The sequence below is a fragment of the Heteronotia binoei genome, chromosome 3, assembly GCF_032191835.1.
Source record: "Heteronotia binoei isolate CCM8104 ecotype False Entrance Well chromosome 3, APGP_CSIRO_Hbin_v1, whole genome shotgun sequence".
Taxonomy (NCBI): Eukaryota; Metazoa; Chordata; class Lepidosauria; order Squamata; family Gekkonidae; genus Heteronotia; species Heteronotia binoei.
Genome location: NC_083225.1, coordinates 13,391,564 through 13,679,921, shown reverse-complemented (window position 1 = coordinate 13,679,921; position 288,358 = coordinate 13,391,564). Strand labels below are relative to the sequence as shown.

At 47.8% G+C, this 288,358-nt stretch overlaps 1 protein-coding gene across 1 annotated transcript; it reads right to left on the bottom strand.

Moving 5' to 3' along the window:
* Positions 1-47,720: 47,720 nt before the first annotated feature.
* DIAPH3 (diaphanous related formin 3) lies at positions 47,721-282,465 on the bottom strand. Its single transcript, XM_060233550.1, has 28 exons — positions 282,358-282,465; positions 272,631-272,663; positions 270,471-270,647; positions 265,858-265,962; positions 255,657-255,787; positions 241,886-241,960; positions 241,721-241,790; positions 236,833-236,969; positions 235,273-235,378; positions 225,464-225,574; positions 225,031-225,149; positions 223,357-223,473; positions 220,296-220,414; positions 211,210-211,274; positions 209,778-209,882; positions 207,330-207,650; positions 201,749-201,863; positions 191,930-192,022; positions 187,698-187,792; positions 179,403-179,504; positions 177,812-178,051; positions 173,155-173,284; positions 169,406-169,530; positions 161,435-161,599; positions 158,695-158,830; positions 151,314-151,409; positions 145,097-145,156; positions 47,721-48,003 (listed from the first exon to the last, which is right to left on the bottom strand). The coding sequence occupies exons 3-28, from the start codon at positions 270,645-270,647 to the stop codon at positions 47,762-47,764; spliced, it is 3,357 nt and encodes a 1,118-aa protein (XP_060089533.1). The 5' UTR covers positions 272,631-272,663; positions 282,358-282,465; the 3' UTR covers positions 47,721-47,761.
* Positions 282,466-288,358: the final 5,893 nt, after the last annotated feature.

Genomic DNA, 288,358 nt, shown 5'->3' with positions numbered 1-288,358 from the left:
GAGCCCTCCTTAAAGATGGAGGCTCAAATAGCAGCCACTGCCAAGTCCGTGTTTTTTCATCTTAGGCAGGCAAGGCAGTTGGCTCCCTTCCTGGATCGCGATGATCTAGCAATAGTGATCCATGCTACGGTCACCTCGAGGTTGGACTACTGCAATGCTCTCTACATGGGGCTGCCCCTGTGCCGAACTCGGAAATTGCAGTTGGTGCAGAATGCTGAGGCCCGGCTGCTATTGGGGCTCCCAAGATGGGAGCACATTCGGCCGGGTCTTCAGGTTCTGCACTGGCTGCCAATAATATACCGAGTCCGGTACAAGGTGCTGGTCATTACCTTTAAAGCCCTATATGGCCTAGGACCTGCCTACCTGAAGGACCGTCTCTCCCCACATGTTCCCCAGAGAGTACTGAGATCGGGAACCCAAAATCTTCTCGTTATCCCTGGGCCAAAAGAAGCCTGCTTAAAATCTACTAGGGACAGGGCCTTCTCTGTTATGGCCCCTACATGGTGGAACCAGCTGCCAGAGGAGGTGAGGCCCCTGCGGGACCTTACTCAGTTCTGCAGGGCCTGTAAGACGACCCTCTTCCGGCTAGCTTACACCTAACTGACATAGGAAATTAAATGTAGCTCTATCAGATTCTTGCTATGTATACTGCCACAATGCTTAAATGTTTTATATGTTTTAAATATTTTGAATGTTTTAAATGTTTAAATATCTTAAATACCTAACTTAAAAATTTTATGTTTGATTTACCTGTTGTAAGCCGCCCTGAGCCACCTTGGTGGGAAGGGCGGGATATAAATCATACATAAATCATAAATAAATAAATAAAAAATAACTGTTGGAGTGAGTGACTCAACATTGGGAACCATGACACCACTCTAAGTGTGTGTAGGTGTTACCTCCTTGAATGGGATGCCTCTCTTTGTCTTTGCCTGGGAGCTGCTCACCAACTCCTCCTCCTCTCTCTCAATTCTTTGTCTTCTCACTTTCTTCCATGGCCTTCCATGGAGCCAAATGAAGCCTGGGGGCTGCCCACTGACAACTCCTCACTCTTTCAATGCTTTGTCCTCTCACTCTCTGCACATGGCCTTCCATGGAGCCTGGGAGCTGCCCACCGACTCCTCCTCTCTCTCTCAATGCTTTGTCTTCTTGCTCTCTGCACATGGCCTTCCATGGAGCCTGGAAGCTGCCCAACGACTCCTCCTCTCTCTCTCAATGCTTTGTCTTCTCGCTCTCTGCACATGGCCTTCCATGGAGCCTGGAAGCTGCCCAACGACTCCTCCTCTCTCTCTCAATGCTTTGTCTTCTCGCTCTCTGCACATGGCCTTCCATGGAGCCACATGGAGCCTGGGAGCTGCCCACTGACTCCTCTTCACTCTCTCAATGCTTTGTCCTCTCACTCTCTGCACATGGTCTTCCATGGAGCCTGAGAGCTGCCCACCGACTCCTCCTCTCTCAATCATAGAGTTGGAAGGGACCTCCAGAGTCATCTAGTCCAACTCCCTGCACAATGCAGGAAACTCACAAACACTTCCCCCTAAATTCACAGGATCTTCAACACTGTCAGATGGCCATCTAGCCTCTGTTTAAAAACCTCCAAGGAAGGAGAGCCCACCACCTCCCGAGGAAGGCTGTTCCACTGAGGAACCGCTCTAACGGTCAGGAAGTTCTTCCTAATGTTGAGCTGGAAACTCTTCTGATTTAATTTCAACCCATTGGTTCTGGTCCTACCTTCTGGGGCCACAGAAAACAATTCCACCCCATCCTCTGTATGACAGCCCTTCAAGTACTTGATGATGGGGATCAATTCACCTCTCAGCTGCCTCCTCTCCAGGCTAAACATGCCCAGCTCCTTCAACATTTCCTCATAGAACTTGGTCTCCAGACCCCTCACCAGCTTCGTCGCCCTCCTCTGGACCCATTCCAGCTTGTCTATATCCTTCTTAAAATGTGGTGCCCAAAACTGAACACAATACTCTAGGTGAGGTCTTACTAGAGCAGAGTAAAGAGATACCATCACATCATGTGATCTAGACACTATACTTCTGTTGATACAGTCCAAAATTGCATTTGCCTTTTTAGCCACCGCATCACACTGTTGACTCATGTTCAGCGTATGATCCACTAAGACCCCTAGATCCTTTTGGCACATACTACTGCTAATACAAGTCTCCCCCATTCTATAACCATGCATGGGATTTTCCCTACCTAAATGCAGAACTTTACATTTCTCCCTGTTAAAATTCATTTTATTGGTTTTAGCCCAGTTTTCCAGCCTGTCAAGATCATCCTATATCCTGTTCCTGTCTTCTACTGCATTTGCAACCCCTCCCAATTCAGTATCATCGGCAAACTTAATGAGCATTCCCTCTATTCCTTCATCCAAATCGTTTACAAAGACGTTGAACAAAACAGGTTCCAGGACAGATCCTTGAGGCACTCCACTTGTCAATGCTGTGTCCTCTCACTCTATTCACATGGCCTTCCATGGAAACACATGGAGTCTGGGAGCTACCCACTGGCTCCTCCTCTCTCAGTGCTTTGTCTTCTCATTCTCTGACATGACCTTCTCTGCAGGTCTCCCCTATATAGACAATGCTCTCATACTCCCACATAATGATGCTGGACGGGATGGCCACTTGTGATAGGGGAAGTACCTACTTTTTAGGGTAGGCTTTCTCTTTCCTTGACTGCAGCCTGGATATGAACAGGATCTATTTGAAGAAATGTCAGTTTACTTTTTTTGCAATATACTTCTCAGGAGATTTATTTACTGCACTCAGGATCACACTTCTATGATTGGGCAAACTCTGATGTATTAACCAAATATCCAGGCCTCATTTTGGGCAAGAGCTCACAGCAGTGGAGCTCCGGAAGCTCTACATTTTATTGTGCTCTGTCTTTCTTACCCCCCCACCCCTCAATACTTGCTTCTGGGCTCCACTGTTCAATCCCTTGTGAGAATTTTGCTGAACTCTTAAAATTTCACAAAGTTTCTAATATTCCCCCCCCCCCACACACACACACACAAAACGGGAAAATAACCAAAACGTATAAAGCAGACAGATGAACATATGAAGCTGCCTTATACTGAATCAGACCCTGGGTCCATCAAAGTCAGTATTGTCTTCTCAGACTGGCAGCGGCTCTCCAGGGTCTCAAGCTGAGGTTTTTCACGCCTATTTGCCTGGACCCTTTTTTGGAGATGCTGGGGATTGAACCTGGGACCTTCTGCTTCCCAAGCAGATGCTCTACCACTGAGCCACCCTCCCTCCCCAAAACTTCACCATCTTCAAGTACTTGAAGGGCTGTCATATAGAGGATGAACATATGAAGCTGCCTTATACTGAATCAGACCCTCGTTCCATCAAAGTCAGTATTGTCTTCTCAGACTGGCAGCGGCTCTCCAGGATCTCCAGCTGAGATTTTTCACACCTATTTGCCTGGACCCTTTTTTGGAGATGCCAGGGATTGAACCTGGGACCTTCTGCTTCCCAAGCAGCTGCTCTACCACTGAGCCACCGGATGGAAATCTTCATCCTGCCACTTTGGCAACATAGGAGAAAGTAATTCAAGAAGTATGATGCAAGTAAGGTTTCTTTATGACAATTCTAATTCAAGAAGCATTTTAAGGGAGATGCTAAGCTGATATAATTGAGCACACCTTCCAGTGATGTCAGAGGATGTGTGGCATATGCAAATGAGTTGTGCTAATGAGCTCCAGTTTGGTGTGAGAGAGCCAGTTTGGTGTTGTGGTTGTGTGCAGACTCTTATCTGGCAGAACCGGGTTTGATTCCCCCACTTGCACCTGCTGGAATGGCCTTGGGTCAGCCATAGCTCACATAGGAGTTGTCCTTGAAAGGGCAGCGGCTGTAAGAGCTCTCTCAGCCCCACCTACCTCACAGGGTGTCTGTTGTCGGGGAGGAAGATAAAGTAGATTGTGACCTGCTCTGAGACTGAGATTTGGAGTGGAGGGCAGGATATAGATCCAATATCTTCTTCTTTCTTCTCTTTTTTCTACAAAATGACCCCTACAAATATCCCAGTAGCAACAACTCCGGACTTGCGTAGCAGTCTCCCCTCCGAAGAGTGACTATGGATGACCTTGTTTGGCTTCTGAGGTCTGACGATATCAGGCCACCCTGGGCCATCGAGTCCGGGCTGATTTTTACTATACTGAGGCAAACAAGTACGGGGAAATGAATTCCTTCTGCTTCCTGAGGAACATTGCTGAGGTTCTTTCTGTCGAAGCTTTTGTTATTGGGCATTGACCCAGTCCCATTAACCACTGGCCCACAAGCCAAGCAATTAATCATCCGTTGTGATTTTGAATCAATTCTCCCTCCACCTCCCCGTTATTCTTTGCAGCCCTTTTGAGGAAAACCTGTTCAGGTTTGTCAATGTCTTCGCCAGTGGGGCTGCGGTCAGGGAATGAAAGGCCTGTGAGTGGAATTGATAGATCTTTCTGCCCAAATGGCCCTCGCTTTTCCGTGGGCTTCACAAACTGTTTCCAAATAAGCCAAAGGTGCATCTATATCGCAGCACTGTTAACACATGGGGAGGGGGATGGAGAAGCAACAATAATTTTGACAGAACGAGGTTCCGCCAGTCACATCTGTTAAGAGAAATTCTGAGGGGTTTTTTTTGGGGGGGGGGAATGAGAATTTCTGTAAGGAAAACAAAGAGTTTTATTCTACATATCTCCAACAACCAGGATTTTTTTTGTAGTAAGAGCTCCTCTGCATATTAGGCCACACATCCCTGATGTAGGCAGTCCTCCAAAAGCTTACAGTAGGCTCTATACCGAGAGTCCTGTAAGCTCTTGGAGGATTGGCTACAATAGGGGTGTGTGGCCTAATATGTGAAGGAGTTCCTGCTACAAAAAAAAAGCCCTTCCAACATGTCAACAGCTGTTCTCTATCAGCTTCTACTATATAAAAAAGTGATTTGATTTCATTTTAGAACACTCCCCACCCCCATTGTTGAATTTCTCCCCCAGCAAGTGGTGGAGAAAGGGAAAGGAAACCCAGAGTGCCGTTTTGAATTTGCCACAAACCTGAGATATAGCCCAAAATAGCAACCAATTTGAGGAAAATATTTTGGGATTTTGCATCCTAATTGAGGATTTTTATTTTAAAAATGAAATCATGATTTGTCACTAGACACCTGGCAAGTCACACATTTGTCTTCTTCCGTGGGGCGCCAGCATTGAGTCCTCTGCACTTCCAAAAGAAACACAACCACCTCCGCAAGGAGCGTGTTTGGTAACTTGGAGCTCGGCAACCTGGAAGGCAGAGCCAGGGTCCGCATGCCCGGAGGTGGGGCGCCTGCTTGGGATTTTGGCTTCTAGTGGGTCCCACTACTCATGACTCCCTACACTAGGGCTTTTTTTGTAGCAGGAAAAGAGTGTGCAGACTCTTATCTGGGAGAACCGGGTTTGATTCCCCACTCCTCCACTTGCACCTGCTGAGATGGCCTTCGGTCAGCCATAGCTCTCTTATCTGGGAGAACCGGGTTTGGTTCCCCACTCCTCCACTCACAGCTGCTGCCGGAATGGGCTTGGGTCAGCCATAGCCCTGGCAGAGGTTGTCCTTGAAAGGGCAGCTGCTGTGAGAGCCCTCTCCAGCCCCACCCACCTCACAGGGTGTTTGTTGTTGGGGAGGGAGATAAAGAAGATTGTGAGCTGCTCTGAGACTCTTTGGAGTGGAAGGCGGGATATAAATCCAATATCTTCTTTTTTTAAAAAAAAAAAGGGAGAAGGACCGAACATTCTCTGGACATTGAAATATTGTGGATCCTTTCTTGTTGTAAAACTTTTTGCTATACTGTGCATTTGGTATTATTGTAAACAAACATAGACGATAAGAATTTTGTTGTTGTTCAGTCGCACAGTCAAGTCCGACTCTTTGCGACCCCATGGACCAAGTCATGCCAGGCCCTCCTGTCTTCCACCATCCTATGACGTCTGCTCAAAGTCATGTTTGTTACATCAGTCACTCTGTCCAGCCGTTTCATCTTTCGCCGTCCTTCTTCTTTTGCCTTTGCATATATTTTTGTATATATATATATTGCATATATTTTTACTTTGCATATATTTTTGTATAAATGTATTACTTTGGCTATGTTTTATGGTGTGTTTTGTACACAGTTGCTGTTTTCTGCTTTAGATCGTGTTGCCACTTTTGTATGGTGTGCGTCTCCCAGTTCCCTGGCAAGTGAAAGGGGTGGTACTCTGACTACAGGAATCCTCACCACCCTCTCAGAAGTGGCAGCCAGGCTTGGCAACAGGCAAGGGTGCTCTCGGTTTTATGGAAGCATCCCACAGCAGCACACAGACACCCTGTGAGGTGGGTGGGAGAACGGTGCGAGCCTCTTTGCATCCCCACTGGGAAGAAAGACAGGGAACAGATGAAGTCAAAATAAATTTTCTACAAAATAAAACAGGCAGAGATCTGCAAGCCCGAATTGCCTGTGCTTTAGCGTGCCTTTCTGAAGGCAGTGTTCAAACAACATTTCTCGCATCCGAGCTTTACTTGTAAAAATATTACAAGTATGTCTTTAAAAAACCCAGTAGAACAAACTTTGAGGGCGGCACTTTTAAGACCAACAAAGTTTAATCCTGGGTATAAGCTTTTCTTGTGCCACTGGACTCAAGCTTTGTTCTATTCATAGAATCGTAGAGTTGGAAGATGCCTTCAGGGTCATCTAGTCCAACCTCTGCACAATGCAGGAAACTCACAGATGCCTCCCCCTAAATGCACAGGATCCTCATTGCTGTCAGATGGCCATCTAGCCTCTGCTTAAAGTCCTCCAAGGAAGGAGAGCCCACCACCTCCCGAGGAAGCCTGTTCCACTGAGGAACCGCTCTGTCAGGAAGTTCTTCCTAATGTTGAGCCAGAAACTCTTTCGATTTAATTTCAACCCATTGGTTCTAGCCCTACCTTCTGGGGCCACAGAAAACAATTCCACCCCATCCTCTAGATGGCAGCCCTTTGAGTACTTGAAGATGGGGATCCTATCACCTCTCAGCCGCCTCCTCTCCAGGCTAAACACGCCCAGCTCCTTCAACCTTTCTTCATAGGACTTGGTCTCCAGACCCCTCACCATCTTTGTCGCCCTCCTCTGGACCCATTCCAGCTTGTTTAGATCCTTCTTAAAATGTGGTGCCCAAAACTGAACAACAAGTGTGGTGCTTCAGACCAACACGGCTACACACCTGAATCTAAAAGAATACTAATGTCAAGAGGAAATGAAGCTAAACAGAAACATGACAAACTTGACCTTTAACCAAAACAGAGTAATTACTACTCCCAAAAGTTTTCATCAGCAACAGCACATCAGGATACACGCACCCCTGGCTATTAAAGTATTCTAAACGGAGTTTTGGGATTACGCTGCTGGAAGTGTCCTGCTTTCTCTGTAAGTTTTTAAAATAAATATTCCCGTTGATAATATCTATAAAAATATTGAGAGAAAGTGTCTGCATGCAATTTTCTAACTGTACCCACATAAGATACTTATTGGCGCACTGTAAACCTTGAAGAAACACGATATAGTCTTTTTGTTACCAGCACTTGGAAATAAAAAGGACTTCCTTACATTTCACATTTTCTCTACACGATTTGTTTTTAAGTCAAAGCTCTTGAATGATAGTGAAGGAAGCCATAAACGGTATTAATGGGGAACTGGATGCATTTGCTTGTAATGGTGGAAAGCTTCTTTTGCAGAAACAAGGTTTTGGGTGTTTGTTTGTTTTTTAAGGAAATTCTTTAGACCAAATCAGAGGGGCGTACTTCCTTTAGTATGAGCCAGCTGATAAAAATAGTTCCTTGCTTGCTGGTCAAAGGAAGCTCTGGTTTCTTCCTTCCTTCCCCAAGGGACGAGGGGGAGGAGCCTCAGCCAATAGAAGGAAGAAAGGCCTGGCTCAGTAGCTCTGCTGTGCAATTGAGAGAGCCTGGCAAAGCAAACTCTCCCTCCCCCCCCCACTTCCTCCCCAAGGGAGGAACCTCAGCCAATGGAGAAAATAAGAGACTTTGCTCTGTAGCTCCTGTGTGATTGAGCAAGCCTCGCAGAGCAAGCTGTTACATAGAAGGAAGAAAGAGAGGGAGAAGGAAGCAGATGACAGTCAGTCATCTGAGGGACCGTCTCCCCCCATATGAGCCCCAGAGAGGGACCGTCTCTCCCCATATGAGCCCCAGAGAGCGCTGAGGTCAGCTGGAAAAAAAACAGCTGAATATCCCTGGGCCAAGGGAAGCCAGATTGAAGGCCACCCGGGATCGGGCCTTCTCTATTGCAGCTCCACTGCTGTGGAATCAACTCCCGGAGGAGGTACGGGCCCTACGATGCTTAGATCAATTCCGTAGGGCCTGTAAGACCCACCTCTTCAAAATAGCCTTCAACTAACGACAAGCTAGGAAAGTGCCACTGAAAATGCTTTTAGCTTCTGAATTCCATTGAAGATCTAATGTTTATAGCACCATATTGTTAATTGTTAATGTTAATTTTAATATAATCTGTAAACTGTTTTTTAACCATGATTTTATAAGTATAACTCGATGTATAATATATTTTTATGTTGTGAGCCGCCCTGAGCCTGCCTCGGCAGGGAGGGCGGGATAGAAATAAAAAGTTATTATTATTATTATTATTATTATTATTATTATTATTATTATTATTATAGTTGCTCAGGGGCCTGATTTGGTCCCCAGGTCAGATGTTTAACACCCCTGTTTTAAAGGATGACCTTTAAAACAGGCTTTCTGAATCTTACTTTTGGCTGTTCGAATCTTACTTTTGTCACAGTATTTAACATTTTACTTGTATGGGGTTGAAGGAAAGTATGATAAATATTTAGAAACTTTAGTTTCAGGATTTGGGGTTTTTTTAAAACAAACAAACAAAACAAAATAATGAAATTATTCTTGTTGATTGCTTGTGCATGCTCTATCAGCTTGCATTAAGGCAGGTTGATAGTTGTTGAGCTCATCAGTGAGGACCAATTTTCTTGATGAAAGGCTGGAGATATAAGGAAGAAAGGCTCTGGGGGTTATCGTCTCACACTTCCAAGGCCAGACCGGTTCCAAGAGGGATATTACTTTTCTGCAATCAATCCAACAGAGCCTGATTTGACATAGCCCGGTTTGTGTACTATGTTCATTTTAAATAGCAGAAGTCTGCATTCTCTGCCTTCCCCAAAAGGATCAAAGTGCTAAATGCCGCTCCGTCAGAAAGCTTTTAAGGATCAGTCGTGTGCCAAATTGGAGCTCTGATTTCAGTCTGGCCTCAAAACGATCCAAATTGGGAACGCCGAAACGCTGACATCAATGCCTAGTTACTTAAGCAAGGGTCGAGAGTTATCTGAACGGGATTGAGCATCGGTCGGTGAAAAAGAAGGACCAGCAGATGGATGCGTAATGACAGCCGAAAGTGCTTCCCAATGAGGGTTAAATTCTTGTTGCCTGCCCAGGTTTTGATGTTTCATTCAGACGGTGTCGGATTTGAAGCTGTTTATTGGCTTCTGCGGTCTGTCTGTATCAAAAGATTTACTGCACTGCAGTTCTTCGCAAGGGGGAGAAAATTTCCTGATTCCTGTTGGGGGATTCTATAATCACAGAGGAGCGAACCTGCCGTATTTCAAAGGTGAAGTTAATGAGAGGTCACCCTGCGATATTACACGGAGTAGAAATCGCTTGATGCCGACGCGGGAGAGGCAAACAGATTGCGGTTCTGTTTCAACATAGTAACACCTGCAGGATAGATGCGGCAACTGTTTTCTCTGAGGAGATCAGCAGCTGTTGTTGAAACCGATGAGCCACTGGTTCGCTCCATGGCTAATGAATCATGAATCCAGAGTCCACCACGAATCATTAATTCGGTCCTCCAGGAATGCAGCGCTTGTGAGCACTGCATGTGTCAAGCTCGGTTACATAAGAGAAGCCACGCTGGATCAGGCCAATGACCCTTCCAGTCCAACACTCTGTGTTGCACACTGGCCAAAACCCAGGTGCCATCAAGAGGTCCAGCAGCAGGGTTAAAAGTCCAGAAGCCCTCCCACCATTGCCCTCCAAACGCCAAGAATACAGAGCATCACTGTTCAATCTATTTTTAATTTAAATTTAAATTTAATCCCACAAAGCGAGCTCAGGGCGGCTTACAACATTAAAACATTACACTAACAACAAGCAAAACATATCAAATTAAACGCAACAAATTTAAAATCTCATAAATATAATACATACAGATTAAAATAAGAAGACCATCACTCCAACAACGGTACAGCCTGAGGCCGTAATTCAGCAGTTGGTACAACTTAGTACAGCTTCAGGTCATCGACACCACTTTAGGTTGTGACTCAGGCCCTGGACCCAGCTCAAGCACATGGACAGCAAAGTGCTGGGGAAAGGTTTCAGAGGACACCCAGTAGATTAAGAGCTTGGTGGAAGAGCTCCATTTTACAGGCCCTGCAAAACTTAGGTAAGTCTCGAAGGGCCCGGATCTCCAACAGGAGCTCATTCCACGAAGTAGGGGCCTGGATCGAAAAGGCCCTGGCCCACGTTGAGGCCAATCGGGCCTCCTTAGGACCAGGGATCACAAGGAGATGTTGCTTAGATGATCTCAAAGCCCGGGGGGGGGGGGGGGACTCGTATGGGGAGAGGCAGTCCCAAAGTTATGCAGGCCCCAGGCCGTATAGGTAAGAACCAGCACCTTGAAACAGATCTGGTTTTATAAAAATAACAGCTGAATCTGATGAAGAAAGAGCGATGTCATACAATCAACTGCTCGAGATTAAAGGAGACAAAATTGAATTAAAATCTGCAGAAGAGTTAAACAATAAATATGACTGGTTTCAAATGCAACAAATTAAAAGCTTGATGGAAAATGATATTAAATCGGATGGAATTAGACGCGGGCAAACAGAACTGGAAAGGGTCCTGCTTGGAGACAATGAAAAATGAATATCGAAAGTATATAAATTATTGAAATGGTCTACAGAAGAAGTAGTAAAGTCTCAAATGGTCAAATGGGCAATCAATGTGAATAGAGAAATACAAATGGATACGTGGGAGCACCTTTGGAAGAACTCGGTGAAGATTTCAACCTGTCAGAGTATTAAAGAGAACTGTTTCAAGATGATGTATAGGTGGTATAAGACTCCGAAAAAGCTGGCTAGGATGAGTAAGAAGATGTCGGATAGATGTTGGAAATGTAGAAAACACGAAGGTTCTTTCTTTCACATGTGGTGGACTTGTGAAAAAGCGAAAGAGTATTGGAAGATGATACAACAAGAAATCTCCAAAATTTTGGGTTATGACTTCAAGAAAACTGCAGAGACTTTTTTGCTTGGATTACAATTAGAAAAATTTCCAAAGGAAGACAGGACTTTAATTTGGTACTTGCTCTCAGCTGCTAGGACATTGTATGCGCAGCTGTGGAAACAGGGAAAAATACCAGAGAAATGGGACTGGATTGTGAAAGTTTTATCGTGGAGTGAGATGGACAAATTAACTAAAACTTTAAAAGACTATGATTTAGATATATTCAAAAAGGAGTGGAAGAAATTTAAAAGATATATGGAGAAAGAATGGAATATAAAAAGTCATTGGACAATTTTTTAGTAGTAATGAGAGAAAAAAATATTTTAACTTTGATTGGTTAGCGGTACCTTTATAACTGAATTTAAATTTACAACTTCAGGGAAGTCAAATATTGGAGGGAGGGGGGGTTGAAGTATCATATGGGTTAGTATAGAAAAGAGACAATTAATTACTGTAACCATATGTTATTAATAAATTGTTAAAACACGAAACAGATCTGGTTTTGTTGTGGCTAACAGCCACAGACGGACCTCTACTCCATGTGTCAAGTCGGCTGAATTCAATAACGAGTCTCTTGATAAAGTAGCAAGTTTATTGTAATCAGAACTGTGGACCATGGCAGAGATTGAAGGACTGAAACACATATGCACTAATCCAGTATTTAAAGTATGAATCTAAAGGATTCCTACGGGGGGCAATCTATGCAACACATCTTCACACTAGGATGCTACTTCTTTCGTTCCCAGACCGAAGTCTTGACACTCCATACTCCCCACAGAGAACAAGGCTGGGAAGGCGCCACTATCTTGTTCACAGGTTAGCATTTCAAAGCAGGTTACACAACAAAGGCATTTCTAGAGAGGGGGCAGGAGAGTGAGCTAGCAGCCCCCGGTGTACACTGTAAAGTACCCAGACTCCTTCACTTCAGAACCAACCTTAATACAGATATTGAGTAACCCATAGCAGACTTGACATACTGCCCCCCCTAGGATCCCCCTCCTGCCGGGCGGCCTTGCAAGGAGGGCGAGTCACATTTATGGCTCCGGAACTCGGGCCCCGAGAGGCTCCGGCACTCCCCCTTCGAGGGGAGGGTTGGTGAATCTTGTGAATGCCATTTGGACGGCCCCGGAGATCTGCGCAGTAGGCTGCAATGAAAAACAGGGTGGACTTTACCAAGAGCAGGGGGGAGGTCTAACTCTACTGTCACCGGGTTGATTACCCGCTTGATTTTGAATGGCCCTAAGAACTTAAAAGCCAATTTCCTAGACGGTTGTGCCAGAGGCAGGTTTTTTGTTGACAGGTACACGGAGTCCCCCACCTTCAAGTCCCAGACTGGCACATGGCTTTTATCGTACTGTTTCTTATACGCCTCCTTGGCCAGCTTCAGGTTTTCTTGAATGGCTGGCCAACATTGGCTGGGACCTTGCCACCATTGCTCGAAACTTGAGCCCGTCAATCCCTCCCCCCCTGGCAGCATGGGAATCGGCTTTCCCTCATACCCGAACACTGTTGCAAAGGGAGATGCTTTTGTGGAACTGTGAGCGCTGTTGTTGTAAGCGTATTCAGCGAAGGGGAGGAGGTCCACCCAGTCCGACTGGCGTAGGCTCACAAAGCACCGTAGGTACTGCTCTAGCACCCCGTTCACTCTCTCAGTCTGTCCGTCCGTCTGGGGGTGATAGGCAGAACTTAGCCCCAGTGTCATGGGTGCTGGGGACCCTGCAGAAGAAACCGAGCCTGAAGAGCCTGCAGAAGCAACGGTGCCTCTGCCACCTGCACCAGTGCCCCTGCCTCCTGCTGAAGAAGATCCAAGCCCCCCTGCCTCGCCCTCTCGGGTGGCTCGTGTGCGTGACCGCCTCCGTCAGGACCTCAGGGATCGGAGGAGGGCGGCACGCTCACAAGCAAGACGCTCCCTGAGCCCTGAGTGGTGAAAGGATTCTGGCCCTTCTAAGTGTGAGGATGCTTAAGTTTCGGCAGGATCCTGGCTGCTGCTCTGAGACAGCAATTAGCCCAAATGAGCAACAGGCAGCAGAGGGCTATATAGCTGTGGGCTTTGGGAGGAGGCTTTGTGGAAGCAACTAGTCACATACCTGACATCCTAGCATCCACTCCGGCTCTTGACTTTGGCTTTTGGATTCCTGACTTTGGCTTGGACCTCTGGACCCCCTGACTTTGGCTTCTGAACCTCTGACCTGTGATACCTGGATTACGATTCTGTTTTGGCGCCTTGGACCCTCCTTGCTCACGAGTTGCTGACCTTGGACCGCCCCTGGACTTTGCCTGGCTCAGCCCCAGCTCGTGACAGATTGCTTCCACCCACAACCAACACCCATTCCACAGGATGGATGCTGAAGCAAGTGGAACCACAGGACTACTGGCTGCGCTCCAAGCCCAGGTACAGCAGCTGACACAGGCAGTAGTACACTTGCAGCAACAACCTGTGGCCAGTGCTCCAGCCAAGTGCCCAGTTCCCCCACCTGACAGATTTGGGGGTGCCGTGGAAGAATTTCCTGCTTTCCTAGCACAGTGCCGGCTGTACTTCGAACTAAGAGCTCGGGACTTCCCCAACGACAAAACAAAGGTGTGTTTCATCATCAGCCTGTTAAAGGGGCAGGCGGCCAAATGGGCCACACCCTTGCTGGTTGCGTCCTCTCCCCTGCTGACTGATTACCAGGGGTTTGAGGCCCACCTGTCTGCTGCCTTCTCAAACCCAGTCCAAGCAGCCACAGCCAACCGGAAGATCAGGGCGCTGAAACAAGGCAAATCCTCAGTGGCTCAGTATGCCACCGAATTCAAGCTCCTGGCCCAAGACTTGGCGTGGAATGAGGCTGCCCAGATGGACCAGTTTACCGAGGGGCTGGCAGAGGAAGTCCTGGATGAACTGGCCAGGGTGGAGTCGCCACCCACGCTCCAAGGACTTATCACCCTCTGCCTCCGCATTGATGGCCGCCTGGAAAGTCGCCGCCAAGCCAAGACCAGAGGGCGCCAGCTCCCTGCGCCGTGCCACTTGGCTCCTCGCCCATCCCCAGTTAGTACCAGAGCCGAGGAGGAGCCTATGCAGCTTGGAGCTGCTCGACCCCGCCTGACTCCAGAAGAAAAGGCCAGACGCCGCACGCAGAATCTGTGCCTTTACTGCGGTACGGCAGGCCACTATGCCTTTGGCTGCCCTGCTAAGCGTCGGATACCCAGACCCTCGTTGCCACCGCCGCCAAAAGAGCAGCCCCAGGCGTAAGTGGGCCCTCCAGCCTGGGGCGACTAGCTGGGTCCTCCGAACAGCAGACTGATACCCCGGGCCCGTTCCTGCTACCAGTCAAACTCCGTCTGCCTGATGAACGCTGGCTGTTCGTATATGCCATGCTGGACTCGGGAGCGGCCCACTGTTTTGTAGATGCCGCCTTTGTAAAGCAGCACCAGATACCAGTGCGGACAAAAGAGATTCCAACGCTGGTGGAGGCTATCGACGGGCGCCTCCTCCGTTCTGGCCCCATCACCCAGGAGACCTGCCCCATCACCCTCCACGTCCAGCAGCACCAAGAACAGCTGCAGTTTAATGTTGCCCGCATGCCACGCTTCCCACTGATTCTGGGCCTTTCCTGGCTGAAGCTGCACAACCCCATCGTGGACTGGGTCCAGCAGGAACTACGTTTCCGAGACCCATGCCCCCATCTGACTCCTCCCACCACTCTAGCAGCCGGCATCCCGAGTGGTGGTCCTCAGCTCCCTCAGAAGTATGCGGACTTCGCCGATGTCTTTGAAGAGACAGGAGCAGATCAGCTTCCCCCTCACCGACCCTATGACTGTGCCATTGATTTGGTACCTGGGGCACCACTCCCGGTGGGGCGTCTGTACCCGATGTCGGAGCCTGAGTTGGCAGCTCTGCGAGACTACCTGGACAAGAACCTGAAACGCGGATTCATCCGACCCTCAACCTCTCCCCTGTCTGCTCCAGTCCTCTTTGTGAAGAAGAAAAGTGGGGAGCTCCGGCTGTGCAATGACTACCGGGCCCTGAACAAGATCACCATCCGCGACCGGTACCCTCTACCACTGATCCCTGAACTCTTGGATCGCTTAAAGGGGGCCCAAATTTACACCAAGCTGGACCTCCGTGGAGCGTACAATTTGGTGCGCATACGGCCCGGAGACGAGTGGAAGACCGCGTTTGGGACCCGATACGGGCAGTACGAGCACCTGGTGATGCCCTTTGGATTGACCAATGCCCCCGCTGTCTTCCAGAGGTTCATGAATGACATATTCCGGGACCTGCTCGACCGCTTCGCGATCATATACCTGGATGACATCTTAATTTACTCCCGCAATCCTGCCCAGCATGCCGAGCACGTCCGCCAGGTCCTGCAGCGCCTACGAGCCCATGGCCTCTACGCCAAGCTGGAGAAGTGCGACTTCGACCTGCGCTCCGTCGAGTTCCTTGGGCACATTGTGTCACCGCAGGGGATCCTCATGGACCCGAAAAAAGTAGAAGCGGTCCTGACCTGGCAGGCTCCTCAGAATCGCAAAGACCTGCAGCGGTTCCTTGGTTTTGCCAACTACTATCGGCAATTCATCCCGGCCTACGCATCCCTGACCACACCCCTGACTCAACTACTCCGCCCCAAAGAACCCTTCCGCTGGTCCCCAGAGGCCGATAACGCCTTCTCCACCCTGAAGACTCGCTTTGCCACCGGGCCACTCCTGAGATACCCTGACTCCCAGCTTCCCTTTACGGTGGAAGCTGATGCCTCCAACGTGGCCCTGGGAGCAGTGCTGTCCCAGCGCGAGGAGCCGTCCCAGCCACTCCAGCCCTGCGCCTATTACTCGCGCCAGCTCACTGCTGCAGAGAGGAACTATACCATCTGGGAGAGGGAGTTGCTCGCGATCAAGGCGGCGTTTGAGGTTTGGCGACATTACCTCGAAGGGGCTCGCCACCCTGTTCAAGTGCTCACCGATCACCGGAACTTGGAACACCTCCAGACCACCCGCCGTCTCAACCAGCGCCAGATCCGGTGGTCCCTATTCTTCTCTCGCTTCGACTTCCGGATCTCCTACATCCCCCATACCCAGAACCGGAAAGCAGATGCGCTCTCCCGGAAACCGGAATACGCCCCTGCCTCAACTGAGACCACGCCCGCTGCTCCAATCCTGCCGCCCTCAGTATTTGCAGCCACCTCCACTTCACCAGCACTCGTGGAGGACATTCGGGCTAGCCAGGCCAATGATCCCTGGGTCCAGCAACACCTCCAGGCTCTCCAAGATGACCCAACAGGCGAGTTCACGACTCGAGGCGGCCTCTTGCTACACCGCGAACGCCTCTATGTGCCGCCCGGGCCCTTGCGGGCAGAAGTGCTACGCCTGACCCACGACTCGTTACCCGCCGGGCACTTTGGACAGCATAAGACCACCCACTTGCTGACAAGGGAATTCTGGTGGCCACGAGTTCGCGCTGATGTTGCCCGTTATGTCAGCTCCTGTGACGTCTGCCGACGGGCCAAAGACATCCCAGCCAAACCCTCAGGGTTGCTACAACCCTTGCCCACATCTTCAGGACCCTGGGAGACCATCTCGATGGACTTCATCACGGAACTTCCGCGCTCCAAGGGTCAGACTTGTATCTGGGTGGTCGTCGACCTATTTACCAAGATGGCCCACTTTGTTCCGTGCCCGAAACTTCCCACAGCTCAGGAGACGGCCCAGCTTTACCTGCAACACATCTTTCGTCTGCACGGACTCCCAGCCCATCTGATCTCCGATCGGGGCCCTCAGTTCTCCTCTCGGTTCTGGCAAGCCCTCCATTCCAGCCTGGGTACTCGAGTGCACCTGTCCTCAGCCTACCACCCACAGACAGATGGCCAGACAGAGCGCACCAATGCCACGCTAGAGCAATATCTCCGCTGTTACACCTGTTACCAGCAGGATGACTGGACCACTCTATTGCCCCTAGCGGAGTTTGCATACAACAACGCGGTCCATTCATCCACCCAAATGACCCCGTTTGCTGCAACCTACGGGTACCACCCTCGGTTCTTCCCGGCAATCCTACCACCCACGAATGTCCCCGCCGTCGATGCCTACCTGCAAGAACTCCGCGCCAGCCAAGACTTGCTCCGAGGGCAGCTACAGCAGGCCAAGGAGGCATATAAACGGGCTGCGGACCGAAAGAGGCAAGAAGGTCCTCCAGTGCAGCCGGGGGATCAGGTGTGGCTCTCAACTCGCTACCTGCGCCGGCCTGGTCGGTCTCACAAGCTGGATGCACGGTTCATTGGACCGTACCCCGTCGTAGAACAAATAAACCCCGTCGCCTTCAGGCTCCAGTTGCCACCCCACCTCCGCATTCGCCCTGTGTTCCATCGCTCCCTCCTTGTTCCAGCTGCACCCCCTGACCCAGCTTGGCCTCCTTCCCCACTGCCGCCACCACCGGTGTTGGTGGATGACGAGGAAGAATATGAGGTGCGCCAGATTTTGGACTCCCGGTACCATCGTGGAGGCCTCCAGTACCTTGTGGACTGGGAGGGATACGGCCCGGAAGACCGGTCCTGGGAACCTGTGGACAATCTTCATGCCCCGGACTTGGTGCAACAATTCCACAGCGACCACCCCGACCTCCCAGGCCCCTCGACGGAGGGGGGCCCTGGGGGGGGGGATAGTGTCATGGGTGCTGGGGACCCTGCAGAAGAAACCGAGCCTGCAGAGCCTGCAGAAGCAACGGTGCCTCTGCCACCTGCACCAGTGCCCCTGCCTCCTGCTGAAGAAGATCCAAGCCCCCCTGCCTCGCCCTCTCGGGTGGCTCGTGTGCGTGACCGCCTCCGTCAGGACCTCAGGGATCGGAGGAGGGCGGCACGCTCACAAGCAAGACGCTCCCTGAGCCCTGAGTGGTGAAAGGATTCTGGCCCTTCTAAGTGTGAGGATGCTTAAGTTTCGGCAGGATCCTGGCTGCTGCTCTGAGACAGCAATTAGCCCAAATGAGCAACAGGCAGCAGAGGGCTATATAGCTGTGGGCTTTGGGAGGAGGCTTTGTGGAAGCAACTAGTCACATACCTGACATCCTAGCATCCACTCCGGCTCTTGACTTTGGCTTTTGGATTCCTGACTTTGGCTTGGACCTCTGGACCCCCTGACTTTGGCTTCTGAACCTCTGACCTGTGATACCTGGATTACGATTCTGTTTTGGCGCCTTGGACCCTCCTTGCTCACGAGTTGCTGACCTTGGACCGCCCCTGGACTTTGCCTGGCTCAGCCCCAGCTCGTGACACCCTGTTCCATCCCTAGTAACTTACAAAACTCCCGCCAGAAGGTGGCAACGAACTGAGGCCCCCTGTCACTTATGACCTTGTCAGGGATGGAGTGATGTTTGGCCACGTGGTCGAAAAATAAAGTCGCTAGTTTCTTGGCCGTGGGTAATTGGCTGCAGGGGATGAAGTGGGCTTGTTTTGAAAACGTGTCCACCACCACCAGTATGACTGTTTTCCCCCGGGAGGGGGGTAGCTCGACTATGAAGTCCATGGACACCATGGCCCATGGCCGTTTTGCTGTTTCCAGAGGCTGTAGGAGTCCCGGGGGTTTCCCCCCCCTCCTTTTTGCCATCACACACACCGGGCAACCAGCTACAAAGTCCGACACATCCTTCTTTAGGGACGGCCACCAGAACTGCCGGTGCACCAAGTGCAAGGTTTTTACATAGCCGAAGTGCCCAGCTAATTTGGAGCAGTGACATAGTTGGAGAATTTCTTTCCTTAATATTTCCGGGATGTACAGTTTCTCCCCCTTGTACCAAAGAGTGTCTTTTCTTTTCTGCAACCCCTCCGGCCGCCCACCTCCCTCCCGTTCGGCCTCTAGGGTGATTCGTTCTTTGCTTAGCCCGCTCAATTCCTTTTTCCTCTGCGAGCGGGTAGTGACCATAGCCGCCACTTGTGTGGGGGGGATCAGGGAATCTACCACTTCCTCTCTCTGGCTCTCATGCTGTGGGAGCCTGGACAGGGCGTCTGCTAGGAAATTGCGGGTCCCCGGGATGTGTTTCAGGGTGAAGTCGAATCTGGAGAAGAAGCCCGCCCACCTGATTTGCTTTTCACTCAATTTTCTTTTCCCTGTTAGTGCCTCTAGATTTTTGTGGTCCGTCCATATCTCAAAGGGCACCCTGGCTCCCTCCAACCAGGACCTCCAAGTTTTCAGTGCAAACATGACAGCGAAAGCCTCTTTGTCCCACACTGACCAGTTCCTCTGCTCCTCCGAGAACTTTCGCGAAATGTAAGCGCAGGGTCTCAGCTTCCCCTCCTCATCCCTCTGCATGAGAATGGCTCCTACGGCGACGTCGGAGGCGTCGCATTGGACCACAAACCCCTTCCGCTCATCTGGGTGGCTTAAGACCGGCTCGCTTGTGAACAGTTGTTTAAGCCGGTCGAAAGCCGCCTGACAAGTCGGTGTCCAATTCAGCCTGGCCCCTGGTCGCTTTGCCTCCTCCCCCTTCCCCTTCGTCTTCAGGAGGTCTGTTAGGGGCAGAGCGATCTGGGCGAACCCCTCAATGAATGTCCTATAGAAATTGGAGAATCCGAGGAAACTTTGGAGCTGTCTACGTGTCCTCGGGGGGGCCCACTCTAGAACTGCCTGAACTTTGGCTGGATCCATGGCCAGCCCGTCCCCAGACACCCGGAAGCCCAAATAGTCTAGTTCCGTGCGGTGGAACTCGCATTTAGACAGCTTGGCGTAGAGCTGGTGCTTCAGCAGGGTGGCCAGCACTTCCCTCACTAGTTTCACATGGGATTGTTCGTCTTGCGAATAAATAATGATGTCATCAAGGTACACCACCACCCCCTTGTACAGAAATTCCCGCAATACATCATTTATGAAATTCATGAACACCCCCGGTGCCCCTTGCAATCCAAACGGCATGACTAAATATTCAAATTGCCCCATCGGGGTGTTGAACGCCGTTTTCCACTCATCCCCCTCCTTGATGCGCACTCAGAAGTACGCGTCCCGCAGGTCAAGCTTTGTGAAAATCTTCCCCCCCGCCACCGTGCTTAGCAAATCTTTGATGAGGGGGATGGGGTAGGCGTTTGACATGGAAATCGCGTTAATCCCACGAAAATCCGTGCAAAGCCTAAGACTGTGGTCCTTTTTCTTTCTAAACAACACGGGGGCCGCGTGGGGGGCCGTCGCGGGTCTGATGAACCCCCTTTTCAAGTTCAAGTCTAGGAATTTTCGCAGCTCCTTCTTCTCAGCCCACCCCATTTGGTAGAGCTTGGCCCTGGGAAGGCTTTCCCCGGGGATTAGTTCTATCGCACAGTCTGTGCTCCTGTGGGGGGGTAGCTGGTTGGCCTCCCGCTCACTAAATACCTCCATCAGGTCGCGGTAGGCGTCCGGGACATGGTGCACCTCTTCCACCAGGACGCACGCCCTCTCCCGAGCGGCTGGCGCTCGTGGCCCCCATGCTGCCTGCCAAAGGTGCTGGTTGCAACTTGGGTCGGGAAATCTGATGGTCTGGGCTCTCCAGCGGATGAGGGGCTCGTGCTTTTCCAACCACCCCACTCCCAGGACCACGGGGTAGCCGCAGGCGGGCGCGATCACAAACGTCTCTGAGTCCCAGTGATCCTCAATCCCCAGGGGGCACGGCTCAGTCTCTTGCGTGCAGGGTTCCCCCCCCATTACTGACTCATCCATCTGTTCAAAGTGCATGGGGTGGGGCAGTTGTAAGCGTTTCAATCCCAGAGCCTCCACCACCTTGGGGGAAATCAGCTCTCTATTACAGCCCGAGTCTATGAGGGCCCGGATCTGTAGGAACCTTTTTAGCTTTGGGTTCAACAATTTGACCACTGTAAAGTACAACCTTCCCGTGGGTCTCACCGTGAGCGGTGCCTCCTCTCGGTCGACCTGCTGGTTGGCACCATTCAAAGCAGGTCGGCGTCGTTTCCCGCCGGCTCCTCTTCCCACGCCAGCTCGGCCAGCTCCTCTGACAGACGCACCTCCTCCTCTTGTAGGTCGTCTTGCACCAGGAGCGCGCTGCTCTTCGCCGCGTCCTTAGGGCGGCCGGTGGTTTTCTTGGGGCCGGGGGTGCCCGGGCGGGTGGCTCCCTGCGGTGGGGCGGCCCCGGTGGCTGATTGGGGGCAGCCGGAGGCTAGATGGTTGGGGTCCCCACACCGAAAACAACGTCGGGGCCCCCCCGGTGCAGCCACCGCCTGCTTCTTGACTTTAGGTGGCTCAGCCTTCCCGGGGCTTGCTTTCGGCGTTCCCCTGCCGGCGGCCAGTGCTTGGCGCAGCATCGCCACTCGTTTCAGGTTGGTCTCCACCTCCCCCGCCAGCTGAATCCACCCCACCAGGGTATCGGGGCGGGCTTGCGTGAGCGCTCTATCCAGGATGCTCGGGTTCAGCCCATTGGTGAAGTGCTCGATCTTCATCACCTCGTTCCAGTTCCGAGCCCGGGCGGCGTTGGCCTGGAAGTCGGCCGCGTACTCCCGGATGGATCGGGCCCCTTGCTTCATGTTCCGCAGCGCCGCCAGCGCTCGGGTTTCTTGCAGGGGGTCCTCGTACTGGGTCAGCAGGGCCTGCACGAAAGTGTTTACGAAATGGAGGACCGGGCTGTTGGTTTCGCATAGGCTCACATACCACTTCTTCGCTGCGCCCCGTAGCTTCGACCCGAGGTAGTCCACGCGGCTCATCTCATCGGGGAATGAGTCCCCCCAGTAGTGCATGTAGCTGTTTGCTTGGATCGCGAAGTAGTTCACTTCCTCCGGGTCCCCGTCGAACGTGGCGTCCAGCTCCCGGCCCCCCCCAGGTCTCTTTGTCTGACCGGGGCAGGGGGGGGCGCCGCTGGGGCTTGCGGGGCCGCTCCGGGTGGAGGAGCGGCGGGGCCCTGTCGAGCCGGGGGTCCCCGCGGACCCGCCGGGGCTGGCTGTTGCTGGCGAGCCCCGGTCACCCCCAGCGCTCTGCCCAGCTGCGCGGTCAGGGTCTGCATCTGGTCCTTTAGGTCTCTCACCGCCCCGTCGATCTCCCTGCGGACCATCGCGCGAAACGTCTCGTACTCCTCATCGGTCTGGTCCTTGGGGCTCGCCCCTCCGTCCTCCGCTCCGCACTCGGCCCCTTCGCTTCCACTCTCGAGGTCCTGCGCCCCCGCGGCGCTGGCGCCTTCGCTCGCCTCGCCCGGGTGGACGGCGGCGGCCTCGGCCAGTTGGACCCGCTTGGTGTGGCGGGTCATGATCGCCTCCCGACGGACCGGGGCTTGATCCATCAGCGTAGTGGAGGTTCTTGGCTGGTATTGCCGTGGGGTCGCCACCAGCTGAAACTGTGGAGGGGAGGCCGCGGTCCTTCTGGCAGTATGGATGTGCCAGGGTGTCTCGGCCCCCTCCACTCTGGTTGGGAATCCTCCATTCTCCGGAGACTGTTCGGACATCGCCTTTTCAGTTGCCGGAAAGGTTGAACTCCAAGATAGGGAGTCCTTCAAAATGTCAAGTCGGCTGAATTCAATAACGAGTCTCTTGATAAAGTAGCAAGTTTATTGTAATCAGAACTGTGGACCATGGCAGAGATTGAAGGACTGAAACACATATGCACTAATCCAGTATTTAAAGTATGAATCTAAAGGATTCCTACGGGGGGCAATCTATGCAACACATCTTCACACTAGGATGCTACTTCTTTCGTTCCCAGACCGAAGTCTTGACACTCCATACTCCCCACAGAGAACAAGGCTGGGAAGGCGCCACTATCTTGTTCACAGGTTAGCATTTCAAAGCAGGTTACACAACAAAGGCATTTCTAGAGAGGGGGCAGGAGAGTGAGCTAGCAGCCCCCGGTGTACACTGTAAAGTACCCAGACTCCTTCACTTCAGAACCAACCTTAATACAGATATTGAGTAACCCATAGCAGACTTGACACCATGTTTGTCCAATCCTCTCTCAAAGCTGTCTATGCTTGTAAATGCCACCACTTCCTGTTAACAGGGAATTTCACGTGTTAATGGTTCTTTGGTTGAAGAAGGACTTCCTTTTATGTTCTAAGCCTACTGGTTATAGAGGATGATTGTCATCTGACACTATTCCTGTCTAGATTGGAAAATCAAAAGGCAATAGCACAGATGCATTGAACAAAGAGTGGTCAAGGGGTCTTCTGTATGCTTTCCCACCACTTTAGATTATCCAGGAACTTCTCCAGAAAATTATAGAACAGGGAGCAGAGATCATAGACATTGCCTCCTTCTGGCCCAAACAGGGATGGTTCAGGAACTTTTTAAAAAGGCTCTCTTTGTAGACCCTTGGAGACTCCTGATGAGGGAGAACCTGCTAGTGCAAGGGGTGGTGTATCGTCCCTGGCCGGAAATGTTCAACTTCCTTACCTGGAGATTGAAAGGTGACAACTAGATAGCACTAGTTACCAACAAGTGGTAGTACACACCATGTTAGCCCCCACCGGAGTATCTACAAATAGTGTATATAGTAACACTTGGAGGGTTTTCCAGCCTTGGTGGTAAGATCTGCTGGCAGCGCTGTGGGTTAAGCAGTGGTCTTTATATAGACAAGTCTAGAGGAAGTCCTTAGTACCAGTACCCTGATAAGACAAGTGGCAGCTATTTCAGCTGTCAGGGGGATGAAGGGAAGGTCCTTGGTCTTAAACCCACAAGTTTAAGGGGGGGGGGGGGACAGCACCCACATGCACATAAGTTTCCCACTTGGAATCTGAACGTGGTACTAAGGGCTCTGTGTAAGAAGCCCTTTGAATTGGTACTTCTCGTGGTCTGAAGGAGCTGACATGTAAAATGATCTTCCTAGTGGGAATTACGTCAGCTAGGAGGTCTTTGGAGCTGGCGGCCTTGTTCATAGACAAGAAATTACGTATGTACTTTTCATAATGACAAGGTCGTGTTATTCCCAGATCTGATGCTTATTCCTAAGGTTACTCCTCTTTTTCATAGAGCAGAAGACACAGTTTTATCTTTGTTGAGTTCTAACCCAAAACACGACGGGAAGAAAGAGCAGCACTGTTTGGATGTCCGTAGGGCTCTGTGCTAGACGGAACTGAGCCTCTCCGCTCCATTGATGCCTTGCTCGCTTCCTTTAGGAGGGCATCTTTAGGGAAGGCGTTTTCAACTTCCACCTTCCATTAGTGGTTGAGGGGAGGCCTATATGGTTGGAGGCCTAGAAGGTTGAAGGTTCAGATCCTTGCAGCTCGCCCCTTGAGGGCTGTGGCCAATTCGGTAGCCTACAGTTCTTTTCCTTAAGTGGAAGTTATTTGTAAGGCAGCCACCTGGAAATGGACTCATTCCTTTGTGAGGTACTACAGGATAGATAAGCCGGCCGCAGCAAAGGTTGCTTTCGATCGGAGGGTTCTGCAGCATATCATCTAACCAGGGCAGCTGCTAAACCTGCCCTGGGATATGCTGCATTGTTATCTCCCAGTAGGGAGGACGGACCCACGACCAGGACCACTGGAGAATGGAAGCTTTGTTTTCACTTACATGAAGCTTCTTTCTCAGTGGTCCTGGAGTGGGTCAGTCCTACAAACCCTTTGTCGTTGGGCAGCTTTCACGTATGGACGAATTGCTGACGATCTAGGCAGGTTTACATGGATTGTTATGCTGTGTTTTCCCTTCAAGTTTTTTTTTTCCTGGGTTCTTTTTATAGCTCCCCTAATGTAGCTGTTAAGAGCCCCGTGGCGCAGAGTGGCAAAGCTGCAGTACTGCAGTCGGAGCCCTCTGCTTACGACCTGAGTTCGATCCCCGGTGGAAGCTGGTTCAGGTAGCCGGCTCCAGGTCGACTCAGCCTTCCATCCTTCCGAGGTCATCAAAATGAGTCCCCAGCTTGCTGGAGGGGGGGGGGGGAAGTGTAGATGACTGGGGAAGGCAATGGCAAACCACCCCATAAAAAGTCTGCCGTGAAAACGTTGTGAAAGCAACGTCACCCGAGTCGGAAACGACTGGTGCTTGCACAGGGGACTACCTTTACCTTTTTAATGCAGCTCTTTGACTATGGAGGGCTAGTCTGATGTTGGAAAGCACTTAGAGGTGGGAAACAGGGCTTTTTTGTAGCAGAAATTCCTTTGCATATTAGGCCATGCACCCCTCTTGTAGCCAATACTCCAAGAGCTCACAGGGCTCTTAGTACAGGGCTTACTGTAAGCTCCAGGAGGATTGGCTGCATCAGGAAGGTGTGGCCTAATATGCAAAGGAGTTCCTGCTACAAAAAAAAACCTTGGTGGGAAGTATATTTTTCCTTCCCTGTTTTAAATAATGGAGATGGGAGGTAGGACTTGGACCCAACCGGGAAACCGGGGATAAGCCCCTCCCCTCCAGGATGAAGTCTAAGCCGGCCGTGTCCTCGGAGGAGGAGCTACGTTCCCAGTAGTAAGGACTGACCCACTCCAGGGCCACCAAGAAAGAAGCCTCACAGTAAGTGAAAACAAAGCTTCCGATCTCAACAGAATAAATAGAAAACTTCTAAGGGAAAACTGAATTAAAAACATTAGCTTTTTATGCACAAGCAGCAATGTCTTATTTAAACGACACTTTCCAATGTGTTCGGAAAGAAGGGTTTGAATACATGCACGATGAGCACGAGGCTTATGGATCTTTTCCTTGTTCAACCCAGTTTGAGAGCCAGTTTGGTGTAGTGGTTAAGTGTGCAGACTCTTATCTGGGAGAACCAGGTTTGATTCCCCACTCCTCCACTTGCAGCTGCTGGAATGGCCTTGGGTCAGCCAGGAGTTTTCCTTGAAAGGGCAGCTGCTGTGAGAGCCCTTTCAGCCCCACCCACCTCGCAGGGTTTGATTCCCCACTCCTCCACTTACAGCTGCTGGAATGGCCTTGGGTCAGCCATTTAACAGAGATAAATGTAAAGTTCTGCATTTAGGTAGGAAAAATCCAATGCATGGTTATAGGATGGGGGAGACTTGTCTTAGCAGTAGCATATGCGAAAAGGATCTAGGGGTCTTAGTGGATCATACGCTGAACATGAGTCAACAGTGTGATGTGGTGGCTAAAAAGGCAAATGCAATTTTGGACTGTATCAACAGAAGTATAGTGTCCAGATCACGTGAAGTGATGGTATCACTTTGCTCTGGTAAGACCTCACCTGGAGTATTGTGTTCAGTTTTGGGCACCACATTTTAAGAAGGATATAGACAAGCTGGAACGGGTCCAGAGGAGGGCGACAAAGATGTGAGGGGACTGGAGACCAAGTCCTATGAGGAAAGGTTGAAGGAGCTGGGGATGTTTAGCCTGCAGAGGAGGTGGCTGAGAGGTGATATGATCCCCATCGTCAAGTACTTGAAGGGCTGTCATATAGAGGATGGGGTGGAATTGTTTTCTGTGGCCCTGGAAGGTAGGACCAGAACCAATGGGTTGGAATTAAATCAAAAGAGTTTCCGGCTCAACATTATGAAGAACTTCCTGACTGTTAGAGCAATTCCCCAGTGGAACAGGCTTCCTCGGGAGGTGGTGGGCTCTCCTTCCTTGGAGGTTTTTAAACAGAGGCTAGATGGCCATCTGATAGCAATGAAGATCCTGTGAATTTAGGGGGAGGTGTTTGTGAGTTTCCTGCATTGTGCAGGGGTTGGACTAGATGACCCTAGAGGTTCATTCCAACTCTATGATTCAATGGTGACTGCTGTGGGGGAGGAAGTTATAGGAGATTGTAAGCCGCTCTGAGTTTCTGATTCAGAGATTAGGGTGGGGTGTAAATCTGCAGTCTTCTTCTTCTTCTAACCCACCCTAGCAGCTCTTTCCAACTTGGGGGAGGGGGGCTGCATCAACTAATGAGCAGTGAGTGCTCGGAGGAAGGAATGAAATTGGGTGACGTTTGTCACAACCAGACTATACTTCTTTGAACAGTTCAGATATCTTGGTTTTCACTGAAATAAACTCAAAGCTTGCTTCAGGGGATCACATGGTACTTTGAAACTCAGCAGGATCAAAATTTGAGGTTTGGAGTCTTCTTTAATTTAATCGGGTCTCATCCCCTTTCTCCTTTTATCTCTTTTCACCAGCTTGCAAAAACAATACTAGATATTCTGGTCTGCTTTCGTGAACACCTGTGGCCAGCCCAAGCTTGGCTCTCACACCATTTCCTTCATGACCTTTAGAGATGTCAGAGGAAGCTATTTTCCCCTAGTTGCTTCGTTCTGCACAAGATGTAATTTCAAGTCTCCCAAGTGAAATCCAAGCAGCCCATTTATCAGTGTGGCTTTTCCAATCTTCCTGTGCCTTTAACATTTTCCCCATTGCTGATGTAACGCATTCAAAAATGAAAAGGCTTTCCTTTCATAATGCGTTTTATTGTTACATTAGCAGTAGGGTAAGCCCATTTATTTTTTTCTCTCCTCCCTCATCTAAACAATTTTTTAAGATGAAATATTTTATTTGAACATATGAACATATGAAGCTGCCTTCTCCTGAATCAGACCCTCCGTCCATCAAAGTCAGTATTGTCTTCTCAGACTGGCAGCAGCTCTCCAGGGTCTCAAGCTGAGGTTTTTCCACGCCTATTTGCCTGGACCCTTTTTAGTTGGAGATGCTGGGGATTGAACCTGGGATCTTCTGCTTACCAAGTAGATGCTCTACCACTGAGCCACAGCCCCATTAATGGCTCTCCGGGTCTCAAGCTGAGGTTTTTCACGCCTATTTGCCTGGACCCTTTTTAGTTGGAGATGCCGGGGATTGAACCTGGGATCTTCTGCTTCCCAAGCAGATGCTCTGCCACTGAGCCACCATCCTTCCATCTCCATCACCTACTGCCTGGACCCTTTTTAGTTGGAGATGCCGGGGATTGAACCTGGGACCTTCTGCTTACCAAGCAGATGCTCTACCACTGAGCCACCGTCCCTCCCCTTTGTTTTTTTCTTTCTTTTTTTTGAGATCTCAATTTTCATAGTTTTTGTACCAAGTAAGCAGATCAGGGGTGTCAAACTCATTTGTTATGAGGGCCGGATCTGACATTAAATGAGACCTTGTTGGGCCAGGATGGATCATGTCGGACCGGGCCATGTGTGTACCTATTTAAGATTAGGTACCCGAGATATAAACTTTTTAAAGGACACAAACAAACACAACCAAAGTTTAAAAAAAAAAAAAAAAAAAAACTTAAAACATGCTTAAAACATTAACACTTTTTGGTCTTAAAGGTGCTTTGCTCTTAAAGAGCCAGTTTGGTGTAGTGGTTAAGTGTGAGGACTCTTATCTGGGAGAACTGGATTTGATTCCCCACTCCTCCACTTGCACCTGCTGGCATGGCCTTGGGGTAGCCATAGCTCTGGCAGAGGTTGTCCTTGAAAGGGCAGCTGCTGTGAGAGCCCTCTCAGCCCCACCTACCTCACAGGGTGTCTGTTGTGGGGGGAGAAGACATGGGAGATTGTAAGCCGCTCTGATTCTCTGATTCAGAGAGAAGGGCGGGGTATAAATCTGCAATTCTTCTTCTTTGTATTTCTCCCATGGGATCCAGGGAACTGAGCAAAGAAAGCTCTGGCTCTTTCCCTCCCTCCCCAGGGGACCAGGAGGGGGAGGAGCTGCAACCAACTGAGAAAATCGAGGTTTTGCTCTGTGCAATTGAGCAAGCCTGGGAAAGCAAACTGAGCTGCAGAAGGAAGCAAGAGAGAGGAAGAAGGAAGCAGACAAGTGTCAGTTGCTTGGGGGCCTAATACGGCCCCCAGGCCACATGTTTGACACCCCTGAAATAAATCATTTCAGAGGTTAGCCCTTCTGCACCCACGGCCCAAGCTATTAAACCTCACAGTCTGGAGGTTGAGCGGTTGCTGTACAAGGAGTTATTGACACATTAGTAGCCTCTAGGAAAGGGCCCACCAACGGGGTGTACAATAACACTTGGCAGGTATTCCAAACCTGATGCTTGGGTAAAGGAGTCAGGCTCATTACAGGTGGGATTCCCTCCCAGGAACTGATTCCTAGACTGAAACGGCATGCTGTTGTAGTCTCCTGAAGGTGGCCTCTGTTGAGGCCACCTTACCGATTCTTTAGCACCTTCAGAACAAATGAATGGCCTTTCAGGTGGCAGCCTTGCAGATGACCTCCAAGAAGGGAAAGGCTTTATACGCTGCTGAGGTTGCTGATGGAGTGCGCCGTGACTCCTGAAGGCAGATCTAGGCCTCTGGACTTGTAGGCAAGAACGATACAACCTCTAGTCCACCTACTAATGGTGGAAGTGGAGACCTTGTGTCCCATAGATGACATTCTGAAAGAAGCAGTCTTCCAAAATGTTTTGGAAGTTGCTAGGAACAAAGAACCGCCATCTTTAATATTACCTTAACTGGCAGAACCAGCGCCAGAACAGTTTTATTGCTGCCATATATATATATATATATATAATATAACTAAATTATGTATTTTAACTTAACTAACTGGTTTTTATATGTTTAATTTTAATTGTTAAATTTAATGTTTTATCATTTATGTTAATGTATGAATTGTTGTTAGCCGCCCTGAGCCGCCTAGGCGGGGAGGGCGGGGTAGAAATAAAATCTATTATTATTATTATTATTATTATTATTATTATTATTATTATTATTATTATTATTATTATTATTATTATTTTAATTCTGTCCAAATGGAAACTCAAAGCCCTCTTCATATCCAAACGGCGACACTCCATTTCATGTGGGTGATTAGGCTTAGCAAAAAAGGAAAGCAGAACTATCTATCGAAGGTGAAGTTTACTTTTGGGATGAAGGCCGGGTCTGTGTGGACTACTGTCACATAAAACACAGAGCAACCTGTCCACTGAAAGAGCTCTGATAGCCTCCTAGCGGCGGTGACGTCTATCAGGCAGACCATCTTAAACATGTTGCTCTGAAATGCTTCCTCCCGCGTCCCGGTTCTCTGAGCCATCCTCCCAAGTGTGGGCTCCCCAGCCTGTGAGGCTTGTGTCTGAAGTCAACATTACTCAATTTGATTTTCGTAGAAAGGTCCCCTCCAGGTACCTGATGGAGACCCATCCACCACTGGAGATCCTGAATCAGGGATGTCAGGGGCCGATCCAGCCCGACCTGCCTCTTGGATATCAGATCCTGGAAAGGGACGATAAACCTCTGAAGCGGGCATAGATGGAAGTGTTACCACTGGACAATGTCCTTGTCTGGCACATCACTTCCACAACGTCATTGTAAAAGTTTCCATACTGAGGCAATTATGTTCTCCTGTCTCTCCTGCAACAGGAAGACCCTGTCCTGGGTCCTTTATCACGACCTCCAGGTGTAGGAATCTTTGGGATGAAGACAGGCTGTTCTTCTTTTCGTTGATAATGAAGCCATGGTTCCTGAAGACGCACCACAGTTCCTTGTACATCCGTACCCTGGGGCAGAGACAGGGACCCGGTCATTTAGATATGGGAAGATCGCCACTCCCTGGGTCCTCAGGTGCGCTACCAGTGCAACCATCTGTCAAGTCTGCTTCAACTCTGGTCAAGTCTGTATTTCATCTTTGGTTCAAGAGGGAGGCATTCTGGGTAAAAGCCATACTGTATGCCAATGCTGCTAGCTCAACCTCTCCTTCCCCCCTCCCTTCCTTTGTTATGTAGTTTTGCTTTGAAATCGGAATATGTGAAAGAGATTATAGTGCCTTCTCAGGCTGGGCACCGGGGGAGGAGACACCCAAGGCCACAACAGGCCTGAGAATGAAATTGTAACATCAATTTGTGAATGTGCCCTGCATAGTACCCCCTCCCTCAAAAATCCCTTTGAAGTATACCTTATATGATTACAACTTACTGTATGATCCTCAGTCTTTCAATCTCCTTGTAGTCGAGAACAATGATATCAATAAACTAGTTACTTTGTATCAACAAGGCCTCGTTATTGAATCAGTCGACTTGACACCATCACCTTGATGAACACCCTCGGAACCATCTTTAGCTTGAGAAGAAGGGCCTTGTATTGGAAGTAGAGCCTGTCACAGGAACCTCTGATGAGTCTATAGCAGCGCCCGCCTCACGGCCTCACTGGACCTCTTTATTTCAGTCTCTTCGGGGTAATTTACTTGTTTATTTGATGGGACCACAGCAGCTTTGTTTGTTCTTCCCACAAAATATAGGCTCTTGAGAACTTTAACTTAAACCACAGATTTATTATAACACAAACTTCTTAACTTGGGGATATGGGAGATATTTACACAGGCTAAAACGTTGTTCAGTTGTTTCAGGCTTTACATTCACTTTAACTTTCTTTTGAGTTTCTCAGTCACACAGTTCACAGTTTCCCTTTAACTCACTCTCCACCTCTAGCCAAGGTCTGGCCTCTTGGGATTGATGTGTCTAGTCTCACCCCTCGACTAGAGTCTCTCTCTCAGCCCTTCTTGGTGTCTCAGACCCACATCCACTCCCTCATCCACCTCTCTAGATCTTCAGAGTAGTCTATAGGTGTCTGTGACCGTTCAGGTCTTGACTGACTCACACACACACAGCCCTCTTGGCTGGTTTTGGTCGAGCTTGCAGCCTCTCAGTCTCTGTCAGGCTCCAACACTGACAGACTTCACTGACAGGCACCAACACTGTCAGACACCAACTGACTGAATCCCTGCCTCAGCAGCTCCTGTCACTCACAGACTTTCCCTCCCTGAGAGCCCTGAGCACTTTGCCCCCACCTGAGAGATCTATTGATGCCAGGAGTTCTTCTTTCCAATAAGGAAGCCACTATAGACTTTAGGGTCTCCATCCTGAATTTCCTTTTTCATCCTCCTTTGTTGCTTCTGGGTGCACTGGCTCTTTGACCGCTGCAGAAACTGACTGGGAATAGTTGAACAGAGTTCTAGGGAGTAGCCATCTTTGACTGTGTCTACCACCCACTTTTCACCTACAGTGGGTTCTCAGTGGGTTGAAAACTTCTGGAGCCGGCCTCCAATCTTCATGTGCACTGGGGCTTGTTCAAAGTCACGCAGACAAACCCCTCTTGGTGTATTTCTGGTTCTGCCCCAAAGTTCTGGTAAAGGGAGCACTGCTGCCCCCAACTGCTTGGGGTGCCAGCTCCCGTTGGACAGTGAGGGCTTCGGAAATCCTCAAGAACTCTTATGTTCATGAAAGGAAGCAAAACACTTTTGGGGCTTGCTATCCCTCCTGTGGGAAGAGAGCCCTTTCTTCTTATCCTTGTCCTGCGTGAAGTACTGGTCCGTTCTGTTCCCAAATAGCGTAATACCTTTAAAGGGTACACTAGCCACCTTTGCCCAGGTGGATGGGTCCACTTCCCAGCTACAAAGACATATATTTCTTCTTGCAGTTGCGTTCACTGCCATCGTCCTGGCAGACAACTGGATGGCATCCAAGGAGGCATCTGCCGAAAAGGTTGTTCCTACGGCAATCTTTTCCACGTCATCTTTCAGTCCTTTAGGAGCCCTATACGCAGCTGAAAGATTTAGGTTTACTGGATTTATAAGGCCCGAGGCCCATGAGTAAGCCACTCTAGTGAACAGTGAGCATGTGGTGGATGCCCTAAAGGCTGTTGAGGAAGCCTCAAAGTCTTTCTGCAGGGCCTGCTTGATCATCCTGTCGCAAGAGCCTCTGGACGGTCCATCTGCATTTCCTGGCAGTTGGAGCACAGGCTAGCCACAGGATTGTCAACCAAAGGGAGTGTCTGGTACCAGAGAGCAGAACATAGAAATAATGTGATGATTTGAGTTTAGCCGGGCTAGGGCTTCTCACTCAGACTGCACCACCCTCTCAAATGCCACAGGGAAAAGGAATGGCAATAGAGAGCACCATCAGTGGTTTGCAACTCCTGGCAGAAAGGACAGGTTTCTTACCTGTAACTGGTGATCTTCGAGTGGTCATCTGTGCAATCACACATATGGGTATTCCTCCAGAATGGCCCTGACCTCGGAGAGTTCAAAGCAATCTTGATCGTAGATCTGGCGCGCCTCCCCCTCGTCCTGGGGCGGAGCCACCGTTTGCGCATGCGCGGACGAGGGGGGAGGCGTCTAGCCACTCAGTTTCTTCCCGCCACCGGACAGGTGGAAGACGTGCTAGGTGAGTGTCCAGCAGCGGGGAAGGCTGGGTGGGTCTGTGTGATTGCACAGATGACCACTCGAAGATCACCAGTTACAGGTAAGAAACCTGTCCATCTTCTTCGTGGTCTCTGTGCATTCACACATATGGGTGATTAGCGAGCTATCCCTTCGGAGGCGGGTGCTGGATCTGTAAAAAGTATGCAAGGTTAGACCAGAATGTAATGAGAGTGGTACTTACGGTGGTCAGTCGAAGATGGAGCGAAGTACAGCCTGTCCGAAGGAGGCATCACGCCGGGCACGAACGTCAAGAGCGTAGTGCGAGGCGAAGGTAGACGTGGAGGACCAGACCGCTGCATCGCAGATGTCCTCTATAGGGATGCCCTTCGTGAAAGCTGACGAGGTGGCGACGGCTCTAGTAGAGTGAGCTCGTATGTGTTGCGGGACTGGTTGTTTCGCCAGTTGGTAGCAGAGTTCTATGGTGGCAACGAGCCACTTAGAGAGCCTCTGAGTAGATATTTTGCTGCCCTTATTATGGGTGGCGTAGGTGACAAAGAGTCTCGGATCCTTACGGAATTCTCGAGTTCTGTCTATGTAGAAAGCTAGCGCTCTGCGCGCGTCCAAGTTGTGGAGAGCCCTCTGGCCTGCGTCCGAGGGGTGCTGAAAAAAGGCTGGTATGGTTGACTGTTTCCCTAGGTGGAATGGAGAGACGACCTTTGGTAGGAAGGTCGGGTCGGGGCGAAGGACCACCCTGTTACTGTGAAAGATTGTGTAGGGTGGGTCCGCCCTCAGGGCACAGATGTCGCTAGCCCTCTTGCCTGTGGTGAGAGCCGTGAGTAGTGCTGTTTTCCACGATAGCAGGTGTAGTGGAATAGATGCCATGGGCTCAAAGGGTGGTTTCATGAGCTGGCTGAGCACTAGAGAGAGGCTCCAGGTTGGAAGGATTTGTCTGACAGGAGGGTGTAGGCGAATGATGCCCTTGAGGAAGGCCTTCGTGGCATGATGAGAGAAGACTGTTGTTCCCCCGATGTGGGGGTGGAAGGCAGAGATAGCTGCGAGGTGTACCTTCAGGGAGGAGTATGAGAGGCCTGTTCTTGAGAGTGCTAAGGTATAAGTTAATACCTGAGAGATGGTAGCGCAGTTAGGGTCAAAGTTGTGTTGAGAGGCGTAGTGGGTGAAGCGCTTCCATTTTAGTAGATAGGCTTTCCTAGTGGATGGTTTTCTAGAGTTCAGTAGGACTTGGCGAACGTCCGGGGGAAAGTCTAAAAACTGATTCTCCAGGCCGTCAATTTGAGGGATGCCGGGTTGTGGTGTAGGACCTTCCCGTCTTGTTGGGAGAGGAGGTCCTGTGCTTGTGGGAGGATTAGGAATGTCCTGTTGGACAGAGACAGGAGGGTGGTGAACCAGGGTTGGCGTGGCCACCATGGGGTTATGAGGATGCAGTTCGTGCGGTCTGTTTGGATTTTCTGCAGGACCCTTGTGATGAGTGGGATGGGGGGAAACAGGTAGTGTAGTTTTCCCTTCCAGGTTTGGAGGAATGCATCCCCTCTGGAGAGCTGGGATGGTGGACCTCTCATGTAGAAGTGGGTGCACTGGGCATTTGATGGTGAGGCAAATACATCTATGCTCGGGGTTCCGAAGGTTTTGAAGATTTGTTGGATGTATTGAGCGCTGATAGACCACTCGTGGTTGTTGGTCGAGTGGCGGCTCAGGGCATCCGCCTGGGTATTCTCGGTCCCTGGTAGGTGAACGGCCGTGAGGAAGATGCCCTGGGTGATGCTCCAATGCCACAATGCCAGGGCCCTCTTGCAGAGTCTGATGGAGGCGGTGCCTCCCTGTCTGTTGATGTAGAAGACCGTGGCGATGTTGTCGGAAGTGACCTGGACGTGCTGATTCCGTAGCGATGGGAGAAAGGATCTCAGCGCTTTGTGTACTGCAAGGAGCTCTAGGCAGTTGATGTGGAGGGACCGCTCGTAGTCCGACCATTGGCCTTGGACTGTGAGGGTTCCTAAGTGGGCTCCCCATCCCCACCTGGAGGCGTCCGTGGTGACGATCACTGAGGGGGGAGCTTGTTTGAAGGGCATGCCCGTGCGGAGGTGATGTTCCATCGTCCACCATTTGAGGGATGTTACGATGTGCGATGGAAGGGTCAAGAGTGTAGATTGGTGCTGTGTGTGAGGATGAAAGGTCCTGACAAACCACATCTGCAGGGGTCGCATGTGAAGTTTTGCGAAGCATAGGACTGCGGTGGTTGCTGCCATTAGGCCTAGCATCCTTTGAAATGTTAGGGCTGTCTGGGAGCGCTGGGCAATGATGGTGTTGGCCAGAGATTGTATGCTGAGTACTCTGTCGTGCGGTAGAGAGGCTGTTTGGGAGATTGTGGAGATGTCTGCTCCTATGAACTGAATTCTCTGAGTGGGGGTTAGTTTGGATTTTGATAAGTTGACCTGGAGGCCGAGTGTGGCCAGGAGGGAGAGGGTAGTGGAGACGTCCAGTTGGAGTTGTTCCCTTGAATGGGCGACGATCAGCCAGTCGTCTATATATGGGTATATCGATATGCTCTGTTGTCGTAATGATGCGGCAACCACTGCCATGCATTTGGTGAAGACTCTCGGGGCCGTCGATAGGCCGAATGGGAGAGAGCGGAACTGGAAGTGTTGCTCCCCGACGGCGAATCTGAGAAATCTTCTGTGATGGTGGTTGATTGTGATGTGGAAGTAGGCGTCCTGTAGATCTATGGATGCCATCCATGAGCGTTCTGGGATAAGCGGAAGGATTGCCTGGAGTGTGATCATACGGAATTTCTTGTAGGTGATGCGGAGGTTTAGTTTGCGAAGGTCGAGGATCGGGCGGAGACCTCCGTCCCTTTTCGGCACCAGGAAGTAGCGGGAATAGAACCCGGTGCGATGGTATTGGGGTGGGACTGGTTCTATCGCGTTCTTGTCTAGCAGGGACGCGATTTCTGTCTGTAGCGGTGCGGACGATGGGGTGGTAAGAAATCTGTGATGTTTCGGGGTGGATGTGAATTCTATTAGGTATCCTCTCTGTATGATGGTGAGGACCCAAGCGTCCGATGTTATGTCTCTCCAGGCGGAGTAAAACTGTTGTAGACGGGTGTGGGGGTTTGGCTGAAGGAGGGAAACTGGACGTCTCGTGGCAGGGTGGTCAAAGAGACGGTTTTGAGGTAGCTGCGGTCTTTTTGGAAGTTTGCGTGCGTGGTCTGTATTGAGATGACAGCTTGGACTGGGGGGTTTTCCGTCTCCATGAGGTTTGCTGTCTGGGGGACTTGGTACCCTTATGGTAGGTGGACTTCCAGTTCCTCTGCCTGTTGAACTGGGGTTGTTGTTGGGAGACCCCCAAGCGTTTCGCCCGTTTCCTGCCGTCATCGACTGATGTGAGGATGTCGTCTGTGGCTGCGTTAAACAGTCCAAGGCCGTCGAAGGGTAAGTCCTCAATCTTATATTTAATGTCCGGTTGGAGTGACGAGGACCTAAGCCACGCATGTCTGCGTAAGGCTATAGCTGAGGCCAAGGCTTTGGAGGAGCACTGTGCAGCATGGCGAGCTGTGTTAATCTGCTGCTTGCTCAGTCTTGCTAATTCCTGTAGGGCGTTAGAGGCTGGTTTTCGTGATTCCTCGGGTAAGGAGGGTATCAGGGTGTTGAGATAGGTGGTTAGGTTGTATGCATATGCTGAGAAGCATGCCGTGTAGTTTTGTATCTTTGTTGCAGCTGTAGTGAGCGAGTATATCTTTCGCCCTATAGTATCGAGCTTCTTGCCCTCTCTTTCCGGGGGTACCGGGTGTCTCGTCTGTTTCGATTTCGAGGAGGAGTGAACTATTATGGAGTTGGGAGCCGGGTGGGTGAACAAGAACTTTGCATCCGGCGCGTGGATCTTGTAAAGGGCTTCGACTCTTTTGGAGGTTGGAGGTACCGATGCCGGCTTGTCCCAGGCTTCCTTGAGTGTCTCGAGGAGGACGGGAAGCATAGGGAGAGAGGAGCTTGCTGGGAGGTCTGAATGTACGAGGTCAAAGACGACGTCCGAGACCCTGGGTGCGTCTGTGTTAAGCTTCAGGTTCAGCGAGTTCGCCATATTGGAGACTAAGTCAAGGTAGGATTTCGGACCCTCTGATGGAGACAGGTCCGCCGGTTTAGCTATATCGGAAGCCGGGGATTGTAGGTCCGACCCCGAGGAGCGGTCGGATTCGGAGAGTTCGGCTTCGGAGTCGTCGTCGGATTCGTGCTGTAGGTCTGGTTGGGTTTCTACAGGTGGCAGCTGTTTGTTTGTCGCAGTGTGTATGGAGCCCGGTGGTGAGGGCAGTTTCGGCTCGAGGTCGAGGCGACTGCGTTCGTCATGGAGCTGAGCGAGTGTGTCGTAGTCGAGGTGGTGTGTGCGCGGGGACGCTTCGTAGTGTCGGGTTCGATCGTGTCTGTCCGCGCGGTCTCGGTACCGAGGGGAGTCATGGTAGCTGTGGTAGTGGCGCCCTCTCGAATCCGAGCGGTAGCGGTCGTGAGAGGGGGATCGTCGGTGCCCTCGTCGGGTCCGGGGAGAGCGAGATCTAGATCTCGACGGGGAGTAGTAGGAGTATCTCTCTCTACGGCGGCTGTGGGAACGGTGACTGCGGCGGCTGCGGGAACGTTGGCGGCTGTCCCTACGGCGGCTACGGGAACGTTGCCTACGGTGGCTGCGGGAGCGTCGGCGGCTGCGTGAGCGTTGGCGGCTGTGAGCTCTTGGTGTGGGTTGCCGTGGTAAAAGGACTCTCGGAGTTGAAGGTTCCCTGGTCAGGGATTGGGCTTCCAGCGGCTTAGAGAGATCTACGAAGGCGCGGGGGTCGAGTGGTTGGTGGCTCTTTGCAGGGGAGTGGACCTCGAGTATTTGGTCGGGTGGAGAGGTCGTGATTGACGGCGACTTGGAGGAGATGCGCACAATCTCCAATGGTGTGATGTTCGGCGTCGGCGTCGATTTCACTGTTGGTGTCTTTGGAGCCGAGGCGGAACTCGTGGTCGGGTTCGATGTCGATCTTACTGCGGTCGAGCTCGTGGCCGGGTTCGAGCTCGTGGGTTGCCCAGATTGGTCGGAGGGTCGATGCGCAGACTTGGTTTTCTTTATGCTGGCGGTGCTCGTCGGATCCACGTGGGCGGACTCGGAGCGGTGACGCTTCTTGGTGCCGTCCGACTTTGTGGTATGTTTGCCGGACTTAGGCTTGCAGGGACCTTGAGCCACGGAAGCTGCCGGCTGCGCCGTTCCCACGTGGAGTGGGGAAGATGGCGGAGGCTGGTGTTGCGCGCCATGCGGTCGGAGGGAGGCTTCCATTAGATGGCTCCGGAGTCTCGCGGCGCGATTCTTGCGGGCCTGTTTGCCGAACTGGCTACAGTGGACGCAGGAATCCGTGCGGTGGGTCTCCCCGAGGCAGAAAAGGCAGAGGGAGTGCCCGTCAGACGATGGGATCTTGGCAGAGCAGCGCGTGCAGCGTTTGAAAGTGACCTTGTCCCTTCCTTCCATCCGCTCCCGGGGGGGGGGGGAGGGTGAGGGAGAAAGTCCGAAAGATAGTGAGGAGGTTTTTTTTTTTTTTTTTTTTTTTATACGATACCAGGTGAAGATGAAAGACTGAAGTAGGTTGAAGAAAGAAGTAGTTTGCTGAAGATTGCAATGAGGAAGTTGGAGATCAACGAGGTAGGTGCGATCAGGTCAGCGGTAAGGAAGAAACTGAGTGGCTAGACGCCTCCCCCCTCGTCCGCGCATGCGCAAACGGTGGCTCCGCCCCAGGACGAGGGGGAGGCGCGCCAGATCTACGATCAAGATTGCTTTGAACTCTCCGAGGTCAGGGCCATTCTGGAGGAATACCCATATGTGTGAATGCACAGAGACCACGAAGAAGATCCTTTTGATACTTTGGGTCAGGCTTTCCTGTCCCCTAGTTGCTAACAGGAAGTTCCAGGATGCGCCAGACTTGGGGGAGGATCTTGTAAAAGACCTCCTGCAGGAAAAGGCGATTCTGCATTGTCATGACCACGGGCTCTCTTCGTCAGATAGCTCCCCCTGCTCCTTAAGCGAGGATGAGTCAGACTCCACTGAGTCCTGATTCTCACCCTTGAATGGGCTTCTTGAACTTCGCTGCTTGCCACAGAAACAGTGGCAGCCAACACAGAGCAGCGCACTAGGTGGGCTTAAATCTCTTTGCTCTCGTCTCCTTCTCCTGGGGGGGATGAGTAGCCCGTCTGTCTTTCTACTGCCTTATGCAGTGTTCAGTGGGGAGATACATCTGCGCCTGCTACGGGACTTACGGTCCATAGGCATGGCTTGTGAGATGGCATCTCTAATCTTCCCCTCAATCTAAGCCATGAGGCTAGCTTGTGCAGTCCCCGGAAAGATCCAAGTTTGCCTTCACTGCTGGGTCAGATTCTGCTTGGGACCTTTGTGGGGGGGGGGGCTGCTAGGGCAAAGGAGGAAGCACCAGGCTGGAGGGGGGGTTTCGTCCCTCACTGGCTGCTCCAGAGGTGCTTTGAGCATTTAGAGGACCCAGTGCGCTCCTCTGTGTTGGCTGCCACTGTTCCTGTGGCAAGCAGCTGAGTTCCCAGCCTAAAGGCCAGGGAAATCCACTGAGGACCAGAGCAGTAGGTCAGTCTCCTTGCTGCTGCAGACAACTCCCTGGTTTCCCCTAGAGGTCTCTGAAATGCCGGAGGAGAGGGTGGCAAACTCTTCCTGGTCCTGAAGCTCCTTGCTTTCTTCTTTGGTGTAGCAAACATCAGAACCCGCACAGCAAGGAGACGCCCTGGGGCCAGAGCTCCCCCACCTCTACAAACGGCTCCCCGGCTTCTTGCCTGCAATCTGGACTAAGGCATGGGATGAGGGTGGAGGAAAAGGTGGCAAAGCCTTCTTGTTCCCCAAGTGGGTCTTTGTAGGGCTGGCAAAGCCCTCTGCTTTCAGCCAACCCAACCTGGAACGTTTGCTTTGGCAGCCACATAGAATTTAAAATATTTTAAAAAGGTAAAGAATGATGCATTTAAAACTTTAGGAAAATTAAAGGCGGGGAAGGGTAAAGAAGCAAAGGGAATTGCTGTGCTCTGTGCAGAATGCAGTCAGCAGTGCCTGTTGACCATGAGGCAGGGCCGAAAAACCTCGGGTAGTGGGAGTAGCCTCTCTCCTACAGGAATTGCATAAGAAATGTGGCGACGCTGCCTGCCAGGTGGGAGTATCTTCTTCCAGTTTGAGAGCTAGTTTGGTGTGGTGGTTAAGTGTGCGGACTCTTATCTGACAGAACCAGGTTTGATTCCCCACTCCTTCACTTGCAGCTGGTGGAATGGCCTTGGTACAATCATAGCTCTTGTGGGAGTTGTCCTTGAAATGGCCACTTTTGTGGAAGCTCTCAGCCCCACCCACCTCACAGGGTGTCTGTTGTGAAAGGGAGGGAAGGTAAAGGAGATTGTGACGGCTCTGAGACTCTTGAGATTCAGAGTATAGGGCGGGATATAAATCCAATATCATCACCATCTTCTTCTTCCTGAAGTTCCAGACTGCCCACCGAAGGACTGCTGGAAAACCACCGAGAGTATAATTTCAGGTGAAAAGATGACTTCTCAAGAGAATAAAAACACAGGGGGGAAACAGGTTACTTACCTGTAACTGATGATCTTCGAGTGGTCATCTGTGCAGTCACATTGATGGGAATAGGTGCCAACGCCGATCATGATTGGTAAACTTAAAAGCTGCGGATTTTTGCGCCGACGTCCCAGTGCGCATGCCCAGAAGCCCCACTGTGCATGTTCACTGAGACGGGAGCGGACATCCCGCCAGTTCCTTCTGTCTGCTGCATAATCCCAAAGATGGACCGGCAGCAGAGGGGAAGGAGGGCGGGTAGTGTGACTGCACAGATGACCACTCAAAGATCATCAGTCACAGGTAAGCAACCTGTTTATCTTCTTCGTGGTCTCTGTGCATCACACTGATGGGAGATTAGCAAGCCAAAATCCTTCCTGAAGGCGGGTGCAACGGTCCATCAGCAGGAAAGAGACTGCAGAACAGCACAGCCCACCGACGTATACTGGCGTAGACGTAGGTCCAGCGCATAGTGAGTCACGAACGTATGCGGGGAGGACCAGGTGGCAGCCTTGCAAATGTCCCGGAGCAGCACACCCTTCATGAAAGCCACTGACGTTGCCATAGCTGGAGTGGAATGGGCTCGTATGGGCCCTGGCAGGGGCTTCTTACTCAATAGATAAAGTTTTATGGTTTCAGTTATCCATTTAGAAAGCCTTTGGGATGATATCCGTTGCCCTAAGGATGCTGTGGCATAAGATACAAAAAGTCTGGAGTCCCTCCGAGAGGGATTTACACGATGGAGAGAGAAAGATAGTGCTTGTTTCACTGTAGACGCCACGGTGTTAATTTTGGATGAGGAACATCGTGGTGTACCGCACGACCTTGGTGAGAGAGAAGATTTGAGGCCTGAGGAAAATGATGGAACGTTCCCTTGGCTAGATGAAGAACCAGGGGAAACCAGTGTTGTCTGGGCCACCAGGGTGTTACGAGGATACCCACAGGTCTTTCCTTCAATATCTTCTGCACTATCTTGGTGATCAGGGGAGGATTTGGAATACTGATCCCAGTCCATCTGGCGAGGAGGGAGCCAAGGAAATGATGGTTGCATGGGATATGCCCCGTATAAATATTGCCATTGATGCTGATCCCACAGAATCTGTGAAGGCAGGTGGTGAGGAGAAGAGCGATCCCTTCATGAGTTTTGCAGTCCACCTCAAGGAAGCGGGCTTCGGGGTCAAGGGGTTTCAGCTACCATTCGGGGCCGATTGGGTGGGCTCCTTTCGGTACCGGAGCGTTGTGCTAGCTCTATCTCGTGATCGGAGTCGGAAGATATGACGAGCTCAGTCGACATCAAAGTGAGGATCGGAGGGCTTAGCCAACGACCCAGTGAAGTGAAGAGCTTCAATGGTGGAACGATAGGTGCCGTCGGGTCCGATGGCGAAGTCGGAGAAGCTGGGGAGACAGATTTGTTACGCTTCAGCTTATCTGATCTCTTAGCCGCCGCCTTCTTCTCCGGGTGAGAGCCCTTATCCTCCTTATGCCTTTTTGCAGGCGTAGTGGAATCCGACATAGCAGCTGAGCCTGAGCGTTTATTAGGGCGATCGGTGTTGGAAAGGGGACGATCAGTCTTGAGCGACTTTGAGGTCGATGGTTCAGCGGGTGCGGTCAGTTGATCGACCCGTTTCGATGAAGACAGCGAAGGCATCTTCTGAGGGGAGAGCGCCTGTTCCATAAGGGCTGCAGCAAGGCGGGCAGCTCTGTTTTTCTTGGTTTGTTTAGAAAATTTTGCACAGTGCGTACAAGAGTCCGTTCTATGGAGCTCCCCAAGGCACAACAGACAATGAATGTCCGTCCAGTGGGGCGATTTTACTCCCACACTTGGAGCACCTTCTGAAAAATCGCCAACGTCTTTCCATACGAATAGTTGGAAGGAAGGACAGGGTGTGTGTGTGTGGAAAGAGCGGGAAATAGGTCTTCGAACCCCGCGCTCCCCCAAATTGCGAACAACTAAAAACTATAACTATATATTATTTTTAAAAAAAATTTAAACCTAAGAGTAAAGAAATTCACCGACCGTAGTGACGAAAGATCGACTGATCAGTGCGGCGGTCAGAAGAGAACTGGCGGGATGTCTGCTCCCATCTCAGAGAGCATGCAGTGGGGCTTCTGGGCATGCGCGCTGGGATGTCAGCGCGGAAATCCGCATCTTTTAAGTTTACTGATCGTGATCAGCGTTGGCGCCTATTCCCATCAGTGCGATGCACAGAGACCACTAAGAAGATCTAATGTAACCAAAGTTTCCTTCCAAATTTAACTCTAGGAAGTGAGCGATGCTGTGGGCTAATCTAAGTGCTATAAACATTGGCTTAAGCAGAGGGGACCTTAATCACAAAGATGGAGTATACGACAAAGCCAACTACAGTTTGAAAATGTTTAATTCAATTACTTTAACTGGATAAATCCAAATTAAAAGAATTGTGTTGATTAAAAAAGCCATTGGGGGAACAAAACATCTCTCACGTTTATAGCTCGCACACACATCTAATTCGCTAATTGTTTTTTAGCTCGGCGACAGAAAGCGAAGCAAGTATTCTGCAGCTGGTAAAAAAAAAGGGAATTTGTTTCTGTACTCCATTAGCCATAAGAATTACACAATTAGATACGGCTGTTAGAACCAGGAAACATTGCAACAGTTGAAGTTCATAAAATCAAGATATTAAAAACATTAGAGAAGGGCTCTGCTCTCCCAGCGGTTGCATCTCACTTTGACAATATCGATCAGCAAGGTCTGCTGCAACTGTAGGATGAAATGGGAGGGAACTGATCTCTTCTGGCGCAAAGCTGTTCTTTCCTTGTTTTTAAAGGGCAAACAAGAATATCTGAAAGATGTAGCTGCAAGCAGGGTCCTCTTCTCTCCCTCCTCTCTCCCTGGTAGTTCCTAATAAGACAACGTATTAAGCAACGTTGGTTTTTTCCACTTCCCTGCCCCAAATTTGCTGTACTGTATGCTGCTTGTAGGGGTGGGAGAAAGTTCTGCGCCTGTCATAAAATGCATTATTGGACTTCCTGCAAGAAGTGAAAAACACATTATGGCCATGTTGAGGTGGGAGAGAGGAACGCACCTTTAACTCTTCTGTGTTCCGCCCTTGAAAATTGAGTATTTCTGTTTCTTTTCCAAAGCATAGCTCTGGAAGATATTTGTGCCTTAAAGAATTTGCCTACTTCTGGAAAGGCTTATCTTTTTCTGGAGAAAAAAAAATTATAGGTATAAGTGGCATGTATTCAGTTTTGTAATCCCTAACTGGAATGCAAGAAGATCAAATCAGTCAGTGCTAAGGGAAATCAACCCTGACTGTTCCCTGGAAGGTCAGATGCTGAAGCTGAAGCTCCAATACTTTGGCCACCAAATGAGAAAAGAGCACTCACTGGAGAAGACCCTGATGCTGGGAAAGACAGAAGGCAAAAAAAGAAGGGGACGGCAAAAGATGAGATGGCTGGACAGCATTACTGATGTAACTAACATGAATTTGAGCAGTCTTCGGAGGATGGTAGAAGACAGGAGGGCCTGGCGTAACTTTGTCCATGGGGTCCCAAAGAGTCGGACTTGACTATGCGACTGAACAACAACAAAATTGGAATGCAAGAAGATCAAATCAGTCAGTGCTAAGGGAAATCAACCCAGACTGTTCCCTGGAAGGAGAGATGCTGAAGCTCAAATACTTTGGCCACCAAATGAGAAGGGAGCACTCACTGGAGAAGACCCTGATGCTGGGAAAGACAGGAGGCAAAAGAATAAGGGGGACGGCAAAAGATGAGATGGCTGGACAGTGTTACTGATGTAATTAACACGAATTTGAGCAGACTTCGGAGGATGGGGGAAGACAGGGGGGCCTGGCGTGACTTGGCCCATGGGGTTGCAAAGAGTCGGACTCGACAGTGCAACTGAACGACAACAAAAAATCCCAGAGGGCCATCTGCATTAGTCTGTTGCTGCTAAAATAGGCATGGTGGCACCTTCAAGACTAATACCATTTTTATGTTAGCATATGCTTTCACAGAACAAATCATCAGAGGAACATTTCAATGACAAGTCTGAAATAAATTCAATAAACAAAACGTGATTCAGCATTCTGGCTTTATTTGTTCAACAATAAATAAGACAGTGCACATTTTGAACTGGTCCAGGGCATCAGCACAAAGAGATGGAGACAGCCAAAAGTTTCCACCCACACAAAAGGGAAGCAGATTATCACTAATTCTGCTCTCCCACTTTCAACCTCCAATATCTCCCCAAGCTATTCCGGGGGGGCGGGGGGTCCCAAATCCTCCGTGAGCAACATAGGTGGGATCAGGGGACTAGCATTTCCATGAATGGAATCCTTCTGTCCACATAAATGGTAGAGGGCCATGGTCAAGAAAATTAGGCAATTGGCCTCTATTTGTCCTGCAAATATGGTCCAAATGGAACCTTGTAGAAGATACCCCAACAAAATGGAAAGCGATAGTGCATTGTGCCTGTGATTAGCCTTAGCAACGTGCAGCAGATAAATGAATTAGCACGTATACATACACAGCCCAATCATATTGAATCCATGTGATACAGGCCCGTAGCCATGGGGAGGGGGGTGACGCCACCCCACCCCCCCTTGACCTTTATGGCCCCTCCTTTCCCCACCGCTTTGGCAGCCCCTGCTCTTTCCACTGCCACTCTCTGGCAGCCCCCAATTTCCCTGCTGCTCCGGTGGCCTTTGTCCCCCTCTGCACATCACCTCTCCCTCCCTTCCACCCGGTGAAGCGCCGGCTCCTGGGGCTCTTTCAAGGCAGGGGGGAGAGGGCACCTTGGGCTCTTTCAAGGCATCCCCTGCCAATCGGCAGGAAAAGCCGTGCTGAGGCCAGCGATTCCTACACCAGCTTTCCAGCGTGCTCAGCAAGTTCAGTGCTGGCCTTGAAAAAGCCCCAGTAGCCCATGCTTCACTGCTTCACCGGGTGGGTGAGTGGGAGGGAGGGGGAGGTGCCGTGGAGGCTGCCAGAGTGGTGGAGCGATAAGGGGCCACCAGAACAGTGGTGGCAAGAGAGTGGGGGCCGCCACCCCAAAATTTTTTCCATGGCCCGCCCCCCCCAACTAAAATTTTCTGGCTACAGGCCTGATGTGATAAGCAATCAGATTCAAAACCCCAAGTGAATTAATCCATTTGAGTAAATGTTTTCTTATGAATCTTCTATGCGCAAACAACAATTTAAGATCAGTCAAAGAGTAACTAACGTCCTTTGGTATATGTTTGTGCTATGAGCACACAATAGCAGAACTGTATTTTATATTTCAAGCTTAGGCAGAAGCTATATGCTAGATATACATTTTGTAGTACAGGAGTAATTTCAGCATAGATATGTCCACCTGACAAGCAATTCTAATATAACTATAAGATTCATTCATTTAGAGTATTGCACATTTTGTTAAAATTTCAAACTGTCAGCAGTACACATAAAAATATACATATTTTGTGCCGGATTTTAAAAAAATCCGACAAGAGTATAAAATTGCTTTATAAAGTACAGCACATAGAGAAGAAAGCATGTCAGCTCATTCAGCTCTGAGAGCCAACAAAATGTATCTCTTTTCATTTAGATCATGGTTGAATTGCCTCCCATCCAGTAGCCCAGCCACATTACAGTTACACACAGGAACAATTTTATAGTGGGGCACAAGACATGATGCATTTGCGCTTTACTGAAAGTATAATACCAAATATACAACACTTGCGGCATCATGAAAGGGGACATATAGTCTAAATATGTAACAGAAGAGAATTTCTTATTCATATTGGTGATTCAAACATTCAGCAAAAGCAGATGGTACAGTCTCAAAAGATGGTCTCATCTAAGAATGCAGGTGGTGAATTCCCCATCAAATAGAGAGATAGATGACAGATAGATAGAAAGATAGATGGATGGATGGGTAGATGAAAGATAGATAGAAAGATAGATAGATAGATAGATAGATAGATAGATAGATAGATAGATAGATAGATAGATAGATAGATGATAGAGATAGAATATATATATATATATTATCTCAATCCATATCATCTATCCACCTACCTACCTACCTATCTACCTACCTACCTACCTACCTACCTACCTACCTACCTACCTACCTACCTACCTACCTACCTACCTATCTATCTATCTATCTATCTATCTATCTATCTATCTATCTATCTATCTATCTATCTATCTACCTACCCATCCATCCATCCATCCATCCATCCATCTCTCTCTCTCTCTATATATATATATATAAAGAGAGAGAGAGAGAGATTTGATGAAGGGGTATGTGTATGTATGTACACACATGCTAGCATGTCAGGAAGAAAGACTCTTCCAGCTTTTCATTCTACATGATATGCTTGCTTTCCTTAGGCAGAGATTTTTCATACAAAACCCCCCCCCCCCCCCATTCTACCTGCATTTGGGAGAGGTATGGTCTGGGGAGGGCTGGCCCACACTGTTTCTGTGGATGGGTAGATGAAAGATGATAGATAGATAGATAGATAGATAGATAGATAGATAGATAGATAGATAGACAGACAGACAGACAGGTGATATGGATAGAGATAGAATATATATATATTCTATCTTTATCCATATCATCTATCCACCTACCTACCTACCTACCTATCTATCCATCCATCCATACCCCTTCATCAAATCTCTCTCTCTCTCTCTCTCTATATATATATATATACAGAGAGAGAGAGAGAGAGAGATTTGCTGAAGGGGTATGTGTATGTATGTACACACACGCTAGCATGTCAGGTAGAAAGACTCTTCCAGCTTTTCATTCTACATGATATGCTTGCTTTCCTTAGGCAGAGATTTTTCATACATCCCCCCCCCCCCATTCTACCTGCATTTGGGAGTGGTATGGTCTGGGGAGGGCTGGCCCACACTGTTTCTGTGCGTGTGAAAGGGCTGTTAGCATTTTACTGTTGACGGAATCTACAGCGCTCGCAATCGTGCCAGCAGAGCTTCCACTTCAGGAATTGCTTCTCGTTTGGAAGAGCGGCTGGAAAGCTCCGCTTCCTTCTCTCTGCCGCTTCCACCCCGACCGCTTTCCTTATTCCCGACGGCTCGTCTCTTTTCCATCTCATGGTTCCGCTCCTTGCTTAGTTGATTCCTTGCTGACAGGGCGTTCGTACTGTGGTGCACATGGAACTTCTCTGTCGTCGCCACCTGATTTTCTGTAAGGAAGGAAATAAACAAGCCGTTAATGGTGTCTTCCGGAGCCAGGCCCCTGACGCAATTGTAGGATTCTACATGCCAAAGAGAAGTATGAAGTGGAAGATTGTTTGTTTATTGGAGCTTGGAAATGAAGAGGAATGAGAGAAAACGAAATGCCAAATAAAATACTCGAAAAATCAACCGTTAGCAGTTCAAGAAACAAAAGCCTTCTTGGTACAGGAACTAGCTGCATAGCCCTTGGGTCTTGGCTAAAATTTCAAGAAGTTCCAGTCACAGTTTCTAAAATCCTGTCAACTGCTGAACACCCAGACGTCCTAGAAATACTCCTACTACAGGATTAAATGTAGGGGGTAAGAGAATGGTAAATGCTATTTTATTCCTTCACGGAGGGCTTTTTTTTAGCAGGAACTCATTTGCATATCAGGCCACACCCCCTGATGTAGCCAATCCTCCAAGAGCTTACAAGGCTCTTAGTACAGGGCCTATTGCAAGCTCCAGGAGGATTGGCTACATCAGGGGGGTGTGCAGGGCTTTTTTTTTTAGCAGGAACTCATTTGCATATTAGGCCACACCCCCTGATGCAGCCAATTCTCCAAGAGCTTACAGGGCTCTTAGTAAAGGGTCAAGTGTAAGCTCCAGGAAGATTGGCTACATCAGGGGTGTGTGGCCTAATATGCAAAGGAGTTCCTGCTACAAAAAAAAGCCCAGTCTTCATGTAACAGTTTCAATCACAGGAGAGTGGCAGTGACTAAAATCTGAACGTGGGAAGTCTTGAATCTGCTCGCTCATGAAAACGACAAAAATTGGGCCCCACACTCAGAGAGAAAAAAATCTGTGGCTAGAATTATAGGGGACCCCCACCCACAAGAAAAAGAAAAACTTTGATGGGGATGACACAGTGTATCACTATGCTGAAAGAACCTAAGAAGCCTTCTCAAAAAGATCTCACCTCAAACTACAGTAAATGGGGGGGAGGGATGCAACATCAACTACAACGGCAGCCATTTTGTCATAGTGGACAGTGCTGGGCTTGGCCAATGTCATCCATGGTTCTTCATGGTTAAGCAAGGATTTTCACACTCAAAGCAACCAGTACTTTAAGGAATTCAGTGCTTTGCATTCTGAACTTTGAATTCTGAAATTCAAGCACATTTTAGCCCTTTTCAACATGTCCAAACATGAATTAGTAATCGGGAGAAACATTTTCTCCAATGATGAGCTCACCGCCACCAATTAAATGGGATTTTCCGATTCACTTCAGCTGGAAAGAAGGTCCAAGTCCAAAATGATTTATACTGAATGAGACTGAGCTGCTATTTTCGTTCCTTCCTCGTTTAAGTTTGAGTTCTTGGCAAGAAGCTCAAGTATTGCTACTTAATAATCTAACAAGGCCTGTTACCTTATGTTAGGCAATTAGGGCTACTCAGCAGTTAGAATAATGGCAAAACAGGGCTGGATTAACAATTAGGCCAAGTAGGCACTGGCCTATGGCCCCCCACAGCTTTAGGGGCCCCAGGCTGGCTCCCCCCCTCTGTTTCCCTGCTGCTTGCAGCCTTCCCAGCCTGCACGTGCAGCCAGCAACTGAGCTGCTCTGTGCCCGACTTGCCTGGTGCGGCTGCTGCTGGTTTCGTCGCCAAGTTTGCCTCTCTCTGCCTCTCCGCTGAAGTTTTGTCAAGGGGGCTTTTGGGAAAGTGGCTGCAGCAGGGCGGGCACTTCAACTCTGAGATAATTTGCAAGGGGGTCCCTGAGATTTTGACTGCCTAGGGGCCTCCAACAGGCTTTAACCCGGCACTGTGGTAAAGCCACCTCCTGTCAGAATTATAAACACATTACTGGTTGAAAAGGGACCTTCAACAGGTCATGATCTGACCAAGACACCCGTTTTAATTAAATTCACTAGATACTTAGTTGGCATGTGAAGTGCTGTCAAATCACAGCTGACTTATGGCAATCCCATACAGTTTTCAAGGCAATAAATGTTCAGAGGTGGCTTGCCATTGCCTGCCTCTGCATAGCAACATTGGACTTCCTTGATGGTTTCCCCTCCAAATACTAACCAAGGCCTACCCTACTTATCTTCTGAGATCTGGCTACCCTGAGCTATTCAGGTGAGGGTACTTCTTTGAGCCCAGTGCAACATGGGACAATCACACCATGACAATATCCTGAGCGTGGCCTCTATATGAATGCTGAAGTCTGCCCAAGTAATCACCAGGGATCTCCAGCACTAGGCCTGAGACATAAGAACATAAGAGAAGCCATGTTGGATCAGGTCACTTGCCCATCCAGTCAAACACTCTGTGTCACATAAGAACATAAGAGAAGCCATGTTGGATCCGGCCAATGGCCCATCCAGTCCAACACTATGTGTCACATAAGAACATAAGAGAAGCCATGCTGGAACATGCCAATGGCCCATCCAGTCAAACACTCTGTGTCACATAAGAACATAAGAGAAGCCATGTTGGATCAGGTCACTTGCCCATCCAGTCAAACACTCTGTGTCACATAAGAGAAGCCATGTTGGATCAGGCCAATGGCCCATCCAGTCCAACACTATGTGTCACATAAGAACATAAGAGAAGCTATGCTGGATCATGCCAATGGCCCATCCAGTCAAACACTCTGTGTCACATAAGAACATAAGAGAAGCCATGTTGGATTAGGCCAATGGCCCATCCAGCCCAACACTCTGTGTCACATAAGAACATAAGAGAAGCCATGTTGGATCATGCCAATGGCCCATCCAGTCAAACACTCTGTGTCACATAAGAACATAAGAGAAGCCATGTTGGATTAGGCCAATGGCGCATCCAGGCCAACACTCTGTGTCACATAAGAACATAAGAGAATCCATGTTGGATCAGGTCACTTGCCCATCCAGTCAAACACTCTGTGTTACATAAGAACATAAGAGAAGCCATGTTGGATCAGGCCAATGGCCCATCCAGTCCAACCCTATGTGTCACATAAGAGAAGCCATGCTGGATCATGCCAATGGCCCATCCAGCCCAACACTCTGTGTTACATAAGAACATAAGAGAAGCCATGTTGGATCAGGTCACTTGCCCATCCAGTCAAACACTCTGTGTCACATAAGAACATAAGAGAAGCCATGTTGGATCAGGCCAATGGCCCATCCAGTCCAACCCTATGTGTCACATAAGAGAAGCCATGCTGGATCATGCCAATGGCCCATCCAGTCAAACATTTTGTGTCACATAAGAACATAAGAGAAGCCATGTTGGATCAGGCCAATGGCCCATCCAGTCCAACACTCTGTGTCACAGAAGAACATAAGAGTAGCCATGTTGGATCAGGTCACTTGCCCATCCAGTCAAACACTCTGTGTCACAGGTGCCATCAGGAAGACCACCTCTTCAAGCTCAGTCAGATACCTGCTAACAAGCTGGGGAGATAGTAAACCAGAACGAGCCCCAACTTGGTACTAGTACCCCACACAACCGAAGCCAGCTATGAGCTCCACTGCTGATTTGTGGAAGGAGAAAGATTCAGGGGTGGTTATTGCCACACACCTCACTGTGCCCCAGTCTGACGTTGCCTACCAAGCTGGAATCAACAGTGACAGAATTACTACAGCAGTATCATCCAGCTTCATTATAGCTTACCTGCCTCCTGACAAAACAAACCCCAGCACCCACATGTTTTCATTTTAATATATTTTCTTTCTCAGTCGAAAAATAACGTTTGTTGACGTTGGATGATAATCACACAATGCGAGTATAAGTGAAAACCAGCAATACAATAATCTGAAAACTGAATAACAATGAACTTGTTTATGAAATAATTATCTATACTTAATATTATTGTAAAGAACAAGGATTTTCTCAGTCACTCTCTAGTTTAGTTGCTGAATAACAGGGGTGGGCAACGGTAGCTCTCCAGATGTTTTTTGCTACAACTCCCATCAGCCCCAGCCATTGGCCATGCTGACTGGGGCTGATGGGACTTACAGGCAAAAAACATCTGGAGATGTTTTGGCCATCCCTGCTGTATAAAACAGAAGGTATCATTCTGTTCCTTTTTCTCTTGGTTTACGTCTTCTGTATCCTCCCTCCCTAAAGAAGAATAGCTTTTGTTAAATCAGAAAGCCAAGAGGTGTTCGGTTAGCAATGAAAGTTAAAAAAAAAAGGAAACCAAACAGATTCAAAATCAGTTGCAAAAGAGCCTGTTTCAGCCTTGTGAACATTTGGAGTCATTTTGGCCATCAAACAGATCTCACCAGTGGGTGAATGTGGGCATTTGCATCCGTTTCCAGGACATTTTGGAATTGTATTGTCAGTCCAAAGATTTAACAGCATCAACTCTGCAGAAAAATGGTATTATATATAGGAAGTTAGGTCATATATCTGTTCTCTTATCATTTGCCAGAATCCCTGTACGTGTCTGCACCACCACCAGTAGTGAAGATAGGTTCCCAAGCACCACAGTCTTAAAACTGCATATAGCTCAGCTGCGTTGGTGTCATGTACCAGCGGGTTAAATCCTTATAAAATTGTGTACAAGTGACTATTGTAGGGGTTTTATAGGGGAGTCCCAAATGGAAACAGGCCTCGGAGGAACAAGCAGGAGTCAAGTTGCACCTTTAAGGCCAACTAAGTTTTATTCAGAACGTAAGCTTTCGTGTGGTAAAAGCACACTTCTTCGGACAAGGGAATGAGGTACAGTGGGCTGAAACAGATGTAGCTGGTGGGTTAAGAGGGCAAACTGATACAAAGCTGAGACCACATGGCGGAACAGTATGACAAATGAGAAGGCCATTTGCTCTGGATCGCCATAAAAGGTAATAAAAGTTGCCTGCTAATTGGTGTTGCTGCTAGTCTAGGTTAATTACAAAAGGACAAGTATTTCCTAGTTCTTGTTCACCTAAAAGGTCAAGGTAGTCCCCTGTGCAAGCACCAGTCGTTTTCAACTCTGGGGTGACGCTGGTTTCACAACGTTTTCGCGGCAGACCTTTTTACAGGGTGGTTTGCCATTTCCTCCTCCAGTCATCTCCGCTTTCCCCCCAGCAAGCTGGGTCCTCCTTTGACTGACCTCGGAAGGATGGGAGGCTGAATCAACCTGGAGCCAGCTACCTGAACCAACGTCCGCTGGGATCGAACTCCGGTCGTGAGCAGAGGGCTCCGACTGCAGTACTGCAGCTTTACCACTCTGCGCCATGGGGCTCTTTCTTGTTCACCTAATTGTCACCAAAAACAAGCAGAGACGGGGCAAAGTGTTACCATCCTTTCTTCCTTTGGTAACGGAGGTGGACAGAGCAAGCAGTCTGGATTAGGCCAAAGGCCCAGCTGGCAACTGGATTAGGCCAAAGGCCCAGCTGACCTCACACTCTCATGCTAAGCAACGGCTTCTCATCCTTTCCAAGATCATAACTGGAGAAGCAGCAATGGTAAACATCTGCTATTTGCTCCCAAATGAATCCCAAGCAATCTAGAAAACAATTAAGCACAACATTCAAAACAGCTCTTCCATCATCTGGTCTTTCGGCGATCCCTCAGATGAGCCTTAACTTTTTAAAAAAGGCATATTCAATATGCATGTAACCTTGAACAAGGCTTGAAAATGGCTTCGACAAACTTGACATGACATTTAGAGTTTTTTGGTTATTCACTGAAAGATGTTCCATCATCCCAATAGTAATGACTTTGGAGCACGAGCAGTCACTCATGACAGTGTGTTTTATGTGAGTGCTGAAAATCCCTACCGAAAACAGCTTGTACATTAAAAGGCTGCTGCTGAAGATATTTACTGCACTGTCATTTCCTGACCAGGGGCTCACAATGATGGATGAGTTTTTTATACAGTTTCCTGGGCAATCTCAACGCATTTTAGAAGCATGATCACCTTTTGGCTGCTGGGAAGGAAATAAATACCCCCTTCTCTCTTCTCCTACATCAGGGGAACAATTGTTGCAAAAAAAAAAAAAAAAAGGCCAGTAACAGAGGAACAATTTTCACTTAACTGCATTTATTGTACGAGGAAACAGCACAGCAAATGGATAATCTGAATTAGACGCACACGAGGTGGTGAGGGATAACGCTGCTTTTTCTGGAGAGGGGGTGGGGCTAAAAACCTAATCAATCTGGATAATGTGCCGATTTTGAATTCATGTACAAAAAGCTAATACATGCAACTCACAAAGAGTGACATTTCTGAAGAGTCGTGTTGCTCTGAAGCGGGACAGCTGTGTCAGAGGTAATTTCCAGTTTTCCTACAGTCCTTTCTCAGGCAAGCTCTCTCTCTCTCTCTCTCTCTGGCATGAAAACTTAGTGAGCAGATTTTTGACACAAGGGCATTTTAACCTAACTGTACCAGCAGCCTTGACAGCAGTGCTGAAATATACAACCCTCTTGCTACACTGGGAAGGCTTTGATGCTAGCAGAATGGATCGAACCCTACGACTGAACTGAGACCAGTTTGTCTGCTCCGGCAGTGCTTTTTTCACCTAAAAGGAGATGGAATCTGTCACGTGTATTCGGATATTGTACTCCTGAGAAGAGGAGAGTGGTGAGTGCTTCTGTTGCATGAGGAAGCTGTATCTTTTCTGTCTGACACAAGGGAGATGATAAAAATGCTCTTAGGAAGACAGAAGAAAACCCCAATGAGTACAGAAGAGATTCTGAGACTGACTGCAGAGAGGGCTTGCAGTTTCTTTAGATGTCCACTCAAGAGCACAATTGCTAGATTTAAAAGATGTATTCAGTAGATCATGAATAGGATATGAAACTTAGAAGCACAGAGCTGGACTTATCTAGTCCAACCTCCTACACAATTCACAAGTACCTCCCCCCCCCCCCGACATTCAGTGACCCCTGTTCCATGCCCAGAAGATGGAGGAAAAGACAATCCAGGATCCCTGGCCAAACTGGGGGAGAAAAAAATTGCTTCCTGACCCCAAAGCAGCAATCAACATCCCTGGGCATGTAAGAAGGGGCCCGGAGAGCTGATGCAACCCTTCCTTCTCATGGTCTGCCCAAGTTCACAGAATCAGCATTGCTGTCAGATGGCCATCTAGTCTCTGTTTAAAAACCTTCCAAGGAAGGAGAGCTCAACGCCTCCTGAGGAAGCCTTCATGACTTCATTAAGCCTTGAATGGAAGGAGAAGATGATATTGGATTTATATGCCACCCTCCACTCCGAATCTCACAGCGGCTCACAATCTTCTTTATCTTCCCCCCCCCCACACACACACAACAGACACCCAGTGAAGTGGGTGGGACTGAGAGGGCTCTCACAGCAGCTGCCCTTTCTGGCTGACCCAAGGCCATTCCAGCAGGTGCCAGTGGAGGAACGGGGAATCAAACCCGGTTCTCTCAGAGAAGAGTCTGCACAGTTAACCACTACACCAAACTGGCTCTGGAGTAGTTCATAGTAGCCTGTTTTGCTATTGTTACTATTCAAACCAAGCATCATCATTTCTTGCAAATATGCTGGTTTGGAGGATATGGTGACTGGAAGCAAACTGGGGGTTGGGAGGATCCTGCTCTTCACCCTCTGGACGCACCAATCCTGCCTCTGATGCAGCCTCTGTTGAGGCTGGGTGAGTGGGCGTCAACATGGCAGATGTGGTTCAGTGTGGCCAAGTGCAAAGTAATGCACATTGGGGCCAAGAATCTCAGCTACAAATACAAGTTGATGGGGTGTGAACTGGCAGAGACTGACCAAGAGAGAGAGCTTGAGGTCGTGGTAGATAACTCACTGAAAATGTCAAGACAGTGTGCGTGTGCAATAAAAAAGGCCAACACCATGCTGGGAATTGTTAGGAAGGGAATTGAAAACAAATCAGCCAGTATCATAATGCCCCTGTATAAACCGATGGCGCGGTCTCATTTGGAGTACTGTGTGCAGTTCTGGTTGCTGCACCTCAAAAAGGATATTATAGCATTGGAGAAAGTCCAGAGAAGGACAACTAGAATGATTAAAGGGCTGGAGCACTTTCCCTATGAAGAAAGGTTGAAACACTTGGGACTCTTTAGCTTGGAGAAACGTCGACTGCGGGGTGACATAATAGAGGTCTACAAGATAATGTATGGTATGGAGAAAGTAGAGAAAGAAGTTCTTTTCTCCCTTTCTCACAATACAAGAACTCGTGGGCATTCGATGAAATTGCTGAGCAGACAGGTTAAAATGGATAAAAGGAAGCACTTCTTCACCCAAAGGGTGATTAACATGTGGAATTCACTGCCACAGGAGGTGGTGGCGGCCACAAGCATAGCCACCTTCAAGAGGGGTTTAGATAAAAATATGGAGCACAGGTCCATCAGTGGCTATTAGCCACAGTGTGTATATATATATAAAAATTTTTGTCACTGTGTGACACAGAGTGTTGGACTGGATGGGCCATTGGCCTGATCCAACATGGCTTCTCTTATGTCTGGGGCAGTGATGCTCTGTGTTCTTGGTGCTTGGAAGGGCACAGTGAGAGGGCTTCTGGTGTCCTGGCCCCACTGGTGGACCTCCTGATGGTCCCTGGGTTTTGGCCACTGTGTGATAGAGTGTTGGACTGGATGGGCCATTGGCCTGATCCAACATGGCTTCTCTTATGTTCTTAGAAGGCATCCCTTCAGTTGCAAATATCATCCTATATGGCACACATAAGATTCATACATGGGAGTGAAATACTTGATTCAGGATAGCATTTCACCAAGCCAGTGGGGGGCAGTGGAACCAGAGTCCTGCAGTGGTCAGTGGGCCAGCCTAGTATCTGGTTCAAATCCCCTGCCATCAGAGCTTCACAGGTGATCCTGGGTCAGTCATACTCTACGGCCAAACTAGGGTTGCCAAGTCCAATTCAAGAAATATCTGGGGACTCTGGGGGTGGAGCCAGGGGACACTGGGGGTGGAGCCAGGAGCAAAGGTATGACAAACATCAATGAACTCCAAAGGGAGTTCTGGCCATCACATTTAAAAGGACCGCACACCTTTTGAATGCCTTCCCTCCATTGGAAATAATGGATAGGGGCGCCTTCTTTTGGGGCTCATAGAATTGGACCCCCTGGCCCAATCCTTTTAAAACCTGGAGGGTACTTTGGGGAGAGGCACCAGATTCTGTGCTGTGAGTTTGGTGCCTCTACCTCAAAAAACAGCCTCCCCAGAACCCCAGGATCAATTCTCTATTATACCCTATGGGAATCGATCTCCATAGGGCATAATGGAGTGCCCAGCAGACATCCCCCCCCCCCCGGCTTTCTGATGACCCTGAAGTGTGGAGATCCCCTGCCCCCACCTTAGGATTGGCAACCCTAAGCCAAACCAACTTCCCTGGGTATGTTGTGAGGGTAAAATGGAGAGTGACTGAAGTGCCGTTCGGTCCCCAATGAGGGAAACGGGCACGATATACATGAAGTAAGTAAAAAACAGCCCAAATCAAGTCTAAAAGGCTGCTGGTGCACTGAGTGGATGAGGAAGCAGAGTACTTAAACTCTGTGGCTCACATCCTATGACTATGTTCCCCTCCTGCGTCTCTGCGGCCGCTACGGAGGCTGTTTTCCGCTGTGGGGCTCGCTACCTCTGCCGCTAGCCTGCCTGCTTGCAAAAAGGCCACTTGAAGGATACTTGTCCGGCAGAGGAGGCCAGCCTCCATCGTGGCAAGGGGAATGACATCACGGGATCCAAACCCATGTATATGGCTGGTGTTACATCCAAACCAACCAGCAGTATATGAGAAGTGGACCGATAAGATTCGAAAGGACAGTACCCTTTAAAATAATTCTATCAGCGACCGAACAAAGCAGTCGTCGAGCCGCACCGTTAAAGCCAACTAAGTTTGATTCCGAATGGAAGCTTTCGCGTGCTCTAAGCAGACTCCGCTGCTTAGAGCACGCGAAAGCTTCCATTCGGAATAAAACTTAGTTGGCTTTAAAGGTGCAACTTGACTGCTGCTTTGTTCTATTGCTTCAGACCAACACGGCTGCCCGCTCGGATCTATCTATCAGCGACATTTGGTTTCGGAAACTCATCTATGCTTTATATGTTTTATAACTTTGAAGTTTAGATTCAGGTGGGTGACCGTGTCGGTCTGAAGCGACAGAACAAAGTTGGAGTCTGGCGGCCCCTTTAGGCCCGACGACGTTTAATCCTGGATAGGTGCTTTCATTTGCAGGCCTCATGTGGAGGAGCAGCGGGGAATCAACCGTGGTCCTCCAGATTTGAGTCTATAGCTCTTAACCACTACACCATGCTGGCATGCACACTGGCTCCATTTCCCTCGTTGGCGTCCGTTACTTTACCCGAGAAAGCTGTTCTGAACTCCTCAGAGAACAAGACAAAAATGCAAATCATTTGCTTTTCTCTTGATGTTAGTATTAATAAAAATGGCAGGGCCAAACAAATCTTAAGCGTAACACAGGAACTGTACCTTCTGAAAGGTATCACCGAAGAACGTGATCCTTCTGTATATGCTTTGCGCTTGAGGAAAAGAACAGACTTTTAAATCAGCTAAATTGGCTAAATGGCCATGTCAAGCGTCGTCTCAGTGGCAAACCTGGATTTGCTGTCCCCAATCAAGTAAATATACGAATATTTAAGCTAAGTGTATGGAACTCCCGCCCCTGCAGGCAAATGAATGACATTAGAAACATGCAGATGACTTGTTATTTGAAATGTTCACTTGCAGTATATCAAGGATGCATCCTCCACTTCAGGCTGTGAACGGTATTTATTTAATTTGAGAATCTAATTTTTAGTGTCAATTTGCAGTTGTGACATTTCCTACTTTGTCAAGTTGACGGCGGCAACCGAAAACACCTCTTGCTCTGTGTTTCATTCAAAAATATCTTTTTAAATGTTTTCTTTATTATTTTCTTTTTTCTGCCACTTCACTTTTGATTGCTGGAAATGGTGTTTGAAAGCCGGGTTCGCTACATAGCTCAGAGCTGATTCACATTATTTTTTCCCCCGACTTGGATATAATTACTCATGTCAAGAAGAGAGTGTTAAATGTAATCTGTGAGGAACCGTGAGCAAACTCTGCGTATATGCATCAGGAAGCAGATAAATGTAATAGCTTCCCAACAAGCATACCTAGAGAGGAACAGATACTTCTGGTGATTCTCGCATTACTATTTACTTGTGTTTTCCGCATGAATATTAATCTTGATGCTAAGAAAAGTAAAGTGATCCTCCCAAAGCAGCTACATTCGTGCCATAGTATACAGATGTTCGTCCTTGATGTTTAAGATGAACACAATGTAAAATAAGAGTTTTTGGGATGGTAGCAAATTCCTGACATTGAAACCACGATTAGGATTCAGCCCTGTTGTGTCTGGCATCTGTTAAGTACAGGCATCTCCCAAGTCCTCAAAACGATACTCAATATAATCACAACTGTCCTGCCTTGGATGACCCAGGCTGGCCCAATCATGTCAGATGTCAGAAGCTAAGCAGGTTTTGCCCTGGCTAGTACCTGGACGGAAGACCACCAAAGAAGTCAAGGGTCACTATATCAAGGCAGGCAATAGCAAGCCGCCCCCTGAACATCTCACCCTAACCTGAATGCCCAAGACCAGCCCGGTCTTGTCAGATCTCAGAAGCTAAGAAGGACCAGCCCTGGTTAGTACCTGAATGGGAGTCCACCAAGGAAGTTCAGGGTCATAATGCAGAGTCAGGCAATGGAAAACCACTTGTGCCTTGTTAGCATCACTTGTGCCTTTGTCACCAATAGAGATCATTAAACACATTAAAATTGATGCAGGAATCTTGAAATATCAATCATCATTACTTTGAAATTATGGTAGCTATTACACCCCCTGCTAGATACACCCACTAAATCAGGGGTGTTCAGGGGGTGGCTTGCCATTGCCTGCCTCAATGCAGTGACCCTTGACTTCCTTGATGGTCTCCCATTCAGGTAGTAACCAGGACTGGTCCTTCTTAGCTTCTGAGATCTGACAAGACCAGGTTGGTCTTGGGCATGCAGGCTAGGATGAGATGTTCAGGGGGTGGCTTGCCATTGCCTGCCTCAATGCAGTGACCCTTGACGGTCTCCCATTCAGGTAGTAACCAGGACTGGTCCTTCTTAGCTTCTGAGATCTGACAAGACCGGGTTGGTCTTGGGCATGCAGGCTAGGATGAGATGTTCAGGGGGTGGCTTGCCATTGCCTGCCTCAATGCAGTGACCCTTGACTTCCTTGATGGTCTCCCATTCAGGTAGTAACCAGGACTGGTCCTTCTTAGCTACTGAGATCTGACAAGACCGGGTTGGTCTTGGGCATGCAGGCTAGGATGAGATGTTCAGGGGGTGGCTTGCCATTGCCTGCCTCAATGTAGTGACCCTTGACTTCCTTGTTGGCCTGAGGGCCAGATCAGAGAGCCAGTTTGGTATAGCGGTTAAGTGTGTGGACTGTTATCTGGGAGAACCGGGTTTGATTCTCCACTCCTCCACTTGCACCTGCTGGAATGGCCTTGGGTCAGCCATAGCTATCGCAGAAAGGGCAGCTCCTGTGAGAGCCCTCTCAGCCCCACCCACCTCACAGAGTGTCTGTTGCTGAAAAGAAGGTAAAGGAGATTGTGAGTTGCTCTGAGACTCTGAAATGTGGAACGGGGGGTGGGATATAAATCCAATATCATCATCTTCTTCTATAATATAGTGTGTCAAGAACATGAAGACCTTTGGACACAAGTGATCCACAGACACTTTGGATGGCTGCCTCCTCTATACAGTGAATCTTTCAAAAGAAGGTCAGCATGAGATATTTGGAGGAACTGAAAGCATTTAATAATACAAATTAAATGACAAGAGGATGCAAAAGGTATAATTTCCACCACCATATTCTACAATGAATGGACAATACAACTATTAGCCTTGTGGTTTAGGGGCAAAAGCAAAGACACAGGTAACATGACTACACACTTTTACATTACACTAGAGATGCATATCAGAAAATGGACACATTGTTCAGTCTAGAACAAGAGTTATTAACAAGGGGTCCGTGAAAATGGATGTGAAAAAAGTACATCTTAAGAACATAAGAGAAGCCATGTTGGATCAGGCCAATGGCCCATCCAGCCCAACACTGTGTCACACAGTGGCCAACACACACACACACACTGTGGCTAATAGCCACTGATGGACCTCTGCTCCATATTTTTATCCAATCCCCTCTTAAAGCTGGCTATGCTTGTAGCCACCACCACCTCCTGTGGCAGTGAATTCCACATGTTAATCACCCTTTGGGTGAAGAAGGACTTCCTTTTATCCGTTTTAACCTGACTGCTCAGCAATTTCATTGAATGCCCACGAGTTCTTGTATTGTGAGAAAGGGGGGAAAGTACTTCTTTCTCTACTTTCTCCATCCCATGTATAATCTTGTAAACCTCTTTATTTTCATTAACGTATAAATGGAATTTAGCATTTCCTTCAACTATGAATGTGGGCAACAAACCGCAGTAGAGTTAGCATTACTTGTGCCTTTGTCACCAATAGAAATCACAGATATTTTCAAATACATTAAAATTGATAACAGGCATCTTGAAATATCACGCTCGTCACTACTTTGAAATCATGGTAGTTATTACACCCACTGCTGGAAGGGGGTGAGCCGTTTTAGCTGTTTGTTAAGCTTTGCAAAACGGGACAGTTCAAATGAGACTTCTTAATCCTCTGTAAGGCAGTGCGGCCTTTTGTAACACAGACAGAAGCAAGGGCTATGGGTGTAGACTGGACAAGTTAAAATTGTTGTTTGGTGCATTAAAAAAGAAGCGCATGTAATGCTTTTATCAAAAAAAAATTTTTAAAAAAATATTTTGATAACCGTATTTGAATACCATTGGCTTCCTTCGTATTCCTATGCACTTTATTTTATGCATTTAGAAACATTACTCCAAGAAAGGGGTCCACAAGGCTTCACCAGATTGCCAAAGGGGTCCACGGCACAAAAAAGGAACCCCTGGTCCAGAGGATAGCACATGACAGCATAGTAAGTTGAGTGTTCCCTAAAAAATGCATTGGGCTACAGCATATACAGCAAAACCAGCAACAAGAGAACCCTGAACCAATGCAGTGAATAACAAATAGGCTATGTGTTTCCCCGTTCCGCCACCCCCCGCCCCCGTCACCAGCCCTCCCTTCCGTTTTCCTTTCCGTACTGCATGCCGGCGACAGTAGGGTGCCTGTCATCTTTGACGTAACCTTGTTGTTAAGATTTAACACAAAATCGGATAGTGCTCATTTTTGTAGGCTGAGCCTGTACAAAATCTGCATACTCCAAATGCTTATGATATCGTACATTTTTAAGTCTCAAGATCAGGGATGCACAGGAACGCAATTCCAGCTGGCTTGGTGTCAGGGTGTGGCCTAATAGGCAAACGATTTACGGCTGGGCTTTTTCTACAGAAAAGACCTGTGTGAAACAATGGGGACACCGGGAGTGTGTGCCTAATATGCAAATGAGTTCCTGCTGGGCTTTTTTAAAGGAAAAAAAAAGCCCTGATCAAGATTCTGCCATTGAGCCAACGAGGCCTCACTAGAAGATGACTGGGAGAGGAGAGGGGCATGCATAAATGAGATAGGCCACTCCTCCACTGGCCTTGTGCAAATATCAGAAAGAAAAAACAGGTAGAGAGCAAAAGCACACTGCTTTCCTTAACAGCACCAAGCTCTGTTATTTGCAAACAGTGGCTACTGGAGACCTTATTGGCCGTGCCTACTAAACACGTCTGCCAGAAATGTGGAAGTTACTGTTAGGGCTATGCATAACCTCATTCCAGATGTTTTGAGGTTGGCTTGCGTCAGCTATTTTGTCATTGTGCTCACTATACCCTATGCCAGAATTCCAAAGGTGCCCACAGGCTCGAAAAAGGTCATGAACCCATCCCTGTTCTACTGGGTTTTGAGGTTCTGCAGTAAAAGCCAGAACTTGCTTGAGGCATTTAGAAGCAGGGGGACTGGAAACACCTGAGGCAGAACTGTCTCTGAATATCTGCTTTAAAAGCTTGCCTAAGGTGTCAGCTGCTGGCATGAGCCGAAAGAACAAATCAAAGGGTCCTTGACCATTGGCTATTGCCCAATGACCCCATAGATCCGGACAGCAACAGCCATTCTAGTCTCAGGTGATTCTGCAAGTGCAAAGGGCAAAGCAATTCCGCCCCCCCCAGCAGATTTGGCTGTGAATCATAGAGTTGGAAGGTACCTCTAGGGTCATCTAGTCCAACCACTTGCACAATGCAGGAAACTCACAAACACCTCCCCCTAAATTCACAGGATCTTCATTGCTGTCAATGGCCATGTAGCCTCTTTAAAAACCTCCAAGGAAGGAGAGCCCACCACCTCCCGAGGAAGCCTGTTCCACTGAGGAATTGCTCCAATGGTCAGGAAGTTCTTTCTAATGTTGAGACAGAAACTCTTTTGATTTAATTTCAACCCACTGGATCTGGTCCCACCTTCCGGGGCCACAGAAAACAATTCCACACCATCCTCTATATGACAGCCCTTCAAGTACTTGAAGATGGTGATCATATCACCACTCAGTCGCCTCCTCTCCAGGCTAAACATCCCCAGCTCCTTCAACCTTTCTTCATAGGACTTGGTCTCCAGACTCCTCACCATCTTTGTTGCCCTCCTCTGGACCCGTTCCAGCTTGTCTATATCCTTCTTTAAAGGTGGTGTCCAAAAATGAACACAAAACTCCAGGTGAGGTCTTACCAGAGCAGAGTAAAGCGATACCATCACATCACGTGATCTGGACACAATACTTCTGTTGATACAGTCCAAAATTGCATTTGCCTTTTTAGCCACCGCATCACAGTTGACTCATGTTCAGCATATGATGCAGTAAGACCCCTGGATCCTTTTCGCACATACTCCTGTTAAGACAAGTCTCTCCCATCCTATAACCATGCATTGGATTTTTCCTACCTAAATGCAGAACTTTACATTTATCCCTGTTAAAATTCATTTTAGTTTAGTTTATTTATGATTTATATCCCGCCCTTCCCACCAAGTTGGTTTTAGCTCAGTTTTCCATCCTGTCAAGGTCATCCTGTTTCTGTTTTCTTCTGTGTTTGCAACCCCTCCCAATTTAGTAGCATCAGCATTCCCTCTATTCCTTCATCCAAATCGTTGATAAAGATGTTGAACGAAACAGGTCCCAGGACAGATCCTTGAGACACTCCACTTGTCACTCCTCTCCAAGAGGATGAGGGACCATTCACAAGCACTCTTTGGTGCGATCTGTCAACCAGTCACAGATCCACCTAACAGTAACAGGATCCAAACCACATTTTACCAACTTCTCAACAAGGATAGTATGTGAAACCTTATCAAAAGCCTTACTGAAATCAAGATAAATGATGTCTACAGCAACTGTGAGTTTGCATCTTACAACTATTCTGTGTCTGAATGCTTTTAACATTGGTAAACTGTGTTATTTCATTTTCATCTCTGTCTAATCTTGTTAACTGGGTTATTCTTTATGTCCTACTTGGTTTCTACATTGTTTGTTGCCTTGAGTCCAAGAAGACAAGGAGAGATAGAAATGCTTTAAATAAATAAACGGCAGGAGCAGTTTGTGGCAACCGAGCAGCTGGGATGACGAACATAGAAGGGCTTTGGCTAAAGTTCTCCCGGATGGTGAGTCCTGGCTCTAAGTCTGCCAACCCGACGGGGTGAAGGAAGAATGTTATACCAGTTACTCATGGGCAGTTACCTTTTCCCAGTCCCTCTCCCCAAGGAAAGTCATCTTCCCCCTTGGATTGCCACTTTCTACCAGTGGGAGAAGATTCTTGTTTTGTTTTTGTTTTATTTCAAATTTTTTATTCACAAAATCCCTTATAACATACAACAGAAGCAAAGAAAATAAATAAATAAAAAACCAATAACATACAATGAAGGTGAGATAAGCAGTTACTCTCTTTAACCTCTATCTATAAGCAACGCTTTATTCTCTTTCTTATTTTCCCTTCTTGTCTTGCCCTCTCATATTACGCCTTCTACCCTTCCCATTCAGTGTTATTTACATACTCAGTTTTATCTACATTTACATAACCAATCATAGAACTTTGACCAATCCTGTGCTTTACTCTTACAAGTTTGAGTGCTACGCTTATAATTCAATTCATCTATTTCTGCTATATCCATTATTTTTACAACCAGATCATCTATGGCCGGAGTCTCCTTTTTTTTTCAGATATAATTCTTTCAAATATAATTCCTGCAGCTGTTATTACATGAATTGTCATATACTTTGTCATTTTATCTGTCTTGGTTGGGAACATTATTTAACAGAAATAGGTCTGGCTTAAATGATATTGACAGTTTCAGTACCTTTTGGATCAGCTCATGTACCTTAATCCAATATCCCTTAGTGACCTTGCAGATCCACCACATATGGTAGTAGGTACCGACCTTTTCCTCACATTTCCAGCATTGTTTTGTTTTGAGAGCCGGTTTGTTGTAATGGTCAGGCGTGCGCAGGGGTGGAATTCTAGCAGGAGCTCCTTTGCATATTAGGCCATACCCCCCTGATGTAGCCAATCTTCCAAGAGCTTACAAAAAAGAGCTTTGTAAGCTCTTGGGTGGATTGGCTACATCAGGGGTGTGTGGCCTAATATGCAAAGGAGCTCCTGCTAGAATTCCACCCCTGGGTGTGCGGACTCTTATCTGGGAAAACCGGATTGGATTCCCCTCTTCTCCACTTGCAGCTGCTGGAATGGCTTTGGGTCAGCCATAGCTCTCGCAGAGTTATCCTTGAAAGGGCAGCTTGTGAGAGCTCTCTCAGCCCCACCCACCTCACAGGGCGTCTGTTGCGGGGGAAGAAGATAAAGGAAATGGTAAGCCCTTCTGAGACTCTGATTCCGAAAGAAGGGTGGGGTATAAATCTACGGTCGTCTTCTTCTGGCATTCCCTCAATGAATCCCCCTTCCTAACCACAGTTTTAATTGTTTAAATCAGGGGTCCCCAACCCCCGGGCTGTGGACTGGTACTGGTCCGTGGCCTGTTAGCAACTGGGCCGTGAGTTGTATAATTATTTCATTATATATTACAATGTAGTCAGAAGACGAAAAAGAAGAAGGCAACATTGGATTTATAGCCTGCCCTCTACTCCGAATTTCAGAGTCTCAAAGCGGCTCACAATCTCCTTTACCTTCCTCTCCCACAACGGACACCCTGTGAGGTTGGTGAGGGTGAGAGAGCTCTCCCAGAAGCTGACCTTTCAAGGACAACTCCTACAAGAGCTATGGCAGCTGCAAATGGAGGAGTGGGAAATCAAACCTGGTTCTCCCAGATAAAAAGCTGCACATTTAACCACCACATGAAACTAACAGAAGTAAAGTGAACAATTGTATCATCCCAAAACCATCCCCCCCCCCTCCCCGGTCCGTGGAAAAATTGTCTTCCATAAAGCCGGTCTCTGGGGCCAAGAAGGTTGGGGACCACTGGTTTAAACGATCAGCAATCATTACGGGATTTTAAAGGAACAATAAATTAAATTCAATCAGAAGCAGGGGACTCAAGGCAGGAAGCATTCTCTGGGTTTCTTACAAAAGAGAACCAGTTAAGAAAATATTTATGGTAGTGCTGTGGCATCTGCTGATTCCTGGGACACCACCATTAAATGACTAAAGCACTCTGATAGCATCTGGGCGTAGAAGTCACACTAACCAATAATCACTTACTATAAAATCCACCCAAATTAGAAAATTAAATAGAAAACATGGGGAAGAAGAAAATGCATGGCATGCCTTTAAAATGTTCTGTATCTGAACCAGTGCTCCCTCTAAGAAGAAGAATGGCAGATTTATACCCCGCCCTTCTCTCTGAATCAGAGACTCAGAGCGGCTTACAATCTCCCATATCTTCTCCCCCCACAACAGACACCCTGTGAGGTGGGTGGGGCTGGAGAGGGCTCTCCCAGCAGCTGCCCCTTCAAGGACAACCTCTGCCAGAGCTCTGGCTGACCCAAGGCCATGCTAGCAGGTGCAAGTGGAGGAGTGGGGAATCAAATCCCGGTTCTCCCAGATAAGAGTCAGCACACTTCACCACGACACCAAACTGGCTCTCCGAGTTGGCGTAAGCGGAGTTGGCATGAGCTAGCTCACAGATTTTTAGCCTACAGCTCACACATTTTTGTCTTAGCTCAGAAAGGATGACCCCAGAGCACACTCATTTATGCAGGAGCTCACAACTTTAATGCCAGTAGCTCACGAAGTAGAATTTTTGCTCACAAGACTCTGCAGTTTAGAGGAGACATTGATCTGAATGTGATAAGTAGATATTCTGCCAACACCATCATATCCGGACATTCATTCCTCTGTCTTTCCATATTAATATGAATTTTCTAAACCGAAGTGTAGCCGCACTTTTCAAAGCCCCTTTTCACTCTCATTATTTCCCATCTCTTTTCTGCCTCTTTCTCTCTCTCGCAGACGCCCATATTCTAATATGGTTTAATTTTTCCACAAACATGGCAGTGATGCTTGAATATCTACCTCGCTAGCCACCCAGGGGTAATTGGCATTTTGAAGGACTTGAAGCGCTTTGACTTACGCTGCGTCATGCACCAGAATACTGCTTGAAAGATAACACAGCCACACAAATGTGATAAAGCAACCCAGAAACAAAGTAATTAAAAACCAAAGTAATTAATTGTAATTAAGAGCTGAAAGTGCGATGTTAAATTTCAAATCCTGAAAGGCTCAAAAGTTCATAGCCAAAGGAAAAGCTTGTAAGACCCAGGAGAGAGATTCGTTGCCCATATTTCTGAGTTCCTTACAATATAAGAAAATTCCTTGCAATATAAGAAAATGGATCTTAAGGCATTTAGGAGCCAGCTGTTTTAATTTGGTAACAACACCTGCATTCCAAATGGCTTCTCCTTAAGTTTTTTCCCCAAAGTTGAAGAGCAATGAAAATTTTTACTGAAGACTTCTATTGCCCATCCCTCAACTCCAATTTAGCAAGATTCCTTTAACCATTTTGGATCTACTGGGAACAAGACCATTAAGAAGGGGCCAGTTTATAAGGAAATCTCAGGACGTTTCGGTTTATAAGGAAATCTCACAAAATTTCTAATCAAATTCATACAGATGTCATTGAGATCTTTCACTTAAAACTGCACCGATTATTTTAGATGACACAGACAACATGCTCAACTCACTTTCCCAACTGCAGCTAAGGACAAATACGTAAGATCTGCTGGAGATATGGTTCACAGCTAGTAGCCCTGGTCCCATCAGCTCCTTTTCATTCCAAAGGAAAGGAAAGGTCCCCTGTGCAAGCACCAGTCATTTCCGACTCTGGGGTGACATTGCTTTCACAACATTTTCATGGCAGACTTTTTACGAGCTGGTTTGCCATTGCCTTCCCCAGTCATTTACACTTTTCCCTCAGCAAGCTGGGTACTCATTTTACCGACCTCAGAAGGATGGAAGGCTGAGTCAACCTCGAGCTGGCTACCTGAAAACCCAGCTTCCACCAGGGATCGAACTCAGGTCGTGAGCAGAGCTTAGGACTGCAGTACTGCAGCTTTAACACACTGCGCCACGGGGCTCTTTCCATTCCAAAACCTGGGTACAAATTCCCATTCTGAAATAAAGCTTATTAGCTAGGTGATTTTGAACCAATCACTTGCTGTATTTTCAGCCCGCCTACCAGAGGATGTGAGGATAAAAAAAGGGTGAAAATCACCATGTAAAAGTTGTCCTGAGTTCCTCAGAGCAACAGCCGAGTTTTCAGATAATGCCAAACTATTTAGAATTATAAAATTAAGAGGAGCTCTAAGATGGTGTCCTCAAATTTGGATCAGTGGGCAATGATGAACCAAATTAGGTTCCATGGCAGTAACTGAAAATGAAATGAAACTAAAAATGATGGAAACGATTCTAAAAAGTATTAAAAATAAAATGACCAGTAGTATGATAAAAAAAAAAGGTAAAGGTAGTCCCCTGTGCAAGCACCAGTCGTTTTCAACTATGGGGTGACGTTGGTTTCACAACATTTTCGCGGCAGACTTTTTACGGGGTGGTTTCCCATTGCCTTCCCCAGTCATCTACACTTTCCCCCCAGCAAGCTGGGGACTCATTTTACCGACCTCGGAAGGATGGAAGGCTGAGTCAACCTGGAGCTGGTTACCTGAACCCAGCTTCTGCCGGGATCGAACTCAGGTCATGAGCAAAGCTTAGGACTGCAGTACTGCAGTTTTACCACTCTGTGCCACGGGGCTCTTAATATTAGTATGATGCTTTGTAGAAATCTATGTAAAGAACATAAGAGAAGCTATGTTGGATCAGGCCAATGACCCATCCAGTCCAACACTCTGTATAACATAGTGGCCAAAATATATATATACACACACACACACACACACACACACACACACACTGTGGCTAATAGCCACTGATGGACCTCTGCTCCATATTTTTATCTAACCCCCTCTTGAAGCTGGCTATGCTTGTAGCCACCACCATCTCCTGTGGCAGTGAATTCCACATGTCAATCACCCTTTGGGTGAAGAAGTACTTCCTTTTATCCGTTTTAACCCGACTGCTCAGCAATTTCATTGAATGCCCACGAGTTCTTGTGTTGTGAGAAAGGGAGAAAAGGACTTCTTTCTCTACCTTCTCCATCCGTGCATAATGTTGTATATGCATTTGGCACAGTGTGTACTGTGTTGGTTGTTCCACCAGAGACCAATGATGAAAAAAAACAACGAAGGTGATCAAGGGTCAAGATATATTCCCTATGAGGAAAGGCTAAATGCTTTTAATTTTTTTTGAAAAAGAGAGATGGAGGAGGGGGAATCATAGAAGTTTATAGAATTAACCATGGTGTTGAGAGTCAGAACTTTTTCTGCTCTCTGTGAAAAGATTACAACTTCGGGAGAAGGGGGGGGCACTCCCAATGAAGTGGACAAGTCGTAGATTTATGACCACCACCACCCCCCCCCCCCCCCCCGCAATTTATTAACAGACATAGTGAGGGCCAGTAGCTTAGGTACTAACGAGATGTGATGGCATCCATAGCTCCAGCCTATGGCCAGTGATGCCATTTTTCAAGGTCGCTGAACTACAGAAATGGGGTAAGCAGGGTTGGCTCTGGTTAAAGAGGGAGGGCCAGCCTGCCTAAAGTGCAAAAGCAGTAGTAGAAGAAGATGATATTGGATTTATATCCTGCCCTCCACTCCAAAGAGTCTCAGAGCAGCTCACAATCTCCTTTCCCTTCCTCCCCACAACAGACACCCTGTGAGGTAGATGAAGATATTGGATTTATACCCCGCCCTCCACTCCGAAGAGTCTCAGAGCGGCTCACAATCTCCTTTACCTTCCTCCCCCCCCCCCCAACAGACACCCTGTGAGGTAGATGAAGATATTGGATTTATATCCCGCCCTCCACTCCGAAGTGTCTCAGAGCGGCTCACAATCTCCTTTCCCTTTCTCCCCACAACAGACACCCTGTGAGGTAGAAGAAGATATTGGATTTATATCCCTCCCTCCACTCCGAAGAGTCTCAGAGCGCTCACAATCTCCTTTCCCTTCCTCCCCCACAACAGACACCCTGTGAGGTAGATGAAGATATTGGATTTATATCCCGCCCTCCACTCCGAAGAGTCTCAGAGCGGCTCACAATCTCCTTTCCCTTCCTCCCCCACAACAGACACCCTGTGAGGTAGATGAAGATATTGGATTTATATCCCGCCCTCCACTCCGAAGAGTCTCAGAGCGGCTCACAATCTCCTTTCCTTCCTCCCCCCCTTCAACAGACACCCTGTGAGGTGGGTGGGGCTGGAGAGGGCTCTCACAGCAGATGCCCTTTCAAGGACAACCTCTGCCAGAGCTATGGCTGACCCAAGGCCATTCCAGCAGGTGCAAGTGGAGAAGTGGGGAATCAAACCCGTTCTCCCAGATAAGAGTCATGCACTTAACCAGTATACCAAACTGTACTCTCTGTACAAGGTACTTGCTTGTATTATTTTTTAAAAAAATTGCAGTGTTGGCCGATGTGATATATATTTTTGCACCAGTCTATGCAAAGGGAAGCAGCAAACACAATGATGTTGGTACATAAAGGCCAAATAACTAAAAAGTTGACTAATCTTTTCTACATAGGTTTTATTTCAATGAGGCATTTCATATTGAAATGTAGAACACTGCAGATTCTTCTAATATGTGATAGTAGCTGCAATTCTACGTACTAGAGGAAGTCAGACTTTGCTTGTTAGGCAAAACTTTAGTGAAGGTCAGAACTTTCTAAAGAAAATGAAATTAGCAGACTAAAAAATGCCCCTTATCTGAAAGAAAATTACTGTTCTAACGCAGGCAAGCAATTAAAAAGATATGCGCTACTACTTTCTTTAGTAATTTGTGTGTTTCCCCCCAAAAATATCTCATTCTGTTCTCCAACATAACAAGAGAGACATACTTCTCTTTTTCAAAAGCAAACCTTACTTTAAATTATATAAAGGGCTTTGAACACAATATACAGGTGATTTTCCATCTGTGATTAAAAGTCAATTCTGTTTTAATTGCCTTTAGGCTAATTGTCTTCTTTCTAGTCAGATAAACTGTCCTTCTCAGGGAGTCTAATTGCTTTTACAGCGACACGAGGAAATAAGGTTGCAAAAATGAGGTATCAGACATGTCATTTGTTTAGAACCATGCTCAGTTTCAAGAAGTATTTGGTTTTATTTATAAGTCTGGACGACTGCATACAGAATGCCAAGCAGCTATTACTACAACTAGAATAGGAAATTACACTTTCAAAAAACAACTGTCATTTGACATAATTACGGTCTTAAAATTGAAGAAATTATTTCTTGGAGGCAGTGATGTATCCCTGCATCGCACGGCTTCATGAGGTTTTCTTTCTTTAAAACATGAGAGCTGGTACGCCAACTGGGAGCCCAGCTATCTGTCGTGTAGCTTTACAACCGGTTCATTCATATTTATAATCCCATCTGTGCGGCTGATGCAATCGCTTCAGACCTCAGTGTTATTTCAAACCAATCCATAACCGGGAGGGGGCGGGGGAAGAGCGCAGGCTGTTGACAGGAGTTAATGTGGGTTTTAGTTTGCTTACAATTGCTTTCTAATCTAGTAAATGGCTATGAAAATAGATGCAGTGTCCCAAGTGCTTTTATACACTACTACAGATAAATAGCTGTTGTGCTGCAGTAATCTCTGTAATGCTAAATTGAATTTGACAATCCGTCCGCTCGGCCACCATCTTCCTTATAATCTGGGGGGGGGGGGGGGGTTGGTTGTTTTAATGCAAACAGGTACAGCCTGATGAATTTACATTAAACTTAACCGAAAACACACCGTATTGATTGGAGTACAGACTGGAGTACAGAATTTTTAAAGAGAAAATGCTAAACGTAATATAATTCTAGCACCTCGAGGAGTGGGCGTTCCCTTAAGATTAGGCGTTCCCAAGAATACTATACACCCACTCCTTTAAAAACAACATTGCAACTTCCAGATACCGGCCAAAATTTTGGTCCAACTATAAAAATAACTGCAAATGTGATTTTTGTATCTGGTTCTCTTTCCCGTGGATCTCCCCCATTTTTTGTCTATACCAGGGGTGTCAAACATGCAGCCCATGGGCCAAACCAGCCCAGCCAGGGCTTCAATCAGGCCCACGGGGCTCTCTTCCTCCCTCTCCTGTCCCCACCCTGTGAAGCTCCGACAACGTTCCCAGCTTCTTCTGCCTTCTCTTTGCAGAGGCTAAGGCTGAAAGCAAAGCTGCAAAGAAAATACGGCATGGATTTCCCACTCTGGCTTCTGGGCAGAGCAGAGGGGAACAGAAAATCCATTCCACGTTTTCTTTGCAACTGTGTCTATGTGTTTCAATGGAGAGGAACTTCCCAGCATTCCTATGGCCAGCTGAAGCTTCCTGGAGTTGTTTTGTTGCAAACCGAGCGTTGATGCTTTGAGCCAGCTTTGTCTCTTCTCAGTGGAGTGAGAACTAGTGCCTAGTGAGTCTTCTAACTTGGGAAGCCACAGCTGAAGGGGCATATGACACTGGAGAGCCGTTGCTCACCTGAGTAGACTGCAAAATCCCATTATCCCACTGAGTAGATTGCAAAATCCCACTATCCCCCCTTTCCATTTTAAACAAAATATTGCAAGAGTTTTAACTGAAGCATGTTTAAGTTAAAAACTGATATATTTAATTCGGTGGGCCAGTGTCCTCTATAAAGTCTGCATCTCCACAATCTGGCATTACATTTTAGGACATGCATGGCTTGGCCCCCACAAAGTCCCATTTATGTCAGATCTGGCCCTCCTGAGTTTGACACCCCTGGTCTATACTGCAAAATATTTTGGTGCATGAAGCAGAAAATTCAAAGTGTGCATCCTCACCCTGCTGTGATACTAGTATGACTGTCAGTTTGCTTCTCTTTAATCATTAAATTCAAAGGTACCCCAACATTTAACATTCCCGAGGGATCTCCTAACCTCACCTAATAAATAGAGCTGGCCTCATTTAACAATTCCATCACACTTTTACATTAACCAACCAAACAGATCCAGACTGACAGACAGATAGATAGATAGATAAGGGTATCTCTCATCCTACAGCCACTGCCAGAGTCAACCATCCATGCCCACCTGTAGCAATCCTGGGCCATACTAGTCCTACCGGAATCTTGCAGACGCATGGAAAGCAGAAACTAGCAATTGCACAACCAGCAAACATTTGATTGGTTGATATCAGAGCACTGATCTGCTCCTACCGCAGAAGACAATTGTGTTGGCATCAGCAACAAGAAGCAATGTGGATTAAAAGCCCAGCAACTGTAGGCACAATTGCAACTATCCTTGAATCCACATGGTGGATTAGATAAGCATATGGAGCAGAGGTCCATCAGTGGTTATTAGCCCCAGCGTATTGTTGGAACTCTCTGTCTGGGGCAGTGATTCTCTGTATTCTTGGTGCTTGGAGAGGGGCACAGTGAGAGGGCTTCTAGTGTTCTGGCCCCACTAGTGGACCTCCTGATGGCACCTGGGGTTCTTTGGCCACTGTGTGACACAGAGTGTTGGACAGGATGGGCCATTGGCCTGAACCAACATGGCTTCTCTTATGTTCTTCTGTGGCACAGAGTGTTGGACTTGATGGGCCATTGGCCTGATCCAACATGGCTTCACTTATGTTCTTATGTGACACAGAGTGTTGGACTGGATGGGCCATTGGCCTGATCCAACATGTCTTCTCTTATGTTACACAGAGTGTTGGACTGGATGGGCCATTGGCCTGAACCAACATGGCTTCTCTTATGTTCTTATGTGACACGGAGTGTTGGACTTGATGGGCCATTGGCCTGATCCATCATGGCTTCTCTTACGTTCTTATGTGACACAGAGTGTTGGACTGGATGGGCCATTGGCCTGATCCGACATGGCTTCACTTATGTTCTTATGTTGTTGTTTTTTTGGGGGGGGGGGAATTCATGCCAGAAACTCAAAACCCACTTCCAGTCTTACACTTGAATGCTAAATGTAAACTGGGGGGAGAGCGGGAGGCTCTGAGGCAACTGCCTTTTGGTCTGAAGAATATTCACTCCCCCATTCTGGCCTCTGCTATGACTTCTTTAAATCTCAGTCACCCACATATCAAATAAATCCCCCCCACAAGCTTTAAAATAAAATTTGGTAGAGCATGTAAACTATGTGCTCCCTATAAGTCTCTTATTTGCTAGATTAAGGCTGTACTTATACGTGAGGTAAACAGAGACCCCCCAGCTTCTTCAGTTTTAGACTTGACAGACATCGACGGACAGGAACAAAGATCTGTTTAACAGGAAATAATTATTGAATAAGGTAAATATGTGTGCATAACTTAGATATATAAAGCTGGCTTTCAAGGAGAGGAAATAACCCCTGATTTTTTTTGGGGGGGGGGGAGGGGGTTGACTTCCCTTTCTCTAAACAAGGTCCCTCAGCAGGTTCAAGGCGGCTCTTTTCTCTCACAGAGCTCTTTACCACAGAAGCTCCACGCACCAGTTAGAAATGATGGGCCCTTAACAGGATGCTTATTTGTCTCACTGAATCAAGCTTTCTTCCCTAAGCTAAAGAAAAAGTCAAATAAAAGCCTGACTAAGCTGACGCTCCTTTTCAGAGCCACAAAATCCCTGGTACATACCAGTTGGAGTCAACTGCATTGTGTTTAACAGAATAATATTCCGACAACACCACAGCAGATCTAGCCACTGAACTCCAAATCAACGGCACAGCTGTGTGGCTCCACAACATGCCAACATTTTCATGGAGGATCTAGAACAGCATTTTCTGAACTCCTACCCACTGCCATCTCTTTTACTTGAAATTCATGGATGATATTTTTATTGTGTGGCCCCGTGGCAGAGAAGCCGTCGAGGGATTTCGCACAGCTTCCAGCCCACCATCAATCTAACTATGAATTACTCTAAAAAAAAAAAAAGAAAAGGAAAGGAAAGAAAAGAAAAGAAAATTAAAAAAAAGGTAAAGGGAGTCTCCCCGTGCAAGCACCAGTCATTTCCGACTCTGGGGTGGTTTGTCATTGCCTTCCCCAGTCATCAATTTACTCTACACAAGAAATAAACACCCTGGACACCACAGTACGGACTCATGAAGGACACAAAGGTACCAGATTATACTGGAAACTGGCAGATCAGCAAACATACCTACATGTCTCCAGATACCACCTCAACCACATCAAACAATCCATTGTCTATGGCAGGGGTGGTCAAACTTGCTTAACCCAGGAGCCACACAGAACAAGTGTTAGACGTCAGAGAGCTGCAAGACATGAATGTCATATGTTTGAGAGCCACAAGACCAAGGAAGGAAGGAAGGAAGGAAGGAAGGAAGGAAGGAAGGAAGGAAGGAAGGAAGGAAGGAAGGAAGGAATCTTTAAATGCATTCTCCAAGCTGCTGGATGGCTTGCAAAAGTGATTTAAAGAGAAATGCCTCATCCAAGTTGGCCAATAGGGCAGTGGAGGCTTCAAAAGCCACACAATATGTGTGAAAGAGCCACGTATGGCTCCTGAGTCACAGTTTGGCCACCCCTGGTCTAGGGCCAAGCCCTGTGCTACAGTCACATCTGCTCCAACCCCTCAGACAGAGATACTCACTTGAAGTATCTGAACTGCTTGGAAAAACATGGGTAAAATAATACATAAATGTTGAGAATTAATGTGAAAGCCAAACCAACACACAGAAAAAACCATACAATATTTAAAAAGTGGCAAAATTCTTGTACTGCCTAGTTCGCTGTCTCTGCCACATTATAAAATGGAAGCACTTCTCAGAAGTTGCACTCCTCAGTACTAAGAAGAAACGGAAACACCTTCAAACTAGTTATTTGTATGGTCCTCAAAATAGTTTTTTGGTATACAAAGGACTAGTTTTGAACGGAACATAAGAGAAGCCATGTTGGATTTCTAATTTTTCTTTTTCTACATTTCCGGGATCACAAACTTGTTAAGGGGCTGGCTGTTCCTTCTGCCTTCTCATACACAAATTCTCCAGCTGTATTTAACCAGGCCCTGCATGGTTCATACATCAAAAGGTACATGAAGGTTTTCTAGACAGCTACAAACACTGGTCTCAAATTCCAAGTGATAAGAACTCCTCAGTCGGTGTGCGATACTCGAGCCCTCTTGATTCCTGAGCCATGCTCAAGCATTATACCTGCTCTCTCTCTCTAAGAGATACAGCTCTGTTTTCCTAAGATGGACAATTCTTAAGTCAATAATGAGATTGGGGAAAGGGCATTACAGCTCAGGGCACCTTCTGCTTACTCAACATTCACCAGTGTATTTTGGCTCTAGGAATGGAAGATGTTTGATTGGAAATCACTAATATCTGTTTGTTTTTAGGTCAGCTTTAATTTTTGTGCTCATTTCTTCCTTCTGCAACAGTATAATTGTACTGCACTTTTGGGTCAGATTCCAGGAAACTGAATTAGACTAGAATCTAGGCCAATTTGCACTACATTGCATTCTAGACCAAGTTCTTTGGAAAGTTTTCAGTGGGAATTAATGCCACCGTTAACTTTTTTTTTTTAAATAGTGTTGCCTGTTCAAACAGCATGATACAATAGTACTTGTGAACAGTGACAATTAAAAGGCAAAAAAGTGGAAGTAATATTTCTTCTGCAGTCCAAAGCATGTATTGTATATGGATAACTATGTAATATAAATTATACTGCTACAATTTTAAAGAAGGGATCGTTTTAAATTCATGGTCACCTGCTTTTATGTGTAACATCTTTTTTTGGGGGGGGGTGGTCATCTTCCATTCTGGGTTTTCTTTTTGAGTATATATGTCAAACATACTTGTTATGAGGGATGGATCTGACGTAAATGGGACCTTACGTGTGTCATAAAATGTAATGCCAAGTAGAGAAGATATAAACTTTATAAAGGACACAGCCAAACACAATTAAAGATGCTATTCTTAAAAACTTAAAATCTCAGTCTCTCTCGGCTTGACTTCGCGAACGAAGATTTAAGAAGGGTGCAGTAGTCCACGTCTGCTGCAGGCTCGCTGGTGGCTGACAAGACCAATGCAGGACAGGCAGGTCCGGCCACAGTGGCTGCAGGGAAAAGTCTGATTTGGGGTTGGTGCTGTAGCAGTGCGATTCTTCCTCAATCTCCTTTTGTCCTCAAGACCAGCTATGCGTGCGTTCTCAAAGGAAGAGACAGCCTGGTGGATGGTGTGCCTCCATGCTTTGCGATCTGAGGCTAGGTCAGACCACTGGTGATGGTTGAAAACTTAAAATACAAGCATGCTTAAAATGGTAATAGTCTTGCCATATTATGTTTATTTAACAACTTCTGATATCTGACACTGCCCAAACCTCCCCCCCCCTACCCTTAAAAGATGCCTGGCCTAATACGGATGCCATCCTCCAGGTGGGACCTGGGGATCCCCAGGAATTCCAACTCATCTCCAGACTACAGAGATCAGTTCCCCCGGAGAATATGGAGGCTGTGTGGCACTGTACTCGGTGATGTCCCTGCACTCTCCAAGCTTCATCTCCAAATCCCCAGGAGTTTCCTGACCTGGATTTGGCAACCCTGCCCCCTCCCAATCCCCTGCTGATGGCCAGAGGGGATCTGGCAAACCTACTGCCTAAAATGGAGAGCTAGAGGAATAGTGGGATTTGGCAATGTGATTTTTAAGACTAAAACATCAATAAAAAGCACAAAAATCACAGCAGAAACAAAAAAATAAATAAATTAAAAATATATAAAATGCTCAGAGCCTAGGAAAACATGAAATGGCTGGACATGGCAAGTTTTCTCTCCCCTCCCCCAATCTATTCACAGTGGCAGTGGCTCTCTAGCCAGGGTCTCAGAGCAAACCTGCTAGCTTGTAAAGCAGTAGGATCTCCTGCCTCCCACCCCCTCTCCTAGCTGAAGAAGTGAAATGGGAAGATAATGGCCAAAGGTGAGGTCAGCTTATATTCAGAAGCAAAAGTCTGCATGCTATGGCTGCAGCAAGTAATGTCCTCCCCCAACATCGGCAGAGCCAATCGGAACACTCCTGGCCAATCCAAAACTCTGCTGGACACAAGCCACATAGATTTCATGAAAATGCTTGGTGAGCAACAGAAAAGGTGTTGGTAGTTGCTCTGGTGCCAACAGGCCTTGAATTTAGCAGGAGCTCACAGGAGCACAGTTCCTGAACCTTTCTGAGGGTTCCCCCTCCTCCTCCCCACCTACCTGGTCAACTGAATAGTAGGTGCACCTGCATAACAATCCCTGGATTAGGAGAGCGGGCAACCAGCCAGCCAGCCACCAGGCGCTTTGCCACATCCCCAGCAGCCCTCATTAACCCCTAGAGAAGCCCACACCACCCTTTCTCCACTTCTGATGTGATTTGGGGTGGTGGGTGGCTTGTTGGACTTTTAACTGGGGGGGGGGGTGGGCCAAGGAGAGCCCCAGGTGAGCGGGCCTGTTTCGGCTGGCTGGATGTCTAACCAGCCCAAGCAGGCCTCGCTCGCTCAGGGCTCTCCATTCTTGTGTCGGGTTGTTTTGGGGGGTGGCAGCGTATGCTAATAAGCTATGCTAACGAGATCAACCACCTATTTTCCCACAAAATGACCCCTGCCGCAGGCTATGTGCTGGGGACTCCTAATTTATGAGAAGAGTACCTAAATATGACTACCTGTAGGTTCGTTCCCAGGATAATACTAATTAACAGTAATTATCACATGGCAGTGTGTGTAGTTTAGCCATGAGATCCTAAGATTGTCCGGCGGCCGGAAGTTCTAGCTCTTTTTTAGCGTTATGATGAGCTAGACTTGTTTTTAAGGGAAGAGAGGTTTCAGAAGTGGTTTGCCATTGCCTGTCTCTGTATCAACCTGGTATTCCTCGGAGGTCTTCCATCCAAATATGAGCCTGCTGAGGTTCTGAGATCTCATGGGACTGGGCTAGCCTGGGCTATCCAGCTGAGGGATGCAAGGAAACAGGGCTTTTTTCCTAGCAGGAGCTCTTTTGCACATTAGGCCACGCCCCCTGATGTAGCCAATCCTCCAAGAGCTTAGAGGGCTCTTAGTTCAGGGCCTACTGTAAACTCCAGGAGGATTGGCTACATCAGGGGTGTGTGGCCTAATATGCAAAGGAGGTCCTGCTAGAATTCTTTACAGGGCTCTCAGTACAGGGCCTACTGTAAGCTCCAGGAGGATTGGCTACATCGGGGGGCGTGGCCTAATAGGCAAAGAAGGTCCTGCTAGAATTCCTTACAGGGCTCTTTGTACAGGGCCTGCTGTAAGCTCCAGGAGGATTGGCTATATCAGGGGTGTGTGGCTTAATAGGCAAAGGAGGTCCTGCTAGAATTCCTTACAGGGCTCTTAGTACAGGGCCTGCTGTAAGCTCCAGGAGAACTGGCTCCATCAGGGGTGTGTGGCCTAATAGGCAAAGGAGGTCCTGCTAGAATTCCTTACAGGGCTCTCAGTACAGAGCCTACTGTAAGCTCCAGGAGGATTGGCTACATGGGGGGGCGTGGCCTAATATGCAGAGGAGCTCCGGCTAGAAAAAGAGTCCTGGCAAGGGAATGGTACTGGAAATACACAAACAGGAAATATTGACATCTTTTCTAGAAACAAAAAGGTCAAAATGTACCTCAAGCACTTAAAACAATATTCCAAAGATGCATTAATCTTTTTTTTTTTTAAATCCAATCCTGCTATTTGAACATTCTTGGTATTAATTTTAACAGGGTCACATGCACAACAAAATGAATGTGTTAAATACATCTCAATCCAATATACATGAATTGACACACTAAAAGCTTACTGATTCTAGAAGTTAAAGCGAATGTTTATTGCTGAAAGTAATAACCATGTGTTTAATATGTTGAACTCCAACCAAACAGAAGCAACCCACAATTAGAATGTGTTTAATCAATGTAATATGGTAAGCATCTTTAGCGATCCCATAGCAAAGCCAAGAATGGCATGTACCCTGTAGATGTTTTCCAAAAAGCTGGCAGGATTTACGGTGCCACAGTGTCTTATCACTACTTATTCTCCTCATAAAGGGAGTTATTCATCATCATTTGCAACAAACAAATATGGTATATATTTTGATGCAAAACCAGAAAGGCTCAAACTGGCGTGCAGTTGCCGTTTCCCAGCCACATTTCTCCTAATGAATTGCCCTGTTGCTCTGCAGCTCTCTGATTACAGTCAACAGCTTTCATTAGTCACTGCAAATAAGGCTTCGTGCCACCTTATTTACATCCCTATTGCAAATAATTAGAATTTCATGTTCTAATCATGCAAGAAAACTTCTGAACTTGCAGAAGAGGCCGTTTGACATCACTCAACCCTTGATTTTGGCCCAGAACAACAAGGTGGGTGGGGAGGATTCAGCAGTGGTTAGAAATGTGGTACCACCATTCTAGAATACGTCCAGTTCCTGCCAGACACAATATCTTGCCAAGCCGAGGACCACATTTTATCAGACAGAAATTTCTAAATCGACTGCCTCAGCAGTAGAACTGTCACTGAAGGAGGTATGCAAGAATGGAAGCAATGCTTTGTTATTCAAAAGTTAGTCATTTCCATAAATGCAGTCTGGAAATTAAAAAAAAAAAAAGGTAAAGGTAGTCCCCTGTGCAAGCACCAGTCGTTTCCGAATCTGGGGTGAAATCCATCATGATGTTTTTAAGGCAGACTTTTTACGGGGTGCTTTGCCATTGCCTTCCCCAGTCATCTGCACTTTCCCCCCAGCAAGCTGGGGACTCATCTTACCCACCTTGGAAGGATGGAAGGCTGAGTCAAGCTTGAGCTGGCTACCTGAACCCAGCTTCCGCCGGGATCGAACTCAGGTCATGAGCAGAGAGGTCGGACTGCAGTACTGCAGCTTTACCACTCTGCACCACGGGGCTTCTTCCCCCGGGTCAAAGCACATATGAAGCTGCCGTCTAGACTCTGGGTCCATCCAAGTCAGTCCAGTCTACTCAGACTGGCAGCATTTCTCCAGCTGAGGTTTTTCATGCCTACTTGCCTGGACCCTAGTTGGAGATGCCGGGGATTGAACCTGGGACCTTCTGCTTACCAAGCAAATGCTCTACCACTGAGCCACCGTCCCTCCCCTTTAGTGGCTCTCCAGGGTCTCAAGCTGAGGTTTTCCATACCTACTTGCCTGGACCCTCTTTAGTTGGAGATGCCAGGGATTGAACCTGGGACCTTCTGCTTACCAAGCACATGCTCTACCACTGAGCCACAGTCTGGAAATAAACACTGCCAATTAAGACAAACAACAATGGGCTTAGGAAAATAGTTTTTGTACTGCACAGCTTCAGAATCAACCACAGCTACTAGAACAGAGGTGTCAAACACGTTTGTTATGAGGGCCAGATCTGACATAACTGTCACTTTGTTGGGCCAGGCCATAAGTGCCATAAAACGTAACACAAGGCACCCAAGATATAAACTTTATAAAGTGATTGGAAAAGTTGAATGGCAGTAGCAGGCTTGATTGGATTAGGTGTGATATGCAAAGGGGTAATAGGCATGGAGATACCAGTGTTGGTAATGAGACAGGAAACCTGGGTCTCAATTTCTTCCAGGAGGATTCAAAGAATAAACTGACATGAATCTGACATTAGAAACAACATTCAATTGTTGACAACCCAAGAACAAACAGCCTACTTTTCTTCCTGATCAGATGGTATTATGTTTTATCCCTTCCTCACAGGATGTCCCTTTATATTGTTCTTAACTGAGCAGCCTCTTTCTCTTCTTTGATAAGAAGCTGAGGGGAGAGACAAAAATCTTTCTTTGGTCCTTCTTTTAATATGGCACATAAGGGGAGGATAGTCAATCAAAACCAACAAACTGTTTTATTTCACTTTGAGGGGAAATTGTCAGGTAGGAATCAGGTTTAGGACTTATGAGGTGAACTGGACAGAGTAATAAGGCAACCTTGTACAAAAATAAATGCTAGATAACTTACAACAAACTTGCTGTTTTTGTTATTCAGACAGGTCCTTAAAACTTGAGAAGAGAGACTTCTTGGCAATTTCTGCTTACATGAAGAAGCATGTCTGGTCTCACAGCCATTAAAGTTGATGGCTGGAACATTCACACTAGTTCCTGTTTCCTTCCTTATCCACTGACTAGGTATCACCTCCATCTTCTAGGAGCTCTTTCCCTCAGACTTGATAGAATCACTCCCCCTTCACTATGAGCTATTTCCCTCAGAGGTGACAGGGATGGTCTACATGTCCCATCTCCCTAACTCAGTATCCTTCCTGATCCTCTTACAGTCTGCTTCACCATTTCCAGGAGAGCCAGTTTGGTGTAGTGGTTAAGTGTGCGGACTCTTATCTGGGAGAACCGGGTTTGATTCCCCACTCCTCCACTTGCACCTGCTAGCATGGCCTTGGGTCAGCCATAGCTCTGGCAGAGGTTGTCCTTGAAAGGGCAGCTGCTGTGAGAGTCCTCTCTAGCCCCACCCACCTCACAGGGTGTTTGTTGTGGGGGAGGAAGGTAAAGGAGATTGTGAGCCGCTCTGAGACTCTTCAGAGTGGAGGGCGGGATATAAATCCAATATCTTCTTCTTCTTTCCCTCCTTTCTAAACTCCCAACTCTCGACTGAAGAATTCCATCTGAATCCCTAGTCACTCAAGATTCTCAGGCAGGGTTGCAGCATTAACCATTTACCAGGGCCGGCTCACCCACTAGGCAAATTAGGCATTTGCTCCCCCCCTCCCTGGTACCCCAGACAAATGCCTAATTCGTCCCCCCGAGCATGCTCAGAGGAGCAACGCCAGCCTCCTCCTTACCTGCTTGGACGAGGGCTTATCAGTAAAGCATTCTCTCAAGAGAGCACAGAATGTGACAAGACTTCACCCCCCCCTCCCTTCTGGATCTCATAAGTTCTGAGTTTAAGTCCAAAATATTAAATTTCACCCTGGCATTGGATAGGAAGCCACCAGAGAAGTCCAGGTCTGCTACACAGACTCAGGCAATGGCAAACCACCCGTTTTATTTATTTGCAATTTAACTTGCGTAGCACCCGTCTCTGAATTCACAGAGCTCAGAGCAGTTAACAACATAGACTGTACAATTTGAAGTCCAATCAAAATAGCTTTAAAAAATGACATCAGAAGGGCACCAGAAATGGTCATACAATATGCATTGCTGTCTTGCAATATGCAGAAAAAAAAAACTAGAGTAGAGGGAAAGGGAGTATCAGATAAGATGGCACCCGTTGCTGTCCTCAACCAAAAGCCTGGATGCCGTGTGGAACTGCATAAGGTCCCCTGTTTGGCAGGTAGGAGTTAGGGCTGACAAAGCCCTGGTTCTGGTTAAGGACAGCTGGACACCTTTAGGGCTAGGGATCACCAGCAGGTTGTTCTCAGCAGAGTCTAAAGCTCTTCAGGGGCTATACCAGGGAAGGCGATCTCACAGATATGTCGGTCCCAGAGCGATCATGGCCTTGAAGGTTAGCACCAAAACCTCGAACCTCACCTGGTACTCTACTGGGAGCCAGTACAACAGGCTCAGCACAGGTTGAATATGTGTGGCTCGTGGTGTTCCTGTCAGCAGAAGAAGAAGAACTGCAGATTTATATCCTGCCCTTCTCCCTGAATCAGAGACTCAGAGCGGCTTACAATCTCCTATGTCTTCTCCCCTCACAACAGACACCCTGTGAGGTGGGTGGGGCTGGAGAGGCTCTCACAGCAGCTGCCCTTTCAAGGACAACCTCTGCCAGAGCTATGGCCGACCCAAGGCCGTTCCAGCAGGTGCAAGTGGAGGAGTGGGGAATCAAACCTGGTTCTCCCAGATAAGAGTCCACACACTTAACCACTACACGAAACTGGCTCTCACACTAAACTGGCTCTCGCCGCTCAGGAGCCGGGCTGCCACATTCTGTCCATCCCTTGCCTTGAAACCTCTACGAAGTTGCCCTAAGAAAACCAGTTTAGTGCGGACTCTTATATAGGAGAACCGGGTTTGATTCCCCAGTCCTCCACTGGCAACTGCTAGAATGGCCTTGGGTTAGCCAGAGCTCTCGCAGAGGTTGTCCTTGAAAGGGCAGCTGCTGTGAGAGTCCTCTCAGCCCCACCTACCTCACAAGGTGTCTGTTGTGGGGGAGGAAGGGAAAGGAGATTGTAGGCCACTCTGAGCCTGTCAGTGAAAGGGAAGCTGCTGTGAGAGTCCTCTCAGCCCCACGCACCTCGCAGGGTGTCTGTTGGGGGGGAGGAAGGTAAAGGAGATTGTGAGCCACTCTGAGACTCTGTCCTTGAAAGGGCAGCTGCTGTGAGAGTCCTCTCAGCCCCACCCACCTCACAAGGTGTCTGTTGTGGGGGAGGAAGATAAAGGAGATTGTGAGCCACTCTGAGACTCTGTCCTTGAAAGGGCAGCTGCTGTGAGAGTCCTCTGAGCCCCACCCACCTCACAAGGTGTCTGTTGTGGGGAAGGAAGTGAAAGGAGATTGTAGGCCACTCTGAGCCTGTCAGTGAAAGGGCAGCTGCTGTGAGAGTCCTCTCAGCCCCACGCACCTCACAGGGTGTCTGTTGGGGGGGAGGAAGGTAAAGGAGATTGTGAGCCACTCTGAGACTCTGTTCTTGAAAGGGCAGCTGCTGTGAGAGTCCTCTCAGCCCCACCCACTTCACAAGGTGTCTGTTGTGAGGGAGGAAGATAAAGGAGATTGTGAGCCGCTCTGAGACTCTGTCCTTGAAAGGGCAGCTGCTGTGAGAGTCCTCTCAGCCCCACCCACCTCACAAGGTGTCTGTTGTGGAGGAGGAAGGGAAAGGAGATTGTGAGCCGCTCTGAGACTCTGAGATTCAGAGTGGAGGGCGGGGTATAAATACAATATCATCATCTTCTTAAGTCGGGTACAATTGGACCTCATTTCCACCACCATTCCTTCAAAAATTCTAGCCAACACACATTCATTGGCCCGCACGATTCTCCTTATAATAGCCCTATGAAAGAGGACAATTGGCCCAAACTTTCTGGCTAAGGGGAAATTTTAACCCCAGCCATAAAATCCAACACACCAATAGTGGGGGGTGGGGGGTGTATTATGTTATGCTGAACATCAGAGATGCTGCTCTTCTTAAGAATTCACTCTAACCATTAACTGAAAAAAATAATTTTAAGCATAAAAGCAGTTAATTAAGTACTAGATGAACTATGACAGTTACCACATACGCATAAGTTGTAATCTTCTGGTACCAATCGTACATTTATTTCATCGCCTTAGAATAAAACAGGTGCCTCTTCTCAGGGTAACGCTATCAAATGCCAGCCTCAGAAATAAAAATTACACATGGCTGAAAATGTAATCAGTCATTATCAACATACAAATGTCAAATAGACTGGTTTATGTTTTTTAATTTTAAAAGTTATCTGCTGCATTTTCTCCTTTACAGAACTCGAGGCAAAATGACAGTTATATTAGGGCCTTGAAGCTCTTTTACAGTTTCTGACCGGATAATGGTGAACTACAGATCTGGCTAATTATGTCTCTATATGTATTCACTTTAAAAAAATTGCAACGGAGACTGAACTTTTAACATGAGACTTCATCTGCCCCCATTTGGAAAGGAAGCAGGGTGCCTTGGCTATGACAAGCCATGGGAAAGGACTCATCGCTGAATGGTCCTCCATCAAAAAGGTGGTGGTGCAAAGTGCCGTCAAGTTGCATCCAATTTAGAGCAATCCCTATCGGGTTTTCTAGGTCATCATCCGTGTTCCCTCTCAGTTGCGTTAGCGTGAGCTAGCTCACAGATTTTTAGCCTCCAGCTCACACATTTTTGTCTTAGCTCAGGAACGATGGCCCCAGAGCACAATAATTTATGCAGCAGCTCACAACTTTAATGCCAGTAGCTCACAAAGTAGAATTTTTGCTCACAAGACTCTTCAGCTTAGAGGGAACATTGGTTATCATCATAGTTTATTACTGTCTCAAGACCAGGATGCAGTATAAACATAATATTGAAAAGTAAAAACAGACATAAAATACAAAAATAGAGACCTAAATTTAGGAACTTCTAAAATGCAACTCCCGCGGTCTAAGAATGCACAAAACTCAGCAACTGAATGTGTAATCTCTGGATTCTTATCTCATAAGAACCAATGAAGTCTTGCTTTGTTTGTATTAATATAATCAGGTATCCTATCGACTAATGGAGCAATAATTCTAAAACGAGCTTCCCTATAGTATAGGCAATTGAAAAACATATATTCTACAGATTCAACATCGCTTAAAGGGCATGAGCAAAGGTTTTCTAGGTCAGTGGCTCCCAACCTTTTTTGCATCAGGGACCGGTTTCTGGGAAGACAATTTTTCCACTGACCAGTGGGGGAGGCAGTGCTGGGAGTTTTGCCACCCCAGGCTGCTCCCATGACACGTCCCTGCACCCCATGGGGGGGTCTTTAAATAGGGAGAGACGGGGGTCTGTTTCTGCCTCCCCCTTCCATTTAAAGACCCCTGCCAATCTGGTGATTGGTGGAGGTCTATAAATGAGGGGTAGGCTAAGGTCACAGCAGCGCTGCCCCTTCTGCCGGCCCGGGACTTGGGCAGATGAAAGAGGCGGTATGGCTTCGCTCTGAGGCTGCCTCCCCTTGCTCCGCGGCCCGGTTGCTAGCAGGTCACGGCCCAATACCGGTCCACAGCCCAGTGGTTGGGAACCCTGTTCTAGGTGAAAGATGTTTAGAGTCAGCTTGTCATTGCCTGGCTCTTAATAGTAACCCTTCATTTCCTTTGGTGGTCTCTCTTCCAACTACCAACCCGGGTTGACGCTGCTTAGCTTCCAAGACCCAATAAAATTGACCTAGCTTGGATCATTCAGGTTGAGACTATCAAAGAGAGATCCCTGGATATAGCAAACTATCACGACACGGAGAAGACTGCAAGAATCTTCTGCTCGACATCTAGCTGTCCTTGCGGTGGGAATGTTAACTGTGTGAGCCTCTTATCTGCAGACTACGGTAAGACACAAGTTTATCAACTTAGTGAAAATATGGCCTGTTTCCCCCCAATACTCTGGATGGAGCAATGGGCAAATGTGGCCAGCCACATGTCTTTTGGTTTACCTTATGCCCAACCACCTCTCTTTCCCCCCTTAAAATGTAACAACAGCACCAGATCTAGGGGAGGGGGCAGAGGGGAGCGCTTGAACCGGGCACTGAGGGAGAGGCACCAAATTGGGTGTGGAGTCCATTGTATTCTATGGGACCGTAAGTTAGAATGGCTCATAAGGGGGTGTCATTTTTTAATTTTGCCTCCTCTCAGAAAACATGTAGATCCGATCCTGTGTAACAATAATGGAGTGGGTGTTGTTTTTTTTTTTAAGGACACAAGTTCTTATCCCTTTTTTGGGGACCAATACAGGCCATGCCAAATCAACAAAGGTACAGTGATGAGTTTGTAATGCTTACAAATCGAGATGTGATTACGGACATTTAGAAGATATTTACGTAATGTTGAACCCCAGATTGCACTCTTATATTAATAAATCTATGTACAAAGGCTAAATTCTGCTCATGGATAAGGAAAAAAAAAAGATCACACATCTCAGATCATGGATATCCAGGGGAAATGGGCTGGGACACAGGGAATGCTAAGTCACATAAAAGCATTAGTAGTAAACGTATTAACTATGGATCCATCATCTCAGAACCTTTCCGGATCCTTTAAGTACTGATGTGGGAGCAAAGGACTGGAAGAAATAATAATGGACTATTTTAGTATTTGACACCATAGTTATTGTTCTCAACAAGGCCATTTTGGAAAATGGCAACTCCCCAATTACGTATTGCCAATTAAATTCAAGCAGAATGTATAACATTCCAATTTTATTATAGCATGTATGAGCTGCTGCCCCAGAAATAGTAGCTGGAGATAGATAGGTACAACGGGGCATACCATTTTCATAGCAAGGATCTTTTGACTGCTCGCACTCAGTTTAAATTTGTTCAGAATGTTATAAAATCAGACGGTGTAAAAGGAGGATGCAATAAATGTGACCTTTACTGTAAATAAATCTTAATTTGTTACTGCTAGATGGGAAAGGCTTCACTGAAGCCCTGGTCTTGCATGCCAAAAAAGAGCCCTCTGTTAAGTATTAATTTTATGGAAATGACATTTAAACATTGCTGTGTAAAATGAAGAGGGAAAGTCTAAGGAATCATTGGCATTGCATGTCTCTCATGCTCCTTTAACGCAAACCATGATACACTATCATCCTTTGCACGTACGCGCTTAAGCAACCATCCTGCTACAGAAAGAACAGTAAGCAGGATTATCAACAATATCTGTGTCAGATTGGAAGAGTGATTTGGAGGATGCCAAGGGTTCTAAACCTAGGAATGAAACAGCTGCACGCAGGAGAGAGACACTGGCCTGCACTCCGCTGAACTTTAGCACCCTCTCTGCAGACAGCCACGGAAAGGTGTTCCAACTAATAACAACCCAGCAGAAAAGGAGGAGAAGGAGAAGCAGAAGAAGATATTGGATTTATATCCTGCCCCATACTCTGAATCTCAGAGTGGTCACAATCTCCTTTACCTCCCCCCCCACACACGCACACACAACAGACACCCTGTGAGATAAGTGGGGCAGAGAGCGTTCTTGCAGCAGCTGCCCTTTCAAGGACAACTCCTATGAGAACTATGGCTGACCCAAGGCCATTCCAGCAGCTGCAAGTGAAGGAGTGGGGAATCAAACCCAGTTCTCCCAAATAAGAGCCCAAGCACTTAACCAGTACATCAGACTGGGTCTCCTGTTGACACCAGAGTGACTTTTCAGTTTCAGCAAGGCATTTACACAACCAGGGCTCTTTTTGTTGTTGTAGTAGAAAAAGCCCATAAGGAACTCATTTGCATATTAGGCCACGCCCCCTGGCACCAAGGCAGCCGGAACTGCGTTCCTGCTTGAAAAAAACAAAACCAACAACCCAAAAGTCCTGGTACAACCCAAGCAGACTACTTAAGAACAAAAGACCAATGAGAATAGTACTTTCTCATCTCTGCCTTTTCTCTCAAATTGGCAGATGTACACTGGAAAACTATTACGTTCACTGTTAATTTCTTCTACCAGTACTGTGCAGTTCAGCAGTCTTCCAAGATTGTCATAACTAAAAATTAATCTCCACTCCAACAAACTGAAACAAATACGAAAACTAAAGCGCTGGTCCCATTAAACTGAGAGAGCCAGTTTGGTGTAGTGGTTAAGTGTGCGGACTCTTCTCTGGGAGAGCCGGGTTTGATTCCCCACTCCTCCACTTGCACCTGCTGGGATGGCCTTGGGTCAGCCATAGCTCTGGCAGAGGTCGTCCTTGAAAGGGCAGCTGCTGTGGGAGCCCTCTCCAGCCCCACCCACCTCACAGAATGTTTGTCTACTGAGAGCTGTTAAGTGCACAGACTCTTATCTGGGAGAACCAGGTTTGATTCCCCACTCCTTCACTTGCGCCTGCTGGAATGGCCTTGGGTCAGTCATAGCTCTCTTATCTGGGAGAACTGGGTTTGATTCCCCACTCCTCCACTTGCACCTGCTGGCATGGCCTTGGGTCAGCCATAGCTCTGGCAGAGGTTGTCCTTGAAAGGGCAGCTGCTGTGTGAGCCCTCTCCAGCCCCACCCACCTCACAGGGTGTCTGTCGTGGGGGAGGAAGGTAAAGGAGATCGTGAGTGGCTCTGAGACTCTTTGGAGTGGAGGGCAGGATATAAATCCAATATCTTCTTCTTCTTCTTAATATGACCCACTGGGACCTGAGTGGTCACATGGTATCAGTCTTTTACAACAATCCTGCTTTTCAGCAAAGAAACAGGTCCCAGAGACTTCACTGATGAATTCTCTTATGTGAAGAAAGTCAAAAGGCACACGGAAGTTTCAAGTCGATATATTTAATATTCTAACAAGTTTCAAGTTCTAAGCTTTCTTCTGCAGAAAATCCTAAAATACTTTTAAAAGCTGTTAAATCATCGTAAAAGATTAATATACATTTCAAATGAACACCCTTTATATAGAGCTATAATAGTCCAGCCTACAACTTTGAAAATACTGACAAAAACAGCTATATTTTTACCATCTTTTCTTTTTTTAAAAAAAATGGACAAGATATATGAAAAGGAAGAACCTTCTACAGGGAATTCTTAATCCCTCAATCCCCCAGTTCCATGTTGTAGCCATAATGCAGCAAATTAAGATACTACATGGGAAGAGGCTTCTTTCATTTAGATAATTATCTCTTCCCTTTAGATAGCAGAGACTTTTCTTTCATTGCTTGGATGTGAAGGTATTTCTAATTGAAATTTAGATGTCTTCTAAAGAACTCACACTTGTATATACATAAATAATGCAAAAAAGGCAAATGACTGAAATCTGTTATCCCCCCCCCCCCCCCCTTGTATCCCAATTACCAGTGCATTGCTTATGATCCACCAGTGGGGAAAGCAGTAGTACAGATATATCTCCTGGGACTGGTAAAGTGCTCATCACTGAGAAGGCTTTCATAAACTTTGGGTAACTACTGGGGAGAATTAGAGAGAGAGAGAGAGACAGACAGACAGAGACTCTCTCTTCTGTGTGCCACAGTCATCCAGATATAAGAGTTCCTGATTTATCTTGAAGACAAAGGTATAAAGGCAACCTCAATCTTAGCGTGCATCCATCTGAATCCATTTGCTCACTGCTGCTTCTTAGAGATTTAGCTTCTATAGTATGTGAAGGAAGCTGATTTTCTTGCAGTGAGAGGGAGTATGTGAAGAAAGGAATTAACAAAGGTGGTGAAGCCACAGTACTGCAGTCCGAGCTCTCTGCTCACAACCTGAAGATGATGATACTGGATTTATATCCTGCCCTCCACTCCGAATCTCAGAGTGGCTCACAATCTCCTTTCCCTTCCTCCCCCACAACAGACACCCTGTGAGGTGGGTGGGGCTGGAGAGGGCTCTCCCAGCAGCTGCCCTTTCAAGGACAACCTCTGCCAGAGCTCTGGCTGACCCAAGGCCATGCCAGCAGGTGCAAGTGGAGGAGTGGGGAATCAAACCCAGTTCTCCCAGATAAGAGCCCACACATTTAACCACTACACCAAATTGGCTCTCTAAGCTGGCTTAGCTTCCAGGATCTGAGTTCAATCCCGGTGGAAGCTGGGTGCAGGTAGCCAGTTTGAGATTGACTCAGCCTTCCATCCTTCCAAGGTCGGTCAAATGAGTCCCCAGCTTGCTGGGGGGAAAAGTGCAGATGACTGGGGAAGGCAATGGCAAACCACCCCATAGAAAGCCTACCATAAAAACGTCATGATGCGACGCCACCCCCAAGTCAGAAACGACTGGTGCTTGCACAAGGGACTACCTTTACCTTTTATGACAAGGCTGTGAAATATGTCTGGTTTTGTGTGTGTGTGTGTGGGGGGGGGGTTCATGTGTGTGAAGTGCTGGCAAACTACAACCAACTTATGGAGACCCCAGCAAGGGGCTTCCAATGCAAGATGATTAAGCAGAGGTCGTTTGCCACTGCCTTCTTCTGCAGAGTTCTCCTTGGTGGTCTCCCTCCCAACCACCTGCTTAGCTTCCAGGATCTGATGGCGTCGGGCTACACCAGGGGTGGCCAAACTTGCTTAATGCAAGAGCCACAAGACATGAACGTTTGAGAGCCACAAGACGGAACGAAGGAAGGGAAAAATAGACGAGGGAGGGAGGGAAGAGGTGGAAAGGAAGCAACTTTAACTTTAAATGCATTCTCCTCGCTGCCAGCTGGCTTGCCTTGGAAAGGAATTTAAAGAAAGAAATGACTTTTCCAAGCCAAGCTGATAGGGTGGTATATAAGATTGGTATTTATGCTTCATATGACTTGTATCAAATACATTTTATTCTGACTATATTCATATTTTGTAGGAGTTTGTTGAGTCATTTTGGATTGTGCCCCACTCCCAGTTTCTTGGTCTGATTTTTGGCAGGGGGGAGGCTTCAAGAGCCACACGTGGCTCCCAAGTCACAGCTGGCCACCCCTGGGCTATACCATACCACCTTCCTTCCAGCTTTGCTGAGTAGAACCCAAACAAAACTAAGCTAATTTTTGGGATACAAATATCATCTAAAGCATTTTGTCTATTTAATTGTCCACAAGTTGTATTCCCATCACACGTAAAGGAAGTATGTACGGGCTGTGGGAGCAGTTGATATACTTTACAAGCGGGCAGCCGTGTTGGTTTGAAGCAGTTGAGCGGAGCAAGAGTCAAGTCGCACCTTTAAGACCAACAAAGTTTTATGCCGAACGTAAGCTTTTGTGTGCTAAAAGCAGACTTCATCAGAAGAGGGGATCAGGTATAGTGGGTCCATTTCAGCCCACTGGACTGAAAGGGGGCAGCGTGCTTCCTCCGTGCCTGTCTGCCTGGCTCCAGCTCTGACGCTTACAGCAAGCGCCAGGATAGCTCCCTCCCTCGTCTGAAGAAGTGTGCTTTTAGCACACAAAAGCTTACGTTCGGAATAAAACTTTGTTGGACTTAAAGGTGCAACTTGACTCCTGCTTTTTACAACCACAAGAAAGGGCCGTGAACTCAAAAGAAATTCTTGCCACGCCAATAAGATTGGCCAGATGTTACATACTGAATGCAGACTTTATAGAAGAAAACTACCGTATTTTTTGGACCATAAGACGCACTTCCCCCCCAAAAAAAAGTGTGTGGGGGGGAAGTGTGTGCGTCTTATGGAGCGAAGGTACCTTCCTGGGGGGGGGATCCGTTGCCTCCGCCTCTGATCCCGGCGCTTCCCCCGCGCCTGCCTGCCTGGCTCCAGCTTCTTCCAGCAAGCACTGGGATCGCTCCACGCTGCCCCCACCGCAAACCCAGTGTTTCGCGAGCGCCGGCTGCGGAGAGGGCAGCGTGCTTCCTCCATGCCTGTTTGCCTGGCTCCAGCTCTGACGCTTACAGCAAGCACCAGGATCGCTCCCTCTGCCCTCCGATCCCAGCACTTGCTTTAAGCATCAGAGCTGGAGCCAGGCAGACAGGCACGGAGGAAGCACCCATCCCCTCCGCAAACCCAGCGCTTCGTGAGCGCCAGTTGTGGAGGGGGCAGCGTGCTTCCTCCGTGCCTGTCTGCCTGGCTCCAGCTCTGACGCTTACAGCAAGTGCCAGGATAGCTCCCTCCGCCCTCCGATCCCAGCGCTTGCTTTAAGCATCAGAGCTGGAGCCAGACAGACAGGCACGGAGGAAGCACGCTGCCCCCTCCACAGCCGGCGCTCGCGAAGCGCTGGGTTTGCAGAGGGGGCGGGTCCGGAGCGCCTTATAATCTGAAAAATACGGTAAATTGTGTTTCAAGAAGAAGTCTCTCCAGCATTTACCTCCTTGCCCACAACTAGTTTGGATATTAAATACAAGAGGGCAAGAGCTACTCCTCAGTCATTTATCTCCATAAATCTTCTCTTTATAGTCTTACTTCATAATACACTAATCACTTTATACAGGGTGGGAAGACCTGTCTAGCAGATCCAACAAAATAAAGTGCAAAACTTGTTCTTCAGCAATAAAAAAGGTAAAGGCAATCCCCTGTGCAAGCACCAGTCATTTCTGACTCTGGGATGTCACATCACAACGTTTTCACAGCAGACTTTTATACGGGGGTGGCTTGCCATTGCCTTCCCCAGTCATCTACACTTTCCCCCCAGCAAGCTGGGTCCTCGTTTAACCGACCTCGTAAGGATGGAAGGCTGAGTCAACCTCAAGTCAGCTACCTGAACCCAGCTTCCGCTGGGATCGAACTTAGGTTGTGAGCAGAGCTTGGGACTGCAATACTACAGCTTTACCACTCTGCACCACGGAGCTCTTACATGCAACAATGAAATGCAAAAGTTGTTTGCTGACTGAACTTCCACTAGGGTTTGTAGAATCTTTCAGGCTCAAGTGCCGTGTTCTACTGGAGAAAGTTTTTCTTCCAGACATTTCGTTCTCGGCTGCGGAGAACATCCTCAGTGGCGTTGCAGCCGGAGCAGGCGCTCTGACCTTCTTGGCTGCTGTGCATTGAGTGAGTTTGCTTGCACAGGGGATTGCCTTAACCTTGAACTTCCACTCTTCGTGGTTCTGAGGCAGGACAGACTTTGCTGTCTGGGTGAGAATTGCTCATTGCCAGGGCACTTTTTTCTATCAGGAGCTCCTCTGCATATTAAGCCACACGCCCCTGATGTAGCCAATCCTCCTGGAGCTTACAGTAGGCCCTGTACTAAGAGCCCTCTAAGCTCTTGGAGGATTGGCTGCATCAGGGGGCGTGGCCTAATATGCAGATAAGCTCCTGCTAGAAAAAGAGCCCTGCTCGTTGCTCAGTCAGGGTATTCTGCTGTATGCTGACATCAACACCTAAAAGGCTTCCCCCTTGTTCCCCATGGTGTGCTTGGAGCCTGGAATAGGTTCTCTAGAAACGTAACTTACAAGTAATAGCAGGCTTGTAAACCAACTCGTCTAATGCCCAGCCTGCAGGCTCTGAGGGTCAGGAATCTGAGGGAGAGGGTGAATGGTTGGTCCTTGGGAAAGACAATGAGATAGACACTCATCGTGTCCTAATGTATCCAAACAAAGGACAATTTCAATTTCTTTAAGCCCTAGAAGGCATTTGGCCTCAAATAAAGTATTTGTTTAATTTCAGTAAGGTTCCATAGCATTTCTCATTATAGCTTCAGTTTGCATTTTCCCCCCATTGTAAAACACCAAAACAGAAAAGAAAAATATAAGAAAAACTACAACTATGGTGGCAAGTCTGCAGAGAAGCATCTATAAAAGATCCCCAAATATAAAAAAAAAATACATCCATGTGTCTTGTCTCTGTGCCATATGTTCAAATGCTGATAAGGCGGTAAAGTCTTTAATCCACTGGATTTTGGTGGTGGGGGGGGAGATGTTTAATCTCTCCAGTGTTGTAATGTAAATCTTTTAACAACAGTAGAGGGCACACAGGATCCATTTTCATTGATCAGCAGTTAGCTTCTTGATTTAAAACTATATTAGCATCCTCAGAGCCAGTTTGGTGTAGTGGTTAAGTGCGCAGACTCTTATCTGGGAGAACCGGGTTTGATTCCCCACTCCTCCACTTGATCTGCTGGAATGGCCTTGGGTCAGCCATAGTTCTGGCAGAGGCAGCTGCTGTGAGAGCCCTCTCAGCCCCACCCACTTCACAGGGTGTCTGTTGTTGGGGAGGAAGATAAAGGAGATTGTGAGTCCCTCTGAGATTTGGAGTGGAAGGCGGGATATAAATCCAATATCATCTTCTTCTCAAAGATGAAAACTGCTATTACTCCTCCCCAAAAGACTGAATAACTGGACACACCCAAAGCATTTAAGAGATGCATCTTGTAAATAAAAATGCCAGCAATTAGATGCTTTACTTACGTTGCTAAAAAGGCACTATGGAGTCCTAAATATAGGGTTTTTTTTGCTAAGTAAGTCACAGCTGGAGGACCATAGAAAAAACAGGTCTAAAGCGTAGGGCCAGATCCCACTGCTTTGGCAAAACAGAACAATCTGGCTCCGGATTCCATTCATTTCTAGAGATGGGAAGACCCACATGGGGAAAACGGAGCCATGGGGGGCGGGATTATGGAATGTTTCCTTTTACTATGATAAATGGCACGTTTACGGCAAGGTGTTAATAGATATTTAATCCTCCAATATTATTTCTAAAAACGATGCAGCATGACTATGTAAGACAATGTAAAGCATTAAATCATGGCTGTTCCTGAGGATAAGCAAATGCTGGGATACTATTCAAATACTGAGGAACATACTGAGGATGCCAGAGAAAGATGCATTTCTGTCTCTAGGGAGCACTGCGGTTGTCATAGAAGGAAAAAGGGCTGTTTCCTTTTTGCTTGTGGACTTCATCTTGTTGGTATAGTTGGTAGATCAGTTTCTGTCCTCTCAACTCTTTGTACATTGGAGGAGTAGAAGAATTAGAGGAGGAAGAAGATGATGATACTGGATTTATATCCTGCCCTCCACTCTGAAGAGTCTCAGAGCAGCTCACAATCTCCTATATCTTCCTCCCCCACAACAGACACCCTGTGAGGTAGATGAAGATATTGGATTTATATCCCGCCCTCCACTCCAAAGAGTCTCAGAGCGGCTCACAATCTCCTTTCCCTTCCTCCCCCAACAACGGACACCCTGTGAGGTAGATGAAGATATTGGATTTATATCCCAGTCTCCACTCTAAAGAGTCTCAGAGCGGCTCACAATCTCCTTTCCCTTCCTCCCCCACAACAGAAACCCTGTGAGGTAGAAGAAGATATTGGATTTATATCCCGCCCTCCACTCTGAAGAGTCTCAGAGCGGCTCACAATCTCCTTTACCTTCCTCCCCCACAACAGACACCCTGTGAGGTAGATGAAGATATTGGATTTATATCCTGCCCTCCACTCCGAAGAGTCTCAGAGCGGCTCACAATCTCCTATATCTTCCTCCCCCACAACAGACACCCTGTGAGGTGGGTGGGGCTGGAGAGGGCTCTCACAGCAGCTGCCCTTTCAAGGACAACCTCTGCCAGAGCTGTGGTTGACCCAAGGCCATGCCAGCAGGTGCAAGTGGAGGAGTGGGGAATCAAACCCGGTTCTCCCAGATAAGAGTCCGCACACTTAGCCACTACACCAAACTGGAGATAAATATAATGTTCTCGGTTTTGCTATGTTGATGGTTTCTTTGGTTTTTATTTTTTGCCAGCTCTTATAAACTGGCAAAAAGGGTTCCTTATACATCAAATGTTCTTTACTTTTCAAGATCCCGTTTTGTTCCATAGGCAATACAAAATAAACTTAACAAAGTAAATGCAATTTTTTATTGTTTTCTAAACAAGCTGCAATATATCAAACTTTTAATATATCACACGTTGCATATCATACTTATTGATCAAAATCAAATATTTATAAATAAATACTGCAGGCTTCATTTTCTGCATTGATTCACGAGTAAGGCAATAGATTCTAAAGCAGTTAGCGCTGCAGAGCCATATTTTAACAAGTTAAAGTAGTCCCCCGTGCAAGCACCAGTCGTTTCCGACTCTGGGGTGACATTACTTTCACAACGTTTTCACGGCAGACTTTTTAGGAGCTGGTTTGCCATTGCCTTCCCCAGTCATCTACACTTCCCCCTGGGCAAGCTGGGAACTCATTTCACCGACCTCGGAAGGATGGAAGGCTGAGTCAACCTTGAGTCAGCAACTTGAACCCAGCTTCCGCCAGGACTGAACTCAGATCCAGGAAGCGAAGCCAGTTTAGAGAGCCAGTTTGGTGTAGTGGTTAAGTGCGCAGACTCTTATCTGGGAGAACTGGGTTTGATTCCCCACTGCTCCACTTGCACCTGCTGGCATGGCCTTGGGTCAGCCATAGCTTCCACCGGAATCAAACTCAGGTCGTGAGCAGAGGGCTCCGACTGCAGTACTGCAGCTTTACCACTCTGTGCCACATGGCTCAGAGCCATATTTAGATACCAACAAATGTTGCAGTTATAACTACTGCCATTCAACAGACGTTGCCACTATCTAGAGTTCACCTGAGAAAATAACAAAAACTCACTGTCGCAGTCTTAGCTGGTCCAAAGTAAAAATCCACCTCTCTGCTCAAGGCTTCCATAAAACAGATACCTTCCCAATTTTTAGATCTGGACTGGACAATACTGTTGATGTAGGCATGTGAAAATGGGTCACATTGATATTGTCATAACACTATGTGCCATAATGATCTAACGGAAGGAACTGCAGGACGAACAGGATCTATTTCTAGCATGAAGAAGCCCTAACACGTTCCCTTTAAGGAGAGGCACCGGAGAAGACGCCTCGATGAGAGAAGCAATCCAACTGAGAGAAGCGATCCCAACGCAAGCTCATGATATCCAGTAAGATCAGGAAAACCGAATCCTCCTCCTTCCTCTTTAAAGGAATCCATTTGGATTTGAAGATGGTTAACAGCCACAAGCCAAGGAAGCCCAAAAAGGACTTTTTTGAAAAAAGGTGAAAGATCGGTCCCACTGAAGTGAAACAGAGGGAACGCAGCGTCTAGTAGGTGCCTGACTCTTTTTGGCTCAGGGAATCCTTGGGGTGGTTCAGGAAATGCTTCATTGGCTTTTTTTGTTCTTCCTTCCCTGTGGTTCACATACCAATATCTGGCACTTTCTTCTGGGTTTGGAGCAGGAATCATTAGGTGTATGTGTCGGGGGAAGGTCCTTGTGAATTTCCTGCATTGTGCAGGAGGCTGGACTAGAACAGGGGTGGCCAAACTGTGGCTCAGGAGCCAGATGTGGCTCTTCCATACATATTGTGTGGCCCTTGAAGCCCCCACTGCCCTGTTGGCCAGCTTAGAGAAGGCATTTGTCTCTAAATCACTTCTCCAAGCCAAGCTAGCTGGCAGCTTGGAGAATGCAATCGAAGTTAAAGTTGCTTTCTTTCCACCTCTCCCTCCCTCCTCCCTTCTATTTACTTTCCTCCCTCCCTGTCTTGTGGCTCTCAAACATTCGATGGCCATGTCGTGCGGCTCTCAGACATCTGACGTTTATTCTATGTTGCTCTTAAGTTAAGCCAGTTTGGCCACCTCTGGCCTAGAAGATCCTGGAGTTTCCTTCCAAGTCTATGATTCTATGACTTCTTGCAAGGTTCCCACCACACTGCTACTTTGAACTGCCTTACAGTGATCTGCGACTCCATTCTAGCAGGCTGTGTCCGTAGCAAACCCAATTAATTAGAAAAGAGCAACCTTAAAGACTAACAACATTTGTGGCAGAGAATGGGCTTCTCCTGTGCCACAACCTTTGTTCACCTGTAAGGTTATTGCGGAGAAACGCCGTTTTAGACCTGTATTTAACTGGAGGCAGGCTTTGGGCCTAGTCTCTTCCTCCTCCCTCCCTGTCTGGAACCAGCAATTCTGGGGGGGGGGGGAGCCTCCTAGAGAGACAGGAAGTCCTTCAAACCCGTCTCCCAGAATGCTGCAAGAGAGGTAAGCCAGTTCCTGGGCGTGAACTGGATTTCATATAGGAGATTTTGGGCAGGAAAAAGGTAAAGGCAGTGCCCTGTGCAAGCACCAGCTGTTTTCGACTTCAGGGTGACGTTGCTTTCACAACATTTTCACGGTGGACTTTTTACGAGGTGGTTTGCCATTGCCTGGCCCAGTCATCTACACACACCCCCCCCCCGCAGGAAGCTGGGTCCTCGTTTTACCGACCTCGGAAGGATGGAAGGCTGAGTCGACCTGGAGCCGGCTACCTGAACCAGCTTCCGCTGGGATCGAACTCAGGTCGTGAGCAGAGGGCTCCGACTGCAGTACTGCAGCTTTACCACTCTGCGCCACGGGACGGGAAGCAGGGAGTTAAAAGTGGACAGGCGGTCAGTTGAGGTCAGTCTTGGAGTTCAGACAGCCTCAGGAAGGTCTGGTCAGGCTTGCAAGAGTCCAAGTAAGGAGCCCGCCCTGCATGTCACCCAGTTAGGGCAAGTATTAGAACAGGGAGAGAAGGAGCGTTTCCCCCCCTACTATCATTTCTTCTGTTCACTTTTCTTTGAAATGCCTGTACATAATCACTGTAAATAAATATTTTGTCTGTTTAAAGTGGAGTCCGTCTGTACCACCTAGTACCCCCAACTGCTTGGAACACTAGGAGTGGGCTGGGGAATTTCTAAGAAGTGGCACAATGGCTGGTTGCCAACTCTCCAGGGGAGCCCCAAATATCCCTGGGAAGTCCTGGGAAGGGTTCTTAGCGAGTCCAGAGGGAGGTCAGGAGGCTGTCCCGCCTAACCATTGTCCCGAGAGGGACACTGGTGGCAGCGAATACCCTGAGGAAGCAAAGGGGAACTAACTGCCCCTTCAGGTAAGCATACCGGGCTGAACAGGGCCGGGACCAGCTAGCAGGCTCAGGACCAGACCGTCACGGTGCTACTCAACTCTTGCTTTTTTTTTTACCGCTGCGGACTCACACAGCGACCCACCTCGATCTATCTCCAACGCATAAGGGATACAAAGACATTTTATTTGAAATAAAGGCAGGTATTATGCAGACAGACAGTACACATACACGCACTGCTCTCGAAGATCAAAGCAGCTTTAAATATTACATTCAAATTTCGTAAAAGTTTCACCGCTTTGCAATATGCATGTGACAAAATGGGCCATGGCGCACAAAAGCTTGTACTTCTAAAGCCTTTAAGGCGCCCTCTGGGTCTCTCTGTTTCACATCAAGTATACAAAGTGCGTTCTAATCTCTGCACTGATAATTAAAAAAAAAAAAAGAATTGTGGGAAACACAAATTTAAGCCAGACACTTCATTTCACATCTACCTACATCTTACATGGCCAGGACATATGAAATCCCTTTAATTTTGTCCTTATAGCCAGCTAGTGCAGATTCATAAGAACAGCATGGTTGATGTGTTACTTCTATGGAGAGCTTCAGGGATTCTAGAGATCCATTACTTTTGAATATGTAGCAAATTTATAAAGTGCTACCATCTCTTGAGAAGACGACAACGACATTAGATTTATACCCCTCCCTATACTCTGAATCTCAGAGTGGCTCACAATCTCCTTTAACTCCCCCCCCCCCCAAGAGACACCCTGTGAGGTGGGTGGGGCTGGAGAGAGCTCTTACAGCAGCTGCCCTTTCAAGAACAACCTCTGCCAGAGCTATGGCTGACCCAAGGCCATTCCAGCAGCTGCAAGTGGAAGAGTGGGGAATCAAACCCAGTTCTCCCAGATAAGAGTCTGCACGCTTAACCACTACACCAAACTGGCTCAAGGGCAACCCCTGTGAGAGCTATTGCTGACCCAAGGCCATCCCAGCAGGTGCAAGTGGAGGAGTGGGGGAATCAAACCCGGTTCTCCCAGATAAGAGAGCTATGGCTGACCCAAGGCCATTGCAGCAGCTGCAAGTGGAAGAGTGGGGAATCAAACCCAGTTCTCCCAGAAAAGAGTCCGCGCACTTCACCGCTACACCAAACTGGCTCTCTGTGAGAGATGCAAACAGTCATCATGGGCTGACAGACCAAAACTTCTTCCTCGGCCCTCCTTATTAACTAGACTCAACCCAATCATCATCGTCTAAAAGCAAACCACATTACTTGGATTAGGGCTGAGATAGAACACCACAGAGCGGCAGTGGTCATCGTCAACAGAGTCTCAGAAGGCTACACAGCAAGAACCAGTCTGGCACAGCATTGATCCCCTAGGGCAGGGGTCCCCAGCCCCCGGGACGTGGACCGGTACTGGTCCGTGGCCTGTTAGCAACCAGGCTATGAGTTGTATAATTATTTCATTATATATTACAATGTAGTAATAATAATAAGACGACATTGGATTTATATCCTGCCCTGCACTCAAAAACTCAGAGGGGTTCACAATCTCCTTTACCACCCCACCCCACCACAAGAGACACCCTGTGAGGTGGGTGGGGCTGAGAGAGCTCTTACAGCAGCTGCCCTTTCAAGGACAACTCTGCGAGAGCTATAGAAGAGCTAGTTTGGTGTAGTGGTTAAGTGTGCGGACTCTTATCTGGGAGAACCGGGTTTGATTCCCCACTCCTCCACTTGCACCTGCTGGAATGGCCTTGGGTCAGCTGTAGCTCTGGCAGAGGTTGTCCTTGAAAGGGCAGCTGCTGTGAGAGCCCTCTCAGCCCCACCCACCTCACAGGGTGTCTGTTGTGGGGGAGGAAGGTAAAGGAAATTGTGAGCCGCTCTGAGACTCTTCTGAGTGGAGGGCAGGATATAAATCCAATATCTTCTATCTATCTTCTATAGCTGACCCAAGGCCATTCCAGCAGCTGCAAGTGGAGGAGCGGGGAATCAAATCCAGTTCTCCCAGATAAGAGTCTGCACACTTAACTATGACACCAAACTAACAGAAATAAAGTGCACACTTGTATAATCCCAAAACCATTCCCCCCTCTCCCGGTCCCTGGAAAAATTGTCTTCCACAAAACCGGTCCCTGGTGCCAAAAAGGTTGGGGATTGCTACCCTAGGGCCAATTACCCCGGTTATGCTGAGGCTTCTGCCCAAACCTCAGTTGTCAAAGTGATCTCCACATAATCCGATCTCTGACAACCGAATTTGAACAGATCCTCCGCTCTCCGGCAACAGCCGCCTGCTTGTCAAGTCAGGCTGCATCTCTGCCCGCGCGGCACCACCGCGAACCGATCGAAACATTATTCAGAGCCGAGCATCCTCTGTTGCCTTCAGCACCGATGCTTTTCGAGGGTACTCGGCGGTGGTCACCCGGTTGCTCTGCAAGTGTGCTAACTTGAAGAAGACACAGGAGATAGCAACAAATGGCTCCGATTAGCATTCACCCGGCTTCTGCAAGAGAGTTCCATTGCTATGGCAACTGGAGTTGCCCAGACGACACAGGGCTTTGGCTGTGCACCACATAATCACTGCTAAACAGCACGGCCATGGTTTTGGCCTGCGCTTTTTGCCCACTGGCGCTTCAGGATGTTTGCTTTATTTTGCAAGATTAATTAAGAAATTGTATCATTATTTCACAAACATCCAGCACTTCTAAGCGCAATTAACTAAAAAAGCATTTGCAATGGCTCTGTTGCGCCTCTCCTTTTACGCAGCGATTAATTCCAGGCACACACATCTGGAACGCAGCCAGAAAGCTAAATAGGAGTTGCTTCCAAATATGGTAATTTGTGTTTCTTCGCAGGCGGCTAATATTTTTATAGGGGCTGGTGTAGAAAGGGCTAAAAGGGTTTTGCCTGGAAGAAGCAGGAACCAGATCAGCAGTAGTGTATGCTGGCTTTATTTGGGTGGGCTGCAGCATGGCTCCTCCCTCGCTGGCACTTCCTTCCCATCCAGGAAGTGCCAGTGAGGAAGGAGCCACGAGCCCTTTTCAGCCACGGTCTGCTCGAGCTGCAGCAGGCTTGGCCCAGCGCGGAGTGAGCTCCGTGCGGATTTCCCACCAATCAGGCCATCGGTGGGCGGGAGGGCTTCAGGCAGCGTGAAATTGACCTACCTGCGCTGGGGAAGGGAGAGAAGAGGCGAGAAGGCGCACGCCGCGGGTGGAGACACAATGCAGGGGGGCGGCCAGGGGACGGGAGGCCCCGTGGCCCGGCATTGAGGGCTCCATGGCCCGATTTTGCAGCGATCAGGCGGGGAGGGGGGCTATTTTGGTTGATGTTGTTGCTGCTCAGCCCACAGTCGGGTCCGACTGTGGACAAAGTCACGCCAGGCCCTCCTGTCTTCCACCACCCTCCAAAGTCTGCTCAAATTCATGTTTGTTACATCAGTCATGCTGTCCAGCCGTCTCATCTTTTGCCGTCCCCTTCTTCTTTTGCCTTCTGCCTTTCCCAGCATCAGGATCTTCTCCAGGGAGTGCTCCCTTCTCATTTGGTGGCTAAAGTATTTGAGCTTCAGCTTCAGCATCTGACCTTCCAGGGAATAGTCTGGGTTGATTTCCCTTAGGACGGACTGACTGGATCTTCTTGCAGTCCAAAGGACTCTCAAGAGTTTTCTCCAGCACCACAGCTCAAAAGCATCTATTCTTCTGCGCTCGGCCTTCCTTATGGTCCAGCTCTCACAGCCATACATTACTACTGGGAATACCATCGCTTTGACTATATGGATTTTTGTTGGCAGGGTGATGTCTCTACTTTTTATTATACTGCCCAGGTTCGCCGTAGCTGTCCTCCCAAGGAGCAAACGTCTTTTAATTTCATGGCTACAATCACCATCTGCAGTGATCTTGGATCCCAGAAACGTGAAGTCTGTCACTACTTCCATGTCTTCCCCTTCTATTTACCATGGTGTGATGGGGCCGGTTGCCATGATCTTCGTTTTTTTGATGTTGAGTTTCAAGCCTACTTTTGTGCTCTCTTCTTTCACCCTAAACAAGAGGTTCTTTAGGTCTTCCTCACTTTCTGCCACTAGAGTGGGGTCATCTGCATATCTGAGGTTGTTTATGTTTTCCCCGGCAATCTTAATTCCTGCTTCTGCTTCATCCAGGCCAGCATTCTGCATGATGTACTCTGCATATAAATTAAATAAGCAGGGTGACAATATACATCCTTGTCAAACTCCTTTTCCTATTCTAAACCAATCAGTTGTTCCATATCCCGTTCTGTCCGTTGTTTCTTGTCCCTTATACAGGTTTCTCAGGAGACATGTGAGGTGGTCTGGTACTCCCATCTCTTTAAGGACTTGAATAGCTCATGATCTGAGCCACAGTTAGCTTTAGGGGATTTAGGCAGCGTGAAACTGACCTGCAGAGGGAAAGGAAGGGAGAAGGAGGCACGCGATCCTGCGGGGGGGGGGGGGGGAGGTGTGATGCGGGGGGCGGCAGGCCCAGCATTGAGGGCTCCCTGGCCCGATTTCGCAGTGATCAGGTGCGGGGGGGGGGGCTTTACAACCTGAAATTGACCCTCGGTGGGGAAGGGAGGGAGGCAGCGGGGGGGGGGGGGAGAATCAGCTGCGTGGTGAGAGTGAGCAGTTTTAAAGGTCAATTGCTCCCATCCCGTTTCTTTCCATTTTTCTTTTCCTTCCTTCCTTCCTCTTTTCTTTCCCTCCTTCCCTCACTTTTATTTTCTTCCTATTTTCTTTCTTTTTTTCTATATTTGTTTCCATCTCTCACCCCCTCTCTCCCTCCTTTTTGTTCTTTCTTTCTTTCATCAGTCTTTTCCCCTGTCTTCTTCCTTCCTTCCTTGTCATTGCTAATCTGAGTAGACTGGGGGGGGGGGCTTGAAATGCCCTGTGATTTCATGTTTTCTCAGAATGAAAGCCTTTAATATTTTTAGTTTTCTTCTGTGTGGTCCTTGTGCTTTTTCTTAATGTGTTTTTTTAAATTGCATTGCAAAATCCCACTATTCTCCTTACCTTTCCCAAACAAAATATTGCAAGAGTTTTAGGCTTGTTCGTACATCCTTTCCTGTCTCCTGGCTCCACCCTCAAAGTCTCCTGGGTCCACCCCCAAATTTTAGTGGGCCGCGAAGGAGAAGTGTAAAAATAACCGGACCACGAGGGGAAAAAGTTTGGGAAACCCTGCTTTAGATCAAGGGCTGTTGAACATGTGGCCCAGGGACCAAAACAGGCCCCTGGAGGGTTCCCATCATGCCCCCGAGCAACTGGCTGTCATCTGATTCCTTCTCCCTCTCTTTTGCTTCCTTCTGCGTAACAGCGTGCTTTGGGAAGACTTGCTCAATTGTACAGGAGCGACAAAGCAAAACCTCTATTTTCTCCATTGGCTGAGGCTCCTCCCTTGGGGAGGATGGGGGGGGAGGCAGAGCTTGTGTTTCCAGGCTCTCTCAATTATGCAGCAGAGCTACTGAGCCAAGCCTCTCTCTCTTCAATTGGCTGAGGCTCCCCCCCCCCCTCACCCGCTGGAGAGAAAGAAAAATCCAGAGCTTCCTTTGCCCAGTTCCCTGGATCCCATGAGAGAAATACAAAGAAAGCACCTTGAAGACCAATGAGTGCTAACGTTTTAAGCATGTTTTAAGTTTTTAAAAAAAATTATTTGTGTTTGTCTGTGTCCGTTATAAAGTTTATATCTTTGCTACCTACTCTTAAATAGGTACACACATGGCCTGGCCCAACCATGTCAGATCCGGCCCTCATAACAAACGAGTTCGACACCCCTGCAGTGAAGCTCTATCAATTAAACCTGTCAAAGAAGTGCAGCCTGTGTTTCGCTGCTGCTGTTCTCAGGGCACCAGGCTACTATGAAATGCTTCAGCACAAGCAGCTTCTTGCAACTGTTTCCCTGCAAGCCACGGTTCCCCAACGTAGGGCCCATGGGCGCCAGGCCACCTGTGGAAACCTTTCCTGGGACCTGCCAAATGTGGAGCCAGGCGGGGCTTTTGTCCAGCAGGGTTGCTGATTGGCTGGGCAGAGTTGCTTTTCAAAGCAGCTGACTCCCCGGAAGGAGGATCTTCACAACATGACTGAAGAGAAGCTGTGTGTATGCAAGACAATGCTTTTTAACAATACGTTCATTTTTAAAGGCACCCTGTTAAACACAGCTTCTGCATAAAACGTGGAAAACTCTTTGAGTTAACGAGACACATCAAAGAACTACATTTTGCAATTACCCCACCTCTTGTGGCAGCCATTTTGCAACTGGCTCCGCCTCCTTGGGCAGCCATTTGGTGGCTGCACCCACCACACAGTGTCAGAATTCCAGGGGTGCCTGGATTGGGGATCCCTGCTATAAGCAATAAAACTAGGGGATAAAGACTAGCTTAGAAGTCAGATCTCAATTTCCAAGTCATCGCAGCTATCTACAGCACTGCCTTAGCGACCGTGAACCAGAGCTGAACTCAACACGGAGACAAAGGCCAGTTTTTCCTGAGCTACAACAAAAAAGTGTGAGCAGGAGGCTAACCAACTGTGAGTAAGCTCACACTAACTCAGCTTAGAGGGAACACTGGTCTTCCAGAGTCTTTGTGAAGCAGGGCGGGGAACCTTGTTTCTGCCAAGGGCTAGATGGAGATTTATAACATCATTCGCAGGCCATAAAAATGATCAACTTAAAAAATAGTACTCCACCCAGGGAGAATGATTCTGGCCAGCAAAATTAATGCAAATAATAGTTTTTTCCAATGTTATGTGGGGAGAGCCTAATCTGGCACACACACACCCCCAGCCTGCCACCCCAGGCAAATGCATAGGAATCAGCAGGAATCAGTAGCATATTAGACCACATCCCCTAATATTAGCATATTAGGTCCCACCCTCTGGGATAATCAAGTGCAAACTGAACTGTGACAGTAACTTTTCCAGGCCCTGCAGCAATTCTGGCCGGCCAGCCAGGCCCCAGGTGTCACGAGCTGGGGCCAGGCCAGGCGAAGTCCAAGGTCTGTAGCTGGTGAGCAAAGAGGGTTCAAAGCGCCAAAACCAAATCACAGTCCAGGTATCGCAGGTCAGAGGTTCAGAAGCCGAAGTCAGGGGGTCCAGAAGTCAAAGCCAACGTCAAGGGGTCCAGAAGCCAAAGTCAGAAGTGGATGCCAGAACGTCAGGTAAGTGACTAGTTGCTTCCACAAAGCCTTCTCCCAAAGCCCACAGCTATATAGCCCTCTGCTGTCTGTTACCCATTTGGACTAACTGCTGACTCGAGGGCGGCCGGGATCCTGCTGAGACTCAAGCATCCTCACTCCTAGAGGGGCCAGGATCCTTTTAGAACTCAGGGCTCAGGGAGCGTCTTGCTCGTGAGTGTGCCGCCCTCCTCCGATCCCTGAGGTCCTGACGAAGGCGGTCACGCACACGAGCCTCCCGAGAGGGCGAGGCAGGGGCACTGGTGCAGGTGGCAGGGGCACAGTTTCTTCTGCAGGGTCCCCAGCACCCATGACACCAGGGAGGCTGTCGCACAGTACATCTGGGCCCTGTGATCCCTACCTGGCCCTGGGGAGGCTGCTGCATGGCGCAACTGGGCCCCACGATCCTCACTGGCCAGCCAGGCCCCAGGGAGGCTGCTGCACAGTACATCTGGGCTCTGTGATCCCTGCCTGGTCCTGGGGAGGCTGCTGCACTGCGTGGCTGGGCCCCACGATCCTCGCTGGCCAGCCAGGCCCCAGGGAGGCTGCCACATGGCAATCTATGTATCTGTCCAGGAATCCCCAAGGGCCACACCAAGTGACCTCGAGGTTCCCCACCCCTGTTGTAAAGGCTTTAGTCTTAATGATCTATAGATGTCTTTACCATGTCCAGCCTTTCCTGCTTATCTGGACATTTTTTATTTGTTTCTATGCTTTTGCAGAAACTAATCTTGCAGCAGTTAATATCTTCAAAGCGTAATGTGGTGCAGTGGTCAGAGTGTATGACTAGGATCTGGGAGACTCGGGTTCAAATCTCTGCTCATGCCATGGAAGCTCACTGGGTGGCCTTTGGGCCAGTCATGCACTCTCAGTCTACATCTACTTCACAGGGTTAATGTAAGGATAAAACGGAGGCAACTGAAGTAAGCTGCTTTGGGACGCCATAGGGAAGAAAAGGCAGGAAGTACAGGTGAGAGGGACGGTGGCTCAGTGGTAGAGCATCTGCTTGGAAAGCAGAAGGTCCCAGGTTCAGTCCCCAGCATCTCCAACTAAAAAGGGTCCAGGCAAATAGGCGTGAAAAACCTCAGCATGAGACCCTGGAGAGCCGCTGCCAGTCTGAGTAGACAAGACTGACTTTGATGGACCGAGGGTCTGATTCAGTAGACGGCAGCTTCATATATACATATATTCATATACATTTTTAAAAAATGCATTTACTTATTGGAAACTAAAGCAATCCTGCAGTTAATTTTGTTTCTATACAGAGACAATAGAATTGCTGTTTCCATTCCCATTTTGTCTAATGAAGTCTGCTTAAGAGCGTACAAAAGCTTACATTCTGAATAAAACTGATTTGGTCTTAAACTTCGTTGGTCTTAAAGGTGCTCTTGTCTACTGCTTTGTTTTCCAAAAACATTCAACACACATACCAGCCCACCACATCTGAAGGAAATCAGCCTTGGTTTGAGATAGAGAAGCACCAGTTTCCGTCAGCAGCACAATGGAGAATCAAACCTCAGAGCTGCTGCTGAGCGAAACGGAAAATGTGGCAAGAATGTAATGCTCCATCCGAAAACACTGCGTTGCTCATGTAGCAGCTACACCAATTCTCTTCTCCCTTTCCAAATGTGGAACCAAGTTTTAACCCTAGGTGGTGAAGGAGAGCAAAGTGGCGAAGTGAAGTGCGCTCACATGACAGGTATTCAGAATCCCATAGGCAGAGGAAGAGCATCTCAAGTTATGGCCTCACCAGAACCGCAGCAGCAGCAGAAGAAAGGAGCTGAGAACAGATACCACTGAGCACCAGCAGGATTGCTGTAGTGGGGGAAAGCCACCATAGGTAAATTCAGAGGCCGCTCCCCTACATACAAAACTCTTCCTTGCCACCTGTCTCACCTATGGCCTGGCACAACATGGCTTGGCCGCTCCTAAGAGTCATTCATGATATGGAGCCCCCCTTCCCATCTCTGCAGACTTTACAGTTTAAGCAACATCAAATGCATCGCTTCTAACTTACCTGGCATAGATCCAAGTGGGAACAAACACCTCCCCAGGACTGAACAGGGATATTGGCTTTTTTTTCTCATTACAGATGCTAAACCCACTCTCAGCGAGTATAGCTATACACCCACAGTATTCCAATGCATTTCTTTTATAACAGTGTATCAGAATAATATTTTATACTGACATACTCAAATAAAGGATATTGGCTATTTATCTCATTACATATACCTAACCCATTTTCATTTTATGTATTCTTGTATGTTTTCTAATGGCAGACGAGCATGATGTTTATAATGTACAGATTGAGGTTGATAAGCAACTCAGGTGGACTACAACTAGGACATACACGTCCTTTTGTGATTCAACCAGATTTACAGAAACACCAATTGGCAGAGGACTTCATTACCTTTTATGGCTATCCGGACCAAATGGCCCAGCCACACTGGTTTGCCATGTGATCAGTCTGTATACTTAATCAACAAACTGCTTGTATTTCAGCCCACAATACCTGATCCCCTCGTCTGACGAAGTGTGCTTAGAGAGCCCACGAAAGCTGACGTTCTGAATAAAACTCGGTTGGTCTTAAAGGTGTAACTTGGTGCCTTACCTGGCATAATTATGGGCATAATTGTGACATTTCAAAATATAAATGCCTTGCAGGTCAATACTAAGCAATAAATGGGGCTTTCTCCTACAGAAGGGTTCTTAGGACTGTGCTGTTGGTCTTCTACAAGTAAAACTGGAAATGTCCCCGAAGTGAAAGAAAGAAAACACTGCAATGCTGCAACTTAAGCTACCTTAACCAATTGTACTTATCGCTGAGGGGTGAGAAAACATCAAAACTGAAAATAGAAAAAAAAAACCCAAGTTTTTGCTGTAAAGAAGAGACGACCTCTTATTTGGACAGAAGGTCTCGTACAGTTAAAGTAAGGCTAGCAGACTAGGTATGAAGCTGAAGTCTGTACACTTGAGTATGCTGAATTATTCAAGAGTGTGCATTATTACACACATGGTTCCATATTAACTACGGGCCTTTAAAAACACGCATGTGTTATGACTTGATGCCTTACATCAGGGGTGGGGAACGTCAGGCCCGAGGGCCGTTTGTGGCCCTCGAGATCACTTGGTTTGGCCCTCGGGGAGCCTGCGTGGTGGGCGTTGTGAAGGACTGCTGCTGGGGTATGTGGGTGCCTTTACAGTTCTGCTGGGAGCAGCTGCAGTTTCCGCATGAAGAGAAGGAGGGAGGGGTGGCAGGGGTAGAGGGTGGGAGCCAGCTGCCACCAGTTCAATTTGCACTCGATTATCCCAGATGGTGTGGCCTAATATGCTAACATTAGGGGATGTGGTCTAATATGCTAATGAGTTCCTGCTGGGCTTTTTCTAAAAAAAAAGCCTTGGATCTAAGCATTTGCCTACGGTGGCAGGCCGGGGGGGGGGGGCATGCCAAATTAGGCTCTCCCCACACGACTTGAAATAGAAATACAATTATTTGCATTCATTTTGCCGGCCTGAATCGTTCTCCCTTGGCGGAGCACTGTTTTTTAAATTGATAATTTTGTATGGTCCGCAAATGACGTTATAAATATTCAAATGGCCCTTGGCAGAAAAAAGGTTCCCCGCCCCTGCCTTACATGAATGTCTTCACACTGCATATCCCTAAAGGATTTTACTCATTTACATAAAAGGGGGGGGGGAGAAAACCCGGAACTTTTTTCCAGTATTTCTTTCCAGAGGAAAAAAATGTCCCTCCCCAATTTCTGCACCCCGCGCACCCTTTTAATCCCTTGGCCCTCAACTGGGGCTCCACCTCCAGACTGTAACAAGCACTCCAGTTCCATCAAGCGACGTGACTCTCCTAGCAGGCACTGCTGAGTGAACTCACCACAGAAGGTGCTGATGAACGGGAAACAAAACATTGATGGGAGGCTACGAAACCGTTCAAGATGGGGAAAAAAAATCCATCTGTTGTAATTTGAGATCCTCTCCTGCTCCACCTCCGAACATCAGAGAAACCAGTTTATTCCTTTTTTTAAGAGAAAACTGAACTCACAACTAGCTGGGGCCTTATTCAGGCCATTAAACCCAAGGACAAATGCCAAGCGCTACACTGATTACGAAGCTTAAGGCCGGCTGGTAATGAGGGCTCTTTCACACAGCACACGGCAGCAAGTGCACAATGCGACATCACGTTTACATTCAGAGAGCGACAGTTAATTCCAGTCCTGACCTGCGCCCCCAGACAACACATGGTTTCAAGTACCTGTCCACATTCACACAAATATTTTTATGTGCATGCCCAAAACAAATGCGACGAAGCAGTAAAGCAGCAACCCAAGAACATCCTTCTGAATGTTTCCGGAGGTTGGACCGAGTGCTCCCATCGCAACACGGTGATGCGTGAGTCTGAGCAAGCAGGCAGCCTTTCATGGAGAATAAAGGGATTTAAGCTAGAAGAAAAACATTTTTGAAACACCTCTACCTGGATCTACGGCTCCGAATCGTGGGTTTTATACCGTCATCACCTGCGACTCCTTGAGCGCTTTCATCAGCGCTGCCTTCGCACCACCCTCAACATCCACTGGAGTGACTTTGTGACCAACACTGAAGTCCTCAAGCGGGCGGAGGTTATAAGCATTGAGGCACTGCTGTTGAAGACGCAGCTGCGCTGGGCAGGGCATATTTCCAGGATGGAAAACCACCGCCTTCCCAAGATTGCCCTGTATGGCGAACTTTCCACTGGCCATCGAAATAGAGGGGCACCAAAGAAGAGATACAAGGACTCCTTGAAGAAATCCCTTGGTACCTGTTGCATCAACCATCACCAGTGGTCTGACCTAGCCTCAGATCGCAAAGCATGGAGGCACACCATCCACCAGGCTGTCTCTTCCTTTGAGAACGCACGCATAGCTGGTCTTGAGGACAAAAGGAGATTGAGGAAGAATCGCACTGCTACAGCACCAACCCCAAATCAGACTTTTCCCTGCAGCCACTGTGGCTGGACCTGCCTGTCCCGCATTGGTCTTGTCAGCCACCAGCGAGCCTGCAGCAGATGTGGACTACTGCACCTTTCTTAAATCTTCGTTCACGAAGTCAAGCCGAGAGAGAGACCTGGATACATAGAGGAAACGGCTGCAACTGCATAAAGCCAGGACAACAGTCGTTTAAACAAATTTAGGATGAAGAACAGGAAAGGAAAAAAAAACAAAACCCTTTTCTAGTTTTAAGACTGAACAAAACTGAGCAGCCCTTTGTCGGGAATGCTTTTAGGTACAGCACAACCAGACCAGACAGAACTGGATGTTGTGAGCTACGTGCGTTTCGGACAACTTTCAACTCGGATTATTCCATTACGGCGTTCGCAGGCTTGAAAACAAGTGCTCAGTTCGGCGTTCACGGTCTAATCCATTCGGCCTTCACCTGATGGTGTGAAATTTAGTGGGCAGTCCTCTTGGAAACAGGACCGTATCAGTGTCATAAGCTAGTCATACATAGGGAAGGGCGGGGGGAGGTGGCTGTTGAATCGAGGTTTGATTTTTTTTTACAAGTTGTGGGGTGCAACGGCAGCAGAGTCTGCTCCATCTCTTAACAAGGCACCTTGGGTATCATACAGTACAGCTGTAAAATAGTTTACAAGTTGTTCCAAGCATGTAGCCGTAATGGAGTACATCTTGCACCTAGCCTTTGACTTTGCTGGGCAAAGTTTGTAGACTTCCTACATCCTAGGGAGGCATTCATGCAACATAAGTAGCTCTTCTATTATAGAAGGAGACACTTAAGCTGGGGAAAGGTTCCCTGGGGAATGGCTGGATTCACTTCATTGACACAGGATGCTTTCCGTGGGTTTATTGCCACCCTATCCTATGGCATTTTTCAGTGGGTATACACTTCCAGGTGTGGTAACTAAACACACACACAACCCCTGTTTAAGATCTAACTGTTCCCAGGGATTGTGTAAGAACTAATCCGTCTAGCTAAGAACCACCAGCGAGTCTGAGACATCTTTAAGGAGATCTTCAACTCCAAAACACGACAAAAACACAGAAAGCACAGCACTTTACTCCACAGAAGACACACAAACAATATTCCACCTATGTTTGTTGGAAGCCTTTTGGAAAGCCATATGATCTTGCTCAGTCTTTAAAGTAAAAGGTGAAGGTCAAGGTAGTCTCCTGTGCAAGCACCAGTCGTTTCTGACTCTGGAGTGATGTCGCTTTCACAACGTTTTCACGGCAGACTTTTTACGGGGTGGTTTGCCATTGCCTTCCCCAGTCATCTACACTTTCCCCCCAGCAAGCTGGGTCCTCATTTGACCCACCTCGGAAGGATGGAAGGCTGAGTCAACCTGGAGCCAGCTACCTGAACCCAACTTCTGCTGGGATCGAACTCAGGTCATGAGCAGAGACCTCAGACTGCAGTACTGCAGCTTTGCCACTCTGCGCCATGGGTATTTACAAAGATTCAAATTGCTATTTGGTTTTAAGGAGTACTGAGTTCAAATTATGCCTGCTGGTCATAGCTTGGACAAATCTTAGGCAAGTACCCCTCCTTGTCACAAGATTGAAATCCTGGCAAAAGTAGTTACTGTAAACTACATTCAGCAGGTTCCCAGCAACCCTGCTCTGGTTTCAAGCCATTATATAGTAGATAGAAATGCAGAGATACCTGCACTCTTCACAACCAAACCAAACACATCCTCTACAGAGCAGTTTCCTGGGTGCAACAATCTCAAGAGTACAAGAAGAGCCCCGCTGGATTAGATCAACGGTCCATCTAGTCCGGCCACCTGTCTCGCACAGTGGGCAACCAGTTCCTTCGGAAGGCCAACAACAGGGCACAGAGGCCAAGGCCTTCCCTCAATGTTGCCTCCTGGCTCTGGGATCCAGAGGATGAGCACTTCTGAATATGGAGGTTCCCCTCAGCCACCATGGCTAGTAGCCGTTGATAGACTTCTCCTCCATGAATTACCTAATCCCTTGTAAAGCTGCTGATTCCCGTGGCCATCACAACATCCTCTGGCAGCAAATTCCACATTTTAATCGCTGTGTGCTTTTGTCCATCCTGAACCTATTGCCCAACAGCTTCAGAGAGCCAGTCTGGTGTAGAGGTTAAGTGCACGGACTCTTATCTGGGAGAACCAGGTTTGATTCCCCACTCCTCCACTTGCAGCTGCTGGGATGGCCTTGAGTCAGCCATAGCTCTCTTATCTGGGAGAACCAGGTTTGATTCCCCACTCCTCCACTTGATTCCCCACTCCTCCACTTGGATGGGACAACTCCTACGAGAGCTATGGCTGACCCAAGGCCATTCCAGCAGCTGCAAGTGGAGGAGTGGGGAATCAAACCTGGTTCTCCCAGATAAGAGAGCTATGGCTGACTAAAGGCCATTCCAGCAGCTGCAAGTGGAGGAGTGGAGAATCAAACCCGGTTCTCCCAGATAGCTCTCTTTTCTGGGAGAACCAGGTTTGATTCTCCACTCCTCCACTTGCAGCTGCTGGAATGGCCTTGGGTCAGCCATAGCTCTGGCAGAGGTTGTCCTTGAAAGGGCAGCTGCTGTGAGAGCCCTCTCAAGCCCCACCCACCTCACAGGGTGTCTGTTGTGGGGGAGGAAGGGAAAGGAGATTGTGAGCTGCTCTGAGACTCTGTCCTTGAAAGGGCAGCTGCTGTGAGAGCCCTCTCCAGCCCCACCCACCTCACAGGGTGTCTGTTGTGGGGGGGGTAAAGGAGATTGTGACCACTCTGAGACTCTGAGAATAGAGTGGGATATAAACCCAATATCATTTTTTTCTTCTTCTTCATTGGATGCCCTCAAGTTCAAGTCTTTTGGAAGGAGAAAAGAAAATTCTTTTTCAGCTCTCTCCACTTCATGGATAATTTTATAAACCTCCAAATCCAGCCTCAGTCATCCCTTTTCTAAACTTAAAAATCTCAGACTCTTCAGCCTTTCCTCATATGTAAGATGCTATAACTCCCTCATCATCTTGATTGCCCCCCTCCGTACTTCTTGCAGCTTTGCAATGTCCTTTTTGAGATCATCTTCAACTAAGTATATTATTACATGGAAAAATATGCCCTGCATATGGGACTGTGCAGTTGCAGGCCAGTTGCATTGGAATGAGCTTCCGGAGAATTTTCCAGAACCTAGGAGCACTCCCCACCCCCTTCATCTCAATCCTTGCTTTTCTACCCAAAGGGATCATGTCACAGAGGCAGGGAAAGTGCCCTCCCTTCAGTTCTCCCTTGGCTGCCAGTGGCAATTGAGAGCAGCCCACAGCAGGTAAGGGAGGCAGGGATGCACGCCTGCACAGAAGACAACTCAATGAACAACAGTAACAGATAAGTGCAACCATGTTTTTATCTTCATGGTTTCTGTGCAGTCCCACATGGGAGAACAGCAAGCTCACTTACTGCAGGTAGTGGGTGTGGGCTGGTCAGTGAAATACAGGCTGAAGTATTGTCATTTGGTGCTTGGGGGAGGGGGCAGCGGTAGGAGGGCTTCTAGTGTCCTGGTCTCACTGGTAGACCTCCCAATGGCACCTGGGTTTTTTGGCCACTATGTGATAGAAATAGGCCATTGGCCTGATCCAACATGGCTTCTCTTATGTTCTTCCCAACTGCAGCCTCATTTCTGGAATCCGTGTCCATGGAGTAGAGTTTGACGAATGTCAACCATGTCACTGCTTTACAGATTGTTGCAGAATTAGGGCTGGATTGAATCTCAGTCCTGCCTATGCTAAACGTATGCTATTTCAATTTCTATATTAATTAGATTCTACAGTTGAAACTTTGGTTCTGTTTCCCAGGAGCCTTTAGGACACTTCAGGTGACCTTCCAGGTTCTGTTTCCCAGGAGGCTTTAGGACATTTCGGGTGACCTTCCAGGTTCTGTTTCCCAGGAGGCTTTAGGACACTTCGGGTGACCTTCCAGGTTCTGTTTCCCAGGAGGCTTTAGGACACTTCGGGTGACCTTCCAGGTTCTGTTTCCCAGGAGGCTTTAGGATACTTCAGGTGACCTTAAAGGTTTTGTTTCCCAGGAGGCTTTAGGACATTTCGGGTGACCTTCCAGGTTCTGTTTCCCAGGAGGCTTTAGGACACTTCAGGTGACCTTCCAGGTTCTGTTTCCCAGGAGGCTTTAGGACATTTCGGGTGACCTTCCAGGTTCTGTTTCCCAGGAGGCTTTAGGACACTTTGGGTGACCTTCCAGGTTGTTTCCCAGGAGGCTTTAGGACACTTCGGGTGACCTTCCAGGTTCTGTTTCCCAGGAGGCTTTAGGACACTTCGGGTGACCTTCCAGGTTCTGTTTCCCAGGAGGCTTTAGGATACTTCAGGTGACCTTAAAGGTTTTGTTTCCCAGGAGGCTTTAGGACATTTCGGGTGACCTTCCAGGTTCTGTTTCCCAGGAGGCTTTAGGACACTTCGGGTGACCTTCCAGGTTCTGTTTCCCAGGAGGCTTTAGGACACTTCGGGTGACCTTTCAGGTTCTGTTTCCCAGGAGGCTTTAGGACACTTCGGGTGACCTTCCAGGTTCTGTTTCCCAGGAGGCTTTAGGACACTTCGGGTGACCTTCCAGGTTCTGTTTCCCAGGAGGCTTTAGGACACTTCGGGTGACCTTCCAGGTTCTGTTTCCCAGGAGGCTTTAGGATACTTCAGGTGACCTTCCAGGTTCAGATGACACTGTCTTTTCCTCACAGGACTTTGCTATATGGAATGTTTATATACTATCACATTCTGAACAGACAGAGCATCAGAGCCTAGCTTCCTGGGACTCTCTTATTTAACCCTGAGTCTCTGAGTCAGCCTAGCTTAACCCAACTTTCCCAGATTCTCATGACCCCGAAAGACAGAAAGGCTTGAGCTCTATGTGAATATCGCTACATGTCAGATTCTTGTCACAGAGTTGATTGACAGTCACATTGGCTCCTTTGGCCAGCAAAAGATACTTAATGTGTGATTGTATCCTTGTTCTGGTTGTTCTGGCCAACCACCCTGTGTTATAAAAAGGTAAAGATAGTTCCCTGTGCAAGCACCAGTCATTTTCGACTGTGGAGTGATGTCGCATCACATTTTCACGGGAGACTTTTTACGGGGTGGTTTGCCATTGCCTTCCCCAGTCATCTACACTTTCCCCCCAGCAAGCTGAGTACTCATTTTACCGACCTCGGAAGGATGGAAGGCTGAGTCAACCCTGAGCCTGCTACCTGAATCCAGCTTCTGCCAGGTTGAACTTAGGTTGTGAGCAGAGAGCTCGGACTGCGGTACTGCAGCTTTGCCACTCTGCACCACAGGGCTTCACCCTGTGTTACACCCTTTATAAAATTGTGGTGAACTCTAATTGAGGGCCAGTTTGGTGAAGTGGTTAAGTGCGTGGACTCTTATCTGGGAGAACCAGGTTTGATTCCCCACTCCTCCACTTGCACCTGCTGGAATGGCCTTGGGTCAGCCGTAGTTCTGGCAGAGGTTGTCCTTGAAAGAGCAGCTGTTGTGAGAGCCCTCTCAGTTTCACCCACTGTCAAGCATGGCTAATTCTGATCAATAACTGATGGTTTCAGGGCCCTGCTAAAACAGGTCTGGGAAAGATCCCAGAGAACCAAATGTTGTTAGTTTATTATTCTTTCCTGGCTTTCCTCCCACTTTATGACTGCTTAATTAGAGGAAATAAAGCAATCAGCACCTTCCCATGAATTCTCCTCTGGGAGGATGAGCCATCTGGGCATAGCAAGGCCAAATGCCTGATAACTCCCTGGGAATGTATGTAGTTTTGATATTCTATGTGTGAACGCTCCCGTGTCCCCCTCCCTTTGGAATCCCTTTGAAATATGCTTAAGAGTTGTGTATCAATGTATCGCTTTCATTCTTCTCAAGCAATGGCTTCGGCCAAAGTATCAGTCTATCAATAAACGTAGTCTTTGTATCAACTTCGACTTGTCATTGAACCCGCAAGCTTGACACCCACCTCACAGGGTGTCTGTTGTGGGGGGAGAAGATAAAGGAGATTGTGAGCCGTTCTGAATCTCTGATTCAGAGAGAAGGGCGGGGTATAAATCTGCAATTCTTCTTCTAATTGGATATTTAAATAATTTGATTAAATTCTGTATGTTGCACACCTGAGATTTATCTGCATTAATTAATTTATTGGGACTAAATAAGAGGGGTTTTTTTTAGAACTGACTCTCTTTCTCGATGCAACTGAGAAACTGAGAAACCAGCTTCTCTCCCTCCCCAAGTGAACACAAATGAAAGAAAAGTGCTTGAAACAGTTCATTTCCCCAACACAGATGTTGACCAGAGGCAAATTTGAGAGAAAAAAAATACAGTGGAGACTTGGGCCTTTGTAGAATAAGCCCTAAACACTATGGGGCATGACATACCGGCTAATTTAACAGCCATGTTTTCTTACAGGCTAACTTAAAAGCTGAGACTTGCCACTTACAAATAGTTTGGGTCAATGTGGTCTTATCCTTATTCTGGCCCCTGAAACGAATAAAAAGGCGAAGGCCATGGCAAATCACCCTGTGAAAAGTCTGCCGTGAAAACGTCATGACGCGACGTCGCCCCACAGTTGGAAACGACTGGTGCTTGCACAGGGACTACCTTTTTTTAAAATTACAAATATAAAATAAAGTGGGCACTGACAACTGCATCTCAGGGATAGACAACTCTAGATATTTATGACCAAAAAAAATGACACAGGCAGTTCATTTCGCTTGGCATGCAGGCCTCATTCTCTGCTCAAGTAACTGAGGCAAGCCCCTGATGCTCCAGCACCACTGCTATGGCTCAACTTGCCCCCCCCCCCCCGCATTTGTCTGGCCAAGTACAACCGTCGTCCCTGCCACCCCTCCACTGGTCAAAAAAAGATGCCCATCCTTATAGCTGTTGTACCATCATCTCAAAAAAAAAAAAAAAAGACTGTGAGAGTTTGGCTTAATCATTGCTCTTTGCAGCCAAAAGTAGAGCACAACACGGCAAACGGAGTCCAGACTTTATTGGAATAAAACCTTCTTGGTTTCCTAACAAGTTAATGTTCTGAGGATAAGTATGAATCAGAAGGCCAGACCAGAACCAATGGGTTGAAATTAAATCAGAAGAGTTTCCAGCTCAACATTAGGAAGAACTTTCTGACCGTTAGAGCGATTCCTCAGTGGAACAGGCTTCCTCGGGAGGTGGTGGGCTCTCCTTCCTTGGAGGTTTTTAAACAGAGGCTAGATGGCCATCTGACAGCAATGAGGATCCTGTGAATTTAGGGGGAGGTATCTGTGAGTTTAGAGCGGTTCCTCAGTGGAAGAGGCTTCCTCAGGAGGTGGTGGGCTTTCCTTCCTTGGAGGTTTTTAAACAGAGACTAGATGGCCATCTGACAGCAATGAGGATCCTGTGAATTTAGGGGGAGGTATCTGTGAGTTTAGAGCGGTTCCTCAGTGGAAGAGGCTTCCTCAGGAGGTGGTGGGCTCTCCTTCCTTGGAGGTTTTTAAACAGAGGCTAGATGGCCATCTGACAGCAATGAAGAGCCTGTGAATTTAGGGGGAGTTTCCTGAATTGTGCAGGGGGTTGGACGAAATGACCCTGGAGGTCCCTTCCAACTCTATGATTCCTGACAGAGTGGTTGCTCAGTGGAACAGGCTTCCTCGGGAGGTGGTGGGCTCTCCTTCTTTGGAGGTTTTTAAGCAGAGGCTGGATGGCCACCGGACAGCGATGCCGATCCTGTGAACTTAGACAGATCATGAGAAGGAGGGTAGGAAGGGTTGCATCAGTTCTTAGTTTTCGCGGCCCCTTCCTTATAGGCCCAGGGAAATGCTGGTCACCACTTTGGGGTCAGGCACCATTTTTTCTCCAGGCCAACTTGGCCAGGAATCCTGGAAGGTGTTCCCTTCCCCCATCTTCTGGGCGTGGAGCAGGAGTCACTGGGTGTGTGTGGGGGGAGGTACTTGTGAATTCCCTGCATTGTGCAGGGGGGTTTGCACTAGACGAACCAGGATGACCCTTCCAACTCTATGGTTCTGTGAATCCAGGAACCAAATTCCTCAAAGTGAAAAAGGCTCAGCGAATCACTTGGAACAAACACTTGCTAATCAAAAACTGGAAGGGCAGAAAGATGTACATCCAAGCCCAATATTTAAACTCCAGTCAGAAGGAATATGCTCAGGGACAGCTACCCTGGTGGCCAGTCTGTTTCCAAGTTCAATTCAAGGTGCTGGTTAGAACTTTTAAGAAGAAGATATTGGACTTCTATCCCGCCCTCCACTCCGAAGAGTCTCAGAGCGGCTCACAATCTCCTTTCCCTTCCTCCCCCACAACAGACAACCTGTGAGGTAGAAGATATTGGATTTATATCCCGCCCTCCACTCTGAAGAGTCTCAGAGCGGCTCACAATCTCCTTTCCCTTCCTCCCCCCCTTCAACAGACACCCTGCGAGGTAGATGAAGATACTGGATTTATATCCCGCCCTCCACTCCAAAGAGTCTCAGAGCAGCTCACAATCTCCTTTACCTTCCTCCCCCCCCCCACAACAGACACCCTGTGAGGTAGATGAAGTACTGGATTTATATCCCACCCTCCACTCCGGAGAGTCTCAGAGCAGCTCACAATCTCCTTTTCCTTCCTCCCCCACAACAGACACCCTGTGAGGTAGATGAAGATACTGGATTATATCCCACCCTCCACTCCAAAGAGTCTCAGAGCGGCTCACAATCTCCTTTCCCTTCCTCCCCCACAACAGACACCCTGTGAGGTAGATGAAGATATTGGATTATATCCCACCCTCCACTCCGAAGAGTCTCAGAGCGGCTCACAATCTCCTTTCCCTTCCTCCCCCACAACAGACACCCTGTGAGGTGGGTGGGGCTGGAGAGGGCTCTCACAGCAGATGCCCTTTCAAGGACAACCTCTGCCAGAGCTATGGCTGACCCAAGGCCATGCTAGCAGGTGCAAGTGGAGTGTAAAGCCCTTCACAACCTGGGACCTACATATTCAAAGGAGAATCTCCCTCCATGTCTCCCCGTTCACCAACTGTGGTCACCTGCAGCCATCTGCTGGCTCTCCCACCATTTAGGGTAGCTCATCTGGCCAGGGCCTTTTCCATCGTGGCTCTGGCTTTGTGGGAGGGGCTCCCTGAGGAGGTGAAGGCCTCCTCCCCTCGGAAATCTTCACAAGATACTGCAAGGTCTGCTTATTTGCAAGGGCTTTTGAGAAGGTCTGAATGGCAGGCATCTTTTAAGGTGGAAGTGGGGCAGGAAGAAATCTGGTGTGTCTGCTTTCTGCATTTTTGGTTTTAACTGAAAATGTTTGTAACTATTATTGTAAGTTGCCTTGAGCAACATGGAAAGGCATGATATGTTTTAATAAATAATAAATCACTAAAGAGAATGAGTGAATCTTGCGCCCACAAGATCCTAACCATAAATTAGAGGCTAAAAACGGGGAGTGGTGAAGCGTTCCAATGACAGCTGGACCTCTGAGGACAGCCATTTTTCTACAAATGGCTTCGCTCGTCTTTTTTTCCCGGTTTTAAAAGCAGTGGTTTCTCTCTGTCACTGTTTTTGCATTACCTAGCAAAGCGCCTAAGTGATTAAGAGGCACAAACGTGATACAGGTTTAATTGAAGTTTATTTGCAAATAAAATATAATTCAACCTAATCGGGGGGGGGGGGCAAAGCGTGTCTAGAAGAGGCGTGAAGCATGCACTGCCCTAAAAGAGGCCATCGGTGGTGCCATGCGCCGAACAAAGGGAAAACGGGGTTAACTCAGCGGAGAGTAATTGGCTGTGTCCCGTTTTCAGGCAGTGCCTAGCCAACAGAAAAGCAGCACCACTTAAAACAGGGTGTAAGCCAGCAGACTGATTAGTTAGGAAGCGATTGCTAAAGGCAGTAAGAGCACAATCGGTCCCATGAGCGTTCTCTCTCAGCCGTTTCCTCTACCCAGAGAGACTCCGCTGGAAATCCCTTAATGCACTCTGCCCTTCATTTATTTTTGCTACTAGACATTTGAGAGCGTTTAAGAATGCTACTTTTTGAACAGTTGCCTGATGATGGATCACGCCAAACCATATATATATATTCCTTTCCTCACAAGGATCAGGCAGAGGCCACCCCCTACAGCACGGCTGTGCAAACCAGGTGTTCGGGCAGAGGCCTCAACTGTCTTTATTTAACGCTGAACAACCAAAACGCTGCTCAAGATTATCATGCCACTTAAGTCCTCTTTATGCGAGCTATAAATATTTGATATGCCTATTAAGGCGCGCGACCAAGCTGTGTCGGCGAAAGGCTACGCAATTAATTCTGAGTTGATCTCGCGCAGCTTGCATCGGATGCGCCGTGAAGGTTACCGTTAAAGACAATATTAACACGACATTGTTTCCCCCATTTTTCCCCTAACTGCACAATTATAATTACCGCTCGTATACTAGTCTGTGTTTATACGCCGAAATAATAAAAAAAAAATGACGGAAACTATTATGCTTATCGGGCGGCATCCCGACAGCTAGGGAGAAGAGGTCTTTACGTTTACACGGCGAGCCACACTGCTCCTTATGCGCAAGTCCTAGTTAAACATTATTTTAGCTCCCTTGTTTTATTGTGGGATGCGTTTTTTATTTTGACTAATTTCAGTACCTGTTCGGTGGTTTTCACAGCCTCAGTACATCATGGCCAGGACTAAAGTAGTGGAACGCTGGCATCCCCTAGTGTCAGAATGAGTAGAGAAAACTGCTCTCAATACAAGCAGGAAGCCAGCCTCATCTTGGAAAAAACAGGCATCTTCTACCGACAGCTCACGGTCCCTAAATGATCTTATGAGAAAGCTGCTTTCGGCCCAGTCTTGCTTGACAGAAAAGTCTCAAAAGCTATTGGCCATTGAAAGAGTCTCCTAGCCATAAAGCTGGTCCCTTTGAGAGGAAGACACCTGTTGACTCCCGCTCAAATCCCAAGACTGTCCCTACAAGCCGGAGGAACTTCCTTGAGGAGGGACGGTGGCTCAGTGGTAGAGCATCTGCTTGGTAAGCAGAAGGTCCCAGGTTCAATCCCCGGCATCTCCAACTAAAAAGAGTCCAGGCAAATAAGCATGAAAAACCTCAGCTTGAGACCCTGGAGAGCCATGAATGGGGCTGTGGCTCAGTGGCAGAGCATCTGCTTGGGAAGCAGAAGGTCCCAGGTTCAATCCCCGTCATCGCCAACTAAAAAGAGTCCAGGCAATTAGGCGTGAAAAACCTCCGCTTGAGACCCTGGAGAGCCACTGCCAGTCTGAGTAAGCAATACTGACTTTGCTGGACCGAGGGTCTGATTCAGTAGAAGGCAGCCTCATATGTTCAAGGCTGGATCTCTTAGCAGCCTCACTACCCCACCCATGCATTTGCTTCAGCCCAGCCTGCTTTTTGGACATCTGACAGTGCTGCTACTTGGAATCTCCAACAATGCATCCAGTTGCCTTCACACAACCAGAAAAGCCCTTTTTGGCACTGAGGGGCAGGAAAAGTGAGGCGAGACTGGGTTCTGCTGTTAGGAGTTTCAGGACCTCCTTGAGATTTCTGCAGTATCTCACACCTTGTAGACATAAGCTACTGCTCGGGTTAACCCTTGGGAACCAGTGGCAGCGTAACTGCCTAGGAGAGCTGGGAAGAGAGTTTCTTTGACAAAATAGACTGAAGGGCTTTTTGATTCAGGGCCACAGAACGTTGCATAGAGAATTGCAGCGCGCGGCTCCTTTAACCAGTTCAGGGTCGCTTGGCTAACTGTGGCTCTGCCTTGAGGGGCAGTGTTTGGCCCATGCTCTGATGACATCCGGTGTGGACGACCACAACACGCACCATGTGGGACTGCCTCAGGAAGGAAGCTGGCTTGGAATCATAAACTGGCTCAAAATGTAGTAGTTAGCATGTAAATTTAGACCATGTCTTTGCCAGTTTTATAAGCTTTTAAGTGCTGGAATAGTGCACACGTCTGGTGTGCACCATGGCTGTGTTAATTACTCTGCCAACCTCACGGTCACTGCATGTTTGTTCTAGTGCTGACAAAGAAAAATCCCGAGCACCCTCCCCCATAGAGGCTACCCCATCAACAGCAGCCATCATTAAAAGCCTTGTTTTATCTCCACAAAGAGCCCCGTGGCGCAGAGTGTTAAAGCTGCAGCACTGCAGTCCTAAACTTTGCTCACGACCTGAGTTCGATCCCCGGCGGAAGCTGGGTTTTCAGGTAGAAGCTCGAGGTTGACTCAGCCTTCCATCCTTCCGAGGACAGTCAAATGAGTCCCCAGTTTGCTGGGGGGGGGGGGGGAGCGTAGATGACTGGGGAAGGCAATGGCAAACCACCCTGTAAAAAGTCTGCCGTGAAAACGTCGTGAAAGCAACGTCACCCCAGAGTCGAAAATGACTGGTGCTTGCCCAGGGGACCGTTCCTTTCCTTTACCTCCAACCCCCCAGCAGCAGCACAACATAGGCAGTGCTTGGCCAGCAGTAGCATCCCCACAAAGGCCTGCCTGGTGCCAGACGTCCCTGCTTCCTGACACCAAGCAAAGCTCTCTCAAGCCTTCTAAACCACCGGCCCCCCCTCCACAAAAACAGGTTGCTTACCTGTAAAGACAGGTTGCTTACCTGTAACTGTGGATCTTCGAGTGGTCATCTGTGCATTCACACTCATGGGATAGTGCGCCTGCGCCGATCCCCGAATCGGTATCTGCAAAAGCCCGGGATTTTTTCGCGCTCGGCGCCACCAGGCATGCGCAGGCGACCCACTGCGCATGCCCACCGGCGCCCGCGCGGCAATCCCGCCAGTTCCTCCCTGACCGCTGAAAGCCCCTTTCTGGAGAGAGAGAGACCGTCAGCAGCGGGGAAGGAGGGCGGGTAGTGTGAATGCACAGATGACCACTCGAAGATCCACAGTTACAGGTAAGCAACCTGTCTATCTTCTTCGTGGTCTCTGTGCTTCACACTCATGGGAGATTAGCAAGCAAAGCATACCTGGAGGCGGGAAGACGGTCAGCCTGAAGACACAGCCTGTAGCACCGCAGCTCCCAACCGAGTCCTCTGCTGAGCATGCACGTCCAGCGCGTAGTGCTTCATGAAGGCATGCGGAGAAGACCAGGTAGCCGCCTTGCAGACATCAGAAAGGGACACACCTTTCAGGAATGCCACCGACGTGGCCATCGCCCTAGTGGAGTGTCCACGCACAGGTCCAGGTAACGGCTTTTTAGCCAACAGATAACAAAGTTTGATCGTCTCAGTAAGCCACTTCGACAGTCTTTGAGACGAAATCTTGGACCCTAACTTGGGGGCAGAGTAGGAGACAAAAAGCTGGTTATCCTTACGAAAACCCCTTGAACGGTTTAAATAAAATAGGAGGGCACGCTTAACATCCAGTGCATGTAGCCTCCGTTCCTCGTCCGAGGAAGGACTAGGGTAAAAAGTGGGTAACCAAACTTCTAAGTTAAGGTGAAACTGGGAAACCACTTTCGGGAGAAAAGTAATGTCCGGGGCCAAAGAAACTCCGGCCTCCCTAAAGGCAAGGTATGGGTAGTCACACCGCATCGCTGTGAGCTCCCCCGCACGACGTGCTGACGTGATGGCAACTAAAAATGCAGTCTTCCAGGACAAAAGCTGCAGGGAACATGTTGCCATGGGTTCAAAGGGACGGCGAGTTAACTTGTCCAAAACCAAAGTCAGGTCCCACAACTGTGGAGGGGATCTAGAGGGAGGATGAAGCCGGAACAGGCCCTTTAAAAATCTTTTGGAATGCGGGTGTGCAAAAACAGAGTAACCCTCGACCGAAACATGGAAGGCAGAAATAGCTGCCAAATAAACCTTGATGGAGGAAAAAACTAACCCCTCATCGATCAAAGACAAAAGAAACTCAAAAATTGCCGGGAGTCCAACCGAGTTGGGTGGCACAAGAGAGTCAGCCATGAAGTCACTGAACTTCTTCCACTTCCTCTCATAAGAGGCACGGGTGGAAGGTTTCCTGCTACTCTGGAGCACATGCTGAACCCTGGTGGAAAAGTCTAGTGGTCGATGAACCACGCTGTCAGCTTCAGGTGCGGCACGTTGTGATGGAGCACATGTCCGCCCTGGGCCGACAACAGGTCCGGTTCCGCCGGGAACTGGTAAAAGATCCCCTTCGACTGCTGGAGCAGAATCGGGAACCAGCTCTGACGGGGCCACCACGGGGTCACCAGAATGCATCGTGGTCTCTCCTGCACTAACTTGTGGACCACTCTCGTCAGCAGAGGTAAGGGTGGGAACATGTACAGGAACCAACCCTCCCACTGAAAAAGGAGTCCGTCTCCCAGGGAAGTCGGGTCCGCACCCCCCCTGGCACAGAACAAGGGGCACTTCTTGTTCCACGCTGTGGCGAAAACATCTAGCTGCGGATAGCCCCAAAGTTGGAATACTGGTTCCAGGAACTTCCACTGCAGTTCCCATTCGTGTGGGGACGCTGCACCCCTGCTGAGAGAGTCCGCCTGTACGTTGAGGACCCCAGGCAGATGCGTAGCCTTCACAAAAATGTCCCACTGGAGGCACTCCCTCCAGAGATCTAATGCCAGTGAGCATAGCCTGCGAGACACTGTCCCTCCCTGCCTGTTTATATAACACATGGCAGTGGTGTTGTCCGTCAGTAATGCCACGGTCTTCCCCGCTAACAGAGGGCGGAAGGATCGAAGGGCAAAGTGGACCGCCAGCAGTTCCAGGTAATTTATGTGGTACTGGCCGAGTTTCAGTGGCCACTTGCCCCCCACACATAAATCCTCCAGATGAGCTCCCCACCCCCACATGGAAGCATCGGTGGCGATGGTCACGGAAGGGGTTGGTAGATGAAAGGGAGCCCCTTGGCAGATGTTGCTCTCCGACCCCCACCATTGCAGGGATTGAAGAGCCTCGGATGGGATGGTGAACCTCTTCCGAGGTGAGTCTCTGAGGGGGCGAAAATGGCGCAAGAACCATAGCTGTAGGCCCCTCATGTGCAGTCTTGCAAAGCGCAGCACGCTCGTCGTCGCAGCCATCAGTCCCAGCATCCGCTGGATCTGTTGTGCTGTGCCCCACTGTCGCCTTTGGAGAAGCTGTACCAGAGTCATGATGTCCCTTGCTCTCTGAGCGGGAAGAAACGCTCTGTGCTGATCCGTGTCCAACAGAGCCCCTATGAATTGAACTGTCTTTGACGGGGTGAGATGAGACTTCTCCACTTTGACCTGCAACCCCAGGGTGCCGAGAAGACGCAGAGTGATAGCGATGTGGGTTGTTAGACTCTCCCTCGACTTCGCTACAAGAAGCCAGTCGTCGATGTACGGAAAAACAACGACTCCCTGAAGGCGAAGATGAGCAGCCACCACACTCATCAGCTTCGTGAACACCCGAGGAGCAGTAGACAGTCCAAACGGCAGGGCCCTGAATTGGAAGTGACGAGCACCCACTGCAAATCGTAGGAAACGCCTGAACGCGGGATGGATGCTGACATGAAAGTAAGCATCCCTGAGGTCCAGGGTCGCCATCCAATCCCCCTGATTGATGAGGGGCAGGATCGTTTGCAGTGTAGCCATTCTGAACTTCTGGTATAGAATGAATTTGTTCAGACCCCGCAAGTCCATGATAGGCCGTAGACCCCCGTCCCTTTTGGGAACCAGAAAGTAGCGGGAGTAGAAACCTCCCACCCTGGTCTCCGGTGGAACAACCTCTATGGCTTGTTTCTGTAGGAGGTTGCTCACCTCCGCCAGCAGAGGTGGGGAAGGGGGAGTGGTAACTACCACGGACTGGTTTGGGGTCTGGATAAACTCTATCTTGTAGCCCTCTTGAATAATGGACAGAGCCCACCTGTCTGTGGAGATCAACTCCCAGGCAGGCAGGAAAGGGCGTAGGCGAATGGAATGGTCGACAGTGGGGGCGATGACGCGTGCTTGCGGGAAGTCAAACCCCCTGCTTCTGTGGCCGAGCCCCCTTAGATTTATTAGAAGGCTGGCCCCCATAACGGTTTCTGCCGTTGCCGGAGTAGGGTGGCCGTTCAGGTTGCTGCGAGCGAGGACGCCACTGCTCAGGGGAGAACTTCTGATAGGGCTTCTTGGTCCAAGGTTTGGACCATTGTTTTGACTTCGGAGACTTGGAGGAAGGTTGGACCCCCAAGTTTCTGGATGTCTTGACACTCTTGTCAAACTCTTGCAGCGCCGTGTCGGTCGTAGTGCTGAAGAGCCCGTCACCCTCGAAGGGTAAGTCCTCGATAAAGGTCTTGGTGTCTTGGTGCAGTGCCGTCGACCTGAGCCAGGAGTGTCGCCTGATGCAAACTGCCGATGTAATGGCTTTGGCTGAGGCTTCCACCATATGTTTCGCTGCAGCCAGTTGCTGTCTGGCTACAGCGAGACCTTCCTTTTGCAATTTCATTGCCGCCGTCTTCTTGTCCTCACTTAGTGAAGAGAGGAAGGGGGAAAGCTGTTCCCACACGGCATACTGGTACCTAGCCATGCAGGCTGCATAGTTAGATACCTTGATGCCGAGTGCCCCCGCTGAATAGACCTTGCGGCCCATCCCGTCGATTTTCCTACCCTCCTTGTCCGGTGGGGAGGAGTGCACCTTCCTTGCCTTCGAGGAGGAGGAGACCACCACAGAATTCGGACGTGGGTGGGTGAACAGAAATTCAGCACCTGCCTCCTGAACCCTGTACATATGGTCCAGGCGTTTGGAGGAGACGGGTGTCGAGGAAGGCTTCTTCCAAGATTCTTTGATGGCCTGAAGAATCACCTTGGTGACTGGAAGGGCCACCGCAGTGGACGTGTTCCTCTGCATTATATCGAACACGTTGTCATCCACTACGGGTTCCGGTTGGGTCACAGGCAGTCTGAGGGTGGAAGCGATGCGCCTCACGAGGTCGCCATAGGATTTTAGGTCTTCCGACGGCGAGATCGGAAGATCCTCCGCCGTGTTGGAACCAGGTGAGGGTTCCAGATCAGGGATCTCACTGTCCGACTCCGATGACGAGGAGTCACGCTGGGTGGAATGCTCGGAGAGCCTCGGTGTCGACTCTCGCGGTTGAAGTTGTACCGACGATAGTCTTGGAGGAGCTTCGACCGGGACTAGCTGTCGATCCGGGGGGACCGACGCCGACGCCGACGCCTTCCGGGAGTGATGCGAGACCCTCGACATCGCAGAAAACTCCGAAGCTTGTTCCCAGTCTTGGTAGTCCTCCGGGTACCACCGACAGGATTCGTATCTGGAGTAGGGAGGCTGCCACCGCCGTTGCTCCCATGGTGGTATTGGGAAGCGTTGCGGGGTGTAGGATAGGTCCCGTCTGGGTCGGGGCTTGAAGGGCGGGTCTACGACCGGTGCCGAAGCGTCTACCCCCGACGTCGATCCGCTGCTCGACCGACGCCGTGAGCCTGAGGATGAAGACCGTTGGGTGAGGTCAATTTCCGGCTCCTGCTCCGACGCCGACAGGCGTTGTTGGGCTGTTGGGCTCCTGCGCGGAGAGACCCGAATCGATTTCGGCGGTTTTGCCGACGTCGATGCGCCTTCCGACGGAGAAGGAGTGCGGGGTCGCTTGCGCTTCTCCTTCGATTTCGCCTTTTTCGGAGCTCGGGTCCCCGAGTCCTCTCGGCGTTTTGTAGCGGGCGCATCCACCGAACCCTCGTGGGGACGCTTCGTGGAGCCACGCTCTTCCGGCAATTCCAAAGTCAGAATCGGAGCAGCATCAGCCGATGCAAGCTCCTGTGCCGGGGTGTCGGTCGACTTCGGTGCCGAAACCTCCATCGGTCGATGAGGTCGAAGCGCCGATTCGGTGAGCGCTGCCGATAATCGAGCCGCACGGTTCTTCCTGGTCTGTTTCGAGAACCGAAGGCAGTGCGGGCACGACTCAACTCTGTGCGCCTCCCCCAAACACAGCAGGCACAGGGAATGTCCGTCGGGAGGGGCAATCTTCCTCCCACAAGCCCGGCAGCGCTTAAAAAACCCCCAGCGACTTTCCATAAGCGGTCGCGCAGGAAAAATTTTTCCTTCTGCTCAGAAACGCCTGAGAGAAAGGGGGGTAAAAACGGAAACGGACCACCCCAAAGGGCGATCCGCCGGACAACAAAGAAAACGCTTCTTCTTCTTTTCTTTTTTTTTTTTTACTAACTATCACTAACTAACACTAATAACTAGCTAACTAACTATTTACAAGACCAAACGGGCTGGAACGAGAGAAAAAATCGCTCTCACCGACCGGAGAATCAGAAAGGGAACCTCTCTAGCGCAGCGGTCAGAAAGGAACTGGCGGGATTGCCGCGCGGGCGCCGGTGGGCATGCGCAGTGGGTCGCCTGCGCATGCCTGGTGGCGCCGAGCGCGAAAAAATCCCGGGCTTTTGCAGATACCGATTCGGGGATCGGCGCAGGCGCACTATCCCATGAGTGTGAAGCACAGAGACCACGAAGAAGATCTGATGATCTTCGAGTGGTCACCTGTGCAGTCTACACACATGGGTTTGTGCCCTTTGCTCGAATCCGACCTCAGAGAACTCCAAGAGCAGCGCAGCGTGTTTTTTGGCGGGCTCCTCTCCCGCCCTGGGGAGCAGACTCGCAGTGCGCATGCCCAGAACAGGGGAGGAGTCCACCTCCCGCTCAGTTTCTTCCAGCCGCCGCTAGCAGTCCAACTGCAGGTTAGAAGGAAGTGCCAGCAGTGGGGAAGGCTGGGCGGGTCGTGTGTGCCTGCACAGGTGAACACTCGAAGATCATCAGTTAAAGGTAAGCAACCTGTTTTATCTTCTTCATGGTCCCTGTGCAGTCTACACACATGGGTGATTAGCAAGCTGTAGTACTTGGGACAGTGGGTGCTGGTAGAAAAACTGGAGCAACCTAGAACCAAGCACAGGTTTGTAACATGCTGTCTTACAGGCTCACCTGAGATCAGTGGTGATGCTGTCACTGGAAAATAGAAGATAACACGGATCTACCAAAGGACGCATCTCGGCTAGAGCACACATCGAGGGAATAATGCGTCACAAAGGTGGTCGAAGAAGACCAAGTGGCTGCCACACAAATGTCCTCCAGAGGAATTCCATGGAGAAAGGCAGAGGAAGTCGAGACCGCTCTGGTAGAGTGGCTGCGGATGACTTCAGGTAAGGGCTCTTTTGCAATCTTGTAACAAAGCCTTATAGTGGAAGGTACCCACGTAGAAAGATGTTGAGGTGATACCGTGGCACCTTGCTGAAGTACACCATAGGCCACAAATAGTCTGTAATCCTTTCTGAAGGCAGCAGTCCTTTGCAGATAAAAGGCAAGTGCCCTACGCACATCCAGAGTATGTAAAGTTTTCTGGATATAATCAGTAGGATTAGGGCAAAAAGTTGGTAAGACTGTGGACTGTGAAAGGTGAAAAGAGGAGACAACTTTGGGTAGAAAGGTTAGGTCCGGGCGAAGAACCGCTTTATCTTTGTGGAAAACAGTCTACGGAGGATCAAACCTAAAAGCTGATATGTCGCTTGCTCTTATAGCGAGCATTAGCCACTAAAAAGGCCATCTTCCAAGAAAGGAGTTGCAGGGAAGTTGTGGCCAAGGGCTCAAAGGATTTCCCCATGAGTTGCGTGAGTATGAGAGAGAGACTCCATGTGGACATCAGAGGCTTAATGGGAGGTTTTAGAAGACAGCATCCTTTCAGGAATGCCCTAGATAGCGGATGCGAGAAAACTGAAGAGTTATCCACTAAGACGTGGGAAGCTGAAATGGCCGAGAGATGCACCTTCAAAGGAGAATAGCTGAGGCCTGAGTCAGAGAGGGAGAGCAAGTAGGAAAAAAGCATCTGCAAAGGTGCAGTATACGGATCCATAGCATGCTTTCCTGCGTAGATAGGAAAACGTTTCCATTTGAGTCTATATGACTTTCATGTTGAGGGTTTCCTCGCATTCTGGAATACCTCCCTGACTTCTGGTGAGAAGGTCAGGGTCTGACTCTCCAGGTGGTCAGTCTGAAAAACATTCCCGTTGTGCTGAGACAGAACGTCTGGGACCAGAGGCAAGCGACGAAAGACCCCTTGTGAGAGCAGTAGCAGAGGAGAAAACCAGGATTGACGTGGCCACCATGGAGTTATCAGGATACAGTCTGTGTGGTCTGTCATATTTTCTGAATAGTCCTGGCTATCAATGGGATCGGAGGGAACATGTAAAACAGTGTTCCCGACCACTGATGTAGAAAGGCAATCCCGAGCAAATGGTTGGTTAAAGGCCCCTGCTGAAAAAGACTGGACATTTCGCATTGGTAGGGGATGCAAAGGCGTCCACTTGAGGGGAACCCCATACTCGGAAGGCTGGACGAAGATAGCAATCGTTGAGCGTCCATTCTAGGTCGCTGGGCAGTGATCTGCTGAGTGCATCTGCATGAGTGTTCAGGGACCCTGGAAGGTACACTGCAGAGAGAAAGATGCTGTTGTGAATGCACCAGTTGCACATATGTTGAGCTTGTTTGCAGAGAGAGGGTGATCTCGTGCCCCCGTTTGTTGAGGTAGTAGACAGCAATTACATTGTCCGAAGCCACCTGGACATGATGGTCTTTCAAGTGTGGAAGGAAAGATTTCAGAGCAAGCTGAACAGCCATGAGTTCTAGTGCATTGATGTACCTCAAACTGGTAGTTGTGGACCAGGTTCCCTGTGCTGTGAAATCCTCTCAGTGGGCTCCCCGGACACTGAGTGAAGCATCTGTGGTCAACATTCTTGTGAGCGGCAGAAACTTAAAGTCCTTGCCCATCAGGAGGCTGTTGTCCATTAACCACCAATTTAGAGAATACAGAATGTCCTGCGGCATTGTCAGGAGTAAGGGTTGAGAATGCGTCTCTGGCTTGATATGGTGGAGAAACAACAACTGAAGGGGTCACATCCTGAGACGGGCAAATGGAATCACTGCAGTTGTGGCAGCCATGAGACCTAACAAGCGTTGGATGGATTCTGCTGTCTGCGTTGGAGTTAGAAGGAAGGAATGGATTAGAGCTTTCAGGGTTTGGGCTCTGTCTAAGGGCAGGAAAGCCTTGAACGCTGTCGTTTCGATGACTGCCCCTATGAAAGGGAGAGTTTGCGTCGGGTGTAAATGCGACTTCGCAAAGTTCACAGAAAGGCCCAGGTTCTTGACAAACCTTAAGATGTTGAAAGGAAGAAGGTCTGGTTTCTAGGTGGGGAGGAGTGGCGTTTGGCAGAAGTTCTGTGTTCAGTGGAAGTTCCGGATGAGGAAGGCCGTCAAACCGACTGCTTGTTATTCGGTGATGGGCATTTTGACTGATTCGGTTTCTGCTTGTTTGAGTAGGATGGTTTGGAAGAGGACAAGAATTGCTTCCGCCTCCAAGTATCAGAGGACTTCGGAGGAAAGTATTTCTGTTGAGAAAACCATTGCCTGGGACGACAGGGCTTGGATGAAGAAGAAGGGGTAGCCACTCCTAGGCGTTTTGCTTTCTTTCTACTATCATCGACATTGGAGAGGACCTCGTCAGTGGTGGTATGAAAGAGGCCGTCCCCATCAAAGGGAAAATCTTCCACCTTCTTGAGGTCAGGCTGCAGCATGGTAGAACGAAGCCAAGCATGGCGGCGTATGGCTATCAAAGTGGCTAGTACTCTGGAAGAGCACAATGCTGCATGTTTCAACGAGTTTATTTGTTGGCAAGAAACAGCAGACCATTTCTGGATAGCTGTCACTTGAGGAAGTGCGGCATCAGGGAGGTTGGTCAGCAAAGGTATCAGGTGGTTAGCCAAATTAAAATTATAGAGCAAAAAGTAGGCCAAATAAGTGTGAAGCTTACTCAGAGTGGAAGTAGTGTATAGCTTTCATCCTAACGCATCCAACTTATGGCCCTCTTGCTGAGGAGGAGCAGGTTGTCGAGTTGGGTTTTGATTTCGAAGCCGAATTAATTATCATCAAATTCGGAGCTGGGTGTGAAAAAAGAAACTTGGCGTCGGAAGATTGTACTCTATACAGAGCATCGAGACATTTCTGAGTAGGTGGACTAGAGGCAGGCGTCTCCCAAGCCTCTTTAAGGGTTGCAAGATGGACACGCAACATGGGCAGCAAAGTTGCCGGTGGCAGTTGGTCCTGAACGAGTTTATAAACCAGATCTGTGACTTCCAGCTTGTCCGTGTTGACAGGAATGTGCAATGCTTCAGTCATCCTGGTGATCATTTCTAAGTATGGTTTAGCCCCTTCAGATGGTGATAACGGGCTAGGAGGAGTGATGTCATCTGGCTGATCTGGAAGCAGAGGGTCGGCGGGCTCCAAAGAGGATGATGCTGATGACAATGCGTCAGAGAATGGGTCCTCCACGTCCTTAGATGCTGGAACAATAGGATCCTTCTGAAGTAGATCATCTAGCATGTAAATGGGCTCCAAGACAGGGGCAGGGAGTTGTGAAGGAGCTCCAGCAGCGGCCGATGCTTTAGAGGCCGTGTAAGGTGAGTATTGGAATATGAGCGTTTATGCCTGGAAGCGGAGTGTGAACGGTGTCGGTTTCGATGAGACGACCTCGAAATCGAGTGGCGATGTCTTGAAGTCGAGCAGCTGCGACGACCTGAACGCAATCAGGTACGCCTAGAGTGCAAAGGAGACCTCTGAAGCGGTGTGCTGTGAGAAGTAGTGCTATGTGAGGTAAACTAGGCAGATCTAAGGAGAAGATGCCGAAGAGAATGGCACAGGAGAGACATATTTGGTGCCTCTCAAAACCAGGCAGATCTTTCTCCTTCCGTTGTCGAGGAGAGTTGTCAGATCAGTATTGAAGGCCTGGTGCGGCATAATCGAGAGCCTTATTTATCGTAGCTGCAGCCTAAAGTAGTGCATCCGTATCGAGGGTCTCGGTATCAGGAATTACAATGACAGTGGATGAGTCTAGAGGAGCCGTTGAAGTCGAGCGTCCTGATGAAATCAGTAGCGGTGCAGCTGTTGTCGTAGAGATCGAGGTTGTCGCAATTGCAGAAGTCGGAGCCGAGTAGATCGAAGTCGTAGAACAATCTAATCGAGATCATAGAGATCAAAGATGTCGATGTTTGTTGTGTAGAGACAATTTCCGGTGTCTTGCTGGACCCTTCGGTGCCGTAGGCCGATGCCTATCCTTCTTATCGGTCTCATGCTTCTTTTTATGTGAAGCAGACAAGGCCGAATCTCCCTGCTCCTTTTGGGAGGGAGGCAGCGAAGAGGTTGAAGCAGACGAACGAGGCATCAGGAAGAGTTCAGTAAGTGGCTTTGAAGACGCGCGGCTCAATTCTTTTGCGTCTGCTTGCCAAATCCTTTACAATGGAAAAAAGTTTTGTCTGTGTCCTTCTCCCAAGCACAGGAGGCAGTAGGAGTGGCCGTCCGTGGAAGGGAGCTTGGCCCGGCACTTTAGACACCTTTTTTAAAAGGTGGTGGTTCCCTTTTTGTCCGCCAGGGTGAGGGTGGGGGGGAGAGAAGGGGACGAAAAGAAAAAAAAGTCACTCACGAAGGATCCTTTTTTTTTTTTTAGATGAAGAAACAAGAGAAGAAGGACAACGAGGTGAAGAAAAACGATGATGGAAAACGCTGAGGAAAAATGCTGAGGACAGCAGCTAGGCACAACGAGGACTGGTAAGGGTGGAGGCAAAAAAGAAACGGAACGGTAGGCGGACTCCTCCACCATTCTGGGCATGCACACTGCAGGCCTGCTCCCCAGGGCGGGAGAGGAGCCCGCCAACAACACGCTACGCTGCTGTTGGAGTTCTCCGAGGTCGGATTCGAGCAAAGGGCACGAATCCATGTGTGTAGACTGCACAGGGACCACGAAGAAGATCACCAGGTTTTAATTACCCCACCCATAATATTTTACACTCATTCTTATCCTGATTTTAGAAGATTTGTTAACTTGGTTTTTTATAGCCTAATCAGTTTTATTGCCAGTTAGCTGCGTTTTCTTGCAAGTATATTGTTATTTATTGTCCCATGTCGAAAGGCCACTGGGGATTTTGTTTTATGGGCCGCTGGGATTAAAATGACCTAAATCAATCAACCCAGTTGTTGAATCTGGTCTCTGTGATACTCTGACCGCTAAAGAGCCGAGAAGCACCTGGGCTCTGAGGTTGGTCCAGCGGTCATGACTCTCCTCTGGGTTCCCCCTTCCATTTGACTCTCCAGCCTTTCCAAGTCAGCCCCTCCTCCTCCTCCCTCCGTCTTTCCTCCTCCTTCCTTATCATCACAGACATATCCCTTCTTATTCCTGGGGCTCCGTACTCCACACCTTCCCTGACCACTGTTCCTCTTAGTCCTTGCTTTGCCCCGCACACCTGAGGTTCCACAGAGCTCTCCAGAGCCCATTGCTGGCAGCCCCATCAATAGCCATGGGCCATCGAAACTCCCAGCACTGTTGACGTGTTCACCAGCTGATCGGCATGGGGCAGGCTTGTCTCCTGCTGGGGCAATCGTGCTGCTGCAATGCTGGGCGGTGCCCTGCCTCATCTTGGAGCATCCGTTCCCTTCAGCATGGTACGCTGGACCTCCTTTGCAGTCCCTTTGCCACAACAAATGCATAACTACTTTACGGACTTTGCTGTCAGAAGATGTCCACAAGCTATCAGTCACAGTCAACCAGACAGCTAAACGGAATATATATGGAAACATGTACAGAAAAGATCTTCGAGTGGTCATCTGTGCATTCACACTCATGGGATAGAGCGCCCGCACTGATCCCCGAATCGGTACTTAAAAAGCCCGGGATTTCTTCGCGCTCAGCACCAGTGGGCATGGTGCAGGCGTCCCAATACGCATGCCCACCGGAGCCAGCGCGAGGATCCCGCCAGTTCCTTCCTGACCGCTGGAAGCCCCTAACATAGGGAGACCGTCAGCAGTGGGGAAGGAGGCCGGTAGTGTGAATGCACAGATGACCACTCGAAGATCTACAGTTACAGGTAAGCAACCTCTCTATCTTCTTCGTGGTCTCTGTGCTTCACACTCATGGGAGATTAGCAAGCCAGACATACCTGGAGGCGGGAACAGACGGTCAACCAACCAGAAGAGACAACTTGCAGCACCACAGCTCCCAGACGAGTCCTCTGCTGAGCATGCACATCCAAAGCGTAATGCTTCATGAAAGCATGAGGAGAGGACCAAGTGGCGGCCTTGCATACATCCATCAAGGAGACACCCTTCAGGAATGCCACCGACGTCGCCATCGCTTAGAATCATAGAGTTGGAAGGGACCTCCAGCGTCATCTAGTCCAACCCCCTGCACAATGCAGGAAACTCACAAACACTTTCCCCGAAATTCACAGGATCTGCATTGCTGTCAGATGGCCATCTAGCCTCTGTTGAAAAACCTCCAACGAAGGAGAGCCCCACCACCTCCTGAGGAAGCTTGTTCCACTGAGTAACCGCTCTAACGGTCAGGAAGTTCTTCCTAATGCTGAGCCGGAAACTCTTTTGATATAATTTCAACCCACTGGTTCTGGTCCTACCTTCTGGGGCCACAGAAAATAATTCCACACCATCCTCTAGATGACAGCCCTTCAAGTATTTCAAATTCTGTAAATGTGTCCCCCCCTTCAGTCCTTGGCTATGGGGCCACTAGCTGGGACAGCTGTTTCACTAATCACTTTGTGCTTATTAGGTTTTTAGCTTATGGACAATGCAAGCCCCCAATCTGAAGCAATCAGTGAAACGGCAGTCCCAGCTAGCAGCCCCGTTACCAAGAACTGGGGGACACATTTGCAGAATTTGAAATAGCCATCAGTCACACGCTGTTTACCGCCTATGTCTATAAGATTGTTTGCTGTGCTGCTCCTGTTTCATAATGTCTGTTTTGATGATATCATTTTGACTTTGCTGTTTTATTGTTGTAAAGAGCCCCGTGGCGCAGAGTGTTAAAGCTGCAGTACTGCAGTCTTAAGCTCTGCTCACGACCTGAGTTCGATCCCCAGCAGAAACTGGTACCGTTTTCGCACACAGCTTACCTCGCAGTCACAACCCTGTTCCCTCCGCAGCGTCCGGTCGGATTTCCCACCATCTGCGCCGGAGTTACAGAAAGTGCAGCAGCTTTTGCGTAGCAAACGTAAAGCGCTAAAACCCAGTTTACGTTTGCTACGCAGAAGCTGCAGCACTTCCTGTAACTGCGGCGCAGATGGTGGGAAATCCGACCGGACGCTGCGGAGGGAACAGGGTTGTGACTGCGAGGTAAGCTGTGTGCGAAAACGGTATGGGTTTTCAGGTAGCCAGCTTGAGGTTGACTCAGCCTTCCCTCCTTCTGCGGTCAGTAAAATGAGCACCTAGCTTGCTGGGGGGAAAGTGTAAAAGACTGGGGAAGGCAATGGCAAACCACCCCGTAAAAAGTCTGCCGCGAAAAAGCTGTGAAAGCAACATCACTCCAGAGTCAGAAACGACTGGTGTTTGCACAGGGGACCTTTCCTTTCCTTTATTGTTGTAAGCTGCCCTGAGCCCGCTTGCGGGATAGGGCGGCATATAAATCTAAAAATTAAATTAAATTAAACGCATATTGATGAACTTCTGATACACTTGGGAGAATGTTTGATAAATTGTTATATTATGTATAATTCCAGCCATGTGGGGGGGTTTGCCTTTGGTGTGCCTTTTTTATGGCTTCCTCTGTTTTTGAGTTTTACATACTAAGTTGGGCGCAAAGGTTAAGAGTTAATTCATCTAATCAGTCAACAGAGAAGCAGGAAATATTGCTTGCTTGGATCTTATATCTGTTTCTCTTGCGCTTCTTTCCAGCTGCTATGAAGGCCATCCTCCAATGCACAGCTCGCTTCCTCTGCTGCAAGCACTTCCAGGTGCATAAGGACTTCTTAAGAAACCTTGGTCTTGCGCAGAGGTGGAATTCCAGCAGGAGCTCCTTTGTATATTAGGCCACACACCCCTGATGTAGCCAATCCTCCAAGAGCTTGCAAAAAAGACCCTTGTAAGCTCTTGGAGGATTTGCTACATCAGGGGTGTGTGGCCTAATATACAAAGGAGCTCTTGTAAGATCTTGGAGGATTGGCTACATCAGGGGAGTGTGGCCTAATATGCAAAGGAGCTCTTGTAAGCTTTTGGAGGATTGGCTACATCAGGGGAGTGTGGCCTAATATGCAAAAGAGCTCTTGTAAGCTCTTGGAGGATTGGCTACATCAGGGGAGTGTGGCCTAATATGCAAAGGAGCTCTTGTAAGCTCTTGGAGGATTGGCTACATCAGGGGAGTGTGGCCTAATATGCAAAGGAGCTCTTGTAAGCTCTTGGAGGATTGGCTACATCAGGGGAGTGTGGCCTAATATGCAAAGGAGCTCTTGTAAGCTTTTGGAGGATTGGCTACATCAGGGGAGTGTGGCCTAATATGCAAAGGAGCTCTTGTAAGCTCTTGGAGGATTGGCTACATCAGGGGAGTGTGGCCTAATATGCAAAAGAGCTCTTGTAAGCTCTTGGAGGATTGGCTACATCAGGGGAGTGTGGCCTAATATGCAAAGGAGCTCTTGTAAGCTCTTGGAGGATTGGCTACATCAGGGGAGTGTGGCCTAATATGCAAAAGAGCTCTTGTAAGCTCTTGGAGCATTGGCTACATCAGGGGAGTGTGGCCTAATATGCAAAGGAGCTCTTGTAAGCTCTTGGAGGATTGGCTACATCAGGGGAGTGTGGCCTAATATGCAAAGGAGCTCTTGTAAGCTCTTGGAGGATTGGCTACATCAGGGGAGTGTGGCCTAATATGCAAAGGAGCTCTTGTAAGCTCTTGGAGGATTGGCTACATCAGGGGAGTGTGGCCTAATATGCAAAGGAGCTCTTGTAAGCTCTTGGAGGATTGGCTACATCAGGGGAGTGTGGCCTAATATGCAAAAGAGCTCTTGTAAGCTCTTGGAGGATTGGCTACATCAGGGGAGTGTGGCCTAATATGCAAAGGAGCTCTTGTAAGCTCTTGGAGGATTGGCTACATCAGGGGAGTGTGGCCTAATATGCAAAAGAGCTCTTGCAAGCTCTTGGAGGATTGGCTACATCAGGGGAGTGTGGCCTAATATGCAAAGGAGCTCTTGTAAGCTCTTGGAGGATTGGCTACATCAGGGGAGTGTGGCCTAATATGCAAAGGAGCTCTTGTAAGCTCTTGGAGGATTGGCTACATCAGGGGAGTGTGGCCTAATATGCAAAGGAGCTCTTGTAAGCTCTTGGAGGATTGGCTACATCAGGGGAGTGTGGCCTAATATGCAAAGGAGCTCTTGTAAGCTCTTGGAGGATTGGCTACATCAGGGGAGTGTGGCCTAATATGCAAAGGAGCTCTTGTAAGCTCTTGGAGGATTGGCTACATCAGGGGAGTGTGGCCTAATATGCAAAGGAGCTCTTGTAAGCTCTTGGAGGATTGGCTACATCAGGGGAGTGTGGCCTAATATGCAAAAGAGCTCTTGTAAGCTCTTGGAGGATTGGCTACATCAGGGGAGTGTGGCCTAATATGCAAAGGAGCTCTTGTAAGCTCTTGGAGGATTGGCTACATCAGGGGAGTGTGGCCTAATATGCAAAGGAGCTCTTGTAAGCTCTTGGAGGATTGGCTACATCAGGGGAGTGTGGCCTAATATTCAAAGGAGCTCTTGTAAGCTCTTGGAGGATTGGCTACATCAGGGGAGTGTGGCCTAATATGCAAAAGAGCTCTTGGAGGATTGGCTACATCAGGAGAGTGTGGCCTAATATGTAAAGGAACTCTTGTAAGCTCTTGGAGGATTGGCTACATCAGGGGAGTGTGGCCTAATATGCAAAAGAGCTCTCGTAAGCTCTTGGAGGATTGGCTACATCAGGGAAGTGTGGCCTAATATGCAAAGGAGCTCTTGTAAGCTCTTGGAGGATTGGCTACATCAGGGGAGTGTGGCCTAATATGCAAAGGAGCTCTTGTAAGCTCTTGGAGGATTGGCTACATCAGGGGAGTGTGGCGTAATATGGAAAGGAGCTCTTGTAAGCTCTTGGAGGATTGGCTACATCAGGGGAGTGTGGCCTAATATGCAAAAGAGCTCTTGTAAGCTCTTGGAGGATTGGCTACATCAGGGGAGTGTGGCCTAATATGCAAAGGAGCTCTTGTAAGCTCTTGGAGGATTGGCTACATCAGGGGAGTGTGGCCTAATATGCAAAAGAGCTCTTGTAAGCTCTTGGAGGATTGGCTACATCAGGGGAGTGTGGCCTAATATTCAAAGGAGCTCTTGTAAGCTCTTGGAGGATTGGCTACATCAGGGGAGTGTGGCCTAATATGCAAAAGAGCTCTTGTAAGCTCTTGGAGGATTGGCTACATCAGGGGAGTGTGGCCTAATATGCAAAAGAGCTCTTGGAGGATTGGCTACATCAGGAGAGTGTGGCCTAATATGTAAAGGAACTCTTGTAAGCTCTTGGAGGATTGGCTACATCAGGGGAGTGTGGCCTAATATGCAAAAGAGCTCTCGTAAGCTCTTGGAGGATTGGCTACATCAGGGGAGTGTGGCCTGATATGCAAAGGAGCTCTTGTAAGCTCTTGGAGGATTGGCTACATCAGGGGAGTGTGGCCTAATATGCAAAGGAGCTCTTGTAAGCTCTTGGAGGATTGGCTACATCAGGGGAGTGTGGCCTAATATGCAAAGGAGCTCTTGTAAGCTCTTGGAGGATTGGCTACATCAGGGGAGTGTGGCCTAATATGCAAAAGAGCTCTTGTAAGCTCTTGGAGGATTGGCTACATCAGGGGAGTGTGGCCTAATATGCAAAGGAGCTCTTGTAAGCTCTTGGAGGATTGGCTACATCAGGGGAGTGTGGCCTAATATGCAAAGGAGCTCTTGTAAGCTCTTGGAGGATTGGCTACATCAGGGGAGTGTGGCCTAATATGCAAAGGAGCTCTTGTAAGCTCTTGGAGGATTGGCTACATCAGGGGAGTGTGGCCTAATATGCAAAGGAGCTCTTGTAAGCTCTTGGAGGATTGGCTACATCAGGGGAGTGTGGCCTAATATGCAAAGGAGCTCTTGTAAGCTCTTGGGGGATTGGCTACATCAGGGGAGTGTGGCCTAATATGCAAAGGAGCTCTTGTAAGCTCTTGGAGGATTGGCTACATCAGGGGAGTGTGGCCTAATATGCAAAGGAGCTCTTTTAAGCTCTTGGAGGATTGGCTACATCAGGAGAGTGTGGCCTAATATGTAAAGGAACTCTTGTAAGCTCTTGGAGGATTGGCTACATCAGGGGAGTGTGGCCTAATATGCAAAGGAGCTCTTGTAAGCTCTTGGAGGATTGGCTACATCAGGGGAGTGTGGCCTAATATGCAAAGGAGCTCTTGTAAGCTCTTGGAGGATTGGCTACATCAGGGGAGTGTGGCCTAATATGCAAAAGAGCTCTTGTAAGCTCTTGGAGCATTGGCTACATCAGGGGAGTGTGGCCTAATATGCAAAGGAGCTCTTGTAAGCTCTTGGAGGATTGGCTACATCAGGGGAGTGTGGCCTAATATGCAAAGGAGCTCTTGTAAGCTCTTGGAGGATTGGCTACATCAGGGGAGTGTGGCCTAATATGCAAAGGAGCTCTTGTAAGCTCTTGGAGGATTGGCTACATCAGGGGAGTGTGGCCTAATATGCAAAAGAGCTCTTGTAAGCTCTTGGAGGATTGGCTACATCAGGGGAGTGTGGCCTAATATGCAAAAGAGCTCTTGGAGGATTGGCTACATCAGGAGAGTGTGGCCTAATATGCAAAGGAACTCTTGTAAGCTCTTGGAGGATTGGCTACATCAGGGGAGTGTGGCCTAATATGCAAAGGAGCTCTTGTAAGCTCTTGGAGGATTGGCTACATCAGGGGAGTGTGGCCTAATATGCAAAGGAGCTCTTGTAAGCTCTTGGGGGATTGGCTACATCAGGGGAGTGTGGCCTAATATGCAAAGGAGCTCTTGTAAGCTCTTGGAGGATTGGCTACATCAGGGGAGTGTGGCCTAATATGCAAAGGAGCTCTTGTAAGCTCTTGGAGGATTGGCTACATCAGGGGAGTATGGCCTAATATGCAAAGGAGCTCTTGTAAGCTCTTGGAGGATTGGCTACATCAGGGGAGTGTGGCCTAATATGCAAAGGAGCTCTTGTAAGCTCTTGGAGGATTGGCTACATCAGGGGAGTGTGGCCTAATATGCAAAGGAGTTCTTGTAAGCTCTTGGAGGATTGGCTACATCAGGAGAGTGTGGCCTAATATGTAAAGGAACTCTTGTAAGCTCTTGGAGGATTGGCTACATCAGGGGTGTGTGGCCTAATATGCAAAGGAGCTCCTGCTAGAATTCCATCTCTGGTCTTGCGCAAGTGGAAGCCCTAGAAGCAGAAGAAGCAAGTGCAGCAGAGGACAGTCTCCACAGCAGCAGGGAAGAAGTCGGCGGGCAACAATGTCTTAGGATCCTGACTTAGTCATTTAAAATAACAGTCCCTTTACTCACAACATATATGCCTCTGCTTTAGTCATCTGCTTTCCTGTTATCAACTGGTTCTGTGCCACATGAGTGAAACGGGGGCTATATTTCGCTATAAGAACATAAGAGAAGCCATGTTGGATCAGGCCAATGGCCCATCCAGTCCAACACTCTGTGTCACATAAGAGAAGCCATGTTGGATCAGGCCAGTGGCCAATCCAGTCCAACACTCTGTGTCACATAAGAACATAAGAGAAGCCATGTTAGATCAGGCCAGTGGCCCATCCAGTCCAACACTCTGTGTCACATAAGAACATAAGAGAAGCCATGTTGGATCAGGCCAGTGGCCCCTCCAGTCCAACACTCTGTGTCACATAAGAACATAAGAGAAGCCATGTTGGATCAGGCCAGTGGCCCATCCAGTCCAACACTCTGTGTCACATAAGAACATAAGAGAAGCCATGTTGGATCAGGCCAACGGCCCATCCAATCCAACACTCTGTGTCACAGAAGAACAGAAGAGAAGCCATGTTGGATCAGGCCAATGGCCCATCCAGTCCAACACTCTGTGTCACAGAAGAACAGAAGAGAAGCCATGTTGGATCAGGCCAGTGGCCCATCCAGTCCAACACTCTGTGTCACATAAGAACATAAGAGAAGCCATGTTGGATCAGGCCAATGGCCCATCCAGTCCAACACTCTGTGTCACAGAAGAACAGAAGAGAAGCCATGTTGGATCAGGCCAATGTCCCATCCAGTCCAACACTCTGTGTCACAGAAGAACATAAGAGAAGCCATGTTGGATCAGGCCAATGGCCCATCCAGTCCAACACTCTGTGTCACACAGTGGCCAAATATAAATATATATATATATATATATATATATATATATATATATATATATACACACACACACACACACACACACACACACACACACACTGTGGCCAATAGCCACTGATGGACCTCTGTTCCATATTTTTATCTAACCCCCTCTTGAAGCTGTGTATGCTTGTAGCCACCGCCACCTCCTGTGGCAGTGAATTCCACATGTTAATCACCTTTTGGTTAATCACCCTATAGTTCAGTCCTAAATATAACACATATAATTTAGCTTTTCGTGAATCAAAACACAGTGCTCAATAAGAGCGTGGCGCTTGGCAATTAGGTAACAGCATTGCTAATTTAACGCAAAGCTTCGTTGTTATGTCATAAGTGAAACTTCTTCCAGACACATGATTTCATTAATCAAAAGCCTGGAGTTGAGGGACAGCAAAAACACAGGCAAGAACTAAAGAGCAAAAGAAAATGTCTTCGGATGCAAACAGGGCTCAATTCTTTTGACAAGCTCGTCCCAGTGCTTTATTACAGTATTCCAAACATCTAGAAAAGAAGTCTTGCAGAGGCACAGATCAACAAGAATTAGAAATAAGAACAATTTACGAATTACCATGGTTACAGGCTTTCAGAACAGGCCTCTGAGAGGGCGGGCTGAGATTCTGTATCATATCTGTAGGTAAGAAGATAAACATACCTGCTGTTAACTTTCATACACAAGCGTTATTTCCAAGGGATCGTTCGGGTTAAATATCTCTGGAAGGAAAGCTGTGCTTATGGTACGCACGAGGCATTTCCCGTTGAACGCTGTTACTAGAAGATGATCATAATTCTGTGAAAGAGCCCAGCTACAAGTTATAAGGCTGCAGGCGGAGCAGCAGTCGATAAAGCTGTATTGCTCTGCCAAACAGATGCCTTCTGCTGCACCTGATCTTACAACGCTGTGTGAGTGTTAGACTAGGGCAGGGGTGGCCAAAGTGCGGCTCAGGAGCCACGCGTGGCTCTTTCACAAATACTGTGCGGCTCTCCAAGCCCCACCCCCACCCCACCAGCCGGCTTGGAGAAGGCATTTAAAGTTGCTTTATTTCCACCTCTCCCTCCCTCCTCCCCTCCATCTATTTCCCTCCCTCCTTCCTTCTGGCTGTCTTGCGACTCCCAAACGTCTGACGTTTATTCTGTGGGGCTCTTAAATTGAGCAAGCTTGGCCGCCCCTGGCTAGGATATGGGAGATCCAAATTAGAACTTCAGCTCTACCATGGAAGCTCAAGTGTGTGACTTGGGGACATGGCTTTGACGCCAAACGGAATGGCAGCATAACTGGTGAGCTCCGCCCCTTCTTCCCCCAGTTTACTATATCTTTGGGCATTCTAATCACTCATTTAATATAATAAATAATGGGCAAAGCTGACTCTGACAAAGCCCATTCAAATACCATAGTTAGAAGAAGAAGAAAAAAAAGAAGATATTGGATTTATATCCCACACTCCACTCCGAAGAGTCTCAGAGTGGCTCACAATCTCCTTTACCTTCTCCCCCCCCACAACAGGCACCCTGTGAGGTAGATGAAGATATTGGATTTATATCCCACGCTCCACTCTGAAGAGTCTCAGAGCGGCTCACAATCTCCTTTACCTTCTCCCCCCCCCCCCCCACAACAGGCACCCTGTGAGGTAGGTGAAGATATTGGATTTATATCCCACCCTCCACTCCGAAGAGTCTCAGAGCGGCTCACAATCTCCTTTCCCTTCCTCCCCCACAACAGACACCCTGTGAGGTAGATGAAGATATTGGATTTATATCCCACCTTCCACTCCGAAGAGTCTCAGAGCGGCTCACAATCTCCTTTCCCTTCCTCCTCCACAACAGACACCCTGTGAGGTAGATGAAGATATTGGATTTATATCCCACCTTCCACTCTGAAGAGTCTCAGAGTGGCTCACAATCTCCTTTCCCTTCCTCCTCCACAACAGACACCCTGTGAGGTGGGTGGGGCTGGAGAGGGCTCTCCCAGCGGCTGCCCTTTCAAGGACAATCTCTGCCAGAGCTATGGCTGACCCAAGGCCATTCCAGCAGGTGCAAGTGGAGGAGTGGGGAATCAAACCCGGTTCTCCCAGATAAGAGTCAGCACACTTAACCACTACACCAAACTGGGTCTCCTGATATCCCCAGCATGATGCCATCGTGCTGGGGACATCAGGGCGTCACTCTAGTATTCTGGAAAAAACTCTTTAGTAAAAGCCAAATTTACCGTAGAGTTTTTGCTCAAATACCAGTGCATCGCCCATCCTTTGATTGTATTGACTGACTCTCTGTAATCCTCCTTTGGACCATGTGAGAAAGGGGAGCTATAAGCAGGGCTTTTTTTTCCATCGCAGGAACTCCTTTGCATATTAGGCCACGCCCCCCTGATGTACACCACTACGCCAAACTGGCTCTCCAGTTAGGAAAGACATTACAACTTTTCCCAAAGCTCCCCAGCCTAGTATTTCTCCTGACGACCAGGCTGACACAGACAATAGGGCAATGGAAGAAACTTCTCCCTCATCAGTAATTCCCGCCATTACTGATCATGCATTTGCTGCACTTCTAAGCACTGTAGAACTTAAAATCAAAGAGACAAAAGCAGCTCCGATTCATATGGACATATGAAGCTGCCTTCTACTGAATCAGACTCTCGGTTCATCAAAGTCAGTCTTGTCTACTCAGACTGGCAGCGGCTCTCCAGGGTCTCAAGCTGAGGTTTTTCACACCTATTTGCCTGGACCCTTTTTAGTTGGAGATGCCGGGGATTGAACCTGGGACCTTCTGCTTCCCAAGCTCTACCATGGAGCCACCGTCCCTCCCCGATTCAGCCACCGACTAACCAGTTTGCAGACTTTAAACTCACTCTACAAAAAGTCAGTCAGACAGCAGAAGGAGCGAAAGAAATGCGTACCAGCCGGCAAGAAGACGTAAGTAACCTCCGCTCGGAAAATGACGACTTGCATGACAGAGTCCTTCAGTTGGAAGCCTCAGCCCGGGAAACGCATTTAAAATTTAGAGGCTTTGCCGAAAATATGCCCTTTGAATCTGATTTCCCTGCTTTTACTGCCGACTGGCTGGCACAAGAACCGGAACTAGACGAAGGTGTAGTGCCTTATATCACAGCGGCTTACCGTCTTGGCCCGCCAAACCTTCCATCCAGAAAAGAGCCATGTGACATTATCGCTATTATCCCCGAAGCCCACTCTAGACGCTGGATCCTCGAGGCTGCACCCAACGCCGGCTATTTAGAATACAAAGCGGAATACAAAGCACCCGCCCCCCTTCGCAAACCCAGCGCTTTGCGAGCGCCGGCTGTGGAGAGGGCAGTGTGCTTCCACCTTGCCTGTGTGCCTGGCTTCAGCTGTGATGTTTAAAGCAAGCGCTGGGATCGGAGGGCGGAGGGAGCGATCCCAGTGCTTGCTTTAAACATCACAGCTGAAGCTAGGCACACAGGCAAGGAGGAAGTACGCTGCCCCCTCCGCAGCCGGCGCTTGCGAAGCGCTGGGGCCACGTGGAGCGATCCCAGCGCTTGCCTGAAGAAGATGGAGCCAGGCAGGCAGATCCGGGGGAAGTGCCGGATCAGAGGAAGAGGCAGCAGATCGCCCCCCCCCCCCCGAAGGTACGTACTTCGGACCATAAGACGCACACACTTTTCCCCCCACTTTTTTTTGGGGGGGGGGGAGTGCGTCTTATGGTCCGAAAAATACGGTAATTTTTCTGTGTATAACTCAGAAATTTTCACAAGCTTTTATTGATGTATGTGCCAAATTCTCAATAAACTCTTTTTCTTCTTTTTTTAAAAAAAAGGGGGGGAAAAGAGTGTGCCTTGGAGTTCTGCCGTCCCTAACCTGTCTTGTACAAGAGTCGTAACTCTGAGGATACAATGAAAGAGGAGAGGAGAACAATGCAAGCTAAATAAACAATGATGCAACTGACTGCTGGAACGTTGAAGCAGATCTGCCCAATAGCTCAGGGTTAATAGGTGCAGTCCTAAGAAAATACAAGCAGGACTTGTGGAAGCGCATCTCATTTCCCCTTCCACCCCTACTTCCTCTTTCCCATCTCTGAAAGCCCCTGTAGCCTTTTCTCCTCCCCACCCACCAGCCAACCTATCTTTACCCACCTCTGTTTTCAGCTCTTCCTCCCTCCCGTTGGCAGCCTTTCCCTGGGAAGTCTACGTGGTACCAGCCACCAGGCTGGGCCCAGTGGAGAACCCACAAGGAACTGCCAGGGGCACCTAGCTTCCCCCAGAACCCCATTCCCCACACCGTTTCCTCTTTCTCCTCCTGATGATCCCCATCATGTCCACACTTTCCTGTGCTTCCTTTTCTCCTTCCCATGCACACACCCAAACCTTTTATCTGCCCCCCAGTCTTCACCTATATTATTTATTTACTGCATTTATACCCTGCCTTTCTCCCCAGCCAAGTGATAAAGAACCAAACGATGGTCCAATGTCAAGGAGTCCTGCCTAAATCCTATCTGTTCACGCCCCAGGGATTTCTGACTCCATCCAATACAGGAGCTTCTTTAGTAAGTAAGCAGAATATAGTTTTCCTAGAGAAGAGAATCATGGAGTTGGAAGGGACCTCCAGGGACATCTAGTCCAACCCCCTGCACAATGCAGGAAACTGACAAACATCTCCCCATAAATTCACAGGCTCTTCATTGCTGTCAGATGGCCATCTAGCCTCTGTCTAAAAACCTCCAAGGAAGGAGAGCCCACCACCTCCCGAGGAAGCCTGTTCCACTGAAGAACCGCTCTAACGGTCAGGAAATTCTTCCTAATGTTGAGCCGGAAACTCTTTTGATTTAATTTCAACCCATTGGTTCTGGTCCTGCCTTCTGGGGGCCACAGAAAACAATTCCACACCATCGGGACAATAATAGAATGTTTCCAAGAATCAGGTATTTGTCCCCTGATGTTAATTTGAATGAAAACTGGGCCCAGGACCAGAAAACTGGGTCCACCATAATTGATCAGCCTTGAATAGCTCTGTAGGGAGAGCCAGTTTGGTGTAATGCTTAAGTGTGCGGACTCTTGTCTGGGAGAACCGGGTTTGATTCCCCACTCCTCCACTTGCACCTGCTAGCATGGCCTTGGGTCCGCCATAGCTCTGGCAGAGGTTGTCCTTGAAAGGGCAGCTGCTGGGAGAGCCCTCTCCAGCCCCACCCACCTCACAGGGTGTCTGTTGTGGGGGAGGAAGGGAAAGGAGATTGTGAGCCGCTCTGAGACTCTTAGGAGTGGAGGGCGGGATATAAATCCAATATCTTCATCTACCTCACAGGGTGTCTGCTGTGGGGGAGGAAGGCAAAGGAGATTGTGAGCCGCTCTGAGACTCTTAGGAGTGGAGGGCGGGATATAAATCCAATATCTTCATCTACCTCACAGGGTGTCTGTTGTGGGGGAGGAAGGGAAAGGAGATTGTGAGCCGCTCTGAGACTCTTAGGAGTAGAGGGCGGGATATAAATCCAATATCTTCATCTACCTCACAGGGTGTCTGCTGTGGGGGAGGAAGGCAAAGGAGATTGTGAGCCGCTCTGAGACTCTGAGACCCAGAGTAGAGGGCAGGATATAAATTCAATATCTTCATCTACCTCACAGGGTGTCTGCTGTGGGGGACGAAGGGAAAGGAGATTGTGAGCTGCTCTGAGACTCTGAGACCCAGAGTAGAGGGCAGGATATAAATCCAATATCTTCTTCTACTTCACAGGGTGTCTGCTGTGGGAGACGAAGGGAAAGGGGATTGTGAGCCGCTCTGTGACTCTTCGGAGTGGAGGGCGGGATAGAAATCCAATATCTTCTTCTTCATCTTCTTCATCGCCTAGATGACAGCCCTTCAGGTACTTGAAGATAGTGATTGGAGAGAAGGCTGATTGCTTGATAACTGGATGGGTCACTTCTGGATCCCTTTTAAAACATCAGGACCAGACCTTGCATTCAGCAGGAGCTCACAGGAGTGCAGCTCCTGAACCTTTCTGAGGGTTCCCCCTCCTCCTCCCCACCTTTCCCACTGAATAGTAGGTGCAGCTGCATAACAATCCCTGGATGAGCTCCACCACCTATTTTTCTACAAAATGACTCCCGATCGGGACAATAATAGAATGTTTCCAAGAATCAGGTATTTGTCCCCTGAGGTTAATTTGAATGAAAACTGGGCCCATGACCAGAAAACTGGGTCCACCATAATTGATCAGCCTTGAATAGCTCTGTAGGGATTAGATCAGAGCCCTGATTTGAATCCCTTGATAAAGCAAATGACCTCCTTGATCAATACTTCAGGCCAGGCTGCTGTTGCATCAAGAGGAATAATAACAGATGCCCTTGGCCCACTAGCATTGGAGAATAGCCTCTTGAAACAGACATCCGGCATCAAAGAGGCAAGACAGCATGGGATTTTAGATGCTGGGTTTACTGTAGTATTGACAATAGACCAGAAGACCTTATTGTCATTATTACTGACAGAGATAAGATATCCCCATTCCTTGTTAAGGGGCCATCTGTCTCTTTTGTCTTAATCAGCTCCCTGCACATTTTCTACAGTTCCATCAACTCTCGGAGGCTGACATTGTATGGCTACTTTTAAACTCACAAATGCTTCTGCTACATACGCCTTTTCATTCTTTTGCCGTCGCCACTAAACCAGCTATTCCTCTTAACTTCAGGGAATACCGATTTTGATGGAGCGATGGTCTGATTCAGGAGAAGCCAGCTTTCATGTGCTCATGGAACTGTGCTGAGAATTATATTGATTCCTGGGCCATAACTCCGTACAAAGCAACAGGTAGTGTCGGAAGATATTTACCTTTAGACCGTGCCGTCCGCTTTCTCCTGTCTCGGAATGCAGCGCCTGACTGCAAGGCCTCCAATAAGCTATCCATCACTCCCGTCTCGTCGCCCTCTGCAGAAAAGCAAATAGAGGGGATTCCTTCAGCTTTCTGGGTTACCATAGCAATGCCAAAAGATTTACAAGGCTAGCAAAAAAGACTTTGGCATTTAAAAGCTGGCAATTCCACATTCAGGTAAGCCTGCGATTCAGTCTTAAATCATATTTCCTTTTACTGCCGCATTGTGTCCAGTAAAACAAAACCCAAGTTCATTTTGTTCCGTTCGTACCACCACACTCTAAAGCGAGATACGGCAGTGACTTTAAATGTAGAGTAACGCCATTCGACTTCTCCCTCTCTCTGAATCCTGCATGGAGCTATGATAATCATAAAACTCACATCCCTTGCAAAAGCAACTGGCTTTTAGAGATCATATCTTCAGTGGTCACTACCTGCACTTCCTGGGTTGGATTCAACCAGATCTCCAACTCGTTAAAACAGGTGGAGCAATTTCCCTTGCTCATCAAAAGAAACTAAGCTGGAGATCATGAGATCTCCATGGGCAAACGCTCTATGGCAGGGGTGTCAAACATGCAGCCCAGGGGCCGAATTAGGCCCTTGAGCAACTGGCCGTCATTTGCTCCCTTCTCCCTCTCTCTTGTGTCCTTCTGCATCACAGCTTGCTTTGCCAGGCTTGCTCAATCTCATAAGAGATACAGAGCAAAACCCCTATTTTTTCCATTGGCTGAGGCTCCTCCCTTGGGGTGGAAAGGGGGATGGCTTGCTTTGCCAGGCTCTTCTCAATCACACAGCAGAGCTACCGAGTGATTCAAGCCTCTTTTCCTTCTATTGGCTGAGGCTCCTCCCCCTCCTAGTCCTCTGGGGAAGGAAGAGACAGAGCTTCCTTTGCCCAGTTCCCTGGATTGCACAGGAGAGATACAAAGAAGCACCTTTAAGACCAACAAGTGCTAATGTTTTAAGCACATTTTATTTTAACTTTTTTAAAATCTTCAATTGTGTTTGTGTCCTATATAAAGTTTATATCTTACCTACCTGGCATTATATTTTATGATACACATGGCCCAGCCCGACAAAGTCTCATTTATGTCTGATCTGGCCCTCATAACAAATGAGTTTGACACCCCTGCTCTATGGAATAGAGCAGGGTGTCAAACATGTGGCCCAGGGGCCGAACCAGGCCCTTGATGGGCTCCTATCAGGCCTCTGAGTAACTGGCTGTCATCTGCTTCCTTCTCCCTCTCTCTTGCTTCCTTCTATGTCACAGCTTGCTTCGCAAGGCTTGCTCAATAGCACAGGAGCTACAGAGCAAAGCCTCTATTTTCTGCATTGGCTGAGGCTCCTCCCTTGGGGAGGTATGGGGGGAAGGAAGAGCTTGCATTGCCAGTTTATCACAACTGCACGGCAGAGCTAATGAGCCAAGCCTCTCTTCCTTCTATTGGCTGAGCCTCCTCCCCCTCCTGGTCCCGTGAGGAAGGAAGGAAAGAGCTTGAGCTTCCTTTGCCCAGTTCCCTGGATCCCATGGGAGAAATACAACGGAAGCGCCTTTAAGAACAGTGAGTGCTAATATTTTAAGCATGGTTTAAGTTTTTAAAACAATCTTTAATTGTGTTTGTCAGTGTCCTTTATAAAGCTTATACCCCTACCATCTAATCTTAAATAGATACACACATGGCCCAGCCCATCATGTCCCGGCCCACCAAGGTCTCATTTATATCAGATCTGGCCCTCATAACAAATGAGTTCGACACTCCTGGAATAGAGGATTTAGTAAGGAGAGCTGGGCAACAGCAAGCAGAAATCCAACCCATTAGCTGTTGATCCTGCTTGCATGAATGACTTACTTAAGGGGGGGGGGGGGGACTACCCTAATTTTCAATATGGAGTTCCAATTGCCTCCTCACAGAGACAGAGCTGCCATTTGAAAAATCTGTTGTATTTTAAAAGAACAAAATCCTGCATGGAACACCAGAAGACCATCATGAGGCAGTTCGATTCAATACAACCCCCTTTGCTATCATGCAGATCCTCAAAAGCTTCTTAAAGCAATTACAATCACATGCTGCACAACGGTAACTGTATTGTGACTTATTTTTATCACGCGTGGAAGAAATTAAAACCAACATATGGTTCTGCAAAGCGTTATTTTATTTTATTTTTTGTTAACTGTTTCAAAGGTTTTGCTCAAAAAGATACCCCCCCCCCAAAGCATCAATAAATTCGTATAACCACCATTCTGACTGTTCGCAACAGCATTCCTGCCACACCTGAGGGACGAGTGTTCCGGATAATAAACAAGCACCCCTTTGGTGCGTACAATGTCTTCAATAATGGATTGAGACAGAAATTTCTATTTGATTTTTCCTCCTTCAGGTTGCAGCAGAAAATACTTTTCCACGTTGCCCAGAGGCCTGGGATTATGCCTTTAATATATGCCCAGGTTTTCTCTAAAGTCAATCAAAATATACTTTGCTTCAGATCAGTCAGTTCGGCAACCAGCCCCACTTCCTTTGTGGGTTACGTTTTCTGCTTATAAATATCGTTACGCCCACACATCTGGGGTGTGAACCATGAACGACAAGCTAAAGGCCTAGAGGTCGGATCGGGCCACAAAGTTATCTGGGCTCAGGAACAGCTAAAGAGAGATGGGCACACAAAGGCACTGGCCCAACGGACTTATGGAACATTTCTGGGGTCTTCAGTTTTTTTCCCTGTCCCTATTTGACAGAGTCCAATCCAAATTTCTTAGAACAGTAATCCAAGCACCCAGGTGCGTATCAGGGGAGGGACGGTGGCTCAGTGGTAGAGCATCTGCTTGGGAAGCAGAAGGTCCCAGGTTCAATCCCCGGCATCTCCAACTAAAAAGGGTCCAGGAAAATAGGCATGAAAAACCTCAGCTTGAGACTCTGGAGAGCCGATGCCAGTCTGAGTAGACAAGACTGACTTTGATGGACTAGGGTCTGATTCAGTATAAGGCAGCTTCATATGTTCGATATGTTCAGTTTGTAATCCCAGCAGAAAAGTCTCTGCAACTGCATCCAGGTGCGTATCAAACTGGGTCGCTTGGAAACAGGGATGACTTGAGTAGATGCTAGATGGGCACACCTACTTTGGGGCACCCTTTGAGATGCTCCAGTGCGTTCCTGCGTGACAACCAGGGCACTCATATTTAGAATTATGATCATGGCAAATATGCATGGCGTGCCTTGTGCTAAGGACAGTAGCAGCTAAAGCGCTACTCTTTTCTACCGAAGTTAGTGTGAGCATCTCCCTCCCCACAACAGTGCAGATCTGAGAAGGGACCGCTATATTGAGCAAGGCAGTACCTTAACGGACTCGTTGATGGCATCCATCACCTTTCCCCCCCATCTTGTTTTGCCAATCAGTACCTGTACCTGGGCTGACATGACCTCCAGTAACTTTACAAAAGCTGCTGATACTCTAGAAAAATGGCCATCGGTCAAGCCTCTCCAATCAAGAGGCAATTCTATACATCTAACATATTTGGTTGGTAGTCTTTTGTCTCAAGTGTTCAAGGGTTCCTGCAGGAGTTCACTCCCATCTAAAAAGGAAGTTTTTAGTGGGGAATGCCTCCTTGTCTCATGGATAGCTGTCTATTCTATATAAAGTTAGATCAGGGGTGGCCAAACTTGCTTAGTATAAGAACCACATAGAAAAAACACTGGATGTTTTTCACCCCATGAATGTCAGATGTAGGGATGTACGTAGGGAAGGAAGGAAGGAAGGAAGGAAGGAAGGAAGGAAGGAAGGAAGGAAGGAAGGAAGGAAGGAAGGAAGGAAGGAAGGAAGGAAGGAAGGAAGGAAGGAAGGAAGGAAGGAAGGAAGGAAGGGAGGGAGGGAGGGAGGGAGGGAGGGAGAAGTGGAAAGAAAGCAACTTTAAGTTTAAATGGATTCTCCAGGCTGCTGGCTGGTTTGGAAAAGTGACTTAAAGAGAGCAATGCCTTCTCCAAGCCTGCTGACAGGGCAGTGGGGGCCTCAAGAGCCACACAGTATTTGTGAAAGAGCCATGTGTGGCTCCCAAGCCACAGTTTGGCCACCCCCTGAGTTAGGCGATGCCTTATGGAGCTGAAAGGCAGAGCATGCATACAACTAACTAGAGAAAAATGAACAGTTAAATAGTTTAACCAGTAAATTTAAAAGGGAATGAAAAAAAAATCTTCCCACATCAGGCAACAGAGAATATGGTACCAAGGACAGTGATGATTCATGTTATCAGGGCTTTTTAAAAGCAGGAACACAGCTCCGGCTGGCTTGGCATCAGTGGGTGTGGCCTAATATGCAAATGAGTTCCTGATGTGCTCTTTGTAGAAAAAGCCCCATGTGAAACAATGGTGACACTGCGGTGTGTGGCCTAATATGCAAATGAGTTCCTGATGCGCTTTTTGTAGAAAAAAGCCCTGCATGAAACAATGGTGACACTGGGGGGTGTGGCCTAACATGCAAATGAGTTCCTGATGCGCTTTTTGTAGAAAAAAGCCCTGTATGAACCAATGGTGACACTGGGGTGTGTGGCCTAACATGCAAATGAGTTCCTGATGCGCTTTTTGTAGAACAAAACCCTGTATGAACCAATGGTGACACTGGGGTGTGTGGCGTAACATGCAAATGAGTTCCTGATGCGCTTTTTGTAGAAAAAAGCCCTGTATGAACCAATGGTGACACTGCGGTGTGTGGCCTAATATGCAAATGTCTGTTTTGATGCTGTTGTTTTAACTCTATGGTTTTATTGTTGCGAGCTGCCCTGAGCCCACTTGCAGGATAGGGTGGGGTATAAACCTAAAAATTAAATGAAAAATTAAATCAAATCAACAAAACTGACTTGTGTAATCTATGAACACCTTTGATAAATTAATCCGTTTGTGACCCTGATCTGGATGGCTCAGGCTATCTTAAATCTCAGAAGCTGAGCGGAATCAGCTCTGGTTAGCGCGGGGATGGGAGACCTCCAAGGAATCCCAAGGCTGCTGCACAGAATAATAATAATAATAATAAATTTATTTTTGTATCCCACCCTCCCCCGCCAAAGGCATGCTCAGGGCGGCTAACACGAAGCAGGCAATGGCAAGCCACCTCTGAACACGGTCGCCTTGGCAACCCTGCAGCTTTGCCAGGTGTTGGCTGTGGCTTGGTGGCACTTCCCACCACCACCAGCATTGATTTGGAGAGAAATTACCCGAGTTCTGGAATAGCAACGTCCAATAATGTCTTACCTTATGCATTTTTCACCTGGAGATAAACTGCTGGCTGCTTTCCTGTACTAAGGGTTTTGTATGAACAGAAGTGTGTGTGTGTTTTTTTTTTAAAAAAAATTTGGGGCCACTTTGGGTAGAAACACCACAAGAGTCACAAAAGAGCCCACTTGTGGCGGCAGAGACCACAAGCCGCAATCACTGCGGGATGGCGAGGGCAGTTGGGGGGCGGGATCAAGCGCGTCATTTTTTAAGTAAGACAAGCCTCATGTTCTTTTCTTGTGGGGAAAGCTGTGAAAGGAATTGAGCAGTGCGGTGGCTGGATCAGAACCTGAAATCCCTCTCTGCTTTGAAAGGTTGCTCTGTAAAAAGCAGCCTAACCTACCTCACAAGCCTGTTGTGAGGATACAAATGCTGAAGAAAATGACATAAGCTGCTTTGGGTTCCTGCTGGGGAGAAAACTGAGGTATAAATGAAGTAAACAAACATCTTCCATGGCAAGTGGGGGGCCATATCCTCGTACCTGCCAGAGCTGTCTTCCAAATCGCTGCTTTCAGACAGGATGCCCTTTCACGTCTCTCACCTTTGGTGTAAACAGATTACCGACAGAACACCTGCTAATGTCATGTCCTTCACACAAAGTGGGCACAGTATGTGGCCCTCAGAAAATGTCACTTTTACCTCACTCTGTATCTTGAAATAATGCTTACTGAGATCTGACAGGAAAAGGAAAGAAACAGAAGCTCTCCTGTGTCTTCCCTACAAGGAATGCTTCTGGAAACCTCTTCAGCAGCCAACACTTGGCGTAAAACTCCCAAGTACGTTATCTTCTCTCCATGGCAGTGAAGAGAGCTGAGAAGACAAGAACCCACTGGGGGAGAAGAGCACCTCATATCCCATTCAGCTCTAGAATTGTCCACAGTTGACCTGCACGTGCAGTTCTGATATGTATTGTAACCAGGGGAGCAGTTGTCACTCAATCCCAACAGAAGAAGTTTGCCCTTAGATAGACTGTTGCCTTTTTGTGAGATCAAAATGGAAGTGAGAAGAACAATTTTCACCACCCAGAGCTCTTCAAAGGAAGAGCAGGATATAAATGTAATGAACAGGAGCTTGGAGTGGTGAGCAAAGTTCCCTCTAAGCTGTGTTAGAGCACTGGTGCACAATATTTTAGCTGCCAGCATAGGCGGTTTTGCCTCAGTTCATGAGGGAAGGCATTTCCCCCTCCACCGGAACAATGGAGGATGGGGACACCTCCTTCTGGGACCCATAGAACTGAACCCACCCACCCCCATCCCATCTTTTTGAAAATTGTGGGGAGGAGAGGTATTGAAGAGAGGCACCAGCAGCTATAACACAAATTTGGTGCCTCTACCTCAAAAAACAAACCCTCCCAGAACCCCAAATACCTCCAGATCGATTCTCCATTTTAGCCAAATGGGCCTATTGATTATAATGTCCCTCACAGGCTATAATGAAGCCAGAGTGGAAATGAATTTTTTTTCATACCCCTATTAGGCTTGTCAGTATAATTTGTAAGCTGCCTTGAGTCACAGGGGAAAGTGGGATATAAATATTTGAATAAATAGTTTGGGCAAGTTGATACATTTAAGCGACTTCCTGTTTGTTAGATTTCGGCAGGGTTCCGACAGCAATTGTTCTACCTCTGTTCTACTTGGCCTGTAATGCTAGTTGTCATATTTCGCTTTAAAAAAAAAATAAAGTAGACTGCAAGTGTCCCCCCCCCCCCACCCCCCGCACAAGTGCTGGTATGCTTTCTAAGGAACCATGCCACTAGGCAAACACACAACACAGCAGTTGGGTATTTTAACAGTGGCACAGGGAAGGGAGGGGAATAGAAGAATCACCTTTCCCAAACAAGTTAAGGCTGCGCAATTTGAAAATAAGCAAAAGGTGCCAACAGAAAAATTCAAAGTTACAGAAATGTGTGAAACAAATGGATGAGAGCTTTGTTTGCACATTTTCTGTGCAAAGAAACAAGCTGCCTAAAGAGTCAGATCTGAACATAGTTAGGAAGTCTAAACACAATAGTTATTTCACCTGTATCTATTGCCATAACAATAGCTCTTCTATCTACCTTTCACAAGCATCTGGTTTCTTTCCTCATTACCTGTATTCATTTCTAGCAGGTGTTTTTTCTTCTGTTGTCTTTCGAGCTTCTCTTTTTCCGCTTTTTCCTGAGCAATTTTAGCGCGCCTCAGCTTTTCTTCTGCTTCTCTCCTCCTCATGTTCTCCTTCGTGGCTTGCTACGAACACACATTAAGTTCAATAAGCATCACAATAAGATGTTGTAAAAAATATTTACATAAGCCTAAGAAACTACAGGCGTAAAGAATTGACACAGGGAAATAACTTACATTTATCACCTGGTATACAAAGCTTTCCTTTGTGAATTCTAGACACCTGCCACATCAGCGTGTTCGAGTACTGCACACGTCAGTTGTGCTGTGTGCATGATGCAAAAAATCACCACACCACGACTGCCTTATCTGATGTCGAAGAGCACAGCAAACTCTTCAAACGATTGTGCCAGGCGGGTAGATGTGTGATAAGCAAATGAGGAAGAGAATCACGGAAAACCAGCCAGTGGAGAGAAAAAAAATCTGTGAAAAATTACGAATACAAATAGTAGCCAAATCTCAGTCATAATTCATATGAAAGCTCAATCATTTATGGAGAACATCTGAAAGACCACAGGAATTTCTTATATATCTTCACAATATGCCCAAGCGTTTAATTCCTGTGGTCTTTCAGACGTTCTCCATAATTCATCGAGTTTTCATATGAATTGTGCCTGAGATTTGACTACTACTTAGTAATTTTTCACGGGTTTTTTTCCTCTTCACTGCGTAGATGAGAGTCCGAAGCAGCAGATCAAAGTTTTGAGTCCAATAGCACCTTAAGATTTTTTTGATTTAGTTCCATTTCTATCCCGCCCTTCCCGCCAAAGCGATCTCAGGGCGGCATATGCATGGGTATAAACATATCTCGGCTTGACTTCGCGAAAGGTACAGTAATCTACGTCTGCTGCAGGCACGCTGGTGGCTGACAAGACCAATGCGGGACAGGCAGGTCCGGCCACAGTGGCTGCAGGGAAAAGTCTGATTTGGGGTTGGTGCTGTAGCAGTGCGATTCTTCCTCAATCTCCATTTCTATCCCGCCCTTCCCACCAAAGCGGTCTCAGGGCAGCATATGCATGGGTATAAACATATAATATAATATATAATAGGACATAAAAACCACAAAACAATTTAAAAACATAGAAGATTAACGTTTCGATGCTATGATCTTACAATCAGGTTTATGTTTTCTATAGGCGAGCCTTAGATGGCCCTTTCCGCTGCTGCTATAGAGCAGCTCGCAAGAGGCAGTCCAGATGTTTCCTGAGAACTGTCGTGGCCAGCAGTCTAGTTTGCAAATGCCTGGTGGAAGAGCGGCGTCTTACAGGCCCTGCGGAACTGTATGAGCTCTCGCAGGGCCCTAACTTCTTCCGGCAACTCATTCCACCAGCGTGGGGCCACTACAGAGAAGGCCCTGGCTCTGGTTGTCATGAGCCTGGCCTCCTTAGGGCCAGGGATTGAGAGATTTTGTGACCCAGACCAAAGTGCTCTCCAGGGAACACGTGGGGAAAGGCGGCCCCTAAGGTATGCAGGTCCCTGGCCATATAAGATCAACAAAGTTTCATTCTGTTATCTTGTGTGCACACAACACATCTTCAGATACATTGCAACGGAAGTCACCAACGATTGTGTATGGGTAGACAAGTGTGGAGGGTGTTGCCAGGAAGGGACAATGAGAGTCAAGATGCAGAAGCAACTGGGCAGTAAATACAGCCAAGACTGGATGAAGGTGATTGGTGTGACCTGTGAACAGAAACAAATCAGCACATAGAACAGGGCTGGCCGAACTTGTTCAATGTAAGAGCCACATAGAACAAACCTCAGATGCTTGAGAGCTGCAAGACAGGAAGGAGGGAAGGCAGGCAGGCAGGCAAGTAGATGGGGGAAAGGAGCGGTGGAAAGAAAGCAACTTTAACTTCATATGCATTCTCCAAGCGGCCAGCTGCCTTGGGTTGGCTTGGCAAAATGATTTAAAGAGACAAAGGCCTTCTCCAAGCCAGCCGATGAGGTGGGGGGGGGGCTTCGAGAGCCTCGTGTGTGGAAGAGCCACAGTTTGGCCATCCCTGATATCGAACAACAAAGGAGTTTACAAGAGATGGGAGAAACCTGAACTACGCTAGCAAGTGTAAAATTCTTCTATTTCTAAGCTAGGCCCCCAGTCCATCTTATTGTCTGCAATGAATTTATTTCACCATTTTTGACAGATTGTCAAGACCAGGGGGTGGCCAAACTGTGGCTCTTTCACACACACTGCGTGCCTCTCAAAGTCCCTACCACCCAGTCAGCCGATTTGGAGAAGGCATTTCTCTCTTTAAAACACTTCTCTGAACCAAGCCAGCTGGCAGTTTAGATAATGCATTTAAAGTTGCTTTCTTTCCACCTTTCCCTCCCTTCCTCCACCCACCTATTTGCCTTCCTTCCTTGCGGCTCTCAAATATCTGACGTTTATTCAATGTGGCTCTTATGTTAATTGAGTTTGGCCGGTCCTGGTCCAGACCATCTCCCACCTACCCACCCCTTCCGGGCGGCTAAAAGCAGCCAGAGAGAGCATTAACCCCTTGCTTCGCCAGCAGTGCAGTGCCAATCCATGCTCCACCTTCTATCTCAGTGTTTAGGTTCAAATTTAGACTCATGTACCAATGCACTACCCTTTCTAAGAAAACCGAATTAGGAAAAAATAAACATGCTTGACTGGTATTCCCAGGGCTAAATGTATTACATATACTTTACCATGAATGCTGTCCTGAAATTGTTCAAGTCACTCAGAAATTCTTCCACCGAAACCTTCTTCAGATCAACGGCATAATATCTCATGACATTCTGATATAGTTTTTCCATGTTGTCATGCATCCCAGAAAGCTTCTGAAACTGTTCCTTTGCTTGAATTGCAAAGACGTATGGAGCTAGTTAAGGTTATGAAACTTGTAATAATCTTGGTTAGAAAGGCAACAGAGACTGGCCCTTTACTCACTTGAATCAAAAGGAATGCAATGGAGGCAGGAACCAAACACAACCATGACGTCATGCTTTTTCTCCCATCAACGTGTTATAAGAGACCACACAAAAGCCTAGTCTGCGTTTCTCAGATGGCCTTCTAGTCCTCTACTATACAGGACTGCAGAGTAGAGCTAATCACCGATCTGGACATTCCATTGCCTACATTTGGGGAGGAGATGTTTCTAAATGTGGGAGTCTGACCTTCTCAGCCCTACAGTCCTAAGGATATAGATCTTGAATGGCCTCCTAACATCCAATGTGTGCCACAAGTGTTCTTTAGGATGCCTGGGGTCAGGGCAGACTGAGATCCGTGAGCGGAGGAGACGACTTTAGGTTGAAAGGTGGGATCAGGTCTTGAAACCGCTTGAAAAACACGTCCAGTTGTCTTTCACCGATGGTGTGCTCAGCTCGCAGAGGTTATTGCAACCAGAAAAAAAGAGTCTTCCCCGAGTGCGTCAACACTCTGATTTGTAGTTGCAGCAGAGTCTTTACTTAAAAGTAACATGTATTTCCATTTATTTTTCCATATGTTTTGCAATAAATTCCAGTCTTTAAAACAGGTCATTCTCCCTGTGTAGGCATGTGTAGACTCCTTACTACTGCTGCTGCTGCCAATACAAAGCCGCGGCAATGGAGCTTCCACAAGGTGGGTATTCTCACAGATCTCCTGCCCTGGTGAAAGCCATTCCTCTCCCCCCATTTTTTTTTTTAAAAATCAGTGTATCTGGGCTTTTTTGGAGCAGGAATGCAGTTCCAGCTGGCTTGGCGTCAGGGGGTGTGGCCTAATATGCAGATGAGTTCTTACTGGGCTTTTTCTACCAAAAAAGGGCCTGTGTGAAACAATGGTGGTATCAGGAGCGTGTCCTGATATGCAAATGAGTTCCTGCTGGGTTGTTGTTTTTACCCTGCACGCCATTATAATAGTAGAACAGGAGAATAGTAAAACCTGATACAAAACAGAATAAGCAGCTATCCAGCTTATCAATAGATTGCCATCTAAAGATCCAAGTAGCACTTGGTATGTTTTTATATTTCTTATGTCTTAAATGTATTTTTATACTTTATGTATATACACGAATGTGTAAGCCGCCCTGAGTCTGCTTTGGCGGGATATAAATCGAACAAATAAAATAAAAGAATAATGCTGCAAGGGTACTTATAACAGGTCCCTGAAATCCCAGCTTTCATGTTATGTTTGCAAAAGCAGGCCTCTGGTTCATAAAGCAAACGGCAAATGACAAATGAAAAGGGCTCGAAAATTACTTTGAAAAAAACATGAAAACTGGGAATTCAGAGAACCTTATGCAGATTATTTTACCGTTACATTGCGGTAACACTGTTCAGTTGCTGGATTTTATTTTATTTTTTGGTTTTTAACAAGTTACTTTTTATTGTTGAACATTTAAACATTTAACATAGTAATACGCCTTACATACCAAAATATACACATTTACATATCAACATCAACCTACTAACATACAATTTTTTTAAGTGCCCCCCCCCCAATGGTGGGATTGCGGCCCCGTGGCGCAGTACTGTGGTCTGAACTCTCTGCTCACGACCTGAGTTCGATTCCGGCGGAAGCTGGATTTGGGTAGCCAGCCCAAGGTTGACTCAGCCTTCCATCCTTCTGAGGTCGGTAAAATGAGGACCCAGCTAGCTGGGGGGAAAGTGGAGATGACTGGGGAAGGCAATGGCAAACCACCCCATAAAAAGTCTGCCGTGAAAATGTTATGAAAGAAACGTCACCCCGGAGTCGGAAATGACTGGTGCTTGCACAGGGGACCTTTCCTTTTCAATGGTGGGAGGAGGAAATGACCCTCGTGGGGAAAACAGATGCCATGTGGACAGGACCCGGGAAATCTGAACTTTCCCACCCAGCAATAGCAGCCGTTCATGCTTTGCTGCAATCTTTCCCCAAACATCACAGCAAAGCAGGGTTGATAAAATCAGGGACTACCCAGGGAAACACCAGGTGGGATGCACCACAATGCTGTGGGGAGCCAGAAAGCAACCCACTTCCCAACAGAAATGCCCAGCATCGTCCTATTTCCACGTCAGTGCAGCTTTCAAATACATGCAGCACTATCAGTTTATTTTAACACATCCGCAGCTCTCGTGATTACTGCCTGTCATACTTCATAGCATCCAGAGATTTCTTGCAATTTGTGTTAGAAGAACTGAAGAAGAATTGCAGATTTATACCCCACCTTTCTTTCTGAATAAGAAATTCAGAGCAGCTTACAAATTCCTTTATCTTCTTCCCCCACAACAGACACCCTTGTGAGGTGGGTGGGGATGAGAGAGCTTCCACAACAGCTGCCCTTTCAAGGACAACTCCTATAAGAGCTATGGCTAACCCAAAGACAATTCCAGCAGCTGCAAATGGAGGAGTGAGGAATCAAACCTGGTTCTCCCAGGTAAGAGTCTATGCACAACCACTACACCAAACTGTTAGGATATCCAATGACAAACAAAATTCACCTAAAATTGCTAAAGTTTCTACCCAAACTAATTGACTACTTTGTTTTTGTCTTCCAGGTATCTTAAAAGCAGCCCTAAAACACATTCAACCACAACAAACATGTAAAACCTCAAACTACTGCAGAAAACGTCGTTTCTAAATTTCCAATCTTTTCTATTCCAAGATTCTCAGCAAAATTACTACCCAGATGGCATCATCATAAGTAATGAAGGCCTACACAGCCAGTTTATCTGATTAGTGATTTCATTTTCCCTCAATTTACCTTAAGATAACTTCATATTATCCAGCAGAAAAGAATCCGTATACCAGCCATTAACAATAAGCACATTAATATACACAACTGTAATAAATCACAATTACCAATCTACCTAGATCATACTTTTAAACACCTTCACTTTGTTCCAAAGTTTTTAACTAAACGGAGTCGCTATTCTTCAGCGGCATTCTGAGAAAGAAATGAAGCACAAATATAATTTATTCACTTGTTAGCAAGTGACAGATAAATTACATTAAATGGCCTTTAAAAGAACAAACCCCCTAGAAGAATTCCAAGAAACCTAAGGAATGTGATCAAGCATTGTGAGCGTTTACAATTGCAAACATTAATCAGAGTAATTCCAGCTGATTTTAATAGTTATGTTACCTGTATTATGATCCCCAGGGGAAAGAACCAAAACAAAAACCTGAGATCTTCAATATTACTAAGACATCCAAATCTTTAACTTGTTATTGCCAGATCTATTACCTCTCTCAAATAGTTTTCATTCTTTCCCATAATGGCGACATCGATGCATTTGATCTCTTAAGCCCTGTTTTTGTCTAAGCCACTTAATTATCAAACAATGCACCATGCAAAAAAAAAAAAAAGAACTTCACTGCATTTAAAGTCGCATAAACAACCCAGACAGACAGCCAACTACATTAATCAGAAAGTCATCCATATAATTATAGGTTGTCAACAAAAGTACACACGTCGGGCATATATATATCTGTGTTTTAAAATAAACATGATGCTAACAGACTCATTAGAAAGCTTCAGGTAGTGATATTTAGCGGCAGGGTATAATAGCCAAGTCGCCTATGGAGCATAATTGTGCACAGGATGAAAAATGAGTTCTCACAGAGCCCCCTCCTTTCTGTCTCTGCTTTCCTGCCGACTGCTTTTTATGAGCTGCGTGTCTTTCAAGACATCGGTACCATTCAGCTTCGCCTTTCAAAGTAAGTGCTGAAACAGGCCCCGGATTCCTCACGCTGTGCAGGATTACCTAACCTTTACATCGAGTCTTCTTTGCTTTGTAATTTATCGGAGGCCCCCGCTTTCCTGGAAGTCGGCTTCTTTAATTAGCAACCTCACAGCTATTACCAGAAATCACACGTTAACTCCACCGCTTCTCAATTATTCCCTGCCTATAGGGACGGTTAACAGGAGGCAGCTAACTACGGCACGTTAACGGTGTTTAAAGATCAAAACGTCTGTTAAAAGAGTCACATGTGGATTATTTCAATATGGTGGAATAGTTCATTCACGTTCCTAATAACGCAGTAGCCTGTAAATAAGAGGGGGATCGGCTTGTGTGTGATACCGGGGGCCGTCCTTGCGGCATTTTCACAACGCCCACGTAACGTGACGTTTTCAATCTGAGAATCAAGCAAACTAGTTTTTATACGACGGGCAGCCTTCTCTTCAAGTGGAAGGACGGGGATGTTCCACTTAGTACCTTCCAATTCCCTTTTTTTAGTTCAGCAGACCAGCTGCTAATTCTTATTCAACGCAGCACATTGGCATAGGCTTTACTGGAAACTGCTCAGAGCCAAAAGGGCAGAAATACGGACAACCGTGCAATCCTCTTTCTGCCTAAACCCACCGATATCAATGGGATTAGACTGGAATCTCTCTGCACTGGATCGCATCTTAAGCGTCGGTAAGCCATACGGTGTCCTGCCGCAGAAGAATCTTCCGGGTGGTGTAAGAGGGTTTTTTTTCAGGCAAAGCCATTATGCAATTTACTATTTTGGTATCCTCCAAAGCAGCGGCCCCCAACCTTTTTGGCACCAGGGACCGGTTTTGTGGAAGACAATTTTTCCGTGGACCGGCGGGGGTGCTGGGGTTTTTGCTGCCCCAGGTTGCCCCCACGCCCACACCCCATCCCTGATTCCCCATGGGGGTCTTTAAATAAGGAGCAGACTAAGGTCTCTGCCTCACTCCGCGGCCCGGTTGCTAACGAGCCACGGACCGGTATTGGTCCACGGCCCGGGGGTTGGGGACCCCTGCTCCAAAGGATACAATACAAGAAGAGCCTGTGTTCTGTCCTCTTCACCTCATAAAGGAAAAGGAAAGGTCCCCTGTGCAAGCACCAGTCGTTTCCGACTCTGGGGTGATGTCACATCACGACGTTTTCACAACAGACTTTTTACGGGGGGTTTGCCATGGCCTTCCCCAGTCATCTACGCTTTCCCCCCAGCAAGCAAGGAAAGGAAAGGTCCCCTGTGCAAGCACCAGTCGTTTCCGACTCTGGGGTGACGTTGCTCTCACAACGTTTTCACGGCAGACTTTTTACGGGGTGGTTTGCCATTGCCTTCCCCAGTCCTCTACACTTCCCCCCTCCCCCCAGCAAGCTGAGGACTCATTTTACCGACCTCAGAAGGATGGAAGGCTGAGTCAACCTTGGGCCGGCTACCTGAACCAGCTTTCGCTGGGATAGAACTCAGGTCGTGAGCAGAGAGTTCAGATCACAGTATTGCAGTACAGCTGCTTTACCACTCTGTGCCACGGGGCCTCCCCCCCCCCCCAGCAAGCTGGGGACTCATTTTACCGAACTCGAAAGGATGGAAGGCTGAGTCAACCTCGAGCCGGCTACCTGAAAACCCAGATTCCGCCAGGCTCGAACTCAGGCCGTGAGCAGAGGGCTCCGCCTGCAGCACTGCAGCTTTCCCCCTCTGCGCCACGGGGCTCTTATGATAATCACTGCTCTTTGGAGGCGATTGCCTGCCGCTGGCGATCAATTTCTGGAATACAGAGAACAGCATTTTTCTCATGCTCGTTGGGAACATTCCCTCTGGGTAGGGCTGCCAGACTGCAGGTGGGATATGGTAAAAGAGAGAGAAGTCACTGTAGAGGTAATTAATAACACAACCAGAAGGTTACAGTGACAAATAACTAATGCTTATTATTCAATAGTTATTTGTCACTATAACCTTCTGGTTGTGTTATTAATTAGACTCCACAGGTGGGGCCCGGAGATCTCCTGCTAGTACAACTGTTCTCCAGGTGACACAGGCAAGTTCCCCTGGAGAAAATGGCCACCTTGGAAGGTGGGCTCTCTGGCCTTATACCCCCACTGAAGCCCACCACATCATCCTCCACCTCCAAAATCTCCAGGTATTTCCCAACCCAGAGCTGACAATCCTACCAACGAATCAACAAAAAGCACTTGGATCTCTTTACGTTAAGAAGAAGATATTAGATTTATAATCTAAATCTAAAATTTAATCTATAATCTAAAATTTATTATTAATTTATTATTATTATATCCTGCCCTCCACTCCAAGGAGTCTCACAATCTCCTTTCCCTTCCTCCCCCACAACAGACACCCTGTGAGGTGGGTGGGGCTGGAGGGGGCTCTCACCGCAGCTGCCCTTTCAAGGACAGAGTCTCAGAGCAGCCTACAATCTCCTTTCCCTTCCTCCCCCACAACAGACACCCTGTGAGGTGGGTGGGGCTTGAGAGGGCTCTCACAGCAGCTGCCCTTTCAAGGACAGAGTCTCAGAGCGGCTCACAATCTCCTTTCCCTTCCTCCTCCACAACAGACACCTTGTGAGGTGGGTGGGGCTGAGAGGACTCTCACAGCAGCTGCCCTTTCAAGGACAGAGTCTCAAGGGGCTCACAATCTCCTTTACCTTCCTCCCCCCCAACAGACACCCTGTGAGGTGCGTGGGGCTGAGAGGACTCTCACAGCAGCTGCCCTTTCACTGACAGGCTCAGAGTGGCCTACAATCTCCTTTCCCTTCCTCCCCCACAACAGACACCCTGTGAGGTGGGTGGGGCTTGAGAGGGCTCTCACAGCAGCTGCCCTTTCAAGGACAACCTCTGCCAGAGCTATGGCTGACCCAAGGCCATTCCAGCAGGTGCCAGTGGAGGCGTGAGGAATCAAACCCGGTTCTCCCAGATAAGAGAGCTATGGCTGACCCAAGGCCATTCCAGCAGCTGCAAGTGGAGGAGGGGGGAATCGAAACCGGTTCTCCCAGATAAGAGTTCATGCACTTCACCACTACACCAAACTGGCTCTCCTCTGAACTATTTTCTGTTTTCTCCTTTGTGGTAATTCTGACCGCATTCTGGCAAAGTACAGGAGAGACACAGAATGATTTCAGACCAGAGTTTGTTGATTTGAAATTCTGCTGCGTCTGAAGGAGGAAAACTGAGCTGGGGTCAACAGTTGCGACACACGGGATTCACTGGACGAAACAACAGACCCCCCCCCCCAAAAAAAATGTATATCTAAAAGAGTAACTGCAGTGAGGAGGGGCTGAGCAGACAGGTTAAAACGGATAAAAGGAAGTACTTCTTCACCCAAAGGGTGATTAACATGTGGAATTCACTGCCACAGGAGGTGGTGGCGGCCACAAGTATAGCCACCTTCAAGAAGGGTTTAGATAAAAATATGGAGCACAGGTCCATCAGTGGCTATTAGCCACAGTGTATGTGTGTATATAAAAATTTTTGCCACTGTGGGACACAGAGTGTTGGACTTGATGGGCCGTTGGCCTGATCCAACATGGCTTCTCTTATGTTCTTTAAAAAATATGGAGCAGTACATAGGCAGATTATTTGTTTTGATGACTGACGCCAGCTGAAAAGCAATCAGAAGGATTTCGCTAGGAGAAGGGTCTTTATAGCTTTTAACCACTTCCCACCTAACTGGAAATTTCCATCTTTCACCAGACAGTATCTCAAAACATTTCACTGAATTCTGTTTATGCATTCAATCAAAAATTTACAGTGCTGGTGGAGATAGCGTGCCGCTAATTCTAGATAAAACATTATAGGTAATTTTTTTCCCCCCATTAAGCCATTTTAGATTTAGTCGTTTAAGGTGGAAGATTAAAATTGTCAAAAGTGCCTGCCGCACAGTGAACACAGATTATGCAAATGCGTCTGAAAGACTAAGAAAACTTAAAACAAAGCGACATATAGAGCATTGAGCTGTCAAAAGGATATGGACATCTTTGTCACAAATTTGTCATGGATATCCTCGGGAGGCAGAAAGGTCTCCAAATCCTTCTCAAGTTGTTTAAGCTGCCTTTCCATCTGCTTTAAGCTCTTCTCCAAGCTTTCTGCTGAAACTGAACACAGTAGGAGTTACCTGAAACTTTCATATCAAGTCAATAGTGTAGCTACACACAGAAAGCCTTTTGGTAGCTAAAGGCCATAGAAGGCATCACACACATTTATAAACACTTTTAGGGGAGATGTGAGTTATAACAGGGGCTGTGATTAGATCACAGGTGCAGAGTAGGGTTTGGGAAGAAGAAGAGGAAGAAGAAATTGGATTTATATCCCACCCTCCACTCCAAATCAGATGGCATCTTGGCGACTTACAACACTTGAACAACTTTGTAAGAAACAAGTTAAAAACAAATAAAAACCAGATAATATGTATGACGTATTAAGATACATGGCTCAGCACCTTACTACTTCCAAACCAGCCCAGAATATCTGGTGAACCTCCAAATCAGAGCGGCTCACAATCTCCTTTATCTCCCTCCCCCACAACAGACACCTTGTGAGGTGGGTGGGGCTGAGAGAGCTCTCCCAGAAGCTGCCTTTTCAAGGACAACCTCTGCCAGAGCTATGGCTGACCCAAGGCCATGCTAGCAGGTGCAAGTGGAGGAGTGGTGAATCAAACCTGGCTCTCCCAGATAAGACTCTGCACACTTAATCACTACACCAAACTGGCTCTGGAAGGTAGTTTCTTTTGGGCTACTGTGACAAAGTACGCACATGAAGATCACACGAAGGAAATGTTTTTGGAGATCACTGATGCAAATGACAGGAAATCTTCAACGCTGCACCACTAGAAAGGGGATCAGACACCTTCCGCTGCATTTATAATTTTAGAGGGTCTGGAACAGTGCAAAGAATTAAGAGTTTCCATCCAAAGCAAAGCAACGCAATCAGAGAAGCTAAATGCGTTGGAAGGAGCAGAAAGCCAGCCATGTGTCCTTTTCCAAGGTATATGAGTTTTAAAAAAGTAGAAAGTGACTCCACGTGAACAAATAAGCCTCAGGCAAAAAACTATGAATGGGAGGTCAAGAGGAATGCACTTGAAAGTCATGAGTCTACAGGCCTCAGGGAAAGGTTTTTGCACTGCGGCAGAACTACGGAGCATCAGATCTGTGGTTTTTAGGCTGCAGTTCGTAGACACTGAGCTTGTCAGTGGTTTGAAGAGGCACTGGTGGGAGGGGGCGTTATGTAAAACGCTGTAAGGTTCATAAGGATCCATGCCGATCAGACTTTTACTCCCCACCCCCAAAAAACTTGTGTATGGAGAGTACTTAATATTATCTTTATTTTTTTAAAAAAAGATTTTTTTGGTTGCCGCTCACCCAGACGGCATCTTGGCGACTTACAACACTTGAACTTCAAAATAAACAAGTTAAAAACAAATAAAAACCAGATAACATGTATGACGTATTAAGATACACGGCTCAGCACCATACTACTTCCAAACCGGCCCAGAATATCTGGTGAACCTCCAAAGGCCGACCTGAAACGTTCAGCCTTGCAAGCCCCGCAGAATCAAAGCAAAGTCTGGCCAGGCAAAGGAAGGGACGGTGGCTCAGTGGTAGAGCATCTGATCGGTAAGCAGAAGGTCCCAAGTTCAATCCCCGGCATCTCCAACTAAAAAGGGTCCAGGCAAATAGGCGTGAAAAACCTCAGCTTGAGACCCTGGAGAGCCGCTGCCAGTCTGAGTAGACAAGACTGACTTTGATGGACCGAAGGTCTGATTCAGTATAAGGCAGCTTTATATGTTCATATGTTCATCAGAAAAAGCAACCAACAGAGCAGGAGCCATAACTGAGAAGTTGTGTCCTGACGTCTGTTACTCTTCCCGCAACTCCCATGGAGCCTCATCATTTCTAGCAAGCTCTACTAAGGTTATAGACAAGCTGGAACGGGTCCAGAGGAGGGTGACGAAGATGGTGAGGTGTCTGGAGACCAAGTCCTACGAAGAAAGGTTGAAGGAGCTGGGCATGTTTAGCCTGGAGTGGAGGCGGCTGAGAGGTGATAGGATCACCATCTTTAAGTCCTTGAAGGGCTGTCATCTAGAGGATGGTGTGGAATTGTTTTCTGTGGCCCTGGAAGGTAGGACCAGAACCAGTGGGTTGAAATTAAATCAAAAGAGTTTCCGGCTTCCTGACCGTTAGAACGGTTCCTCAGTGGAACAGGCTTCCTCCTTGGGAGGTGGTGGGCTCTCCTTCCTTGGAGGTTTTTAAACAGAGGCTAGATGGCCATCTGACAGAAATGAAGATCCTGTGAATTTAGGAGGAAGTATTTGTGGGTTTCCTGCATTGTGCAGGGGGTTGGCCTATATGACCCTGGAGGTCCCTTCTAACTCTATGATTCTACTATCAGTATCTCTCTTGGCCAAGGCATGTCTGGCAACAGTCCAGGTTCAACCACTTCAGTGCCCATCCCAGGCCTCTGGAACAACCTAGAAGAGGTTGGGGGGCTCCGGCCACCCTTGGCTCTCCAGTAAACCTGCAAGAGCAGAGCTATTCCAAATAGTTTTTGGGGCAGCCTGAGTCAGGCAAAGAGGAAGCACCTGCTAGAGGCGGCAGAAAGTGTCTTCACGGTTATTTTATCAAACTGTTTTTATTCACTGCTGAAATGAAGGTTACCAGCTCTGGGCTGGGAAACACCTGCAGATTTGGAGGGGGGAGACTGGGAAAGTGACCTCTGCAGGGATAATACCACAGAGTTCAGCCTCCAAGGCAGCCATGTTCTCTGAAGGAAATTGATCTCGGTTGTCTGAAGATCAGGGCTTTTTTTGTAGCAGGAACTCCTTTGCATATGAGGCTACACCCCTCTGATGTAGGCAATCCTCCAAGAGCTTACAGGGCTCTTAGTACAGGGCCTACTGTCAGCTCTTGGAGGATTGGCTACATAATGAGTATGTAGCCTAATATGCAAAGGAGTTCCTGCCAACAAAAAAGCCCTGACGAACATCAACTGTAACAGTGAGAACTCTTGCTGTGACCTACCTTGGGTTCTGAAATGCTCGGGAGAAAAGCAGGCTGTGATGGACTCAGGAACTTAGCCTGAGAAGCTGGAGAACAGTCTTGCAGTGATTGGCTGAGACGCTACCATAGTAACTGAAATGCAGTGAAATGAAGAGGCTTGGCAGAGAAACGCCTCAGGGTTTTTTGAGTTCTAGTTTGGAGTCTTCAGTGAGAGAGTCTGGAGTGTGAAGACTGAGGCTTAAGCTGGTCAGTTGTGAAAGCAACTGGACAAGGAGCTGAGAAAAAGCTAGTGGGGCTGAGTTCCTTGTGCAGACAGAGCTGGGCTGAGCTTCTGTCTGAGAGAGAGTTTGAAGTCAGAAGGGGGCAAACACCAGGCACCTTCTGTGAGGGAAACTCTCTGAGGGAGATTTTGCCAGCGCATCTAGGCAGTCTCCTTGTACAAACTAAGATCACACAAAAACACTCAGAAGGGAGGACTGGATTCTGGTGGTCAGCAGGGTTACCCAAGATTCAGACCAGAAAACTAGCTGGGGCTGAGACACACCAGGTGTGAGAAGCTGGAAGTTAGTGTCTCAGAGGTGTGAGACTTACAGGGCCTACTGTGAGCTCTTGGAGAACTGGCAACATCAGAGGGGTGTAGGCTAATGGGCACAGGAGTTCCTGCTTAAAAAAAAAAGCCCTGAGTATTTCAAATAAATAAAAGAACCCGGCTGTAGTACAAACCTCTGCTTGCTTTATCTATGTGTTGCAAATCTTCAACAAACCTCAAGACGTCAGGGTATTTCTCCTCACATATTTCAACCAGAAAATGAAGCAGTGTAGTTTTCTGATCAACGGATTTAGTGTCCTTTAGCTTGAAAGAAACGGGAAAAAAACAACTGATCAGAACCTTCAGTCAATTTTGACACGTCTTATAGAAAGTTTTGGAAATCCCAACAATTGTTATAGTTTTTCTTGCACAGTATCTGAACATGAAGTAGACTGCCCAAAACAATATATGGATTTCTTTCAAATTTTCAATTCAGTTCTGTGGCTGGAATTTCACCTTACAATGCAGCAAGCTAAGAACTCCATCTGAACGACAAAACTCACATGAATAGCAGATAGGACACCCAAAGGGGTAAAGTTCAGTCAAATGAATGGTTAATACATTTTTTAAAAATCACTCAACGCTGCTACACGGCAGAATTCAAAGAGAGCCCAATATGGATGAAGCCCCACAAAATTCAGTACCAAATAATGGCTACTATCAAGGATTGCTTAAGGATCATGCATTTTGAAGATGAGAAAGCCAGGGCACTTTGCGTCTGCTCTGGTTGAGGGTATTCCTCATGGAAGAACTGCAGCCAATTTTCCCGTAACAACTTCCACTTAGTACACAGTTCCAATCCCGTCTGATGCATTGCTAAAAACGACAGCTTGGATCCAGTATTTGCAAGTGGAAACATAAATGGACATACAGCAGCTCTGCTCACAAGAGCTTGTGCAACATATACTGCCTCCCTGTTGCCACTGCACTGCATCTGCATTTTAATGCACAGCGTCTGCGCTCTATATCATGTCTAATATGCTACGAATTTCAGGTTTCTGACATCCTAGTACACCAAACACATAAGAACATAAGAGAAGCCATGTTGGATCAGGCCAATGGCCCATCCACTCCAACACTCTGTGTCACAGAAGAACATAAGAAAAGCCATGTTGGGTCAGGACAATGGCCCATCCAGACCAACACTATGTGTCACATAAGAACATAAGAGAAGCCATGTTGGATCAGGCCAACGGCCCATCCAGTCCAACACTCTGTGTCACAGAAGAACATAAGAAAAGCCATGTTGGATCAGACCAGTGGTCCATCCAGTCCAACACTCTGTGTCACATAAGAACATAAGAGAAGCCATGTTGGATCAGGCCAATGGCCCATCCAGTCCAACACTCTGTGTCACATAAGAACATAAGAGAAGCCATGTTGGATCAGGCCAATGGCCCTTCCAGTCCAACACTCTGTGTCTCATAAGAACATAAGAGAAGCCATGTTGGATCAGGCCAATAGCCCATCCAGTCCAACACTCTGTGTCACATAAGAACATAAGAGAAGCCATGGTGGATCAGGCCAATGGCCCATCCAGTCCAACACTCTGTGTCACATAAGAACATAAGAGAAGCCATGTTGGGTCAGGCCAATGGCCCATCCCGTTCAACACTCTGTGTCACATAAGAACATAAGAAAAGCCATGTTGGGTCAGGCCAATAGCCCATCCCGTCCAACACTCTGTGTCACATAAAACTTAAGAGAAGCCATCTTGGATCAGGCCAATGGCCCATCCAGTCCAACACTCTGTCACATAAGAACATAAGAGAAGCCATGGTGGATCAGGCCAATGGCCCCTCCAGTCCAACACTCTGTGTCACATAAGAACATAAGAGAAGCCAGTTGGGTCAGGCCAATGGCCCATCCAGTCCAACACTCTGTATCACATAAGAACATAAGAGAAGCCATCTTGGATCAGGCCAATGGCCCATCCAGTCCAACACTCTGTGTCACAGAAGAACAAAAGAGAAGCCATGTTGGATTTGGCCAATGGCCCATCCAGTCCAACACTCTGTGTCACAGAAGAACATAAGAGAAGCCATCTTGGATCAGGCCAATGGCCCATCCAGTCCAACACTCTGTGTCACAGAAGAACATAAGAGAAGCCATGTTGGATTTGGCCAATGGCCCATCCAGTCCAACACTATGTGTCACAGAAGAACATAAGAGAAGCCATATTGGATTAGGCCAATAGCCCATGCAGTCCAACATTCTGTGTCACGTAAGAACATAAGAGAAGCAATGGTAGATCAGGCCAATGGCCCATCCAGTCCAACACTCTGTGTCACATAAGAACATAAGAGAAGCCATGTTGGGTCAGGCCAATGGCCCATCCAGTCCAACACTCTGTGTCACAGAAGAACATAAGAGAAGCCGTCTTGGATCAGGCCAATGGCCCATCCAGTCCAACACTCTGTGTCACAGAAGAACATAAGAGAAGCCATGTTGGATTTGGCCAATGGCCCATCCAGTCCAACACTCTGTGTCACAGAAGAACATAAGAGAAGCCGTCTTGGATCAGGCCAATGGCCCATCCAGTCCAACACTCTGTGTCACATAAGAACATAAGAGAAGCAATGGTGGATCAGGCCAATGGCCCATCCAGTCCAACACTCTGTGTCACATAGAACATAAGAGAAGCCATGTTGGGTCAGGCCAATGGCCCATCCCGTCCAACACTCTGTGTCACATAAAACATAAGAGAAGCCATCTTGGATCAGGCCAATGGCCCATCCAGTCCAACACTCTGTGTCACATAAGAACATAAGAGAAGCCATGGTGGATCAGGCCAATGGCCCATCCAGTCCAACACTCTGTGTCACATAAAAACATAAGAGAAGCCATGTTGGATTTGGCCAGTGGCCCATCCAGTCCAACACTCTGTGTCACAGAAGAACATAAGAGAAGCCATGTTGGATCAGGCCAATGGCCCCTCTAGTCCAACACTCTGTATCACATAAGAGAAGCCATGTTGGATGAGGCCAATGGCGCCTCTAGTCCAACACTCTGTGTCACATAAGAACATAAGAAAAGCCATGTTGGATCAGGCCAATGGCCAATCCAGTCCAACACTCTGTGTCACACAGTGGCCAATATATGTGTGTGTGTGTCTATACACACACACACACACACACATACATACATATACACACACACATATATATATATACTGTGGCTAATAGCCACTGATGGAGCTCTGCTCCATATTTTTATCCAATCCCCTCTTAAAGCTGGCTGTGTTTGTAGCCGCCCCACCTCCTGTGGCAGTGAATTCCACATGTTAATCACCCTTTGGGTGAAGAAGTACTTCCTTTTATCTGTTTTAACCCGACTGCTCAGCAATTTCATTGAATGTCCACAAGTTCTTGTATTGTGAGAAAGGGAGAAAAGTACTTCTTTCTCTACTTTTTCCATCCCTTTGCATAATCTTGTAAACCTCTATCATGTCATGAATCTGCCTTATAAGTAATCAGACCATCAGTGCAACAAAGTCAGTATTATCTACTCAGACTGACAGCAGCTTTTCAGAGTCTCAGGTCTTTCACATCACCTGCTGCCAGATGTTTTCACCAGAAACGCCAGGGATTGAACCTGTGACTTTCTGCATGCCAAGGAGACGCTCTGCCACTGAGCCGCAGCCCCCCCTCCCCATTGCTTATCAGATATGTCTTACACTGTGTCATCTGCTTTGAGGCTTAGTGTGAAACTCAAGGTTATAAATACTCTAAAAAAAAATCTGACTGGCCATAAATTGGTTTCAAAAAATCTAGGTGACATCGTGCAAGCAGCTGCCGGGGTCATTTTCTTGAGGAAGCAGAAATTTGGTGCTGGGTCCAATTCAGAAACTAATCTGAGAAATTCACAATTCAGAACCTGAGAGTGTTTGGTGTAGTGGTTAAGTGTGCGGACTCTTATCTGGGAGAACCGGGTTTGATTCCTCCCTCCTCCACTTGCACCTGCTAGCATGGCCTTGGGTCAGCCATAGCTCTAAGTGTGCAGACTCTTATCTGGGAGAACCGGGTTTGATTCCTCCCTCCTCCACTTGCACCTGCTAGCATGGCCTTGGGTCAGCCATAGCTCTAAGTGTGCAGACTCTTATCTGGGAGAACCGGGTTTGATTCCTCCCTCCTCCACTTGCACCTGCTAGCATGGCCTTGGGTCAGCCATAGCTCTAAGTGTGCGGACTCTTATCTGGGAGAACCGGGTTTGATTCCCCACTCCTCCACTTGCAGCTGCTGGAATGGCCTTGGGTCAGCCATAGCTCTGGCAGAGGTTGTCCTTGAAAGGGCAGCTGCTGTGAGAGCCCTCTCAGCCCCACCCACCTCACAGGGTGCCTGTTGTGGGGGGAGAAGATAAGGAGATTGTAAGCAGCTCTGAGTCTCTGATTCAGAGAGAAGGGCGGGGTATAAATCCGCAGTCTCCTTCTTCTTCGTTCACACCGCAGATGAATCCTATCCCAGTGCAGCCCCCAACCACCCTTCGCGGTATCAGCCTCATTCTGGCTGCTTTGCTTAAGAGATAAAAATAGAACCCTTAAAACAGAATATCAAGTGATCTCAAACACGATTAACCTGATACGAAATGTTTACTTTGCCTAGCTTCACGGCAAATTAATGGCTCTTCTAAGTGAGTGGGAAGGAACGGACTACATTACAAAGCTGGTATTATTGGGGAGGTTAAGGGTCAAAAGAGAACGAGTCGTTTAAATAGCGTGGTGACTTTAAAAAAACCAAACCAACGGCAGCTGCAAATGGAACGTTGCAAGGCTTTTTGGAAAAAATGACTCACTTTGCATAAGGAGCTGAGGTTAAAGCCAAAGGTCTGTGCATTCCGCGATCCTGCATTCATGTAATTCCCCATCAGCAGCACCAGTTCCAGCAGCCTGCAGAAGCTTTGGCTCTTCTTTAGCTCTTCGCAGGCGGCGCTGACAGCCAGGATATCGGGCTTGAGGTTGCTCACCTGCTCCTCAAACTGAAGCTTAAAAAGAAGAGCGCTCAGCCGCGGCTGCAGCCTCTTCACACCACTCATCTAAATGGGGAAGGGGGGGGGGGAAGAGAAGAAAATAGAAAGGCCTCTTAATTTTTATTTTTGTGCAATCAATTCACAGCCAACTTACGGCAGCCTCGCAGGGTTTCCGAGGCAAGAGACGTTCAGAGGTGGTTTGCCGTTGCCTGCCTCTGCGTAGCGGTCCTGGACTCCCTTGGAGGTCTCCGTAAAGCCCTATATGGCCGAGGACCTGTCTATCTAAGGCAGGGGTCCCCAACCTTTCTGGCACCAGCGACCTGCCGGCCCGCCCACCGTAGCCCCAGGGTGGGGGAACCGAATTTGCCCTCCCCCCGTGTCGTCTCGCCGCCCCGGCGTTGCCTCCTCCTCCCTCCGTTTTTATGTTAAGCCGGGGAAAGCGCCTTCCGGGCTCTTTAAACGCTCATGCGCGCCCGTGGCGGCAGCAGCGAGCGACCCGCTGAACAAGCGGCCATGCCCTTGCCTCCGGAGGCGGCAGCAGCGAGCAACCCGCCGAACAGCGTCACTTGTTCAGCGGTCACTCACCCTGCTGCCGCAGTTTCCCCTACAGATCAGCTGATCCACCGGGGGGGGGGAGCTTTTAAAGAGCCCAGAAGGCGTTTTCTCTGCCTTAACATCATCAAAGCGGAGGGAGAAGGTGCCGCCGGGGGGTGGACGGGGAGGCTGCGGGGCGCCGCAGTGGAGAAGGAAGCAGACGACAGGACCTGATAGGAGCTCTCCAGGAGCCTGATCCAGCCCCAAAACTTAATGTTTCACGCCCCTGCTCTACAGTTTCTTGCTGGCTAGGGACACTTCTGAGCGGTGGATCTGACAGTCAGACCAAAACCGTGAGACGGGATGGCCTCCTGCAATCCAAACTCTACCAGCTGGGCCGATAGAGCAACTCTGCAAAGATGGTGTCAGAAGGCAGCTGTGCTGGTCTGCAGTAGAAACAGCTGGATCCGTCGAGTAGCAACTCAGAGACCCTGACAAGATTCTAAGCTTTCGAGAGTCAAAGCTCCCTTCAGCACACGTGAATAATAGCTGTTCTACTGCCAGGTTGACTGTTCAGTCTCTGCTATGAACTAGCCGTGCCAGATCAGAAACCTTTAGAACGAAAAGAAAGGAAAAACCTGCACCTTTCTAGGCCACCAAAGCCCCTTTCAAATCAGAAGGCAGCCCTGATCAGGGATAGGGGGCCGTACTTTGCCTCCAGATGAAAAGATCCTGAGATCTGCCTTGGGACATTAAAGGAATTACTCGTTCCCGACTGCTGTCCCTAGATGGGCAAAAAAAGCTCAAACCCTCTTCGGGAGTTCAACAAGCGAAACGGAGGCGGTCGCGACACAGAGCTAAGTCAACTGCAGTGCTAACTCACCACAACTGCAAACTGCTCTGGCTCCGACAAGTTATTATATTCGCTCTTCCACTTGGGCAATTCTCCGAGTTGTTTTTGTTCAGGGAGATACTTAATTAAATTCTGCAGGAAATGGAAAAAAAAAAAATTAGATACTTTAGAGAACCTTCGCTTGATAAGCATGCCAAGGATTTTCTACGCAACGGTGCCGGAGAGAAAAGGGTCAATCGGGCATCGGGAGGCCCGGAGAAACTTCACACAAACAAGTCTAGCGAGTAAGTGACATACAAAAACCACATGCTGATCTGTGTTACTGAACACTAAGCGGCGGCACTCACCCTGGAAGTTGCAAAAACGCATCAAAGGCCCAAGGCTGGGGGGGGGGGGGGCATGCTCTGCCTCTCGAACTACAAAAGTCTTTAAAAAGAACAGCGGCTGTGAAATCCCATAACGGGTGTTGGTGATCTGACATCGGGGGGGGGGGGGGGAGGAAACTGGGCAGCTCAGATCCCCATTAGAATTTCAACATCATGACATTATCTGAACTAAGGAAATTGGCTGACTGAATTCTATGGGCTCAATTCAGACCCTTGGGAACAACCTATGGGGCAAACTAAGAGCCTGTAGTAAGAAGAGAGGCCCAGCATTAACCAACGCTAGCTGTGTCCGCTAGAAAAATGATGCCTTTGATTTCAAATCAGGAAGTCAAGGAAGGTATGCTTATCGCTATAGTCAAATCTCAGGGCTAGGCGCCGTTTTCCCCAAAACAGTAAAACAACATTCCCGTCTTTCCCCATACATGCCCCAGCGAGCACTTCGGTCCGGGTCTCAAAACCTGTTGACAGTCCCCAGCGTCAGGGAAGTGAGGCTTCAGTCAACCAGAGCCAGGGCCTTTTCCGCGGCTGCACCTAGCTGGTGGAATGAGTTGCCGGAGGACGTAAGGGCCCTGCGAGAGCTCTCACAGTTCCGCAGGGCCTGCAAAACAGCACTCTTCCACCTTGCTTTTCCATAATGACAACTTCTACAGCAACGGACTAGGCCCATAAACCAGACACTTAACATCACTCTGGACTTCCTACCACGCTATGGGGATTTGGGGCCCCTTTGGAACATCTAATACTGACCATCCATTTGGTCTCATTTGGAGTACTGTGTGCAGTTCTGGTCGCCGCACCTCAAAAAGGATATTATAGCATTGGAGAAAGTCCAGAAAAGGGCAACTAGAATGATTAAAGGGCTGGAACACTTTCCCTATGAAGAAAGGCTGAATCGCTTGGGACTCTAGCTTGGAGAAACGTCGACTGCGGGGTGACATGATAGAGGTTTACAAGATAATGCATGGTATGGAGAAAGTAGAGAAAGAAGTACTTTTCTCCCTTTCTCACAATACAAGAACTCATGGGCATTCGATGAAATTGCTGAGAAGCCAAGTTAAAATGGATAAAAGGAAGTACTTCTTCACCCAAAGGGTGATTAACATGTGGAATTCACTGCCACAGGAGGTGGTGGCGGCCACAAGCACGGCCACCTTCAAGAGGGGTTTAGATAAAAACATGGAGCAGAGGTCCATCAGTGGCTATTAGCCACAGTGTGTGTGTATGTATAAAATTTTTTGGCACTGTGTGACGCAGAGTGTTGGACTGGATGGGCCATTGGCCTGATCCAACATGGCTTCTCTTATGTTCTTATGTGACACAGAGTGTTGGACTGGATGGGCCATTGGCCTGATCCAACATGGCTTCTCTTATGTTCTTATGTGACACAGAGTGTTGGACTGGATGGGCCACTGGCCTGATCCAACATGGCTTCTCTTATGTTCTTATGTGACACAGAGTGTTGGACTGGATGGGCTATTGGCCTGATCCAACATGGCTTCTCTTATGTTCTTATGTGACACAGAGTGTTGGACTGGATGGGCCACTGGCCTGATCCAACATGGCTCCTCTTATGTTCTTATGTGACACAGAGTGTTGGACTGGATGGGCCATTGGCCTGACCCAACATGGCTTCTCTTATGTTCTTATCCAGTTATACCGCTACCGTCGGAATTTAACTGCTTCATGAACCATTGCACTAGCACTTATCGTTACGTTGTTTTATAACGGATGTTTTAAAATTGTTTTTATTGTTCCGTGTTTAATTGATGTTTTACCCCGCTGGTCATTTTTTGACCTCAACCTGTGAGCTGCCCCGAGCCTGCCTTCGGCGGGGAGGGCGGGATATAAATTAAATTAATAAATAAATTTAACCATATGGATAACCGTGCTCCTCCTGAGCTTCCTATGCAGAATTAAAATGGGGGAGGGAGCGACGGTGAGGAAAAGTGTTCCTGCCGTTATTTTCAATGGGGATACACATGGCCTCCCCATTTAAAACAACCGTCCTTTAAAGATTAAAAAGCAGATGCATCGGGGACCACTTGGGCAGCTCTCCCGACTCCGCAGCGGCTCCTGTCTCACTGATAAGTCCCAATCCTGATGTTATCAAAGTGATAATGCTGGAATGCAGAACTGCGTCAGGGGCTAGAACAATACTGGATACTGCGGACCCAATCTGAAGTAACAGGCGTCTTATCCGGTTAGCAAAACCTGACTGCATGCTCCTAATCACCACGCCCTCTTTTGCAAACGGTGCTGCCATCTTGCTGAAAGGACTGTGCAGCTCGATACAGCGGCCAAAACAACAACAAAAAAATGTACGGTATGTAACAGATTCAAGACTACCACGCTGTAAACCAAGGATGGCCAAATTGTGGCTCGGGAGCCCCACGCAACTCTTTCACACAACATTGTGCAGCTCCCGGACGTCGAAGAGGAACTCCACCCAGGCTTTCTCTCAAGTAAACTTGCTTAGCCAGTTTGGTGTAGTGGTTAAGTGTGTGGACTCTTTTCTGGGAGAACGGGGTTTGATTTCCCACTCCTCCACTTGCACCTGCTGGAATGGCCTTGGGTTAGCCATAGCCCTGGCAGAGGTTGTCCTTGAAAGGGCAGCTGCTGTAAGAGCTCTCTTAGCCCCACCCACCTCACAGGGTGTCTGTTGTGGGGGAGGAAGGGAAAGGAGATTGGGAGCCACTCTGAGACTCTTCAGAGTGGAGGGCGGAATATAAATGCAATATCTTCATCTACCACACAGGGTGTCTGTTGTGGGGGAGGAAGATAAAGGAGATTGTGAGCCGCTCTGAGACTCTTCGGAGTGGAGGGCGGGATATAAATCCAATATCTTCTTCTACCTCACAGGGTGTCTGTTGTGGGGGAGGAAGGTAAAGGAGATTGTGAGCCGCTCTGAGACTCTTCAGAGTGGAGGGCGGGATATAAATCCAATATCTTCATCTACCTCACAGGGTGTCTGTTGTGAGGGAAGGTAAAGGAGATTGTGAGCCGCTCTGAGACTCTTCGGAGTGGAGGGCAGGATATGAATCCAATATCTTCTTCTACCTCACAGGGTGTCTGTTGTGGGGCAGGAAGGTAAAGGAGATTGTGAGCCGCTCTGAGACTCTTCAGAGTGGAGGACGGGATATAAATCCAATATCTTCATCTACCTCACAGGGTGTCTGTTGTGAGGGAAGGTAAAGGAGATTGTGAGCTGCTCTGAGACTCTTCGGAGTGGAGGGCGGGATATAAATCCAATATCTTCTTCTACCTCACAGGGTGTCTGTTGTGGGGGAGGAAGGTAAAGGAGATTGTGAGCCGCTCTGAGACTCTTCAGAGTGGAGGGCGGGATATAAATCCAATATCTTCATCTACCTCACAGGGTGTCTGTTGTGAGGGAAGGTAAAGGAGATTGTGAGCCGCTCTGAGACTCTTCGGAGTGGAGGGCAGGATATGAATCCAATATCTTCTTCTACCTCACAGGGTGTCTGTTGTGAGGGAAGGTAAAGGAGATTGTGAGCCGCTCTGAGACTCTTCGGAGTGGAGGGCGGGATATAAATCCAGTATCTTCTTCATCTTCTTCTTAGCATTGGGACCTCAGTCAGTAGTTTCTGAGCACTGATCCATACGTAGGCAAAGTATTTCCACCGGGTGTGAATTGGGGGAGGAGGGGGAAGTAAGTCACCCCTGCTGTAGGCTGATTCGGCATTGAGCAGGGGGTTGGACTGGTCCCACTGCATCACGCGGTACACTGGGAAGCTGAGCAGCCCTCGCTGTAACACAGGCCCGCAGGACAGGGACACACCGTCCAGCGATGCCAACGACGGGCCTTATGAAATCACCCCCTGCATCACCCAGCAAACTGAGCAGCCCTCGCTATGCAAAAAGGCAGCGTGGGAGGGCCACACAGTTCAGCGATGATAACAACGGGCATCATAAGATCACCCACTGTAGGTAGGGCTGGCCAAATGGTGGCTCAGGAGCCACGGGCAGCTCTTTCACACGTATTGTGCGGCTCCCATTCATTAAATGCATTCTTTTTTCTTTTGAAGAGCGCAAGGTTTAAGAACAACTGCTCACTGCAAATAATAGTGTGTTGAGAGCAATGTTCCCTCTAAGCTGAGTTAGTGTGAGCGAGCTCACAGGGGGTTTTTTTAGCCTCCAGCTCACACATTTTCGTCTTAGCTCAGGGGAAATGCCCCCAGGGCAAGCTAACTGATATGCAGCAGCCAAATCGCTCACTTGCAGTTTGAATGCCAGTAGCTCACAAGACTCCACAGCTTGGTCTTGCATTGGCTGAAAGGTGTCATGGGTGCTGGGGATCCTGCAGAGGAAGTTGAGCCTGCAGGAGAAACTGTGCCCCTGCCACCTGCACCAGTGCCCCTGCCTCCTGCTGGAGAAGATCCCAGCCCCCCTGCCTCGCCCTCTCGGGTGGCGCGTGTGCGTGACAGCCTCCGTCAGGACCTCAGGGATCGGAGGAGGGCGGCACGCTCACGAGCAAGACGCTCCCTGAGCCCTGAGAGGATTCTGGCCCTTCTAAGAGCAAGGATGCTTGAGTTGCAACAGGATCCTGGCTGCCTCTCTGAGCCAGCAATTAGCCCAAATGGGCAACAGCCAGCAGAGGGCTATATAGCTGTAGGCTTTGGGAGGAGGCTTTGTGGAAGCAACTAGTCATCTCTCTGATGTTCTAGCATCCACTCCGGCTTGACTTTGGTTTCTGGACTCCCTGACTTTGGCTTGTGACTTCTGGACTCCCTGACCGCGGCTTCTGGACCTCGGACCTGCGATACTTGTGCAGTGATTTGGATTTGGCGTCTCGGACCCTCCTGCTTACTGGCTACAGACCTCGGACTGCCCCTGGACTTTGCCTGACCCGGCCCCAGCCGTGACAAAAGGTGCCTGTGGACCAGTGGTCAGGACTGGTGCTGAGAGCACAGATTCCATGATCTACAACACCTTGGACTGATCGGGCCAAGAAAAGTAACTGGGCAACAACACTGGCCCAGATGACCAGTTATTTCAGGCAGCCATTGAACTCTCCAGCTCTGTAGAATTTTGGACAGCATTTTGGACCAAACTAAGCAGCACCTTATTGAAAAGGGGGAAGAAAAGGACATAATTCGAAGTTTCTAGTCCAGAGAGCAGTGCTTTCGAAACTTCTCCCATTCCCAGTTTATTCTAATAGGCGGCAAGTCTGGGCGACAAACAATATAAAAATGAATTAAACAAAATAAATCAATTATTATACAATTAACATACAAACTTAAAAACACAGACCTATATAATAAGAATAATTGTATACTAATTTTTTTTTTGTTTAATTCATTTTTGTATGGTTTGCACTCAACCTTCGCGGTACTAATTCAATACTAGTTCAGTTCTGGGGTTAAGTGTTCGCCCCCACCCTTTTTATGAAGTCTGAGAGACAATACACTAAGAAAAGACTGCATATTTACACCCTGTCCTTCTCCCTGAATCAGAGACTCAGAGTGGCTTACAATCTCCTATATCTTCTCCCCCCACAGCAGACATCCTGTGAGGTTGGTGTGTCTGAGAGAACTCTGACAGAAGCTACCTTTTCAAGGACAACTCTGCCAGAGCTATGGCTGACCCAAGGCCATTTCAGCAGGTGCAAGTGGAGGAGTGGGGAATCCAACCCAGTTCTCCCAGATAAGACTCCACACACTTAACTGCTGCACCAAACTGGCTCTGGCAAAGCAAGCTGTGATGCAGAAGGAGATGGGAATAGTCCGGCCTCAGGTAATCTAACTTTGGATATGCCATACTCATATTGGGGAATTAAATTATATTTTCAAAAAAGCCTTTTCTCACTGTCCTTTTGGTTGCTATTCTTAAGACCGATCTCATGACTTTTCACTCAGCTAATGAATGACCATGTAAAACGAGGCAAAAGTTATTGTCTGAGAAAATGAGGATCCGAAGGGTTTGTTTTTTCCCCTGTGTACTTCAAAGGGTTTTTGCTACTGAGGTGTGGATCGCCTGTTGAGGCTTCAGCTATTTCAGCTTTATAATCTGGACGAAGGAGAGCACAAATGCAAACGATTAGCTCCTGGGAAACTTTTATACTGCAGCTTTAGTTTGATTGAGATTACATGTTAGCTAAACGGAAATTTAACTATAAAAAGGAGTTTAGAAACTGACACTTCGGCTGAAGAGGCTGCGTTATTGGTGCATGCTCATAGCTTTTAAGCTTTTCTTTATTAAGAACACTCTAAACAAAAGTAAACGTCTGCAAACCGAAAGGCTTCTTGTCTCATCAACAGGCCGGCATCGATTTCCTGCTTTGAATAAGAGCACAATACGACAGGCTATCCAAGTAAAATCCAGGGAGAAATTTACTAGTACCCGGCTGCCAGGACAAGATAAAGTGAGGGTCCCGGGTAATGTCAGCCAAAATGGAGTAAAAAAACACCCCTTAAGCCCCAAACCTCTTGCTACACATATTCAAACTGCAGTGTGGAGCATACTGAGAGGTACAACGTGAGACTCAGAAGCAGGGGTGGCCAAACTGTGGCTCTTTCGCCCATATTGTGTGGCTCTTGAAGCCCCACTGCCAGTTGGCCAGCTTGGAGAAGGCATCTGTCTCTGTAGAATCACTTCTCCAAGCCAAACCAGCCAGCAGCTTGTAGAATGCAGTTCAAGTTAAAGCTGCTTTCTTTCCACCTCCACCATCTTCCTTCCTGTTTTGTGGTTCTCAAGCATCTGACGTCCACGTCTTGCACCTCTCAAACACCTGATGTTTATTCTATGTGGCTCTTACATTAAGCAAGTTCAACCACCCTTGCTCAGAAGGAACATGCCCCAAAGAGTTGACAAGTAAACTCAAATACAGTTGGGAAGAGCATCTTCTAAGAATTCATTTCTAAGTTTCAGATCGAGATAGGTAGTTTGGCGTAGTGGTTAAGTGTGCGGACTCTTATCTAGGAGAACCAGGTTTGATTCCCCACTCCTCTACTTGCACCTGCTGGAATGTCCTTGGGTCAGCCAGAGCTATCGCAGGAGTTGTCCTTGAAAGGGCAGCTGCTGTGAGAGACATCAGGGTGTCTGGCCTAATATGCAAAGGAGTTCCTGCTACAAAAATACCCCTGGTTTTAGGCAATTCGTATCAGTTTGTTAAAGTGGTTTTGGATTTAAGAAGTGGAGATAGTGTGAAATGCAAAAGGGGGGTTGAATGTACTCCCCCCCCCCTTTGAGCCAGTTTGGTGTAGTGGTTAAGTGCATGGTTTCTTATCTGGGAGAACCGGGTTTGATTCCCCACTCCCCCACGTGTAGCTGCTGGAATGGCCTTGGGTCAGCCATAGCTATCACAGAGGTTGTCCTTGAAAGGGCAGCTGCTGTGAGAGCCCTCTCAGCCCCACCCACTTCTTAGGGTGTCTGTTGTGGGGGGAGAAGATATAGGAGTTTGTAAGCCACTCTGTCTCTGATTCAGAGAGAAGGGCGGGGTATAAATCTGCAGTCTTCTTCTTCTAGTCACGTTAGTCTGCCTGTAACAGTAGAAAAGAACCAAAGTCCAGCAGCACCTTAATGACTAACCAAATTTGCGGTGGGGTCTGAGCTTTCGTGAGTCACTGCTCTCGTTTAGATACTTAAAGAACAGAGCAGCAACTCAAGAAAGCTCAAATCCTGCCACGAATTGTTAATCTTTAAGGTGCTGTTGGGCTGAGGCTCTTTTCTACTGTTTCTAGTTTCAGTAATCCCACGTTTATTGACACCATCTCCTGCCAACCCATCCCCAGAAGCTGGGTGCGGCAGGTACAGGCATATAGAAAATCTATGCTGTATGGATCAGATGTGTGCTCGGAAGACAAAAGATCTGGACCAAAGATTTGCTGCAAATACAATCGATAATTACGAGGCCTGCTGGGGAGTCTACGGGATCAGCAGCAGAGCCCTTTGTCGTAAAAACTCATTCGACAATGCGCCGTACCTGAAGCATGGACTCAGAGAGGTTGGCTTCATCTATTTCCAGTATCATCGTTTTGATGTCTTCGTAAGGGACCCGGAAAGAACCTAGAAAAATAGCTAAAGGAAAAAGAAATCAGCACATGTAACTGGAAAAGGGTTAGCACTGGGTTTTTGTTGCACTAAAAAAAAGGGGGGGAGCAAAATAGCCCAGCAAGTCTTTGCCTGTGTCATGATCCTGAGCCTAGTGAGGCCTGCAGGCCCAGAGAAGCCTGCCTAGGAGTTACGGGGAAGAGCCTACATTTCCCAGGATCCTTCCTGCCCCTCTGATTGGGTGGCAAGGTTTTGGAGGGAAACTGGCCCAGAGGGGAGTGGAGCCTGGGAGGAGAACATAAAAGGGCCAAGCCCAGGCAGGGGGTGTCCTTTTCCTGGAAGGCTGAGCTGGAGGCAGGCTGTAGCCTGGAGAGCTTGTAGCAGGGGAAAGATCCCTCGTCCAAAGCAAGGAGTGAGTGTTGGTTAGTAGAGTAGGGACTATATAGTTAAACACGTCAGGGCTTTTGTTTCGTTGCACCAACCTTTACTGTTTTCATATTCCCTTTAGCTCTAAATCAGAGGTGGGGAAACTTTTTTCTGCCAAGGGCCATATGGATATTTAGAACATCATTCACGGGCCATAAAAATTATCAACTTAAAAAACAGTGCTCTGCCAAGGGAGAATGATCCAGGCCAGCAAAATTAATGCAAATAATTGTTTTTCCATTTGAAGTCATGTGGGGAGAGCCTAATCTGGAGCACAAATACACACCCGGCCCACAACCCTAGGCAAATGCATAGGTTAGGGTTGCCAAGTCCAATTCAAGAAATATCTGGGGACTTTGGGGGTGGAGCCAGGAGACATTGGGGGTGGGGCCAGGAGACTTTGGGGTGGAGCCAAGATCAAGGCTGTGACAGGCATAACTGAACTCCAAAGAGAGTTCTGGCCATCAGATTTAAAGGGACGGCACACCTTTTCAATTCCTTCCTTCCATAGGAAATCATGAAGGATAGGGGCACCTTCTTTTGGGGCTCATAGACTTGGACCCCCTGGTCCAATCTTTTTGAAACTTGGGGGGTATTTTGGGGAGAGGCACTAGATGCTATACTGAAAATTTGGTGCCTCTACCCCAAAAAACAGCTCCCCCAGAGCCCCAGATACCCGCAGATCAATTCTCCATGATTTTCTATGGGAATAAATCTCCATAGGGAATAACAGAGTTCCCAGCAGACATTTCCCTTCCCTTCCCCCGCTTTCTGACGACCCTGAAGCGGGGGGAGGGCCTCCAAACCGGGGGATCCCCTGCCCCCACCTGGGGATTGGCAACCCTAGCATAGGCCCAGGGCTTTTTTGTAGAAAAAGCCCAGCAGGAACTCAGTAGCATATTAGGCCACACCATCTGGGATAATCAAGTGCAACCTGAACTGTGACAGTAACTTTTCCAGGCCCTGCAGCACTTCTGGCCGGCCAGCCAGGCCCCAGGAAGGTTGCCGCACAGCACATCTGGGCTGTGTGATCCCTGCCTAGCCCTGGGGAGGCTGCTGCACAGCGCGGCTGGACCCCACAATCCTTGCTGGCCAGCCAGGCCCCAGAGAAGCTGCCACATGGCTTAATTCGGCCCAGCAATCCCTGAGGGCCACACCAAGTGACTTCGAGGGCCGCATAAGGCCCTCGGGACGGAGGTTCTCCACCCCTGCTCTAAATCTTTGTCACCCACTTATTATTTGAGCACTGTAAATAAACTGTTGTTATACTCCTTGGGTCTTCACGTCTCCTTGGTCACAATAAGGAAGATACAGGGGTGGTTGGGGGCTCTGGGCCCTCCACACAGACCCTTACCAGAGCGGTAGCAGCCAGTAGAGGGCCCTGCTAGGCCCAGCTGTGTGACAGCCTGAATCTGCAAAAAAAGGTTTTACACAACCCTACTGACGTATGAGCGTATGCCAGGTGGGCTGAGGCACATCCTCAGCCTAAGTGAGGTGGTGAAAACAAGTTGGGAGCTAGAATCCCTGCCCATTTGACATCTGGACTGGGCTCAGCAGAAGAGCCTATTTACAATTCCTCCTCTCTATAGCCTTCTCTTTTAGTAGTCTATACTTACCCACCCAAGAACAAAAGCAGCATGTTACAGAAGTCTACGGTCAAATTATTACAGCACGGTGTACAATCAATTAGATTGAAACGAACGTATAAAATATACAAGCAACATGGGTATTGTGTCAGTTGTTGTAAATGCACAACACATTTGCATACTTAAATTGTATAAACAAAACGAAACACACATAACATGATTGACACTTCAAGGAGTTGTGAATGAAAGTCAAGCTCTCAACGTGAAGCCTGCAAGACGACCAGGAGCCAGCGAGAAGAATCCAGTTTCTGTCTGCCGTTGTCAGGTCTTACAGCCTCGTTGCGTTTGTGAATCAGAACTTTCGGAAACTTATCAGAAGGGCTAAATTAGCTCCGTATTTCTCAAGACATAGTAGAAAGCCTTGTTGGCTGTTATCACATTCTGAAACTCTACTGGTGATTCCCTCTTTCTAGTAAATGTTCGATGTCTTGAGAAATACAGAGTTAATTTTGCCTTTACGCCGCGCTTCCAAAGGTTCTGATTCACAAACACAATGAGGCTGTAAGACCTGTTAAAGGCAGACAGATTCTTCTAATTGGCTCCCTGTAGTCTTGCAAGCTCGAAGTTGTGAATTTGATATTCGTTTACAACTCTTTGAAGTGTTAATCTCTTTAAATATTGCACACGCGTTTAGTTGTGTTTACGCAATTTAATGTTTGTGAATGTATTGTACATTTGCAACAACTGACACAATATAACTACTGCTTATATATTTTACATGTGTATTTCAACTTAATATGCACATGTATTTCAACTTAATATAAGAAGCCCCTTGGCGCAGAGTGTTAAAGCTGCAGTACTGCAGTCCTAAGCTCTGCTCACGACCTGAGTTCGATCCCCGGTGGATGCTGGGTTTTCAGGTAGCCGGCTCGAGGTTGACTCAGCCTTCCATCCTTCCGAGGTCGGTAAAATGAGTATCCAACTTGCTGGGGAGGAAGCGTAGATGACTGGGGAAGGCAATGGCAAACCACCCCGTAAAAAGTCTGCCGTGAAAACGTTGTGAAAGCAACGTCACCCCAGAGTCGGAAACGACTGGTGCTTGCACAGGGGACCTTTCCTTTTCCTTTCCTTCAACTTAATATACAATTGATTGTACACGAGTGCTTTACTCTTTGAGTATTGGATTCTACACTCCGGTCCTTCTGTTGTACTGTTATGGGAGGCTAACAGCGCTTGCTGTCTAAAGATGGAAATGACAATTGTCAAAGGACACACGAGTGGATGACACCTTCAGTAAGAAGAGCTTTGGGCAGGGAGCAAACCAAGACAAAAGAGGCAGAGGCAAACACAGAGATGGTTCTTTAAATCGTAATTCAGGACAGCAGGTACTGAAGAGAGCCATGTATTTTACAAATTTGTATTTTACAAATTTTGTGGCAATTCTGAAGATCTGAAGTGAGGTTTTACAGCTCTTAATTCTCTAGTGTTCACAAAATGAATTACTTGTGCTGTATTAGTGAGCCAGTTTGGTGTAGTGTGCGGACTCTTATCTGGGAGAACCGGGTTTGATTCCCCACTCCTCCACTTGCACCTGCTGGAATGGCCTTGGGCCAGCCGTAGCTATCACCAGGCCTCAGATTCAGTGGAAGCTCACAGCACAGCTCCTGAACCTTTTGAGAGTTTCACCTCCTCCTTCTGAGAGTTTCACCTCCTTGTCCATTGAATAGTAGGTGCAGCTGCATAACAATCGCTGGATGAGCTCCGCCGCCTATTTTTCTACAAAACGACCCTTAGCTATCACAGAGGTTGTCCTTGAAAGGGCAGCTTCTGGGAGAGCTCTCTCAGCCCCACTACTTCATAGGGTGTCTGTTGTGGGGTTGTGGGGGGAGAGATAAAGGAGACTATGAGCTGCTCTGAGATTCAGAATGGAGGCGGGATATAAATCCAATATCTTCTTCTTCTATTATATAGCTGATTATTGTTGGGGAAGGATGCCATTCTGTTAAAAGTACAACCCAAACTGAGAAACACTGACCATTATTGAAATGGAAGAGTTATGCTCTAATGATTAGGAAGGAAAGTACCATAAATGATTAGTAAGAAAAGTCCAATAAACTGTAAAATACTTCCATTTGTGGAACTATTTACTTACAAAGGTTTTGGGCAGTTTTTGGATCCAGAATTTTGAGTTCCTTGATTTGCTTTTTAATACATTTCTTCTCTTCGAGATCATCACCTTTCTTTTCTGTCAAGGAAAAAAGTTTTGTTTTGTTTTAAATCGATGTATAAATATTGACCTCAAGTAATTTTTCACTAAAATGTGAAAGGGAGAGAGAGGGGGGCCACTGAGCCTCTGCCTGGCAGGCAGAAGGTCCCAGGTTCAGTCCCCGGCATCTCCAGGCAGGCGGTGATAAGAAAGACTCTGACTCAAGACCCTGACTCCACAGAAGAGCCTCTGCTTGGCATGCAGAAGGTCCCAGGTTCAATCCCCAGCATCTCCAGTTAAAAAGGACCAAGGAAATGATGGGAAAAACTTTGACCTGAGACCCTGGCTCAGTAGAAGAGCCTCTGCTTGGCATGCAGAAGGTCCCAGGTTCAATCCCCAGCATCTCCAGTTAAAAAGGACCAAGCAGGTGATGGGAAAGACCTTGACCTGAAACCCTGGCTCAGTAGAAGAGCCTCTGCTTGGCATGTAGAAGGTCCCAGGTTCAATTCCGGGCATCTCCAGTTAAAAAGGACCAGGAAGTGGGTTATAATGGAAGACCTCAGCCAGAGACCCTGGAGAGCTGCTGCCAGCCTGCGCAGACAACACTGGCCTTGATGGATCGACAGTCTGATTCAGTACACAGCAGCTTCATGAGTTCAGAGCCCTTTCTTGTTTCTTGGACATGACATTTGCACATGCTAATGAAGCTCATTGTTATACTAAGCGCTCTATATCTGACGAGCGTTTCAGGAGCTTTCATTATTCCATTCCAAGTTCAGGCCACTAGAAAGCTCTAACAATGTCTCATTACATTACCCATACATAAGCTGTAACCCAGACAACCCCATCCCACTGGTTTCAACGACACCAGACATATGTATGGGGAAGAAAGGAGACTGTTTACTGATCCACCAAAGAAAGACCGGCTGCGGCATCAGCTTTGATAGCATTAATATGCTCACTTCTACTGCATCAGGATTACGTACAGTCCCAGTTCAACAGCTAACAGTGGACAAAATTGCCCGAGAAGAGGACAACTCAACAGCACAGGATCCATAGGTCCTACATACAGCCCCACTTGCCGGACCCGGCACCTGTTTGCACACAGTCACCTCTCTTGCAAAAACCATGCTCCCTTTAAATGGCTTTTGCAAGGGTGTACTGCACGTAACAGACAGCTGTGCATTTTATTTTTACATTTTTCAGGTGTTACAAGGTTGACCTTTGGCAGGTTTTTCTTCATCCTAATGTCCTTATTATAAGATAGGGCCTGTAGCAGGACTAAACTTTATTGAAATATAAATGTTATTACACCAAGTCGGTTACATAAAATAAAAATTGGAACCCAAATTGTGGTCACCAGCAATGTTCCCTCTAAGCTGCAGAGTCTTGTGAGCAAAAATTCTACTTTGTGAGCGACTGGAATTAAACTTGTGAGCTCCTGCGTAAATTATTGTGCTCTGCGGTCATCCTTCCTGAGCTAAGATGAAAATGTGTGAGCTGGAGACTAAAAATCTGTGCGCTAGCTCACGCTAACTCAGCTTAGAGGGAACACTGGTCACCAGGAAGACTTTTTCCACTGTTGGCAGACCTGTGAATTAATACAAGTGTACTGGAAAGTGCCAGAGCTTTCTTTGCCCAGTTCCATGGATCTCGTGGGAGAAATGAACATATGAAGAACATATGAAGCTGCCTTATACTGAATCAGACCTCCCTGGGTCCATCAAAGTAAGTATTGTCTACTCAGACTGGCAGCGGCTGTCCAGGGTCTCAAGCTGAGGTTTTTCATGCCTACTTGCCTGGACCCTTTTTTTGGTTGGAGATGCCAGGGATTGAACCTGGGACCTTCTGCTTACCAAGCAGATGCTCTACCACTGAGCCACCATCCCTCCCGTGTGCGGACTCTTATCTAGGAGAACCGGGTTTGATTCTCCACTCCTCTACTTGCTCCTGCTAGCATGGCCTTGGATCAGCCATAGCTCTGGCAGAGGTTGTCCTTAAAAAGGCAGCTGCTGTGAGAGCCCTCTCCAGCCCCACCCACCTCACAGGGTGTCTGTTGTGGGGGAGGAAGGGAAAGGAGATTGTGAGCCGCTCTGAGACTCTTCAGAGTGGAGGGCAGGATATAAATCCAATATCTTCATCTACCTCACAGGGTGTCTGTTGTGGGGGAGGGAGGTAAAGGAGATTGTGAGCCGCTCTGAGACTCTTCGGAGTGGAGGGCGGGATCTAAATCCAATATCTTCATCTACCTCACAGGGTGTCTGTTGTGGGGGAGGAAGGGAAAGGAGATTGTGAGGCGCTCTGAGACTCTTTGGAGTGCAGGGCGGGATATAAATCCAATATCTTCTTCTTCTTCTAAATGCAAAGAAAGCACCTTTAAGACCAACGAGTGCTAACATTTTAAGCATATTTTATTTCAAGATCTGCTGAGCTTTGTCTAGGCTTCGAGATAGCACAAAATATTGTTAGGGGTATGTGGCAGGAGGGATGCTTAAATATCTGGTATACGATTCAGCTGCATTAGGGATTCACTTAGGAAAACTGAAAAAGCTTACATGACATTTCTTTCGCTCACATCCTTTTGTTAGCTATGTTACTTATCCATTAGGGAAAAGTGGCATGCATCTTTCCAAAGACGACCGTGTCTCTCCAGATCAGTGTTCCCTCTAAGCTGAGTTACTGTGAGCTACCTCACAGTTTTTTTTAGCCTCCGGCTCACACATTTTTGTCTTAGCTCAGGAGAAATGGTCCCAAAGCAGCCTAATTTATGCAGTAAAATGCCAGCAGCTCTCAAAGTAGCATTTTCGCTCACAGGACTCCACAGCTTAGAGCAGGGGTGTCAAACATGCAGCCCGGGGGCCGAATCAGGCCCCAGAGGGCTCCTATCAGGCGCCTGAGAAACTGGCTCTTGTCTGCTTCCTTCTCCCTCTCTCTTGCTTCCTTCTGCATCACAGCTTGCTTTGCCAGGCTTGCCCAATCGCACAGGAGCTACAGAGCAAAACCTCAATTTTCTCCATTGGCTGAGGCTCCTCTGGTCCCCTGGGGAAAGCTTCCTTTGCCCAGTTCCTTGGATCCCACGGGAGGAATACAAAGAAAGCACCTTTAAGTGCTAATGTTTTAAGCATGTTTTATATTTAAGGGTTTTTTAAAAACTATCTTTAGTCGTGTTTGTCTGTGTCCTTTATAAAGTTTATATCTCTGCTACCTAATCTTAAAGAGGTACACACATGGCCCAACCCGACAAGGTCCCATTTCTGTCAGATCCGGCCCTCATAACAAAAGCGACACCCCGGCTTAGAGGGTGCACAACTCCAGATGCTGCTTTATTTAAGACCTGTACATCACATCATGGCAAATAGAAGGGGAAGACATGGAAGTCGTGACAGACTTCACATTTCTGGGATCCAAGATCACTGCAGATGGGGACTGTAGCCATGGAATTAAAAGACGTTTGCTCCTTGGGAGGACAGCTATGGAGAACCTGGGCAGTATAATAAAAAGTAGAGACATCACCCTGCCGACAAAAGTCTGTATAGTCAAAGCGATGGTATTCCCAGTAGTAATGTATGGCTGGGAGAGCTGGACCATAAGAAAGGTCGAGCGCAGAAGAATAGATGCTTTTGAGATGTGGTGCTGGAGAAGACTCTTGGGAGTCCCTGGGACTGCAAGAAGGTCAAATCAGTCAGTCCTAAGGGAAATCAATCCAGACTATTCCCTGGAAGGTCAGATGCTGAAGCTGAAGCTCAAATACTTTGGCCACCCAATGAGAAGGGAGTCCTCACTGGAGAAGACTCTTGAGAGTCCCTTGGACTGCAAGGAGATCAAATCAGTCGGTCCTAAGGGAAATCAACCCTGACTGTTCCCTGGAAGGTCAGATGCTGAAGCTGAAGCTCAAATACTTTGGCCACCAAATGAGAATGGAGCACTCACTGGAGAAGACCCTGATGCTGGGAAAGACAGAAGGCAAAAGAAGAAGGGGACGGCAAAAGAGGAGATGGCTGGATAGCATTACTGATGTAACAAACATGAATTTGAGCAGACTTCGGAGGATGGTGGAAATCAGGAGGGCCTGGCGTGACTTTGTCCATGGGGTCGCAAAGAGTCGGACTCGACTGTGCAACTGGACAACAAAAACCTCCCACCACCCCCACCCCCCAATTATGAGGCCACAAAAGGATACAAATAGCATCCGCCCTCTACCGATTCCAGACTCATACGGAAACCGAGGCGCCTACTTACGGAAGAAGTAAACAAACCACCCAGGATTTCAATCCATTAGCAAGTAAGCTAAGTGGCATCTTAGTCACGCTCACAGTCAAGTAACAGCTACAAATGCCGGGTCTCGTTCAGTAGCTAATGAATGGCTGCGTGAACGTTCAAAATGCTGAAGCGACATTTCACAGCACATGATTGCTCCCTCCACCGGAACACACTACGCTGGCATATTCCTAATCGGTCTTCAAAGGCAACATTCCTCACTTTTTGGTACAAGCCATGCTGTGGAGTTAATACACCGCATGGTCAGCTTTATTCCCAGTGCGTCTACCTGCAACGTCAACGATTAGTCAGTGCTTTTTTTTAAAGTCTGGAAGCAGTTTTCTAATCGGAGTCAGCCAAGCTTGAAAGTAAAATCTATTCTAAACGGAAGCGTCCTTTTGTCTGCCCATGGCACATGCAGCTCAATGGAAAATAAAGGCAGGAGTCTCAAAACCTGGACCCTGGATTCAGGGTGATCTTGGCAGCTGCAGAGCCAAACACCAAGGACATCCTGGAACAAGTGAGCTCCAGAACATTCCTCTGCTATTGGCAACAGAAGAAAAGGTTCACTCCCGAAAAGCTAGGAAACTGGAAGCTAGGAAATATTCTCTCTGTTACAAAACAAAGGGGGATTTAATAGGTCACCAACTCGCATGTAACAGCAGTTAGAGCAAGGATGGCCAAGCTTGCTTAACGTAAGAGCCACATAGAATAAACATCAGGTGTCTGAGAGCTGCAAGACATGCATGTCAGAGAGCCACAAAACAGGAAGGAGGGAGGGAAATGGGTGGGGAAGAAGGAGGGAAGGAGAGATGGAAAGAAAGCAACTTTAACTTTAAATGCATTCTCCAAGCCGCTGTCTGGCTTAGCTTGGAGAAGTGATTTAAAGAGAGAAATGCCTTCTACATTCCAGCTGATGGGATGGTGAAGGCTTTGAGAGTCGTACAATATGTGAGAGAGCCACATGTGGCTCCCGGGCCACAGTTTGGCCACCCCTGAGTTAGAGAGTCTTGCAAGGACATAGGAGACCCTGGTATGAATCCCACCGCTGCCACGGAAGCTTGGAAGGCGACCTTGGGACTGTTGTACCCTCGAAGCCTAATGTGTTTCACAGAGTTACAGTAAGAATAAAATGGAGGAAAGGAGAACCACACTTCAGCTTCCACACTCCAACCCACCAAAGGTCAGCAGAGCTTTTATATATTGCTAGGAATAAGGCCCATCGTGGAGAAAAACACAAGCTCTAGAAAGAGGCTCTGGGCGAGTGCCCCCCCCACCCTTGCTGACTTCTCACTCACCCACCCAAGTGATTCACTCCCCCCCACGACCCTTGCTACAGGCCAGCAGGACAGGGCCACACAATTCAGTGATGCAAACAGTGGGCATTATTAGATCACCCACAGCATCAGCCACCAAACTGGATGTCAAGCTGAGCTCACTATGCTGCAAGCCAGCAGGATAGGGCCACATAGTTCATCCCAGTACAAATCCAAAGCGCCAAATAACATCTTATAACACCAAGCAGTAGACAAGTGCATCTTTAAGACCAACTAAGTTTTATTCAGAATGCAAGCTTTCGTATGCTCTTCAGCAGACTTCGTCAGACATATGGGAATGGATGCAGCAATTCTTAATATAAGTGGGCAGTGTGGAATCATGGGAATGCTTTTAGCAGATTAAAAGAATCACAAATAGGATCTGTGTTTGTTAGTGTAGGACAAAACAGAGCTGAAAAAACACTGGAGGGTGATAAAAAAGCAGACTGCTGTTGTAGGTGCAAAGTGCCATAAATCTAGGTAACATTCTGGCTTTGTTAGTTTAAATAGAGGGCATGTTTACTCAAGAGATTATAACATCCATATAGTTTGCCACAGGATGGGTTGGTATATGCAATAAGACAAACAGCCGATATCCCCCATTTGAGTATGTTAATACAAAAAAATCACCCCCAAATATTCTGATACACTGTTCTAAAAGAGAAATAATATAGGTTAGCCCTTAGAAAAACAGGGTGCATTAAAGTATAGTGGAAGGTGGGTTAGTATATGTAATGAGACAAACAGCCCACATCCCCCATTTGAGCATGTCAACACAAAAAAAACATTATTCTGATACACTGTTCTAAAAGAGAAATACAGTGGAACACTGTGGATGCACAGCTATATTCAGTGAGAGTTGGTTTAGTATACGTAATGAGATAAAAAACCAATATCCCTGTTCAGTCCTGGGGAGGTGTTTGTTCCGAGTTTCGTGATAATTTGTAATTCAGCAATTTCTCTCTCCATTCTGTTCTTGAAGTTCCTTTGCAGTAAAACAGCTCCAACCCATCCTATGGCAAACTATACGGATGTTATAATCTCTTGAGTAAACATGCCCTCTATTTAAACTAACAAAGCCAGAATGTCACCTACATTTATGGCACCCCTACAACAGCGGTCTTCTTTTTATCACCTAGTGTTTTTTCAGCTGTTTTGTCCTACACTAACAAACAGTCCTATTTGTGATTCTTTTAATCTGCTGAAAACATTCCCATGATTCCACACTGCCCACTTATATTAAGAATTGCTGCGTCCATTCCCATATGTCTGATGAAGTCTGTGTAAGAGCATACGAAAGCTTGCATTCTGAATTAAATTTAGTTGGTCTTAAAGATACACTTCTCTACTGTTGTTCTATTGCTTCAGACCAACACAGCCGCCTGCTGGAATCTATCTTACAACACCATTATATGTGGCGCTCAATAAGAATTAAAACCCGCCAACTGGATCCCGACAAGTGAACCTGAAACTGTACTACAGATTTTAAATTGTATGAACTGTCAAACTGTTTTAATGATTTTATTGTACCTTGATTTTAACATTATGTTGTTTTAATTGTTGTTAGCCACCCTGAGCCCATTAGGGGAGGGCGGGATGTAAATGCAATAAAATAGTTCAATGATGCAAACAATGGGCATTATTAGATCACCCGCTGCATCATCCAGAAAACTGGCTGTCAACCTGAACAGTCCTCACTCTGCTGAAAGCCACGCTGAAGAGTTCAGTGACGTAAACAATGGGCATTATTAGATCAGTCAGGCAGGCAGTGTTTATTAGTCACAGACCAGGTAAAAAGCGCAAATCTATCAGTAATAAAAAGTACAAATCTGTCAAAGGTATACTACTAAAACACATGTCCATATAATACAACAACATTAAAATGTAGATAAAATTTTAGTACATAGCAGCAGTTATTTGTAATAGCTCTACAAAGTCTACACCAAGAGAAAACTCCTATGATTTAAAACTATTCTTCTGTATGATCACTTTGGCGCAAAACCTAGCTGTTACTCTAGGCATTGCTGGCATTTCATCAACCAGCAGTTTCCCCAGAGATATCTTAGAGAGCCAGTTTGGTGTAGTGGCTAAGTGCGCGGACTCTTATCTGGGAGAACCGGGTTTGATTCCCCACTTGCATCTGCTGAGATGGCCTTGGGTCAGCCATAGCTTTCATAGAAGCTGTCCTTGAAAGGGCAGCTGCTGTAAAAGCACTCTCAGCCCCACCTACCTCACAGGGTGTTTGTTGTGGGGGGAGAAGTTAGAGGAGATTGTGACCGCTCTGAGACTCAGAGCATAGGGTGAGATATAAATCCAAAATCATCATCTTCTTCTTATCTGTTAGCGCCTTAGACTGTTCCAAAATAGGGAGAATTGTCTTGTCCCTTATTAGATCACCAACTGCATCATCCAGAAAACTGAATATCAAGGTGAGAAGCCCTCCCTGAGGCAGCAGCTTATGGCCACGCAGGTCACTGATGAGAACAATGGCCATTATGAGACCAACCAACATCATCCAGCAAACTGGAGGTCAAGCTGAGCAGTCCTCACTCTGCAAAGAAGCCAGCATGGGAAAGACCACACAGTTCAGTGATGCAAACGATGGGCATTATTAGATCACCCACTGCAGGGCTGGCCAAACGGTGGCTCAGGAGCCACAGGTGGCTTTTTCACACATATTGTGTGGCTCCCAGAAGTCAAGAAGAAACTTAATGCAGACTTTAAAGTTCACTATGCTACAAGCCAGCATGATAGCATACTTAGCATTGGGACCCCAGTCAGCCTCCTAAGTCTGACCCATACGTAGGTGAATATTTCCACAGTGTGTGAAGCGGGGAAGGAGGGCAAACTCTTCTCCTCTACATAAGAACATAAGAGAAGCCATGTCAGATCAGGCCAACAGCCCATCCAGTCCAACACTCTGTGTCACATAAGAACAAGAGAAGCCATGTTGGATCAGGCCAACGGCCCCTCCAGTCCAACACTCTGTGCCACACATAAGAGAAGCCATGTTGGATCAGGCCAGTGGCCAATCCAGTCCAACACTCTGTGTCACATAAGAACAAGAGAAGCCATGTCGGATCAGGCCAATGGCCCCTCCAGTCCAACACTCTGTGTCACATAAGAACAAGAGAAGCCATGTCGGATCAGGCCAACGGCCCATCCAGTCCAACACTCTGTGTCACATAAGAACAAGAGAAGCCATGTCGGATCAGGCCAATGGCCCCTCCAGTCCAACACTCTGTGTCACATAAGAACAAGAGAAGCCATGTCGGATCAGGCCAACGGCCCATCCAGTCCAACACTCTGTGCCATATAAGAACAAGAGAAGCCATGTCGGATCAGGCCAATGGCCCCTCCAGTCCAACACTCTGTGCCACACATAAGAGAAGCCATGTTGGATCAGGCCAGTGGCCAATCCAGTCCAACACTCTGTGTCACATAAGAACACAAGAGAAGCCATGTCGGATCAGGCCAATGGGCCATCCAGTCCAACACTCTGTGTCACAGAAGGACATAAGAGAAGCCATGTTGGATCAGGCCAATGGCCCATCCAGTCCAACACTCTGTGTCACACAGTGTAATCAGGAGGTCCACCAGTGGGGCTAGAAGCCCTCTCACTTCTACCCGCCCCCAAGCGCAAGAATACAGCGCATCACTGCCCCAGAGAGAGAGTTCCAACAATATGCTGTGGCTAATAGCCACTGATGGACCTCTGCTCCATATGCTTATCCAGTCCCCTCTTGAAGCTGTCTATGCTTGTACTCTACTGCAGAGGTCGCCCAGAGACCTAGAGGGAGGAAAGAAAGTGCAAGAGCTGAGGGAGCCACTGGAAAGAGGGATGGAATTAAAGAGGGTGGTGCAGGGTCCCCCCTTAGTATCATAGCTCTTGCAGGAGCTGTATTTACTAACCTTGGTGTCAAGACAAAGAGATGCAGAATGATACAAATGGTGGTCAGTTATTTATTCCATTTCCACGTATTGTATAGCTTCAACTTTCCAAGTGAAGCAAATTGTATTTTCCACGCCACACACTTAGAAAACAATTTCCAGTGAGCCTAAAGCCTGATCCAATTCATTGTTCAAAACAGCTCACTGCAGGTATCGGCTCATAAGAACTACCAATGCTTCACTGAAATGTAGGCGCACCGTTTTCAAACGTTGATCATTTTCCTTTAGAAAAGCTACTCACCTCTCCTTTGGCAACAAAATGTGAGCTCCAGTTTGCCCAGCAGGTCAGCAGATTCATATTTGCAATCGTTTGCTGTTAACCAGAAACAGTTCTCACTCATGTCGTGTGGTCTGATCTGCAAACAATAATATTAATCAGATCAGGGGTGTCGAACTCATTTGTTATGGGGGCTAGATTGGACATAAATGAGACCTTGTCGAGCCCGGGTCATGTGTGCACCTATTTAAGATTACGTAGCAGAGATATAAACTTTATAAACACAGACAAACACAATTAAAGATTTTTTTAAAAAATAAAACATGCTTAAAACATTAGGACTAAGTCTTTAAAGGTGCTTTCTTTGTATTTCTCCCATGAGATCCAGGGAACTGGGCAAAGGAAGCTCTGGCTCTTTCCTTCCTTCCCCAGGGGATCAGGAGGGGGAGGAACCTCAACCAACAGAAGAAAGAAAGGCTTGGCTCAGTAGCTCTGCTGTGCAATTGAGAGAGCCTGGCAAAGCAAGCTCTCCCCCCCGCCTTCCTCCCCAAGGGAGGAGCCTCAGCCAATGGAGAACACAGAGGTTTTGCTCTGTAGCTGTTGTGCGATTGAGCAAGCTGAGATGCAGAAGGAAATGAGATAAGGAGAAGCAGATGACAGCCAGTTGCTCGGGGGCCTGATAGGAGCCCTCCAAGGGTCTGATCCGGCCCCTGGGCCGCATGTTTGACACCCCTGACTTAGTTATAAAAAACTTGCATGCAAAGATGGATGGATTATTATCTTATTGAGTTTCCTGTTACAAAAATAAATACATAAATGAATCTGCCAATGGCTCATACCTGAAGCTGTCTAACAATAAATCAGACCCCTGGTCTATCAAAGTCAACATTGACTATTTAGACAGGGGGCTCTCCAGAGTCCCAGGCAGAGGTCCTTCATGTCACGTACCATCAGATGCCTTAAGTGGAGATGCCGGGGATCAAACCTGGGACCTTCTGCATAAGAAGCAGAGGCTTTTCCCCTGAGCCACGAACCCTCCGCACCCTCCCCATTTCATTTGAAAGATGGTCTGCAGTCGTCTGTATTTGGAGGAGCAAGCAAGCAGAGAGCCAGTTTGGCGTAGTGGTTAAGTGTGTGGACTCTTATCTGGGAGCACTTACAGTTGCTGGAATGGGCTTGGGCCAGCCACAGGGGAGGGACGGTGGCTCAGTGGTAGAGCATCTGCTTGGGAAGCAGAAGGTCCCAGGTTCAATCCCTGGCATCTCCAAAAAAGGGTCCAGGCAAATAGGTGTGAAAAACCTCAGCTTGAGACCCGAGAGCCGCTGCCAGTCTGAGTAGACAATACTGACTTTGATGGACCGAGGGTCTGATTCAGTAGAAGGCAGCTTCATATGTAGGAGGGATGGTGGCTCAGTGGTAGAGCATCTGCTTGGGAAGCAGAAGGTCCCAGGTTCAATCCCCGGCATCTCCAAAAAAGGGTCTAGGCAAATAGGTGTGAAAAACCTCAGCTTGAGACCCTGGAGAGCCGCTGCCAGTCTGAGAAGACAATACTGACTTTGATGGACCGAGGGTCTGATTCAGTAGAAGGCAGCTTCATATGTAGGAGGGATGGTGGCTCAGTGGTAGAGCATCTGCTTGGGAAGCAGAAGGTCCCAGGTTCAATCCCTGGCATCTCCAAAAAAGGGTCTAGGCAAATAGGTGTGAAAAACCTCAGCTTGAGACCCTGGAGAGCCGCTGCCAGTCTGAGAAGACAATACTGACTTTGATGGACCGAGGGTCTGATTCAGTAGAAGGCAGCTTCATATGTAGGAGGGATGGTGGCTCAGTGGTAGAGCATCTGCTTGGGAAGCAGAAGGTCCCAGGTTCAATCCCTGGCATCTCCAAAAAAGGGTCTAGGCAAATAGGTGTGAAAAACCTCAGCTTGAGACCCTGGAGAGCCGCTGCCAGTCTGAGAAGACAATACTGACTTTGATGGACCAAGGGTCTGATTCAGTATAAGGCAGCTTCATATGTTCATAGCTATCGCATGAAGTTATCCTTGAAAGGGCAGCTGCTGCGAGATCTCTCTCAGCCCCACCCACCTCACAGGGTGTCTGTTGTGGGGGGAGAAGATATAGGAGATTGTAAGCTGCTCTGAGTCTCTGATTCAGAGAGAAGGGCGGGGTATAAATCTGCAGTTTTCTTCTGCTTCCCAAATTCGGGGGGGGGGGGGGGCATAACCAGCTACAGTCAGGGGCAATGCTAGGCAGTTTGACTGCAGGCAGAGAACAACTCTCTCCAGTTCCTATTCCCCAGGAATGAGGCGAATCAAGAGGTGGAGATGCAGTTGTCAACATCTCTATTAGGCCAAGATGGAACAAAAGACAACATCTTGCCCCCGGCACCAGCTTCTGGCAACTGAATATAATCTTGACAAGCTACTTCTAAGTATTTTTGCTTAAAGTTAGAATAGACTGAACAGGGGGAAACAGCAGCCAGAGCAACGGTGCAGGAAAATCCTGAAGCCTGGAGAAAGGACAAAGAAGCCACATCTGTCCGCTAGGTAGGTGGAGTGGAGCACTCTCTCTCTCTCTCATACTCACTACTTGTCTATCACCTTTGCGAGGAATTGCTTATGGCAGGGGTGGCCAACGGTAGCTCTCCAGATGCTTTTTGCCTACAACTCCCATCAGCCCCAGCCAGCTTGGCCATGCTGGCTGGGGCTGATGGGAGTTGTAGGCAAAAAACATCTGGAGAACTACCGTTGGCCACCCCTGGCTTATGGAATCTTGATGTGCTGGAAAGGCAGGGGAAATCTTTAAATAAACCAATCATTCAGCTGCTGCTGCAATGGGTGGGTGAGCAGACAAGCCACCTACATGTTGGGAGAACATGGCAGGGCTGCCTCCTTCAGGTTCCAGCAAGGTGCCTTCAGTGTCGCTCTGCTTCCCACCTCTCTCGGTGAGCACAACGATGCCAAAATTGCTCTTTCTGAACACCCTGCAGCAGTCACTCCTCTTGACTAATCTCCCCCCACACTGAAGGTTCTGATGTAGCATCACCAGCGGAGCAGCGTCCCATGAGAAGCAACTCCCCCCCCCACCACCCTTTTAGCATATTTCTCATTATGAACAAAACTAACCATCCAGGATGGAAAGCATGCAGACAAAGCTAGCAGCTGTTAGAAGCTGAGGCCCTTTGCGCAGAAGAAGGTGAAGGTGATATTGGATTTATATCTTGCCCTCCACTCCGGATCTCAGAGCAGCTCACAATCTCCTTCCCCTTCCTCCCCCACAACAGACGTCCTGTGAGGTGGGTGGGGCTGAGAGGGCTCTCACAGCAGCTGCCCTTTCAAGGACAGAGTCTCAGAGCAGCTCACAATCTCCTTTACCTTTCTCCCCCACAACAGACGCCCTGTGAGGTGGGTGGGGCTGAGAGGGCTCTCACAGCAGCTGCCCTTTCAAGGACAGAGTCTCAGAGCAGCTCACAATCTCCTTTACCTTCCTCCCCCACAACAGAAGCCCTGTGAGGTGGGTGGGGCTGAGAGGGCTCTCACAGCAGCTGCCCTTTGAAGGACAGAGTCTCAGAGCAGCTCACAATGTCCTTTACCTTCCTCCCCCACAAGAGACGCCCTGTGAGGTGGGTGGGGCTGAGAGGGCTCTCACAGCAGCTGCCCTTTCAAGGACAACCTCTGCCAGAGCTATGGCTCACCCAAGGCCATTCCAGCAGGTGCAAGTGGAGGAGCAGGGAATCAAACCCGGTTCTCCCAGACAAGAATACGCACACTTAACCACTACACCAAACTGGCTCTCACTACACCAGTGAGGTTTTTTTCTTTTTCTTTTAAGACTTAATTTTGGCCGCTCCAACAGGAACCAATAAACATTCTAAGCCAATGTTTAGGCTTCCTCCTTAGGAGCCAGTTTGGTGTAGTGGTGAAGTGTGCGGACTCTTATCTGGGAGAACCAGGTTTGATTCCCCACTCCTCCACTTGCACCTGCTAGCATGGCCCTGGGTCAGCCATAGCTCTGACAGAAGTTGTCCTTGAAAGGGCAGCTGCTGTGAGAGCCTTCTCCAGCCCCACCCACCTCACAGGGTGTCTGTTGTGGGGGAGGAAGGTAAAGGAGATTGTGAGCCGCTCTGAGACTCTTTGGAGTGGAGGGCAGGATATAAATCCAATATCTTCATCTACCTCACAGGGTGTCTGTTGTGGGGGAGGAAGATAAAGGAGATTGTGAGGCGCTCTGAGACTCTTCGGAGTGGAGGGCGGGATATAAATCCAATATCTTCATCTACCTCACAGGGTGTCTGTTGGGGGGAGGAAGGTAAAGGAGATTGTGAGGCGCTCTGAGACTCTTCGGAGTGGAGGGCGGGATCTAAATCCAATATCTTCATGTACCTCACAGGGTGTCTGTTGTGGGGGAGGAAGGTAAAGGAGATTGTGAGGCGCTCTGAGACTCTTCGGAGTGGAGGGCGGGATATAAATCCAATATCTTCTTCTTCTTCTCTTTCCTTGGAGGTTTTTAAACAGAGGTTAGATGGCCACCTGACAGCAATGCAGATCCTGTGAATTTAGGGAGATGTATTTGTGGATGTCCTGCATTGTGCAGGGGGTTGGGCTAGATGACCCTGGAGGTCCCCTTCCAACTCTGTTATTCTATGATTCTATATTCTTACTGAGCAGTTCTGAAATACTGATTAACGAACAGATTCAGTGCTAAGGAGAGGATCATGACAGGCAGGAGGGTGCTTCGACTTTATGGGAATGGGGAAACCTGACCGTGAGGGGACAGGTCTGAGGATGAGCCAGCAACACCCAGCTAGGACAACGCGTTGTGCTTCTGCAGAGCATTAACCTGGCCAGGCCCGGTGCTAGGGTTTCTGGCGCTCCATGCTGCACCCTACCCTGGCGCCCCATTCAATCTTCTCCTTGCGTGTGGTTTCCACGCGCAGCTCGATGGTGTCGCCGGAAGTGACGTCATCGGGCCGCGCACATATCGCGTGAACACTCCGCCCGGCTCTCTCCTTCAAAGGGAGACGGGAAGACCCAGCTCCCCCTGAAGAGGGAGAGGGACTCCAACGCACCAACAGTGGGGGCTCGCTGCTACACACCCCCCCGAGGTCCAGAAAGCAGAGCTGGGTTCTGAGCATGCTCGCTGCTGTGCACCCCCCCGCCACCAATTCGCAAGGCTTGGCAAGGTCCGGATAGCAGCAGGTGCGCTTAGGGCTGGGCTCTGAGTGCACTCGCTGCTACCCGCCCCCCCAACTTCACTGAGGCTTCCCAAGGCTCAGGAAACCTCGGCGAGGTCAGGAAAGCAACGGCGTGGCGTGTGAGGAGTGTGGTCGCTTCATGGCGTGCCTAGGCCAGGTGGCGCCCCAGGCAGCCACCTACCTGGCCTACACCCACGCGCCGGCTCTGAACCTAGCAACTGCCCTGTCTGCAGACTCATACCATCCTCCAGGAAGGAAATCAGGATCCCCCCTTGCTTGGGCACTGTTGCGGTGTGCTATCATTTACATTTTTCCCCCCTTGCTGCCTGTGGTTTCGTCAGTGCCAAGGACCCGGACATGTCATGTGGATTTCTACAGAGAGCTTTACGTAGGTCGATTCCCTCTCTCGTCTCACCTTCGCCCAGTTGAGTCTTTTCATCGTGATCTCCGGCTTGAACAGTTTCTTGGGCTTCAGGCCAAACGGCAGCGCTTGAGGAGGAGAACGCTGGCCCCCGGGCAGTGGGGGAGGAGGAGGAGGAACGGCGCCACCCAAAAGAGGTGGCTTTCCTGCACCCGGAGTGAATGAGGGGGGCAACGGGGGAGGGGGCGGGGGCGGCACAGCTCCAGGAAGAGGCGGTGAAGACTGCACCAAGTGACCCGTCGCGTCAGTAGAACCTCCTGGTCCTTCTCGGGTTGGCAGGGGGCTGCCAGCTAAATCTCCGGTTGTAGACCCATTCTGGAAAGAAACAGAACGCTCGGATTTGTTAATGCAACCACCTCAAGAGCAAATCTTAAATCCGCGTTAAGAAAACAAAGCGTTCAGCCCTGGCCTCTGCCTGGTGGAACGAGCTCCCCTAGGAGATCCGGGCTCTGCAGGATCTGCTTCAGCTCCATAGGGCACGGGAAACAAAGCTTTTAGTTGAGGCAGTGGGCATCACTTCTTATCGGCCTCTCCCCATTCCATCCCACTGCTATAAGACCTGCTGGACCTGGACAATAAAGTATGTTTCGGCCTGCTTCAGCAGGGAGGGCAGGACATTAATTAATTATTATTATTGTTGTTGTTGTTGTTGTTTTGTGAATTTGCAGAATTTGCCATTTTAGTACCTATTGTTCTCTGTGATTTTAGATTTTAAATTGGGGTTTTTTTACTGCTGATTGTTTTTTCGATGTAATCCGCCCTGAGCCTGGTCTACGGGAAGGGCGGGCTAAAAATCGAATTAAATAAATAAATATTTGAGCCCTCTCTCTCGCCTCTCGGCTTGACTTCGCGAACGAAGATTTAAGAAAGGTGCAGTAGTCCACGTCTGTTGCAGGCTCGCTGGTGGCTGACAAGACCAATGCGGGACGCGAAAGTCCCGTGGTAGTTTGCCTTGTTCCCAGCAGGTGACAAGTACTTTGTGAAGTGTACTATGTAGTACTATGCCCCCATGCTTCCAGATCTCTGGTGGGATTCCATCAACTCCCGCTGCCTTGCCACTTTTCAGTTGCTTGATGGCTTTAACAGTCTCTTCTAGGGTGGGGATCTCATCCAACTCTGTTTTCACTGGTTGAAGTGGGTTGAGGTGGATTGCTGAATCTTGAACTACGCGGTTGGCACTGAAGAGAACCTGAAAATACTCCAACCACCGGTTCAGTGTGGATGCCTTGTCTGTGAGGAGCACTTGGCCGTCTGCACTACGTAAGGGACTCTGAGCCTGATATGATGGACCATATACTGCCTTCAGGGCTTCGTAGAACCCTCTTAAATCACCAGTGTCTGCACACAGCTGCGTTCAAATAAATATTTGAGCCCAGTGGCAACTTTAAAGCCAAAAAAAAAGTTTAATTCTGGGTATAAGCTTTCGTGCGCAAGCCTGCTTTTTTAAAGATAAAAATTATGTTCTTAAAGGTGCCAGTTGACTCAGACATTGTTCTATTACTTCCGACCCAGCGTGGCTACCCCATCTGAATCTATTTCCATGAATAAATACAATTGACAAGGCCACATAAATGTTTTGACAAATTCTTTGATTCCGTAGAGAAACGTGTAAGATGTACCAGCAAAAAAATTGCAGGATGTTGATAAACCGGTTTGGGCCTTCACAAATAGCCGACATGACAGTTGCAGCGGCATTTACTGCGGGCAAACAGCCAATACAGCCTTGCGCAACTGTGACATCATCACCGACAGGGAAGTTAAAGCCCGCCCAGCCGCATGTGGATTGGTCTTCGTGGTTTGACAGGCATGCCAGAAGCCATGCCAGAATGGCAGATTTATAAACACAAACACAGAAGAAACCACAACCGAGGCGACAAAACAGCATGACTCCTGTATATCTTGGAGAATCTTAAAGAGAATATGATTCATGAAACGATAATGTAAGATTTGTACATTTTTTAAAAATATGCGTATTGAACAGCTGCCAAACTCGCAAAACGAAACGGTATTTCTTTGCAGTAACACAAAGTTGCCTGTTATCCAGCTGCACTGCATAAAAACCACATAAAACACGGATCCGTTCTCAGGCGCCTAACTGGGGCATATCAAAATTCATTTGTTCGTGCTATGACTCACTGGAAGGCAGAGGAATAAGCCACAATTGTCTAATGTTCTTATTTGACTATCTAAATTAGGTACACAGGCATATATCATAACCCTTATTAAAATGTGGAAAAATTAACTTTTTCGTTAATTATGCTTCACATCACAAAAACTAATAAACGGAGGCGTTGTTCATAATAGTTGGTTATAGGGGAATTTGCAACAGGACTTTAAACTTTTAAACGAGTCACCAGATAAGCACATTAATAACCAACTCAAAGGCCGGCACTCTCTCCAACGGGCAGGGTAGTACTGTTTACTAAAAATTAATTCCTTTACCTGGCATTTATAAGCTCGTAGCTCAGCCTCAAACCGACCCATCTTCTCTTCAGCTTTCTGAAGCTGTGCCTTCGTCTCTTGATGAGCTACAAATTCATTGTCAAACTAGAACAAAAGCAGGCATACAAACACCAAACAGTGCCATGTTTCCGTGTATTGTTTTTTCTAGAGGTGCCAGGATAAATCCTAATCGCTTGTTACGTAGCCCAAACATTTAATTGCTAAAAGTTATGAGAAAACCATTGTACAATCAAGTGTTACTACTGCAACACAAAACTCAGAAAAAGAGATGATCAAGAGGAAATTAGAGTTGTAACAACCAACTATGATGTTACATTTGCATATATATATATATATATATATATATATATAGAGAGAGAGAGAGAGAGAGAGAGAGAGCAGGAACGCACAGGAACACCGTTCTGGCTAGCTTGGCATCAGGCGGTGTGGCTTAATATGCAAATGAACTCCTGCTGGGCTTTTCATTTTCATTTTTCATTTTGATTTATATCCCGCCCTACCCCACCGAAGCGGGCTCAGAGCGGCTCACAACACAGAGATTCTAACGATAAAATTCAAATTTTAAATACAATAACACTTTATATAATTAAGAGATTAAAACATTAAAATACATTAAAAATCAGTACATCAATCCAGCACTACGCTATCTATCAACTTCCTTCAGTATTTTGCTAGTTTTGGTGCCAGTCAGTTATAGGCCAACCGGAAGAGGACTGTCTTACAGGCCCTGCGGAATTGTCCAATATCCCGCAGGGCCCTGACCTCCTCTGGTAACTGGTTCCACCAGTAAGGGGCTGTTATTGAAAAGGCCCTGTCCCTGGTTGACTTCAACCGGGCCTCCTTTGGCCCGGGGATTATGAGCAGATTTTGGGAGCCAGAACGGAGTACTCTCTGGGGAACATATGGGAAGAGACGGTCCCTAAGGTAGGCAGGTCCTAGACCATTCTACAAAAAGCCCTGCGTGAAACAATGGTGTCATCAGGGGGTGTGGCCTATTATGCAAATGAGTTCCTGCTGGGCTTTTTCCTACATAAAAAGCCAAGAGTATATTTTAAAAATAAAAGTTCGTGAACTGTAAAGTGTGAAGTCCTGCACCAAAAGAGGGCCAGGCAGGATGTAGCTACAGTGTTCACTGATGGAACCTATTTGCTTTGCGGCAGCTGATCACTCAAGTTCAGCTATGGCACCACGACTGCAAATAGTGTGGCCATTTTGGAATGAAAACAAAGATTCCCGGATTTGAGTTACACAAAGGGAGGAAACAGTCAAAGCAGATTCAAAGCTGTGAAATCCTATCGGTATATGACAAAGGCAGCATTGGCTCTTGAATGTCACACCTTGAAAATCTTACTGGTCTCACAGCTATGCGTACTTCCAGAATCACACAAGTAAAACTATTCAGAACACTAACCTTTTTTGAGAAGTTGAAAGCCCTTTCTTCAAGTTCCTCAGTTCTCTGTCGATCAACACAAACATCTAAAAGAAATGGGACCTTTTTTTTAAAAAAAGGAGGTTTTTAAACATGCGATTTGTATTTTTAAAAAAGCTCTTATCTGGGAGAACCGGGTTTGATTCCCCACTCCACCACTTGCAGCCACTGGAACAGTCTTGGATCAGCCATAGCTCTTATCTGGGAGAACTGGGTTTGATTGCCCACTCCACCACTGGAACAGCCTTGGGTCTGCCATAGCTCTGGCAGAGCTGTCCTTGAAAGGGCAGCTTCTGGGAGACCTCTCTCAGCTTCACCTACCTCACAGGGTGTCTCTTGTGGGGGAGGGAGGGAAGTTATTGGTTTGAGGTTTTGATGTTTATTGTAGAGTGTGCTGTCAGGGGCTTTTTGCAAAGCACCTGACGTTATTAGGAACACAGTGGGACTTTTTGTGTGTGGGGGGGGAATCTTATTTGTGAGCCACATTGAAACTCTGAGATTCAGCATGGAGGGCTGGATACAAATCCAATGTTGTCATTTGTCTTCTTCCCTGCATATTTTTTTAAAATTCTCCCTCTTCTCCCCTGCATTTGTGGTGGTGTTTGTGTGTGTGTTCCACCCTGGTCTCCCCCCCACCCCACACACACACATTCTTGTCCTCTTCTCTGCCTACAACTCGGACATACTCTGTATGGAAATGTGTTCTATGAACATATGAAGCTGCCTTATACTGAATCAGACCTTTGGTTCATCAAAGTCAGTATTGTCTTCTCAGACTGGCAGCGGCTCTCCAGGGTCTCAAGCTGAGGTTTTTTCACACCTATTTGCCTGGACCCTTTTTTGGAGATGCCAGGGATTGAACCTGGGACCTTCTGCTTCCCAAGCAGATGCTCTACCACTGAGCCACCGTCCCTCCCTTCTATCCTCCTCCCTCCTGGGTTTTTCTGCTCACTTTTTTAAAAAAATCCTCCCTCTCGTCCCGCCTGCTATATGCCATTTTCAAATACTTTTTGTGAGGATTAATTGTGCCCTGTCATATTATGGCGCAGAGCTGGTTTGAGGTTTTGATGTTGATGGTAGAGTGTGCTGTCAGGGGCTTTTTGCAAAGCACCTGACTTGTTATTAGGAACACAGTGGGGCTTCGCAGTGTGTTTTCATAATTCAGATGGATGTGCATTCAGATATATCCAGTCCAAATATATATGCAAAAATACGTTATTGGTATTATCTGGATATATCCAGGTGTCCAGATGGTTTCTGGGATTATCCAGGAGACCAGAAAATGGGTCCTGAAAAACCCTGAAATATTCAAGATTAACTGAGACTAGCAAGGGCGGGTAGGACTGTTTTCCTTTCATTTTACTGTGCTTCTGTGTCACTGTCTTTTTGCCAGGGCTTGGTGGCTTGCCCAGTTGGCTTGACTTGGATCCTGTTCTTTGAAACTGGTTTTGTCTTGAAACAGTGTTCTTTGCTCAAATCGGTTTTGCATTGGTTTGTTGTTTGCATTAGATTCTCGGGTTTGACATTGGCTTGCAAGGCGGGGAGTCTCCGATTTGATATTCGTTGGGCTTACAACAGCATTCCTTGTTAGATCCGCTTGTTGGAAAGATTCTCCGGTTACATTTGTTGTGTTAACTTGCCACATTGTGCTGCGATTCCCTGGCTCTGCATTGGTTACATATGAAGCTGCCTTCTACTGAATCAGACCCTTGGTCCATCAAAGTCAGTATTGTCTACTCAGACTGGCAGCGGCTCTGCAGGGTCTCTAGGCTTCTTGGTTCTGTTTGCAGCGGGAGGCTTTTAGCCAGTGATTGCTCTGCTCACATTAGAGTTTACTGTTTCCCCTGGAGAAAGCTTGGACTCTCTCCCATTAGAAATAATGGAGAATAGCGGGGAGGGGGGGGGGGGCGTTGTTCAGGGGCCCACAGAATTGGACCTCTTCATCCAAGTCACTTCAAATTTGGAGTGATTTAGGGGACAGACACCAGCAGCCCTGCTGAAAGTTTGGTACCATCGGTTTAAAAAACAGCCCCTCCAACTCCCCCTCCAAAAGATTCCCACAGGGAATGAATGAGCTGATGCACAATTAGCATTCGGAACCCAGATAACCAGCAATGCCTGGTTAATACAATTAAACTATTTTTTAGTTCCCTAATATTCAGATTAAAAAAAAAAATACCGTATTTTTCGGACCATAAGGCGCTCCAGACCATAGGACCTTCCTCCTGGGGGGCGATCCGCTGCCTCCGATCCCGGCGCTTCCCCCACACCTGCCTGCCTGGCTCCAGCTTCTTCAGGCAAGCGCTGGGATCGCTCCACGCTGCCCCCGCCGCAAACCCAGCGCTTCGCGAGCGCCGGCTGCGGAGAGGGCAGCGTGCTTCCTCGTGCCTGTCTGCCTGTCTCCAGCTCTGACGCTTACAGCAAGCGCCAGGATCGCTCCCTCTACCCCCCAATCCCAGCGCTTGCTGTAAGCGTCAGAGCTGGAGCCAGGCAGACAGGCACGGAGGAAGCACGCTGCCCTCTCCGCAGCCGGCGCTCGCAAAGCGCTGGGTTTGCGGCGGGGGCAGCGTGGAGTGATCCCAGCGCTTGCCGGAAGAAGCTGGAGACAGGCAGGCAGGCGCGGGGGAAGCGCCGGGATCAGAGGCGAAGGCAATGGATCCCCCCCCCAGGAAGGTACCTTCGCTCCATAAGACGCACACACTTTTCCCCCCACTGGGGGGGAGGGGGGAGTGCGTCTTATGCTCCGAAAAATACGGCACTTCCTCCTTTTTTTTTTGAGATGCACATACCTAGATGAGAGTTGACAACAACTGACATTCCTCTCAATACCTGCACAGGATCTCTTACTGCGCACATGTGCAGGGTCTCTCTACAAACCCTTCAGCATTGTCCTTGTTACAAGTAATAGTACAGGTTAAAAATGGCTGGGCTCATGAAGAGCTCCTATAAAGGTTAGGATTTTTTTTTTCTGTGGTGACGACAACCAAAGTTATGTCTGCATGCACTACAGAAATGCTTGCTGTTAGATTCAAATACTATACCTTGTAATCTACCAGTTAACTGAAAAGCTTTTGTCATACTTGTGATCTGCCTTGGGACTCATCACCCATCTCCCTTGTTTATGTATATACTACAATATTTGTCATAGCTTCACTAAAAATTACAAGAAACCTTAAGATAAGACTGTATGGTAGCAATAGTTAGAAGAAGATATTGGATGTGTATCCCGCCCTCCACTCCAAATCTCAGAGTCTCACAACGGCTCACAATCTCCTTTATCTTTCTCCCCCACAACAGACACCCTGTGAGGTAGGTGGGGCTGAGAGGAATCTCACAGCAGCTGCCCTTTCAAGGACAGAGTCTCAGAACGGCCTACAATCTCCTTTCCCTGCCTCCCCCACAACAGACACCCTGCGAGGTAGGTGGGGCTGAGAGGAATCTCACAGCAGCTGCCCTTTCAAGGACAGAGTCTCAGAATGGCCTACAATCTCCTTTCCCTTCCTCCCCCACAACAGACACCCTATGAGGTTGGTGGGGCTGAGAGGAATCTCACAGCAGCTGCCCTTTCAAGGACAGAGTCTCAGAACGGCCTACAATCTCCTTTCCCTGCCTCCCCCACAACAGACACCCTGCGAGGTAGGTGGGGCTGAGAGGAATCTCACAGCAGCTGCCCTTGCAAGGACAGAGACTCAGAACGGCCTACAATCTCCTTTCCCTGCCTCCCCCACAACAGACACCCTGTGAGGTGGACGGGACTGAGAGAGCTCTCCCAGAAGCTGCCCTTTCAAGAACAACTCCTGCGAGAGCTCTGGCTGACCCAAGGCCATTCCAGCAGCTGCAAGTGGAGGAGTGGAGAATCAAACCGGTTCTCCCAGATAAGAGTCCGCACACTTCACCACTACACCAAACTGGCTCTACATCTGGTCATTAAACTATGAAACCCTGAAACCTGAAAAAAAAAAAATTAGTCTTGCTCCTTAATTTTGAAGCCAGTTATCCGAAGAAAACATGCCAAGGCCTGACGTTCTTGATGAGACGAGCACAGTAAGGTTGAGCAGCCGAAAATGCAAAGGTGAATTTTCAAGCGAGCCAAATGGCTTTGCAAGCACTGGAGCACGATGATGATGAGAATGTGATGGACAAGGCAGGGAGTTTTCACACAAGGTTATTAGCCGTGCCGACCGACAAGTGGATATTAGATTTTGATAACTGGGTAAACAAGGACGAGCTGAAAACGGGAGGGGCTGCCTTTCACCAACGAAGGGTAAAAAGCACACAGAGCAGGAGCGCTTAAAAGAGGCAGCTTCTCTAAGTCAATGCGAATGTTTCATGCCTTTACTACAAGGATTCCTCTTTGTCCCGGAAGCATCTGTCTTCTCAGCCAGCAGCCTCTCATGCCTTTTCAACAGCAGCTCCCCTCTCCCCATCCTTCTTCTCTGTTCAACCCTTGTCATTCATTAAGTAGAAGAAAAAGAAGAAGATATTGGATTTACATCCCTCCCTATACTCTGAATCTCAGAGCGGCTCACAAACTCCTTTCCCTTCCTCCCCCACAACAGACACCCTGTGAGGTGGCTGGGGCTGAGAGGGCTCTCACAGCAGCTGCCCTTTCAAGGTCAACTCCTGCGAGAGCTACGGCTGACTCGAGGCCATTCCAGCAGCTGCAAGTGGAGGAGTGGGGAATCAAACCCAGTTCTCCCAGGTAAGAGAGCTACAGCTGACCCAAGGCCATTCCAGCAGCTGCCTGTGGAGCAGTGGGGAATCAAACCCAGTTTCCCAGATAAGAAGCCGTACACTTAACCACTACACCAAACTTGCTCCAAAGGGGGGGGGAGGAGTACATCCCCCCCCTTTGCATCTCACACTATCTCCACTTCTTAAATCCAAAACCACTTTAGTCTTTAACAAACTGCTACGAATTGCCTAAAACCGGGACTTTCTTTTTTGTAGCAGGAACTCCTTTGGATATTAGGCCAGACGCCCCGATGTAGCCAACCCTCCAAGAGCTTACAGGGCTCTTCGTACAGGGCCTACTGTAAGCTCCAGCAGGATTGGCTACATCAGGGCCTAATACACAAAGGCGCTCCTGCTACAAGCTCTGCCTAAAGCTAAGAAAAAACAACAAAATACTCTCTCCATTTACAAAGTTATTTCTCAGCGTAATATATAGTCACAACCATTCATAACAATGCTACAATACAAATATGCAGTTAGAAAACCATCCGGTGCACAACACAGCTACTGTCCATAGATCGTAATTCTTTTTAAATCCAGTCCGACGATAAAAAGAACCGGTCCAATTTCGTTTCGGATGTGAGTCATCCTTCTAGGGACCATCTTCCATATTCGTAAGTTCAGGAGACTTGTGCTACAACAATTCCTGGCTTCCCCTGTTTTTTTATTTTTTAATCTTTTTGGTTTCCTGTGGAACACCACTGCCCATTTCAATCTATAAGTACAGTAGCTGCGTCCCTACTCCTACACTGATAGACTGGCATCGGCAGCGTTGTACACTGGATGGCTTTCTAACGGCATATTTGTATTTTAACATTGTGTTATGAACTATTGTGACTATATATTACGCTGAGAAATAGTTTTGTAAATGGAGACAGTATTTTGTTGTTTTTCCCTGACTAAAACTAAGACTTTTTTTTTTTAAAGGTAAAGGTAGTCCCGTGTGCAAGCACCAGTCGTTTCCGACTCTGGGGTAACGTCGCTTTCACAATGTTTTCACAGCAGACTTTTTACAGGGTGGTTTGCCATTGCCTTCCCCAGTCATCTACGCTTTCCCTCCAGCAAGCTGGGTGCTCATTTGACCGACCTCGGAAGGATGGAAGGCAGAGTCAACCTGGAGCCGGCTACCTGAAGCCAGCATTGGCCAGGATCGAACTCAGGTCGTGAACAGAGCTTAGGACTGCAGTACTTCAGCTTTACCACTCTGCGCCTCAGGGCTCTTTTTTGTTTCTACCACTGTGTATATTTATGGATTTGTTTTGAATTTACGTTATGTCATTGGTTTTATTCATGTATTTTTATATGGTTGCCGCTTGAAGATTCACCTGTGATCAATACGTTGCCTTATAACCTGCTGTAATACTATTAAAACTGTGCTTATTCCTTATTGGTCAGTGTTCACCCACGCGAGTAAATGAGGGCCCAGATTCTCAAAATGAGAGCCAGGTTGGTGTAGTGGTTAAGTGTGGTTAAGTGTGCGGACTCTTATCTGGGAGAACCGGGCTTGATTCCCCACTCCTCCACTTGCACCTGCTAGCATGGCCTTGGGTCAGCCATAGCTCTGGCAGAGGTTGTCCTTGAAAGGGCAGCTGCTGTGAGAGCCCTCTCCAGCCCCACCCACCTCACAGGGTGTCTGTTGCGGGGGAGGAAGGTAAAGGAGATTGTGAGCCGCTCTGAGACTCTGTCCTTGAAAGGGCAGCTGCTGTGAGGGCCCTCTCCAGCCCCACCCACCTCACAGGGTGTCTGTTGCGGGGAAGGAAGGTAAAAGAGATTGTGAGCCGCTCTGAGATTCTGTCCTTGAAAGGGCAGCTTCTGGGAGAGCCCTCTCAGCCCCACCCACCTCACAGGGTGTCTGTTGTGGGGGAGGAAGGGAAAGGAGATTGTGAGCCGCTCTGAGACTCTGTCCTTGAAAGGGCAGCTGCTGTGAGGGCCCTCTCCAGCCCCACCCACCTCACAGGGTGTCTGTTGTGGGGGAGGAAGGGAAAGGAGATTGTGAGCCGCTCTGAGACTCTGTCCTTGAAAGGGCAGCTGCTGTGAGGGCCCTCTCCAGCCCCACCCACCTCACAGGGTGTCTGTTGCGGGGAAGGAAGGTAAAAGAGATTGTGAGCCGCTCTGAGATTCTGCCCTTGAAAGGGCAGCTTCTGGGAGAGCTCTCTCAGCCCCACCCACCTCACAGGGTGTCTGTTGTGGGGGAGGAAGGGAAAGGAGATTGTGAGCCGCCCTGAGACTCTTCGGAGTGGAGGGCAGGATATAAATCCAATATCATCTTCAAAATTCAGTATTTGGTAATGCGCTTCGTGGAACTGATCATCTCAAATCAGGAGCAATTGATGAAGAGAACATTCTTGTAGCACGCAGAGGGCCGAATACACACACAGCCTTGGCCGGACGCTACCTCTTAGCAGAACTGTTCAGAGATGTATTGGAAGTCCACTTTAATCACCAGGGCTAGTAACCACCAATGAACCTCTCTTACACAAGCCTGCCTAATCCCTTTTAAAGCTACCTCCTCGGTGCGATTCAGTAACAGTGGATTCCACAATTAATTAAATTTAATAGCATTCGCTGCCAGCGTGTGCAGTGGCAGCAGCAAGCAGCGATGGCTTTCAAAGGGGTTTAGACAAGATTCACAAAGTAGCGGCCCAACAGTGTTAACGATTTAACAGCACATCTTTCATTAGTATTTTTAGGTCCCTCTTAATCCATGCAACGCTAATGACTTTTCATAGTTAGCAGATCAGGGGCAGGGGCTGGAGGGGGGGGGAGAGGGAAGAGAGCTCTGTCAGGATCGTTTCTGAAATATTAATTCACATTTACAGTTCAACTATAATGATGATGATATTGGATTTATATCCCGCCCTCCACTCCGAATCTCAGAGCAGCTCACAATCTCCTTTATCTTCCTCCCCCCGCAACAGACACTCTGTGAGGTGGGTGGGGCTGAGAGAGCTCTCCCAGAAGCTGCCCTTTCAAGGACAGAGCCTCAGAGTGGCCTACAATCTCTGTTACCTTCCTCCCGCACAACAGACACACTGTGAGGTGGGTGGGGCTGGAGAGGGCTCTCACATCAGCTGCCCTTTCAAGGACAACATCTGCCAGAGCGATGGCTGACCCAAGGCCATTCCAGCAGCTGCAACTGGAGGAGTAGGGAATCAAACTCGGTTCTCTCAGGTAAGAGTCCGCGCACTTAACCACTACACCAGACTGGCCCTCGATGAAGATCGATGATGATGATGATACTGGATTTATATTCCACCCTATACTCTGAATCTCAGAGCGGTCACAATCTCTTTTACCTTCTCCCCACCCCCCCCAACAGATTTCTTGTGAGGTAGGTGGGGCTGCGAGGACTCTCCCAGAAGCTGCCCTTTCAAGGACAAGCTCTGTGTCATGGGGACCCTGCAGAAGAAGCTGAGCCTGCACCAGTGCCCCTGCCTCCTGCTGGAGAAGATCCAAGCCCCCCTGCCTCGCCCTCTCGGGTGGCTCGTGTGCGTGACCGCCTTCGTCAGGACCTCAGGGATCGGAGGAGGGCAGCACGCTCACGAGCAAGACGCTCCTTGAGCCCTGAGTTTTGAAAGGATTCTGGCCCTTCTAGGAGTGAGGGTGCTTGAGTCTCAGCAGGATCCCGGCCGCCCTCTGAGTCAGCAATTAGCCCAAATGGGCAACAGACAGCAGAGGGCTATATAGCTGTGGGCTTTGGGAGGAGGATTTGTGGAAGCAGCTAGTCACTTACCTGATGTTCCAGCATCCACTTTGGCTTTTGACTTTGGCTTCTGGACCCCCTGACTTTGGCTCTGACTTCTGGACCCCCCGACTTCGGCTTCTGAACCTCTGACCTGCGATACCTGGACTGTGATTCGGTTGTGGTGCCTTGGACCCTCTTTGATCACCAGCTATAGACCTTGGACTGCCCCTGGACTTTGCCTGACCCGGCCCCAGCCCGTGACACTCTGCCAGAGCTATGGTGAACCCAAGGCCATTCCAGCAGCTGCAAGTGGAGGAGTGGGGAATCAAACTCAGATAATTCTCCCAAATAAGAGTCCACACACTTAACCACTACACCAAACTGGCTCTCAGTTCTATACTCCTAAGGTGCCTTCCAGAGCCTCAGCAATCACATGCATCAAACGTCACTTCGGTTTGTTTGTTTTTTGCCACAAAATCAGTGGTAAACTCAGGAATGTAGCAAACAAGCCTCCGGGGTTCAACTATTGTAAAGACACTTGGCTAAAGGCAACACAGCGGTGCAGAGACTGGATAGCCAACTTATCGTAGTTTTTTGAAAAAAGAAATACACTCCGTTGGAACATAAAATGAAAAAAAAAAAACCTTACCCATCAAATGACTGAAGTCTACATCCAATCTTTTACGGTAACTAAAATCTGGATCGACTCCACTTCGGTGCAGAACTATCTGCGAAATGCACTCTTCGATTATTTTGAAATATAGGGGCCTACAGAAACAAAGGAAAAACGTAATCCTGTGGTCTCCAGCAGAAAAGCAGCCCTGGTTCAAGGGAGGGGGGGGGGAGAAAGATGTATTTCTTTGCAACCCTGTACTATATAGCAGGGGTGGCCAACGGTAGCTCTCCAGATGTTTTGCCTACAACTCCCATTAGCCCCAGCCAGCATGGCCAATGGCTGGGGCTGATGGGAGTTGTAGGCAAAAAGCATCTGGAGAGCTACTGTTGGGCACCCGCTATACAGGACCTTGATCCTCTTCACAAATTCCACATTATCCTTCAGCTCCCCACACGAGCCTGATGCTCCTTGTGCAAAAAAGCTATCAGTTGTGTCAGTTCACAGCACCTTTAATCTACCTGCAGAGGAAATGGGGAAAAACCTATAAAGGGTAATTTTTAGCGATGGGCATGGACAGGAGTGGAATTCTAGCAGGAGCTCCTTTGCATATTAGGCCACACGCCCTTGACACAGCCAATCCTCCAACAGCTCACAAGGCCCCAAGAGCTTACAAGGCTCCTGACGTAGCCAATCCTCCAAGAGCTTACAAGGCTCTTTTTTGTAAGCTCCAGGAGAACTGGCTACATCAGGCGTGTGTGGCCTAATATGCAAAGGAGCTCCTGCTAGAATTCCTTACAGGGCTCTCAGTACAGGGCCTTCTGAAAGCTCCAGGAGGATTGGCTACATCAGGGGTGTGTGGCCTAATAGGCAAAGGAGCTCCTGCTAGAATTCCATCCTTGGGCACGGAAGAGTCCACAGACCAGGGGAGTGGTTCATGGTCCATTTGCCTGATTCGAGCGTCTGTGGTTTTGACAGGCCACCCACGGGATGCCATTTTTTTTGTTGTTATAAGGCAGTCCATTTGGTTCGTTGGAGTGGCCCATGCAAGTGAGCTCAGGACGCATTAAATGTCCCGAGCTCGCTTCAAGAGTGAGTTCGAGGCATTTAAGAAGATGATATTGGATTTATATCCCGCCCTCCACTCCAAAGAGTCTCAGAGCGGCTCACAATCTTCTTTACCTTCCTCCCCCACAACAGGCACCCTGTAAGGTAGATGAAGATATTGGATTTATATCCCGCCCTCCACTCCGAAGAGTCTCAGAGCGGCTTACGATCCCCTTTCCCTTATCCCCCCACAACAGACACCCTGTGAGGTAGATGAAGATATTGGATTTATATCCCGCCCTCCACTCCGAAGAGTCTCAGAGCGGCTCACGATCTCCTTTCCCTTCCTCCCCAACAGAAACCCTGTGAGGTAGAAGATGATATTGGATTTATATCCCGCCCTCCACTCCGAAGAGTCTCAGAGTGGCTTACGATCTCCTTTCCCTTCCTCCCCCACAACAGACACCCTGTGAGGTAGATGAAGATATTGAATTTATATCCCGCCCTCCACTCTGAAGAGTCTCAGAGCGGCTCACAATCTCCTTTACCTCCCGCCCCCCACAACAGACACCTGTGTGGTAGATGAAGATATTGGATTTATATCCCGCCCTCCATTCCGGAGAGTCTCAGAGCAGCTCACAATCTCCTTTCCCTTCCTCCCCCACAACAGACACCCTGTGAGGTGGGTGGGGCTGGAGAGGGCTCTCACAGCAGCTGCCCTTTCAAGGACAACCTCTGCCAGAGCTATGGCTGACCCAAGGCCATTCCAGCAGCTGCAAGTGGAGGAGTGGGGAACCAAACCCGGTTCTCTCAGATAAGAGTCCGCACACTTCCACTACACCAAACTGGCTCTCAAAGGCTTCCGGAACCCATTGGCATCTCACTGCAGCAGCGTAATCCAGACCTCATAAATCACAAACTGGTTCATAAACTGAGCAAGTCCATGGGAAAGTTTCACAAACCTTGAACCTGTGTGAGCCCTGTCGGTCTTTATGCTCAGCAACCCAACAACTGCTGGTGATACCTGGCCCCAGAGATATCCATTTGGCCTTGACAAGGGCCAGCGCCTTTTTTGCCTTGGCCCCTGCCTGGTGGAAAAAGCTCCCCCCGGAGATTCGGGCCCTGCGGGATCGTCTTCAATTCCACAGGGCCTGTAAAACAGAGCTCTTTCGCCAGGCTTTCAGCTGAGGCAGTGGACGTCACTTGTGACTGGCCTCCCCCCGCCCACTGACTGACATTCCATCTCAGTGTTGCAAGATCTGCTGGACCTGGACAATAGGTCATGCCTGTGAGGCAGAGTTTACCATTCTAGTACCTATTGTTACTCTGTGATTTTAGATTTTATATATTATAAATTGGTTTTTACTGTTAATTGTTTTTATGATCTAGCCCACCCTGAGCCTGTTTGGAGAGCCAGTTTGGTGTAGTCGTTAAGTGTGCGGACTCATATCTGGGAGAACCGGGTTTGATTCCCCACTCCTCCACTTGCACCTGCTGGAATGGCCTTGGGTCAGCCATAGCTCTGGCAGAGGTTGTCCTTGAAAGGGCAGTTGCTGTGAGAGCCCTCTCCAGCCCCACCCACCTCACAGGGTGTCTGTTGTGGAAGAGGAAGGTAAAGGAGATTGTGAGCCGCTCTGAGACTCTGTCCTTGAAAGGGCAGCTGCTGTGAGAGCCCTCTCAGCCCCACACACCTCACAGGGTGTCTGTTGTGGGGGAGGAAGGGAAAGGAGATTGTGAGCCACTCTGAGACTCTGTCCTTGAAAGGGCAGCTGCTGTGAGAGCCCTCTCAGCCCCACCCACCTCACAGGGTGTCTGTTGTGGGGGAGGAAGGTAAAGGAGATTGTGAGCCGCTCTGAGACTCTTCGGAGTGGAGGGCGGGATATAAATCCAATATCTTCTTCCTGTTCCATGGGAAGGGCGGATTAAAAAATGAATAAAATAAATCAAATAAACCTCCACAGACCTCCATTTTCCAGTCCACGCCCATCCCTAGAAATTATTACACAACCCCTTAACCACAGCAGTAGGTGATGTTGCCAGGTTCCCTTACCGTATGCAGCAGTCGTTTCGAATCAGCAAAAGATGCTGGAGTATAGACAGGAAGTAGCCTTCCGCACGCGTATTTTTAACTGTGTCCCACACCATGTTGTAAACATCACTCGGTTCAGTAACCAAGTTAAGGAAAAGAACTCTAGACCGACGCTTCAGTTAAGCAAAAACAAACTCAGTCTTCAGTACCTGATGCCGTGGGGAGCAACACCTTTTCGTCTCAGCTCAGGGAAAATGGCCCTAGAGCAAGCTGCTTTATGCAGGAGCTCACAACCAGCCAGCAGCTCACGAAGTAGAATTTTTGCTCGCGAGACTCCACAGCTTAGAGGGGACACTGCACCCAACCCCTGGGCCGTGGACCAGCACCGGTCTGTGGCCTGTTAGCAACGGGGCCATGGAGTGAGGCAGAGACACTGCACCACCCCTTTCGCCAGCCCGCATTCCAGGCGGATGAAAGAGGCACGAAAGAGGCAGCGCAGCCTCACCCGAAAGCACCACCTCTTTCATTCGCCCAGGTCCTGGGTGGGTGGAAGGGCTAGCGCAGCAGTGACCTTTGCCTACCCCTCAGCTGAAGACCCCCATGAGGGGGCAGGGATGGGCAGCAAAAGCCCCCCCCACCGGACCGTGCAAAAAGTGTCTTCCACAAAACCAGTCCCTGGTGTCAAAAGGGCTGGGGGGCACCGATTTAAGGCACCGCACACACCATTAACTTCCATTTGGGCTTTTAGTGGAAAAACCACCATGCCGTAACTTCAATGACGTAAAGAAAAAAAACAACTTGCAGCAGGAACGGCACCAGCATTACAAAAGCATAAGACGGCCAGGCCTGTAGCCAGAAAATTCCAGTTGGGGTGGGGGGGATTTTTGGACCGGGGGGCCCCACTCCGGCGGCCCCCGCTCTCTCTGCCGCCACTTTTCTCCCTGCAGCTCTGGTGGCCCCACCCTCTTCTGCGCGGCACCTCCCCCTCCCTACCACCCAACCACTCACCCACCAACTGGGCGAAAGAGTAAAGAGTGGGCTCCCGGGGCTCTTGCAAGATGCCCCCCCCCACCGATCACATGACTGGGGGGGGAAGATGCACCAATGTCAGTGGTGTCTATGCCGGCTTTCCGGCGCAATCAGCAAGTTCAGCGCTGGGGGCTTCGGCGCAGCTTTTCCTGCCAGTCACGTGATCGGTGCGGGTGGGGGGAGGCCTTGCAAGAGCCCCGGGAGCCCGCTCTTTACTCCTTTGCCCGGTTGGTGGGAAAGGGGGTGGGAGGGAGGTGCCGTGCAGAGGGGGACGGGGCTGCCAGAGCCATGGAGAGAAAAATGGCAGCGGAAAGAGTGGGGGCTGGGGAAAGGAGGGGCCATAAAGGTCCAGAGAGGGGTGGGGGGGCGCCCCCCCTCATGGTTACAGGCCTGGCTGTGGCCCCCAGAGAGCCCATTCCGTTTAGGACTCCGGACCAAATTTTCTAAGCATTGTCTTTCTTACTGAATTCTGCTGAAGACCTGACGCTTAGTACCATGTTGATATTGCTATTGTTAATTTTAATAATTGTAAATTGTTTTAACTGTGATTTTATAAGTAAACTGATGTATAATGTATTTTATGTTGTAAGCCGCCCTGAGCCTGCCCCGGCGGGGAGGGCGGGATAGAAATAAAAAGTTATTATTATTATTATTATAAAAGGATATTCTAGCTCTGCTCGGATATCGTCTAAACGATGTGAGAATTCAATCATGTCCTCCTCTTTGTGTTCGACAAACACTCTGAGCTGGATGTCCAAAGCATCGTTCTTTATGCATCGCAATTGCTGCAGCGGAAGGGAAAAAACACAGAGAAACAATTAACTGAATACTGAAATGTGGTGTTTTGATCAGAGGGGTAATCAAATACACAAAAGCTGTTTTCAGAGCACGGAGGAGTTGGAACACATAACATAAAAGTGGTTCTTAAATTGCTTTTCGTTTCATTTTTTAGCTACGTTTCCATTCTTTTTTTTTTTTTAATGCAGTCAGTCTTATTCTTTATAAATAATTCCAGGAGGGACTTTATACAACTTCCTGTCATCTTACATACGTCTCCAGATTTAAATATTAATGCACATACATCGTACAGGGCACTTACTGGCAATCTTTCTCTCAATCCACAGCGCATAAATTCATTTCTAATGTGGAGCCTGAAGTCCAAATCCTCAGGTGACGTAACAAGGGCATTAATGAGCTGCATGCAAGCCACCTGCAAAACACCGAAGCGGCAGCATTCAGTTTTCGGTATTTGTTCAGGCTGGGAACATATTTCAATATGTTAGAAACCAGGCCGTGACAAATTTTCCTTCAGATGTAGGAGCCTGTTCAAAAATTCAGGAGCCAGACTCATCCATAACAAAGACGGTGTTTTCATCGCCATTTGAGCAAGATCTCTGGAGAGAGGGCACAGACATTTCCTGGGAATCATTTCACGAACAAAATTTTTCATCACCTTTTAAGAAGGTATTGGATTTATACCCTGCCCTACACTTTGAATCTCAAAGCAGCTCACAATCTCCTTTACCTCCCTCCACCAAAACGGACGCCCTGTGAGGTAGGTGGGGCTGAAAGAGCTCTCACAGCAGCTGCCCTTTCAAGGACAGCTCCCGTGAAAGCTAAGGCTGACTCAAGGCCATTCCAGCAGGTGCAAGTGGAGGAGTGGGGAATCAAACCCGGTTCTCCCAGATAAGAGTCTGCACATTTAATTACTACACCAAACTGCATAAGTGTTAAAAAATACCTGAAAGGCTACTAAGATCTTGGTGTAAATTGTTCAAGCCACCGTTTCTACGCATTGTATGTATGGAGATTCATATTGTAGGTTTCAGAAGCACGTCTGCTCTGTCACCGCCATCTTCCCTTCCCCAATTTGGGCTCCCCACTTACAGATTTCTGAACCAATTCCGCCCCCCCCCCACCACCACCACCTCAGGTCCTGATATTCTGACCCATGTCTGCATACTTTGTGCTAGCTTAGGTGTAATGATTCATTTTTAAAAAGTTTTGACAAAGTTTATCGAGGAAGTAATAAAGGATACAGGATGCAAAAAACAGGATGGGTAAACATGTCCCAGGAGTCAGACATGGGGAGTGAGTTACAGGCATATAAATGTCAATTGACAAGATAACTGTACAGATAATAACGAAAAAGAACCGCTCTGGAAGCCAAAACCTAAAGAAAACAAAATCAAACAACCGTAACCAAAATAAATGGATAGATAGATCGATCGACAGATGATAGACAGACGGACAAAAAAGGGGGGAAGCAGAGAAAGGGAAGGAGAGGGGATGATAGGAAAAGAGAAGAAGAGAAAAATTATAACATGAGAGCATCGATGGGAGAAGAAAAGGTGTAATGCTTTTACAGCAGGAAGGAGCAAAGAGTCCAGTAGCACAAACAAAATTTGTGGCAGGGCATAAACTCCCATGAGTCACTGCTCCGTTCTTCTTGCATTTTCTTATATCCTGAAACATTTCAGAAAGTTGCTCATGGCTTTAACTATACTGATGCCAGGGAAATGCATGCCGTGCTTTGAACTAAGCTGCGTCATTATGGTGGCATTATAGGCATGGAGATGCCCTGACCTTAGCGAAGACGAGCTTTTGAAAACTTTTAAAGGAAAGGGTTTGGCAAGTGTAACAAAACGGGGTTTTGTCTACCTTCCTAGACACCTCTTTGACAGTTCTCGCTTCAGTACTTGGGAAAAAAGGAGGGAGGAAGCTTTAACAAAATCTTTTTCGTCTCCCTTCCTGGTCACCCTTTTGACAGTTCTCCCTTTAGTATCTGGAAAGGGAGGGAGGAGGCTTTAGCCGTTTTCAGACAGCGCATGTTCTGCACAAACAGCAGGCAGCAAAGAATATGGGAAAAGAGGAAGAACACTGCTTCACACATGCACTTGCCATATCTTCCAGGCAAAGTATACATCAAGTTTACAAGCATGTAATAAAATCCTCCTAGGGTTTCAAAAAGAAGATTCCCGCAGGAGGCCATGTTTTGAATGGAAAGCGGGTGGGGCGGGTGCACGTCGTTAAGCCGTTTTATCGTTTAACGCTTGCAGCTCAGCAACAGGGGAATCTGTCCAGGAAGAAGTTCAATTGCTATCTATTGCCTCTCTGGGCTCTCCTTACACGTGGCTCCCTGGCTCTGCCTTCTTCTCGAGCTGGAGCCCTGTTTTTTTGAGGCAAGGCTTTTGAGAAGAGAGAGAACGGCAGGATAAGCTGGCTCCCACTGCTGCAAAAGCCCTAAGATACGGTGCTGAGTTTTCAATATCGCTCCGTTTCCTGTTGCTAGCAAAGCAGCACCTCAAAGGCCGGGGTTAAGAACATAAGAGAAGCCATGTTGGATCAGGCCAACGGCCCCTCCAGTCCCACACTCTGCTTGAAGCGCTACTCAACAGGGTGGGCCAGCAGCTCCACCCCAGGTGGTGGTTCTTCTTTTTTTGGTGCAATAACGTTTGGTTGTAATTTTAAAGCTCAGATACAATCAATCAATCAGATACAATACAATCAATATATAACTAATACAGAATTAGTTATTAATACTTCAAACCTAGGTGGCAAATTAGTAATATTACAGTTCAGTAATTTTTCACTTACAAATCTCCAAAGTTACAGTCAGTCAGTTAAAAATAAATCATAGATCTATACCAGGGGTGGCCAAACTTGCTTAACGTAAGTGCCACATAGAATAAACAACAGATGTCGGAGAGCCGCAAGACATTAAAGTCAGATTTTGAGGGAGGGAGGGAGGGAAGGAGGGAAGGAAGGAGGGAAGGAAGGAAGGAAGGAAGGAAGGAAGGAAGGAAGGAAGGAAGGAAGGAAGGAAGGAAGGAAGGAAGGAAGGAAGGAAGGAAGGAAGGAAGGGAGGGAGGGAGGGAGGGAGGGAGGGAGGGAAAGGAAACAGCTTTAAATGCAAGCCACCTGCTAACTTGGCTTGGAAAAGGCATTTGAAGAGACCAATGCCTTCTCCAAGCCAGCCAAGTGGGGCAGTGGGGGCTTCGGGAGCCACAAAATATGCATGAAAGAGCCACGTGGCCACCCTTGATCTATACTGAGGATTCTCCGGTAATACAGTATATTATTTACAGTCATATAATTTAATACAGGAAACCAAATCGCTACAAACTTAAGATTCACCCTGTTCTAAGGGCGCTCCTGGTATTTTGATCAAACAATTTGCTCGTAACAAAACGTTCCCATAGTTTTCCTTGCCAAAAGCCTTTTAAGGAGAATTGTCGATCTGTATAAAAGCAACAGCCAACCTAGCAGTAGAATCTAAAACAGATATCAGCTCTTTGGTTCCACCCCAGATTCTTAAGCGGTGGGAGGGAAGGAAGGAAGGGAGGGAGGGAGGAAGGGTGGGAGGGAGGGAAGGAAGGGAGGGAGGGAGGGGAGAGAGGGAGGGAGGGGAGGAAGGAAGGAAGGAAGGAAGGAAGGAAGGAAGGAAGGAAGGAAGGAAGGAAGGAAGGAAGGAAGGAAGGAAGGAAGGAAGGAAGGAAGGGTGGGAGGGAGGGAGGAAGGAAGGAAGGAAGGAAGGAAGGAAGGAAGGAAGGAAGGAAGGAAGGAAGGAAGGAAGGAAGGAAGGAAGGAAGGAAGGAAGGAAGGAAGGAAGGAAGGGAGGGAGGGAGGGAGGGAGGGAGGGAGGGAGGGAAAGGAAACAGCTTTAAATGCAAGCCACCTGCTAACTTGGCTTGGAAAAGGCATTTGAAGAGACCAATGCCTTCTCCAAGCCAGCCAAGTGGGGCAGTGGGGGCTTCGGGAGCCACAAAATATGCATGAAAGAGCCACGTGGCCACCCTTGATCTATACTGAGGATTCTCCGGTAATACAGTATATTATTTACAGTCATATAATTTAATACAGGAAACCAAATCGCTACAAACTTAAGATTCACCCTGTTCTAAGGGCGCTCCTGGTATTTTGATCAAACAATTTGCTCGTAACAAAACGTTCCCATAGTTTTCCTTGCCAAAAGCCTTTTAAGGAGAATTGTCGATCTGTATAAAAGCAACAGCCAACCTAGCAGTAGAATCTAAAACAGATATCAGCTCTTTGGTTCCACCCCAGATTCTTAAGCGGTGCTGCGGCCTGCCTTTCTGTGCCCAGATTTCAGCTTGTAAGAAAAGGCAGGGCTAAAGCGTTGGTTGCTTCAGAGGCAGGAGGGCAGAAAACTATATAAGAGAGCGGGCAACTTCACTCCAGCTTCTATTTAAGCAACGCTTGAACCCTGCTGCTTAGGACCTGTTATGGAAGTGAGCTCTGGCAGGCACCCAGAGAGGTTGGAAAGAAATAGGAGGTGCCATGGAAAATCTTTGTGGCTTGTCAAGGACTGTTCTACTGTGAACTGTTAATGTTTTAAGTCCCCTTACCACGACTTTTATGCCAATAAACGTATAAAACTGCAAGTCAAGTACCAAGTAATCGAATCCTATCCTGTTGTTCCAATTTTAGTACACGTGCTGCCAAAGTGAGCACAACCCTATCCTATCAACTCGGCTTTTGACAAAAACTGTTATGATTTCAGACTTGATTGTAATACTGTCAAAACCGCCACGTTTAAAGCGTTCCTGATTTTTTGTTTTTTTGGGGGGAGGGGGAGCAATTTAGTACAACTATAAAGTAGCATCTGCATTAACAGTAGAAATTGGTCTGGGACTGGAGAGACCCAGATTCAAGGCCCTGGTGTGTTCTGTGGATTCCCCGAGAGGCCTTTGGAAAGCTGCTTTCTGTTCACCTAACCTGCTTCACAGCTGTGGCTCCCCCAGTCTGGAGGAGGAGAAGGAGGAGGAGAAAAGAAGAAGAAAAGAAGACAAAGAAGACCATAGATGTATACCCTGCCCTTCTCTCTGAATCAGAGACTTAGAGTGGCTTTCAATCTCCTATATCTTCTCCCCCCACAACAGACACCCTGTGAGGTGGGTGGGGCTGAGAGGGCTCTCACAGCAGCTGCCCTTTCAAGGACAACTCCTGCGAGAGCTATGGCTGACCCAAGGCCAGTCCAGCAGGCGCAAGTGGAGGAGTGGGGAATCAAACCCAGTTCTCCCAGATAAGAGAGCTATGACTGACCCAAGGCCATTCCAGCAGGCGCAAGTGCAGGAGTGGGGAATCAAACCCAGTTCTCCCAGATAAGAGAGCTATGGTTGACCCAAGGCCATTCCAGCAGGTGCAAGTGCAGGAGTGGGGAATCAAACCCGGTTCTCCCAGATAAGAGAGCTCTGGCTGACCCAAGGCCATGCTAGCAGGTGCAAGTGCAGGAGTGGGGAATCAAACCCGGTTCTCCCAGATAAGAGTCTGTGCACTTAATAGCTCTCAGTAGACAAACATTCTGTGAGGTGGGTGGGGCTGGAGAGGGCTCCCCCAGCAGCTGCCCTTTCAAGGACAACTCCTGCGAGAGCTATGGCTGACCCAAGGCCATTCCAGCAGCTGCAAGTGGAGGAGTGGGGAATCAAACCCAGTTCTCCCAGATAAGAGAGCTATGACTGACCCAAGGCCATTCCAGCAGGCGCAAGTGCAGGAGTGGGGAATCAAACCCAGTTCTCCCAGATAAGAGAGCTATGACTGACCCAAGGCCATTCCAGCATGCGCAAGTGCAGGAGTGGGGAATCAAACCCAGTTCTCCCAGATAAGAGAGCTATGACTGACCCAAGGCCATTCCAGCAGGCGCAAGTGCAGGAGTGGGGAATCAAACCCAGTTCTCCCAGATAAGAGAGCTATGGTTGACCCAAGGCCATGCTAGCAGGTGCAAGTGCAGGAGTGGGGAATCAAACCCGGTTCTCCCAGATAAGAGAGCTCTGGCTGACCCAAGGCCATGCTAGCAGGTGCAAGTGCAGGAGTGGGGAATCAAACCCGGTTCTCCCAGATAAGAGTCTGTGCACTTAATAGCTCTCAGTAGACAAACATTCTGTGAGGTGGGTGGGGCTGGAGAGGGCTCTCCCAGCAGCTGCCCTTTCAAGGACAACTCCTGCGAGAGCTATGGCTGACCCAAGGCCATTCCAGCAGCTGCAAGTGGAGGAGTGGGGAATCAAACCCGATTCTCCCAGATAAGAGTCTGCGCACTTCCCCACTACACCAAACTGGCTCTCTGGAAGTCCAGGGTTGCTCCACAGAGGCAGGCAATGAGGCGAAGCAGCTCTGAACACCTGTCTCTTGCCTCAGAAAACCCTACAGGGTTGACTAAGTCAGCTGCGACTCGACCGCATTTCCCACCAACCACCACCTGCTCGGTATGAGTTTAAAATGAAGAGAAAATCGCAAAAGCGGCCCAAGATGCTTGGGGGAAGGCGGGAGGAAACGTGACCAGTAGGTCCCGAAGAAGATTACTGTTATCCAAGATTGTATAATGTTTTGCAGAAGAACCTTTTCAACCGGTACCAGAAATTCCCCCTTGCAGATAATCTATTACAGCCTCATGGGAGGGGGAAAAAAAAAAACCTGCATTCCTTTCAGGAGCTCTCCTGCTGTGCTATGCTAATGCAGACGTGCACACATCAAGAGCTCGCTAAGTGGATTTTTTTTCCCCCCAAAGCATACAAAAACCGAAGCACTTGAACTTTCAAGTCCAAGACGAGAATCAGATCCATTTATCTGTAGGGGCAAAGGAGACAAGGCGGTTTCCTTGGAGAACGAAATATTTGCAAAATAAGTGGGAGGGTGTGCAAAGGCTAGTCTTAATCGCCGAGACCTGTCGGAGGGAGAACAGCATGGTTCCACACCTTGGTCACCATTTCAAAAGCAATACTGTCAGAATTTCCTCCACCCCCTTCAAGACAATTAAACAGCTCGGCTGTGAGAAGATGCTTACGGAAGCTTCTTACAAGATCTTAAACTAGGAGTGTCAAACACGCAGCCCAAGGGCCAAATCAGGCCCCCAGAGGGCTCCTATCAGGCCCCCGAGCAACTGGCTGTTATCTGCTTCCTTTTCCCTCTCTCTTGTTTCCTTCTGCATAACAGCTTGCTTTGCAAGGCTTGCTCAATCACACAGGAACCTCTATTCTCTCCACTGGCTGAGGCTCCTCCCTTGGGGAGGAAGGAGGGGGGAGGCAGGATCTCTCAATCGCACAGCAAAACTACTGAGCCAAGTCTCTCTTCCTTCTATTGGCTGAGGCCCCTCCACCTCCTGGCCCCCTGGGGAAGGAAGGAAAAGCCAGAGCTTCCTTTGCCCAGTTCCCTGGATCCCATGGGAGAGATGCAAAGAAAGCACCTTTAAGACAAATGAGGGCTAATGTTTTAAGCATGTTTTAAGTTCGTTTTGTTTTTTTTAATCTTTTGTGTTTGTCTTGTGTCCTTTAATGAAGTTTATATCTCTGCTTTCTAATCTTAAATAGGCACACACAGAGAGCACGGCCCAACGTGGCTCAGCTCAACAAGGTCTCATTGAAGGCAGATCCAGCCCTTATAACAAATGTTCAACACCCCTGTCTTAAACCAATAAGCCCTCAAGGATCATAGAACCGCATTGACACAACTGGGGGATCAGCGGAGGACTGAGAGGTTTCATACTGTTCAGTACTAACCCCTTCATGTGCACTATTTTGCAGCATAAGCTGCTGTGCACTGCAGGCTTTAGGAAGGGAACAGACATCAGCGGATTGTCATCTACCAATTGAGGACTTTGTTTTGCTTGTCAAAAATCTCCCAGGAGGTTTTGCATTAAGTTTCCAAAAAAGTATTGAGTTTGCAACTCGACCAAGCCCTTAGTTTGCCTGTTTTGACCATAAGACCCTCAAAAGGGCTTCAATTTTCTAAATACAATTTTCTAAATCAATTTCTGCTCTGCCCCCCACCCCTCTACTTTTGCCATACTGGTGGGTTCTGAATAGCAGTTGCTTCGATGGTGTGCGCTTTAGATTGTTCCTGCAAGACCCAGAGATCTTTTAACCCAAGAGAGAAGAACCCAAGAAGGCTTCTTTAACTACATCTGTCATCATATTGGTTTGCTTGGGATCAATAGCCTCAGCCAGTAACTTTGAGGGGCTAGTTAGTCAATTTAGACCAGGGGTGTCAAACATGCAGTTTGGGAGCCGAATCAGGCCCCCAAAAGGCTCCTATCAGGCCCCTGAGCAACTGCCTGTCATCTGCTTCCTTCTCCCTCTCTCTTGCTCCCTTCAGCATCACAGCTTACTTTGCAAGGCTTGCTCAATCACACAGGAGCTACAGAGCCTCCATTGGTTGAGGCTCCTCCCTTGGGGAGGAAGAGGGGAGGAATAGCTCGCTTTGCCAGGCTCTCTCAATTGCACAGTGGCGCTACTGAGCCAAGCCTCTCTTCTTTCTATTGGCTGAGGCTCCTCCCTCTCCCCAGTCTCCTGGGGAAGGAAGGAAAGAACCTTTGCCCAGTTCCCTGGATCCCATAGGAGAAATACAAAGAAAGCAGCTTTAAGACGAAAGAGTGCTAACGTTTTAAGCAAGTTTTCAGTTTTTAAAAATATATATTTGTGTTGGTCTGCGTTCTTTATAAAAGTTGTATCTCTGCTACCTAATCTTAAATAGGTACACACATGGCCTGGCCCGACATAGCTTGGCCCAAAAAGGTCTCCTTCATGTCACATCCGGCATAACAAATGAGTTTGACATCTCTGATTTAGACCCTTATTTTAAAGGTAAAGCTAGTCCCCTGTGCAAGCACCTGTCGTTTCTGACTCTGGGGTGACGTTGCTTTCACAACGTTTTCACGGCAGACATTTTACGGGGTGGTTTGCCATTGCCTTCCCCGGTCGTTACACTCCCCCCCCCCCCCAGCAAGTTGGGTCCTCCTTTTACCGACCTCGGAAGGATGCAAGACTGAGTCAACCTTGAGCCGGCTACCTGAACCCAGCTTCCTCCGGGATCGAACTCAGGTTGTGAGCAGAGCTTAGGACTGCAGCTTTACCACTCTGCGCCACGGGCCTCTTAAGACCCTGATTTTAGACCCATCCGAATTGTACACCAGGCGGAATCAACCCAGCAGTGAAGAGGTGAGCACTACCTCACCAAAGCTCCTCCCCTGCCACAAATGTTGCAAGTCTTTCAGGCCCTCCTGGACTCTGGCTCTCTCCTATTGCTACAGGCGGCCTAGCACAGCTACCCACCTTGACCTAACCCTGCACTGCTTTACCTTAAGATCCTACCAGCGGAGGCCTGGATCTTATGACCATGTTCCCCATGGACTTCATTCCTGCCACAGCTAAGCTTGTGCTTCCTCTGCCACTAGCACTTCTGTTTGCACAAGAGCACTGGATTTCAAAGCAGAAAAAAAGTGTGTGAGGAACAAGGCCGCAGGGTCCAACGCCCTTACCTTCACAGCGGTAGAAAGGAAAAACATAAACTGCTGTTCGGGCTTAAGCAAAGTGGCATCAGCATGACGGTACAGTCATTCCCCATTAGCAAAAGAAGAACATGAAGAAGATACTGGATTTATATCCCGCCCTATACTCTGAATCTCAGAGCGGCTCACAATCTCCTTTACCTCCTCCCCCTCCCTCCACAACAGACACCCTGTGAGGTAGATGAAGATATTAAATTTATATCCCACCCTCCACTCCGGAGAGTCTCAGAGCGGCTCACAATCTCCTTTACCTTCTTCCCCCTCCCTCCACAACAGACACCCTGTGAGGTAAGTGGGGCTGAGAGAGCTCTTACAGCAGCTGCCCTTTCAAGGACAACTCATCGGAGAGCTACGGCTGACCCAAGGCCATTCCAGCAGCTGCAAGTGGAGGAATGGGGAATCAAAGCCTGTTCTCCCAAATAAGAGTCTCCCAGACCACACGCTTAAGCACTACACCAAAGTGGCTCTCAGGGTGTCTCTGTTTCTCTGCATATCCATTTTTGTTTGGAACCAAGCATGTGTCGCTATTTCCTTTTCCTCAAGTGAAACCCAATGCAAACGCTACATTTATTGGGGACAATAGCACCACAAAGAAAGCTATCATTTACCTGCAAATGGGCTGAATTCCCTCGAAGGCCCTCCACAATGGGGAAGAATCTGTCAAAGCGCCTTTCTTCTGCTGCCGCCGTCAGGGCTTCCAAAATTTTTTCGAGGCTGCAGATTTTGGAAAAAAGAAAAGAAAACAGATTGTTTTGACAGCCAACATGGGCGCCTGAAGCTTTTTCCCAAGCTCTTTTTTAAAAAAAAAAATCAACCTATCCTCACGAATTGCTAGGCTGCCGTTATCTAGACACAAAGAATTTGATTCGAAATCTGGCAACTAGCACGGATATGTGTTTTGTAAAGCCCGCGTCACTGTCTTGGTTCCACGGAGGCCTGAAAAACAGATCTATAGTCTGTAGGCCGAGGGTGGGGAACTTTTTTTCTGCCAAGGGCCATATGGATATTTAGAACACCGTTCGCGGGTCATAAAAAATTATCAACTTAAAAAACAGTGCTCTGCCAAGGGAGAACGGTTCAGGCCGGCAAAATTAATGCAAATAATTGTTTTTCTATTTGAAGTCATGTGGAGAAATAGAGGGGCACCAAAGAAGAGGTACAAGGACTCCCTGAAGAAATCCCTTGGTACCTGTCGCATCAACCATCACCGGTGGTCTGACCTAGCCTCAGATCGCAAAGCATGGAGACACACCATCCACCAGGCTGTCTCTTCCTTTGAGAACGCACGCATAGCTGGTCTTGAGGACAAAAGGAGATTGAGGAAGAATCGCGCTGCTACAGCACCAACCCCAAATCAGACTTTTCCCTGCAGCCACTGTGGCTGGACCTGCCTGTCCCGCATTGGTCTTGTCAGCCACCAGCGAGCCTGCAGCAGACGTGGACTACTGCACCCTTCTTAAATCTTCGTTCGTGAAGTCAAGCCGAGAGACATGTGGAGAGAGCCTAATCTGGCACACACACACACACACCTGGCCTGCATAGGTCCAGGGCTTTTTTGCAGAAAAAGCCCAGCAGGAACTCAGTAGCATATTAGACCACATCCCCTAATATTAGAATATTAGGTCACACACTCATTGGCATATTAGGCCACATCATTTGGGATAATCACATGCAAACTGAACGGTGACAGTAACTTTTCCAGGCCCTGCAGCAATTCCGGCTGGCCAGCCAGGCCCCAGGGAGGCTGCCGCACAGTACATCTGGCCCTGTGATCCCTGCCTGGCCCTGGGGAGGCTGCTGCACAGCGCGGCTGGGCCCCACGATCCTCGCTGGCCAGCCAAGCCGCAGAGAGGCTGCCACATGGCTCGGTTTGGCTCAGCAATCCCCGAAGGCCACACCAAGTGACCCTGAGGGCCGCATACGGCCCTCGAGAGGGAGGTTCCCCACCCCTGCTGTAGGCCAACCATCGTTTTCAGAAGGTTCACTTTAAAAATGGGGCTCTCTGGCTAGCCTCACAGCTAGGCCGCCCTGCTTATTTTCAAAATTATTCTTTCCACGTTAGCACGCAGCTGTTCTCAGTCGCAACTCATGCTGCAGTAGTTTAAACGACAGCAATTCTTTTTTAACGTCTGCGAACGGGCTAGCTGCTCGAGCAATACTGTACTTACATGTTTTCCTCGCCAACGATACATATCGCAGAAAGAAGTTTAACCACATCGGTCATCATATTAGTTTGCTTGGGATCAATAGCCTTAGCCAGCAGCAAAAGGCTTCTCTGCTCGCCCATTATTCTTTCCAACCCATACTGAAAAGGAAAAAGAAATTGCTGAGCGGGGAAGTATAAGGTTCATCCAACTAAAAATGCCGTTGAAGCAGGCTTAGGTCTCCTGACCTCTTGTGAAGCTGAGCGACTCTCTTCTGGAAGCGCTGCAAACAGCAACGCCGTGTGAGGAACGTGACAACAGTACTCTCACACACACAGTTCACAAACCCTATACACAAAGTTTTCAGCAGCTAACCAAGACTGCCACAAAACAAGACTGCTCTGGATTGTTTCCCATCAAAACGCACACAAAGCAGACAAACGTGGAAGCGTTAAAAAGCTGGTCAAGAATAAATAAATCAAAAGTTACTGGAACGCATACCCAAAATGTTCTGGCCGTTTCAATCCTGAGAACTGCAACTTATACAATTTTTTGCATTTTGCATTTTTGCATTATTATATATCAGGGGTGGCCAAACTGCGGCTCGGGAGTCACATGTGGCTCTTTCATACATACTACTGCACAGAGAAGGCATTTGTCCTTTAAATCACTTCTCCAAGCCAAGCCAGCCAGCAGCTTGGAGAATGCATTTAAATTTAAAGTTGCTTTCTTTCCACCTCTCCCTCCCTCCATCTTACTTCCCTCCCTCCCTTTCTTGCGGCTCTCAAACATCTGACGTTCCTGTCTTGTAGCTCTCAGACATCTGACATTTATTCTGTGAGGCTCTTGCATCCAGCAAGTTTGGCCACCCCTGTTATATATTAATACTGCATTTCTCTTTCTTTAACTGGCTTTGCCTCCAAAAGTATGCACATGTGCCACGAAGATGAGAAGACTTAGCAGAAGTCAGACAATGTTCTTTTCCTTGCTCCCTCTCCACCGTGTTTGCCAATGGAAAAACGAATCCTTGTCTTTTTCTTCGCAACAGGAAAAAAATGAGGTGAAGTTTAAAATATGCTTAGAAAACCATTTTCGAGTAGAAGGCAGCTAACAATTTAAGATGGCACGATAGTAAAAGAGGACGTTGGCAGCAGAGAACGTGTGCTTCCTATGGAGAAGAGTGCTGCCTTCAAGCAATGTCCTCAAAAATGTTATTTAAAACCTCACGAGCTAATTTTCTAAACTCAAAATCTGAATCTCTTGCTCTGTTTGAAAGTGAACCACTTCCAAGTCTGATAATGAATCCTTCAGTTTGTTCCTGGCAGTGTTAATTACTTCTGTCTTCAACCTTTTTGTGTGTGTTTCCCAACTGGGAAAAAAACTGAGATGTGCTTGGGATTCTTCATCGCTGGTCCATTTGCAACAGCTGGCATATCTAATTATGCTGCCTGGGAAAATAACGCTTTTACATTATCCAAATATATCAAAAGGAATAGATTTATGACTTGTATCATATGTTATCTTCCTTAAAGCATTAAATTAAGGTAAGAAGTGGTCAGCAAAACTGTTATTACTTGCAGGAATTTGGCCCCCTCCCTTTTATTAGAGCAGGAGGAGAGAGAGAGGAAATAATGCTATGTATCCAAAAGTTGAAAAGCTTTTACCTATTGTGGTGAGCTCAGAAATACGGATACTTCGAAGCACATTGTCACGACTCGGGGGGGGGGGGGTATTACCAATTGCTGCCACCACTCTGGGTTAAGGGTTCCCCTTCAGAAAGCCCAGAGTCCCCTCCCAACCCTTCCAGACTTCCTTAGCTTAGGCCAAATAATAGGCGTGAGGACCAGGCAGAGAGAACAACAAAACATTTATTTTAGTGCAATATAAATTAACAAGGTGCATTAACCAGTAAAAGGGGCGAAGGGTAAAATAATCAAATGCCCTAACGCGTCTGAACATACTGTCCCTAACTGTCAGTCAGACCTCGGCCTACTCACCCTTCCTCACAGAGCAAGAGTTTCTTCCTGGCAGCAGCTCTTCCGGAGCTCTGCCTCCTAGGAAAAAAACACCCCCTTCCTGGGCTTGTCCCTTTTATCTTCTCCTCCCAAGCCCCACCCGTCTCTGGGCCAGTTTCTGTCCAAACCCTTGCCACCCAGTCAAAGGGATAGAAGGGATCCTGGGAAATGTAGGCTCTTCCCAGTACTCCTAAGCAGGCTTCCCTGGGGCCTGTACGCCTTGCTAGGCCTAGGATCATGACACATATCAAAGCATCTCTGAAACCATGGCATTACGGATATCCTCCTGGTGCTCCTCTCAAGTCTCCTTTGGTCTTCCATGGCAAGAACTGCCACACATGAAGCTGCCTTTTACTGAATCAGACCCTTGGTCCGTCAAGGTCAATACTGTCTGCTCAGACTGGCAGCGGCTCTCCGGAGTCTCAGGTGGAGGTCTTTCGTATCACCTCCTGCCTGATCCCTTTAACTGGAGATGCCGGGGACTGGACCTGGGACCTTCAGCAGGCCATGCAGACGCTCTACCACTGAGCCACAGCCCCGTCGTTTCCCCCTCCATTTAACCATTTTTAACATATGAGAGAACCTGCCCCTCATTGTCAAGTTCTGCAAGTTCTTCTCCGCTAAACGACTCAGGGAGGCTCCAGTGGAGAGCCAGTTTGGTGTAGTGGTTAAGTGTGCGGACTCTTATCTGGGAGAACCAGGTTTGATTCCCCACTCCTCCACTTGCACCTGCTGGCATGGCCTTGGGTCAGCCATAGCTCTGGCAGAGGTTGTCCTTGAAAGGGCAGCTGCTGTGAGGGCCCTCTCCAGCCCCACCCATCTCACAGGGTGTCTGTCGTGGGGGAGGAAGGGAAAGGAGATTGTGAGCTGCTCTGAGACTCTGTTCTTGAAAGGGCAGCTGCTGTGAGGGCCCTCTCCAGCCCCACCCACCTCACAGGGTGTCTGTTGTGGGGGAGGAAGGGAAAGGAGATTGTGAGCCGCTCTGAGACTCTTCGGAGTGGAGGGCAGGATATAAATCCAATATCTTCATCTACCTCACAGGGTGTCTGTTGTGGGGGAGGAAGGGAAAGGAGATTGTGAGCCGCTCTGAGATTCTTCGGAGTGGAGGGCGGGATATAAATCCAATATCTTCTTCTTCTTCAGAAACCGTTTCTTAGGATAAAGACATGACAGGCTGGACAGCTGTTGCTAAAACTGACTTTAGCGGGCAAAGCTCCCCTACATATGCCTGAGGGATGACCTTTCTACATTTCAAAGCTCAGGGCACCAAAAGCAGACACTCCCTCTCCTCCACTGTTCGGTCCCAGTGACCCCTTCATTCGCAGGTGCAAGCCATTCTCTGAGAACCAAATGCTCGGCCTTGACATACCTGGCACAGGGTGAAAGATACTTCATGAAGATGATATTGGATTTATATCCCGCCCTGTACTCTGAATCTCAGAGCGGCTCACAATCTCTTTTACCTCCCCCCCTCACAACAGACATCCTGTGAGGTGGGTGGGGCTGAGAGAGCTCTCACAGCAGCTGCCCTTTCAAGGACAACTCCCACGAGAGCTCTGGCTGACCCAAGGCCATTCCAGCAGCTGCAAGCGGAGGAGTGGGGAATCAAACCCGGTTCTCCCAGATAAGAGTCCGCACACTTCACCGCTACACCAAACTGGCTCTCTCCGTACAGAATACAGATAGGCAGCAAGCATAGAACAGAGTGCTACTACAGGGCCCAGGGATTTCATAGCAAAAAGGTTACAGAACACATAATGGCAAGAGGCATTCTTGACACTTATCCCTTGAATGCCAAGTTTATTCAGGAATCAAGGTTAAACAGTGTCTTTTGGTTCGAGTGTTTGTCAACTGGTATATATTGAATAATTGTTAGAGTCACTGATAATCTGGCTTTGTTTGTTTTTCTAGTATTGTTGTTTTAATTATTAAATTGTTGCTGTCTCTTAAACTGTGAACCTGCCTTGGGTCATAAACTAGGTTGCAGAAAAGCAAGATTTTAAATATTTTAAGTAAATCAGCGTGTTGTTCACCTCAGTTCCCTTCTCTACGATAGAACAGGCATCTATTACAGGTTGTTCTTGGGCAAAAGGCATGGATATAACGGAAAAGCTATCAGTGCTCCCCCGAAGCAGAGTTAGCGTGAACTAGCTCACAGATTTTTAGCCTTCCGCTCACACATTTTTGTCTTAGCTTAGGAAAAATAGCCCCGGGGCAAGCTAATTTATGCAGTTAGCTCACAACTTTAATGCCAGCAGCTCACAAAATAGAATTTTTGCTCACAAGACTCCACAGCTTAGAGCAAGGGTGGCCAAACTTGCTTAACGCAAAAGCCACTTAGAATAAACACCAGATATTTGAGAGCTAGAAGACATGAATATCAGATGTGGGAGGGAGGGAAAGGAGATTAGGGAGGGAGCGGTGTAAAGAGAGCAACTTTAACTTTAAATGTATTCTCCAAGCTGCCAGCTGGCTTGGCTTTGAGAAGTGATTTAAAGAGACAAATGCCTTCTCCACGTCAGCCAATGGAGCAATGGGGGCTGAAAGAGCCACACGTGGCTCCTGAGCCACAGTTTGGCCACCGCTGGCTTAGAGGGAGTATTTAATGCTATACAAATAATTACTAGCACCATCACTTCTTAAGTCATTAACACTTATATAACTATTTGATCATACATGAGAGTAATGTATACGGTTTGAGCTACAGAAATGCAACAGATCTGGTCATGCACTAACTAAACCAGCAATTCTATATTTATGTACACCCATGTATGTGAGTGTCACTGCAGTTCCTAGAGATGTTTAGCCCAAAAGTAATTTCATTGATTTTGTTTTATTTACTTCAAAGTATAGACATGATGGCAACATTAATCACGGAAATAAATTAAGTTACTAACCTTGTTATTCATGAAAGCTTTCATGCACTGTACGATCTTATGCTGGACTTTTTTCAAAATTTTATCCTGTCTGAATGAAATAAAAGATGTGACATAAATGTTAAAACCTAAGTGCAAATTACTGCTCTTGTACAAAATTAGAAAATTTTCCACAGAAGTACATACTGTTTGGCCTCAACTAGCCTTTCCAAGATGTCCAATAATAATCCAAGTCCTTCATCACCAAAGTTCTCAACCCAACTGCAATGAAACAAAGATTTTTTTAAAAATACATTAGCAAACAATTACAAGAATAAGTCAGAAGTTGTTGGGGGAGATTTCCTTACTGTCCTATAGTTTTTGATAATCTGTACATTCAGATATTATATGCTGGGCTCCATAACTACTTTCCTTCCATTTGGGAACACATTTATTATCTCATTTATACCTCGCCCTTCTTCCTAAAGCAGTCTACTAGGAACAATACCTCACCCACCTGAACAAAACTATCTTTAAGATACCTTAGGAAAGGAAAGGTCCCCTGTGCAAGCACCAGTCGTTTCCGACTCTGGGGTGATGTTGCTTTCACAATGCTTTCACGGCAGACTTTTTATGGGATGTTTTGCCATTGCCTTCCCCAGTCATCTACACTTTCCCCCCAGCAAGCTGGGGACTCATTTTACTGACCTTGTAAGGATGGAAGGCTGAGTCAACCTTGAGCCAGCTACCTGAAAACCCAGCTTCCGCCGGGGATCAAACTCAGGTCGTGAACAGAGCTCACCTTAACAGAAATATATTTTGACACCTTACAAATTAATGCTTGCTGTTCCTTACAAAGCAAACCTGAACACACTCTCCTGGGAGACCCGAGTATTCGTTTTATCAAAATTATCATGAGTGTCACCAAATTGTTCACCAAACATGTTTAAGCTCTGTATTATATTGTTACTCTGAGTGTTGTACATTTACATACTTTCAGTTTTGAAATACCAAAACTGTTAATTTTTAAAAGATTTTCTAAAAAACAACTAGATCTACAATCTCTGTATGTACATGTATAAATACATTTATTGTAATTGTTTGAGATTTCTAAATTGATTCCTCTGTGCCATTTAACTTTATGTGCATAAATCAATCATCTGGAATTTCCTCAGCATCTTAAGAATGTTTTGTACATCAGATTTTTCTGAGGAAGATGATACTGGATTTATATCCTGCCCTTCACTCTGAATCTCAGAGCAGTAACAACCTCCTTTACCTTCCTCCCCCACACCACCACCCTGTGAGGTCAGTGGGGCTGAGAGAGTTCTCCCAGGAGCTGCCCTTTCAAGGACAACACCTCCAAGACCTATGGCTGACCCAAGGCCATTCCAGTAGCTGCAAGTGGAGGAGTGAGGAATCAAACCCGGTTCTCCCAGGTAAGAGTCCGCACACTTCACCCCTACACCAAACTGGCTCTCCTGGAGACAGGATGCAATCTTTTTTTTCAAGTTGTCAACTGGCTAAATATACTGTCATTGTTGGAAAACACATTACTCGAACATCTGGAAGGAAAGGGACATATAAAACCAATATTATTCCGCACAAATTAATTTTACATCTCTGTGCAGTAACAACGGCGCCTACTTTAATTAAAAATCACCCCAAATAAATCAGGAGTGAACACAAAATCCGACCAGAATGCATCTTACAAACTGATCTTGCCCTCTACCAGAATGTTCCTAATATCAAAATCCAGGCTGTGGTGAGCTGCGGTGAACAGTCCAATGGGATTGGCAATTTGGCCTCCTATCCCTCACGTCCAGAGACAAATCCTTGCCTGATACAACCAAAAGATGCACACTAGGGATGGGCACAAACCACAAAAATGCTATTCAGATTGTGTTTCGTGGGGCATGAACCCCATGTATCCGGCTCGCATGTGAACAAACTGAGTTTGTGAGGTTCTTCCCCAGAACACCTGGGCTGCAGGTGCAGCCTTCTCCCAGGGCTCAGTTGTTTCAGGCCCTAAACAGCTGAACCGTGCAAGCAGGCTAGCCCCTGAACAACTGGACTGGGGTTTCAAGCAATGTTCCCTCTAAACTGCAGAGTCTTGCGAGCGAAAATTCTACTTTGTGAGCTGCTGGCATTCAAGTTGTGAGCTACTGCTTAAATCAATGTGTTGTGGGGTCATCCTTCCTGAGCTAAGACAGAAACGTGTGAGCTGGAGGCTAAAAATCTGTGAGCTAGCTCACGCTAACGCAGCTTAGAGGGAACATTGGTTTCTAGCACCCTAGGCCAACCACCGCTCCCCTCCCCCTCCAAGCATTACTTGAAGTGATGTCATCAGGCCACGAGCGCTTCGCGCAACCACTCAGCCTTCCCCTCTCCCGCTTCAGAGGGACCCAGAAACGAGGTCGGGTCCTTCTTTCTTGTGAAGAAAGAAGGAAGCGGTCTTGTTTCCAGGCCCCTCTGAAGCGGAAGAGGGGCAGGCAAGGCGCAGGCTGCACGTTCTTTGAGAACGCGCGGCTTGGCACGCCCCCCCACCCCTTGCCCGGCCCTCTCCGGCTTCAGAGGGACGCGGAAACGAGGCCGCCTCCCTCTTTCTTCACAAGAAAGGAGGACGCAGCCTCTTCCCAGCTCCCTCTGAAGCTGGAGAGCGCCAGAAAAGGGATGGCTTGAGTGGGGAGGGGGCACCTGCCCCCCGCCCCTGCGGCAAAGGGATGCCCCAGGCGGCCGCCTGCTTTACTGACCCCCATGGCTCAGCTGCTGCGATTGGAAACAGCTGAGCTGAAGAGCAGCCAGCTTCTGCAGCTCAGCTGTTTAAAGGGGGTTCAGGAGCTAGTTCATGCCCATCCCAAGCATACACCCCAAAAATGCCATCAACAAAGAACACCTGGCAATTAACCAGAGGACCAAAATATTGGTTGCATCCAGGTTAGATTACTGGAAATGTGTAGCGCCTGGCACGGTCTCTGAAAACTGGTCAGAAACTTCAATGCATCCAAAATTCAACTGTCAGGCTGCTGACAGGAATTGGGACAGGCATTCTGTCGCCCTTGCAAAGAAACATCTGCATTGGCTGTTACTGGATACAATTCAAAGTGGTGCTTATCCTCTAACCCAGGCGTCCCCAACCCCCGGTCCATGGACTAGTACTGGTCCATGGCTTGTTAGCAACCGGGTTGTGAGTTGTATAATTATTTCATTATATATTACAATATAATAATGATGATGATGATGATGATGATGATGATGAAGACGATGACATTAGATTTATATCCTGCCCTCCACTCCGAATCTCAGAGTGGCTCACAATCTCCTTTATCTTCCTCTCCCCACAACAGACACGCTGTGAGGTGGATGGGGCTAAGAGAGCTCTTCCAGTGAGCTCTTCAAGGACAACTCTGCGAGTGCTATGGCTGACCCAAAACCATTCCAGCAGGTGCAAGTGGAGGAGTGGGGAGTCAAACCCGGTTCCACCAGATAAGAGTCCGCACACTTAACCACCACACCAAAAAAAAGTGCACAATTGTATCATCCCGAAACCATCCCCCCCTCCCCTGGTACGTAGAAAAATTGTCTTCCACAAAACCAGTCCCTGGTGCCAAAAAGGTTGGGGACCACTGCTCTAACCCTTGAACAACTTGGGGCCACCTTCTCTTTTATTGTCCAGCTTGCTGACTGAAGTCCTGCTCCCTATGCCTTCAAGTGTGGCAGTGAGATGGATAGCAACCAGAGCTAGGGCTTTCTCAGTGGTGGCACCCCACCCCAATGGAATGCTCCCCCCTCCCTGAAGCCTGCCTGGTGTTTTCTTTTGCCATTAGGTGATATTTTTATTCACCCAGGCTTTTAACTGAATTTGTATGCCATTCTTGTTACATTTTAATCCTGGCCTATTTAATCCTCATATAGGATATACCTATATGAGGCATATTTTTATACCTTGCTTTTATTTGTTCTATGCCTATGACTGACAAAATCAGCATCATAAAGCAATTGACCACTGGCTTCAGCTTTCATAACAGGATACTTTTATGGCTGGAAAGAGGAAAGATACTTCTGTAAAATCTGCTATATTAATGTATTGTTTCATGAGCGTATCTTTTGTTGTCGGTGCTTTTTGCAGCCGTCTCAAAAAGATCCCGGCTGAGCCACAAATTATCTCACTAAAATAACTAACGTTCCGTAATAGCAGTCAAGCGCGACTGAAACGGAGATGACTAGAAGCCTTTTCTGTGCACCTTATGTTCTGCTCTCTGAGACGACATGAAATTCAATGGAAAACTGGACCAGAATCCAAGAGAAAAAAACAAACCTCAATTGGGAGGGAGCTAAGAGAATCCACTTATCCTTAAATCTGAATTAGACAGAATAGTAGGCCTGTATACGCAATTTCCTTTTCACCTTGCCCCTCCTCCAAAGAATTCAAGGCAATATACGTGGCACTCATCTCCTTTAATCCTCAGAACCACCCCCCCACTGGGGTAGCTTTATAAAAATATAATAATTGTTATCCCACTTTTATATCCCCTCTTGTGAGCTTGCAAGGTTGTACTGAAATGGTGTGATTAGTTCAAGTCACCTAAGAAATCATTGTGGTTGATTGGGATTTCAGCCTAGGTTCTATTCCGACACAAAAGTCGCTTCACCAGGGGTGGCCAAACTTGCTTCACATAAGAGCCACACAGAATAAACAGCAAATGTTTGAGCGCCACAAGACATGAACAAGTATTACACACACATCTTTCTTAAACTCTTAATACTTTCTTTGCGCAGAAAAATAAAATACATAAGTATGTGCTAGACAACAGGACCATGCTAGAAGGAGACTTTTTAGAAAACAAATGCTGGGAATAACAGTCCCCATAAGACCAGCATTGAGAAAGGTTAGGGAATTATTTTTTGGCACCAGTGGAAGAAGGAAACGCACACGTACCACATAAATCACTGGCCACCGTTTGCATCGTTCTGCATCTCTTTTTGCCTTGACACCAAGGTTAGTAAGTACAGCTTCTACAAGAACTATGAAACTAAAGGGGAATCTACGCCACCCTCTTTAATTCTGTCCCTCTTCCAGTGGCTCCCTCAGCTCTTGAACTTTCTTTCCTCATTCTCTGGGTGACCTCTGCGGTAGAGGAGATGAGCTTGGAAGCCTGCCTGTTTCCCCTGCCTTCCCCACTTCACATGTGGTGGAAATATTCACCTATGCATAGGTAAGACTTAGGAGGCTGACTGAGGTCCCGATGCGAAGCCTGCTTACTTGAGAGTATGCCTGCATAAAGTTCCTCTGTGACCTCTGGGAGCCACACAATATGTGTGAAAGAGCCACATGTGGCTCCTGAGCGACAGTTTGGCCAGCCCTACAGTGGGCGATATAACAATGCGAATTGTTTGCATCACTGAACTGGGTGGCCCCACCACGCTGCTTTGTAGCACAGCGATGACCGCTCAGCTTGACATCCAGTTTGCTGGATGATGCAATGGGTGATCTAACAATGCCCATCGTTATCATCAGTGAACTGTGTGGCCCTATCATGTTGGTTTCTAGCACATGAAGGGCTTCTCACCTTGACATCCAGTTTGGTGGATGATGAAATGGGCTCGAAGGGACGCCGAGTCAACCTGCCCAACGCTAAGGTCAAGTCCCACAACTGTGGGGGGTGATCTCGATGGAGGATGAAGCCTAAGCAAACCCTTCAAAAATCTCTTAGAATGAGGGTGCGCAAATACTGAATGCCCCTCTACTGGCTCATGGAACGCAGATATTGCTGCCCAATAAACTTTAACCGATGAAAAGGCAAGGCCAGCATCCACCAGAGATAACAAAAATTCAAAAATCACTGATACTCCCACCCGTTGGGGTGAGACTGCGGGATCAACTAAAAACTGAAGAAACTTCCGTCACTTCCTATCACAGGAAGCACAGGTAGACAACTTCCTGCTGTTTAGGAAGTCGTGTTGGACTCTGCTGGAGAACTCACAGGATCGATGAACCATGCTGTCAGCTTCAGGTGAGGCACGTTGTGATGGATTACATGACCGTCCTGAGCCGACAGAAGGTCCGGTTCCGCCGGAAACTGGTAGAAGACCCCCCTCGCCAGTTGAAGCAAGATCGGGAACCAGTTCTGCCGAGGCCACCACGGTGTCACCAGGATGCAGCATGGCCTCTCTCTTGCGATTTTGTTGACAACTCTTGTCAGCAGTGGCAGAGGTGGGAACAGATATAGGACCTTCCCACGGGAACAACAGACCATCTCCCAACGACTCTGGATCCGTGCCCCCTCTGGAACAAAACAGAGGACACTTCCGGTTTCTGGCTGTGGCAAGCACATCCACCTGAAGGTACACCCAGAGCTGAAACACAGGTTGAAGGAAGTGCCACTGTATCTCCCACTCGTGCGGGGAAGCTGCACCCCTGCTCAACGAGTCCGCTTGCAGACTGAGCACCCCTGGGAGGTGCGCAGCCTCCACAAAGATGTCGTGCTCCAAGCACTCCGACCACAGTTCCAGTGCCAGCGCACAGAGCCATCAAGAAACTGTCCCGCCCTGCCTGTTGATATAACACAGGACAGTAGTATTGTCTGTTAGCAGGGCAACAACCTTCCTCGCCACCATGGGGCGGAAAGACCGAAGAGCAAAGTGAACTGCCAGCAGTTCCGGGTAATTTATATGACAATGAGTCAATTGCAAAGGCCAAGGGCCCCCCACACACAGAGAGTCCATGTAAGCCCCCCATCCCCACAAAGACGCATCTGTGGTGATCGTCACTGTTGTCGCAGGTAGGTGGAAGGGAGCTCCCTGACAAATGTTGTCCTTTGATTTCCACCACTGCAGTGTTCGGAGTGTCACAGGTGGAATTACAAACCTCTTCCGAGGTGAGTCTCTTAAGGGTCGAAACTGTCGAAGAAACCACAGTTGCAGGCCTCTCATCCTCAACTTCGCAAAGATCAGCACGCTTGTAGTTGCCGCCATCAGCCCCAGCATCCGCTGCTGCGCCGTGCCCCACTTCCGACTCTGTAAAAGCTTGACAAGGTTGATGATGTCCATCGCTCTCTGCTGAGGCAGAAAGGCGCGGTAAAGGTTTCATTTCCAGCAAAGTCCCTATGAACTGAACTGTCTGTGATGGAATAAGATGTGACTTTTCCAAGTTGACATGCAGACCTAAGGTGTGAAGAAGACGAAGAGTGGTGGTAATATGGCTGGATAAACTTTCTTTCGACTCCGCCACAAGGAGCCAATCGTTGATGTATGGAAAGACGACTATCCCCTGAAGCCGGAGGTGAGCAACCACCACACTCATCATCTCGGTGAACACCCGAGGTGCAGTGGACAGACTGAACGGAAGGGCTTTGAACTGGAAGTGGTGGGAACCTACTGCAAACCGAAGGAAACGCCTGAACGCAGAATGGATGCTGACGTGGAAGTAGGCATCCTTGAGGTCCAGCGTTGCCATCCAGTCCCCTTGGTTGATGAGGGGAAGAACTGTTTGAAGAGTGGACATTCTAAACTTCTGGTATAGAATAAATTTGTTCAGATCCCGAAGGTCCATGATTGGTCTCAGACCCCCATCCCGTTTGGGAACCAGAAAATAACGAGAGTAGAAGCCTCCCATTCTGGCCTCCACCGGGACCCGTTCTATGGCTTGTTTCTGTAGGAGGTTGCTCACCTCCACCAGCAGAGGTGGGGAAGGGGGTGTGGTGATTACCACAGATTGGTTCGGAATCTGAGCTAAGTCTATTTTGTAGCCTTCCACGATGATGGAAAGAGCCCACCTGTCCGTAGAGATGGACTCCCAGGCCGAAAGGAATGGGCGAAGGCGGATAGTAGAAGAAGTGGGGCCGGGTAATGACCCAAATAGTAACTAAATATAATAAAGACAAATTATCTGGGTTCACCAGGGAGAATTTTGATTTTGACAGAATAATAACTATGGGACAAGATAAAGTAATAAAGAAAGTGTATAAATACATGTTGCAAATGAAGCTTGAGGACGAAATGGTTAAGATACCCATGATAAAATGGGCAAAAAACTTTAAGAAGAACATAACTTTAGATCAATGGGCATTATTTTGGAAGAGTAACTACAAGATTGTGAAACCAACTAATTATAGAGAAAATTTTTTCAAGCTTTTCCACAGGTGGCATATTACACCGGTCCAATTGAATAAAATTACCCCCACCCTCTCTCCGAAGTGTTGGAAGTGTGATACAATGAATGGATCTTACTATCACATGTGGTGGTCATGCAAAATAGCGAATAGATACTGGGCAGGTGTTCATAGAATGCTATCGCAGATATTAAAGGTAAATATACAATTCAAACCGGAGTTAATATTGCTCTCTTTTGTTAGGGATGAAATACCCCGAGATGATGAATATATAGTAGTTTATATTCTGACGGCTTGAGGACGAAATGGTTAAGATACCCATGATAAAATGGGCAAAAAACTTTAAGAAGAACATAACTTTAGATCAATGGGCATTATTTTGGAAGAGTAACTACAAGATTGTGAAACCAACTAATTATAGAGAAAAATTTTTCAAGCTTTTCCACAGGTGGCATATTACACCGGTCCAATTGAATAAAATTACCCCCACCCTCTCTCCGAAGTGTTGGAAGTGTGATACAATGAATGGATCTTTCTATCACATGTGGTGGTCATGCAAAATAGCGAATAGATACTGGGCAGGTGTTCATAGAATGCTATCGCAGATATTAAAGGTAAATATACAATTCAAACCGGAGTTAATATTGCTCTCTTTTGTTAGGGATGAAATACCCCGAGATGATGAATATATAGTAGTTTATATTCTGACGGCGGCCAGAACCCTCTTCGCTAAATTTTGGAAACAGCAGATTTGCCCTCAACAAGATGAATTAATTCAAAAAATATTTCAGGTCGCCGAATTAGACGTTCCAACAAATTTAGTCAGAGGGATGTCAAAGAGTGAAGCTCTAGAAAAATGGGAAAAATTCTATAATTGGTTAGAAAAAAGAAAAACGATATAACTGATATATCTATGTATATTATTGTTGTATTAGTAATTTCAATTTAAATGGGAGATGTGTTTTATGTTTGGATTTTCCATAATCAACCTCTTTTAATATGTATTCTAACTGTATAAGTTGACAACAGACGTAGATAATTTGTTTTATTTGTTTTTATTTCTGTATTGTCTGACATGTTTAAAATAAATGTTGAAAACTTAAAAAAAGAAGAAGAAGAAGAAGTGGGGCCGATGACGCGTGCTACCAGAAAGTCAAAGGCCCTGCTTTTGCGGGCGAGCACCCTTAGACTTGCCAGTGGTTTGCGCTGAAGCGTAGCAGTTTCTGTTGTTCCCCTTATATGGGGACCTGCTCTCAGGTTGAGCAGAGCGAGGTCTCCACTGTTGTTCTGGGGAGAATTTTTGATATGGCTTCTTGGACCAGGGTTTATGCCACTGTTTTGGTTTAGCAGCCCTAGAAGAAGTCGGGACACCCAGGTTCTTGGAGGTCTTTATGCTCTTATCCATTTCCTGAAGAGCATTGTCCATAGTCGAGCTGAAGAGGACTTCGCCCTCAAAGGGCAGATCTTCAGTGAAGGCCCTGGTGTCTTGCTGAAGGGCCGTTGATCTGAGCCAGGAGTGGCGGCGAAGGCAGACAGCAGACGTGATTGTTTTTGCTGACACGTTCACCATATGCTTTGCTTCAGCCAGTTGTTGCTTGGCTACAGCAAAGCCTTCCTTCTGCAGCTTCCTAGCAGCAGACCTCTTCTCCTCGCTCATGGAAGACAGAAGGGGGGTGAGTTGTTTCTACACAGAGTATTGGTATCTAGCATAGTTAGATACCTTTACCCCCAACGCTCCAGCAGAATAAACTCCTCCCAACATTATCCAACTTCTTTCCCTCCTTGTCCGGTGGGGAGGAGTGAGTCTTGCATACCTTCGATGAGGAGGATACAACCACCGAGTTTGGTTTCGGGTGGGTGAACAGGAATTCGGCACCAGCCTCTTGGACGCGGTACATGTGGTCCAATCTCCTTGATGACACAGGTGTAGAAGCTGGCTTCACCCAGGGCTCCTTCACCATCTGTAGGATGACTTTTGTAACAGGCAGAGCAACCGCCGTCGACGTGTCCCGCTGCATGATGTCAAATACGGTATCATCTACGACTGGTTGCGGTTGTGTCACTGGGAGGGAGAGGGAGAGTGCCATCCTCTTCACCAGGTCCCCATATGACTTCAGATCCTCCGATGGTGATATGGGAAGATCCTCAGCAGTATGTGACACTGGCGAAGGCTCCAAAGCCCTGTCCGGATCGTCAGTACCGACCTCGGAGTCCGACGATGAAGACTCCCTTCTCAAGGAGTTTTCTGAAAGCACCGGCGTTGACGCTCTCACGGGTGACCAGATCAACACCGATGACCGAGCCTGGGCTTCCTCCACCATCACGCCATGTTTTTCAGGCGGGATGGACACCGATGCTGACGGACAACGCCTAGAGTGTTGCGAAATCCTCGACATATGAGATGCCTCGGACTGTTGGTCCCAGTCAGCAAATTCACGAGGGGAGTACCATTGGTACGGTGAGTATGGGTAGGCGTAGGGAGAAGGCCACTGGCGCTGATCCCACGGTGGAAGCGGTGGGAAGCGACTAGCTATGGTGGTTGGTTCCAGCTCTCTCCGCCCCTCGCCTGATCCAGCGGTGCTGACGGCTCCATCAGTACCGACACTTCTACCTCCGAGACAGAGCCGCTTTCACTCTGACAACGCAACCCCGAAGAGTGGGAATGTTGAGTCAAGTCGATCTCGTGCTCCGATGCCGACAGACGCAACTGCTGCGAAGCACTGCCTCTCGACACCGAAGGGTCCAATGCGGAGACGCCAAGATCTTCCTAGGTGGAGCAGCCTGCGTCGATGCTGAAGCGTCCAGAGAAGGGGAAGGAGTAGGGGACGATCTCTTCTTCCGCTTCTCCTTGGATTTCGCCTTCTTCGGTAAGGATGATCGGGTCCCGGAGTCATCCTGACGCTTCTTAGCCGGGGTGTCCACTGACCCTTCAGAGGGTCGTTTTGTGGAACACTCCCGCTCGACTGGCACCTCGGTCCTAATCGACGATGTATCGACCGATATGATCGTTGAGCCCACGGCTTCTCCCATCAGTACCAACGGCCCGATGCCAACTTCGAAGGACGAAGTGCCGATTCCACCAATGCGGCCAAAAGTCTCGTCGCACGATTCTTGCACGTCAAGCAGTGCAGACAAGAATCCACGCGGTGTCCCTCGCCCAGACAGAGGGAGTGGCCGTCAGGAGGGGCAATCTTTTTTCCACAGGAACGTTTTTCTTAAAAAAAACCCAAAGCCTTTCCATAGACGCCAGGAAAAAACCCACACAGGAATAACTCTGAGGGGAAAAAACAGGGGGGAAACAGGGCCCCAAAGGGCAAAGTCCAACAAAAAAATTTTTAAACAACACTAACTATCTTAACAACTAACTAACTAAGTACACTAAGAAAACAACAAATGGGCTATATACAACTAGAAGAAATAATCCGAAGATTACTTTACCGACCGGGGACACGAAAGGAGATCCTCTCAACGCAGCTGTCAGAAGGGAACTGGCGGGATCCTCACGCTGGTGCCGGCGAGCATGCATACTGGGACACCTACGCATGCCCGCTGGTGTCGACCGCGAAAAAATCCCAGGCTTTTTAGGTACCGATTCGGGGATCGGCGCAGGCACTCTATCCCATGAGCATGAAGCACAGAGACCACGAAGAAGATCCGTGTTTGACTCCCCACTCCTCCACTTGCACCTGCTAGCATGGCCTTGGGTCAGCCATAGCTCTGGCAGAGGTTGTCCTTGAAAGAGCAGCTGCTGTGAGAGCCCTCTCCAGTCCCACCCACCTCACAGGGTGACTGTTGTGGGGGAGGAAGGTAAAGGAGATTGTGAGCCGCTCTGAGACTCTTCGGAGTGGAGGGCGGGATATAAATTCAATATCTTCATCTACCTCACAGGGTGTCTGTTGTGGGGGAGGGAGGTAAAGGAGATTGTGAGCCGCTCTGAGACTCTTCGGAGTGGAGGGCAGGATATAAATCCAATATCTTCATCTACCTCACAGGGTGTCTGTGGTGGGGGAGGAAGGTAAAGGAGATTGTGAGCCGCTCTGAGACTCTTCGGAGTGGAGGGCGGGATATAAATCCAATATCTTCATCTACCTCACAGGGTGACTGTTGTGGGGGAGGAAGGTAAAGGAGATTGTGAGCCGCTCTGAGGCTCTTCGGAGTGGAGGGCGGGATATAAATCCAATATCTTCATCTACCTCACAGGGTGTCTGTGGTGGGGGAGGAAGGGAAAGGAGATTGTGAGCCGCTCTGAGACTCTTCGGAGTGGAGGGCGGGATATAAATCCAATATCTTCATCTACCTCACAGGGTGACTGTTGTGGGGGAGGAAGGTAAAGGAGATTGTGAGCCGCTCTGAGACTCTTCGGAGTGGAGGGCGGGATATAAATCCAATATCTTCATCTACCTCACAGGGTGTCTGTGGTGGGGGAGGAAGGGAAAGGAGATTGTGAGCCGCTCTGAGACTCTCCGGAGTGGAGGGCGGGATATAAATCCAATATCTTCATCTACCTCACAGGGTGTCTGTTGTGGGGGAGGAAGGTAAAGGAGATTGTGAGCCGCTCTGAGACTCTTCGTAGTGGAGAGCGGTATATAAATCCAATATCATCTTCTTCTCCTCACAAACTAGGGTTTAAAGCTAGTTAAGTCCCATTTTGAGGGGAGAAACATTCCATAGTGCACAGCAACCAAGCCCTTGTTAAAGGTTGAAGAGACAGATACACACCTGATATCGAAGGCACCCCATACTACGGGTTAAGTATCTTTAGGAGAGCTATGTTAGCATAAATGTCACTGCATATGACTTTGATGAAACCCAAGTCCAAAGCCCCAGCTCAACTCTTAAAGTCACTGGCTGGCCTTGGTGTCAACACCAGCAAATTACGGGAAGTCGCATACTTGCTTGATTCCATACCCTGGACAGCTTCTTGACTGAATAACAATATGAAGCCCTTGCACTCTTGTTTGCTGCCTGTCAATTCGCTACCCTGTGAACGTATTTGTCCTCTGGGTTCCTACTTTAAAAGATGGCCAAACAAGAATACAATGGGTCACCGTAAAGGAATCCCAAATCAATATACGAGTTTCCCCTTAAATAATCTACTCCCATTTTGCAAACAACAGTGCTTCTAGTCCTCTGCACACCATGTATGTAAACATCACAGGAGAATAAGCTATGAAATGCATGAACATTTGGCATTCATAAACGCACAGAAGTCCTTCATGTGTAGACATCGCCATAAAACACACTACAGATCATTTTAAACCTGTTGATTTAATCAAATCCTAATTGTAGTTCAAGAGACCTTTCCGCAGCATCATAATGATATAGAGATTAATTTAGTACCAAATGAATGAGCACCACAGATGAAGTACACCGGCAGCATAATAATTCATGTATCATGAAGAAATCTTTCTAAACAGCAACAACTTCCAAAATAGAATCAACCAGGGGTTTTTTTTTTTTTGGGGGGGGGGGAGATGCTGGAACTCTCAAGAGGGAAATGTAGAAACACACGGGCGCCCCTCAGGAACTTTTAAACATTTTTTTGAGAATTTTGTTTCCACAAAGAGGTTTCAGAATTCTGTTCTGCCACATTCCCCCAGAAAAAAAAGCACCGGAATCAGCCATCATTTTTTTACCACTAATCTACTTACAGGGTAGTTCTTGTTTAAAGAGACAGCTATTTGTAAGCAGGTAATGGTGTTTGTACTTCCATTTGAGCTGTGGCGATTCTTATGGTTATCTCTGGCTTTAAACAACATAAAGCGATTAGCATTCTTGGTTTGAGGAAAGGAAGCTGAGCTATGAGAAGCCTTGTCACAAACAGATGCACTGCTTTAAAAAAAAAAAGTTGGAAATTGTTCCATTACCTGACAGGATTACTGGTCAACGAGACACGAAGTGATTCTAAAAGACCAACAAGCCTTTCATCGGCTGCTCCGGATTTTAGTTCACAGATGAAATCCTGCGGGCTAATCTGTTTACTACTCTTGAGACTTCCCTAAAAAGCAACACAGGACATAACTGTAAAAGACGCTTCTAATGATTACTTGCATATTTTAATCTATTTAAGAAAACAATGCAGGTATGGAAAAGGGGGGTATACAACATGATTGTGTTTGCTGAAGACAAATGCATAAGGCAGAAAATAATTCCCATTGCATCCCCTTCGTTGTAATTTCTGAGGTGTTACCTATAATATACAATAGTGCTTACTTCTGCTGAAATATGACTGTATTCAATATTTTAAGTTTACGTTTCAAACTTCATAGTTAATCTGTTTTGCCTACATTAGTTTCATCACTACTATGTATCCTTCTAAAATTTTTCGTCATTTGTTAGGCAGAATATCTAACAGCATGCTTTTAAGCTTCCACTGGAGATTTTAACTTTAATGTGTTCTGTATTTTTGGTATATCTCTTTCCAGAATAAAGCAGTAGACAAGTGGCACCTTTAAGACCAAGTTTTATTCAGAACGTAAGCTTTTGTAGGCTCTTAAGCAGACATATGGGAATGGACACAGCAATTCTTAATATAAGTGTGCAGTGTGGAATCATGGGAATGCTTTTGGCAGATTAAAAGAATCACAAATAGGATCTGTGTTTGTTAGTGTAGGACAAAATGGCTGAAAAACACTAGGTAATAAAAAGCAGACTGCTGTCGTAGGGGTGCCATAAATCTAGGTGACATTCTGGCTTTGTCAGTTTAAATATAACATCCATATAGTTTGCCATAGGGTGGGTTGGTATATGCAATAAGACAAACAGCCAATATCCCCCATTTGAGTATGTCAACTAGGATCTTTCCAGAATGTTTTTGCTTTTTTTAAGTCCACCACATGAAAGAAGGTTCCATCTTAGTATTGAAATTTCTAGCATTTTTCTTCGTAGTTTTTATCTGCTTCCTCTAAGTCCTTTGGAATTATATACACCAGGGATAGCCAAACTGTGGCTCGGGAGCCACATGTGGCTCTTTCACACGTATTGCGTGGCTCTGTTTGGTGTAGCCAGTTTGGTGTAGTGGGTAAGTGTGCGGACTCTTATCTGGGAGAACCGGGTTTGATTCCCCACTCCTCCACTTGCACCTGCTGGAACGGCCTTGGGTCAGCCACAGCTCTGGCAGAGGTTGTCCTTGAAAGGGCAGCTGCTGGGAGAGCCCTCTCAGCCCCACCCACCTCACAGGGTGCCTGTTGTGGGGGAGGAAGGTAAAGGAGATTGTGAGCTGCTCTGAGACTCTTCGGAGTGGAGGGCGGGATATAAATCCAATTTCTTCTTCTTCTTCTCTTGAAGCCCTTACCACCCTGTTGGCTGGCTTGGACAAGGCATTTCTCTTTTTAAATCACTTCTCCAACCCAAGACAGCCAGTGGCTTGGAGAAATCATTTAAAGTTAAAGTTGCTTTCTTTCCACCTCTCCCTTCTTCCTCCACCCCCCATCTATTTTCCTTCCTTCCAGCTCTCAAACATCTGACATTCATGCCTTGCGGCTCTCAAACGTTTGATGTTTATTTCTATGTGGCTCTTATGTTAAAGAAGTTTGGCCACCCCTGATATACACCATCGGTGGGAGAAATGCCATTGTGTGTGTGGCCGGGTGTTAACTGTCTGAGTTGAGTGGGAGGAGAGACTAGTCGTCTCCTCATTCCCCCCTCCCCTCCTGTCTATAACCAGTAATCTGAGGACAATTCCCTAAAGAATATAGGAAATCCCTCAAGATTAGAGGAGATCTGCCCCACAATGCCGCAGGAGAGAGAGGGCCAGTTCCTGGGCAGGAACTGCTGTTTCTGTTATTGAGTTTTGGGAGGGAAGCCAGGAAGTCATCAGCTGGTGCCTGAAACAGACAGAGGGAGCTCTGCTCTTGGGTCAGGATCGGTGGTCATTTTGGAAAACATGTTTGACCAACTTACCCAAGAGTAACCAAGTTCCTGCCCTGCATACTGTCTAGATAGGGCATAAGTTTAGAGGAGGGGTAGAGATGGAGCAGTTTTGCCTGTGTTATTTCATTTCTTCAGTGCACTTCTGATACGACTGTAAATAGTTGTGAGTTTTAAATAAATCGTTTAACTGTTGAAGGAGAGAAGTCCCTCTATACCATAGTTTCCCCAACTGCTTGGAAACACTAGAAGTGAGTCAGAAAACCCCTGGGAAGGAGGAAAGTGATAAAACAGCCAGTTGTCAACTCTCCAGGGGAGCCCCAAAGGCCCATGGGAAGCCCTGAGGTGAGGTATCATTTAGGTATTCTCTTTTTCTTCTTTTTACATAACGCTGAAATAAGACTGATAAATTGTTCCTGTATCTATTTCTGCATATGTAATTTGATCTATTTTCTTTATACCTGTAATTACTCCTTGTTCCCTTTCCTTCCCGAGACAGCACACCAAGTATCTGCCAGGTTCCTTCACAATTACATCCATATTCTTAAACATTGTTATATCCATAAAGGCATAAAATAAGCGTGCATATCTGTCATTCAATCCACTCCATTTCACACAGGAGCAATCCATGAGGCTCTCATTCATTCATTCATTCATTCATTCATTCATTCATTCAACTTGTATCCTGCCCTCCCTGCCAAAACAGATTCAGGGCAGCTCACATTAAGAGGTCATAAGGAAAGGAATGGTCCCCTGTGCAAGCACCAGTCGTTTCCGACTCTGGGGTGACATTGCCTTCACAACGTTTTCACGGCAGACTTTTCACGGGGTGGTTTGCCATTGCCTTCCCCAGTCATCTAAGCTTTCCCCCCAGCAAGCTGGGGACTCATTTGACCGATCTCAGAAGGATGGAAGGCTGAGTCAACCTCGAGCTGGCTACCTGAAAACCCAGCTTCCACTGGGGATCGAACTCAGGTCGTGAGCAGAGCTTAGGACTGCAGTACTGCAGCTTTAACACTGCGCCACGGGGCTCTTGCAAGAGGTCCTAAGACCAGTATTAATAGACAAAGGATAAAAATACAAGTACATCATAAATAAAAACACATAAAACAACTACATAAAACAATGGTAGGTGGTATTTGATCTCACATTAAAATATATTGACGTATTGATGATGGACTACCAACTCCATCGATGTTAAAATTTTATTATGTAAGTATTTCTGCTGGATGTCCTGTAAGAAAAAGATCCCCAGTCACAATATGATGTTCGAGGTGGGCCAAATGGATTCATTCCTGCTTTCCTGTTGTTTTCGATTTTAATGCGGAAATGCCTGGCGGAAGAGCGCCGTTTTACAGGCCCAGCGGAACTGTGGAAGCTCTCGCAGGGCCCTAACCTTCTCCGGCAGTTCATTCCACCAGGCAGGAGCCGCAACAGAAAAGGCCCTGGCTCTGGTCGTCTTGAGCCCGGCCTCTTTGATGCTGGGGATCGAGAGCAGATTTTGCGACCCCGACCGAAGTGCTCTCTGGGGCACATGCGGGGAAGGGTGGGCCCTGGGGTATGCAGGTCCCTGGCCACATGCGGCTGAGCCCACCACAGGAAAGGAGGTTTCATCTGCGTCTGGAAACCAAAGAGACCAAATCCTGTTCTAGACTTCAAGCGCTGAGTCCAGAAGCAGAATTATATAATGGCAAAGCTAATTCTAACACTGGAACGAGGCACAAAACACAGGCGTTTATACGAGGAAATACTGCAGGGCTCACGAGGACTCCGCCTCCGCTATTATGCATTTGCGAACCGTGTGCAAGACTGTACTGCCACTCAACAAGCACCCAACGTGCACCCAATCGTTTTGCTGCACGATTGTACATTGAGAAGCGACAAATCTTACATGAAAATAAAATGCGACAGATAAATAGTCTATTCACAGCCTAAGCCAACATTTAAAACAGTAACGTCATACAAAAACTGATTGACCATAAAATCATACATAAAAAAAGGTCAAGGTAGTCCCCTGTGCAAGCACCAGTCGTTTCCGACTCTGGGGTGACGTTGCTTTCACAACGTTTTCACGACAGACTTTTTACGGGGTGGTTTGCCATTGCCTTCCCTGGTCATCTACACTTCCCCACCCCCCCCAGCAACCTGGGGACTCATTTGACCGACCTCGGAAGGATGGAAGGCTGAGTCAACCTCGAGCCGGCTACCTGAACCGGCTTCCGCTGGGATCGAACTCAGGTCGTGAGCAGAGGGCTCTGACTGCACTACTGCGGTTTTACCACTCTGCGCCACGGGGCTCATTAAAATCATACATAAAAAGGCAGAAAATACTGTTGTAAAACTACAAATATAACAGAACATGGCAGTTACAGCAAACAGATTGGCAAAGGTGTTTAGTCAATTTCTGACTGAATTATTAGAGTCTTCCTTACTCTTGTGGCAAGCCAGCCGAATGTTGCTAATTTGTATGAAACCTCAGGGTTCTTATCGCTAAGAAGATTCTTAAGGAGTTGCAGTTTTTGGCTACTGGTAAAAGGTCTGGCCGTGGGAAATGGAAGTACTTCTCGATGATCATTATGAGCCAAAATGTGACAGAAAACTGTAAAAATTGTCACACAACACAAAATTATTTCTCTGAAGACAAAATTGGTTTGGATTTAAATGAACTCCGTATTTAGCTTGAAAATGGCTTTAAATCTGTATTAACCAAGTTCTTCCTTCAAGCAAATTAACAAGCTGACAAGGAAATCAGAAAACACACATTACAGACTACGCTTTTCAGACGAGTAACTCTCTAACTTCCTATATCCTAAATCCAATATCTTCTTCTATGACTGCTCTCCATTTCAGGATGCAGCAGGAGGAGGGAGATGGGGAAATCAGGCTTCTGTGCACAGCTCCCTTTCACATCCCTTTCACCAGGTCTACTCCTCACAAGCTGCATCTCGGCCTCCTGCTCCTCAATTTTGCTCGTTGCGCCAAGCCGCTATGTTTGCTTTCAGTGGCCAAATCCTTCTGTACAACCATTTTCATTTTCGGCATGAATGATTACAGAGAGGAATATATGTGGGTCTGCTAGAGAGAAACATGTGCTTTGCTGTCTCCATAGCAATAATCACATACTCTGCCGAAGCAGAGATGCCTTACGCAGTGCCGTTTGCTGTGGCCCGCGTGCCCGGGGGGGCGGGAGTCATATCTACTGCTCCGAGAAGAGCAATCTGCAGCCTTTCCCGATCGCTCTGGTTCCGAGTCAGCGCTCGATGCCGCTGCATTTAATTCAAGGGCCAAAGAAACCCTGCATTTCCAAGCTGCTATCAGGCCACTGCCGGATTCGGTGAAGAATATAAGCTCATGTCTTATGTTTCCTACACGTGTGCAGCGAGCGGCACAGGATCATTTGGTATATCCTCACAACACTGTGGAGGCACATGCGAATAATCTTGTTTGCAAAGATACAGCAGCAGGAGCCTTTTGAGCAAAAATGAAGGGGAAGGGCACCTGGTAACTGGTGTACGCCTGCTTTGCTGACAACTATGGCGTTCCTGCTGTTATGCATGAAAATTAGCGAAAGCTAGGAATTCTGGACCGATATGGTTGATGATTGAATAATTTTTGGCACTACTGGACTAGAAAATTGCACATAATATACAAGATTGGTCCCTACGAGGATTAGAGATCCGAAACAGCTTGCAAAGCGGACCGGTTCTTCGTTGGACCTTTTTCTCAAACATTGCACTGAAGATAATATAGTGGCTTTGTGCCACATAAGGACCGTAGGAGCACTGTGGAAAGACAGGTTGCTTACCTGTAACTGTAGATCTTCGAGTGGTCATCTGTGCATTCACACTCATGGGATAGAGCACCTACGCCGATCCCCGAATCGGTACCTAAAAAGCCCGGGGTTTTTTCGCGCTCGGCACCAACGGGCATGCGCAGACGTCCCAGTGCACATGCTCACCGGCGCCAGCGTGAGGATCCCACCAGTTCCTTCCTGACCGCTGGAAGCCCCTGCTGGAGGGAGACCGTCAGCAGTGGGGAAGGAGGCAGGTAGTGTGAATGCACAGATGACCACTCGAAGATCTACAGTTACAGGTAAGCAACCTGTCTATCTTCTTTGTGGTCTCTGTGCTTCACACTCCTGGGAGACTAGCAAGCCAGACATACCTGGAGGCGGGAACAGACGGTCAACCAGAAGAAGCAGCTTGCAGCACCGCAGCTCCCAAACGAGTCCTCTGCTGAGCATGCACGTCCAGCGCGTAGTGCTTCATAAAGGCATGCGGAGAGGACCAGGTGGCAGCCTTGCAAACGTCCGTCAGGGAAACGCTTTTCAGGAACGCCACCGACGTCACCATCACTCTTGTAGAGTGTCCACGAATAGGCCCAGGCAACGGCTTCTTGGCCAACAAATAACACAGTTTAATAGTCTCAGTGAGCCATTTTGAAAGCCGCTGAGACGAGACCATGGAACCTAACTTAGGAGCAGCATAAGAAACAAAAAGCTGCTGGTCCTTACGAAAACTCTTGGAGCGACTTAAATAAAACAATAAAGCACACTTCACATCCAGAGCATGCAACCTATGTTCCTCATCCGAGGAAGGAGTAGGATGAAAAGTAGGCAACCAAACTTCTAAGTTGAGGTGGAACTGAGAGACCACTTTGGGGAGAAAAGAAATATCAGAGCTAACGACACTCCAGCCTCCCGAAAAACTAGATACGGGTAGTCACAACGCATAGCCGTGAGCTCCCCTGCACGGCGTGCTGATGTGATGGCTACCAAAAAGGCAGTCTTCCAAGAAAGAAGCTGTAACTAACATGTGGCCGTCGGCTCAAAAGGACGTCGAGTCAGCCTGCCCAAAACTGAAGTCAAATCCCACAACTGTGGGGGTGATTTCGATGGAGGATGAAGCCTAAGCAAGCCCTTCAAAAACCTCTTAGAATGAGGGTGTGCAAAAGCAGAGTGCCCCTCAACAGGTTCATGGAACACAGAAATTGCTGCCAAATAAACCTTGATGGAAGAAAAAACAAGGCCAGCATCCACCAGAGATAACAAAAACTCAAAAATTACCAACAATCCCACCCTTTGGGGTGAAACTGAGGGATCAACTAAGAACCGCAGAAACCTCCGCCACGCATGGGTAGAAAGTTTCCTGCTGTTCAAGAAAACATGTTGGACTCTGCCAGAGAACCCACAGGGTTGACGAACCACGCTGTCAGCTTCAGGTGGGGCACGTTGTGATGGAGTACATGACCGTCCTGAGCTGACAGAAGGTCGGGTTCTGCCGGAAACTGGTAGAAGACCCCCCTCGCCAGTTGGAGCAGGATCGGAAACCAGTTCTGGCAAGGCCACCAGGGAGTCACCAGGATACAGCATGGTCTCTCTCTTGCAATCTTGTTGACCACCCTCGTCAGTAGTGGCAGAGGTGGGAACAGATAAAGGAACCGACCTTCCCACGGGAACAGCAGAGTATTTATATCTAGTATTGGTATCTAGCCATGCACGCGGCATAGTTAGATACCTTTACTCCCAGCGCCCCAGCAGAGTAAAACTTCCTCCCGACGTTATCCAGCTTCTTTCCCTCCTTGTCTGGTGGAGAGGAGTGCGTCTTGCGGGCCTTCGACGAGGAGGAAACAACCACCGAATTTGGCTTTGGATGTGTAAAGAGGAACTCAGCCCCGGACTCTTGGACACGGTACATATGGTCCAACCTTCTCGATGACACGGGTGTAGAAGCGGGCTTCGCCCAAGGCTCCTTCACCTCCTGTAGGATGACGTTCGTCACCGGCCGGGCAACCGCTGTAGCTGTATCCTTCGATTGCACCTTCTCCTTCGATTTCACCTTCTTCGGTGCGGATGATCGGGTCCCCGAGTCATCCCCACGCCTCTTAGCCGGGGTGTCCATAATTTTGTGTTGTGTGACAATTTTTACAGTGTTCTGTCACATTTTGGCTTATAATGATCATCAAGAAGTACTTCCATTTTCCACGGCCAGACCTTTTACCAGTAGCCAAAAATTGCAACTCCTTAAGAATCTTCTTAGCGATAAGAACCATGAGGTTACATACGAATTAGCAACATTCAGCTGGCTTGCCACAAGAGTAAGGAAAACTCTAATAATTCAGTCAGAAATTGACTAAACACCTTTGCCAATCTGTTTGCTGTAACTGCCATGTTCTGTTATATTTGTAGTTTTACAACAGTGTTTTCTGCCTTTTTATGTATGATTTTAATGAGCCCCGTGGCGCAGAGTGGTAAAACTGCAGTAGTGCAGTCGGAGCCCTCTGCTCACGACCTGAGTTCGATCCCAGCGGAAGCTGGTTCAGGTAGCCGGCTCGAGGTTGACTCAGCCTTCCATCCTTCCGAGGTCGGTCAAACGAGTCCCCAGCTTGCTGGGGGGGGGGGGAGTGTAGATGACCGGGGAAGGCAATGGCAAACCACCCCATAAAAAGTCTGCCGTGAAAACGTGAAAGCAATGTCACCCCAGAGTCGGAAACGACTGGTGCTTGCACAGGGGACTACCTTTACCTTTTTTTATGTATGATTTTATGGTCAATCAGTTTTTGTATGACGTTACTGTTTGAAATGTTGGCTTAGGCTGTGAATAGACTATTTATTTATCTGTCGCATTTTATTTTCATGTAAGATTTGTCGCTTCTCAATGTACAATCGTGCAGCGAAACGATTGGGTGCACGTTGGGTGCTTGTTGAGTGGCAGTTCAATCTTGCACACGGTTCGCAAACGCATAATAGCGGAGGCGGAGTCCTCGTGAGCCCTGCAGTATTTCCTCGTATAAACGCCTGTGTTTCGTGCTTCGTTCCAGTGTTAGAATTAGCTTTGCCGTTATATAATTCTGCTTCTGGACTCAGCGCTTGAAGTCTAGAACAGGATTTGGTCTCTTTGGTTTCAAGTCGCAGATGAAACCTCCTTTCCTGTGGTGGGCTCAGCCGCATGTGGCCAGGGACCTGCATACCCCAGGGCCCACCCTTCCCCGCATGTGCCCCAGAGAGCACTTCGGTCGGGGTCGCAAAATCTGCTCTCGATCCCCAGCATCAAAGAGGCCGGGCTCAAGACGACCAGAGCCAGGGCCTTTTCTGTTGCGGCTCCTGCCTGGTGGAATGAACTGCCGGAGGAGGTTAGGGCCCTGCGAGAGCTTCCACAGTTCCGCTGGGCCTGTAAAACGGCGCTCTTCCGCCAGGCATTTCCGAATTAAAGTCGACAACAACAGGAAAGCAGGAATGAATCCATTTGGCCCTCCTCGAACATCATATTGTGACTGGGGATCTTTTTCTTACAGGACATCCAGCAGAAATACTTACATAATAAAATTTTAACATCGATGGAGTTGGTAGTCCATCATCAATACGTCAATATATTTTGATGTGAGATCAAATACCACCTACCATTGTTTTATGTAGTTGTTTTATATGTTTTTATTTATGATGTATTTTTATCTTTTGTCTATTAATACTGGTCTTAACTTTCCTGGGTGGAGTTTTTTCCTGGGCGTCTATGGAAAGACGTTGGGGGTTTTTTAAGAGGTGCCGCTCCTGTGGGAAGAAGATTGCCCCCCCCCCCCCGACGGCCACTCCCTCTGTCTCTGAGGGGAAAAACACAGGAGAAAAACCAAGCCCCGAAGGGCAAGTCCAACAATCTTTTTTTTTTTTAACAACACTAACTATCTAACAACTAACTACACTAAGAATATAACAAACGGGCTATATACATCAGGAAAAAAGCAATCTAAGATTACTTTACCGACCGGGGACACAAAAGGAGATCCTCTCAGCGCAGCAGTCAGAAAGGAACTGGCGGGATCCTCGCGCTGGCGCCGGTGAGCATGCGCACTGGGAAGCCTGTGCATGCCCGTTGGTGCCGAGCGCGAAAAAATCCCACGCTTTTTAGGTACCGGTTCGGGGATCAGCACAGGCACTCTATCCCATGAGTGTGAAGCACAGAGACCACGAAGAAGATCTTGTGAGGTTTTAACTTTGTGCGTGACTGATATGCTGTGTCCTGTTGATACTCTTTTTGTATTTTGACACCTATTATTCATAACGAGTCAGAATTGTGTTTTATGCGGAGAGTTTTTCCTATGTTGCGGCTTCAGTTTCTCCTCCGCGGTCCCGTCAAGACTGTGACGGATTGCACAGATACAGCAGCAGGACCTTTCTGAGCAAAAATAAAGGGGAAGGGCACTTACGGCTTTAGCAGCGGTACTGATATATTGCTTCACCATCTCTTTTTTGGTACTGAAGTCCTTCTCTCGCAGTGGAGTCTTTCGATCTTCATTTAAATTCATGTCTTCCTAAGGCAAAAAAGGAAAGCAAAGTTAGCACAGGGATCAGATACATGATTCCCTAGTCTAATTAAGTATTAAGCTACCTCCTGTCTTGTGCCACTTCAGAGCCATCCATAACAAGATGATCTCTTACTCCTTCAAATAGCATCATCTTATTTTGAAAAAAATGAAGACACCCCTGCTATCTAAATTCAGGGGCTATTGCCATTGCGGCACTTACGAAGGGCTAAAGAAGGCAAGGCTGCTCAAACACCTACTCAGCTTCATCACATTCTCTCCACTCATTTTTCACTATTTCCTTTAACTGCAATGCTTAGCACAAATCCACTGTCACGACTGTTGTAGTACAACCAATTCGAGGGAACTACAAGATCAATATAAAGACCAGAAAGATTTGACATCTTGTTTTCGGAAAGCTTTCCCGAAACTCTGAAAAGAGGTTAACCATTTCTACACAGGACTAGTTTCTCTATTAGAAACCTGAAGAAGCAAAAGCATCCAAGCAGCTAACAAGCAGTAGCGAAAAGGATCTAGGGGTCTTAGTGGACCATACGCTGAACATGAGTCAACAGTGTGATGCGGTAACTAAAAAGGCAAATGCAATTTTGGGCTGTATCAACAGAAGTGTAGTGTCCAGATCACGTGATGTGATGGTCTCGCTTTACTCTACTCTGGTAAGACCTCACCTGGAGTATTGTGTTCAGTTTTGGGCACCACATTTTAAGGAGATAGACAAGCTGGAATGGGTCCAGAGGAGGCCGACGAAGATGGTGAGGGGTCTGGAGACCGAGTCCTATGAGGAAAGGTTGAAGGAGCTGGGCATGTTTAGCCTGGAGAGGAGGCGGTTGAGAGGTGATAGGATCACCATCTTCAAGTACATGAAGGGTTGTCATATAGAGGGTGGTATGGAATTGTTTTCTGTGGCCCCGGAAGGCAGGACCAGAACCAATGGGTTGAAATTAATTAGGAAGAACTTCCTGACAGAGCGATTCCTCAGTGGAACAGGCTTCCACGGGAGGTGGTGAGCTCTCCTTGCTTGGAGGTGTTTAAACAGAGGTTAGATGGCCATCTGACAGCAATGAAGATCCTGTGAATTTGGGGTAGGTATTTGTGGGTTGCCTGCATTATGCAGGGGGTTGGACTAGATGACCCTTTCAACTCTATGATTCTATGATTCTGGCATCCAACAACCCCAAAAATATAGCACTTGAAGCTACTGCAATACACAATTCCAATTATATGTAAAATGTCATGCTAATACAGAAGGCTTCAGGAGTATTTGTCTAACACCGGTATCTTAAATAGCCTGTCTCTTGACCCCCACAATTCCCGCAGATGCTCCCCACTGTACAAACTAGGTAATATTCTCCCAATAAACGTTTGTATTTTTAACCAACAAGCTACAAGATTTTAAAAAGAACGTGTAGCCTTTCAGTTTCCTCTGTACTCAAGTATTCAACAGCTGGTAGCCAACATTAGACTGAAATGAAGAGACGTACCCACGGTTCTTTCTCCCCATTTCTCACTGGCCAAGAGAGAGAACTTGGGGTTGAGGTAAATAACTCACTGAGAATGTCGAGACAGTGTGCAATTACAATAAAAAAGGCCAATGCCATGCTGGGAATTAGTAGGAAGGGAACTGAAAACAAATCCGCCAGTATCATAATGCCCCTGTATAAATCGATGGTGCTGTCTTATTTGGAATACTGTGTACAATTCTGGTCACCACACCTCAAAAAAGATATTATAGCATTGAAAAAAGTGCAGAAAAGGACTAGAATGATTCAAGGGTTGGAACACTTTCCTTATGAAGAAAGGTTAAAACGCTTGGGGCTCTTTCACTTGGAGAAACGTCAACTGAGTGCTGACATGATAGAGGTTTACAAGATTATGGATGGGATAAAGAAGGTAGAGAGAAGTACTTTTCTCCCTTTCTCACAATATAAGGACTCATGGGCATTCAATGAAATTGTTAAGCAGTTGGGGAAGAACTGATAAAAGGAAGTACTTCTTCACCCAAAGGGTGATTAACACATGAAATTCACTGCCACAGGTGGTGGCAGCTACAAGCATAGACAGCTTCAAGGGGGGATTGGATAAGCATATGGAGCAGAAGTCCATCAGATGGCTATTATCCACAGCTTATCGTTGGAACTCTCTGTCTGAGGCAGTCATACTCTGTATTCTTGGTGTTTGGGGGAGGGGACAGTGGGAGGGCTTCTAGTATCCTTGTCCCACTGATGGACCTCCTGATGGCACCTGCATTTTCTGGCCACTGTGTGACACAGAGTGTTGGACTGGATGGGCCATCGGCCTGATCCAACATGGCTTCTCTTATGTTCTTATATAACCATACAAGTATGCCTGACTCAACTATGATTGAAGGGCTACCAGCTTCTCTGGCTTGACCCCTTGAAGAAAAAAAATCAAGGTCAGGCAAACAGAACATGTTTACCACACTTCCCATCTCAGCTCACTTCTACTTCCAGTTAACAGATTAAAGTTCTTCCTCCCAGAATTATTTGCAGTTTTGCCTTTATGTCTACACCACTGGAATTTGCAGTGCTGCAAATTACCTTCCACCGGCCATAGGATACAAAAGGGAGGGGAAAGAACCAATGAGAAACAAAACACAGCAATGCAGAATGAACAATGGACTCGTTTCCATCATAATTATGAAAACAACCAACAAAAAGGGATTTGACAAAAGCGGTGCAGGATTTCAGCAGCCCTCCACTGCAGGCTGCCAGCAGTTACATTCTGATGCTTATTAGCAAATCAAGAACCAAACATTTGGACAAATTTATTTGTAGCCGACACACAAAAGTGGTGCTTTCGAGAGGCCCTACCTAAGATTTTAAATTTAAGGAAGTGTGCACCTGGTAGTGAAGGACTATGCCTTTATCAGTTGGCGTGCTCGCTCTAAAATGGACCTCAGACGGTTCTTTAGATGCAGGTTGCTACTGCCTTCTTTACAAGCCATAACCATGCAGCAGTGTGGTGTCAAGATGGTTTGTAAATGTAAAGTTAGCGCCACAGAGAGGTGAGGGAAGGGAACAGACGTTCATAGTAGGCCTGTAATGCAGCTCCCCACTAATTTTCACTCACAACGTACCGCAGCTAATTATTTTACAAGGTCTCCATTCCAGACAGCAGGGGGGATGAGGGGAGGGTAAAGAGATAAAAGCCTGAAATGGACACGCTGAGGAAACGTTTCATTGGCATTATTTTATAGCAAGGGTGGCCAAACTGCAGCTCAGCAGCCACATGTGGCTCTTTCACACACATTTTGTGGTTCTCAAAGCCCCCACCACCCTGTCAGCTGGCTTGGAGAATGCACTTAAAGTTGTTTTCTTTCCACCTCTCCTCCCTCCCTCCTCTCCATCTATTTGCCTGCCTGCCATTCCTTCCTGTCCTGCAGCTCTCAAACATCTGGCGTTTATTCTATGTGGCTCTTATGCTAAGCAAGTTTGGTCACCCCTGTTTTATAACGAGGGAACCACGAAAACTAAGTCTCAACTTCATCCAGTCCAACATTCTGTGTCACGCAGTGGCCTAAAAAAAACAAGTGCCATCAGGAGGCCCACCAGTGGTGCTAGAAGCTCCCCCCACTGTGCCCCCCCAAGCACCAAGAATACAGAGCATCACTGCCCCAGAGAGTTCCAACAATACGCTGTGGCTAAAAGCCACTGATGGACCTCTGCCCCATATGCTTATTCAATCCCCTCTTGAAGCTGTCAATGCTTGCAGCCACCACCTCCTGTGGCAGTGAATTCCATGTGTTAAGCACCCTTTAGGTGAAGAAGGACTTCCTTTTATCCGTTCTAACCCGACTGCTCAGCAATTTCATTGAATGCCCACGAGTTCTCATATTGTGAGAAAGGGAGAAAAGTACTTCTTTCTCTACTTTCTCTATCCCATGCATAATCTTGTCAACCTCGATCATGTCACCCCGCAGTCGACATTTCTCCGAGCAAAAAAGCCCCAAGCGTTTTAACCTTTCTTCATAGGGAAAGTGTTCCAACCCTTGAATCATTCTATCCTTTTCTGCACTTTTTTCAATGCTATAATATCCATTTTGAGGTGTGGTGACCAGAATTGTACACAGTACTCCCAATGAGGCCGCACCATCGATTTATACAGGGGCATTATGATGCTGGCTGATTTGTTTTCAATTCCCTTCCTAATAATTCCCAGCATGGTGCTGGACTTTTTTTATTGCAATTGCACACTGTCTGCTGTCATCTGGATTAGGGAGGGACGGTGGCTCAGTGGTAGAGCATCTGCTTGGGAAGCAGAAGGTCCCAGGTTCAATCCCCGGCATCTCCAAAAAAGGGTCCAGGCAAATAGGTGTGAAAATCCTCTGCTTGAGACCCTGGAGAGCCGCTGCCAGTCTGAGAAGACAATACTGACTTTGATGGACCAAGGGTCTGATCCAGTATAAGGCAGCTTCATATGTTCATATGTTCAAGACGGCACAATAACAACAGAGAATATTCCACTATGATCCTTACCATCATTTTTTCAAAAAGGGCTAAGATCTCTCTATCAGACAGTGGTGCAGGGATAAAGTCATCTCCATCTGCAGGTAGGGACCAATCACTACTTGAGGAATGGGACTGCTTCATATGCGGCAGAGGCGGCCTTTCTTTTTTGCTGCCTGGGATACGTATGCTGGCAAATCGATCCATCTGTCAAAAAATAAAAAAATAAAAAATCTTAGAATGAGCACATTTCAGAAATTTATATTTTATCCACATCAGCGGAAAAGTTTTATTATCGTACTCTATAAACATATAAACCAGAACAAATGGCTATTTAGGTATATATAAAAAACAGGTACAAAGACTCAAAGTCATAAAACTCTCGGCTATAAAGAGAAGCCTATCAAAACAGTAACCACTAATCTCAGAACTGAAGGCCTGTATGTCAGCCTCAAGTTTTAGACGAAGCTATGGTTCTGCAGCTGGAAAAACGCCAACCGAAAAAGCAGATTTAATGCAAATGAATGCTTGGCACAAGAAGGTGTTGAACGTTAGGGTGTCACAGAAGCCAGTGGTGCTGCAAAACCTGTCAGTTTTCATCAATTTTGTCGTAAATTCTTTTAGGACAAGAACTTAAACTGAGCGCTACAGTAACCCTTTTTAACAGAAAGCACACATGATATCTATCAAGCTCAAGTACTGTGCGGGCATGTACTTTTCACTGCACCCGAGCTGTGTTTGGCCCAATTTCACAGTATGTGGAAGAGATTTCCTTTACCAGAACATGCGTTTGCCATAGATTGTTTGAGCTTGCAGTAAAAATTTTATCGTCTGGCAAACAGTTAAAAATTTGAAGGGCAACCAAATCAAATCACAAAAAGCGTAGGAATAAAAATCATTTGATTAACTCATTAATTTAGATGTAATTAAAGACAATAAACATTGGCGACGGTTTCATTCTTCACAATTTAAAGAGCTCTCTGCCTTACGCTAACATGCTTAATATAAGATTCAGTATGAATTTTTATTGCAGTGGAATCAACTATTACTGCAGACCAGTAGAAGGTATGAGCAATTGAGTATTCCCAGCCACAATCTGTGGACAGAATATGACAGTTTTTATTAGGACCACCAGTGGAAAGATCTGTGCATTCCGCTCAGCAGTTGACAGATAAATGAATTATGCCTTTTACACTGCTAAAATTTAAATAAAATGAGAATTTCCAGGTAGCCAAAGCATAAGAAACACAGTTCTGTGTGATAAAGAAGACTGCAGATTTATATCCCGCCCTTCTCTCTGAACCAGAGATTCAGAGCGGCTTACAATCTCCTATATCTTCTCCCCCCCCACAACAGACACCCTGTGAGGTGGGTGGGGCTGGAGAGGGCTCTCACAGCAGCTGCCCTTTCAAGGACAACCTCTGCCAGAGCTATGGCTGACCCAAGGCCATTCCAGCAGCTCCAAGTGGAGGAGGGGGGAATATAGTGCCATTAAATGAGTTATTGAAGAAGAAGAAAATATTGGATTTATATCCTGCCCTCCACTCCAAAGAGTCTCAGAGCGGCTCACAATCTCCTTTCCCTTCCTCCCCCACAACAGACACCCTGTGAGGTGGGTGGGGCTGAGAGAGCTCTCACAGCAGCTGCCCTTTCAAGGACAGAGTCTCAGAGCGGCCTACAATCTCCTTTACCTTTCTCCCCACAACAGACACTCTGTGAGGTAGGTGGGGCTGGAGAGGGCTCTCACAGCAGCTGCCCTTTCAAAGACAGAGTCTCAGAGTGGCTCACAATCTCCTTTCCCTTCCTCCTCCACAACAGACACCCTGTGAGGTGGGTGGAGCTGGAGAGGGCTCTCACAGCAGCTGCCCTTTCAAGGACAACCTCTGCCAGAGCTATGGCTAACCCAAGGCCATTCCAGCAGGTGCAAGTGGAGGAGTGGGGAATCAAACCCGGTTCTCCCAGATAAGAGTCTGCACACTTAACCACTACACCAACTGGCTCTCAAACTGACCACCGGCATGCTGAATTTAACTTATTTCATCTAGCTGCTGGATTTGCAAATCAGAGAACACTGCTTTCCAAAGCTATTTCCCGCCCCCCCCTACAATGAAGCAGCTGTTCTAGAAAGCAAGACACCAGGTTAGTCATGCAACAGTCCCCCCTCCAAAAAAAAAAATCAAACAATCTTACCACATCATCTGTCAGCGTCTTGATGTGCAAATGCTGTAAAAGAAACAATCTATTATGGTCACATATTAAATAGGCCTTAGGGTCCACAGATTATGTGACATACTGTCATGGTTCAACTACAGTTTTCCCATTTCCCCCTAAACCTTTCCCCTACTGGTTTTCTTGGTAGCAAGTGAGACATTTGGGTTAAAATACAGAAATTATCAACTGTGGAGCTTGCAAATAAAATCGTGATTGATAACCAGCTTGATATCAGCTGGCCCTAAAGGTCTCCACTGAGGGCAGCCAAAGTCCAATTGCTTAAGGCTAAAATTAAATCTCAAGGATTTCAGGTTTTCACGGCTGGCAACATCATTAGGGTTTGTAGAATCTTTCGGGCTCAAGTGCCGTGTTCTACTGAAGAAAGTTTTCCTTCCGGACGTTTCGTTCTCAGCTGTGGAGAACATCCTCAGTGGCGTTGCAGCTGGAGCAGGCTCTCTGACCTTCTTGGCTGCTGTGCATTGAGTGGGGCCAGGACTGCAGCAGCCAAGAAGGTCAGAGCGCCTGCTCCGGCTGCAACGCCACTGAGGATGTTCTCCGCAGCTGAGAACGAAACGTCTGGAAGAAAAACTTTCTCCAGTAGAACACAGCACTTGAACCCAAAAGATTCTACAAACTCTAATAAATCTCAAGGGTTCAATCAGTTTCAAAATTTACTTTATTCTATCATAAACTGTAGTCCTGGACAAAGTACATTCAACAAGGAGAAAACACAAAAACTATGTGACCTGCAGATATATTTATCGTCAGTGTCACTACAGAGTTCGAAAGGATTCTATCTTTCTTTGTGTCACTCTAATACAGAGCCCGTGGCACAGAGCGGTAAGCTGCAGTACTGCATGCCTAGCTCTGCTCACAACCTGAGTTCGATCACAGCAGAAGCTGGGTTCAGGTAGCCGGCTCGAGGTTGACACAGCCTTCCATCCTTTCCGAGGTTGGTCAAATGAGTACCCAGCTTGCTGGGAGTCAAGTGTAGAAGACTGGGGAAGGCAATGGCAAACCACCCCATTAAAAGTCTGCTGTGAAAACGCCAAAAAAGGTAAAAGTAGTCCCCTGTGCAAGCCCCAGTCGTTTCCTACTCTGGGGTGACGTTGCTTTTACAACGTTTTCACGGCAGACTTTTTTTGGGGTGGTTTGCCATTTCCTTCCTCAGTCATCTACACTTCCCCCCAGCAAGCTGGGGACTCATTTGACCCTCTTAATCCAGTTTCATCTGGACTACAAGATGCTTGAGTTGAACTACAAAATCTAGGCCACGATTCCTACTCTGAAAATGTACACAAAATCAAAAAAAAAAAAATCATACATGAACAGGATGGCCAAAATTTTCATTCATCATCTACAGCTTCGGTACAAATGCAAAATATCTGCCGTCCAACCTACAATACCTATGCAGTTAACTTTAAAAGTTACTCTATCCGTTCAACTTCGTTCAAATGGCTATGATGTAGTAAGATAACACCACATATTTATAAGGAACAGAAACTATGAAGAAGACAAATACTGTTCGCTGTTCTTGTTCATTGTATTGTGCATCGAAGCAGACTTGCTTTTAAGGAGTCAGTAACACATTATCTCAACTGCTCACCTTTAAGCCCTTGCAAATCATATGGAACCATCTCATCTAATTCTCAAGGTATATAACTGCTAGAAGAAAATATTCACTTCATTCCCACGCCAGGTGTAGAAGGCACAGGTGTGGCCACCGCTTATAGCCCGTGTGCTATGAGACACCTACTTACCCACTGAATAGGACGGAAGGTTCGTCGGGTCACATTAAATGCTGGATTTAAGAGGTTAAACTTAAACAGAAATTCCAGCGGGGTGTTTTTACAGCTGTTTATTAAACAACACACAGGGAAGGAAGCACCAACACCAAGGTGCGATTCAAGCCACGTAACAGATGAAATATTTCATGCTTCTATCCAAAGTGCAAGACGGTTTTTCACAACATCTGTTCCAGCAATCATTCTTCTAACAATGGCTAATTAAGTTTTTAGTAGTACAATTAACCACACGCATAATTAACAGCTGAGGATTTTCCAGACAACCCAAGTCGATAGGATTGAAATTCAATCTTACTAGATAGCTGTGGTTCTATTACTCCCCCCCCCCCCAACATTTGCATTAAGGGCCAAACGAGACAAAACATTCAGACATCTATAAATATGACTGAACCTACCGGGCATATTTAACTGGCAAATAGTAGCCGCTGAAGGTCCAGACTATCACATTTTTCTTCACCATTTGCTCAACTCTAAATAGCCCCTTAGAGCAAGGATGTCAAACATGCAGTTTGGGGGCCAAATCAGGCCCCTGGAGGGTTCCTATCAGGCCCCCGAGCGACTGGCTGTCATCTGCTTCCTTCTCCCTCTCTCTTGCTTCCTTCTGCATCACAGCTTGCTTTGCAAGGCTTCTCAATTGCACTGGAGCTACAGAACAAAACCTCTATTTTCTCGATTGGCTGAGACTCCTCCCTTGGGGAGGAAGGGGGGGGGGAGGCAGAGCTTGCTTTGCCAGGCTCTCTCAATCGCAGAGCAAAGCTACTGTGAATGGGAGAAATAATAATAAGTTTTATTTGTATCCCGCCCTCCCCGCCGGAGCAGGCTCAGGGCGGCTAACAGGACATGGTATACCATGATCAATTATACAATTCATAAAAGATACAGTTAAAATACAGTTTAAAAGTTACATAAAAATTATAAAACCATACTAAATTAAAGGTGCTATTTTCAGTGGGATGTCTATCCAGATGGCTAGTTGTCACATTCAGAGTTCCCTATAAGCTTGTTGGAAGAGGGTAGTTTTGCAGGCCCTGCGGAATTGGTTAACATCCCGCAGGGCTCGCACTTCCTCCGGTAGCTGATTCCACCAGTGGGGAGCCATTACTGAGAAGGCCTGCTGCCTCGTTACTTTCAGCGTGGCCTCCTTTGGTCCAGGGATTTTTAGAAGACTTTGGGAGCTGGATCTCAGTGCTCTCTGGGGAACAAATACAAAGAAAGCACCTTTAAGACCAACGAGTGCTAACATTTTAAGCATGTTTTAAGTTTTGATATATATATAATATATATATGTTTGTGTTTTTTATACAATTTATATCTCAGCTACCTAATCTTAAATAGATACACCCACGGCCCGGCTCGACATGGGCCAGCTCAACAAGGGCTCTTTTATGCCAGATCCTGCCCCCATAACAAATGAGTTTGATGCCGCTGCCCTGGAGTAACTTACCTCATCGGGTAAGATATATTTTTATGTTTCTCCCAGATAGGGCTAATACAGCAGTTCTGGGGAGAAATGTCATCCAAGGTCAGTAACATGGCAAGGAAGAAATCACTTAAACCACTCTCCAAATGCCAAAGTGCCAATACGAACTGAGGAGTTCAACAGCTCCTAGTTAACCTCTGAAAAGCAAATCCAACGGCATTGGCTCACATCTTCTGTAGCCAAACCCTTACTATATAGAAGAATCCCTGACAGGAAAGATAAAGGGAAAGATTATTCCCATATGCCCAAAAGTGGGAGGGGATAAAGTCATTATTTCGGCAAGACTATTACGTTTCAGGGAAATAAACAGCTTTTGCACCACATGGTGTCCACCGCTGATGTGAGTTTTCCAGATGGAGTGAAACTGGAAAAATTAATAAAGTGGGGTTTAAACGTTGTACTTCAACAAACTCAAAGATTTATGTTAGAACTGTCTATATTGGAATAATGCTTTTCATTAAAATGTTAAGCATCTACTGATTAAAGAGTAAAGGGTAGTCCCCTGTACAAGCACCAGTCGTTTCCGACTCTGGGGTAAAGTTGCATCACGATGTTTTCACGGCAAACTTTTTATGGGGTGGTTTGCTATTGGCTTTCCCAGTCATCTACATTTTCCACCCAGCAAACTGGGTACTCATTTTACAGACCTCAGAAGGATGGAAGGCTGAGTCAACCTTGAGCCGGCTATCTGAACCCAGCTTCCACCAGGATCAAACTCAGGTCGTGAGCAGAGGGCTTGGACTGCAGTACTGCATCGTTACTACTCTGCGCCTCCCGGGGTTCCTTATCTGCTGATTACATGGTTTAAATTTAAGAACAAACCCAAATGAACTGAAAACTGTTCACACAATCAACTGGGGAGGGCGGGATATAAATTGAATAAAATAAATAAATAAAATTAGCATGGGATATTCCACCCCTCACATTTTTGTTTGTTAAGTACAAGTAAAAACAAATTAGATTAAATTAGATTACGCTCTATTTAGGACATTGGAAAATTTGCAATTCATGTTTTCCAAGAAAACCAAACATCACTGGCATGGGCTCATGCCAAAGCCGGATGCCTTGGCATCCAAGGGTCCCTTTCTGGCAGGAAAATTCCTGTTATAGGCCACAAAGACTTGAACGGATCCCAATTGGGACCAAGATGTACTGCTACATCTCCAGACCCTGAGCCCTGTAGCTTCCTCCCTGCCTCCCCACGTCTCTGTGTCCAGCATCTCTGCCCATGTGCTCCCCATCTCCCTCCTCCCTTCTGGCACTGACACCATGATTTCAAGGTGAAATCCCAACTCAGACCAGAGCGTGGCAGTCACCGCAGCAGCCAGCAGGAGCCTCAGGTATAAGAGGAAGGCTTTGATGGGTATTGGATAAGCATATGGAGCAGAGGTCCATCAGTGGCCATTAGCCAAAGTGTGTTGTTGGAACTCTCTGTCTGGGGGCAGTGATGCTCTGTATTCTTGGTGCTTGGGGGGGGGGGCACAGTGGGAGGGCTTCTAGTGTCCTGGCCCCGCTGGTGGACCTCCTGATAGCACCTGGTTTTTTCTGGCCACTGTGTGACACAGAGTGTTGGACTGGATGGGCCACTGGCCTGATCCAACATGGCTTCTCTTACGTTCTTAAGGTTTCTCCAGCAACATCCAGGCTTCCCAATGGAGTTGGAAAAGATACCGCGGCTGCTATTGCAGTCACAGTGCCTCTGCTTTCCTGGTAGGAATTATTTTTGTCGGGCCTTTCCCTGGCCTCATGGGGAAGGGGGGGGATCAGGACTGGATCTACATGTTTTTTGTGGGGGCGGAGGGGGCAAAATTAAAAAATGGCGCCCCCTTATGGGCCATTCTATCTTATGGTCCCATAGAATATAATGGACTCCATACCCAATTTGGCGCCCCCCCTCCTTCGGCACCCGGGGCAAGCACCCCCCTCTGCCCCCCCCCCTAGATCCGGCCCTGGGGGAGATATACTCGGTGGCACATAGAAATGTCTATGAAACTGGGCTTTCTCAAGCAACATTAGCGTTACCATCTTTTCTACCAACTGAAGCTTTCAGTCTTCCAAAGCAGTTCAACATAAAGCATACTGCAGTAATCTAACCTTAGTGTGAAGAAGAGTCAGATTTATATCCCATCCTATACTCTGAATCTTAGCGTCCCAGAGCAGTCACAATCTCCTTCCCCCCCCATAATAGACACCCTGTGAGGTAGGTGGGGCTGAGAGAGCTTTTACAGCAGCTGCCCTTTCAAGGACAACTCCTGTGAAAGCTATGGCTGACCCAAGGCCATTCCAGCAGCTGCAAGTGGAGGAGGGGGGGATCAAACCTGTTTCTCCCAGATAAGAGTCCGTGCACTTAGCCCCTGCTCCAAACTGGCTCTCAGACTAGCTTACAATCTCCTCTCCACAACAGACACCCTGTGGGGCTGAGAGAGCTCTGAGAGAACTGCTCTTGAGAGAACAGCTCTGAGAGAATTGTGACTGACCCAAGATCACCTGGCTGGCTGCATGTGAAAGAGTGAGGAATCAAACTCAGTTCTCCAGATTAGAGTCCACCACTTCTAAGCACTACACCAAAATGATTAAAAGCAACCGATCCCCAACGAATCATAAAGGCTAACATCTGCATGTAACACACTACAGGAATGCTTGCTGTTTTAAAAAACTTCAAATTCAAAGGCTTTGTGCAGAAGCCACATGTACCAGCCAGAAAAGAGGGGAGAAGTTATGAAGTCATCTCCAGGAAGTCTTACTCATGGACATTCAAGAATGAAAAAACCTGTTGTTTCAAAAAATAGCACAATCTGCAATCTGAATCTCTCCTTACATGGTCTTGCAAGGCATTAACTGAAGAGCATTCAGCTCTATGAACTGACAGTGGTTTTATTATGATGTAAGCGAGAACTAGACCCAGGGCCTCTTTTCGTAGCAGGAACTCCTTTGCATATTAGGCCACACTCCTCTTATGTAGCCAGTTCTCCAAGAGCTTACAGGGCTCTTAGTATAGGGCCTATTGTAAGCTCTAGGAGGAGGGGCTACACCAGGAGGCGTGGTCTAATATGCAAAGAAGCTCCTGCTACAAAAAAGCCCAGACTAGACCACATGTTGCAGAACCAACCAGGTTGAGATCAGGAACCCCTTGCTAGCAATGTGACTCTTTAGGGTACCACGTCTTGACAAGGGTAGCAATAGTTACGCCATGCCCCAAGCGGAAGCACCACACTGCACTCCGACAGCAACAAGCCCGGCCTCAAAAGCAACGCCTCTCCCAAATCTGCCCTGCTGCCAGCTCAGAGAATAACAGCCTCATTGTCTGTGCCAACACCAATGACACTCGTCTTGAATCTCGGTGGTGGAAAAGCAGGTCTCTCAGAGACAGTGCAGCTCCTGAAGATGCCCTGCCGGCAGCAAGGAGAAGCAACAAACTGGGAGGGGGGGGCATGTGCCACATTGATGGTGATGGGGTAGTTAGAGTATTGGGCAAAGACTTAGCAGAGCCATTCTGGACCTCTGCTTACCAAGCTGTAAATCACTGTGCCAAGAAGGACTGATGTAGAGTGGGAAATTTTCCAGTGCTAGACCTTTCCTCAGAAAAAATTCCACCCCAAATACAGAAACATAGTCCGTTTTTCTGTATCGGTCAGGGCTGCTATACCCCAAATCAATCATGTTAAATAGTCACATGTTAAATAGACTAAATATGAAAAATAGATACATCTCAGTGCTTCCCCATTCAGGCTTGCACATGATAGATTTCCTTTTTTTGCTAATGTTATTTAATTTTCTGCATAAGTCTGAAAACAATTTTCCAATTCAGATTTTCCCAGAAAATCCACATCACCAAGATCAAGTGGCAACCAAGTCACCTGTATGTTCTGGAATTAATGGAATTTGAGCTGTAAAGGGAGGGAGAAAGGATAGATTTGTTTTAAACATGGATTTAGAAACAAGCCACAAGGGAAAGAGAGTAGGGTTGCCAACCTCCAGGTGGAGCCTGGGGGCCTCCCAAATTGCCACTGATCTGTCAACATAGATCAAGTCCCCTGGAGTTCCTGATCTCACCTGGTTGGTTCTGCAACATGTGGTCTAGTCAGGGCTTTTTTGCAGCATGAACTTAAAAAGCTGGGATCTGTAACCTTGGCGCAGCCCCCCGGGACGCAGAGTGGTAAAGCTGCAGTACTGCAGTCTGAGCTCTCTGCTCATGACCTGAGTTCAATTCCAGCAGAAGCTGGGTTCAGGTAGCCAGCTCAAGGTTGACTCAGCCTTCCCTCCTTCCAAAATGAGTACCCAGTTTGCTGGGGGGGAAGTGTAGATGACTGGGGAAGGCAATGGCAAACCACCCCGTAAAAAACTCTGCCGTGATGCGACGTCACCCCAGAGTCGGAAATGACTGGTGCTTGCACCCGGGACTACCTTTACTTTTTTGTAGCCATGGAAGTTCTTCCCCTTCCCAGACAACATCCCCCCAAATCACCAAAATCCTGAGCTAGCAACCCTGGAGGTGAGGCAGTGTTCAACCTGTGTTCCCTCTGAGTTAGTGCAAGCTAGTTCACAGTTCTTTAGCCTCCAGCTCACATATTTTCGCCTTAGCTCAGCAAAAACAGCTCCAGAGCAAACTACTTTATGCAGGAGCTCACAACTTTAAATGCCAGCAGCTCACAAAGTCCTGCTTCAAAAATAGCTATGTGCCTCCCCCTGGGCAACCTGGGCTCAGCCATCCTCTCTCCTACCTCACAGGGCTGTTGTGTGGAATAGAAAGAAAGACATCCCCCCCCCTTCCAGTCCCCCATGGGGGAGATGCGAAGGGATCCAACAAGACACCCAGGTAGGGTTACCAGGTCCAATTCAAGAAATACCTGGGGACTTTGGGGGTGGAGCCAGGAGCAAGGTTGTGACAAGCATCATTGAACTCCCAAGGGAGTTCTGGCCCTCACATTTCAAGGTACCATCTCCTTTCAAATGCCTTCCCTACAGTGGAAATAATGAAGGATAGGGGCACCTTCTTTGGGGGCTCATAGAATTGGACCCCCTGGTCCAATCCTTTTGAAACTTGGAGGCTGTTTCGAAGAGAAGCATTGGAAGCTATGCTGCAAATTTGGTGCCTTTACCTAAAGAAAACAGGGGACCCCCAGAGCCCCACAGATCAATTCTCCATTATTCCCTATGGGAATCTGTCTCCATAGGGAATAATGGAGCGCCCAGCAGACATTTCCCCACCTCCCGCTTTCTGATGACCCTGAAGTGGGGGGAGGGCCTCCAAACCGGGGGATCCCATGCCCCAATCTGGGGATTAGAACCCAACGAAAAACGGTGACAAAATAACAAATACAATCCTAAATACACTTGTAATTATTAATGTATGAAACGTCAAAGTATTTGATTGTCACGATCCATTCCAACGATTAGTATTTCAAGGTAAGTACATACAATTCATTTGCAAAACGCCTCTAAGCACAATTACATCAAATAGTTTAAAGTGCTTACTGCTGCAAAGTGCTCGTAAGTCAAGGTGCCCGTGCAGATTTTTCTTCCAAAAGGAATATATCTGAAGATTCCCCGACATCTAATCGTTGGAATGGATCATGACAATCAAATGCTTTGAAGTTTCATGCATTAATAATTACAAGTGTATTTAGGATTGTATTCGTTATTTTGACACGGTTTTTCTTTGGGTTCTCATCCTACTCTGTGATTCTCTGTATTGTATTTTCCAACCTGGGGATTGGAAGCCCTACACCCAGGGAAGCCCCTCGCCTTCAGCAGCCAGTCGCCAGGCAGAGGGAGAACCGGCCACTAGGCGACCCTGGCCCACCTCCCAGGGCTGTTGTGAGTAGGGTTGCCAAGTCCCATTCAAGAAATATCTGGGGACTTTGGGGGTGGAACCAGGAGACGTTGGGGGTGGAGCCAGGAGCAAGGGTGTGACAAGCATCATTGAACTCCAGAGGGAGTTCTGGCCATCCCATTTCAAGGGACTGCACGCCTTTTAAATGCCTTCCCTCCATTAGAAACAATTAAGGATTAGGGGCACCTTCTTTGGGGGCCCATCGAATCGGATCCCCCGGTCCAATCTTTTTGAAACTTGGCGGGTCTTTTGAGAACAGGCACCGGATGCCGTGCTGCAAATTTGGTGCCTCTACCGCGACAAAAAAAAAAAAAAGCTCCCCAGAAACCTGGGGATCAATCCTCCATTATACCCTATGGGAATTGGTCTCCATGGTGAACAATGGAGTGCCCAGCAGACATTCCCCCCCCCCGCTTTCTGAAGTGGGGGGAGGTCCTCCAAACTGGGGGATCCCCTGCCCCCGCCTGGGGGTTGGCAACCCTACTTCAGCAGAAGGTGGGAGAACCGGCCGCACAATCTGACCCGCCTGGCCCACCTCCCAGGGCTGTTGTGAGGCAGCCCAGCAGGCTCCCGCTTCGCCATACTCACAAACTTGGGCTTCTTGCCGCCGCCCCCGCCGTCTGCGGGCGGGACCTCCCCCGCGTTGGCCCCGGACAGGGCCTTCCTCCGCTGGGGCTTGTGCTCGCGCGCGCGCTCCATGGCGGTTGGCGGAGGGATCAGCCGGACGGCCGTTGGGAGCCCCTCGCGATCCTTTTTCCGTCTCTTCTCCCTCCTGACCCAAATCGGGCCGCTCCGCCTCAGAAACGCCAAGTAGTCCCCGCCCGCCACATCCGAATCCTCCCGCCACGGCTAATCCCGCCCACTGGCCCCCTCCCTATCCAATCCCAAAGCGGAGCCGCCGGGCTCTACGTCTCATTGGGCGGCTCGCCGGTCCGTTTCGGGAAGGCCGCGTCCTCATAGGCGGAGATCTGGGGGAAAAAAATTTTTTTTTTTGAAGCCTTCGACGAGCCAATGGGGAAGGCCCTGGCTGTTCTCGTCTGGGAGCGCCCCCTGCAGGCTGGCACGCGCCTCGGCGGCGGCTGGGAAGGGGAAAGTCGCCTTCGCTCAGGAAGCGCTGCGTGGTTCTGAACGCGCCCTTTCCCGCCCTCGCCGCCGGGGGCGCTGTGCCCTCTTGCGCATCCTGCGGAAGCAGCGGCATCTGCCAGACATGGAGCTGATGCTGCAAAAGCGAGAGAGGATGATGCACAAGGCGGCTGTCCTCCAAAGCCAGCTCTCCAGATGGGGTTTTTTTTTGCCTACAACTCCCATCAGCCCCAGCCATTGGCCATGCTGGCTGGGGCTGATGGGAGTTGTAGGCAAAAAAACAAATAGAGAGCTACCATTGGCCGCCCCTGCATTAGAGAATCTGTCGATCTGGTGGCTCAGTGGAGAAAGATACATGGGCTGACGAACTGGGGGGACAGCTTTTGAGGTGGAGGCGCCAAATCTGCAGCATCGCGTCCGGTGCCTTCCCCCAAAAGACCCTCCGAGTTTCAAAAGGATTGGACCAGGGGGTCCAATTCTGTGAGCCCCAAAAGAAGGTGCCCCTGTCCTCCATTATTTCCAATGGAGGGGAGGCATTAAAAGGTGCGCGGGCCCTTTAAATGGGATGGCCAGAACTCTCTTTGGACTGGAGTTCAATTATGCTTGTCACACCCTTGCACCTGGCTCTGCCCCCAGATATTTCTTGGATTGGACTTGGCCACCTTAGGGGAGAACGAACCAAATACTCCCCCCCCCCCTTTTCAGCTCTAACTGTCAAGAAGAACAAAGTAGGAGCCAAGTGTCACCTTTAAGACCAACAAGTTTTATTCAGAATTTCAGCTTTCGTATGCGTGCACACTTCTTCAGAGGAGGCGATGGGGTACAGTGGACTGAAATACATGTAGGTGGTGGGATAACTGATATAAAGTTAGGATCGAATGACGAAATAGTGTAACAATGAAATAGTGTAATAATGACGAAATAGTGTAATAAAATTGGAAGACCCTTTGGTCTGGAGGGACGGTTTGGGGAGGGACAGTGGCTCAGTGGTAGAGCATCTGCTTGGGAAGCAGAAGGTCCCAGGTTCAATCCCCAGCATCTCTAATTGAAAAGGGTCCAGGCAAATAGGTGTGAAAAACCTCAGCTTGAGACCCTGGAGAGCCGCTGCCAGTCTGAGAAGACAATACTGACTTTGATGGACCAAGGGTCTGATTCAGTATAAGGCAGCTTCATATGTTCATATGGATAGCAATAAAAGGTAATAAAAGTTGCCTGTTAACTGATGTTGCTTGCTGCAAGTCTAGGTAAAACAAAAGGACATGTATTTCCTAGTGATGTTCTTGTCTACCTAATTTACTTTTTTAAACATCATTCTAGCTTGCCATTACTAAAAAAAAACAAAACATAAAATGAAAACAGGTTAAGTATATGTAATGAGATAAACAGCCAATATCCCTTACATTCTGAATAAGATTTTGTTGGTCTTAAAGGTGCACCCTGACTCCTACTTTGTTCTACTGCTTCAGACCAACGCAGCTGCCCGCTTGGATCTGTCAAGAAGGCCTTCAACTGTGTGCAATTGAAGCGTGATGTGGGACAGGTGGCGTGGGCCGTAGGTATGTGAAGGCGACCTCAAAAATTAACAGTGTTGGAATAGCTTCGCAAAATAACCAGCACCTTCTTTGTTAACAGCTTCTTTGTTAACCCATTTTTCCTGCAGTATCTCCCCATCCATCTGGCGGATTACTTTTGGAAGAGATTTGTCTCCGGAAGAGAAGAGTCAAAGTGTTTAGGATCCTACTAAACCACTTATCATTCCCCGCCCACCGCCCCAGGATTCAAAAGTATTAAAACATTATCTCACGATTGAAAAGAGGATAGAAACGGTGAATTAGATCAGTTGCCTTTAAACTTCACAGATTCTTTTAAAATTATTATGAAGAGAAGTTTTTTTCCCCCTCCCCTCTTTGAAACAGCTTCTCTTCCCTTTGCACCATATATATCTCAAACACGCAGGGGGAAGATGAAGCCGCATTTAATAAAACTTCAGTACAGTCTCTCAGCTTGTGAAGACTTCATTGGCAGAATGCAAGCCAAGAATTGGTTGACCTGGTAGCAGCTCAGAATTACAGACAAAAATGTTTCTCAGAAGTGTTAAAAAGGAGATTGCCTCAGGCATGTTCTGCCTCATGTAATGTCAGGCGGAAACTATAATACACAAAGCTGTTTCTAAATAAATAGAAACTAAAATTGATGTTTGGCACCGGCTCTTAAACGCAAGAGGAGACAACTTCCTACCTCTGTTCTTTAAATTCTAGTGTTAGTTTACATGGAAGTTATCCAATCTTACGTTCTTGAGGCCTACATACAGCCTCAGACCTGACGCCACAAGGTAGTCTCTATGTCGATCTGGTATAAACCAATCGATCTGATAAGGTCACCGGAGTCATATTGTTCATCCACACAAACCGTTGGAGATTTAAGAGGACGGAGTTTGGGCTGGGACATCAGGTTAAAATGCTACACTGTTCCCTCACTAAAGCAGCCGTTTTCTCCAGCTGAACTGATGTCTGGTTCGGAGGTCAGTTGTAATGCCAGGAAGTCTCCAGGCATAGAGATGGCAGCCTCCAGGTGGGACCTGGGAATCACAACCCTGGAATTACAGGCCTAGGGTTGCCAAGTCTGTGTTGGAAAACACCTGGAGACTTTGGGGATGGAGCTGAGAGAGGACAGGATTTGGGGAGGGGAGGGACCTCAGCATGGTATAATGCAGGGGTGGCCAAACTGTGGCTCAGGAGCCACATGTGGCTCTTTCACACATATTGCGTGGCTCTCTAAGCCCCAACGACCCAATCAGCCAGCTTGGAGAAGGCATTTGTCTCTTTTGGTGTAGCCAGTTTGGTGTAGTGGTTAAGTGTGTGGACTCTTATCTGGGAGAACCGGGTTTGATTCCCCACTCCTCCACTTGCACCTGCACCTGCTAGCATGGCCTTGGGTCAGCCATAGCTCTGGCAGTGTTGGATTGGATGAGCCATAAAAAAATGGTTAGCTGCCTTGGTGGCCCATGTAAGGGCAGAAAGCTGGGGCCGAGGACCTGCCTACCTTAGGGACCGCCTCTCTCCATATGTTCCCCAGAGAGCACTGCGATCTAGTTCACAAAATTTTCTGGAAGTACCTGGGCCAAAGGAGGCCAAATTAAAAACAACTAGAGAACAGGCCTTGTCTATAAAGGCTCCCCAATGGTGGAACCAGCTCCAGGAAGAGGTATGGGCCCTACGGGATCTTAATCAATTCTGTAGGGCATGCAAACCCGCCCTCTTCCAACTAGCCTTCTGAGATGGAACCTGGCATAGGCATCATGCCATCTTTAACACAACTGAGATAGCAGCACCACTAAATTATATTGTTTTAGACTGTTTTTAGATTATTTAATGTTTAATTGTGAATTGTATTTAATTGTATTATCCTGTTTTTATTGTTATAACATGGCTTATGCCATGTCCTGTAAGCCGCCCTGAGCCTGCATCGGCGGGGAGGGCGGGGTATAAATAAGAATTTTATTTATTTATTTATTTATTTATTTATTTATTTATGAATAAAATACCATCTGTTATCTGTCTCCAGACATTTTTCTCCCATCTTTCCTGCAAGGAGTCCAGGGTGGCATATAGATTTCTCAGCATTGCTTAGGGAAATGCCAGGAGATGGATTGGGGGAGGCTGAGTGCCTGGGGAAGATGTAATGTCACTTTTGATTGACATCCTAGGAATTTCCCATCACCTCAGGCTGGGTTTTCCATGCAGTAGGACTTGTTCTTCTGTTCTTCACTCAACCATCTTGGTCTGAGAATCTTACAAATTGTTCCTCATCCTTAGAATATTTGCCCATAGGCTCATGTTGCTTTCCAGCCTGAGATATCTTGTCTTCTCCCTTAGAAAGCACCACAACGCAGTAGTAGAGCATCCACTTGGCATTCAGAAGGTCCCAAGTTCAATCCCCAGCACTTCCAGTTTCAAGAACCAGGCAATAGGTGGTGATGAAGAAGAGTCGGTTTTTAATACTTCTCTACCCTAAAGGAGTCTCAAAGCAAGTCACAATCACCTTCCTTTCCTCTCCCCACAACGGGCGCCTCGTGAGGTAGGCAGGCCTGAAAGAGTTCTGAGAGAACAGTGTCTGGCTCAAGTCACCCAGCGGGTTTCATGTGGAGGAGTCGGGAATCAAACTTGGTTCTCCAGATTCGAGCCTGCCTCTTAACCGCTACTCCATGCTGGTGATGTGAAAGACCTTTGCTTGAGACCTTTGAGAGCCCCTGCCAGTCTGAGTAGACAATACTAAGAACATAAGAGAAGCCATGTTGGATCAGGCCAATGGTCCATCCAGTCCAACACTGTGTCACACAGTGGCCAAAAAACCCAAGTGCCATCAGGAGGTCCACCAGTGGGACCAGGGCACTAGAAGTCTTCCCACTGTTGCCCCTCCCAAGCACCAAGAATACAGAGCATCACTGCCCCAGACATAAGAACATAAGAGAAGCCATGTTGGATCAGGCCAATGGTCCATCCAGTCCAACACTCTGTGTCACACAGTGGCCAAAAAACCCAAGAGCCATCAGGAGGTCCACCAGTGGAGCTAGAAGCCCTCCCACTGTGTTCCCCCTCCTCCCAAGCACCAAGATACTGACTGTGATAGACTGAAGCCTTGGCCCAGCTTCATGTATGGACCAAATGTGATATTTAGGAAAATACAATAATATTCAACTGGAGCTGGAACAGGGACCTTCCAGCAAGAAAGAGTATTTCAACCTCCCCAGTCTATAAATTTGTATCTTTTGTATTACAAAAATGTTGTATTACAATACAGTATTAAACCCACCCACCCCCAAGCCTGCTCAAGATTGACTCAGCCTTCCATCCTTCCGAGGTCGGTAAAATGAGGAAGTGTAGATGACTGGGGAAGGCAATTGCAAACCACCCCATAAAAAGTCTGCTGTGAAAATGCCCAAAAATGTAAAAGTAGTCCCCTGTGCAAGCACCAGTCGTTTCCAACTCTGGGATGACGTCGCATCACAACGTTTTCACAGCAGACTTTTTGGGGGGTGGTTTGTCATTTCCTTCCCCAGTCATCTATACTCCACCACCACCACCACCACCACCACCCCCAGCAAGCTGGGGACTCATTTTACCGACCTTGGAAGAATGGAAGGCGGAGTCAACCTCGAGCTGGCTACCTGAACCTTTACCTTCTTTTTTATCTTGTCTGAAGACAAGGACTATCTAGGATGGATCTGTGTGTCCTCGGTGCTAGGCATCAGAATGAGGTAGGCTTGCCAACCTCCAGTCAGACCCCAGAGATCTCCTGGAATTACCACCAGTCTCCAGGCAACAGAGATCCGGCATAAATGGCTGCTTTGGAGGGAGGCTCTGTGGCATTAATACCCCACTGAGCTGCCTCTCCCCCCCAAACCTCACCCTCAGCCAGCCTCCAACCCCCCAGTCTCCAGGATTTCCCAACCAAGAGATGGCAGCCTGGAATAAGGAGGCAGCAGCTGTCCTTTGATTACCCCAGA

Excerpts from the sequence above, each read along its gene's own strand:
- DIAPH3 (XM_060233550.1), bottom strand. The coding sequence starts at position 270,647 with ATGGATCGATTTGCCAGCATACGTATCCCAGGCAGCAAAAAAGAAAGG. Across the intron at positions 201,864-207,329 it reads AAAGACTCAACTGGGCGAAG|ATCAGACCACACGACATGAG; the intron begins GTGAGACGAGAG and ends TATTGTTTGCAG. Across the intron at positions 151,410-158,694 it reads CCTGCTAGAAATGAATACAG|AGGGCGACGAGACGGGAGTG; the intron begins GTAATGAGGAAA and ends GCTTTTCTGCAG.